Source organism: Colossoma macropomum, unplaced genomic scaffold, assembly GCF_904425465.1.
Source record: "Colossoma macropomum unplaced genomic scaffold, Colossoma_macropomum, whole genome shotgun sequence".
Classification (NCBI taxonomy): Eukaryota; Metazoa; Chordata; class Actinopteri; order Characiformes; family Serrasalmidae; genus Colossoma; species Colossoma macropomum.
This window is the reverse complement of record NW_023494786.1, coordinates 9722593-10010950: the sequence shown is the minus strand read 5'-3', so window position 1 is coordinate 10010950 and position 288358 is coordinate 9722593. Positions and strand designations below refer to the sequence as shown.

At 39.0% G+C, this 288358-nt stretch overlaps 1 protein-coding gene across 3 annotated transcripts; it reads left to right on the top strand.

Moving 5' to 3' along the window:
- The first annotated feature begins 52570 nt into the window (after nt 1-52570).
- On the top strand, nt 52571-273707 carry cadm1b (cell adhesion molecule 1b). 3 transcript variants are annotated; one of them, XM_036560524.1, is made up of 11 exons: nt 52571-52686; nt 192484-192504; nt 210287-210433; nt 218174-218326; nt 219728-219865; nt 226960-227118; nt 228120-228216; nt 230148-230320; nt 244382-244441; nt 269220-269345; nt 270732-273707. In XM_036560524.1, exons 1-11 carry the CDS (start codon nt 52611-52613, stop codon nt 270848-270850), a joined length of 1269 nt encoding a protein of 422 aa, XP_036416417.1. In that variant the 5' UTR covers nt 52571-52610; the 3' UTR covers nt 270851-273707. The 3 variants fall into 3 exon arrangements, with proteins under 3 accessions (XP_036416417.1, XP_036416422.1, XP_036416428.1); XM_036560529.1 differs by lacking the exon at nt 192484-192504; XM_036560535.1 differs by lacking the exon at nt 244382-244441.
- The last annotated feature ends 14651 nt before the right edge of the window (nt 273708-288358 follow it).

The window sequence follows — 288358 nt, the reverse complement described above, 5'->3', positions numbered from 1 at the left end:
AATCACATACAAAATAGATATTACATTTAAAATGTAACATATGGAAAAAGGTGGAAAAAAGTTCGGAAATATCTTAACGTTATTAAAAAAACATGTATGATAAGCCATTTTAGCTTTTAAATCCATTGTTTATTGATATCAGAAAGCCAATTTAATTAAGAAAAGATGCTAGCATGAGTAAAATAATAATAATAATAATAATAATAATAATAATAATAGTTGACATAAAATTTTATATTAAATTATATCAACTTTTACTAGTAGGAATTGTATTTTAGTATGTAAGAATTCAGTTAGTAAGAACTCAATTAATTTTAATAAAAGAAAAAAATAACTAATATTATTTACATTGTAACCTGTAATTGTATCCTATCTAGCCCTGTCCTTGTCTTTCTTTGTTTCAGCCTTGTTTTCTTGTTCCATGTTCTTATGTTGTTGTTTTGGTCTCTGTCTCCTCCCCTGTCCTGTCTTCTTGTCATCTGTTTCACCTGTCTGTAGTTTGTAGCCCTGCGCTCTCATTATTTCCAGGTGTTATTTGTTTCCTCTCAGGGTATTTATACCCCTGGTGTTTGCTCAGTTCCTTTATCTTGCATTGCCAATGTCGACAGTGTGACCCCTTTGTTGGTTGTTCCCTGTTTATAGTTATCTATCGTCTTGTAGGTTTTGTGGTTCTAGTTTGTCTTCTTTTAGTTTAGTTCTGTTTCTTTCCTGTTTTTGTTCTGTTGTTGTTTCACCATGGACATTTATACTCTCCTCACATTTTACACTTACACATTTGGGAATTCAGTTTTTCACAAGTAAACATTTGTTTTGACATGTTGAAATTCTATGTATTTTGCATTAAAATTGATTTCACACTAGTGAAAACTGAATTATTACATTATGCAATTCTTAATTATTCTTACATGTAAGAATAGAATATTTTCTTTATACATGTAAGACTAAATCCTTACCTGCAGCAATTCAGTTCTACAATCAATTTGTACCAAAAACAGCCATCATTCACTTTTACATGACCATTTTCCAACTCTTCAGCCTCAACAGGCTGTTTTTGTTGCTGTGCCTTTAAGACTGATTGGCTGCCCTGTATTGCACCTCATTCAAAAAGCAATCCAGGCTGATACACTCCTTATAACTTCAATGTGAAGGGGCAGAGCTAAAGGCCAAGTATCATTTGTTACTGTTCTTAGCAAAGTAAAAGAAAAGGTTCTCACTATTTAGGTTATCATTTATGTCCCATTAAATGTCTCTGAGACAAACTAGGACAACATGCAGTTTGCTGCTGTCATTACAGCCAAGTTCAACAGTCCAGCAACACCTTAGCAACCACCTGGGACACTACTGCAACAGCCCAGCAAACACCTTAACAACCACCTGTAATAGCACAGCAATGGCCTAGCAACACCTTAGCAACCACTGGGATAGCATAGCAATGACCTACCAACACCTTAGTAACCACCTTGTATACCCCAGCAGTGGCTGAGCGACACCTTAATAATCGTGATTGTTAAGGTGTTGCTAGGCCATTTGTATTGCAATCCTAGGTGATTGTTTAGATTTTGCTAAGATAGCATAGCAATGGCCTTGCAACACCAATCACCTGGGGTACATTAGCATTGACCCAGCAACGTCTTAGCAATTACGTGGACCTACTATATAAAGTTAATTATAAAATTAAGTTGTTTTTTTTAAGTTGTCATTATTTCGTTAATTATTATTAAGTGTTATTAGCTGACTTTGTTGAGCCCACTTAAAGCTCATTCACAAACTTTTCCTTTCTAGTTTATTGATGCATTCCTATGATGTTGGGATGTTATTAGTATTAAACACATTGTCTGTATACTTGGAATATGGAAATTCTCTCTATAAGTCACTCAAAACATGACACACAGGAATAACATGGATATAAATGTGTTGTTTTTTTGTGACATCACAAAGAGACTAAATTAAAAACAGGCTTTCCATATATGGATTGTATGGGCTGGGAATAGAGTGATTTTAGAGTGGTTTTAAAACTTTAACACTAGTTACATACTACATTTCAAAAAGTGAGAAAATCTGAGTTTTCCATGGTATGGGCCCTTTAACTGAATCTCTTTCACATTCTGCTGACGGAGGCCCATTTCTCTAAAATATCCACATAGACTGCAAATCCACTACTCTGCATGGAGCTCAAAGAAAAGCAGGTCAATTAAACTGTAAAGAATCTAAAGATTCTTGATACCCAAAGCTGAGAAACAGGACTGGCTCTGTTCCCAAAGAAGAACCCTTGCCACCGAGCCTCACTGCTGAATTCACTGGAAAACTGTAAATAGTTTGTTTCTAGTCAGACGGAACGTGGTTCATTTGTATTCACTAACCTTTTACCATGCACGTCTCCTTTTGTCATTAGCTTCTCGTCAATTTTCAATTTCTCTGCTTGACTTCTTTGCACACACAAACAGTGCGCGCTGTGATAGCTCACTCGGGGACCACTCTGGCAGGTCAGCTGCCAAACAGCACATGTAAGCATTCTGAATGCTTTCCTTTTTCCGTCCCATTTGACCTCCCCTTTCTGAAATTTGCCTGCTCTTGAAAAGACAGAACAATCAAGGACGTAAAACCAAGTTACAACCCATGTACCAGCTTTTTTTTTTAGATGAATTTTCCTTTTATCTTGTAAGTGAGAATTAGATTCTTTTTCTCAAGGCGATGCTCACAAACAGCATAATAAATTGTGACAGGGCAATGACATAGAGGAGACTAGCACAGTGTCATGGTTCTGTACATGCTGCTCCAAAATTATTTGTTTTTTTGTACACTAATGCTCATTAATTCAGTAATCAAGACAAACACAATCACACTGAATATTTTGTGAGATAATTTCACGTAAGTCCTTACTGCAACATATGACATTCAGCGGTGGACAGTAATGAAGTGCGTGTAGTTTGTTACTATGCTTACGTACTTTTTTCAAGTGTCTGTGATGTTTAAAGTATTTCATTTTGAAGCGTTTTTACTTCACTACTTTGTGCAGCTTACACTCCATGCAACCAACCACAAAAGCTTTTACAGCCCACAAGAAGATTTAACCAGCCAGATCATTTCAAAGGTAGCACAATAATCAATGCAGCATATTAAATTTTAACTAGACTTTGGTTCTATGTAGCACCAAAAAAGCTCTTCTGTTATGGTGTCAAGCTTATAACAATAAAAGAACCCCTTGTGGTGCTATATAGAGCCATTTTCAAAAAGGTTCTATATAGAACAATATAGAACACATTCTCCATCAATCTGAAGAACGCTATCACGATTCAAAGAACCCTTTCGGCATGCAAAGGGTTCTTTAAGTGCTCATGGTTTTATAGAGTCATCTTCACTAGAAAACCCTTGAAGAACTGTCTTTTTTAAGTGTGTAGCTAAAACTGAAAAACACTCAATAGTACAGCTAAACGCAACGGAAGCCAACCTATTGTTAACCCTGTATATCATGGCTGCAGCCACAAAGGTCTCCTTAACAGAAACTGTTCATCAAAACAATGTAAAATAAAAACTATAACTCACAGTACTTACTTACTTACTTTTGATACTTAAAGGGCCCATATCATAGAAAATCAAAATTTCCCCACATTTTTAAATAAAAGCATGTGATGTAGTATATAAACATTGGTAAAGTTCCAAAATATACGGTTCAATCCTCAGTCCACATATGAAATTATTAAGCTAGAAGAACAGCTTGTTTATAGTCATTGTTTTTGTGATGTCATGAAAATAAGCATATCCACTTATTCAGCAGAGAACATCTATTTTTACTTAAGTAATATTTTACCAAAGGAATATCTTCTTTTACTTAAGAACAGGACCTTTAAGAACTTAACTACTTAAGAACAGGACTTACGTATTTTGTCCACGTAACAACGAGGAAGATGGAGACAAGGAAACAGGATGCAAGTGTGTGTCAGAGATTTGATTACAACCCATAATGAAAGAAACAGAGCAATCAAACAAAGAACTAGATTAAGAATGAAACAAAGAACACTAGAAAGCTAGATAGTAAACTGACCGAAAACAAAGGAAGAACTGGGTAGAGCAGCGAAAACTAACATCCACCAGGGCAACACAAAACATGAAAGGAATTGTATGATTTTTAAGCTCTGAAAATGGAAAGGTTAGTGTTTTTCATTCAAACTTTATTTTGTAGGAGTGCAGATGGAAAGAATGGATGTAAAGTTCAGCACAGTGTATTCAAAGGCAAAGGAAAGGATCTCAAGGTCAGCATGAATTGGAGAAACTCATTTAAGGGTTGACAGCCTCTGCTCAGACAAACAGCAAGCTGAAAAATACAGTAGTGCTCCTCTCAACTGCATGTTCCTCCTAAATCTCTTCAAGGACTAATGCTTAAGTATTTAAAATATTGATGGGATTGTTGATTCATTTTTGCAGGCGTTAAAGCGCCTATTTGACGATGACCTTTCAGAGCAAAAAAGACCGACAAGCATGGCTATAACTGCCATCTCAAAGGTCACAAACATAATCCGAACTGGAGAAACAGTTACTTTGCTAACACCGAGCTGCAGAGTGACCTTAAACTAGTGAGGAGGGCAGCCCAGAGACCATCCCGAGAGAGTATATAAAAACAGATCTGTGCCATAAAAGAGGATTTATTAAAGGAATTGTTTGGGCATTCTGACCTAACTCTTTCAATGCACTGGTTTGTGCTAGTTTCTTCTTATTGTCGATGTTTTGGCCCATTTTGCAATCCCAGTATCGGTTTCCTGTCTTGCTGCATTGTGGGGGTTTTTTTTTCAGATTCATGAGCATATGAGTATACAGAGAACATGAGGATAGCTGCTTTTGACAGACTGCTTTTGGATCTCAGTAGAGGCTCTTATGGGTTCACTGTTTGAAATCCATTAGTACACTTATAAAAGAAAAAAGCTCCAGGGGTTCTGTAAAGCACTAGTGATGGATGGATGAATGGCACAAAAGGGCTATCTACACCCAAGTAGGAACTGTCATGTTTTCATCACAACTCCTTGACTTTTTCAATGGCACAGTTTCAGAGCACATTTATATTACAAGGACTGCAGGGCTCTGGCATTTAACTTTTCTTTGGCATACCATGATGGAGTTCAAACCTGCGCCCTTGTATTTATAGATCTGAATCAGGTACCACTGTGCACTCTTTAAAATAAAGGTGCCAAAATGGGTTCTTTGGAGCGATACTACAGAACGCTAATTCTCAATGCAACTGTGGTTATGTGAGTAGTGGATGACCACCAGGGGCAGCACTTACTGAGTGGATATTTCTCTGCATTCATAGCTTCAGACTGAGGGAAGTATACCAAATGAGTCACATTTTGACTCCTGCACTTAATGTCACTAAGGCAATTATCCCATGACTCACTGCAAACTTCCCCAGGGACCTGGATCTTCTTGTTTACTTCGAGTAACCAGAAACTGCCTGGACCTGACCGCCAGGGGCAGTACTTACTGAGGGGAGGACTGCCCACGCAGTTACAAGGGGTGCATCATTTGAAAGTTCACCATCATGCTAATAAACTGCGTTATCTGTGATTAAGATAGTTTGCTCTTTTCTCAATTCCCAAAGAGGACCGGTTATTGACTGTGGTCCATCAGGTTCAATGTATGAACTCTGTTCCGAAAGACAGTAACTTTCGGCAAGGCACCAAGAGGAGGCCAGCAGCAAAACTGCATCCTGTAGCCTGTTGACATGATGTTTAAGATCCGTTGTACGGTGATCGTCCTTCTTCAATAGGCCATGTGTTGGTCCAAGAGCAGCTCCATCGCTGGCTAAGGAGAGTCAGCAACAGTCATTATCACCCATGCCTCGGTGAGAGGGGTGGTGCCCGGACAAGTGGCTTAGAGTGGCATGGCGGGGGTTTCCCATCAGAGCTTGGCCGCAGCTTGGCACCCCAGTAATAAGTACTTGGCTGGAGATGTAAGTTCCTATGCGGCAAAAGCAGCTAGCTCTGGTTAAGCCACTGGTTCACACTGAGCAACAAGCTTGTTATTAAGTTCTATGAATAAAGTTCTTAACTGAGCCTGCTCCATCTGGGGGAATACAAGCTGTCTGGTCAGTACAAACTCCCAGCACCAAGTTAGCCATAGCAGGCTAACTCACCGTAGTGCAAAGTACTTCCAAATCCAAAGAGGGAACCAGGGCATCTGGAGAGGTGGCTAAGCTCTGTCACCAGCACCAAGCTCTCTCGAGGTGAGGGGAGAGCTGCAATCCTCGGAGGTCTGAGCCTACACAGAAATACTCAGGTGTAGTTGGGCAAAGAGTTGTTGACAACAGCCTGTAGAGGACAAAAAGAGTTCTGAAGCTCTCACATTATGAAATGGTGTCACTGGGCTGCACGTCATTCTGGTAAAGAGAAGAGATAGGAGGATGATGAGCTCTAAATGCTTAATATGTGGCCGTGCAAAACCTGTGTAAAATTAAAATTGTCCCTGAAGGGGAGCAAAGTTGCCTCCATAATTTTGTAAAATGGCTTTAAATCAGCAGTCTGATCGCACTCATGCCCAAACCTTTACTGCCTACCGCTTTAAGTTGACATCATACGGCAATGTCAGCACCAACTTCAAAACACTCAGGCTGCATCCCAAACCACAAACTACAGCACTAAATAGTATCTAAAAAAATAGTGCACCACCACCATTAGAAGTGCATTCATTAGTGTATTATGTAAAATGTCCTAAAATGGTTCTGTTCATACTTGCAAGGAAAGGATTACTTTGTCGAAATATAAAAAAACATTTCTGAGGAGTGCCAGTGACTTTTGATGTCCCCCAGGGTTCAATTCTTGGGCTGCTCTCATTTAATTTATACTTGCTTCGTCTTGGCCAAATACTACAATACTATATGATATCTTACCACAGCTATGCAGATGATAATCAGATCTAGTTGCCCCTCTCCCCAAACTATGGTCCCCTTGACTCACTTTGTATGTGCCTTGAGCATATCACTAACTAGATGGAACAAAACTTCTGGAATAGCGTTGATAGGCACACACTAGTTGCCTATCTGGATTTGAGAGCCCTAAAATCTAAAGAACTAGCACATAACCTTCATGTACTAACAGACTCTGATCTCAGTTTTAGTAGTCAAAAGCAAAGCAGTCAGTAAATCAGCATATTATCACCTTAAGAACATCAATAAGATTAGAGATTTTCTCACTAAAGCAGACATGAAGAAACTCATTCAAGTCTTTATTTACAGCAGGATTGCTTACTGTAATGGTCTCCTAGCTGGGCTCCTAAAAAAGACAAACAACTTCAGCTGATTCAAACTGCAGTTGCCAGAGTTTTCAGTAGGAGCAAAAGAAGGGAAAACAACACCCCCATTCTCAAATCCTTATACTGGCTACCAGTAAGTTACAGAATAGAGTTTAAGGTACTACTACTGGTCTATAAATCGCTTAATACTATAGGACCAGTGTATTTATTTGATATGCTGCAGCCAAGCAGAACATTCAGATCATTAGGAACTAGTCAGTTAGTCCTGTCTACGGTAATGACTAACCATGGAGAAGCAGCATTTAGCTACTTTGCTGCTCTGATATGGAACCAGTTGACAGAGAGCATTAGAAGAGCCCTGACACTTGACACTTAAAACGTCTGAGCAGCTTTCAGCACAGCTTAAAACACTGTTAGCTCTACAGCACTCCTCTCTTGTAACAGCACTTTATTACTCTAATTTCATTTTTAATTTTAATGATTCGTATCTAATGTGTTTGTCTGTCTGTCTGTCTGTCTCCCCTGCGATGGACTGGCGACCTGTCCAGGGTGTATCCTGCCTTCCGCTCAATGACAGCTGGGATAGAAACCAGCACCCCATCGCGACCCAGAAGGATAAGCGGCTTAGATGATGTGTGTGCGCGTGTGTGATTCTTATCTTTTAAATTGTACTGTTTTGATCATATTTTTAATTTCTATTCTTCTTTAATTTGTTACTTTTTAAATTATAATTTGAATGATCTTTGTAGTTCAGCATTTGGAAAGCACTTTGAATGACCACAATGTATGAAGGTTGCTATATAAATAAACTTGCCTTGCCTTAGACGCACACACACTGATCACAAAGAGAAGTGGAGTTTTTTATAGCTTTTAACTCTGTTTGATTTCTTTTTCAAATCTGACTTTGGTTAATGATCACCAACTCACATATGTCTAGGATGATTAAGAACTAGACATAAATGATAAAACAATGCATAGTTTTCTGTTTCTAAATAATAATAATAATAATTTACTGTTGAGCTAAATATGATTATATGAATAAATTCAACAATCAGCAGCATGAACACTAAAGCATCCCCAGCAACAACAAAGAGCCACAATCAACTGCGTCTTCACACCAGAGAGGTAAACAGCTGCATTACTTATCATAGCTTTTTTCCTCTCCTTTCCCTTCGTTTACAAGTTACGTTAACAGTCCTTGCAATCTGAATGGTTAGAGCAGCCCAGTGCCAAGTACCCGTCCTCTAGTCACAAAATCCGATCACACGACTGAAGATGCACGGGAATGCCAGATGTAAACAACTGTAAATCTCCCTGTTTGCTTGTGATCAGATCACTCATGATAAATGTTAATACCAGGTATGAATAGGGCCTGACATGGTAAATGTGCATGGCATCCTTTATCCAGTCACCAAATCCAAACACAAGTAGTCACATTCAAGACATGTGGAAATGGAGGTTTTGACAGCTATATATCTTGCTGTTCACTTGTGATTAGATCACTTCAGACAAATGTTAATATCAGGTGTGAAGAGGGCCAAAGACAACAGGGAATAATAAAATTATTCTATAAAATAGAATAATAATAATAACCTGGAACCCCCAGAAAACCTTTTTAAAAAGTGAAGTTTGACAACAGCTGGGAGAAACAGATGGAGATTTTCTGGAAAACAGATATACAAATTCAGATTCTTTTTTAATGTCAAGCCATTACATTTTGTTTTTTTTATTTTAAACTTCACAACATCAGCCCATTTTGCTCATTAAACCTATTAAGCCTATTATGCTCATTAAGTGCATTAAGTCTACGTAAGAAGTGAAAAGAAGAGCTCTTCACCTTTTTAACTAACCAATTACTTTTTTTTTTTTGCTATCAAGCTAACAGATACACCACGTGATGTTCACTTAAGTTACGCTCTTAAGTTATGTCATAGACATCAGAAGAATTAGCCCCAAAGGGCATTGCTTATCAAAATAATGTAACTAACAGAGGCAAAGATGAAACTCCTATGTGGAAAAATCCATAGCGGAGAGACACAGAGGGGGATATCAAAGGGAATGATTTATATCCGCTCCAATTGAAGTAGCTCTGAGAGCTTTCATCTGGTTGAAAAGGTGGTCATGTTCCGAATTCTGAATTAACAACATGAGCTTTTCAATGCTTCACAATCACCTATTGGAATTCTGTTAGGTCCACAGACAGGAAGCTCAACAGAAGTATTCTCACGGAAGAGATTACACGATAGTAACATGAATCACAAATATTTATTCCACAAATGTTTATATGTCAACATTCATCACTACGGCATAAGCCTATATGTAAACATTAAGGGAGCTCTATATTTTCACATGTTGAATCCCAATATGACAAGAGCACACGTGCTGAATTTAAATTAAACACATCTGTGTAGGAATGACTCAAAACCTATAGAAGGCTGTTTACTGCTGGAAATTTATGGAGCACGATCTACTTTGAAGCATCACACTTCAGTTTAATATGGGGTCCATATGACTTTCACACCACTAAATTCACCTCGCAAACTTATCACGCTAATGACTTACTTTACATCAAAGCAAATCCGGACACACTCGACACATCACATATGTCTCGATGAGTGAAGGTGCACCTGCACAAGCAAGTGTCCAAAATTTTTCCAGTACTGTGAAAACTGCTCCCACTGGAGTAAGCTATGTACATTACAGTCTAATTATGTAATTTCTCAAAAAATGTCACGCTTGCCCATTTCATAAAGTTTGACAGCTCTCAGATAATTACATAATGTAATAAATTAGATCATTACTGAGAGAAAATTAAATTCTCTGCCTGGACTCATTAAGTATGGAGGCCTCATATGGCCTTTCCCAGCATTCTGATCTGTCATGAAGTCCCCTAATGCTGAACATTGTGCCAAATTGGAAATGACAGGAGGGCTGAATTTCCCCTGTGCATTCTATCCCACTTCTATCCAGTTGAATGCTGAAAGAAATCTTTGCCTCTGCTAGTGCTCAGGATCAAACAATGGAATACAGAGAGCTGAGCAGCAGAGGACCAAGATATATTGGAGCTGCTCAATTTATGATACATGATTACTGTTGGCATGTCTAAGCATGTCCTTTCAAGGATGTTGTGTGTGTGTGTGTGTGTGTGGTGTGTGTGTGTGTGTGTGTGTGTGTATGTATATATATAGGGTAAACATCTTAGGCACCTGAGCACATTATTTGAATTTTGTATCTTGGCAGTGAGTGTGTTTGTGCTTGTAACCACATATCATTCGAATATGTGCAAATAAACATACAGGCTTATGCAAAAGTTTGAACGCCACAAGTCAATTTACACATTTTCTTGATTTTCTAAGTGGCAATAAATGAATACATCCTCTATAGAGAGCAAACTGAAATATAGCATTTGTCTACAACTTTATTTCAGTCACACATATAAAAAAAAGTGTTTTATTTCCCTGTTGTTGTTTTTTTTTAAAATTCAGCAAGTAATTGTGTATTAAAATGTGCAAAAATGTGTGCTCTGTAGAGGATGAGTTCACTTATTTTCATCAAAACACATCATTTGACCAGGGGTGCCCAAACTTTTGCATATGACTATACATACAGGAAAAGTAACCAGAATTTCTTGTTAAAAAAATTTTTTAAAAAAATGATATTGTGTAAGCTAGTCTGAAGAACTCAGTTTGGTTCCAGATGTTCTTCTCTTTAAAGAAAGTTAATGCAAGATAATTTTATCAGATTTTATTCTGACTAATTCTGGACTATTTGTGTGGCTCCATTTGTCATGAAATGTTCATACAATCTAAAATGATATTCACTCATTATAATCTTCATTGGTAGGCAAATTGGCTAAATGCTTTTTCTCTCTCAGCTTCTCCCTTGTATTGTGGCACTTAGATTTGAGGTAGGAGGTGACACTAAATCAGAAAGTACCAGTAGTTCTGCAAGTAAAACATACTGTGGACCGTCACCTATAATGTACTCTTACAACACAATCTCGACACTGATTTCTCTGTCTAATTAAAGGTTCAAATGTAAACAAAGTCAGTCTACTTTGAGTGCATTGTAGAGAAAGGTTAGGAGTCAGACATCTGAAGTGTTTAATGCCTTTAAAAGATACTGGAAAGATAAATGAAATTGTTATGAATACACTGCTTGATGTCTGAGACACTGTTTTACAATAGTTTTGAGAAAAGATTTTGGCCTAAAAGGTATTTATATAAATCCATTTCTGGTGGAGAGGTACATGTACGGTGTTGTAAGGCAAAATAGTCCCCAAAGAACACTTACTTTTTTTGATTTACTATTATCTCAACATTAGGAGTGTTATATATGAAATCAGACAGTATTTGTAGGTTCACTGGTGGTTTTGGATAGTAAATAAAATGGCTATATTTGCATCGTGGCATTGTAACTGGTTTCCTATCACAAATTCGATTTTTCCATGATATGGCTGCTTTAAGGCTGTGGCGGAGACCTTGCTAGCACTGATTTCCGAAGGTTTCTCTTCAGTGTTCAATTACGCACATTTGAGATGGTCTTTACGCTTAAAAACATTAAATCAAAATTGAAATTCCATAGCATTTAATCATAAACTCATGTTCCGCAGCATCTTGTCACTCACTGCTTCCACAGTTTTTCAAATGGTTTTCTGCAGCACCTGAAGGATTCAGGGGAGACTGTAGATCTCAAAGGATTCACCAGTTGCGTCCTCCAGAAACGAAAGATGCATTTCTCGGCCGCTTTCAAAGGATCCTACAAAACAGGACAGTTTTAAGTGATGTAACACCCAAGAAACGCAGCATACCTCGGCTGCAGCCTTGGCTTTGAGACCCAGCTTTTGGGAACCCCTGCTTTAAGTGCAAGTCTTAAGCATATTAAGCCATATGCTCTAGCCACTGTGATGCTAAAGGACCTTACATTGATTATGCATAGTAACACATTTTTTGTCTGAAAAGGAAGCAGTGATCATTCTACCAGAATGGCAGCTCTACAATGTTGCACTGTAAAAAAAATCTGCTAATAAAAAAGGTCAAAAGTCTGGCTGTAGGGGTGCCAGACAAAAGTCACTGATTAACTGTAAAAGTGTGTTTTCTGATGGTAAAAATCTCTAAAATTACAGTCAGTTAATTTCTTGGACATACTACCTTTAACTGTAATTCAACAGCTTAATTAGTTTAACTAGTTAATCTGACATACATTATTTTACCACAATAACAGTAACGACTATTAAAATAAATGAAAATATCTAAAATAAAGGTGAGTATTTGTTTTTGTGAAATTATATTCTATTTCTGTAAATTAACAACAGCAGTGCTAAAATACAGAATATGCATACTTTATTTACATAAAATTAACCTTAAATACTGGTATTGACCATTGAATTTAAAGTAGTATGTGTGTGTGTGTATATATATATATATATATATATATATATATATATATATATATATATATACATACACATACATACATACACATACATGGGATAGCAACACAATAACACAACAAGAGCAATATGAATAAAGGATAAAGAATTGAGGATGAATATAAGTGAACATGGAAACAAGCTAAGAAATGAGCCTGTCATTAGACAACAGTATTTAGATTAACTAATGATAATCAATGCTCACAGTTAGACACCTATCAGTGTAACAAACGAGAAACAGATCTATGAAAAGCAGTGACTACTGTTAATGACTGACAGTGAAAATGAGAATTGAAACAGTGAGAATGAGAAAATGAATTGCTGAAGACATGTTTGTATGAAGACATGAAGAACTCAGTATAGTGTGAGGCAGGTGAACAGTGTCTAGGATTGAATAGTTCTAGTCCATGCAGGCACTGGTCTTATTAGGAAGGTGACGCCTCATTTAGACCAGAATGTAGAAGCATTTGCTAAATCAAATTAACAATGAGACAACTGATGCTTGAAGTATTTTCCTATGTATTTGTTTATTTGCTCAAAATGGCAACTCGTGACAGAAATTCTACACATTTTGGCCTTGCTAGATCATTTTCTTTTCATTTAAAACCAGCAGCAATGACAGATCACATTGCTTAATAAGATAAAGTTAAAAGCAGAACTGACCATTTTTTTCCCTTTGCATAAAAGGGTTACTCCTCTCAGATTAATATCACTAGACCTAACTAAAGTTGATGTGGGGGTAGGGGATCATAATTTATGCATCGCCTCTCTGGAGAGTACCAGTGAAGAACTACTACTCTTCTAGAAGGAGTGCCTGGCAGTGGTTTGGGATATTGAGAAATGGTGGGTATATTTAGAGGGACATTGTCTCAAGGTCATTACTGAACAAACTGCCCTTACATCGATCTTTAATCAGCTCAGAACTGTCCTCTATGTTGGCCCAATATGTCAAGAGATTGCAGGGTTTTGATATGAAAGAGGGATGTGGTGCTGTGTCGAATACCCTCTCCAAGACCCAACAGTAGCAATTCTGACAGCCCATATGGCTGCCGTCTCACTGCCAGTTAATTGGAGGGATATTGCTACAGCTGAAAAACAGACTCCGTACTCAAGCCCTCAAAAGATAAAGCTAAGAACAAAAGTCATTAACAAGACCACATTCACTTTTTCCTGAAGAACTTCTCCTCCACTGTGTGCCTAATTGCCAACAGTCTACCAACCAGCCTTTCTGCATTTGTAAATTAACTTAGAGGTCTACTACCTAACCCAAGCCCAACAGGGCTCAGCAACATATACAGTTTCAGGACGATTTTTCACATTCTGCTCATATCAGGCTCAGGTTTGTTTTGTGATGAACAGTTTCTTCTGTAGTAGGTTTGTTTTTATCTGAAATTATATGAAATTATATAAGTTTTGCACACTGTCACACATTTTCTTCATTGCGCACTCTCTCGCTTTTTTTGTATATGTGTGCAACAAAGAGTAGCTAAGGGCCTTGCTTGCCATAAACAAAACTAAAAGAAAGCACACTGTTTAAAATTCCAAATAAGTCAGGGACGTCGTCATTGTGGACACATTATGACCTGGTCATTATATGAGATGAAAAGCACACTGGTCATAGTGCAGAGCTTGCAACAGTATTTTGAGCTATGGAGCAGGACTGGCATGTTCTTTTCAGTGGCAAATTAGCTGTGGACGCAACAGTGCAAGCAGGTCTGGGTCAGGTTTGGGGTTCTAATTTAGCAAAGCTACTTTGGCCTGATCGGGTCAGATTTGGGCTTCAGTTTCATGCCTGTGCAGACTTCTAAAACAACTCCTTGAGTGGACACCTCGGAACAACAAAGAACCTTAGGTACCTGCTGGACACTGCACATTGGCCATCCACCCCTAATTATGTCTGGGTCCACTGAAAGGAGTGAGAGACCTGGCTGACAGGTTTTAGAGCTGTTTGGTCTACACCTGTAGCAAAGCCCAATTTTACGTTTAGGGATTGACCCCATGGGACCACTACTCTATCATCCACACCAGAATGAGCACATCCTACTTATTATCCACTGTAGTATCAAGTTGTTAGAGATGTTTCCTTTGAGAGCAAAGAAGATAGAGTTAACACCCAGATTAGGGCCATCTTTACGTGCTGGAAGACACACCTGATACCTGATATCTGACCAAGGTGTACAGTTCACCACACCTCATCCATGATGTTTACCAGCAATGAGTAGTACAAAGTTTACCACTGATTATCACCTTCATAGCTACTTCACTTAGGGCGTCCAGATATCTAGTAGCTACAACATGCACTTAGAATGAGTCTGAAATTAATAAGCATTTGAGGGCTGGGCAATACAACAATATTCATTGTTGATAAATTACTTCATAACATGCCACAATATGCTTTTCTGAGCATATGATGGGCTGTAGTCACTATGTAAAAACACTTCACAACTGCATGTTTGATTAGAAAGGGACCAAAATTGGCCCTGTTTAATTGGATTTAGTGCAGAATGTGAAATATTTAATACAAAGATTTTTCTTTTTTTAAATATGGCATTACTTTGTTTGTTTCAATTGATCAGATGTCTTAAAAAATAAAAATATTGTATGATGTTGTGTATTGTGAAAACTTCTTTAAGTATCATGATATTACATTTTTGCCATACCGTCCAGTTCTATCACACAAGGTTTAAAAGGTGCAGAGAAACAGTACACTCATCAAAAAACTTCAGACAAAAAAATACCAGCAATTTTGTTCCCCCCCCACACCAAAATATTTTTCAGAGCTGCAATATTGTGCCCACATCAAGGCCTCTATCATACTGCGCCATCTTGTGTACGAACAATTGGCTCTGTTAATTTAAAACAGAGCTGGGGACTTAAATTTGCGACACGGCTCAGACTCAACATTTAAGACTTGTGAAATTTCACTCTGAAGAAAAAAAACAAACAAAACTGATTAAATTAAGGCTGCAAACCTTAATGCATTAATGCAAACCTTGTTAGTGAATTTGTTTGACAGTTACCCTAACACCATTCCTGCCACAGCTTCAAATAAACCTTTCATTATAGAAAAACCTTCAGTCTGATGGACTGAACAAAGTGCTACATGCAGTAAATGCAGTGTTTAAAATAAAGAAGCAAAACAACTTGAAACGGTTAGACAGTATGTAGTCTGGACACCAAGCATGCTAGATAGGGCAATAGCTAATTTAGCTAAAGTTAGCAGCTTTTCTAACTGAAGTTTTAATAAATTACATCTCACACTCCTACAGAACATACTAAAACTTCAGCTGGATTACCAATAACTAGCTAACTAGCAATATTTGCTTTAACTAACCCTTTCAAGACTAACCAGCCATTTCATGTTGTTTTTGCATGTAGCGCTTAACTTCTGTCCCCCAGATTGTAGTTTTTTCTATAATGAAATGCTCATTATTTGAAGCTGTTTACTTCTGTACAACGCAAAGTCAGTAGCTAATAATGAGACTAAACTAAAATTCTCTACAAAAAACTCAAGACTGTACCTGGGCTCCCACTCCAGAGACTCCAGACTGTACTTGGACTTGCACACCAGAGACTCGATTACGACTCACACTTCAGAGACTCGATTCAAAATTGCACTCCAGAGACTCGAGACTCGATTTGGACTCACACTCCAAAAACTCCATACTCTACTAAGACTCGCATGAGGCAACTTGTGAACATAGCTGGTTTCAAGAGTGTTATTTGTTCTTTATTCTTTCAGCATGTAGCTAGTCCTAGCTTTAGTGAATTAACAGACAACATTCCTATTTTTGTGGCACATAAATTGCATGTTTTGCACATAACACACACACTCTTTTGGACGGAATACATTCTATTTGGATCTGAATCTAGTGCAAAAGGTACATTTAGCCCTGAATGCATTTATCATATACTGAAGACTATGATGGCCTTATAGTGTAAGAGAAGAAAAAGACTGCCTCAGGGACTAGTGGATTTCTGAGCCCGGTTTCACTAAATTCAAGGACGCATAGAGCTTACACATGCTGAGACAGGATGAAAAACTTGGAGGTCCTCTGGAGAATCTCCTGAGCCAGGTTACAGGCTCCAATCATGAAGTTTGCTTTGTCATACAGAGATAAGAAGACTTACTCCCTTAAGTCTGACACAATATGGAAATGCCTAAGACAAATAGACCCAGTACTACAACCACTAAAGGAAGATGAAGTACTTCCAGACAGGTGACCTAGTTTGGGTGAGACCTGTCCACTACCTCAGACTGATGCAGGGTATACCTGAAAATGACCTGAGAAATGGGAAGGTCTGGCTTGGATTGTAAAACCACCCAACAAGGTGAGCTACATGTCATAGCTTGACAGTCCTGGTCAGGTCGACACCATCTAACTTCTGTACAGACCACTTAAAATGATATTATAGGCCAGCTGGGTTGGTAATAGGATATCAGGTTTCTAGTTTTGTGTCACTTAGAGGGAGTACAGCAATGTTAGTTTTGCACATGTTCTCTCTGTAAACATGATGAATATTCTTGTTAAGAACATTGCTTCTATTTGTAGATCAGTCTGTATGATTGTTGTTATGGGTGTATTTTATTACAAAAGTCATTTTATTGTACTCCTCTGTCAACGCAGAGAGATTACAGGATATTGCTTTGCCAGACAGTTGTTAGACTTGTATGTGAGGGACTGAATCCAACTCTGTATGCTGGATGTACAGGCCTACCATTTTCCAGCTTATCTTGTGGGGTCTCTATATCATTCCGGCCTATTACCATTGGAGGATTGCTGAAAAAAGCCAGTGAGGAGCATCTAGTATTCAGGCTTTTCAATGTGTCACACAATATTCATTCTTTAAATTCTTTAAATCGGAGATCCACTTATGTTTGTGCTTTATGTGCCAAAAACAGTCCAACCTATCTTTACTCTTAATTAAACATAATTTTGTTACTGAGCCTTAAAGACAATGTATGTAATATATATATATGACTTCTGTTTGAATTGGCTGACCTGTATTGTGCTTCAATCAAAAAGCAGTTCCAGATGAAACACTTTATAACACCTTATAACTTCAATGTGAGTGGGCACAGTTAAATTCCTTTGGGCTGTATTGGAAAAGCATCCAAATACATTGGTTTACATACATTAGTTAAAACCTTCCTTGGCAATGTGTGTCTATGAATTTGGGGAGTGGAGCTTCTGTAGGAGCAATGAAGGGAGCACTGTGTTTGTTTTGTTATTGAGTTCAGATATCAATAATCTTTCTCCAGAATTCTATACCGCGCCTTTAAGATCTTATTTTCTGGCAGAGATCAGACTTTTAATCGATGTAAGATGTCGGATTATGAAGCTGATTCATTCTCCCTGGAGTGACTACGATAACCACAATGAAGCTGAAGTTAGCGTCTTCTTTGCCAGCTTCTTATTTGAATTTTCCATTCCACCTTAAATAGCGTATCAGTTATGTTCTAGCACCTGAACATGCTTTAGCCAAACGTGGGGTTGTAACACGAACTTAAAATGCTATGAAGCTTCATCAGTTACCGATAAATCTGTACCCTCAAAACACATTATCTTCATTTTAGCTACGTTGCTTCCATAACAGACATTTCATTATGACATATTTGCATTTGCACAGCAGCATATTAAGCATTTAGAGCTCATCAAAAGGGTGCTAGCAATTTTGAGAGAAAAGGGACGGGCTAGAGCCACTGCAGCCCCCTCTGCATGCATGCCAGTGCCAAGCATTTAGTTTATGTAAAGACTTGACTGATATTTAAGACAAATTACTTCCAGTATGGCTCTGTCTGCCTGAAAAGCAGAAATAATCCAACACTGACAGCTTCTTTAGTAAACAATACATTACACATTCCACTTACAGTCTCACCTGAATGTTGATAGCAGGTGTATTTTTACTGTGAGAGGATTGTCAGTCTACTAAACATGCGGTTTAAACAAACTGAGTTTCTATTAGGCCTCACCAGAAAAAGATCATGAAAGTGTAGCTGCTCTTCAAAATTAGCTTGAGGAATTTATTGCACTGAAGCCTTTTAAAGGAAAATGCTCTACATCATTACCAAGAAAAGCATGTGAGATACTGGGCCTTGCAGTGATAATAAGATGTATGTGATGCTTTTAATCATCATTTCATCTTATCAAGCCATCTCTTTGACAGACATGAGCGAATACCTCAGATTCCGGGATAGACGGCAATGAACTCAATGGTTTGTACTTGTATAGAGGTTCAAAATTCCCAGCAGGCTTTCTATATTACAGAAGAGGAAATACATGTTTCAGCATTGAGTTAAAATAAAGAATAAGTCATCGGAAGCACTTCACCTTAAAGTCTCTCGTTCTTTGGAGTTCTATTAAATCTCAAAGATCTCTTCAGAACACTGTTAGAAGTGAAGCTCTCAGAGGAGCATTCACACTCTTTACACTGAAGTGTTCTGTAAATCTGTTAATGTACTGAAGCGCCTTTTTATATTTAACCAGCTGAACACAGAGCTGTACTGTAAGACCCAGGTCTTCCTTGGGCCCCTGCATTAACACACTTAATCTTCACAAGGAAAAATTAAAAAACTACAATCACCATGTAGCTGAATGCAGCAGGCAGGCATTTGAGACAACAGAAGTTGTGCCGAATTCTGACAGAAACCAACTCCCCTTCATGTTCATGTATGTCACACAGACATTTGGATTTCTGTTATTTCCATTTATAAATGGATATCTTCGGTTCAAAAATTGTAGATTAACAGTTATTAATAAAAAGAAAGAACAGAAATTGCATGATGTGTGCACAAAAAAGGAGTCGGCACAACATCTGCTGTCTAAAGTCACTGTCCACTACGTTCAGCTACACAGGTGACTATTGACTTCTAGTGTTTGTTTGCAATATTAGCCTCATAGCTCCAGTTCTGAAGAAAAGAAGCAAAATTTGGACACCAACATGTCTTTGCTGATCAACTACATCTGGAGTGAGGGGCAACTTGTATAAATTGTATTTTTTTTGACAAGCTCTTCTTTAAAGGTAAGGCACTAGAGGCAGTTAGCGTAATAAAAAAAGAGAAGCCAATACATATCAATGAATCTTTGCTAGTTGATTACTGATATTTGTTCAAGTTTTTGTTAAAAAATAAATATCATTGATAATTGCTTTTTTGAAACAAAACAGTTTGATTCGTTTGACAGTTTGACAGTATGTTTTAAACAGTTTTAAACACTGTTTAAAACATACTGCTCACTCCTCAGTCCATAAAGTCCATATAAGGAAACTAAACTACAAAAACAGCTCATTTTGAACTCATAAAAAACAACACATTTATACATGTCTACCTATTCAACCTACAGCAGTTTAGCCCTACAAAATCACACTAAAGTTATAAGGAGTATTTCAGCTTGGACTGCTTTGAATGAGGCACAATTCAGGTCAGCCAATCAGAAAAGAGAATTTACACATTTGAGTCTTAAGCCTTATTTGGACAGGATTAGTCTTCCATGGGGAGGTGGGGTGAAGCCAGTTTACCACAGGTTGTCTGTAATGTTTTGTGACAAATTAGAACGGGATTAGAAATCTCAGTATAACAAATTAAGAGATTAAAGTGAATACTCCATTTATGTCTCACCTTTACTCCAGAAGTGAGTATAAAACACCACAAAACATTTGATTTAGCCATTATTTAGTTCACCCTAATCATCTGTCTTGCTGTGTAAAGTGAATGCAGTGTGTCATTCGCATTGTCATTAGCTTGGAAATTCACAGCAGTCAACCTCACCACATAAAATCAGACTTTTCTTTCCTGTTTTCACATGTTCTGAGATGTACATGTGAGACAGGACAGTAATGTAACATATCGGCTTGATTTTAGCCACAGAGAACACAATGAGGGCTTCTTCAAATGCCTCTATACTTAAGAAACTCCTTTTGCACAGGATTAATATAACCTGGGGTTATTTCTACAGCTCATTTTATAGAGGTTATGGGGCACCAGAATCTTCACATAGGAGTGTACAGTCGATAAAAAAAGACATGGTGCATTCGGACGGGACTAAAATCACAAGAAATGCCAGTAATAATTACATTAACCCACCTTCCTATATAAAACTAATCTCATCTGAATAGAGTTTTAAAAGCCCTGCTAACTTTCAGAAAATATGGATAGACACCACTAGGTGATAATGGATGAAATGCACTGAATATTTCAATCTAGTTTTGATTGTTTATGATTCTGGTTTAAGAAAAGGCATGTTACAGACGCAATTTGTTCAAAAATCCGAAAAATGATTGACACAAAAATGCAATTTATTTTTTTGCTTCTTTTAGTGTCTTGCCTTACTTGCAAAAGAACCGTATTCTGGGGTAACAAACTATAAGCATACTTTGTTTCCTCAAGTTAACAAACAAAGCATCTGTAAGCATGTTGAGGTAATAAAGTATAGTTCCATTCAGAAGTAAAGACTGAATGGAACTATGTGGCCGAACTAAATTAAGTTCATACAATGATCTTTTCTCTTTTGAACGTAAAGATTCTTTAAAACACTAAACTAGCTGCAGTGCCACCAAGCTGGTGGACCCTCTGGTGCCGTGTGGGCTGCACAGTGCCAATTAGACTAGAATATAACTCACTTGGACTGCTCATGCACCTTAAATTAGCCCCACCTTAGGTCAAGGTTTTCCATCTCAAGGGAGGACCACTATATAACGAGCAGAGGTGGGGTAATCCATGACAATTTGAGTGGGATTATTGGCTATATTTTCTCGCAAATAGTTTAATAGTGGCGCTCTCTCCAGTAGCCTCTGCAGTCTATGATTGGCAGCTCAGCTGGGAAAAACCCAGTTAAAATGGTCTCGAGGGGTATGAGGAAGAACTTGTTACATCCAAATTGCCGGAGGACTGCAGTTCCGCTTTGTGAGCCATGAAGCTAATGTTTATCTCTGCCCCAGACACACTCAGCACAGTGTAATGAGCCACACAGCATTAAACCCTTTCAGACAGGAGGCCACTACTAGATCTGATTTAATAGCATGGGTCAACCAAATGAAACCAGTTCACATGGGGTTGAAAACCAAAATGTGATTTTAAATATTTCTGATATACAGATTTCAGTGTTTTCTAAATCCATTTATTCCTGTCATGTTTTCTCTCAATGAAAACACTGCATCACTGTAGTATATATTTACTTTCAGATTTTAGTATAATATAATATGAAATTTTTTAAAGCAAATGCTGTTTAACGTGTGGGTATTTTCTATTGTTCTAGAACTTTCTTTTGTATTTAAAATTTCAAAAAAAGTTGGGCACGGTTTTCTTTTGTTGGTTACTGATGAGCCCTAGTGCTCCTCTTTGCTCTGATTTGGACACTACTTGTTATGATATTTAGTAATAGCTTTATATCAGCTATTATTAAATACCTTTATACAAATCAGTGGCATAATCAGGGATATCAAGCTATAAATACATATAATATTCTGTTAAAGAGGAACTCCAATTTTTGGTGCATAATTAAGTGGTTGAGATGTGAAGTGGTTTGAAGTGAAATGTTCTGTTCTAGAGAAACTTCAGTGTCAGAATTATTCACAGTGGTAGTGATAGGAAACAGTCATCTGAATAGTTTCATACCACAAAGTCCCCTCATGGAACATTATTACATGCCTAATGTCTGAGACATTGTTTTATGACAGAGATGGATTTAGCTTAAAATATATATCTTATTTTTAAATACGTTCATGGCAGAGAGGTACATGCAGGGTGTTGCACCCCCTTCATCCATCTCTCCTTCATGGTGGCAAACCTGCCAACCATTTTGTCCTTATCAATGTCTACGTCCCGCTCGACACACAGCAAAGTGAGGCTGGATAGTCTGGCCTCATCCATGCACGATTGCAAATAGCTTTTAATGAGCCTCAGAGGGCTGTTTGGCAATGGCACTGATGATGGACGGTCAGGTGTGGGGATCTCAATCCATAGGGCTGGTAAGGAGGAATGGTAGGACCGCATCTTCTGTTGTTTTGATGTAAGAGGGGCCCAGGATGGAATTATTTTTCTTGCTTTCTCACTTATTGCGTTTTAATGTGCCCATTTTGTACTCTCTCTCCATTTCATGGTCTAACTAGATTTTTTTTTTTAAATCCTACGTTATTGTGACTCGATCTCTCAATCACTTGACATTCGAACGACCAATCACAATTACTCAGTTAGTGTCAGTCAGTCAGGACAGCCAAAAAGTAGCTCAGTGGGGGCCCCTATTGAGCGTGAGCCGTGAGGAGGCCGCACCCTCTGCCCCAGCGGTAGCTCTGCTTATACACCTGGTTCCTGTCACCACAACTGCAAAGAGTCTCTAGGTGTTTCTATAATGAACCATTTCACATCAAACCACTCGGGATGACTTGGTTTACATCTCTACTATTGAGTAATACAGGTTCGCTTGATAAATGGTGGAATTCTATCAGTGTTAGCTAAGCTAGGTAGTTATAGCAAACAGTGATGAGGCTATCAGCCTTTACTCTCTATCTCATTCTCAAGCTTACCGGTATTTTGTGCTTTCGTGGTTTTATTCCTCCTCCTTCTCTCTCTCCCTCTCCCCTCTCTCCTCCTCCTCCTTCTGACAGGGTCGGTGTGCAGAGGCTGGATTTATTCAGGAGAAGGCTGCCCATTCACAAAACGCTGAAGTGGAAAGAGAGACTTCCATAACCAGACAGACTTGTTAGATAACGCTGGCTAACTTAGCTAACTGTGTGCATTTCTTCTCAGGTTTAATCGGAAATTCAGTCTCCCAGGGTGTTTTATCCACATCCTACACCTCTCCTCTTGTCTTCTCAGTTTAGGTAATTAGTACAATTTCACTGTCCTCTTCAAACTCTTGACACATCTGGTTTATAATTTCCCCACTTACGCGAAACATTGGAAATGTTCACGTTTTCAGGCACCTATAAGGACCACGTCGTTTTACCGGCTGTCTGTGAGTGGCTGAGGAGAGTGTCAGTCATTTCTCAGACGGGCCCCTAACCCCGCCCACTCTTCTTCACAACCCGCCCCTAAAGACTAGTTGACCAATCGTAGTTTAGTAACATGTAACTAGGCACGCGCGGGCAAGCGGGTTAGAAAGGAGAGTGGGCGGGGTTAGGGGCCCGTCTGAGAAATGACTGACACTCTCCTCAGCCACTCACAGACAGCCGGTAAAACGATGTGGTCCTTATAGGTGACAGAATTGTTAATAACATTTTGCTGCCCTCACTTTAGTGTCGTTCTAGACCAGGGGTGTCAAACTCAGCCACTGAAAGGACCACATTAAAAAATCTCAACAAGTCAGTGGGCCAGAGAACACCTTATGTTTTTTTCATTTCATTTTAAATAACTTTCTGCTATAACCTGAACTGGCCGTTGTTTATTTAAAATACACGAAAACATCAACTGAAAATATAAGCAGTAGTAAATAGTAAATCTTGAAATATTACATGAATACTTAAAATATTCACTATTTAAATGTCCACAGGAGGTAAGTCTTTTAAACATACCTATTTGCTTGAACTAGACACCTGGCATCCTTTCTTTGCTGCAAGTTATTAATTCTTAGGATCAATGTCAATGACTATATGGACGTACCGGTCCTGGGACAGTGGCGTCTATGTGGGTAAAACATAGACAGGGTTTGTTATGAAAGGATAAAATGACTTTTCAGTAAAATTAAGACCATTTCAGTAAAGGTGTTAGGTTATTATCAGTGGGTTTGTGGGGACAAGGTGTACAGTTGTGTCAGTATATATGTGAGAGGCCCAATAAAGATTTTAGGGGCCTAATTGCCCCCCCCCCCAATGCTTTTGTTTCCAAAAATGTAACAGTGAAACAAGAGTATTACTACAATACTTGCAGAGGTTAAATATTACATATTACATAAAAATGAACTAAAAATTATAGACATGGATTTCTCAGATCCAACAAACATTAGGCTGAAGCTCTAAAAGGCCCAAAGAGTTCCCCACTAGTAGTCCTCCACATTCTTTAGTTCCAGACTGATATCTGGATTTGGTGCAGTTTCTTGTTGAAATTGAGGAATGACAAATACTTATTGGTTGCTGGCACTGCGCATGCAGGAAGAAGGAATTAAATCCAACCTTCTTACATCTGAGTGTTTCTTTGAAGAAAAAGATTGGCTGGCATTTGGGACACACTCTGCTGACACCAAAACAGGGAAGCTGTTTGCAGTTCTGGAGTGAAACCTCCAAAAGCTAGTGGTGGCACTTTTAACATCTCTTCATTTAACTGAAATAGTGTTGTTAGGCTAGACCAGGGCTCCACAGCAGAATTAGATTTTTGGGTAAAAATAAAATAACCTTCCTTTGCTGATCGTTCTAACCGTTTTAATAATAAATAGTCTTAAATGTTGGAGTTAATGTATATCTGCTAATTCACCCTTTAACCCTGAAGATTGGTGCACAGACTGCAGGTCACCGTAGCAACGCAGATCTCACCTAGCTAGTAGCTAACGAAAAGGCAAAGAGAAAGATTTAAGATGAACATGGATAATTTGGAGACGAATGGATTTATTTGCATTTATAATTACTCCAGCTGGTTTCCTGATACGTTTAATCTGCAACAAGAAAATGTCAAACACTAAAAAGTCACAAAGCTGAAGTCTGAAGCTTCTCGTTCACCAGCTTCTCGTTTGAATTTTCCCTTTCCACCTTAAACGGTGCCTGCTGCTGACTTCAGCTTCATGACTTTAGTGTTTGACAGTTTCTCAATTCAGATTAAACTTTGTAAAAAGTTGAATGTTGAGAGACATTTTACCAGAAACTCTTCTACTTTTGGAAAAGTTTCCTGCCAGAGATGCGAGAAAAGCAGCTATATTCTTCTTAACATTGATCGATTGGGTTGTGGCTAGACAATGTTTGCCTCAGAACTTCATACTCAGCATGAATAAAGAATTCCTTCCAGCTTATCTTGTATGATGGTCTTTGTTCAAACAGGGGTTGATGACCACTGATCGGTCAGACTGCCTACGAGAAGCAACTCTCAGTGAGAAATATTTTAGCAGGTATCAGAGCATTACAGGAGCCTACACCAAGAAGATGCAAAGACAGCTCTCTGTTGGTGGTGAAAATAGACCAAGTCAGTCTGAAAAATAGGGTAAGAATGTTTATATAATAAAATATTCTCAACCTAAAGTGCATTGTTGTTGTTTGTTTGTTTTTGGGTTTTTTTTGCCCTGAATGCAATTGAACAGAAAGCAAAAGTATTGTCATATAGTTGGATAATGGGATAAATGTAAAACGTCAATATAAAGAAGCTCCTGAAACATTCAGTGAAAAGTGGAAACGCTCTCTTTGCTGCAGTCGGGTTCATTAGACCTCGAGCCCCATTTTGGAGTCAATATATCCCGAGACAAAAGGATTGACCATAGGTAATTATCCTGGTTTTCAAATGACAAAGAGCACAACAACGTTCAGTTAAACTCTCCCTTTGTGACAGAACATTTCTCCTAATTAATATTATGCAAATAACATGGTAAATATGGCCCAGGAAATAATCGTAAAGTAATTACGGATTGCGATGTTTGAAGATACATAAAACTAATTTTCACATGCAAATTAATTCAATTAAAAACAGTTAACCTTTTCTTGCAATATCATTCTTTAATTTGTATATGAATATTTCATACCTCATTCCCAAAGATAATAAACAGGTTTTAAAACAGTAGCAAAGGTGCTGGAGTTGACTGAAATTTGAAGTATGGATATGCGACAGGAATTAAGCAAATATTGCATAAGAATTCACCTGAAATAGTTCTGTTGATTTAACTGCCAATCACGTCTCATTATAATGTCGCCTTGAGCCATGCGACGCACTGTAGTTTTCTTTGGCTGTCATTCATGTCATTAAGTTTGCAATGCCATTACATCATTTGTGGTGGAGTTTTAGTTGCTCAAAGTAAACTGTGCCAATTTACCAGTACTGTCAAAAAATTAGGCCCAAATTGTGCATTCATAAGAGGAGGTACAACATTCATATGATTTTCTCTGCAAGATGAACATGAACTGAATATATGCACTGAAACTATTAATGAGTGGTGATAATCAAATGTAATTGCCTGATGCAAAATGAAACTTGAAAGTAGGAAAATTCTCTAAATCATCCAAAATGAATCACTCATAGATATGTGGCAACTTAGCAACATTTTTTCCCCAATCACATTCAGCTTCATCAAAGCTTTTTCTATACTCAAAGATATTTACGAGGAATAAACAGTCCTTATTTAGAAATCAGTAGGCCTGAATCTGAGATTTTTCTTGTGTTTGATTTTTCCCCTGAGGTCTGCTTTTGATATTTGTGTAGCGTGAAGCAACAAAAACTGTCATAATCCATTTTACTCTTTGTGCCTAAGAATTAACAGGCTGTTTTCACCTAATCCCTTAAAAGGCCAGGACCTGCCGGTGGGCCCAAAGTTTTACTGCACTCTGCTATGACCTCACAATAGCTCAGCAAGTTTGCACTAAAGTCCCTGTAGCACTGAATAAGCCTTAGTATGTAAGAAGGGGTTAAAAAAGGTGCTTTAAGATTAATATAGAGTACTGTACAAAATATTTTTTCTATATTCAATAGAAAATGTACAGAAGCCTCAACAACTAAATATAATGGCACATTTTCCAGTGTTCAATGTCTCCACTCTTTGCCTTTCTTGCTGTGTTTATTTCCTTTTCTCAGTAACAGCTTCTATCTTTTTCAGACTCTTAGTGTTGAGTTGTCTTCTCACAGTGGAAGGATGGACAGAAGCACTTGTGGATTTTTCAGATCTGAATCAAGAGTGGAGCTTGATTTTCTCCTCTCTTTCAAAGATGAAAGCTTTAAGTGCTGTTTATCTGATGGGGACAGTTTTGGTCTAGCAGGTCTTGGACGGATGTTAATCCCATTTTCTCTTTATTTTTTACCCAGTTTTTGGACTCCAGTTAGCTTTCCTATACAAGTGGATTACTTAATAGCTAATCACCTCAGAAATATGTCCTGAAAATGAATAGCTTATACTTAAAAGCTGTTTTGACTGGAAATTAAAGAAATGAAAGGTGGCTTCTGACATTTGCACAGTAATGTATGTAAATGTTCTGTGCTGTTATTGGTGTATTGTGTTTCACTCTATAAGCAGTCCAGGCTGAAAAACTCTTTATAACTTTATCGTGAATAGGCAGAGTAAAGCTGTTGTAGGCTTGGTGAATGTATGTAAATGTATAGGTTTTGGTGAAATCACACAAAACAATAGATTTAAATGTTTGTTTTTGCAGATTAGTTTACATATCATCAATGATTTTACAGGAGAAGGCAAAATGAAAGTCAGTGTAAAAAGATTATTAAAAATGTAAAAAGCTATTTTGGAGCATTTTGATTGGTCCATTCATCATGACATTTTAACACAGTGTGAAGGGGAGCTGCTGTGCTCAAATGATGTAGAGAAATGAAATACTATACCATTGTAGATACTTATTTTGTTTTGTACAGTGACGATATGCAGACCAAATGGACTGGATAGTGAATGGTATCTTTTTTTACTTTTATTTATTATATCCAAAATTCAGTTTACTTGACATGGGCCCTTTAAGTCTAATGCTTATTGTAAGTACATCAACATGTGAGTGAAAAATGAACAAAAGTGAGATAGAGGCCAGAAACTCATTGAACATATTGAGAAACCAAAAAGATTCCTTATCTGCTCATTGAACAGTGTGTAAATGCCTTGCACAGGCCATGTAGGTTTGCATTGTTAAGTCAGTCTGGGCTCTGGCAAATACACAGCACTGTACTTTAAAACAGCATGCTTTCTGCAATACATCAATTGTGCCTTACTAAGGATGTATATGTAGAGCTTAATAGGTACATTTGGGGACATTTCTGTCCCATAGCTGCATTTTTGTCCCGTAGGAGATGACTGGGAGCCAGCCACCGCAATCAAGTGCTATAAATACGGTAACATTAGCCCTCCTCCCCTCCCTGCTATAAATATGCCCTTCTGCATTGCTGAGTTTGTGCTTGTGTCTGCCACTGACACCTTCAGCATCTGTAATAGGCACCGCCTACGCTTTTATAGTTCCATTCATTTTGATGTTTCAATAGTAAGAACTGAATTTGGCAAGGCAGCTTTAGTTATAGTGTCCCATCACCTTGGAATGACCTACAGAAACTTTAGCACAGATTCTAAAGGACTCATACCTTTCTGCTTTATTTTTTCCCTGAGGTCCACTTAGGACATTGGCATGGCTTTATGTAGCAAAAGTCATAATTTAAACAACCTTTTTTCATCCTTTATTTATCCCTGAGAATAAATCATTTTTTTTGTTACTGCACCTTTATGGCACGCAGATGTAAATGAGCTCTTTTCTGATTGGCTGCCCTGTATTGTGTCTCATTCACAAAGCAGTCTGGGCTGAAAGACTCCTTATAACATCAGCATGAATGGGCAGGGCTAAACTGCTGTAGGATGAATAGGTGGATGCAGCTTAGTTTCCATATATGGAAACTGGAAAGTGAATAGAATTTTTACAATATTTGCATACTGCATATAAAAAAAGAAAAATTTGTTTTTCCAGGAAATAGGCTCTTTAAATTGATCATGAGTGAATGAAGCATAATTCATTGTGTTTCCTGTTGTTATGAATTGGCCTTCAGTGATGTTTTTCTTTAAGTTTACTGTACACAAACAGTGCTGTAAGTATTTGCCTCTTCCTGATTTCTTTTGTTTTTGCATATAGACCTTCAAACAATATTTGATATAAGACAAAAACAGCCTGAGACAACACATTCTTTTTTGAAGGAAATAAGCTACCAATGTGGCTGTATGTGGAAAAAGTATTTGCTGCCTTAGTTACTCAATCAAACAATCAAGCAAGATACCAAATTTAGTTCATCATTGAGATCAATTAAATAGACACACCCAGGCTTGATTACCCCCAGCCTTCTTAAATCTAAATATCACTTAAATAGATCCTTTCCAGCAATGTGAGGTAGGCTACAAAGTCTTAACAAGTAGCACACTCTGCTGTGATCAAAAGACATTTCGCCATTTCTAAGGCTCTGGGACTTGCAACAGTGGTGAATCTCCCCAGAAATGGCCAGCCTACCAAAATTCCTCCAAGAGCACAGCAACACAGCAACATCCAAGATGTCACAAAAGAACCCAGATGAACATCTTAGAAATTGCAGGCCTCACTCACCAAGGTAAAGCCAGCATTTGTGATTCCACCTTTAGAAAGAGACTGGGCAAAAATGGTATCCACTTTTTTGGAAGACAGGGTGCCATTAATTTTGGTGTAAAGCTTACACAGCATTGCACAATAAGAAACATCATACCAACAGTCAAAAACATGGTGGTGGTAGTGTGATGGTGTGGGGATGCTTTGCTTCTTCAGGGCCCTGGGTGACCTGCCACAATTGACAGAACCATGAATTCTGTTCGCTACTAGAAAATCCTACAGGAGAATGTTTAATCATCAGTCTGTGACTTGAAGCTCAATCTCAATTGGGAAGAAACAAAATGAAGGCTTTAGAGTGGATTGAGATGCTGTGGTAGGATGTTAAATGGGCAGTTTGTGCTCAAAAGCATTTAATGTGGCTGAATTATAGCAATTCTCTTTTCACATGGGTAACACAGGCATTGCAAAACATGCTGCTTTCAATAAATGAAAAGTTCATTTAAGAACTGTTTTGTCTTTCTTCATGTTGTCCTTGCCTTACATTACATTAATTTGTATGAAGATCTGAAACAGAGTGGGTGGACACTTTTTTACAGCATTATAGGATGTATATTGTATGGCTTTGTCTCTAGAGTCTTGCATGCTGCCTTCTTGGTCAGGGCTTAGTTGGAAAAGAGGCCTTTAATCTGAATGTAACTGGGTTAAACAACAGTTAAATAAATAAGTCAAATAAACTGTTTCAGAATTCAGGCTCGCTGAATATCCTGCGGCAAGCGTTTGCTTGGATGCCGTTAGGCTCTACATCTTTTTTTAAAGCGCTGGTCCTGAGAGTGAGTATGGAGACGAGCTGCAGAGAGTGTGCCGAGTTTGCTAGTTCAGCAGAGATAGCGCTGCAGCATCAGTTTACAGTGCAGTGTGAGAGTTACTTATCTCCAGCATTCAATAAATCTTTGCCTCTACTACAAGCCCCACTGAGACCTCAGAATTGGTGGGTTCTATCTGACAAAAGCCAAGTTCTGAGATGCTTCAAAGTTTCTGAATCCCACACGGCTCAAATTCCAATCAGAGCTGAGCACTCCCTGCGAGTTTGCTGAAGCTAGTGAGGTAAGCATACATGTTACATGCTCTGCTGCTTTCTTTCTTGGCTTTTTATTTCAGAGTTTTAGGCACTATAACACAAAAATACACCCTAATACAAAAGAACTTTTCAACGGTTCTTTAAAGATGAATGTGTGAATTGAAAGCCATTTTTAATGTTTACAGAATCTCCACATAAGGTGAAGATTCCACACTAATTAATAGTGCTCTGGTTTGGCCTGGGGCGGCACGGTGACGTGGTGGGTAGCACTGTCGCCTCACAGCAAGGCCTGGGTTTGATTCCCCGGCCGGGCGACCAGGGTCCTTTCTGTGTGGAGTTTGCATGTTCTCCCCGTGTCTGCGTGGGTTTCCTCCGGGTACTCCAGTTTCCTCCCACAGTCCAGACATGCAGTCAGGCCAATTGGACATGCTAAATTGCCCCTGAGTGTGAGTGAATGTGTGTGTCTGTCTGTCTGCCCTGTGATGGACTGGCGACCTGTCCGGGGTGTATCCTGCCTTCTGCCTGATGACAGCTGGGATAGGCTCCAGCACCCCCTGCGACCCAGAAGGAGAAGCGGCTTAGAAGATGTGTGTGGTTCGGCCTGTCACAATCATTAGACAATGGTGTAAAGTTGAGGGAGACAAAGAGGCAGAATGTAAGTGCTAGTCTGTGGTTTTATTAAACATCCGTGACAAAGTGGTATCCTTAAAGTTGAAGAAAGAAAACCAAAGCCAGAAGGACATGAAGAAAACAAGAGATAACCAAAACAGGGCCTGAGAGAACAAAACACCAAGCAGCACAAAGCACACAAGCAGAGGCATAAATACACATGGATCAGACCAGAAACACCAGGGACTAATGAGAGGGCAGGGGTACAGACATCAGACAGGTGAGACAGATAACAAGAAGGCAGGAACGAGGAGGAGACAAAGACCAGAGTAACAACAAAAGCACATGAATTACATAAACAAAATCATGTGGAACAAGAATACAAAGGCTGAAACAGAAAGACAAGGTCAGGGCAAGACAGAATGTTACAAATTGCCTAATCACAATCTTTAGACTTTAGACAATAGACTTTATAGTCGCGTAATGCTGCAGCAAACAAAATGTGAATTGGACGTGTCGGTTGAGGCGAATTCATATAAAAAAGGGTAAGCAGTAAACGCATCCACTGAGGCATCATGGGACTTTGAGCATGGTGCTTCAACATGTTTAGAGGCCACATGAGTAATGCTACTTGATTTGGTAGCTGTTAGGGGTGCAGGAAAAAATCGATTCTTAGATGCATCGCGATGCGGACATGCACGATTCTGAATCGATTCATTCAACGTCAAAAATCGATTTTCTAAACATTTAATTTATAACGTGATGTTGACGGAACGCAAAGGGCGGAACTTGGAAGTGGGTAAGTGCAGCGCCCGGACAGTCTGTGGCGGCACATAACAAAAACACTACTGGATGAGCGAGAAATCCGACCGGCTCCCTCTGCATTAAAGCCAGGTTAGGTCAGGAGTCACAACACAAATGATAAGAAGAGCCATTTTGTCCTTTCAACAAAAACCAAACCACTTTGGGAGCCACAACATTTAATGTCCAGTATGTCTCAGTATGTGATAATGTCCTAGTATAGGCTAAACAATATAAACGAAAACGCACTCTCTGCTTTAAGCTTCAGCTATAGCCGCTTTCCTTCCATCTCCGCCAGAAAACTTTTCCTCAGAAGTTGAATAGTTTCTTGTAAAATGTCTTTCAGCTTTCGGCTGTTTTACGAGGCTGAAGTCGCTTCTCATTCGCCAGCTTCTTGCTGAACTTTCCCATTCCACCTTAAATTCTGACTGAGGCGCCGAAGTTAAAATGTGGCACCATTTAAGGTGGAACAGGAAAATTAGAAAGAGAAGCGACTTCATCTTCGCAACTTTTTAGTGTTTGACAGTCTCTTGTTGCAGATTTAACGTATCAGAAAACCAACTACGTTACTTACAAACGCGAGTAAGTCCATTCATCTCCAAATGTTCGTCTGTCTTTCTCTTTTCCTTTTTTGTTCGCTACTAGCTCGGCGAAACCTCGTTGCTAGGTGACCTGCAGTCTGTACGCCAATTCTCAGTCGTTGAGAAACAGGACTTTCGTGCTATGCTGCACACGCCCCGTCTCGAAGATATTTTATTTTACTGACTCCGTCTCTACCACGAGACCAAAACCGAAGTTATAAAATCACTAAAGAAAACGGGTCAGGACGACTATAATGTGCTGCGTGGTCATCCATTACCACTGGATCTTATTTCACCCTAACAGCGCATTTTATCACAGATGAGTGGCAGCAGCGACTCCAAACAAGAGCAGTGAATGAGAGCCTTCCAGTTCACTTGCCACATCACTTCCATCTTTTGTTTTATTAATAAAAGATAATGGACATAAATGCATTATGGATCATTACAAATACTTAGCTTTAAAAGTACCAAGTCCTCAGACAGTAAGAAAATAGAAATCATGTATAGAAAAAAAAAGATGCATTCATAATTGTTTTATAATCGCATCGCAGCCCTCTGAATCGAATCGTGAGGTGCCTAGAGATTCCCACCCCTAGTAGCTGTGTAGCTAATTCTAACATTTTAAGCATGTATGTTAATTTTTTGCTCATATTGTCACTGTTGTAAAGAACACTTTGAACCAATTTGGCCATTTTAGGCTTGTACTTTAGCAGTTAAGAACAAGAAAACACAATAAAATTATTAATCACAATGAATTATATGACGCTTGTCAGGCAAACGTTCATGATCTTGACAGTGCTAGTTGGGGTAATGTGGTACAAATTAAAGTGTAATTTGTTCGTTACACATTACAGTAAGTTGACCAACTAATATTAAGGCTGTTTCTACCCTAATTTATTTGGTAAGATTTGAATCAGATATTGGATTTTTGTAATATTGTATCTTTTTCATTTGGTTTAGATGGTTTCATGCTGCAATGCCTAAAGTGTACACACACAAGAGGTTGTTTATTGGTCAAATTTTGCAGGAATTCAAGTGCTGTTACTGTCACATTTACCTGCATTTGAGCCCAAAAAGTCCTCTTTTGTAAGAAAATAGAAACACTTAACGTCTATATGTATTATAATTAAAGCAACAGTCAAACTTGACATCTGCTTCTTTATAACTGGTTCGCCAATTTGAATGTAACCAATCTGGTTGCTGATGCAATACATTTCGAGATCCATGTACCAAAATTAAACCCATTGCTTCGCTCTTTTATTGCTCTGCCATTTTTAGCAGCAGCTCAAGCTGAAGGAATGATATGAGTGTCTGTGAAAAAGCAGATGTTATAACAAGCAGATTATGTGAGCACTGGCAAAGCAGAAAAGCATGCACTGGTGAACACCCTCAAGTACCATTAGGTCCTCTTGGTGTCAATCTTCAGGAGGAAGAACTGGAACCTTTAGTACTGGGCCAATGAGTAATGGAAGACACACAGTTCCAGTTTGTGGTGCTAAAGGTTCTGGTACTCAGGAGGTGCTATACTCTCAAAAAGATGGTTCTTCAAGGGTTCTTTAGTAAAGACAGTGGTTCTATATAGAACCATGAACACTCAAAGAACAAATTGCATGAGTAAATTATTTTTTTGCATGGTGAAATGGACCAGATTGTTTTGTATATGGTTATATATAGAATCTTTTTGAAAAGGGTTCTATATAGCGAAAAAATGTCAAGTTTATAACAGTAGAAGAACCCTTTTTTGGTGCTATATAGGACCATTTCAATAAGGTTCTATCTAGAACCATATACAACACATTCTTTATCAATTTGAAGAACCATTTTACCATGCTAAGAACATTTTAAGCATGAAATGGTTCTATATATAACTTATGGTTCTAAATAGAACCATTGCCTTTACTAAGGAAGCCTTGACACAACATCTTTTTTTAGAGCATATGCTCCACTCAGATCTAACGTATGGGTAAAATGAGAGAAACATACATTTTCAAAGATTAAATATTGCACAGTCTAATGTATAGCAAGTACATCCTCCAATACATCATTGAATTATCAACATTTTGGACATTTATTAGCATGAAACCAGGTCATTTGAAGTGAAACGTTATTCTTAGTGTAATATTTATACTATATTGCAGCTCAGTTTAGTGACTTTGTAAGCAGTTAAACTCAATATTAAAGATGAGTTTACAATGTTATGTCAAGTTTTTCACATAACGTTCCATGCCAGCATGGAAAGATCTGCATGTTCAATTTATTTTGTATAAAGAGGAGGAATGGCCGGCAAGTATGGCCGGTAAAATCCATCCGTGGAGCGTCTCAAAGTAAATATTTGGGTGCTTCTGTTGTACAAAGCTGACACCATCAAGTTGGTAGTTAGTACCACTGAAGATCATAAATTTGATAGCTGTCTGTGTGTTTCTTTGCTGACCTGATTAACTGCCCATCCTGTCCGGTCTGATGCTTTGATTGGGTACCCCTGCTTGCCTGCCTTCTGGACCAGTTCAGCCACCATGGAGCTTCCTACATGCCAAATCACAGTCCTGCTGTGCAGAAAGCCCCACCTGCATGCCTCACTCACTCACCCTGCTGATGATACTGGTGCCTGCACAGACTAACCAGAGCTATTTGTTCATAGACATAATTTTGCCTGCTTCACAATATACTGAGTTCTTCACATACTCATACTAGCATATCATCATGATAGGCTTCTAACAGTCACTGATGTTCATAGATTTAACTCTCATTTTCACTGTGATGTGTTTTTTTTTAACAGTAGTCTCTGATTTAATAGATCTATTTGTCATCTGTTAATCTGATAGGTCTCTAACAGTGGACATCAGTAATCACTGATTCATCTAAATACTTCTGTCCAAGCACAGGTTTGGACTATCTAGTTCAATAACAATAAAAAGAGAATATGGAACTCCTAAAAGCTTAATAAACATGCAAGACCTGTTTGACCACCAAAACTGTCCCCATCAGATAAACAGCACTTAAAGCTTTCGTATTTGAGAGAGAGGAGAAAATCAAGCTCCACTCTTGCTCACATCTGAAAACATCCACAGGTGTTTCTGTCCATCCTTCCACTGTGAGAAGACAACTCAACACTAAGAGTCTGAAAGGATGTGAAGCTGCCAAGGAGCTCTTATGGAAAGAAAAGAAAATAGCTGACAAAGAAGAAAATTTGCAAATGAAGACTGAAACTGAACACACTGTAGTTGGGATGATTTGGATCATGAGAAGCCAAAAATACAACATCTAAGACTGAACTTTGGAGGTATCAAAAATATCCCTGCAGATTTCTTTGAAAAACTGAAATCAATTCTCGCAAAAGAATGGAAGCTGTAATAAAGGCAAAGAGTGAACACACTAAAGGCTGAGAAATGTGATACTATATTTAGTATTTGGTTGTTGGGGCTTCTATGTAATTTTCTGTTTAATGTATGTTTTCTCTTTTTTTATCTTGATCTCGAAAAATGCTTGTTCTTAATGTCCATTTTGGCTGGAAATTAAATAAATGAAAGGGTGGTCTCTGAATTTGGTGCAGTACTCTATATATTTTCAAGTCAGAATGCTTTTCCCAGTAGACGTCTGGCTTTGACTATGCCACAGCAGTAATCGCACAATAACTCTTACACTGATAAGAGCAGCTGCTGCTGATACAGTCTGTTCATCCAAACATGAACATTTTAGAACAGCTTGTAAGTTGCTACCAACATTGATAAGTGAACTTATTTCAGCACAGTGTGTCTTAGATTTCAGATTTGTGTAGTTTTAACACATACATTTTTGTTAAACTGTTTCAACTTAAAAAGTAAGGCAACAAGCTGCGTAGCTGGTTCATTATACATTATAATTGTACATTATAACTAATCTCACACTTTTTAACAGAGTGACCTGCTGTGGTAATTAAGCTGAAGTCTTAACAGTGTGACTGCCTAGATTAACTGACATTTGACTGTTATGTTTTCAGCACTAATGTTTGCTGCCAGTAGCTCTGACTTACACTGGAGCTGGCCTGTGTACACACTTAAAAAAGATGGTTCTAGTAAAGAAAATGGTTCTATATAGAACCATGAACTCTCAAAGAACCATTTACATGATTAAAAGGTTTTTTGTATCATGAACTGGTTCTTCAGTTTGACGGAGAATGTGCTATATATGGTTCTATATAGAATCTTTTTGAAAAAAAAGGGTTCTACAGGCTTGACATTCTAACAATAGCAGAACTCTTCTTGGTGCCATATGTAGAACTATCTACAGCACTCTGCAATCTGCAATCTGAATACCCTTTAATCATGTAAAGGACTTTTTGAGTGTTCATGGTTCTGTATAGGACCATTTTCTTTACCAAAGAACCCTTGAAGAACCATCTTTTTCAAGAGTGTAGTATATACAAGTTACAACTAAAGGGCTCCATAAGCCCTGACCCAAAAGCAACACACCATCATTTCACATCCCAGTTGGCATTTGACAGGCTGTGTTTGAAGGCCTTTATCTGGCCATAGGGTGTTCATTTTAAGGGGCAAGACAGAAGTTCCTTGATATTCTCCTCTGCACTCTGAAACTATGTACAATGTTCTGTTTCTGCTGGAATTGAACCCTTCATCACTGCATTACTATCACCAAAGACTTCACCAAAGTTCAAGTCCAAGAGCTGGCAAAAGTGTTGGGTGAAATTAAATTGCAGCAGACAAAGGTGGTTATATTAAGCTGAGTTTACTTTGAAAAGCGGTGCAGCTGCTGATTTGACTCACCGCTTCTTTGAGAGGAACTTTATTATTTATATACAGTATGAACATTTACAGGCACCCATGCAGTGATTCTGTCCCTTAACAGAAATCAGAAACTACAGGAGAGCCTTGAAAACTATTTTGGTGTAGAAGCAAACAACACACTGACTATACATTAATGAAGCTTTTATTCATAGCATTTATCACCATTCATGTTCATCAATGTGTTGCATTACTTTTACAGTTGTTATGTAAAAATACAGGAGATTACTGTATTGTTTATTACTGTAAGTGTACAGCAGAATTACAGCTATATCACAGTACTCTTGTAGTTCAGGTGGATGAGGAGTCCCAGTATACAGTTGTCATTTTACTGTTTTTTTTCTGTTAGTAGTAAAAAGTTGTAGTTATTTGTGGGTAAAAGGCAAAACAAAAATATCTTAAGGTAGTTATATGTGGGTAAAAGGCAAAACCAAAATAGCTGAAGAGAGTCTTATATGGACATATCAAACTGTGGTCCCACAGTAAGAAAAAAAATAAATAAATAATAAAAAAAAATTATATTCAGACCTTAGATACTCTCCCCAACCAAACCTAAACTTCAACTGAAAACAATACTTTTTTCAATGTTTTGTTTAGAGCTTTTAAAGTGAAGTAAAAACGATTTAGATTCATCCTGATTTTCATTTTTAAATAAAAAAAAAAACTAATTTTCAAACAGTGCTGTCTTATGTTTTCGTGTGACTACCGAAACACAAGAAGGTTTAGTCCGTAGGTGGAACCTTATTTTAGCCACACCCCACTGCAGCCTAAACAGACCCTCGTATTTCCATGGTAGTAACTTTTTTTTTTAGGAAAAGAAAAATATACTTAGCTTCTAATGTTAACGTTCAATACAATGTGAATGGTGTTAGTTACCAAACCTTTAAAAAGGAAAATACATTTTTAGATAAAAGAAAAATGTGTGCAGCTGGGGAGTTGAAAAGCAGACGACTGCTCTGCCTACTATGATCACCCCTGTATTCATCATACGCTCATTGTGCACATCCAAGACCACTGATAGAACAGCAGAAGTCAACCTTAGTTTTTAATTAACACAGATGGTTGATAATTAGTTGCTACAGTCATTGCTCTCACGCCTAACTGTCCTCTTTTTTCATCATTTGTGTGACTAACCTTTTTTACAATTCAATCTGGAGTATGTTTGAGCAGAAATAAAGCAGATGAAACCAAGTCCATAAAACTTTAATGCAGTCAGACTCACTGTAGGATCATTACAGCGTGTTATTCCTTCCAACACACAGAGCGGCGGCGTGAAAGCAGAGGTCACCACCACTCATGACAGCATATTTTAATTTGTAACAGCCTAATTTGCTGATGGTTCACTACAGAATAATACATTACAAAGCTGTCAACTGACAACTCCATCTGAACATGCTGACAACATTACAGTCACGATTTAGCTCACTGTGTACTTCCTTCAACTGTTAAAATATACACACGACTAATCCCCCTTGTAATATTTCTGGCCCTTTAATTGCTCTTGCATGCAGTAGACATTTGTATAGTGTCAGTTTGTCCACAGTAGATGAATGTTAATGCTTTTGCTACTAAAAACAAGCTGTCATTTTATATGAACTATCACTTGTAGTTCATTGGAATTCTGTGGAAAGTGAGGAATTCTAAACTTAATCTTAATCTTAATCTTAATTTGATAAAAAGTTATTATGGTTGAAAGGGCGATGTAATCAGATATCAGCAATGATTAACAAGCAAGTGGATGACTTCAAAAGACGAGAATCAGCCTGAGGTAGAGAACTAGAGAGGATTGATTTAACTTTGAATCGCTTGTTACATAATATGCATGTGTAATGATTTATTCCTTTTTACTGTTAAAACAATTGATTATTATGGGTCATTAAAGCTGCACTATGTAAAATTTGGGGATTTGGAGACCTCTCTGGTGGAAATATGTAACTGCACGCAAGATGTGAAACAACATTTTGTAACATCGGTTGTGTTTTGGACACCCTTCTCCGAGAGGATGAATCTGAAGATTACTAGCGTGTTGAAAGAGTATTGAGAGAGAACTCAGTCAAAATTTGGGGAAGGATGTGTCTTCAGGGGATTTAAGTGAATGATCTACTGTTGTCATCATACCTTCATCAGTATAATGCTGATTTTACATTTTATACCTAAACATCGAGCTGGACCTTCTTTTTGAGGCTTTTGAGCCCATTTAGTCATTGTACCTCTTGAAAATTATTATTATTATTTTTTTTTTATCATTTTACAAGATTAAATCTAGGAAAACATGCATTTAACCATTCAAAAAATGTGTAACTCGTATCACTTTACATGGTATCTTTGTAGATAATGGCTTAAATGTGTTTTAAGCATAGAATTAGCAACTACACAAAATGTGTTTAACTGGCATCCATGCTAATGGCACAATGACATTAATGATGTTCTAAGGCTTTACATTAAACGAAATCCAGAAATTCAGATCATGCAAATTCCTACAGAACGTCTGGCTTGTGGAATATTTTTTTAGGAGTGAATGTGTTGACAAATAATGTTTGAAGCAGGAAATGTTCAATGGATTCAAACATTAATGCAAAAAATAGCACAATTTGAAAAATATTTTGGTGGGTATATTGTGATAACAAGAAAATATCATGCTAATTATCTTGAGATATCTAATGTGTGGTCTTGTTTTGCGGAAACAAAAGCCACCCCTTATATTTGTGTCATGTTTTTGTCATTGATTAACTTTGAAAAAACCCCAAAAAGGTCAGAAATGCACACGTTTAAGATACAGACTGTAAATCAAATGTTACATCAGGTTTAACGGTGAAACTGTGTAATTACATTTGCATAACATCGTAAATGACAGTAATAATGCTAGACTTTAAGAGCTGAAGTAGACCGTCTTAAAGATCCATGTCATAACTGCAGCTCCTGCTTATCTGCACTGTAGATGTTTGATGGAGATCATAAAATCTGTTCTTCCAGTTCATCTTTCCTGCACAGTGCCCGCTTTATATATTGCTGTGTTTTTCATTCAGGACGCTGTGAGTTAGGAAGAAGCAATGATTTAAAACTGCCGGAATGTTCTTTGCTTTACTGGTGCATGCCTGCGCATCTCTCCCAGTCGTGGCCTAATAAACTGCTTAACGCCTTTTTACATTTGCCACTGCCACGGCTCTGATCTATGGAAAAAGGGAATTCGCGGTGCCCCAGTATTAGGAATTTATGAGTTTTGTCAGCATTCATTACTGCCATAGCCTCCAGGCAAAACAAAGAGAAACCCAACCGTCTTGGCTCTCCATCCTCCTCGTGACTCCCCAGAGGCTTCAATGGCACAGTGGTCACCTGCACACTCACACACACTCATACACACTCACACACACACACAGAATAAGGTTTGCGGTTGGCTGCTCTGATGTGCTGCTGGGATCAGGATGAGCTGCGGGCAGCCCTGCACGACAGAGTGACCTCAGGACACACAGTCGTCCACTGCACTGTATCTTAAATGCACTTGCATGATTTATTTAGGCCCCTATAAGGCGATGGGAAAAGCCTCAGAAATTACTAGATTCAGAAGAACTGTGAGAGCAGGAGAAGATACATCTACTGACTCACACCCTCAGTATCAGTTCAATTCAATTTTATTTACTCCGCATAATCAGTTTATTAGGAACCTTGTATTTATACTCATTGGCCATTTTATCAGAGACACCTACAGTTGTATGCAAAATTATTAACAACCCCAGTCAAACAACATGTTTTGTTCATTTTCTAAATGAAAATAAGTTTGTACATCCTCTACAGGGAACTAAAAGAAGTATAGCATTTTTTCTGCAAATTTTAGTGCACAATTTCTAGTTACTGAAACGTTAACCTGAAATGTGCCTTGTGTGCAGGCCAGATTTTATGTCTTATTATTCAGCAAATAAACAGTACACACACACACACACTCACACACACATTTTCTAAACCGCTTATCCTTCTGGGTCGGGGGTGGGTGGGTGCTGGAGTCTTTCCCTTTGGCCATTGGGTGGAAAGCAGGATGCCCCCTGGACAGGTCGCCAGTCCATCGCAGGAAATAAACAGTAATATGCATTAAAATATAAAAAATAAATGACAAAATGCCATTTGACCAGGGGTGCCCAAACATTTGCATACAACTGTACCATACAGGTTTCAGGTTTGTTATTCTCACAAACACTATTAATTATTCTCTCTCTCTAACACACACACGTGTATATATATATATATATAAATATCTCGTATCTTCATTTTTCAGTTTTTGATATATTTTGAAAATGTCTGTTGTTCTTTACATTGTGTGTAATGTTCATGATAAAGGGACCAAAAAATTGGCCCAAAATGACTTAGAAAAATGTCTGGTTCCATTGACTTACATTAAAAGTAAAGTAGGTTTTTTCTACCATTTTGGAGATATGATGTTCTGTTCCGACAACAGTGATATGTATATGTATATAGTTTGTTTCTTTGTTTTAGATATAGACATTGTTAGATATACTAACAATGTATCCTTGAATTATTAAAAATGTACCTAAATGTTTATGATTTCATTGATTAGAAATTGTACGCCCTGCGATGGACTGGCAACCTGTCTTTCACCCAATAACTGCTGGGATAGGCTCCAGCTCCCCCCCGTGACCCAGAAGGATAAGTGGCTTAGAAAGTGTGTGTGTGTGTGTGTGTGTGTGTGTGTGTGTGAGATGGAAAAATTTATTTTTTGTAACATTTTCCAATTTAAGTAACAAAATTTATAATTATAATTATAATTAATAATTAATATAATTAATTAGAATTATAATTATAACAAATTTCATTTTCATTTTACTTATATTTCTTGGTGCTTGTGCTGCTAAACATTGTGTTCTTTTGATTCATATCCTTACAGTTTACAAGGAACACATTAAAATGAAGAACAACACTTTCTTTTACAGGACATTAGGTTCCAGGTATTAGCCACATGCATTAGCCATATGAGGTACAAACTCTAAAGTACTAGATAATTCTTTTGGGTAACATGATGGTTCCAAGAGTTTCTAACTAAATTACACTGGAGTGTCAAACAGGTTCTAGCTATTAAACTGATAAAGGACAAAGTAATAGCATATAATTATTTGGAGTAACAAGATGATAAGTACAAACATGCTTACGCTACATTTCAAGTTACTGTACAGTATGTTATATGGTGTAAAAAGATACCAAGAAATACAAAGATTGAAGGAAATGCTTCCAGTAAAACCAAAATAAGAATCATTACTTTCTTTTACAGTCCAGAGTCAGTTTTGTTTATAGCTTACAGACAGGTACATACTATCTAAGACTATTTGTAATTTATTACAATAACCTTTTTATGCCATGTAATTACCCATTACTTTTTACCCAAACTAATTACACAGTACTGTGGAGTTTGTAACTCATACTTACTCAGTTAATACCTAGAACTCGTTCGGCATTTCAGTGTCATTTTTCTTGGAACTCACCATCTTGATGCTCCTAGTAGCAAACTTTGGAGTTAGTAACTCACACTTACTTGGTTAATACCTACAACTTAAGGGACTGTAAAGGAAAGCCATACTAAGTCAGGATATTGAACAGAGGTGCTGAGGTAATGAGGAACAGATAAAAATGAATAATTTACCTTTTTTCTGTATCATATAAAGCTCTGATAAAACTGCTAAAATATTTGAATATTGTCCGTCTGCCTGATGATTATGACACTTAAATATTCATGAGCTTGGTTTGAGGCAAATATTTGAGACTATTTTGAAAATATAATTTGTAATTGTTCTGGTAAAGGATGGCTTGGCTACACTGTGTGAAATACTCCTTAGTATTTGGGGGGTCCCATGCTGGCTGGCTTCTCCATCGTTGGCTAACTGCTGACTTACTTGCCTTAGCAGCGCTGGTGTTAGCTTCAACTGCACCGAAATGTTTGGTTTCTAATTTGTTAGTGCGCTCTTCCACACATTAATCGAGATCTTACACATCTATTCTAGTGTCTTCAGTTTGAAAAATGAGTAATAAGTTACTCTTTCCACCAAACTCTTGCAAAATTAGGAAATGTTTTTAGATTTAAAAATATGCTACGGCACATTGCAAAGTTTTTCAGAGGTATTCTGAGCATGGTTACAGTTGCTAGGCTATGAAAGACCAACGGGGTGAACTAATTTGCTACAGTGGCACTCTGAGGCAGAGCAGTGCTGCATAGTTAGTTAAGACAGTAGCTCACCAGTTGTGAAGTAGGATAAATAATGACCTTTCTCTGAATTTGCATCTGAGTGCTCATTTATCCCTAACGAATCAGGGATCCCCTACAATTTTGACACATTCAAGAGGTCCAAGAGTTTCATTAGGAAGGCCCTGACCCCTCAGGACCCCCTGTATTTTGAACCTTGCTTGACTCAATATGACACATGAACAGTATATCCACTGCTAATCCACCACAAGGATTATGAAATGTGTAAATGATCTCTGTTCTGATTGGCTGCCCTGTACTATTCACAAAGCAGTCTGGGCCAAAACACTCCTTATGACTTCAGCTTGATGGGCGGGGCTAAACTGCTGTAGACTGAATATGCATATGCATGTAAAAACGTTTTTGCAGCTCACTTTCCATTCATGGACTATAAGGACCAGAAAGTGAATGAAATCGTTTGAACCTTTGAAACAAATTCAATTTTACAAAACATAGACCCACCTGGATCAAACAGAGGAAAGATCCATGATATGAACAACTATTAGAAGTCTGTCAGAACAACAGGCTGAGGTTCAGAACAGGTTCAATCACAGGTTCTGTCAAAATCCCTCATCTCCTTATAGCGAACATATAAACTGTGGAGAACAGAGAACTCAGTTCAATCAGGTGAGAAGTCAGCTGGCAGAGTCACACGTGTGAATGACACATGGAAGTGTGTGAAGCGCTAATGCACGCTGACTGTTATTGCTGCTATACAATAGCTCGGCACAGCATTTACCTTCACTAACGAAGTTAGAGCAGGCAAGCTGCCTTGGATAATGATATCAGAAGTGAATGTGATGTGTGGAATTAAATCCTGCGGAAAGAAAACTGGGTGGGAGATTTAAATGAGCTCCTAAATGCTGGTTGTGTACCCTGCTGAATGAGGATTGACATAAACACTCTGAATATGGCTGCAAATAAATTGTGCAGTTAGATGGGATTCTGCCTACTCAGGACCATCAACACACGAGCGCAACTCGCTCACCGTGTGCATACAGTGTATACAGCGTCACGTTTACAGCTAGGAGGAGTATTATAGCAGCAGGACAATAAGAATGGAGACTGCAGACAAAGCAAAATACCCACAAATAAAGAATATATGGAGTCTTGATAAGTCTTCCTAATCGTGTTAAACTCTTTTCAGGCCAGAATGTTGTTATTTGTTATGGTACAACTTAATAGGTGGAGTTTTTGGCAGACAGGCATTAAATCAAAGTAGAACAGACTCAGATTTTAGGTAAAAATTTAATGTCTAAACAAGGTTGCAAAACTAGACATTGCTGTATGTATTTTTCCACTGAATTAGTTCAATGTCAGAGTTGAAAACACATTTTGGGCCTTTAACTGACTTGAACTTTAGACTAAAATCCTTTTGCTTTGAATGACACTATACCTTAACTACGTTTATTTTATTAAAATGAAAGATTGAACATTCCATTTTGTCACTATTAAAACAATGTTAATGCTACCAAAACTTTACCAAATGTTTCGGTAGTGACATTTTTAGCTCATTTTCAACAGAACTCAAAAACACCAGCCAGTACATGACTAGCAAACACAGCTTTGAACAGTTTACACACATGAAGTCATAATAATTTTCATGTAAACACAAAAAAAGTTTACTAAATTGCAGAAAATGTTTCAGTAGTGATGGTTCTTAATGTTACACACTGATTTTCAGACTTTGGGACACACTGACTTGGAACAATGGGATCTATCTGCTCACCATGTGGCCATGAGGGACAGGGATACAGTCTCACTTCCTGCTCTAAAATGCATGGGTGTGGCTAAAATAAGGCTCTGCCTACGGACTAAAAGTCTTTGTGTTTCAGTAGTGACATAAACATGAGGGACAGCATTTCTTTTTTTGTTTGTTTATTTAAAAATTAAACTCATGATGAATCTAAATCTTTCAACTTCACTTTAGAAACCAAAAAGATCTTATTTTCACAAGTAGAAATTTAGGATTTAGGGTTTGGGACAAACACCTCCCAGTAGGAAATACTCTATGAATGATGATTTTGTATAAATTTAGCTTATTACCATCTCAATTAATGCATGGGGTTTAAATAGATCATAACATAATCTTTATGAATATCTAAACTCTGAAAAACTTCATTGTTTTTCAAATAGTTTATTTACTGTGGGAACGCAGTTTGAACTATTTGGGTAGAATGCCCTCTCTCACAATGCCCTCTAAAAAGTGGTGTGTTAAATAGCAATACATTTATACACAGTATACACAAAGCGTGTGTTGTTTTCAGCACATCTGTTTTATGAGCTTCCTAGACACTTGAAATCATACTGGATATTGGATACTGGAATCACTGGAGTCAGCATTGTGTAGATGTTTATATTTGACCAATATTTCAAACGCATATTTGATGGTGCACTCATTGTATTTGGGAAGAGCAGAAGTTTTAGGGGACACTGCTATCTTCCTTTATTCTTAATTCTATTCTTTCTTTACGCTGTTATCTTTCTTTACAATTTACAACTAAGACTTTACAATTAAACTTTACTATTAAAACTTACAAATAGGACTTTACACTTAAACCTTATTCTTCTTTGCAATTTTCAACTACGACTTTACAATTAAACTTTACAATTATAACACATTCTTCTTTGCAATTTACAACTAAAACTTTACTATTAAACTTTACAGTTTAAACTTATATTCCTTTACAATTTACAATGAAAACTTTACTATTAAACTTTACAGTTTAAACTTACAATTTACAACCAAAACTTTACACTTAAACTTTACAATTTAAATCAATTTAAGTTTTTATCATTTTAAACATGTATGTATTGATTTTGATGTTATCAGATAAGTACATGAAAAATATCAGATATCAGCATCAGCACAGAATTCCCATAGCGGTGCATCCCTAATGAAAGGGATTGGAATTGGATTTTTAAGTAACAAACAGTGAACTGTTTGTTACTTAAAAATATTCATTCATTCATTCATTCATTCATTCATTCTACTTACTATTCAAGAATTAAATGAGTACTTCTTTCAATTTTGTAAAAGTGCTTGTTTATACATACAATATATTTGAAGATCTACATCACATAAACCAAGCTTATGAATCAGGAATTTGAAAAGTCGTCTTCTTGTACATGTCATTTTGCATAATTGTCACTACTGTTGAAAAGTCTGGAAACACTTGTTACAATAATCTCCATGATTTTATATACATCAATAACTAACCGAAGCCAGATGCAAAACAGTTTTGTATCAATATTTCAGAAAAGCAAAAGGTTATTAAATGGTAAATAATGCTCTGAAATGTATTGCTATGTACAGTATATTTTGTTTATTATAATAAAATAATATTTTATCATTAACCTCAAGATTAATCTTGAAGTCATTTCGACTGGATATTCATTTATTAATTATAACTTCATTCTTGAAGCTGTACAGTTTTCTCTGTCATTTTTAGAGACTTTCATTTTCATTTATTCAGTACTGACACATTTTAATATATCATCTATTAATAATTCCCTGTGGAAAATTCACTCAACAGCAAGATAATGACGCAAAGCACACTGCTGAGAAGATCAAGACGTAGTTATCTGACAAAGAAGCCGCTGGTGTTCTCAGAACAAGGGACTGACCACCCCAGAGTCCAGACCTCAACATCACTGAAAGTGTTTGTAGTACTTGGATCACAAGAACCAGAAAATGTAACCAACTTCTAAGACTGAGCTTTGAAAGTGTGGAAAAATACCCCTGCAGATTTCTTTATGAATATGAAAGCAAGTCTCCTGAAAAGAATGGAAGCTGCAATAAAGGCAGAGAGTGAACTCACTAAATACTGAAATATATGATATATGATACATTATATTCAGTTGTTGAGTTAAATATTAAATACATATTCTACTTTTCTTCCTTATGCTGAATAATGGCTAACTTGTATTTAATGGCCATTTGGCTGGAAATGACAGAAATGAGAGTGTTGGCTCTGACTGTTCCACAGTACTGTGAACTGTACAGCTCTGTCCATCATTCTGGACACATATAACCTTTCCTTTGTCCTTCTAGCTTTCTATTAATTATTTAAAACCTGTGAAGTTGAACACTGCGATCCTGTTATTCATTTATCCCCAACAAATTTAGTTTTATACTTTTGAACAACAGTGTGTCTTTTTTCCCCAACTAATCTTGATTCCTTATACATGCTATGTTAGTTCCTTTGAAAAACGTAAATGCTTGCACATACCGACCTGCTACTGGGATGTAATTCCAAGATTTGTTGTAACCGAACTGTGAAAAAGTCAAAATTCATGCCAGGGTGTCATCAGACACCAGTTCAAAGCACTGGACTGAGTACATCAGTGAATTATTTGTGCACTGTCTCCATTTGGCTGGTCTAAAAAATAGACTCTAACATTTCTACTGAAAACTTGTTTGTGTGTTCTTCTGTTTTCCTGTAATCTGACATTTACACTATATTCATATCTATGAATGACTAATGTGAAAACAAATCTAACTTCTAAAAAAAGTACTTCTTAATTAAACTTTGGCAATGATATCTCAAACCAGAGATAAGCTGCATAGAACATAATTAATACGTAATAGAATTTGCGTATCTAATTAAGCTGTAATGTCTTTGTGCTCACTACCCTTTTTCATCAAGGATAATTATTTTGTCATGAATTTTTCATAAGATTTTTTTCTGGTAAACAACTAGAACTAGAACAACTAGAGTAGTGTAAAGGAGGACTGGCTCCGCTCGCGCTACAGCTGACAGATGGTACACCAAATATAGAGAGCTATCAGGATGTAATGCTTGATAAAGTCAACTTCAAATGTCATTCTAAACTTCAGATTAATCGCAAGTGCAACCGCGCAGCAATCATGATGGCTCATCTCTGCAGCAGTATCTTAAGTCCCGCTGCAAGCGTATGAATCAGGAAATTGGAACCATGTCTTCATGTGAGCCACTTGAAGATCTGTCATTTTACTGTTTCACAACATTTGCTGAAATCAATATTCCGCATTTTTGATTGGATGGAAAGTAGAATCTTTTAACTGCACTCTTCACGGGTTCTTTAGTAAAGACAATGGTTCTACAGGACGGTCTCATGCTTAGTGGTTCTTTGCATGGTAAAATGGTTCTTCAGACTGATAGAGAATGTGTTGTATATAGTTCTATATAGCACCGAAAAAGTTTCTTTCATTGCTTCAAGCTTGACATCATAACAACAGCAGAACTCTCTGGTGTTATAAAGAACCATATACAATACGTTCTTCATCAATCTGAAGAACCTTTTGACCATTCAAAGAACCATTTAGGCATGCAAGGTTAAATAGAACCATTTCTTTTACTAAGGAACCCTTGAAGAATCAGTTGTAGTTAAAAGATTCCGTTTTCCATCCAATCTTTAAATCTTCATCCAACTTTCAAAAGGGTTCTACACACAGCCATATCCAACCCATAAGTCTGTAAGTTAGAAGAACCTTTTCACCATGCAAAGAACAATTCAAGCATGCAAACGGTTCTATATAGAACTCATTGTTCTAAATAGAATCATTCCTTTTACTAAAGAACCCTTGAAGAACCATCTTTTTTAAGGAGTGTAGTTAAAGATGCCGTTTTCCATCCAATCTTCAAATCTTCATCCAACCTATGAAAAGGTTCTACATAGAACCATATACAACACGTTCTCAGTCAAAAGAACCATTTCATCATGGAAAGGACCATTTAAGCATTCTATACAGGACTCAGAACTTTTTAAAAAAAAACAAACAAATGTTGATTATTATTATTTTTAGGATTTTAAGTGCCGTTAGTAAACACCATTCAAAAGTCCAGAAGACTTTCCATTTGAATAATCTAGTCATTTTCTATACAATATTAACTTCTACAGTGCAGACTTAAATATAATAAACAAAATACCAAAAGGTTTTAATATTTTGAGTTTGGAACAACAAGGCATGAATTACTAAATATTATACTAGCATTTTTTAGTTAAAATATTTTTGTCAAGTTATTAGCCTCAAGATTTAATCACTACTTCAATTACAAGGTATTCTAAATGTTCAGTTATTAATAATTTTTTTTTTAATTAATATTTATTAATTATAGTTTCATTCTTGATGCTCCACAGCTTTCTTGGTCATTTTAACACCAAACATACAGACTACTGTGCAGAAGGTCACCCTTTAGTTTTTTCCATTTTCATTCTCATTCATTATCTAATTCATCATCAGTACAAATAAAGTTCAATACATTGTGCAGTACTCACTGGAAAATGTCTGACTGGGAAGAAATTCACTCAACAGCAAAGCAATCTTGAGAAGATCAAGATGTACTTATCAAACAAAGAAGCTGCTAATGTTCTCAGAACAATGGACTGACCACCCCAGAGTCCAAACCTCAACTTCACTGAATATGTTTGGGATTACTTGGATGGTGAGAAGCAAAAAGCGCAACCAGCTTCTAAGACTGAACTTTGGTGGTGTAGAAAAATATCCCTGCAGATTTTTCTAACATCTGAAAGCAAGTCTCCTGAAAAGAATGGAAGTTATTATATAACAACAAACAACAAAGTCAAATGACTTAATATTCATCTTGTGTGATACACTAAGAGTGAAAAAAAAGATTATTATTGTTATTAAGATGTGAAGTGTCATTAAGCATACATATCTCTGAATCAGTCCAGCAGTGCAGTTGACCAGTACTGATCAGAATTTATGCTTCAGTTAACTCATTGAGCAGCTATAATCACTCTGCAATATAATGGCAGTGCTGAATAGCATATATTTTACATGAGAAGTTTTATTCAGTTTGCAGGCCAGGCAGGTGTGTAATTGCACATTTTGCTAAAAAATTATATTAATTATTTATTAATAACATATAGTGTAGACTGAATACTGTAAACTGCAAGACAACAGAAGATATGAGAGGTTTTATTCAATATTTCAATATTCAAAAATTGGATTTTATATTATTGACAACTGTACATAAACAAGAACATGTGTGGTTTTCTTCTTTTCCTTTTAATGACCTACATGTGAAGTGTGTGTAAAAGCCTTTGCACAAGGAATCACGGCAGCTTTATGTGTTTGTGCTCTGAGTGTTTTCCTCTCTCTGCTATTTAGAGTGCAGCTCCTCCTCATGAACACAGGGGGCGCTGTTCGTGTATGAAATGATCGCCTGTTGTGTAACTTTCCTCTTCGGACAATTAGTTTCTCATTGGTCAGCCTTTACGTGCCATGCTGTGCGTTCCAGCTTCAAATGGCCAGCAGCTTTCTATATTCAAGCTTAGACCTGACTAATATGATTAGAGACCTCTGTCTGAGACCTTATAGCTCAAACCTGACTGAAAAAAACACAGTGACTCCCTAAGCATTAATGCTCCATTTATCTACCTCCCATATCACTGTAAAAAGAACTGAATTAAAGATTTTTACATCTTTTTCCACATGTTGGATTTTCACATGTGATACATATTTTTTTTAAATGTATGAATGTCTCACATCATGATTCATTCATTTAGACTTTGCACATGTGCAATTTTGTAGTGTAATGTGTCACATGTAATCACATTATTCACATGTGAGCACATATTGTTCACGTTATGTCACGTGTGATCACATATTTACAAGGTGTCACAATCGTGTATTATTTATATATGTATTATTACATCACATGCTCACATTGTCACATGTGATCACATTAATTACATTAGGTCGCATGTGATTTAATTTTTCAATGTCATGTGATCATGTATTATTCACATTGTGCCACATGTGATCACATTATTCATATTAAGTCATGTGATCATATATCAATCACGCCCAATTTCATTTCATTTTTCACATTGTCATGTGATCATCCACATTATGTCACATGATTACATATTATTTACATGATGTCACATGTGATCACACTGCATCACAGGTGACCACAAATTATTTGCAAGGTGTCACTTATGATCGTATATTTTGTACTTATATATTATTACATCACTTGATCACATAATTCACATTAGGTCACGTGATCATAGGTCAATTACAGTACGTCACATGTGATCACATTATTCACATTAGGTCACGTGATTGTGTATCAAACATTATATCACATGATCACATTTTCCACACTGTTGCATGTGATCGATTATCCACATTGTGTCCTATGTGATCGCATTATCCACATTATATCACATGTGAACACATCATCCACATTGTGACACATGATGACATTATCCACTTTATGTCACATGTGATCGCATTATTCACATTAAATCACATGTAATCACATTATCACCATTACGTCATATGTCTTGACTTGTGAACATGTGTTTCAATCACAACGTGAAATGCAGTTGACTTCTGTGTCAGGGAGTGGATGGACTAGTCCAGCGGTCACCAACCTGGAGATCTAACACTCCTCTCCGAGCTGATCAGGATCTTCTGAGGAGATCACTCGGCTGGATGTAGTGGAGATCAGGGTTGGAACTAAACTGTGCCAAACATGTTCAGTTTCGTGACAACAGTGAATGTAGGCACGGCCACTTTAGTGAGTATCTTCTTTCCCTTCATCGCCCCCTCCCTTCCCCCCTCTCCCCTCTCTCCCTCCCTCCCTCCCTCCCTTCCCCGCATCTCATTATCCTGAGCTCCGTCTCTAGGTGATTTAGCGCCGCCAGTCTGAAGCAGGTGTTCAACATGGCGAGCTCGGGGAGCGGATCTCTCTCTATTCCACTCTTCATCTGCCTGGTTTCAGCGGCCGTTCTGCCTAAAGGTAAGGCGTTAAAGTTGATCCGGAGTTAGTGGCTGAAGGCAGCGGCGCTGAGGCGAGACTGCCTGGCCGCTCTGAGAGCGCCGAGCGCGGATGCTGCTTCACTGAAAACACGCGTGTTTTTAAGTGGCCGCTCGTCAGAAACTAAGTGCTTCTGGTTCGCTTCTCAAGTCAGACGCTCATGAACGCGCTTTGTACGTCAGGTTTTAGCAGATCCAGTCCGGTCAGTTGTTTGACTGAAGCGGGGAAAGTCGGCGAGGCTGCTGCTGCTGCAGTGGAGCAGATGAGTAGATGGACTGGAGATAAAGTGCGTAAACGGCAGTAAGTGAAGTAGAGAAGGTGAACTAGTGCTGAGTGTTGACTGGAGCGTTCAGGGTCTCATCGATCTTTGGAAATCGATGCTTTTAATCGTCGATAGGCTTTTTAAAAGCACAGTTCGAGCCTGATCGAGCTGCTACTCACTACTACGATGCCTTTTCCTCCTGAATGACTGGAGGAACCTGGCTCAGTTAGAGAGTGAGCGCAGATCCAGCGTCTCCGTTAGAGCTAACGCTTCCTGCTGTACATGACAGCTGTGTGCGGTGTTAGACACCGACGCTATTCCACATCCCCGCTTCTCCACTGATCTCCTCATGCAGTTCTGGAGGAGATCTGCACCATCTGGCTCGGTTTTTTGGCGAGTCACTGTTGTTTCCCCACCACTACAGACAGGGAAAACGACAGCGGATTGTAGGAGTGAACGTTTCACAGCAGCGGTAATTGGACTTGTGGGATTCGCTCCTTTGGCATCCCCATCCATCAACAGGTTTACTGCCAGAGACTGGCTGGGAAACCGTGCCTGAAGATGAGGCTGAGGGCTTCTCTGGCGTTTGCCTCTCTCCTTTTTGTGCGTCATCTGGAGATCTTGAAGGAAATCAGGGCTGGTGAAGTTCTTCAGGAGGAGGAACATTGTGGATTGGAGTCTTCACTCAAAGAATCATGAACCAAAGGGGTTGTTTGACTTACAAACTGAAAATATATTAACGATATATGAAGTATTTGTGCCTTCTTTAAGTAACCGGTTTATCTAAAATGGATAAAAATGAATGAAAGTACATTTCAGTGAATGAAGACTGTTCATGTTGCTCCAAAGAGAATTCAACAGCAATAAAACCTGAATAAACTGCACTGAAATGTTTCAAGCTCAAGCCATCAACAGCTGAACTTTGAGGCATAAAAAGCTATGTGGGATAATGTGAGAATGTTTTTGAAGCAATAGATAGACAGATAGATAGACAGATAAATAGATAGACAACAAACACCTCAAGGTGATTCACACAGAACATCCTTCTCTTTTCCAACCCAGCAATTTCCCTGACAGCGCTCTAAATTCTCAGCGCTTTTCTTAATTAGTGCAATAAAGCAAACTGTTTACCTCCAGCACACTTGTGGATGTGGGATGCCTTTAGGCCAGCCGTGGATAATTGGAGCTGTGCGTCTTCAAAGAGGACTGAAAGATCCCTAAAACTGTGCACTAAACAGCACCTGACATACACTGTTCTCACAAAAACACCTTCACCTCCTTCTGAACGCCTTTGAAAGCAGACTTCAGACACACAGACTGTCCATCAGCAATCAAAATCAGAGCAATCAAGATAATGGCATCGCGAGTAGTATTAACGTGTATTGTATCACGGCGTTTTCGTAACGCAGGCAGATTTTTAATTTGGATTAGTTCCAGGCTGTGTGTCTGATTAGTGTAAAGAATGAGATTTGTATCCAGGAAACATAGTGCAGCTATTGCATCACAGTCTCCTCTGTCACACTGACAGCAGCAGGATGCTCGCTGAAGAAATGCAGCGCTCTGACACACAGCGCCAATTAATTATGAGTTTGCCTTATATAGGCCTTCTCTAATAATCCTCATCTCATTTCTGCGTAGAGGAGATCTGAGAGCATTACGATGCTGACAGGAACGTCTCAATCAAGATTTGATTTGTCAGTTTGTTTGTTTTTTTTCTAATGGTGATTAATTCTGCCGCATTATATGCGTTTGGTTTCCGAAAATAAGGCAGATGTTTTAGATCAGGGCTGCCCAAAGTGTGGCTCACAGGACAGATTTGGACCCCACCCCCTCATTCAATGAAAAAAAATGTTTTTGTGGTGTATGTAATTGCTTGCATTCTGGTTTTCCTGTTAAAATTGTATTTTTTAAGTAGTAACAAAAATAGTACAATGTTGTAAAATACATGTTTACAAACTACAGTTTAAACCTACATCCTTTCTTTGTTTGTATAGTGTTTGTCGTTTTTGGACACCACAGATATTTCACTTTGGCCCCCAGTTTGGCTGTCCCAGTCTTAGATTCTTGTTTTTTGATGTGCATAGACCTCTGGTGTCATGTCCTCACTCTGTTGTCATCATCATGCCCATATTAGGAACTCTGGGTCTAAGCAGTTTTTCTCTATGGGAAAAATGAATGGAGTTTTTCAAACATTACTGCAGTTGCGCTCTGTAGTAAACAAAAATGTTCAAAAACCTGATATGTTTTGCTGTATGTACATTTGTCCCTGAATATGGCTGGATCCTGTACATTACGAAATTGTTAAGGAGTTGAAATGTGAACATTGCTGAATGCAAGCTAACATTGCTGCACTATGATCTTAAGCTAAGTTGCTTTTGGTGTAGCAGTTTGTAGGGGTGTAAAAAGTACTGAAAATCCCTAATTAAGTACAAGTACTGTTACTGTAGTATAATTAATTCAAGTACAAGTAAAAGTATTAGTAAATAAAATGACTCTAGTAAGAGTAAATAAGTAGTTTATTGAAAAACGACATAAGTACTTGAGTTACTTAGTTACTTTTTCGCATTTTTGCTGTCACAACCTGAGCATATTTCTGAGCTGACTCGGCTACATCATTGGAAATAATCTGTACAGAAAAACACTAAAGCAAAACATGATATTATGTGGGGAAAAAAGTTCTGAGAGCTGAGACTGATCACAGTATGCTCTGCTAGAGCACATTTACACACCGTTCTGTGAACTGTGTAAGGAACAAGGTTTACATTAAACTGCATGCATTTCATGGATTATATAAGACTTCCTAGTTGATCTGTTTCCAAAAAAGTATTTTAGAACCCCTGAAAGACTGTGCAGATGTTGTTACTGTTTAATTAAGTTCATTTAACAGAAAAAAACCTCAAAATTACGTCTTGGGAAAAATGTATGAAGATTTGGAACATTTTTCTTTACCACAGGGCACAATAGTGGTGATTTCCAAAAGCTCCATTCATTTTTCCCCTACATCACCCAGCTTAGACCTAACACGAGCGTGACGCTGACTACACTGTGACGCACTTCACAGGTCTACTGCGAGCTGAATTATGTCCAGATCTGTGGGCACTGCATTCTGATGGTAAATAGGCCTACATTTCTGAAAGATCACGGTAGCTTTTTAATCACCCACCTGTTTCTTTGAAATTAATAACAACTAATAATCCACTATGATTTCTGCTCTGATGAGTCTGCCTACGTTCTGTTTAGATCAACATCACTCACAGCGATAATTTAGCCTTCTATTTAAAGCCATACAATTTTTAGCTCATTAGATTTGCATTATCCCTCGACTTATAAGCCACTCTCTAATTGCTAAATAATGGACGCTACTGCATTATGGTCGGAGCAGATGCTAATGTTGTTGGAGGAGGGAGGGGTATTTGTGGTTATCTTTGCTGGGAAAATGAGTTAAAGATGTCTCTTTTTCTTTTTTTTTATTTTTTAGTAATGTTGCTTAGTCATAATAGGTCAATATGCATTAGCTTATTAAATCACAGTAAAATGCATGGATGCACGGTTTTATAACTTTAATTCCTATAGAACCTTTACATTATATGGAAGTTCTTTCACCTTTAAAAGGATCTTCACACTCACACATCTTACAGGGATGGACTGTTGAGTCTGTGGGGGCCAGTGCCCTGGGGTCTCTGACTGCCAGAGGACTGACTCATGGGATTTTATTGTTGCCTTTCAAATGCAATGTTTTAGATGGTGTGATAGGGGTGCGATAAGGTTTTCCCTCCATGTCTTACTTAGCTTGGAAGAAAAAGAGAAGAAACCATGATTCAAATCTTTCACAAAAATCTTGACGTCTTAAAGAAACAGCACAAACTATTATAATGTACACCTAATATGATATTGTACATAAAAAAGTAAACAGTATTGTATTTTAATTATTTAATTAAACAGTACAAGGAAGTCTAGAGTTTAGTATCTCTCTTTGTTGACAGCAATATTAAACCTCTCCAAGTCTTTGGTTTTAATGGTAATACCTGTAGGCACTGTCTAAAACACAGCTTAAAGGCGGAGTTAGTGATTTTGAAGTCAAAACATGTTTTTATAATTGTTGAGATTCTCTTCACATTCCAACAGCTGTCAATAAAACAGATGCTCAGGGCAAAAAAATCCAGTCTCTATGGCTGCCCCAAGCGCTATACATGTGCATGCGAATCTACAAATCTGAGTTGTGGGTTGGCCAAATGCAGCATCTAGTAGGTTTTCTTCATAAAAAATAGAAAATAACAACAAATTTAGCAGTTGCATCACTACTTAATACACACCAGGAAAAAGATCAAAAACAGAAATTGAAAACAAAAACATGGTGGATCTAGAACTAAAAGAGAATAAAAAGAGAGCCAGGGTAGCTGGAGGACATGAAGAGTGATGCCGACCTTTCTCTGTATCTGCTGGACTTCATCCTTCATCCTACTTTCATTCTAAACTGTGCAGATGACATGGCTGAGTAGCTAACATAGATGTTAGCTGATTAGTTAATGTAGTTGCCCAATTTATGGTGTAGCACAAGCTAAGATAAATGAGCTAGGGATAGTAGCTCACTTAGCTCTGAGGAACTCGGTCCAAGGAAGGTAGTTAGCCATATCATCATTTTAGTTGTGATGGTCAATTGCCCATCAAAAATCAAATGTTGAAATCTATGCTAGGACATATTCGCCCCTAAAAAGCTAAAGTATTTGGCCAAACGACAACAACAACACATGCTGGTTTATGCTGGTCACCCAGCATGGTCATGGGGGCGGGGGAGGGCGGGGTGCGCTGCTCCAGCCCAAGGGCCTTGCATTGATCCTTTTTGATTGCCTCTAAGGAACCCTTCCTGGAGACTACATGATTCAATATTCTTATAATATACCGTATTATGTTGAAGAAAAATTACTGAGTTTCTAAAAGTGGGGTTTAAAAAAAAAACATTAAATTGACTGACCACCCCAGAGTCCAGGCCTGAATACATTTGGGATTACTCAGATCATGAAAGCAGAAAATGCAACCAACTTCTAAGACTGAGCTTTGGAGGTGTGAAAAATATCTCTTCTTCCAAAGAATGGAAGCTGAGATAAAGAGCAAAGAGTGAACACAATAATCGATAAATCAATAGAATATTTAGTTGTTGGGGCGTCTGTGTAATTTTCTGTTAAATGTTTTCTTCTGCTTTTTTCCTGATGCAGAAAATGTAACAACTTGGCTGTTTTGACAGGAGATTAATAAGTGAAGGGTGGTCTCTGATTTTTGCACAGTACCGTACTGTTTCCATTACTATTCATAACATGAATATGAATGAATATGTTACAAACTGGACTCAATCTTAATCATGTGGTAATGTTAGAAGAAATAAAACAAGGATTTAAAACAGTGAGGGGCAAATCACTATCTTTGTCATATTATAACAGCAGTGTTTGACTCATGCCTAATTAAATATTTTGACTCATGCATCAACATAAACTGTGAGCTTATATTATTATCTTGAAGAAAGAAAATTTTGATCAGAAAATCTTGTTTACTTGCAAAATGTGAACTCATTATTTAACAGTCCTACATCGATGTGTTTTTCTTTATCAAATAGATTAACCGAATGTAACCATGAGAGAAATGCAATTTTGTGCTTGAACCCACAAGGCTTCCATGTTATTCATTCATGATGACACAATGAGACTTGTTTTGGTGCACTTCTGAGAGAATGCCTCTTCAGTGACTCACACACGGAGCAGGCTGTCACTGGTGAAGTCCAGCTTTGGCGAATTACCTGTAGCATTCTGCACATAGTTTACAAATATGGCATTATTAGAGATGAGAAAGAAATGACGCTTGTAAACTAGCGAGGTTACTGTAGGGCTGATTGTAGTCGAGGACGTTGTGGGAGAGCACAGCTGATTAAAAGCGGCCGACTGGAGGTGGGCTCTGCGCGGAGAGAATGCTTCATTCATAGCAGCGTGCGGGTAATGAGAGAGGAATATGATGAGGGGAGGAGAGTTCATGTCTGCTGCGATAAATATGTCATTGTTCTCACTCTGCCCTGTCTTTCATGGGGCGAACCCACTGTCTAACCTAGTTACTGACAGCCTGATTCATTTTGGCACCAACCAAGAGGAAAAAAAAATCAAATTATGACATTTTTCATGGAATCCATTGCATAATAGTGAGCTTCATCTAGCAGCCATAGAGCCACTAATAACTGCAGCATAGTGTACCAGTAATATTAGTGCCACTCGTCTGTTTGATCTGTACTAGTTAGAGGAAGCTTGTTTTATATGATGTAAGTGTTTTCCCAGTTTAGTTACCAGCTTATTAGTTTTAAGTGATATTTTTCTTTTCTTTTTAGGCAAAGTCAGTAAAAAGTTTAGACAGTGCAGTCTCTCTACAGTCTATTTTACAAAGACAGTTTTAAAAAATCACCATATTAACATTTATACTGCACAATTCTAGTCAGTCAAACAGGGTAAAGTCGAAATTTACACACTACAGTTCCGCAAATGTTGACTTTTTTGCCTCCGTTTTGCTGGCCTACGTGCCTCCACCCGTATCGGGTAAGCAGTTGTGATTGTGTGTGTTTAAAAACAGGCCAAAATCGCACAATGTGTTCCTGGCAAGAATATAACCCTGAGGGGGGGGTGTTTTTTTTTAGTCAGGACCCCAATCACACGATACCACCAGTGCTAGGAGGGCGAAGTCTAGCACAGGCTTCCTCCAAGACCCGTGAAGCCAGCCATTGCATCTTTTTGAACGGCCACTAACGCAACATTGTTGGACAGCCGAACGCGCTCGGAGGAAAGCGCCAACCACCAGTTCTGTTATGAGAGTGAGGCCAATTATGCTGTCTTGGGCTCCCAGCCGTGGATGGCTGTAGCATCATCAGGGATCAAACACGTGATCTCCTGATGATAGGGCCAACGTGCCGAGGCAGGATGCTTAAAGTGACCAGTGATTTTGTGTCCGACTGCCATGGCATCAGTAACTCTTGTTCACTGCAAGCTTTAGTCGTTTGTTCATTAGCGCAGTAGTGTACGCTAACAATGCCACAAGTTATCAGGTGCTATTGAATGTTGGTATCAATGCATTTTTATGTGGTTGAGTTTGAGTAAGGCTACATGCACATTACTAAGCTGAAGTGGCACAATGTTTTTTGCCTTAATGAAACCCAGATCTGAAGTTTTTTAGAGCTGTGTGAACACACAAATCTGATCTTTTGAAATCTGAGGCTCTTTCATACATATCTGATTCGTGACCATGTGATTTTAATGAGAATGCTCAGATCAGAATTTGCATGCTTTTCTTTTTTTCATTCAGCGTTAAAGTGGCAGCAGTATCTAACCTGAAGTTAGAGCCGGTTAATGCTGCAGAATCAAAGCATCTGACTCTTTTCGACCTTCATCTTGTTCTAATAATGAAGAGCTGAGAGCTGCTCAGACCTAATTATCTTCCAGCAAAAGCATATTCTGCTGGTTACTTTGTTGTTTGTGTTGCACATGACGTTATTGAGTAGGATGTGCACATGCAGGTCATTTCAGGACCTGTTTCATTCGTGTTAATGACAGATTTGAGTCACTTACCTACACAAATGTGAAGCCACAAGTTAGACTAAATCTGAGCAGAAAATCAGAGTTGAGCAGTGAGGCTTGTAATGTGAACGTAGCCTAAATGAGCTCGGTATCAGACCCATTTCTGATACCAGTGTTGGTATCAATGCATCCCCCATCAAAAGCAAGATGCATAACAAATCATTTTATAATCATGTTTTAGCACCCTGAACTGAAACCAAATGTTACCATGAGGTGCCTAGACATTCCCATCCTTAGTGGCCAGTTTTCCTGACCTAGATTAAACCTAAAGCCTAGACGTAATAGAAACTAGCTAAGGGAGCTGCATTTCATTTGTCTAATCTAGCTCTCACACTTTTTTATTGAAGTGTGGTTTGGTTTGTTTGTTATTAAGCATTTCTTTGAGTGTATTGTGTGGGCTTTTATCTCCCTGTGCTTTGGAACTTGTCATGAAAACGGCTAAAAGAATATGTGAAAGTACACGGCCCACAAAGCTCAGTGAGATATGACCCACTTAACATCCAAGCTGATGACAGAACCTCCGTGACTGAAACCATTCCCATGTCCTCTTTAGAAAGCCTGCTTTTGTGCTGTTCTTCTTTTGGAGCATTGTTGTTTTTTTGTTTTGCTTTTTTTTTTGCAGTCATTTGATGTGGGTAAAATAGTAGCAGAAACAGTCTCTCTTTATTCTGACATCTTCTGTAAGTGTTAAAGGTGCTGATCATGGATTTTTTATAATGCTCAAGTGGTGCTTAAAGATCATAATAAATCAGTTGTGAGCACTGAAGCCTACTAATGGTTATTGGGCGCAGCGCCTACTGTTCGGCTCGGACCAGCTTGTTTTTAACATGATCTGGATGATCAGTGTAACAGCCACTGACATGAGCTTGAGGCATTTTCAAACATTTACAGTGAGTTTGTGGGGGGGGGAGTGTTAACTTAAGCCTGCTTTCTAATAACTGTAGCAAGAGACATATTACTCTGTTTTATTGGTAGCACTTCACCAGCTAAATCCACCCAAATTAATAGGATGATGCGATCTAAACAACAGGATAATCAAGTGGGAATAATGGTGTAGTTACATTTGAAAATAAAGCTTCCCAAATGCCTCTTGGCCTGAACTGGTGTAGAGGCTTTACATTCTGAGGAGCTTCTTTAAACTTTAAAAAGCTTCTTCAAAGAACTGCCCATTGAAAAGTTCCTAAGGAGCCAAAAGTAGTTATTCTATAGAAGTGGTTCTCAGTGCTGGACTTTGAGCTCCACTACCCTGCACATTTACGAGTTTCGGCTGCTTCCAACAGACCTGATGCAGCGAATGAATTAGTAAGCTCTTCCTGAAGTGAACTGGCTATGTTGGGAAACAGTGTCACTCCTAGAAAAGTAATCTAATTACTCATTACTTTACTTCTATGTAACCTTCTAAAACACAAATATATACCACCTGGAAATGACAACAGTCCTTTCAGTATTTAGAAATGAACAGCCAGTCACAGTAAACGTCTTTTAAATGGCATGTCACTATCCCTGCCTCTGCTCTGAACAAGACGCAGCCAGTTATGCTTTATTAAAATGATGAATGGCTAATGCTGTTTGAAACCTTTATAGTTTATAGCCAATAAAAATGGTCCAAAACCAGCTGCATTCAGTGTTGCCAGATTGGGCGGGTTCCCACCAAATTGGGCAGATTTTGGTTGGATTTGGCGGGAGAGAAAGTGCTTTGGCGGGGGTAAAATTTGGGCTGGGTTTTTAAAAAGTATATAAAATAAATAAACTGCATTACTCAGTAATGCAGCTTAAATTGGAACGGGCCATACTTAACCCCACATCCAAATTCAAAACTGTGATTTACACTTCGTTACCCTGCACATCTGCATCGTTCAAAATCAGCAGTTAAAATACCCAGTTTATTACTGATGTAATGGATGTGCGTTCGGTCCAAGCACAGCATAGATTATCCACTTCACTCTGCATTACTGAGTTCTGATATAGTAGGAAATCTGCTCGGCCTAATTTTATAAATAAAAATGATGTATAGTTTCTTTGTCCAGGCGTTTCTTAGATGTTTGAAATACTAAAACTGACAAAAGCTTTTGGTTCTTCGTAGCAGTGATAAAATAAACACATTTGTTTAAAAGACAGACAGTACCGTGTTGCAACGTCATACTTATCTGCTAAGTTACAAAGGCGGATAATGTAACATAAGAAGCTTATTATTGGTGTCATGTTGGTTAAATGCTGGACTGTTTTGTTTTCTGGTTAAAATGGCCCTAAACTGTTTTGGTGTGTACTTTTTGGGCTATTTTTCATGCATTTTTGTGGGTTTTTTAAACATTTCTTGGATGGAAACTATAGAAGCAATCCGGCAACCCTGGCTGCCTTGAAAGAAAATCTTTATGAATAAAATATCAAGCTTACCGAGCTCTTCCCAACCTGTTTAGATGAGCTTGGAACATCCTCTTCTTCTGGATTTATATCTGTGTGTTTCATGTTAGCAGCTTCAACAGATTGCACATCAAGTTTGCCTACACCGGTCACATTCACAATCAAAGTCATGCATTCTGTTGTCACAGGTAGTACACACACGCATACATCATGTACAAGTACATGCATGGATAATATGCATAGACAAAGTTTATGGTGGACCCTTACATGGCTAGGTTTTTGGGGTGGTCAAAGACTTTTTTTTACAACATCACAGGCAGGTTACATGAGGCATAGGCAGCACCATAATGGTGGCACACTAACCACAGTGTTGGCCACATCACTGCTAGAAACAAATTAAAGTTGGACGGATGAAATGCAAATAATAAAGTTGGAGGAAAGCAGTTTAACTACTTCCAAACCCTCATGCATCCTAAGCTAAAGCATACTGCTGCAGTTGGCATGGAAATTTTTTTTTTTTTTTCATTTATATCTTACCTCTGATGACTATATGCATAGAAGTAGATTGTTCACAGGTCACTACTCTTAAGGATGATGCAACTTTTTTTCTTTAACTTGGGTGGCTGACATTTTGTATTCAGCTTTGGAAATGGGCATCCTATCAGGTCTTGCTTTTACAGATCCCCCAGCACATCTTTTGAAAATCTAGTTCCAAATTTGAAATACATTCACATGCTAGTTCTCTGCTAAAACACTAAAAACTTGGCAGAAGTAGTATCAGATAGTGGAATGGTTGCTATCAGTGACTGGAGGAGGAAACGAACCTGATGTTTAGGAAATATGTGGAAAGCTTCCAGATTATGATGAGCCATAACACAATGACAAATTTAAAACTAGTTCATTTTTTCCACTGTGCCGCTAGTAAAGTTTCCACCATAAGTCAAAATGGCCGTTTAGACTTTATGATAATTGCTCACAGGGGTCATCTAGGGGCCCCTGAGCATGCACTCAGAAAAACCATGGGGTGATCCCAGCCTGGGTAGTAGAGTATCCAAGAACAATCCTAGGGCAGCCCAAAGGCTCCTCTTCAGCACTAGCTCATGTGCAAAGGACATCAAACATAACAGCATTTGTCAGAATTACAGGGAGCCAGCAAACTGATACTTTTATATTACTGAACAAAATCGTCCATGACATGTTTATGGCACGGTTATGTCAATGTTATGTAGCAGGGTTCAAGTAAAGTGTTACTGAAGAATCCTACAAAACAGAACACCCTTAAGTGATGTAACAGCTGAACAATGCTGCCTTCCTCATCTACATTCTCATATTTGAGACTCGTCTTTAGAATTCAATTATGAAAATAATATGAAGATAGCAGACATGGAAAAATGAGCCAGTTGTATAACCTCAGCTACACTGCAAAAGTGTCTGGAAGCTCTTCACTGTAAAAGTGCAAATGATCGATCATATAATGCTTCACGAACCAGTTCTATTTGGGACACAAGCTTTTAAAAAAAAAAAAATCAAATATTAGTCTTTTCAAAGCATTGAGTGTAGAGTGAGTATACAAGCTAGAAGCCATAGTGTCGTATTGAATGCAGTCTGGACTGCGGGTCGGATAAGCATTGATCAGTTGAGACAGAGAGTGGGACTCCAGCTGTCTGAGCAAGAGAGAGTGACCAATCAATAGGAGGTACAGATGGTGGCTCAGAGGGAAGGTGCTATTCAATAGAGCTGCTAAATACTTAAGAGTGTCAGGACATAGAATACTCTCAGTGGTTAATCTCATTAGCTAAAGCAAGATGAGCCGACGCGATGGCAGCATCTGTCTGCGCGCTCACAACTGGCTCTGCTGTGATAACACTATTATCTCTGTATTTGTCTGTTTTATAAGATAAACATTCCCCTTAATATTCCACTGATGCGTAAATGTGCTGTCATAATGATGTCACTCTCATTCCGAGTCATGAGCGGTACAGTGTGAGTTTATGAATTATTTCACTGTAAAGGGCTGCACTGGAGAATCACGTAAGGCACTTTACTGCTGCTGTGAGTCAAATCCTGCATGTAGCCCTTGCAAATTTTATAGCCAGGCCTGAGGAGCAGGAGTTCAGTCAAACGCCTTAAACTACACGTAAAGTGGATTCTGTTTGAGATTGAGCTTGGATGTGACGAATTACCTTCACTAAATCAGGACAATGCATGTATTATTTATTGGTAATTCAGCCAAACCAGGCTCTTATTGATCACTAGCCCTGTGGGAACTGGATGTGTGTAACTGAAAACCCCCTCAGAGGCTGGGAAACAAAACAATGAAAGGTGAAGTCACTCAATGTTTTGATCATAGTATTAGTAGGTGGGTCACAGGCTTTGAAGAGGAGTGGGGGTGGGGGTTGTAGAGAGGTTGGACAATCATTCCATGAATCGCTGACAGAAAAACAACTCTCCTCTTAAAGGTGCAAACACCTGCCCCACAGTGAGGTGGAAGCCAATGATGTGGTAGAAATTTTGGGGTGGCTTCTGGCCACTACTTTAACACTGCATTATTGTGATTGACACAATTTTTATGCCACACATGAATCTGTCAGTATTAATATATAAAAAGATTATGCTAGCTGTGGTCTTCTCACAGTTAGGCTTTCGTCCTTTGAGATATCCATACAGGAAGGAATTGTAAAAAGTTCCCATTTTTTAACACCATTGTAAACAAAAAATATTTTCATTTAATTTTTCTTTGAGGTCCACTTATGACATTTGTGTGTCACAACTTATTTTCACATGATTTTTTTGAATCTCTCTTTTTCCCCTAGAATTAAACAGGCTGGTTTTATTTCTGTTAAAGATCGATGTATGTAAATGAACTCTGTTGTGATTGGCTGCTCTGTATGGTGCCTCATTCAAAAAGCAGTCCACACTGAAACACCCGTTGGAACTTCAGTGTGAATGCTAGGCGCTAATCTGCTGAAGACTGCTTTGGTTTTTGTGACATCACAAAAACAATGAATTTAATATGGACTGAATTGACTGTGGAGTGAATGTTACATTTTGAAACCTAAACAATGTTTACATACTACACCAAACTCTAATGTTTCCAAATGTTTTCACAGAAAAATGTTTGTTTTCTGTGGCATGGGCCATTAAAGGGGCAAAAGCCAAAATATCAATATATGTCAGTAATGATAGTTAAAGTAGGGTTAACATCCAGCCTTGACTGAATAAAGCTATACGCCACAAAAGAGGCGGCATCATTCTTTCATACTGCCTAACCCTTAACTGTGGTAAAATCATTGTACATACAGTCTCAGTATCAGTATTGGTCAATATGTATGTTCATGTGTAAAAATATTCTTGCAATGTTGCTTGTACTTGGTTGTGCAGCCTAATTGTTTTCTACAGGTCTAATAAATATATCATATATCAGTAGCTAAGGCAGGTGTAGGCCTAAATTGAACCGATTTGAGGCACCCATAAATCAACACAGCTCTGTAGTTTCTCAGTTGCTGGCTAAATCTTGAATCTATAATCTGTGCAGAATGATAAAACAACAAAGTTTCCAAAAAGCCTTTTTATTATTTCAGCCATGTCCACCTTCGGCTGTGTTCTGTGCAAGCAGATAACTGGTTATGAGTAGGCCTGTGTGAGAGTCCTCACTCTCAGCACTTCTCTAAGAGACTCCTGAGAGTGAGAACTCTGAATACGCCTCTCTTCAAATAAGCCTCATTCAGACAGACTACACTGTTAATTAGCGCTACTTGAGTTTGTGATATAAAATACTTTTAGCCAGAAGCTTCTTAAGGCAAATAAAATGAAAGAAAATAAATCAAAGAGCCTGTTTTACTATTGTTCTCGATTGTTAGTAGTTAGGAAAGCTGGCCGCTGCTCTCAAGTTCAAGTAATTAAACTAAGGATGAACTAATAACAGAATAGGCCAGAAAACTGAAAGTCATTTTAAAAAATAACTTTTTATATCTCCTTCATGAGAAACAACAAACATGAATTACTAAGTAACATCGACCTTAATGAAGGTGACAGTCACAGGGCCTGTTATCAGACCTGTTATCTAATTAACTCTAAAGCACAGAAACTTTATGGCGTAAAAATAGAAAAAAAAAAAGTCACCTCAGTTAAACACAGCAAGGTTTAAACAACCTCACTACTCAGTAGTTTCAAATTCTGACCTTTATTTTGGAGAACTTAATTGCCACAAACCAAGGGAAAATGCAAAACTAGTACTTTGATTACTTTAATTTTTCCAACACTAATTGGTTTTGTCATTTCGGGCTATTCTGTACTGTTTTTTACATTCTTTGCTGACTTTTTAATCTACAAAAGAATAAACAGAGCTCGTATCTACAAAATTTTAGCAGGGGTCGCAAAAGGGATGGCAGGGAGCTTCGGCAGGATGGCAGTGTGAATGTGCAAGTGAGGAGGGGGGTGGTGGGGTGGGGGGTTTTAGAGAGGTTGGACAGTTCTGCTGACTGCCAATAGCGAAACAACTCTCCCCTTAAAGGCAAAGTGGGACATGCGAGACATACTCACAATGTGAAAGTATGGTTGGTACATCAATTTTCCTCTCAAAGGCTCAAACACCCGCCCCACAGCGAGGTGGAAGCCAATGATGTTACAGAAATTTTTGGTTGGCAACTGGGGAGGCCATTCAGATTTCAGGGTGGGTACTGGCCGCCCAGCCACCCCTTTAAAATCATGCGAGAGTGCTGCAGTAGTGCACTGTGAATATCATTGTTTTTCTTTTAGATGAGATTTTAATTTAAACATTAGAGTCACGCTCTCAAAAAGTAAAAGTGTTCTTTGGAGCGATTCTATAGAACAGGGGTCTCAAACTGAAGTGGCCTTTTACAAAAGAAGCCGTTAAAAATGCAATGAAAGTATTTTATCTTATATTTTACTTATGTTTTTATCTCATGTTTAACTAATATTTTAACTAAAATATAAGAAAACAGTGTCCCATATTATTTTCTATTCATTATTAAGTATGAATCTTAACTAACATGTGCACTCACTTAGACACACCTTAGTCAGTTGTTATGACCAAGGTTCTATGATGTTCAACACAGACAGGGTTTCTGACAAAGTTTCAGCTTCACAAAACCTAACATGGGCAGTTAACTTGTTTTATGAAAGTTGTTAAGACAGTTAACAAATTTCTCCATTTACCCCGGGTTACGTGCACAAGCTATAATTAATCCGTGCTCATGCGTGCTCATGAATGTGCCACATTAATGACTGACAGCCAATCATGTGAAACATGAGGAGGAGTTAAGCAGCTTATTTTTCAAGGAAGAAAGAAGAAATTTGCATAAACATGTGGAATATAGTTGTTATAGTGGTACAAATCACAGTGTTAATGCTTATTGGAGGAATAATTGATGTTTTGCTTAATATCCATGTAGTATGATTTGCTTCCTCTGCTAAAAATCAGTGTTCTTGACATGGTTGACGGCATCAACAACATGAAGGAAAAAAAGTGACCGGATGGGGCCATGTTTGTCAGTCCCTGATTGGTTAGAAGCTTGGCCCTATGATCGGAGCTGTTTATGACCAGAAATCCTGAATCCTGAATTTAACTCGCCCTGGAGCACGTTAGACATGTGGCATAAGTTGCAGGGGTGCAGATTTATATAAGTATAAATATATATTTATGTAAAATAAATGTATTATTAACATGAATAATGCCATATACATTTAGTATGGAGATTTGGTTTTGTTGTTTATTACAGTGGCATCTCTCACTTTAATTCTTAGTTTGATCTGCTTTTTATGCCAAGAAATATTTTTGCAAAATATCCTAGTAAAGTTAAATACGATGGTAATTAAGAAGAAAAAGGGCAGACTATTCATAACTTTTATGGCAAAAGTCAACAAACGATCAATAAAGAAATGGTGATTTCAGGTTAGGTTTCTTTTTTGTTGTGATTGGATAGAATTTTGGATATTACAAACTTTTAAACTGTACTTTTTAAAAATGTACTGACAGCTGTATTGATATCCGACAGCCCCTTCACAGCTCAGCTATGTACTTTTTTTAACAACCATCCCGCATCCCCCAGAATGATCTCTCATAGTTTTAAAAAGTGGTGGGGACTTGCCCCCTTCTGCCCCCTCCCACAGATGTGCATCACGGCTGTAGTGTTATGTTAAAATTCAACACCACTTAAAAGTTTCCTAGAAACTAAGCCAAAAAGCACATCTATTTTCACAGAGTAGAGATGGGGAATAGTATAGAAGCTCATAAAGTTTGTGTGCATCACTAACAAAACACAACGTGGCACAACAGAAGTTTGTAATAACATTAGCTATGCAGCTCATGCATTAATAAAGCACCTATGAAGATAATAACTGATCTCAGTATACGATCTGAGAATGTTTGCCGAAGGCTTAGGATGGTGCGTGTTTACAGTTGGTGCGTTGGTGCATGGCGTGTGGAAGGTGCCTGGAGACAGTGCTGGAGATGAATGAAAAGGGCAAACAAAATGAAAGTGAGGATAAAGCAAAACAGTGCATTATTCCAGCGCAGCGTGAAGTAAGCCCTGGGAGGAAAGGGGTGACATCTATCAATTAGGCAGTTTATACGCAAATGTAAATAAGCTGCCTGGAGAACTGTAAATAATTAGTTCCGCATAAAGTCGGGGGTTAAACAGCGACGCCGTATGACGCCGGCTCTCAAGCTTGCCTCTAAGAAAGGTACTGCCAGAACAATGGTTAATTCCCTCTGACAGAGAAGAGGTTATCTAAGCCATGGTAATTGGGTTGCAGCCGTGGAAGTTGGACTATTTGTGAAACCTCATTCAGCCCCCTCGCATTTTATCAGCGGTTTAGGACAGACAAAGAAACTGTTGCGGAGCAGAAGGAGCTGGCTTAAGGTTGTGGGAATTTGGAGGAATTTGAAGGAGATTCCGATCACAGACTACAAGTGATGGATTCTCCTCTTCGTTTCTCAAATTAAGAAAAGCACTGTCAAGTGCGTGTAGTACCATGGACGGCGGTTTAGAGTTAATTGAGTTGTTAGTGCTGATTATGACAGTTTGAAAGCCCCCACATTCATTACTTCAGTGAATAAGTAATAATAAGCAGTCAGCTTCCTGATAGAGCTTGTTTTACTCAGACGGACCTGTATGGCACATTATCATTTTTAAACGCTGATCTCCCAGTCCCCCACTTAGCCGTCTAAAATGAACAAAGCAAACCAAACATTACAAATGCCTAACCACGCACCGCAGGATGATGAAAGCCTAAGACACACAGTAATCCATGAAATGGTAATCAAATCATTTGAGATGATTAGCCCTCAGCTATCACAGTCGGCCCATAAATGTTTATGTCAATACGAGATGAAAAGAGAATACTTGAAAGAGTTATGAATGGATTGATGATGTTACACACAGATTAGACAGAATAACCTGTCAAAGGATTTCTTGGTGAGCAACAGCCATCATATCTGATCGTCAAAAGGAATGTTGAGTTTAAGCAGAATTGTTAAGCGGAATCACCAGAATGGTCACTGGTTTTGGTTCGGTTCTGGTTCAGGACAGTGTTTGTGAGGCCACATGACTCTACATAAGCTCGTTCTGACGACTGACATAAACCTACGCTGACATTTAGAAAGCTTATTCTGTTTTCCAGTGTGTTCTGAAGGGTACATGATATAACGTTGCTTACGTCTCCAGAAAGGTAACTTTACAGAAGAAGGGAAAAAAAAACATCCTTAACTTTTCATGGAAGTTAATTTTAGACCATTTTTATTTGTCCACTTGTCATGAATTTTGACACAATGTAAAGAGCAGCTGCCAATTTCATCAGCGCTCACTGGGCAGAAGGCAGGAAACAATCTGGACAGCGCCAGTATATCACAGGGCAGACACACACCTAGGGGCAATTTAGTATGTCCAATTAGCCTGACTGCATGTCTTTGGACTGTGGGAGGAAACCCACGCAGACACAGGGAGAGCATGCAGACTCCACACAGAAAGGACCCTGGTCGCCCGGCGAGGGAATCGAACCCAGGCCCTTGTTGCTGTGAGATCACAGCGCTATCCACTGTGCCTTTGTAAACATTTACAAAGGCTTATCATAGTAGCGGATGGCTGCTGGTGGCCATCAGCGCAGCTTTTGTCAACTTTGCAGTCACGTTGGCATAAAACCTATGCCAGATAGCATCGTTTTTTTCTGACATGATTGTCATGACAGCTTTTTGTGTGGAATTACAGCATGATATGACAACTGAGGTTGTAGCTTAGTGATTATCAGTGATATAAAGCTGATGACAGCTTAAATCCTATAAATGGTACAATAAAACTCTATTTACTGAAGCCTGAACTGGGAAGCTATGTTGTTTTATTATTATATTAATGTCACTGTGACGTACACTGAGCTACAGAGTCTGTTTAACCCCAGAACAGCATGACAACCTAATGTCAGAAAAATATCAGTGTCATCTGATGCAGATGTTATGTCATCTTGACATCAAAGTTGGCAAAAGTAGCCTTTATGATAAAGGAAACCTATTGGAATAAGTGTTTATAAATGTTTAAGTAGGTGTATGTCACTCTTGAAGTGGTGCCACAAAAGTACTGAGATTAAGATTTTCCCAATTTTTACCCAATTTTTAAAGACTAGGAAGACACCCTTCTGAGGAAGTATCCTGAAGATGGGAAGAACTGTGGACAAACTACACCTGCTTTGATGGATTTTTCCTGTGACTTGCTGGCAAATGCAGAACTACGGTACTGCTAGGATGCCGAATACCACGACAATATTAATTAGCCTCAATATCAGTGGACCTCTTTATAGCTGTGAGGGAGACATATTTGCGTAATGCATGGGAATTGTACAATGAACACATAAATAGGATATAAAATGATGAATTCTGTCAAACCAGTGAGGCTGAGGGATGCAGTGCTGCACTGCAGAATATTACATAACATGACAGTGTCCCTGTAATGAAATATGCTTTTTCATTCTTGCATACAAAATAATATGATTGAGGTCAAAATATGATTTAGTGCACAAATTCTATTTGCTGTGATTAACATGTTATATAAATAAAATGTGCCGTAATTTTTAGTTATTTCTTTTCTCCAATATGTTAATTTCAGTGAATAAACAGTAGTTATGCATTAAAATGTGTGTTTTCTTTAGAGGATGTTAACTTTTTTTCACTTATAAAATCAACAAAATGTCATTTGAACAGGGGTGCTCAAACTTTTGCATGCAGCTGTAGATGAAAATGCAAATAGAAAGCAAGAAGGCAGGATGGTGTCTTCATTACGGAGAAAAGGGAGCTGCTGCTCAGTCAACATAATGTTGCTTGTCACCAACTAGATAGCTAACATTGATCAATACATTCCCTCTCAAATCATATCAGGACGGCCCATCATCGCCCATTCAGCCCCACCATGATGTGACTACAGCCTCATGCACTCCAAATGTACATATTTTGAAAAGATAAGATATATTTTATATATTTTATATAATTTTTATATAATTTTTAATGACATTCTGAAAAGCTTGTCCAACCTGGCAACAGTTGCTATAAGAGAAGATATTTAAGGGCGGAGCATGTCCCCCCCGTTCTGTGCATTTACTGCCATACATTAGTCTGAATCACCATTATGGTGGTGATGGATGATATGCATATAGTTTTTTTTTTTCTTTTCATGTCATTGTGGTGCAAACTGCTCCTTGGTTACAGTGTTGATGACCATGCTAATTGTGTTAACTGTGTTTATCACGTCCTCATTTTTTCACAGTATAATATTGTGTTAATCATCTTGTTGTGAATTCAATAATTTTCTGTAATAACACAGGAAATTACTGTAAGCTGTACATCACAGTGTTGTAGGATATGACTGCAGCTGAGCGATAAATAGATGTAAACATTTTAATAAAAACATTTTAAGTGTTTTCATTCTGGCAATTCAAGTTCTGGTGTTTTGTAGTCTTTTATGCTGGATTTTTTTTTTAATGCTGGAGGTGTTGACACAAATTGCTTATTGGTTCTGCTAGACACACATTTTTGGTCATGCATGTGCAAATTCTAGGCAAAGTTTACGTAAATGCACATTTGTATATACTGGGTACTCAGTTCCATTACTTTTACAGTTGTTACGTAAAAATACAGAAGATTACTGTATTTGAATTACAGCTTATTACTGTGTGTGTACATTAGAATACAGCTACATCACATTGTTTATATAGTAAATTATTGTGGACGCTGCAGCTACATAATGCATGTTTGTTTTTGTTTCCAGCCATTAGCCTTTGCTCAGCGAGTTACCTTCCAATATTCATCACATTCTTTTTCCGCTGACATCAGTGCAGACTTCTTAAACTAAAACATCTTTTTGATAGCTGAACACATTGCTGTTGCCCTGCTACCAGACATTTACAATGGCCTAATTATGGTATATTAAGCCATCACAATGACATATGAGCTCGTCACGATATGCAAAGTGGTATGACAGCGGTGTTCATTGTTTCTTTCAACAGTCACCCGAAAAGCCTTGTAAGAGGGCTTGTGTTGCCTTTTGTGGATGTAATTAGAAGCAGAATTTATGGGCCCAATCAGGCTTTCAGTCAAGCACGGCCTATTTGGAGGTGACATGGGGACGTATTGTTCTGTGATGCTGACATCCTGTCGGAAACGGAGCATTGTAGACCAGCTGTCAGAACCCTTTTATAGTGCCTGTCTCTCGCAGCCTTTTAAATCATTATCAGTCTAGCTTGTTGGTTCACATGACATATAGCCTTTATATAACCTATTAAAAGGCTGGTGCACCCAGGCCCTGCAGAAGTGACATTGAATCTGTCAAGGTGCTAACTGTATTTTCCCGGCAACGGCAAGAAGTGCATGCCAATGAGCTTCTTATTGTTGTGCTTTCCTGTTTGTTGCTCGAGTGGACGCCGCCGCCATCACGTGACGGCACGATGATGCTTAAGAGGCTAAAGCTCTTTTCACGCATGCTTTATGTTTTCAAGTTGACCTTTCAGAATGACAGCCGCTGTGCTTCGCAGTTACTCCCCGCCAACCTCCTCCTTTGACTTGTGTTTTTCTATTGCCTGCTTTTCTTTGATGCTCTTAAAGGATAAGGAGAATATAATGGTAGAGTATCACTTAACTGCTGTTTGACTGTTAGCGTCAACTTAGAAACAGTGGTTTCAAGTTATGACAAGTACGTTACACATTTTCCAGACGCCTTACTTCAAACATTACCGACACAACCACTTAACCTGTGATGGAAAGACTGTTTGCTTTCCCAGTCCATCGTTTTCCTTACGAAGCTGAGAGTTATTACTTTTGTTTTGCTCTACTTTTATATGTAATTGCATAATTACGGTTACTTACACAATGAAAAATTGACATTCCGTATCAACAGATTCCACACTTCTGACTTTCTTCCATTCGTTTTGATGTCCAGAACTGATAAAAATGTAAAGGATGGTCTTTTCATTTTGCAAAACAAGACCACGGCAGTATCTTCAAATCGTAATGCTTCTGCTTACAACCACAGATGTGGTGTCAATTGAATGATCAGAATTTGTGCTTTTGACAGAAGTTATCCAGTTGTTTCAAGCAGCTGAATGAATGAAAAGAGGTGGCGAACGATGACTATTAGCTAGGCTTTCAGTTCGGACAATATATGGCAAAAACGAGGAAAAAAACACCTCTACAATAATGCAGTTTTCTCCTAGATCCCCTATGGAGTTCTTGTAGTATGTTAGCACTAAGTTTGTAAAAACATTACATGTTTAATTTGATGCTTGAAACAGGCATTAACATATATTTCACCATGGATGTAGCACTTTTAAGAGCCCCGGCAATAGAACCGCTGCTGTTTTCCATTTCTAGCATTTGACTAAAACATATCAGTCAGGCTACCACTCCTATTCATAGTTGGTGTTTAGGACTTCCAGAAAGCCTAGAGTGACATTTTTTCTCCCACAATTGGTCCCACCTATTGTAAATCGAATCCCTTGTAAATGTTGGTGTATGATCTGCTGTTAGGCCTTTAGTTCGGCTCCTGAAGTTCTAATCAATGGATGAGCTAGCTTGGCTGTATCTACCTAGATACCATGGAGAAAAAATTCCTGACTGGATAATTTCCCATTGGCCATTTCAAGAATTCAACCTTTTTGTTTCCAACCAAAACATAACACTGAAATAAGAGTATTAATAATACAATACTTGCAGACTTCAAGTACAACGAGAATGACGATGTTATTACATTATATATTATGTATATTACTTCATTACATATATATGTGCATATATAAATATTAAATATAACTGTACTAAAATTACATGTATTTATTAATATTTAGAGAAAATCAGGCCCTGAGAGTTCCCCACTGGTGAAAGGTAATAAATATAAAATTGCAGCATGCTTTTGTGTATTGTTGGTTATAAAAAGGCTTATGAAAAGCATTCGCTCTGCTCCTGCTGTGGTTTTGGTGGTAAGCAGAAAGGGTGGGCTCGGGGCTAAGAATGGTGGGCTGCGTCTTGTTAAGTAAGTCCAGACAGATTCTTCCCGTCTGCAAGGACATGCTGGGATAAAGTGCATGCGCGGGATCTAAGCTCTCTCACAGGCTTTCACTTGCACCTCCAATTAATCAGCCATCACTGGAGAGAGCTGCTTAATGTCAGGCCAAGGATTTTATTAGGGATGTCCTTTATGGGCTTTAATGAGACTTATGTCTTCCTTGAGTATTTCATTTACCTAACATTGCCTGCCTGTTGTAACCTTGAGGTGAGGGTGAGCTGTACAAAGCAAAGCCACACTACCGTCCACTTCCAAGAGTTCAACACAGTTCCCTTGCAGCATTTAACTCTTAGCTAAAAAACATGCTATAAAGTACCAAAAAGGTTCTATGACTTGTAACATATGTGGAACCCTTTTTAGTGGTAAATAGAACCAATTTTGGAAGGGTATTTTTAAAGATCAATATATTTCAGGTGCTCTATAGATCTTTCAAGGTGCTATCAAGAAGCATGTGTTCTTATTTTCTTTTGGGCCCATACTGTTATTTCTTATATACTGTATATCATTTTTCAATCACACTTGTGATAAAATCATGTTATTCATGTGGATTACTTTATAAAATTAGTATAATATTAAAAACAGATTAATATATGGTATGTATGACACTAATGACATAACAATTCTAATTATTGATGTAATTAACAATATAACATAGCATACAGTGGCACATACAAGAGCCTTTTACTGAACTGAATAGAACCAGTTATGCATTCAAATAGTCTTTGTCATGGTTCTATACACTATATATGCAAAAGTATCCAGACATCTACTTCCTCTAGTTTCAGCTGTACTCATTGCTGACACTGACACACATAGCTTGTAAAATCACTTTAAGAAAGCATTTCTTGTACCCCTCTACAAAGCCCCTCAGCACTGGCCTGTGTAGCAGGGGACCTGTGTTGTCTGGTTTGATGGAGCACCATCCAGTACCTTTGGTATGAGTTGGAGTGATCCAGGTTTAATCATCCACCATCAGTTCCTGTCCTCACCAATGGTCTTATGGCTGAATGCAACTAAATACTCAAAGCAGTGTTCCAGCATCTAGTGTAAAGCTTTCCTAGAAGAGTAGAGGCTGTTACTGCAGCAAAAAGGGGGGGCAACTCTGCATTACCCTTGATTTCAGGAGAAGAAACATTGGATGAGCAGATGTCTACAAACTTGTGGACGTAAAGAACATTTTTATACTGCACAATCACAAACAAGTAATGAAACTTATGGTTCATTTTCCACCTGGTTCATAGACAGCTGGAACAGTCATAACAACTTTAAAGCGTCTAATTTGGCTAATTAGCTGTCCTTCTTGCTGGTTAGCTTATTGGCTCATATGAAAATATTTACTCCTCTATTCTGCTCTCACTCACACAGATATAATTACACAGAATCATGTGCAGAATCAAAGCTCATATTTTTCTCTGGCGAGTGTGAAAATATGAACAAAAACTAACTTTTATGTCACCTTAGCAAACACCTTACAGAGCAATAATTCTTAAAATCAACCCATCGACACACTATTCTAGCTGACATTCCTGTGCTTACAGGCATTTTATAGTGCTTGAAGACTTTATCTTCACCTGGAATAGTAAAGAATTCGCTAAATTGTTGTTGGCTTCAGCTGCAAGTGTTAACTAAGACAGGAGAGCACAGCGTCAAGTACAGTTAGGTCCTATTGGCACCAATTTTCAGCAGGTACCAACTGGAAGTTTCATCACTGGACTGATGACCATTGGAAAAAGCAGCTACAGTTTTCTGGTTCCAAATGTTCTGGAACTTTCAGTACTGGATCGATGACCCTTGGAAAATGCAGTTAGATTTCAATAGTCCTAAAAGTAGCTAAGCAGTTAGTTTTCTGGTTCCAACTGTTCTGGACTTTTCAGTACTGGACCGATGACCATTGGAGAAAGCAGTTACAGTTTTCTGGTTCTAAATGTTCTGGATTTTTTGGTACTGGACTGATGACCAATGGAAAAAGCAGTTCTAGTTTTCTGGTTCCAGATGTTCTGCAGTGGAAAAACGCACACAGTATATATAACCACTACCTTTACTGAAGAACCACTGAAGATTCCCATTTTTAAAAGTGTTGCTTTGCTTTCTAATAAGATGAGTGAAGTTTTGCCTTATATATGTGACAGCTTATAGTTTCAATTATCTCTGTTTCATTATCTCTGTTTATTTTCCTCCAAGAACATACTTCAATCAAACCCTGCGTTTTACTCTTTGCCCCGAAGATTATTTTGCACATCGGAAATTTCAGAGATGAATAATCCTGCACGCTTAATTCTAATGGAATACTTAAGCAGTCGAGAGTGAAATCATTCATAGATGACAGCTGGGCCCCTGCAGATGCAGTGTTGAGACTTCAGCGGCTTCCCTTACATATTACAATCATCTAATCACTCTGGATTAGTTATATTATTAAAGGCTTGTTTATTGAGTTCAGTGTCATTGCTCCGCATGCGTGCTTAAAGTTCGAAAGTTATTTCGAGCCCGCTATCCTCACACACCAAGAACAACTCCAAAAATACTTCCAAATGGGTGGTTTTCTTTCAGGGCTCCCTTGTAACCACAATAGCTGCCAGTGAAAAGGTTGAGAAGCCATCTGTCAGCATTTGTGGTTTGCTGCAGCAATCTGCCTTGGTCCAGCAGAATCTACTTTCTCTACGGCTACACTGTAAAAGAGAGCCGGGGAGCCGCACAGATTCTTTAGGACGCACACTGTTCACCATGCAGGTCCAGACCGGGAGGAGAAAGAAATGCATTTAACTTGTACTGCTAAACAATTCAAGCTGTGGTAGGGCAGCTGTGTAGCAGGATTGCTTTGCAGATTTGTTTCAAACGTCTGGCTGTTTTGTTAACCATACATTAGCGAGTTTTGCTGAGATTTAAAAGAACATGCTAGTCAGCAGCAGAGTCAGATTTTCTAGCCTCTAGCTTGTGCTCAAGCCCTTTTCAGAAACCTTTTTTGGAATTTTCAAAGTCAAGTGAAAGTCAGGTCAAAGTCCAATACATTTTCATATCAATAGACCTCTGAAGTTCGGCAACATATCATATTAGAGAAAATGAGAAAAATGAATGGCGTTTTCAAAAATTGCTGCTATCGCACCCTCTGCTGACCAAAAATGATCCAAAGCTGATACATTTTTCCTCCAAATATGACTGGATCCTCTGAATTACAAGGTCCTTAAGGAAATGAAATACAAATATTTCTACGCGCAAGCTAACACTGCTGCATGTTGAATTGACATCATAAGGGTGTCTGCACACTAGAGGCTGACGCAGCATCAGAACCGCAGTCCCCCAGTGTATTTCATTTAGGACGCTGCATTAGTTTTGTCAGACTAGAAACACTTCAGTATGCAGAGACGCCCCATCAAGCATTGGAAAAAAAAACATTTCAGCTTTTGCTGCAACGGATTCTGACAATGAAGGCGCGTCAGCCAATCAAAATGAGGAAATGAGTATGAGCGGGCAGAGGAAAGTCCAAGATGGAGGCTGATCAGTAGCAACACTGTGTACTCTTTTCATTTACAGCATTTGGCAGACACTCTTATCCAGAGCGACTTACAATTTGACCTTTTTAACACAGGTAGGCCAAGGTAGTGTTAGGAGTCTTGCCCAAGGACTCTTATTGGTATAGTGTAGGGTGCTTACCCAAGCAGCGATTGAACCCCAGTCTACAGCATAGAAGGCAGAGGTGTTACCCACTACACTATACCAACCACACCCTTTTCCTCTTCTATATGACTTCTTTGGCTTTGTGGCTGTTCTCTGCTTGGCTCTGTATATTGCCATCACCAAAATGTTCTTTCAGCGGTCCATATTTCTTATTTTCTGGTCCAAATGTTTTGTTTAACGTTGGTTTTCGAACTCCACACCACTCTAGCCGTGTATACGCCATCTAGACGGACAAGATCTACCACTCCATGCTTGCACTGCCAGGGTTTAGGCACCCTAACAATGACAACCTCACTAAGATACCCCACAAAACCAGCTGGCTTTGTCAAATGTGCTAGTTAGGTTGCAGTTTGAGCAGCTGATGTTGGTACATAGCAGTGTTTAATAGTAGACTTTCACACAACATCGCAGTGCGCATATACGTAGCATTATTAATATTTTGACAGCTAAATGAGCTCATAATTTAGAAGATCCAGATAATGTTATACAGATCATGTGGTTGGAACATTTTTGTTTAATACAGGACACAGTAGCAATATTCAAAAGCAGCACTCTTTTTTTCTCATAGAGAAAACCTGCTTAGACCAGGAGTTTTCAATATGGGCATAAAGCCAACGTCTATTGCACACATTTGCACAAAGAAAAAAAACAGTTTTCTGGACTTTTAATTTTACATAATAAACGGCCAATAAAAACTGATACCCCACTTGGTCTTTTCTGAAGGTCTCTAGGCTTTTGGGGCAGTCTATCTGAGTTATGTGGGTGAGGGGGAGGAGCTTATGCTAAGCAAGCACCCATGCTTAACTTATAGTCGCTTGTAAATTCCAGAGGTAGTGATTTTTGGGGTTCTTGTTTTATTAGAGAGCTGGTGCATCCAATCTGGGAGCTTTTATTTATCTTTAGTTTTGGGGGATTAAATTTCATTGATTTTTCAAAATTTCAAAAATTTGGTGTGGAATGCTCCAGTCTAGAGAAACTTAACGAGTCAGAATTGTTCACTGTGGTGTTGATAGGAACCAGATGTCTGACAAGTTTAACACCTCTAAAAGCCTCTTCACATAAAGTTATTACACAAATGGTAATGAATACGCTGCCTGATGCCTGAGACACTGTTTTATGGTAAAGTTTGGCCTAAAACATTCAGAAAGGCACATTTAGGGCTTCGTAAGGCAAACCAGTCCCCAAAGAAAGATTTCAGATTTATCACTATTTTACCATTTTCAAAACTCAGAAGACACAAGTAAATTCACTGGTCATTTTGCATAGTAAAAATGGTCATATTTGTGTTGTACACATCATGACGTGGGTTCTCAACACCACCACTGCAAAGAAATTGGAACTGGTAAGTTTCTTTAGAACGGAGCATTTCACATCAGACCACTCTGGATGACTCTCTGAATGCACATATCAGTGTGCATTAAACTTTGTTTATGTCTCAACCAATAAATTATGCAGAAATTGTGAAAAATTGGTGAAATACCCCTTTAAGGCATCTTTTTGGTGGGCCAAAACAGATGTCCCTAATGGCCAACTTTGGCCCATGCACCACACTTTGGCCAGCCCTGTTCTAGCATCGCGCCAAAGAACACTTCAGTTTTAAGAGTGTAAAAAAGCCAGATTGTAAAATACTGGGAGTAAAGCATTAAACGGTGCAAACAGGCATTAAAGATTAAAGTGCTACAGACAATAGAGTTTGCAAATGGCTTGTTGAAGTCCAAGTTAAATAAATTAAGACGCTTTATAATGGCTTTAATGTGCCAGCAGGGTGGTGGGGTGGGATGGGGTGGTTAATTATGAGTTCAGGTAGGAGGCAGGTTGAGAGGCCTGATGGCTCTGGGGTAGAAACTGTGCTTTAGGCTGCTGCTGCTGCTGGACCGGATGCTCGGTTCTGTTTGCCAGATGGCAGTAATGTGAAGAGGTCTCGGCTGGGGGTTGTGTGGGATCCCTGATCGATGTGGGAGATGAGGGGGAGTGGTGTCCCAGTGATGCGCTGCGCTGATTTCATCACTCTCTAGAGAGCTTTGCGATTGCAGTACCAGACTGTGATGTTGCTGGTGAAGATGCTTTCTACAGATGGCTTGTGTAGAAGCTGTGAGGGGCTCTGGACGACAGGCGGTTCTCTTGAGAAAGGGATGTGCTCTTGCACCTTCTTCTCTATGGAAGGATTGTGTGTGGACCAGTTACTATCCTCCACACTATAAGGTCCTCAAAGGTACTTGAAGCTGGTGACCCTCTCAAATACAAACTAGTTTGCTTGTTTATTTCATTTCTATATTGTCTTTCTCATACCCAAGGTCACTTTACCAAGTGCAAATATATAGTAAAAACAGTGAAATAGGTAGAATAAAGCAATAAGACACCAGAGGCTGTGTGTTACAGGTTTTCTACTGTGATGAATGGGTGATTTTAGGCAAAAATCAAAGCAAAATAACTGGCAAAATTGCCAATGCACAACTGTGTAGGTTGTTGATTTAATAAAACGGCAACAAAATCACTGATAAAATCCACCAGTTTTCAAGGAACAATAATTGCAATGAACAACTCTTATGCCAAGCAAGGTAGTTCATTAACAGTGGGCTATTGTTGCCAAGCAATGTAACAGTTTTTAATAGTCTGGCATATTAATTCAATTGATGTTTATATGTTAATGTGTATACAACGGCTTTTAACATGACTCAGCCAATCATAGTTTACTAACAGAACTATCAGTTTATTAATAGAGGAACAGTTTTGTGCGAAGAGGAAGAACCTATTAGAATTAAACAATACAGTATAGCACAGTCCATCTTTGAAGGCTGTATTACAGTCCATGCCCCTCTTTACTGATACCTGTAAAACCCTTATAATCCCAGGCTTATTACATACTAGGACTTATTATTCAGTAATGACAGGAACTTCAGTGCAAACTGGCTGAGCTATTCTTAGGTTATAGGATTGAGTAATAAAACGTGGGGCCTGCCGGCAGGCAGTCCTCAACTAATTTATTGTGGACATTTCAGTGTGCATTATTTTCTCTTTACATACACTTCTTGTACTGTTATACACTGACCAGCCACTTTATTATAAACACTTACCTTGTATGTACACCCACTGGCCACTTTATGAGGTCCTCCCACCTTATAACTCCTTTATATAGGTGTACAATTACACACTGAACTTTGAGCTTGGTCAATAAAGTGGACCCACAAGCTAGGTATTTCTAATAAAGTGGCTGGTGAGCGTATATATTTTGTGATATAAATGGTTTTATTTCATACTCCTTGGGTATTAGAAAGTCTTTTTGTTGTTGTTTTTGTTTTACTGAAAATGCTGCAGATACAGGGAATCATATCTTTTATTTGTTCGAAGATAACACTGCAATGAAATAAGCACTTTTGTTCTGAAAGGTGCATCAGGCTGTTGGACTCATCCAGCCTGTACTTATATCACTATATTGTTGAACATATTGCGGTATACTTCATACATAACTGGCTGTATCAGGAATTAGAGTGCCTGATTTTGTTCATTCATCCAACATTTTTTAAATGGGCTTCTTTTTAGCAGTATCAACCAGCAGGGACATTGGAAGTGGGGGTGCTTAGGGGGCTGTAGCACCCTCAGACTTCAGGATTGTTGATTGACCGCTAAAAACAACAACAAAAAAAAAATGAAAGAATTAAAATTTGAAATAATTTAAATGCAGTAAAGACCCATATGTGCTTGTTTATCGGTAGTTTTATTTATTTATTTATTTACTTTATGTTTGATTTACATATTTAAAAAAAAAAACTGCAGCAGCCATGCACTGTTGTTAACACTGTGTTTTCATTACAGCCTTTCGTGGCAAGTCCCTAAAACACAAGCAGGTTGATTTGCCCACAAGAAAGCATAATAGCGTCCCACGTTATGAATTTTGAATATATTATTTTATTTTTCAACCATAACACCTGATGCTAGATGTGCATTTGAGTGTTGAATCTCAGTGTGCAGCTTGACTACCACACTACATATCAACGATCTGATTGGTCGCTGCTCAGCTCATTTGCCTCAGTGGCTTGAGGTGTCAGTTATATATGTATGTTGTTGTTCTCTCACCTCATTATAGCCCTGAATGACACACTGTTAGATACAATTGTCCAAAAAATATACATACACATGTGTATTGCTTAAAAGTTCAGCACCACTAACTCAAAACACCTTCCCGCATCCTTGTTATCTAGTCTAGTCTGTCTTTGCAGTTGAGATACTGAACTTTACCTGTGGCTCTGCTTTGTCTGTAGCATGGTACGTTTATGGTTTTGGGCAGCTTTTGGTTGTCATTGCTAAATCAAGTGTTTACAGGTTGGCATGTAAGGCTTGGGTGGCCTGTCTGGATTATTTCTGGCCAACTGATAAATTCGCTATGGGTGCCTTCCAGAATGGTTACAGTGGAAATAAGCTTTTAAGCTTTATCAGGTTATGCTTGAGAATGTTCTACCAAGTTGTCAAATAAACTCAATCAAAGCCTAAAATGGCTGAACAGCATGCGGTTGTCTCCATCAATATTTTCCGTCTTGGCTGGCGCACTTGTAGGCCCCGCAGATTTCCGATTCGCCTGTTGCTCATAGTTTCTAAAGACATTTATTGAGTTTCTCCCCAGAGGGGCTTTACCCTGCTTGCATGGGGAATTGTGGGGAATTGAGGAGTTGAGTGCAATCAAAATTCATGCATATTTGAATATTGAGGAACATTTGATTGTTCGCATCTTCTGCCTTTTTCCCCATTTGCATCAGGCAGAAAGGAGGAAGACCTTCCAATTGAGCCCACCTTTAACACATTTGTTGTTTTCAAAGTCAGAGACTTGCAAAAGCTGTACCTAATCAGTGTTTTATATGCATATTCCAACCAAAAATATGCTTTTTCATGCAGTCGCTCTTTTTCTGATGGTCTTTCCAAACCTGCTGTGCCATTCTGTCAGGTAAAAAATTGCAATCAGAAAGCAAAATCAAGCAGAGGTGGCAATTTTCCAAGCCCACACGGTCTACCTCCATCAAACGTGGCCCAGACTCCACATAAAAGTGCGTTAAATGACTGTATAATGGCTGCAGCATGATCATCGGCTGCCCTCACAGCCTGCTGACCGGCCCCGCACGGTGTTCTTGGGCATGCCAGCTTTGCAGCTTTGTTTTCATTTGAACTCATTTTGGCGCAGTTCATTTTAAAGGTGAAAGGACCTTGCAGTGACACCTGAACCAAAATAAAACGCTGTGTCCCCACAAAAGCGAATCAAACAGAGGATTGAAAAATGGAGCGTAACGTACAACCAGCTCCCATCTGCTGCTACAGAAATAGAAGGGTGTTATTATGTTCCTGCTGAAGGGAAACGCCCTGTGTTTAGCCCAGTGTCGAGGTCGTGTGGTGATCAGAGGGTGTGTTCATGTGGCTTTCGGTTTGAAGTCAAGCTCCAATTAGACCGTCATGGTCAGGCTATGAAAACCTACGGGAGATTTTTCTGTCAGACCTACATTTAAGAGAGTGTGTAAACAGTTTTCTTCACATTTTCAATTTTCAGAGATACATGACTGTGCAGTAGCATTACTTCAAACGTAATTGCATACAAGCACTTCAGTTCTGCTGTTTGCACTTTTAAATGAAGGAAAATAAACAGTGACAAATAATACAGAGCTATATGCACGAGGGCGAACCGAAAGGCGAAAAAGGGCTCATGAAAATGCTAATTGTTAGCATGAATCTTCTTTCCCACTTATTTATTTTGTATTTCTGCTGTTTTGTCTCAGATCTGACCAAAAACACATTTTTGTCATCACGCTCGTGTCAGAATATATTAAACAGGTTGTGATCTAGATGCAATTTCTAGCAGTTTTCGTGTTGCTGAGCTCTATTCAAATCTGAGAACTCATTTTCCTCAGCAACTGATTCCCCAGTGCCTCACATGATGCAACCCGCTGTAATTCACAATCCCTTTGAACTTTGCCTTTCATGTCAGTCATCCAAATGTTCCCCTTTTTCATTGTTTTAATGCATTCTTTGTCGGCGTATACATAAACAAACGCAGAACGGAGGACACGCTGGACTGCTAGCAATGGAGAGGTTCTTCAATAAGGCCTTTTTATCAGATTGTGCAGGCCAGTGTTTCAGGGTTGTTGGTCTGTGTGCTCTTGGAAATAAAGTAGCAAAAAGAGTTCTTTGAAGTGATGAACTTCCAGTTCCCTAAACAACTTTTCAATTTTCAATGGATGTTTTTTTGAAGAACCTTTCTTGTAAGTCAGACGTACAATTGTGAAGAACCCTTTTAAAGGATCTTCACATATTGCCTATGAAATGTTTTCCCAGAGCCTGACATCCAAGCCAAGAAGCACTAAGGAGCCTTTATTTTTGAAGTGTAGGTGGGTTTACCATCTGTTTGCTGGGTTACGATGCAAGTTTGGTTAAGAAGGACCTTGCAGTGCTTGAGTGCTTCACCTCCAGGTGGAGGGGAGGAGGGACACCCCGCTCGCTGACCATGCAACGACCATGTGGGGAGGTGGGGCAACCTTCTCCGAGGACGAGGAGAAGGGTCAGCAGATGGAGCGCTGACACACCGCGGGCCCCTGTCTGCAGAGCGGCCGGAGGAGGAGAGCCGAACCCGCATTAGTCACGGTTCAGGGTGCTCTCCTCCACTGATAAAGGACTCAGGCACACATACCCAGACACTACAGCCTTATCTGCACACCAGCACAGCCTGAACTGAAAGAAAATATGTTTTTTTTCCCCACTTTCTTTTTTAGTCACCCCCTTATCGTTTTAGGTTTAACTTGTAATACTTAAAAGTGCTTACCCACACTACCCAATTCATATTAAAGTGGAGCTGGTATGACTCCTGTCTTGGCTACCTGTTTGTTCATTTGCATTTCCTACATTATACCATCTGGCCTTTGGAATATACAAACATTTGGACCATTCTGATTGGTTACACAGCCTGACGGGTTGGGCTACAGCTGGCACTGACGCATCCTGTGGGGTATTTCATGAAGCAGTGTTTCTCTGTAAGCTCAGTAATCTAAATGTTGAGTGTTGTCCCTTTGCTCCCTTCCTATTTGTCACTACCCAGTTCATTTTAAAGCAGTGCAAATATGGCTTGAGATTTTATGCAGACTGAATTAGTGAATCAGTACTGGAATGTCTTGGCCTGGCTACCTGTCTTGAATCAATTTGTCTGTCCATTTGTATTTCCTACATGTGGAACTGAGCATTCCTCTCTGATTCTTTCTAGAATGTGAGAACATTTGGACCTTTCTGTTTGGTTCCAGAAATGGATGGAGATGCAGAGACTCTGCATTCAGTTCATGAAGGCCTTGCTAATTAGATGATGAGCCGAATCAGTTGTGTTCAGTGACACACTGTGCTGAAGTCTGCAGTGATTTGGCCCGTGAAGACTGGAGCCTGACACATGCGGAACAGAGCTTTCCACTTTCCTGGCATTTTTTTCTTCGTAAATAATAACTGCTCAGTAAACCATAAATTGAAGATTGTCCAATGTTCATAGGTTTGTGATGATCATGAAATCTTAGCTGACGATTGATTTTCATGTAAATAATTACAATGAAAAATTAAACCTTGTTCTGTAGGCCCACTTTGTGTCCATTCTGCCACCATGGAAATCAACTTGGATAATTTTTAATGAATATAATCAAATTAAATATTTTCCCCCTTCGCAATTTTATAGGAATAACTAGGCCTTTGATGGCTTTCTGTGAGTGAAATGTGATGCTGTGTTGAGCTGCTAGCGAGCAATGGGGTGAAAGGGGAGGGGTGTCCATAGACAACCGTGCCGAGATAAAATGAACAGCACAACTGCAGCTGTATTGATATTAAAAAAGCATGTGCCCACATAAAAATAACATTTAAAACGCAATACAACACTTTTCTAGATGTTAAGCATGCCCACCTACAAAAGATGAAAATCCAGGTCATTTCAGTTTTGCAAATCATACACGCTACCACTCAGATACATTTTATCAAAATTATTAAAGAAAATTTAATTATTAGTGTAAAAGCTGAGGAACCTCCAGAATGGGCGGAAATTGTATTTTATGGCTGCTGTAAAAAAGGGCTGAGTGTCTTCTATTTGGTTCACTGTGCACAACTATTAAGGTACATGCAGCTAAATCGGCTGATTGGTTGTCCTGCTTCCTAGCTGTCGATGCTTAGTAGCTCCCAACTAACGCAGAAACAGCTCAAATAATCAAACATTATTCACCACTGACCTCTAAAGGTAGATATTTTGTTGTTTATAAGACCTTTGACCTGTCTCAATAAACGCATTTTCTTTCTTATTTAAGATGTTTTGATGTTTATTTAAGATGTATGAGCCACATTCACATTCTGCTTGTTGCAACGTAAAACACATAATTGTGTATGTTAACAACTGTATAAAATATTTGCTGTCAGCATAAATAGTTGTAATCAGCTCAAATAATTGTAGTTCAGATCATGCAGTTGTGCAGTAGATGTGACAGTCTACCTGTCCGTATTGGTCAGACTTTACTTCTGGGCGGTATTTCACAAAACAAGATTTCACAGCTAAGCCCAAATTCAAGCCAGTCCAAGAGCTATGAGACATATCTATTGGACAGTCCTCAACTTTAGGCTTAAGTTATCTGGCTAACTGAGAAATCCTGGTTTATGAAATAATCCCCTGGGTTGGAAGTTATCTGGCTTGAGAATCCCACTTTGTGGAGTACCCCTCTGAATGGACTTCAAAACTTTGAAAAAACTTAGTTTTTTCTTTCAGTCCAAAGAACTTAGTGGAAGTATTAGCAGATTCAGTCTGAATGCATATAGCAGTGACTAGCGAGGTGGAACAAAAAAGAGCTAATAGAATTAAGCCACTATGGAGCTGTAGAGATTTGGGAATCACTTTTGATCCTTAATTATTATCAAGCTCTCCTGGTACTTGACTCATACAAGGAGGTCAAACTGTTAGGCCAGGGGAAAAACGCACCATATTGCATTCAGCCCCTCCATCGTCCCACAGCTGATGGTTCCAATTGGGAAGTGGCGATTTGGATGACCCCCGCAGTCTCCACCACCTGTGATATTTTTCCATGTCTGGAGGGTGAGAAGATTTCTTCTGCCAGTAATTCTCTTCTCAATGGTCTAACACCTCCAGTACCAAATCTGTTACTATGAACTAGGTCAAATGTGGGAAGAAAACTCCTAGAAGCGTAGCAAACAGTGTAACAAGAAGTGGCACAACATACAGTTCAAACCTGCTCTTTCATTACCTGCTGTTGGCAAAATATCACTTAGTCAAGTAACTTTTACACTACAAATTATAGTCTGTATGCAATGAGTCATACCCTTTTGTATGCACTCTTATTTTATGCATACATTTTTGACACAGCTTTTGTATCTTTTTACCCAAGTTGCCATGGTTTATGTGCCTTTTGTAGTTGCACAGAAAAAGAATGTTGGCCTTTGGGTACTGGAGCTTAGAAATTTGCTTTTAGGAAAATAACCATGCAGCTGCGACTAAGATTGACATGCTTTGGTGGTGTGTAAATTTAAAATAACCAGAAAGCATTTTAAGAGTAAAAGAGGTACCTCTGTGTGAGCTATTCCATACTGCTTGCCATGAACAGCAGTGCCTGTGTTTCAGCTGCCTTTTAGTCTAATATGTTGTAACTGTAGGGATGTGCCAATATCGGAATTGTGAGCCCATGTCATTATCCAATATTTTTCATGTACACGTCTGAATCCAATACACACTAATGCCAATACATCAACATCTATAAAGTGCAGAAATCAGGATTGCATTTACCTGGATTAGCATTATAGAAAAATATAACATTTACAACCAAAGGGGTTAAAAACGGTGTTCGAATTGAGGGGTGCTCATCCCACTGTAATGGGATTATGTTACTTATTACTTCCTGGAAAAAGTACTTTTGTTACTCGTGACTTCTACTATATTCTGTACCAAATATAATTTGCTTGTTTCAAGCATATTTCTTAAAATAGGTACTTAAGTAAAAATGTCTAGAGAAGTTAGAGGCAGTCTTGGACAGAATTAAACTTGTGGGGGTCACATGGGGGTCAAAATGTCTAGAGGCTCGGGGGGGGCAGTCTTGGACAGAATTAAACTTGCAACATTCACATGTTATTTCTTTGAATAAAATTTGAATTTCCTGAGATTGCCCTCACGCAAGATCATCACCTTCTATTCTAAGTTTTCATCATGTTCAACATTACATTGCTTCTCTTGATAAACAGTAGAGTTGGTAACGTTGCCCCAGCTTTAAAGCTGAAGAATGATTAAAAAAGTATTTTTGCCATCAGAGTCCTGTAAAATTTAATGGGTAGTACCCATTTTTGGGGTTTACAATGTACTTTTGACTTATAACAGCCATGAAAACAGAGAAAATAAATGTTGTTAGCCAGCCATGACATACACCTACATATATAATTTTGTCAAGTTTTCATTGTAGGCTGTTTGAGAACATGCCTACATGTTTTTTTTTTTGCACAACAACCAACACATGACCAGAACTTTCTGCATTTGTCCAGCAAACTAAATCAGAAATTAGTCTTAATATGGAACCCACCAAACCTGCCCGCTGACAACTAAATATATTTTTTTTACTTCCAAAATAATATACTTTAATTAATTAACAAAGAAGTGATCAGCTATTAGACCTACTCACTGTCTTCTTGTCAGCTTCTCAGAGTAAACATGATTTATATTGATTCATATATGAAGTTCTGTCTAGTAATACCTGTAAAAAAAACAAACAAAAAAAAAACTAAAAAAAAAAAAGTCCAGATTTACTAAAAGAGGCGATAAATACAGAGAGCCTACCGATACTGCACTGGAGGAGGAGGTTAATTTACCGTCTTATCTATGTAGAATTTCACTGTAAATGAACACAGGCGCAACTTTAATTAACATACAAGCAGCGCAATATATGCTCACATGCTTTTTGTATGAGGCCCATTTCCACCAGGTAGGTGGAAAAAGGTTGCATCCCAAACTGCCTATTACAGCACTATATATATGTTTAAAAATTAGTACACCACCATTAAAAGTGCATCTATTAGTGTAGTATGTCAAGTATAGAAGTGCGTGATTTGGGATGCAGCCAATATAGTTTTAGCAATCTTTGATTCAGGTTTAAATTGCAACTCATTAGGTTGAAATAATGACATTTTGATTTAGTAGCTGAAAGTAAGGAGTAAGTTATTACTCTTTGGCAAATTGTGTGATTATTTTGACATGATAAGCAGACATTGAGACAACAAATAATTCTTTTGAGTTTCTGTTTCGAAACACGTTTCTTGGCTTGAGCTGACCTTGAGTTCTGAGCCGAATGCATTTGGAGTTTGTGTGATATTGTAAAGTCCCTGTTTAATTTCACTGAGCGCTTCCTGCTAGACTGGGAACTGTATGCTGTTAATTTGTGGAGAGTGTGTCCTCTTAGTCCTCTTAGCTCTGTGCAGTAGAGTAGTGCAGGCATTGCAGAGCCAAATAGTTTCACAATAGTTTAGGAAAGAAAATGTTAAATCATTATTTAGACAAAACCTGCTCTTAACAGGGGCCTATGCACTTGGCAAAGGTAGGCAGCTGCTTACAGCCTGCATGAGCCAAGGGCCCCAAGAAAATACAAATTAGATATACTGTATGTGCTGATATTAAATAACCTGTTCTAAAATATATTTACATTTTAAAATTGGTGCTATTGCTTTGCGATTGTAGCAACTATTTTCAGTCATTTCAATGCAGCTTCACCCCCTAGTCATGTTTATAATGGACTGTTCCATGTCAGTCAGAACAGAGTGCCGAAGCTCAGAAGACTGTACGTAAGGCTGGTGTTAATGTTAGTATAGATAGTTTCAGTTTTGGATGGTCAAAAAGAGCAAATCATTCAAGTTACTAATCACTTCTCTCAAACTGTAATGGGATTATGTTACTTATTATTTCCTGGAAAAAGTACTTTTGTTACTCATGACTTCTACTATATTCTGTACCAAATATAATTTGCTTGTTTCAAGCATATTTCTTAAAATAGGCACTTAAGTAAAAAATTCTAGAGAAGTTAATCTTACTATATTCTTGTAGCAATCTCAAAATGTCAAATATTAGCCAAAACGACTAGATTTAAGATGATTTTACTTGTCAATATTTCATTTTTTGCAGTGTAGATGATTGCATCACCAATTTAAGACTGTGTATTCAGAGGGACCCATTACTGTCATTTGCCTAGAGCTCGAGAATCACTAAATCTACAGTCTTAGGAAATACCAGTTTAAAACAATGTTTACTGAAGCAAATTGTTGTTGTTGCCTTCCTGAAATTAATTCCGATAATTATGATGACAAATTTGATTTATTTTCTGATAAGTTAACAAATGTGTGTGATAAACTCTCACTTTTCTCATAGCAACAGCAATGGCAGCCATGTTAGCTCCAAACATAAGACAAGTGGTTCTCAGGCGTTATATAACTCACAGTCAATATTTACATCAGTCTTGGTAAATCAGAATAAGTGCTTCATTATAATCATCTCCACCCACTATTTTGTGATTCGAGAGGTAAACGCCTATAAACAGCATACGCAATGAGGCAAAAGCGCAAAAGATCAGCTCCGTCCTAAAGAGACGTTACCGGTTTTTAGTAAATTGTGACTTTTTAATGCCAAAACAAGGTTTGCGACAGCACAGAAAGTTAGTAAATCTGCCCCAAGTCTCTAAATCATACTAGTTTTCTTTAGCCGAAATGCGCAGTGATACTTAAACTGTGTTCACTGTTCAACCGTTTTACGGCCGCAATATATCTGCGGTAAAATAGGTCACAGAGCTGCTCCCTCAATGTGGTTTGTTTTAGTTTTATGGCGTCCTCAGAACAGTCATCAAAGGCCACGCTTATGATTTACTGAACGCGTCATTGACTTCACAGCACAGAATGTTGTGCTTTCACATCTTGGAGGGGAAAGAAGTCCCATTTTCAGTGGTTAAAAAAGCACTGAGAGTGTGTTTAAGGTATCATATGAGACATAAAGATTGGCTGTCGTCAGTTTATTTATTTATTTATTTGCACTCAGGTGAAGTGTCTTTTTTTTTCGGTCAAGAGGCCTAATTTATTTGGCCCCGTTTTCACAGACCAAAATATCTCCCATAGTAGTAATGAACACACCTGCAACTTAATGAGGCTCTTCCCAGAGAGACGCGGAGAAAAAAATAAATAAAAATGAACCGAGTTGGGGTGTAATGTGTTCCCAAAGCCATGATAAAATGACACGCTGATGATGATGATGCCCTCTGCCCATTCACACGGCTATGTCTCCATTTAAATCCTCAAATTTGCCATTCATTGCTTTACTGGCTGTGGGTTATAAATAAGACATTCACTGGCAAATCATAAAATTTCTACCTCACTTCCCCCCCGAGAATGATTATCTTCTTTAAAGTATATCATCTGGAAAATGCACTCAGCGGTTTGCATAACAAACTCGAGCTTTGGCAAAGGAATGTGGCGAGGGGACAATATTGTCGTCCCTTACTGCCTTTGTTCCCTGCTAGATGCTTATGTTGTTTTCTCAGTGAAGGCTGAATGAGCGCGGTAGTACAGGTGGAAGGTGGCGGAAAAGAAAGCGGTATTCTAAGTGGACTGAATCTCACGGACAGTGTATTAGGTCACAGTGGTTTTGTGCTGGAGGGTTGGAAGCGCCTGCCTCTTCACTGTCATGTCCTTTATTAATGGGTCTTTAGTGAGGGGGAGCCAGGGGAAACTGAGACGAGCAGTTAATTCCTCAATGTTGCTCTTTGGCGAGCATGGGAGGCCTGTCATGGTGACTTGTCCTCTATTGGTCCCCTGTACGCTGGCCATCAACTACGGCACAGCTAGAAGAAGAAGAAGCAGCCGTTCCTTCAAATTTACAGGGCTGGGTCGATAAGCAATTTAGAAAAATCGATAAATGAGGACAAAATGATCAATAAATATCAATACTTTCATTATTTAAGACCACAGGTATTTTAAAGTTCAATATTTAGTATGACTTGGACAGCTTACATTTTCACCAGAGGGGGCGACAAAGACATTATTCTCAACTACACATTCAACTAAAACTAACAAAAAGTACAACAAAGATCAAAAGTATGGTAAGCCAAGATATATTTTGAAGTCAATGGGATGAAACATGTTAATGTTCTCACCTGCATAAGTGGATATGCCACTTTACGTAATCCACTTCACCTCTCCTCTGTTTGGTCAATTCTAGAAGAAGAATATTACATGAAATTCTGAACCTGTAATGACACTAAGCCAGTGGTCACCAACCCTGATCCTGGAGACCTACCTGTCTGGAAAGTCTATTTCCACCAACAATCTGCCACACTTGCTCCAGCGAATTATGTCTTCAGACGTCCTCGATTGGCTGGATCAGATGAATCAGGGTTAGGTTAGGGGGTGGCAGCATGTTAGAAGGAAAGTTCAGGAAAGTAGATCTCCAGGAGGAGGGGTAGTGACCACTGCCCTTAGCTAACCTCTCAAACCTTTGTGCAGTGGAAGTACTACTTCTGGCAGAAGAAATTGCAAATATTAAAAACATATATTTGAATAAATGCTCAGGCTTTTACTTTTCGGGTGTTTTCTGTTTTTCTTTACTTCACAAGACTATATTCTTCCTTTTTATTTCTCATTAATAACTGGGTCCTTTCATTTAGAGCTCTTTAATAAAACTCCGAGGGTGTCAAAACCGATTTTGTTTGTGCTAATTATTTTAAAGGTGTGACACATCTGAAGTAAAATTCGTCCTTCTCTACCACAAGGACAGTATTTCCAGAACAATCCGGGCTTGTGTAAAAGGGGCCTTGCAGAAGGGCCTTGTAAATGAATGGCAAACTGCACCGCATTCTTCTCCTAGTCGAGGACAGCAGCCTACTTTACAAATCCAGCTCACGGAGATGAGTGCGGAATGGATTAGCAGTAACGAATATGAGCACCCTATGCTAGAGAGAATTAAGAGGTTTCACGCTGGTTGCCAATTTGAATAACTTTCTGTCTCTTTTTCAATGTGATAAAATCTTACGCCCATGAAGAAAAGCTAATTTAATTGTTCCTGTGTAAGCAACATGCATTTTTAAATAACAGTTGTTATTTAACCCAAACAAATGGAAGTGTTCAGCTAGGGCTGTGAATATTACAGGGTGCAAATGTTAGTCATTATATTTGAGAGATCTAGAAAACAAGCATATAGTTACTGTAACCTTCCCTTCATTCAGCAGCAGCCTGAGATGCTGTAAGGATTCATTAAAGTCACGTCTTTCTATAAATTTTCCAGCGTGAGGTCTGCAGATGAGACATTAATCACTGTCATCGGAATAAAAATGCACTGTGCTATTTTCGATTAATAGCAACCTCGATTAACCAGCTCATTAATATATAAAGCAATCACTACAGGCTTAAATATAGATCGCTCCAGAGGCCCATTTACAACGTCGGAATATTGACATTGTACATCATATGCATCAGCACGCTGGGTTCTGTGGACCAAATCCACGTGTTGGTCAAGGTCAATACATTCCCTATGCAAAAATAAATAATCATTCGCTTTGATTAGATTAAAAGTAAGAGGAACTGTTGTTCACTAATGCTCTCAAGAGCATATTTTGTTCATCAAGGACTCTGAAATTTCTACTATAATTATCCAGACCACTAACCTTAACACCTCTATTAAGAGGAGGGCTTTCTGAATATTTTGGTATCATTTTGTCACGAATAGTAAGGTTGAATATGGGGGGACATTCTTTTTTTTACACTAATTATTCCAATCAGAGCAATCCAGTACATAATGGATTCTAAATGGTTCAGAATTAAACAGACTCCTTCCCTGCAAAATGAACATGAAAGGTTGAGAAGTAATTGTGTAGTGTTCAACTGTTAAAACCAGAGCTGCTTATTTCCAAGAAGGTGGGAATTAAAAGAATCAGAAATTATTCTCTAGTCATTTTGAAGTGAATGTAGCCGCTTCTTGGGAATGAATTTTAGAGCTTGATATATTTCTGCCTTCAAGTAATGTGGGAATTGTCATATTTAGGAGATGAGCACACAAGATTTGATCAATTTATCATAATATATTATTTTTTATTATTTTATATTTTATTTATCCATGCTCAAATGATGGTTATTATTGTCACTGCATGGTAACCAGTGCTATCCTGTCTGGTTTTGTTCTGCACTTCGGGTTCTGATAGATTGGTTCGGGTTATTTTCAGACAGAATTTTGTTGTACTAGGGGCATGCGCGGACTCAACACATAATTATGTGGTTTGGGTCAGGTTCAGACAGAGTTTTGTCAAGCTTGGGTTGGATTATGGCTCAAAACACAAGTCGGATCAGGCTTGGACAGAAAGTTTTTCGGGCTGTATTCGCGTTTGGACCAAAATTTAGTCCCAAATAAAGCTCTAATGACTTTATCGTCTTCCAGTTTAAAGACTTTTATAAAAGGAATACATCATGTGCTGCTAAAGTGCCTGAATGCTGTCCTGTCAGCGGTAACACCATGCTCCCTGGCTGTGGTCCAGATCACTTATATGCATGTAGAACAAGAAGCATATATGATGTGGGGCTAACATGGGAATTTTCCACGACCTTACATGCATTAAACTTGCCCTTTTGCCCTGTTGACTGTCCATGGTGCTTTGGAGATAATGTTTATCTAGAAGCAGAAGACAACCAATCAAAAATGGCTTTGATCATGACATCATAGCTACAAACAGAGTTAGTATAGACTCACTGGCCATTTTATCAGAAAGACCTACCATATAGGTACACTTTATAGGTTTACATTACTGTAGCTCATCTGTTGCTGCAAAATGTATCACCCCCTTCTACCTCATTAATCAATGACAAGGGACCACCATATGACCACTGCTACCCAGATATATCATATGTTGTGTGTTATGCTGGTATGAGTGTATTAGGCACAGTGTTGTTTCTGGTGTTTTTACACACCTCGGTGTTACTACTGGCTTGAGTCTACCAACCAAAAATGCCCAGCCAACAGTGGTCCTGTGGTCAGAAACCGACCACTGATTCAGGTCGAGAGTTTTTACAAACTGAGGAACACTAATGTGTCTGATACAGTCACACCTGTGCAACACACTTGTTTGGTATCACTGCTGTGCTGAGAATGGTCCACCACCCAAATAATAAATGGTCAGTCCTGTTTTAGTCCCTTTCCATTGATGGACTGGGTAGAGGGTGGCAGATAAACTGTGCAGCAACAGATTGGCTTCAGTCAGTAACTGTATACCTATAAAAATGCACTTACATGGTAGGTGAAGTTGATGAAATGGTCACAGCTCATGTACCTAACTTTCAGGCCACTGTGGTGTCCTTTGTTCTCCATGATGTTCTGTTCTGGTGCAGCAGTGGCAGTTAAAGTATGCTACCATAGTATTTGCTATTGCTGGGGTTAAAATGTGCTGGCGATCTGCTTTTTCCATCCATCCCTGCCCTGGGTGACCAGGCTGTTGATAATGGCATAATGTGACTGTCAATCTGTTTATAATTGAGCTGTGCACCATTTTGTCTCAGAGCAGCGTGCGGTGAATGAGTGGCGCAGTCAGAGAGGGAGGCTGGGGCCCTCTCAGTCCATCCATCAGCCGGCACCGAGCCGGCACATGATTGCAGCGCTTTCCGACATTGTGAGGGAGATGGCTGCTGATGGCAGGCCTGTCTCACCTCTGTGATCAGAAAATACATTTGACTCCTTTTGTGTTGTGCTCCTCTGGAGAGCTGTCTAAAACGCAGGGTACAAAGGGAGATACAGCTGCTGCCCCCTCTCAAGTGTGATTGGTCTCATTCGAAGGGAAGAGAATAGGCCTTTGTTGTTTGCCAGCGCGTGTGGGTAGGGTGTTTGTTTGTGTGAGCGTGTGTGTATTTCAGAGACAGAGCCTCATAGCCATCGTGGCAGATATAGGCTGTCTTCAAATGCAGCTTTAGAAAGGTTGTTATAGTATGCTGCTTTTAGGCTATAAGTCCAAAATCTCATTTTGAATCGACATGTCATTGCTGTGCTCTGGCCATAGAAAATGACTGTAAATTCCACTGTTTACTAGTGTTGGGGTAATGCAGTACAGTAACTACTTTTTCCTGCAACAAAGTAGTGTAACACATTACAGTTTAAATTCCTGTAATCACATTACCGTTACTGACCTCTGTAATTTTGTTACTTCTGTTACTCATATGTCTGTAACATAGCATTATTAATTCTGCACAATGCATTAAAAGCTCACTATGTAAGATTTGGGGATTTGGAGACCTCTCTGGTGGAAATGTGCAATTGCACGCAACATGCAGAAGAACATTTCGTAATGTGGGTTGTGCTTCGGTCCCCTTCCCCGAGCGATCTACTATTGTCATCATATCTTCATCAGCACAATCTTGATTTTACATTTGATGCCTAAACATCAAGCTGGACCTTCTTTTTAAGCCTGTGTGTGTGACGTGGTCCAAAAAAACCCCACAAAATCCGACCTCGCTCGATTGTCCTTCTAGAACAGCTCTGTAAGCTTCACAAATTATTCATGAAGATTTTATTTCAAAGCTGTTTTTGGACCATTTGTACCAGCTAGTTTCCCAGGTTTCAAACAGCATTAGCTGTTCATTTTAATCAGGCATAACTGGCTGTATCTTGTTCAAAGGCAGGGATAGTGACAGGCTGTTCAAATGATATTTACAGAGGTTTGGGGGTTTCTTTCTAAATATACTACTAAAAAGGCCTACTGGGCAACGTAATGCATAATGAGATGACCTTTTCTAGGAAGAACTGTAATGCCATTACAGTTTGAGAGAAGTAATAAGTAATTTGTAATAGGTTACTTTTTTGAGAAACTACTCCAACACTCCTATTTACTACACTATTTCTGCTGTATTTTTTAAAGGAAAGAGGGCAAAAAGCTTTGTGTACTGTATGACTAACATTTTGTAAGACAAAGCTCCAGTGTATAATGTAAGATGATCCTCCAAAAAAGTGGTTTAATTAATTGATTTTAACTTATTTTATGCTGCTCTTGAGTCCTGAGCTCTGCTGTGCTGGGGATGCTTCATTATTTTGATTGGTCAAGGCAAGCATATGCCACACATTACTGGACAGATACATTAAGAAACAGAACTGATGAATCATTGTAACAGATGTTGGTCTTTTTAATCTTGGCTCCTCTGAGTAGCCTGTATGAGTGTAGTAGGTGTCACTTTACTTGGCTTACACTACTTGGCTCACATTAATCATAAGAAGTCTTCCCAGCCTGAAAATTGCCCAAGAATTAAAAAAAAAAGTGGTGAAAAAGTAGAAAATGAGCAATTCCTCTGCTCACTGCTCAAGTTCCCCATAACCCAAGGCTTGAAACATGTTTTCCACTAGCTGGTGAATGCAGAAAGAAAGGCTAATGTTGCTGCTAAAATGCTAAATATATTATTGTATTACATTATATTACAGCCATAAAACTGTGGTAACTGTATTCAAATCATTGATACAATGAAGAGAATAGCTCGAATGACAGAAATGACTTGTTAGATGAGGACAACAAGCTAAAAGCTAAAGTTAGTAAAGTGGCTAGTTATCTAGAAACCTTACCTCAGTTTGGCTTCTTTTCTTTGAAAGGGTTAAAAAAAACTTCTCTGGTGTCCATTTTGTGCCGAAAAAATGTAAAAATATATCTAGAATCACTGTTCATGATTTTGTTCAATGACCGAGGTAAGCGTAACACTAATGCTAGCTTGGTTGTTTTTATTAGCTCAGTAGCTAGGCTCGCCATTTATTTATAGATCAGTGGCTAGGCTAGCAGTTGGGATTGTTGAACATACAAGGTTGCCAGATTGCTTGTACAGTTTCCAGCCCAAAAAATGTTAAAAAAAAAAAAAGCCCAAAAAGCCCACACCAAATACATTAAGGCCTTTTTAACCGTAACATGAAATATTCCAGCATTTAACCAACATGACATCAATAATAAGCTTCTTAGACTATGGTACATTATGTTACTTGCCTTTTTTAACTTTGCAGATAAGTATTTAAGATGTTGTGAACTGGTACTGTCATTTTTTTAAAACAAATTAGCTTATCACTCCTATGAAGTAAAAAGCTTTTTATGAAATTCATGTAATTATTAGTATCACTGTCAAACATTTAAGAATCACCTGGACAAAGAAACTATAAATAAGTATATAATAATCAAGTTATTTCATTTGTATGTTTATCTTATTTCTATAACTTGCAGAGCTCATACAATCCCAACTGTTCCTCGTACACATTTTTAAAAACTTGCTTACCTTTATAGGCCGAACAGTTCATGGACCATTACAGTTTCCTACTATAGCAGAATCCTGTACAGTAAAGCAGAGTAAAGTGGATAATCCAGCCGTGACTAAAATGTACGTCAAAGATACGTCAAAGTACGTCTTGATAACTGATTGAATATGGGGAGAAACTAGGCCAGTTCAAATTTCATTTATGTTATGAAGTAATGCAGCTTATTATTATTATTATTATTATTATTATTATTATTTTATATACTTTTTTAAGCCCAAATTTTGTCCACCCACCAAAGCACCCCCCATCAAATCCAACCAAAATCCAGCCAGTTTGTCGGGAACTCGCCCAATCTGGCAGCACTGTTGACACCTCAGGGTTACATTAATGTGTTTGCATAATGCATGCTGGGTATTGTAGTGAGAGAGCACTGATGAACTAAGATATGGGAATTCTGTCAAACCAATGAGGCTGAAGGATATAATGCTTAAAACTTAAATTTGAAAATCAACGTCAAATCTCCTTTAGCTTCAGCTGCGAAGCTACTCTGTGAAAGGACACACTGCGTTATGTCATTGTCTTCTGTTTTATTGCGTGTAATATACACAGTATCATTATCTACATGACACTGGCATGTTAACTGGACTGGATCGCCCTGTTCACTGGCCGTCATTTGCCCTCTGCCCTGTTAGATATTAACTTTCCACCGACAAAATCCAGCTAATTAGGCTCCATTAATATCTGGCCACTTAGGCTATGTCCACCTGTCGTACCGCGCTTTGAATTCCTGCAGCTGTTGAATCGGGCAGCAGACTCGTTAGCAGAGCGTCTGGGAAAAACAACAGCGAAAAAAGTTTGAGTCCTGCTTCACTTTCTTCCTCAGGCTGTACTACAGCACACTGAGACAGATGGTCCATTTTTTCCTCTTCTTTTCTTTCTCGAAGTCGGCAAGGAGAACTGAATGGCTGCCTCCGACTAGGCCTCTTTGTCTCAGTGCATTGTGCAGTCCCTTGTTAATTTCTTCAAATGAGAGAGCCGGCCACAAAAGGAAGCATCCGCCTCATCCTTCTTCACCATTCTCTGGTCCAGCGTTCGAGTCGTAGCTGTAGTTTTGAAGGAGACTCTTGAATATGAAATGAATGGCTGCATAACAGACACGAGGCGGTTATAACGGCGCATCCTCGTGTAAACGATGCCTCCGTAATGGGAGCTTCCATTGTTTTCTCCTCACAAAAGTGGCCAAGAGTGGCCCAACAAAGCCTCCTAACAATCACACTGTGGCATCTAAAGCAGATTTGCCTTCTGTTTAATCTGCGAGATAAAGGAGTGCTGCAACGAGCCCGAGTGGTTTTCTCCACTGGAGCTCGGTTCGCCCGTTGTTCTTTATCTCGTTCTCCTTGCGTGAGCGGCCTCATTGTGTTGTTAGCGTCTGTGCTAATTGCTTTTTTCGTTTATTTGTGCTAGCTGAGAAAAAGCCCTCATGTCATCTCTTCAGCGGATCACACTGCAGTCCTGAACAGATATAATATGAGAGCAAACTGTGGCTTTTGTAAAGGGAAAGAGCTAGTTAATTGGTATCTTGGGAGAAGGCTACATATGTCCCTTTGTTGCCAGTCAGGTGGAGGTAGATGATGAGATAACAGGGAACAGCCCATAACGACAACGGTGACCTGGAAGTGACGGTTTTGATCATATGCATGAAAACAATAGCTACTTCTAAGCATTGAAGTCTTTATTTTAGTTTATTTTATTTAGTTATATATTCTTTGCTGGCTTAGACAGGGTGAATATGGCCATGATATAACAGCATGCATGACAGACCACTTCTCATTACTTGTTTAGTCATAAACGTAAAGGGTCCATATTGCGGAAAAACAAGTTTTCCTCATGTTTTTTGAAATAAAAGAGTTTGATGTCGGATGTAAACATTGTTTAAGGTTCAAAACATGCCATTCACCCCCGAGTCCATATATGGAATCTAACCTATTTTGAATTCAGTGCTTTTGTGATGTCATGAAAACCAATGCATTTACAAATATTTGCCTATTCAGAGTACAGCAGTTTACCTACCATACACACTTGTAGTTAGAAGAAGTTTCAGCCAGGGCTGCATTTTGACTGAGGCACAATAGAAAACAGCCAATCAGAACAGAGATAATTTACATATGCATATCAGTCTTAAAGGCACAGTAACAAAAACAGCTTGTTTTGAATAAAAGGGCCCTTATCATGGCAACGTGAGTTTGACCCTCACTTTGGTGAAATAAATGAGTTTAAAATAATACGCAAACACTGTTAAACAGCCCATTCTGAATTAATTGTTTTTGTGATGTCATGAGAATCAACACATTTACATGTAACCATCTATTCAGCCTACAGCAGTTAAGCCCCACCCCTCACACTAAAGTTTTAAAGTGAGCTTTAATCCAGACTGCTTTTTATATTAGGCACAAATACAAGGCAGCCAATCAGAACTGAGCTGTAGTCGTTCAAAGGGATAAAGAGAGGTTGGAAAATGATCATGTAAAAATGAATTATGAGCACTTTTGGTACATAAAACCACACACGTTTTATAAGTGGACATTAGAGAAAAAATACAAGAAAAAGAGTAGGATATGGGCACTTAAAATGTTTTGGCAATGTCACAAAAGCCAAAGCATCTATCCACCTAGTCTACCTAGTCTGCTTTTTCAATGAGACACAATGGAAAGCAGCCAATCATAACAGAGATCATTTGCATATATCTGTCTTAAGGGCAGAGTAAGGAAAACAGCCTGTTTAAAGAGAGGCTGGAAAGTGGAAATGTAAAAATGAAGTATGACTGTTTTTGTGCACAAAACCACACAGAAATCATGAGCAGACATCAGTGGAAAAACTGAAATATGAGAAGAATGTAGGATATGGGCTCTTTAATACCTCTTGGACTGCAGCTCTGTGAACTTTGCAGCCATGCTTCACTGCAGAAGTCTAAATAGTGAGTGGATGGATTCTGCACAGTGTTTTGAAGGAGGATTTCAACTGATGACAGATGTGTGTTCAAAAGAGAATATATGTGTGTGTGTGTGTGTGTGTGTGTGAGAGAGAGAGAGAGAAAGAGAGAGAGAGGGGGGGGAGAGAGAGAGAGAGAGAGAGAGAGAGAGAGAGAGAGAAAGAAGTGGCTGCTGAACTCCAGGGAGACTGCCAGATGCTTTAGGTCTCCATGACTCCCTAAACTGCACCTCTTCCTTAAACAGTTATATATTTATTTTTTGTCAACCGTTCCAAAATGAGTTAATTAAAGTGGAGGATGGTGTGCCTGCTATGAGATGTCAAGAAGCCTATGATAATTAGTTATGAATAATTGCACTCGCTTTGATTTATTTAGGCTATGCTAAGCACTGATGCAATGATAAATAGTGATTTTGTGAACGTTACTCTGTGTCTTGACAACAAGCTTTCAATTTGCATTGTATGAATTGAAACAGCATCATTGATCACATTCGTCCGTTCATAAGTCATATACAGTGCTGCGCAAAAGTCAGAGACCACCTTATATTTATTTAACTTCCAGTCAAAAGAGCCATTTAGTACAAATTGCTAGAAAGGAAAAAGTAGAAAATGTATATTTAACAGAAAATGAAACCCTTATTACAGCTTCCATTCTTTTCAGGAGACTTGCTTTTTCCACACTTCCAAAGCTCAGTCTTAGAAGTTGGTTGCATTTTCTGCTTTCATGATCTGAGTAATCCCAACACATTCAGCAATGTTGAGCAATGTCTGGACTCTGGGGTGGTCTGTCTATTGTTCTGAGAACACCAGCAGCTTCTTTGCTTCTTCTCTTTTGTCTATTTCCTTTTCTCAGTAAGGGCTTCTCAACAGCTTCACATTCTTTCAGACTCCCAGTGTTGAGTTGTCTTCTCACAGTGGAAGGATGGACAGAAACACCTATGGAGTTTTCAGATATAGAGGAAGAGTGATTGATTTTCCCGTCTCTTTCAAAGATGAAAGCTTTAACTGCTGTTTATCTGATGATGACAGTGTTGTTGGTCTACTAGGTTGTTAGAAGTCCCATTTTCACTATGTCTTTTTAATAATTTTTGAACTTCACTTTTGGAAACTCCTTTTTTCCACTTCACTTTAACTCCCCCCTTCCTTATTAAGTGAATTGTCATATGTAATCTCCTCAAAAATAAATGACTTGTACTTAAAGCTGCACTATGTAAGATTTGTGGATTTGGAGCCCTCTCTGGTGGAAATGTGTAATTGCAACATCTGGAAGAACAATTTGTAATGTCGGTTGTGCCTCAGACCCCTACATGTGGATAAATTTGACTATTGTGAGCGCATGGAAAGAGTATTTAAAGAGAACTCTGTCAGAACTTGGTGAAGGACATGTCTTCTAAGGATGTGAGTGAATCATCTACTATTGTCATCATATCTTATTTGCATTTAAGACTTAAACACAGAGTCAGACTCTTTTTGAGTCTGTGCAAAATATAGTGTGGTCCGAAAATCTCCCACCAAATCTGTCTCGGCACCTCGGTGACTTTTAAATGATTATTTCAGGCTTTACAGGGCGACTCACAGTAACACACACTCCATGTTTTAGTGTGTTCTATTTTCTCTATACTCAGTAACTCTACTTTTATAGTTCTGCTTTAAAGGCTGTTTTGTCTGTAAGTTATATAATGAATTGTAGTCTCGGACTAACGCACAGTACCGTGCACAAAAATGTAGCAGAAATCATTGGTGGCTTTTCGTATTGTTTTATGAAAGTGTGTTGAGATGAGTTTCGCTCTAACTTAATCCAATAAAAAGTAACCATACTGTAAGAACATACATAATTCATAAAGTAAACAGCATAACGTCTCAAAGGCATCATTTCCATAAACCATTATACTGAAGGCTGGCTTTCTTCGTGGATGTAATTTAGACCCCTCAGTGGGAAAGAGAGTGACCTGGTGCTGACCTTTGTCAACCCGCCATCAGCATGATTGATCTGGCTGATTGTGTGGTTCCTTATTCCATTACACTCCATATGTCTCACCCGATGGAGAGCAAGGGAGGCAAACAGACTCTGGCCATACTGCACACAATTATTGCCCAGCAAAGCAGCTTAAAAGGGTCTGACATCGATAGCATGGTTGTACTAAATGAAAGTCGCATAGTTCTAAAGTTCACACTGTCTATGATTTTCATTATATTTACAAAAGTGTACATACAGCTTGTATAATGTTCCAACATCTAGTGTAAAGCCTTCTCAGAGGAGTAGAGACTTGGAAAGGGATAGGAGACAAATTTCCTATTAATACCTTTGATTTCAGAAGAAACTCTGGATAAGCAGGTGTCTAAACACTTTTGGACAAGTGGGTCACTTTCATGAAACCACCTCAAAAAGTGCCATTAGCGTCACACAAATAAACAATACATATATCTTTAGCACATCAATTGGAGCTCTATATGGCACAGAAAAGAAGGTAATTGAGTTCATTTTTCTATTTTTAAGTTTGGCGTTCTGATTAGCGCAGTGTCCACATGTTCCAAATTACTGATATGTATTCACTTTTTTTAAATAGTTTGAACAACTTTCAACAGCTGAACCTCATTATTTTAAGGTGTTCCTTGCCTCATTCACCAACCACTCTTAAGAAGAAATTCCCTCTTAAAACCCACTTACACAGTTTTCACAAACATACATCTGACATACATCACATGTTTGTTGATTTTCTAAGTGAAAATAAGTTAACACATCCTCTACAGAGAACACACTTAAATATGACATTTTTCTGTCAATTTTAGGGCACAATTTCTATATATTTGCTGAGTTTAGTCCTTGAAATGGCCAGGGCCCACAAGAGGGCCCAAAGTTTTATTACACACTTCTATAACCTAAGAATAGCTCAGCCAGTTTGCACTGTAGTTGAATGATGACTGAATGATAAGACTTAGTATGTTATAAGCCTGGGATTTTATAGGGGTTAACATACTGGAAAAAAAAAAATCATTAAAAAATATAAATCTAAAATATAAAATGTAACATATCATGGCTTGGTAACAGTTACCAATGTATTTGCACCTGCTAAAAGGCTTACAGTTGTATTCTTCTACAGAGAACACACTTCTGTACATTTTAACACAAACTACTGTTTATTTACTAAATTTATCACACTCAAAAAATAAATCAATAAAATATGGCCTGTGCAAAAGTTGTGGTGCATTTAATTATTATTATGTTTTATGCTTTTTTCAACATGTTAAACTCGGCTAATGAATAGAATCTGTGCACTGAATTTAGCAGAAAAATGGCATATTTCAGTGTGCTCTCTGTAGAGAATGAATTACCTTATTTTCACTTAGAATATCAACAAAACGTCATGGCTGGACTTTTGCAAACGACTTTTGCATCACTGTACAAAAGGAATGTGTTACAGTTTCCAATTCACATTGATTTTAAATGAGGTGTCTTAGCTTCTAGTTTCAGCATCACTTTCTTTAAAATCAAACAAAAGCAAACGTTGTTTCAGGTCCACAGAAGACGTAACCTTGCTTGCCAGGACTGTAGACTTCTCTAGAACCTGACAGATGTAGACTTAATCAGTGACAGGTCTGCCTCCTGGGTGGCTAATTTTATGCTAACAGCCATGAAATTAACAAAGGCATATCCTGTTGATAACCCAGCAAGAACAAATTGTAATAGCGTTAAAATAAAATATATAATGAAATAAAAACTAACCGAGCTCCTGGTGCACCGTACAGATAAGTTATGACATTCAGCTTGGTTTAGACTGCCACTCGCTGAGGTCAGAAGTGGCCTTTGTGGGCTCAATATGGAGAAGTTTTAGTCCAATAAAACTGAATTGTTTGCGTAAAGCAAACTATTGATTGCACTGCACGGCTCTCTCAGGGCAGAGGTAAGGAATTCCACTTCAAAAAAGGTGTGCAGCTTCTCATTTGGATGTAAAAATATCCTCTTTCCTTCACCGTTCCCCTGAGGGCGCTTTCTAGTGATGCAATTATTATGTCATGCAGATGTTTCAGCGCGCGAGTCCTTCACATGCTGGAGGAATACGGAATATGCGCAAGGGTCACCTCACTTAGAAATGAAAAGCCTTTCTACCACATCCACGTCCAAATACAGGATTCTGATTCGTAAACCGAATTTAATTGCTAATCTCGCCTGGCGCTCTTGTTATGTGACTTCTTCATCTATGGCATTGTGAAAGTGCATGTGCTTTACAGGAGATTCAAGGATACACTTCAAGATTGATGTTTTTCTCCCCCCCCTTTTTCATTGAATATTGGATATTCAAGGACATCTGTCCACTTCTTTTGCTTACAGTGGAATGAACTCATCCTTTTAGGTGCCATATTTACAACAGAATTTCTCCTTCAATGCAGAGAAGAGTGGATGCCAAAGCAGGAATGAAAGTGTAATGAGATGCAGTCATGGACAGGGTCTTCATGCAAGATGTAGGAACTTGCCTCTCGGAATCTCAAGTTTGAGTTCCTTCTTTCTTGCTTGCAAGGTTAAGACCATTCTAAAAAAACGGCCGTGAACTAACTAGTTTAAATAGGAGCTGACCTTTCTTTGAAAACGAAGGATGCTACACTCAAAATAAGGATGCTGAATAGGGTTCTTTGGAACGATGTCATAAAAGTACTACTACTTTTGGTTGCCTAAAGAACCTTTCAGTGGATTTCTCTTTAAAGGGGACTAGATAATGGACAAGACAGTATTTATACTTTTTCCAGGAAAGCATAAAATTCCTTACCTATTGTAAATATATAGTTTTAGAGACCATCCGTTCTTCAGAAGAAATTCCTCATAATCCTCTTACGCAGTTTTTACGAAGATTCTGACATTCACCAATGATCTTATCTGGGATTTGTTCTTAGGAAAGAACTGAATCTACACACATTCAAGAGCACAAAGGTGTGAACAGTTCTGCTGTTTATAAACATGTCATGAATCTGACATAGACTTTTTCTTAGGATCTTTCACTAGAACACATTTAAGACAAAACTTAGGAAGATATTGGTGAATAAGGCCCATTGAACTGTTTCACTCCAGAACTCCCAGAATTCCTTTGCACCGTTTCATCTCAGGGGTGAGGCTGCCGATTCTGTTGTTTGTGAGTTTAAAGGTGATGTGTTAGTGGATGGAAGTGTATTGACTGTTTCTACTGTGTGTGAGTTTAAAGGAGGTTGAGATAGCAGATTGAGTGGAGTGGATAGCAAGGGTCAGCCTTTGTCCACTGCATGGTGCGCCTCACCACAACATGTCACATTTTGGTCTCTTTTGGGCAATTTTTTTTCCTTTTATCAAACCATCAGACCAGCTGAATTTTCACATATTCAAAAATATCCACAGTTAATAACAAAACAACTGCTTTTCACTACAGTCACATCTAAAACTAATTAGCACAATATTTTCCTGTTAAACACACACAACCTGCTTCTGTGCTATCTTTAGCTGACATGCTTTTAATGCATTAACTGATTTAATGAAAATCCTCAGTGAACTCACATATTAAATAATAATATTGAATAACTAAACCTCTTTAATTAACTACTTCATCTCTTCCTTAGAAGGTCATGACTGCAAACAGATGTGCATTCATGAGATCTTGTTGATGTGGGTTCATGACTTTTTGACGCTTTATTCTCTGTATCGATGCACACAAACGCGGCTTGCCGTGCTAATAGCTGCACTTGTGGTGACACTTCTGACTGCAAAGTGTGCGCATGTTCTTAAGTTTTTAATAAATGTATGTTTTAGACTGGTTGTTCATATTGAAGCTTACTTGTTAACTTTAAATACTTAGCATATACAGTAAATATGTATCTATAATTCTGGGCACAAATTCTTACTTTTGGCCACAAGATTACTAGTGACAAATGTAAATTTGCCTATAGCTGATAGATAGTTTGGGCACATCATACCACCATGGTGAATCTTGGGAGTCTTCTCTCTCTCTGTTTGATACAAGACCACTGATTTTATGTCCTCCTTTTTTCTCCTCTGAAATATCTTTGATGGTGAAGGTTGCATTTTTTCAAACTTCTGGAATGACAGACAAATGTCTGTTCCCCTTTGAAGAACCATTTTTGTAAACGAGATTGCGAATGATCTTGAGGTTTAGGAACCTTTTTAAAGTTTAAAGAACTTCCTCAAAGATTCTCTACCAAGATCCGTTTCAGTGAGGTGAATAAATCTTGGGGGTAGGCTTGGATTCCACGAGCTTTATCACTCTTGGGCGCCCCCTTCAGTGCCTCGACGCTCGACGCTACATTTAGTTTCCTCTAAAACATGACTCCACTGTTCCACTGTGGACTAATTTAAAAACGAATTTGCGTTTTTTCAGAATATCTACACAGCTCAGTCATTGAGAGTCAGTCAGAGTAGTTTGATGTGAAATGCTCCATCAAGAAAAACTCACCAAGCCAGATTTCTTTACAGCGGTGCTGATAGAAACCAGCGGTCATGATGTCCACAACACAAGTATGACCATTTTATTTACTATCCAGAAAGACCAGTGAACCTATATGTGTCTTCAGAGTTTTTGTAAGTAATGTTGATGATGATAGAATATTGGTAAAATAGTGGTAAAACTTTCTTTACAGTGCACTGCATGTACCACTCCGGCATGAATAGATTATAAAAATTTACGTTTTAAGCCAAAACCTTGGCTAAAAAATATCTTCAAACAATGTCTCAGGCATCAGGCAGTGTATCTGTAAACGTTTCATGTAATAACTTTCTGTGAGGGAGCTTTTAGAGGCCTAACCTTTCTGACATCTGGTTCTTATCACCACCACTATGAATGACTCTGACCTGAAGTTTCTCTAGAACAGAGCATTTCACACCAAACCACTCTGAATGACTTGGTTTACATCTTAACCATTTAATTATGCAGAAAATTAGAAAAATCAGTGAAGTTCCTTTTTTTTGCGCTCAGGTTGCTCTTGTTTTCCTCTTGAGACTCCGTCACTCAAAATGTCTGTGCACAGGGCTACCATGTGTCTACAAAGTGTGAGCTTGTTCCTCCAGTTCTTTCCTCCTTACAATGGTTTATATTTCTGCAAGAAGTGCAGAAGGAGACAAAAGAGGAGTTTTATTATCAAAGACTGTATCTAAGGTGTGGATCCTCCATGAAGGTTAGGACAGTTAAGAAAGACAGATCACCGTTGTCTCAGCTAAAGATTGTCTTCAAACGCCTGAACTGAATCAAAAATTCTCTACCGTGGCTCAAATTATGTTAGTTATAACTGTGGCGACGCTGGGCCGAGCCTGGTTCAGTGATTATTAGAGTAGCACAGACAGAATTGCTTGGTGGAAGAATGATTACCTTCTCTTAGCATTAGCTGCTTTGTTATTTGATGGAGAGACCTGATTGAAAGACTCCTGGGTCACTTTGCTGGAGGAGCATTTGCCAAATGGGATTAGTAGAGTAGTTCTTAAAGCACTTTTGAGTGGCTCTGTTTTAAGAATTCTCCTCATGCATTCTTAAAAAAGTCTGTGGTAATGACAGTTATTACTGCCGGCAATAGATGACTGACCTCTTTTTGTGATCATTTTCACTACTGTTCAGGTATTTGCATGCAGTGTTAAATGGACTTGATGACAGATGCAGGATTCAGAATGTTGTAGGTAGAATGCAGCAAATTTCTTGCAAATCCTGTAGTTTGTCACATTTTTACAAAAGTTCCCTTTTCTTCTACTCACATCTGTCAGGTCTATTTCTAGCAGGCTGAGTGCACTTTATTCAGGGATAGATCTCGGAAGTGAAAGAAAGATTGAACCAAATGAGTGATCTTGGCTTATTCTCCAATGTTTTCAGATTTTCCTGCCATGTCAGTAGAGCTGAATGAGCTAACAGTGCTGGCATAGTGTGAGCCAATGCCCTTAGGGAGACAGCTCAGCTTCTGACACATTTCTCAGATGGCTGTGATTCACTCTAGCAGCTGGAAGTGGTCCTAAACCAAGCTAAGGCCACCTCGTATTAGCATACATCCTGTGAGGCAGCTCAATCAATAAGATCAAGAGCTAATTGCAATGGCATACAGTTAGGTGTTGCTCTAGATCTTTTGGGCCATTCGAAGATCTGAAGATTTCCCATGGTTGAGGATATAATTGCAAAACATATTAGAAAGACTGTATATGAGTGGAAATAATGGCGCAATCTGGACAGTTTTTGGATGGCAAGCTACACTGGGTTGCCAGTTACCTTACATTTACCAGCTAGGCTGGTCCGGCTCGATGTTTAGGTCTCAAATGCAAAAACAACATTGTACTGGTGAAGATATGATGACAATAGTAGATGATTTACATACCTCTATGAAAGACACATCCTTCACCACGTTTTGACTGAGTTCTCTTTAAATACTCAACGGGCTCACATTGATCAGATTCATCCGCTCGGGGAAGGGGTCTGAAGCACCACCCACTTTAGGAATCTGAAAACATGTTACACCTGTTAAAAATGTTATTAGAAATGGTGCAATCCAGTAAATGAACAAAAGCAATTGTCACGCAGTGTCACTGGAGTCAGATGACTGCTAGGAACACTAACTGCCCCGAATTGCTGTCAGTGACTCTCACATAAAACCAAATGCTGTAAAAGGTAAATCAGAGCTTGAAGCTCCTTTGTTGCTACGGTTGTTGGTGTTTACAGTTAACGCTGGATTCATGTGTAAAATCATGAGACCACACAAGGTAAAGCGAGCTCCTACTTTCATCGCTCTGTTATATGGTGGGAAACAGACACAGGTACTCGACCACTACGTATGTATAGTTCGGGGTTCAAATTTGTAACCATACTGGGCCGTACTGTACTGCCCTGTGGAAAAACACCATTAGCCTCAAGCCATTAATCAGTGGTCAGTTTCTCCCCACAGAAGCACTGGATATTTTTGGTTGGTGGACTATTCTCAATCCATTAGCGACACTGACATGACACTCAAATAATGTCTGGTCAGCGGATTGTATTCCATTTCCATTGAAAGGAGGGGTGGAGGGGGCTAATAAATTGTATAATAAGCTACATTCACCAGGTGCGTTGGACTGCATCTTCCATGATAAGTTCTGCATATCTACTGTACTGCTGCATTTCATATGATTTTTAAATCTATACTTGAACACGTGAAGTGAAAGCTCAGTGATAACTTTATTTGGCCTGAACAGAAACTACAAATGTAAGTTTGTATGCACTGAAGGGTTCCACATGCTTGACGATGGTTCTGTTAGGTTTTGTTTGTGTAAAATCAGCTGTAAGTTGGCTAGACTAGGAAGTAGAACCAGAACCATTTTTGTAAGCGAACATTGAACATGCCACAACTGAGACCATCTCAGTTGGTGGTGGATTAATTTGACACTTCCTGAAGGAAGGAAAAACATTTTTACTTGTATACCATGTAGGTACTTTAAGAAGACCAATCACATGGGAGATTGCTCCCCTACTCCACCTTCTGACCCCTTTACAGTTATGCCACCGGGTAGTTAGGTGTACCGAATATATTAGTAATTCTAAATAGTCCCACCTTACTTAGTTCTTCAGTGCTGGCTCTACAGTCAGTCCTGTTTATTTGCCCTTCATTTTCAGTGGCTTTTTGTGTCAGCGATTTTGCCTAAACGTGGATGGCGTCATACATGCCATAGGAGTGTTGAAGGTCTGACTGTCTTTGACTCTGCAGACCATCTGCCAGTGTCTGTTTTGTGTGCATATGTATGCAGTCTTGATGAGCTTCAACTGCAAGCAGCTCTGTCATTTAGGACATTCAATACAATTCGTGTCAGACAGACTCGCCAATATACTAGAGACCCAGATGACTGGACTTGAATTATCTCAAATGGAAGTTCATGCAATCACTACGTGTGTAATTAGTGTCAAGTCCGTATTGAGACCCTGAAAGCCTTGGCCTTTTGGCTATTCTTCTATCAGGCTGTCTTCTTTCTTATTATTTGCATAGCCTCCCCTTTTTTATAAGCCCAGTCTATAATGTTACACCTTTCATCTGTTCTAAAGAGGCTGTCACTGCTCTTTTTATGCTGGTGATGAATTGATAGAATAGTGTACTAGTACCAGCCCTGCTAGCAATATGCTTTAGAGGCATTTCTCATCTCGTCTTGCTACATCAAATGTGTCCACCCACCTCAGCCATTAAGAGCAGCAGATAATTGTGATTCGGTGTTGTTTGAAAACGTGATGTGTTGATTTACTTAGCAATGTGTGAGCAACTATGGAATGTTGACTGACTTTTCAGTAACATTAGTCCATAGCCTGGAAAACCTCATTCTCTTCACTTTTTTTAATTGAAAGCTTTGATGTAGCGTGTAAACATTGTTAAAGTCTTAAAATGAACTACTACCCAGTCCATACAGCCCATATACAGTCATGGTGCCTGTGGTCAAATGACATTTTGTGAAAATAAGTTGACATTGTCTACAGAGATCACACATTTTTATGCACAATTACTGTTTATTTTATTTATCTGAATTTAACATTTGGAAAACACAATAAAATGTAAACTGTGATGGAAAATATGGCACATTATGTTTTATGATTTATTTTTTTGTATGTTAAACTGAGCAAATAAACAAAAAATGAAAAGAAAAAAAATTCAGTTAGCCTACAGCAGTTTAGCCATGCCGATTCGCAGTGAAGTTATAAGGAGTGCTTTGAATGAGACACAACACCCAACAGCCAATCAGAACAGAGCTCATTTACATATATCAGTCTTAAGGTACTAATCTGTTTAATTCTGAGGTATAAAAAGAGTTTGTTAAAAATGAATTATGACTGTTTTTGCTATGAAAAAACGCACAGAGACAAAAAGAAGTTTAAAGTTTGAAGTACTGGTGGAAAGTAGATTTCACTGAATGAAAAGCCCTGGATTTTGTATTTTCCACACATATTGAGAAACAATATATTAGAAGCACCCCTCTATTCTTCCCTTGGCCTGCTATAAAGAACAAGCCTGCGCGCTTGGTAGGGCAGATTTAGACGTGGTTTTGGTGAGAATTATGCTTTGCATATTGCTGGGGGAGTGCAAAACAAACTTCCTTTTGCCGTCTCAGTCTGCTTAGCGGAGCCCTAACCTCGTTTCCCTTCCATATTTTCTCTTCCCTGTGTAATCACCAGTGTTGTAGACAAGACATGCATCATATAACAGTCTCTAAATTAGTGGGTACCACTCGAGCATATTTAAAGCCATCTGTTTTTCAGTCAAGACAGATCCCCGAGGAGCTGCAAGTGAAATGCTTTGCTTCTTCTGTTTGTTTTTTTTTTTGTTGTTTTTTTTCCCTTCTCTTTTCACCATGAATTGGTCGGCGGCGGATGCAGAGAGTGGGCTGAGATTGATACAGTAAGAACGGAGAGCCGTAGCGGGGGAGTGGAGCTTTGGTGGGGGCGGGGGGGCATCGCTATGCTGCGGATCGATGGCGTGGGGAGGGATGGAGCACCGGCTGCAGAGCCGCACACACCAGCTCGCCTGTCACAGCTCAGCTGCTTTTAATTAAATGGCTCGCCGTAGTGGCGGAGTGTCAGTGTGAATGGAGAGTGGCGTGGACGAGCTTCTTTTGTTCATTTTTTTTTTCTCTCCCTGCTACTTGCCTCCGCGCCAGATGACCTCTTCTCCTTACCTTCCCTCATTACCCTCAGCACAGCCCTGTGGGCGTTTTTTCTCGCTCTCGGAACCCAAATGGCCTCAGCTCCACATCATTGGGTGTAATTTGCCACTTTTGATATTAAAAAACATTATCATTACAGCGGTTCTCGATCCTGGTCCTGCGCTACCACTACCCTGCACATTTTAGTGTTGTAGTACTTTCCTGCTCAAAAACAGCTCAAGAAAGTGTTCTTAACCCTTTTGTCTGTTTTGTTGTTATGCCACAAACAGTGGCTTCTCCTTTAAAGAGGCATTGCGACCTAAAACTAGCACTGAAATGTTATTTGTCTTGTTATTTAATACCCTGTAGCGCAGAATTGCGTCCATCAGCCTCATCCCTTTGACAGGATTCACAACTTTGTTTCCTCTTTTGCATTTTCAATAAAAAATGCAGGGATGGTAATAAATACTGATGTGATATTCAGCTTCCTGGCAGTAATGTCAGCTATCTGCCCTCCTTTTGCAGTGGCAGCTAGCGGGAGGAAAAACATGTTTCAAACAGCCCACCCTTATGCATCTGCCTCAAAGCCCTTGTTTTTTTTCAGAAGTTCCTCCCACCATCATGGTACATAGGGTTTTCCTAGTTTTTAAACAGGAAATTCTCACTGGTGAGAGCACTGTGGTACCACTGTAGGAGGCGAGTAGGCCTGTTTACAGAAATAGGAATGGTTACAGGTTTCATTTTGGTCACCGTGCCCCTTTAATAACATCTCAATTCCGTTGTTGCATTCGTTTTGATATGTAAAGAAAATAATCTAACAAGGTAGAAAATGTGTGGATTTTAACATGGTTTAGTACCATTTTGAACAAGCGAACATTTAACCAGGAATATACTCCACACTTCAGTTCTTTTATTTTGTCACTCTGATGATCTGAATTCTGTTCTGAACGTGTGCACATGCTCGCTCAACTATCACAGTGCATCCAGCAATTAGGGGCAGCATTGTGCTTCTTTAAGTGATAGAAAACACAGTGGCACACAGAAAGCTCAAATTCTACACACTGATGCATTTTACTATGACCAATATGGACATGCTGTACTGTGGCAGCAGAGTTTAATAAGTCAAAATCTCAAAGCCAAAATCTCTGAATGTATATTCAGAGACATTTATATATATTGTCACTGTTGCGCAAAAATCTTATATCTCCATTTTTGTAATTTTTTTTTCTTTTCTTTGTTATGCATAATTGGAGTCCAGTTACATTTTGCCTTATATTACAATTTCATTATGAACGGATCGGTAGAAATACAGAAATGCTCCAGAATTGTTACAATCTTGTTACATTAACATTATAATTTAAGTGCAGTTCGCAGAGGCTCCAATGTACACTCCTCCAAAATCTCAACTACACATAGTGCAGATCTGCAGAGCTGTGCATCAAACAAATGGTTTCAGCTGCAGGGTGGGACGACCCTAACCTCGACCCAAACTAGAACTAGCAAACTCAAATGGAGCAGTTTGAAAATCGGTGGGCAGAAAAGGTGCAACATCATAAAGATTTCTACACCATATACATTCACAAGATTATACTACAAAAATCAATGAAGAGAGCAATGATTCTTGGACAGAATGAGGAAAAACATTCTGTTTTGGACACTGCCCACTGCCCACTAGTGCACATGTTCACTCTACATGCACATATGTGGGCAGATACATACACTCCCAAACTGCATATGTCACATGTACATATACATATAGGGCTCATATAATGGAAAACCAGACTTTGTGGCTTGGAAACTATAGAGTTCAGAGTATTATATAAACAGAGTGTAAACTTCAAAACAAGCCATTCCACATATGGAAACTAAGCTGCAAAAACAGCCTGTTTTGAAGGAATAGATTTTGTGACGCCACAAAAGCTTGGCCATTCATATTAAAGTTACAAAGAGTGTTTCAGCCTGGAGTTCTGTTTTTTAATGTGGCCAATACAGGGCAACCAATCAAAATGGAAATAATTTACATACATCAGTCTTAAAGGCACAATTTAATTCCAAAGGATGAAGAAAGGTTGGAAATGGTCATGTAATAATGAATTATGACTGGTACATAAACATCATAAACATCCTACAAAAGAATGTAGGACATGGCCCTTTACCTTATGTAGATGCGAATGGAGCAATGTACTCGTGTGTCTTTATAAGGGGTCTTTATAATGTACTTGATGAGCTGAATCAGGTGTCCTACTCTGACATGCTCTCACAGGCCACTTCATATACCTTGTTGTTACCGGTACAGTATCATCTAACCTGCAGGTGTACAGTGAAAGACTAGAGCTCATCTTTTTCCATACACAGTCTTTATTAGTCATCTTCAGGCTTTCATCAGTGGTCAGTTTCTTACCACAGCACCACTGTTGGCCACTACAGTGTCATAGCTGTGCTGAGAATGATCCACCATTAAATCATATCTGGTCAGTGGTGATCCTACAGAGGTCCTTTTCCATTGATGAATGGGGTAGAGAGGGGCTGATGAATCTTCCAGGAACAGATGGGCTACAGTCTGTAATTGTATACCTACATGGTGCGCCTTTGTTGGGTGTTTCTGATAAAACGGCCAATGAATATAGACAAAAGGTACCTAATAAACTGTTAACTGAGTATACTGCATTGGGGCGTTTCATAATCCCCAGCCACTATCTCAGCCTCCCTCCACCCTCCTGTAGCCCTGTGGGACACAAGAAGTTGGTTTCAGGTCACAGAAGGCACAGATCATTACTGCTCTCCTACTTCTAATAGTAAAATTTGATTGCAGAGTATACTTAGAAATCTTTCATAGGGACACTATTAACATAAGTACCGTGCTGCGCTTCCTTAAATTCATTCTGGTTTTCGCCTGCGGTCTCCGAGAGGCAGATCCAATGAGTGTGCTCCTGAATGAGTCCAGGGAGAGCGTTTAGGTAGCGCGAGCTCACACTAGTCAGGTCTATTCTCCCAGGAGCTCCGACAGATACATCAATATACATAATGAACTTGCCATCTGTAAAGAGCTGGCCTATTTAATGAATCTGTCTGATTTTAAATGGTTAGGTCTCTAATAATAATGAAGCACGCAGAATGATAATACTAAGTTACCGTGTTGTCCAAGCTCATAAAAGCGATTACAATAATGTTGGATTTTACTCCGCCAGTGCTTTCAAAGGGCGGACATGTTTGATTTTTTTTAAAAAAGGTCTGTTTGGACACGCATCCTACAGTGATAGCTAGATCTGTTGGCTTTTTGCTTTTGGCTGAAAGAATGCTTTGGTTTTTGATTCTTGTTTTTTGTTTCCTCTGCAGAAGACAGAAGGCATATCAGACTTTTGGCTTGAAGTGAAAGGCTTGCCGTTGTCCATGCCTTCTGGGCTGTCCGCTTTCAAAAAAAAAGCACTGTTTTTTTTGTTAGCTAGCTGAAATGTCTTTTCAGGGGCTGCTTTGGTCAACTGCAGCACTTTGCCTACACTTGTGGGAAGCTGGAGAACAGAAGGGGCCTTTCAGCCAAATGAGAGATGTCTATTTCCCAGGGGCGAGTGTTTGTTGGCTGGTAAAACAGGGTTTATCTGGCCATGTTGAGTTCTCTGGGCTGTGCTCCGTTGCTGAGCCTTTTTATGGCTGGACATAGTAAATAGATGCTCAGTTAAAACCCATGAGTGCCTCAGGTTGTAATTTTCAGCGAAAGCTCCGACAGTTCATACGTCGCCTTGTTTTATGCTTTCTTTACTGGGGCTGCTTTACTGAGGTAATGGGAAAGTGGTGTTAGACGTTAGTGCTGCTCTCACAAGGGACAAAAAACACATTCAATTAATGAAATGACGTGACTAAAAGATTAGTATATTTGTCCATCGAATAACCTACAGTCATATATAAAAGTTTGAACACCTCTGGTCAAATGACATGTTTTGTTGACTTTCTAAGTGAAAATACAACCCTGTTTGGGATGCTGTGCAAAATGTAAATAACAAAATGCAATGATGTGCAAATCATTTAAAGCCTACATTTAACTGGAAACAGTACAAAGACAACATATCAAAAGTTAAAACTGAGAATTTTTTTTTGTTTTTTTTGAAAAATATATGCCCATTTTGAATTTGTTGCCAGCAACACATTTCAAAAAGGTTGGGATAGGGCCAACAAAAAGAGGAAAGTTGCATTATGCTTAAAAAAAAGATCTTCTTTTACAGGGAACACACTGAATTGTGGCATTTTCTGCTAATTTTAGTGCACAATTTCTATATATTTGCTGAGTTTACTATATGGGAAAAAAACTAAAATATAAAATGTGCCATAACTTTTGCACACAGTTTATGTTTATTCCCCCCAATATGTTAAATCCGGCAAATAAACAGTGCATTAAAATGTGCAGAAGTGTGCTCTCTGTAGAGGATGTGTTCACTTATTTTCACCTAAATCAATAAAACGTCATTTGACCAGGGGCGCCTAAACTTACGACTGTATCCACTTTAGTAGCAAGGTTGTACAAGATTAATAGAAAGTTGGCAAAAAAACCCCATTCAGCCTATTAGTACTTGTTAGGAGTCACTGTATCATGTTAAGTTTACAATTTAAAATGCTGCTGAGCTGAATTACACTGTCATACATAACTAGGCAGGCTGCAAACGACACTGACATATAATTTGCCACAATGCTAGGGTAGCTTGATTATATGACAAAAAGTTATTAAATTAGTAAGAAATGCAAAATAGAAGCATTTTCACCAGTGGTCTCAGAATTTTGGACCCCAGTGTAGAATAATGAACTATTCCAGAGTCGATTAATTAGCCTGTTAATACTTTGATTAAAAGAAAAAGTGCAGTTATAAGTCTGTCAATTATAAAATAGTTCAGCAAATTAAAAATACAAAGATTATTCCAAACATTGTTCTGAACATAAAACATGCACCGTTTCTTCTAAATCATATTTGCAAAAAAAATAAAATGACTTTGATTAAAGGCATAAAAACAGATCTGATTTGCCCTCAAAAATGATATTTTACTCTGTGTAAAGGGTACAGAAACAAATAATTCACTATGGCAGTTCACACACTATTATGAAAGTAGTTTCCAAAAGATGTTTGACTGCTATTCAAATTATTTCTCCTCTAATGTTAAAGCAAAGATAACTAGTTTGTGTGGCTGATATCAACTTCAAATCTAATATTGTTGACCACACCGAAACAGCCGGTCATCAGCCATGTCAGACAAGCATGCTCACTAGACATGAAACAGCAATAAACATGAAAGTGATATTAGCAATTTTGAAAACATCCAAACAAAAATACAGAAAATGGAGTTCACTCTGGAGAGCACTTTTGATAAGCTCCATTTTCAGTAACCTAAACCTCTGTTTTTGTGCAGACTGGAGGCAAAAAACAGAGAAAAAAACTATTTAGAAAATATCTGAGTGGAAGAGCAAGTCTGTGTGCATTAGTGTCCACCAGCATATAAATGCATATGATATGCGGCATATGAAAATCCAACTGGACTGTCCAGGCTCTGCCAACAAATGCATTCTCTCAAAATATATCAATTTAAAATGTTTTATTAATTCCATGCTAGGGCTGCATTTTTAAATGCACCTCAGTGTTCTGGCTTTAATTAGTTTACTAACTAACTCACTCACTCACTCACATTTAGCAGGCTGAAGATTCTCCACAAGGGAGCGCTATTAGAGTGGTGCTTTGCGTCAGTGACACAGTTTTCACTTCGCATCAAACACACATTTCATAAAAAATATATTTTCAGATTACTGCACAAAGAAAATATTGGATATTGATATTTCTACTTCTCGAAAGGAAATGTCAGGATCAGAAGAATCATCAAATTGTGTTACCAATCCACCCATATCTACCAGAGATAAAAGGCAGGTTAATAAACTCGCTCTGTGTTTCTGCAGCAAGCGCTCTGTATTTCCGCACGGTCAATGGGTGCACTGAGAGCTCATTTCTGAATGCATCCAGAACAGGTCAGATGAATCAGTTTGTAGGCTTGTGCGTTTTGGTATTTGTAAAGCCACAGCCGTTTCCTGTGGCTTTCTGAAGTGGAACAACAGGGCTCGCCAAATGATTGCATTAAGCGAAAAAGCACACCTCTGCTTCTGGAGCTGGAGGATTGCAACTTGGTAGTGAAACTGCAGTGACTAATCAACTCTCCTTATTTCATGAAAAGCATTCTCTCCAGCATTATCGTCAACAAAACAGAGGCTGAATGAACTGCAGCTGTGAAGCGAGAATGTCACGGGCTGGTTCTTAACGCTCCTCTCTTTCTCTTTTCTTCTAGGTAAGCACTTTTCGATCTGGTAATGGCGGGTCGTATGGGCTGGCTGGTGCCAATGAAGGCAAGCGAGTCTGATTAAGGTGACGTATAGCCGCGCAAAGGCTTAATGCATGGAGGATAGATGTGCATGCCTACGGCGAGCTGCTGACTCAGCAACTCGTATTTATGAGCTATGGCCACCCATCAACAGCTGTCTAAGCGCTGACCACAACCACACAACCTGGCGCTACAGAAACTGAAGGCTGGGCCTCAAGACGAATGGTTTGCCATCATTAAAATGACTGCTGTTCTTCAACACTGCAGCTGCATTAGCGCTCGCTGGCGAATTCCACTCGCAGGGTCGGTTTGCTAACGGCTGGACGTGTCATAGTGTTAAAATGCTCAGTTAAGAGATAAGCTAGAGCTTTGTCTAAACTTGTCTCTACACTGAAGGCATGTAAAAGGGCATTGGAATTAAATGGAGGTATGAAACAACTAACATTTGGGAAGAAGACCAGGCTTAAAGTTCATATATATTCCTATACGTGTCCATCTCTTCCTTCAATTTCCTGTGACAAAGTCCTGTTTCTGAGTCCTTTTTCCTTTGGCACAAAATCGTGGGGTTAGGAGGGGCGGCAGGGGGACACATCCCTCCTACTTTTTTGCAATTTTGTGAGATAATTTTGGCTGTTTGCTGGATGGTTGTCAAAAAAGTACATAGCTTGTGTTACTGCTAACATATTTTTAAGAGTGCCAGTGCATGCCAGTACTGCACTGTCATTGCACACTTAAACAGATGGGCTGTTGGAGTGGATACGCGTGTCTCATGCAAGTTTTGGCTTTAAAAAAGTCTCTGGCAGCTAGCCTAACAGCTAACGTCACTACCTTTTATTTCTAACAACATTATACATGATTATTGTCTATCTATGCTAAAAAGCATCCACATATGGAAGTCTGCTGCCTGAGGCAGAAGCTTCAGTGTCCTCACAAGAGAACAGATTACTGTCCATATTTCTGTCTATTCAGTTAAAAGACATTATTCATTGTTAGCACCGCCTCATTCATCCAGAGTTGCAAAAGAGCTGCCAGATATTTGCAATTCCAACACAGTTAAAAGCTCTAATTAAACGCTAATTAGATTGTTGTTTCATTTATAGTCAGTAATGACAAAAAGAATGAAGCACCCACCTGCCCTGCCTGCATACTGGAATCATTTTCAACCTGTATTTACTATACTATGATCATTTGTTGACTTATCATCACATCTATCATTATTGAGGTATACTGCTTCAGCCAAATTAGCAACATGCAAAAGAGACAAAGAATGTCAGTGACAAACTCACTAAAACTCACTATAATACTCACTGTGGAACAGAGAGAAACACTTAAATGATGGTAGGGATCATTATTAGGAGTTGTTTCCAGTATATTTTCATCATATATCCGACTAAGACTGTCATTATGGTATTATGTCATTATGATATTATGACTGTTGATTATATTTGTAACCCAAATAATCTAGCAATTATTTTGAGAACTAATGGACCAATTAGAGTCGTTAAAAGAGCCAAACAATGAAAATGAATTTAACTGAACAATACCAAGTACATACACAGCCATACAAAATGTATTCAATAATGAAAAAATAACATATTCAGAAATGCATTTAGAATACATATTGATAAGACACGTGGAAAAAAAACTAATTTTGACTTAATTCACACTGTTCCTCACTGTATTACATCCCAACCCTCTGTGTATATATACAGTCTTAAAAAAGATGGTGCTTTAAAAGTTTGTTAGTAAAGAAAATGGCTCTATATAGAACCATGAACACTCGAACCATTTGCATGATTGAAGGGTTCTTTGCATCATGAAAGAGTTCTTCAGATTGATAGAGATATGCTGTAGATGAAAGAAGGTTCTATATAGAACCGTCTATAGCACATTCATGCACATTTTCCATCAATCCAGAGAATCCAAAAAATTGTCTTTTTACAAACTAACAATTCATCACTGTTTTATTGAAAAGGCCAGTTTTAGTTTATAGTTTGAGTTGAGCCATTTAAGTCAGACAGTCCCAGTCAGAATAGAACACTCAAAGAATATTTTGTCATCATTGCTATTATAGAGTTTCCAGATGTACTGGTGTTTTTTTTTTTCACTTTTCTATGACACTGAGCTAATGCAGCCCATCTCACGTTAATCCCCATCTGTGTTTACGTCCTGACAGTACAATTTTTCCGCCGTACGCTGTCGCGTGATATCCACATCATTATCCATTTTGTAACTTGCCCAGAGTTGCTGCTCAGACAGATGGCACTGGATGCAGGAGGTGCACTCGTCCACATGCCACATTCTTGTTATTTCCCCACTTTTGAAAACAAGCAGGAAGTTATTTGCTTTGTGCCAAAGGTGTGCATTTCTTCGGCAGCCCGCTGAATGTTTTACATATTTTCAAGCCTAAAATATTCAAGCTTGTATTTTCATTTGAGTATCTGAACTGAAATGAAAAAACTGTGAAAGGATAGTGAGCATATTGTCTTAATATAGCTTTATGACCCTGCAGAAATCAGAGTTTACTTAGATATTGTTATAGAATAAATGCAAGCTGATTTACACTGTTCTAAAATAAATAATAATAATTAATGAAGGAGTCAACATTATGGATTGAGATGAAGAAACCGTGTTTTTATGTAGTTGATCTCTCTTGATTCTCTCAACTTGCCTATTGCATGAAAGTGAGACAATTCAGTTGTACTTTGAGGGAAGATGAGGATGGGCAGAGTCAGAGAGATAAAGAAAGAGTATTTCATAATTCAAGGGACATAATCCTAAAGGATCTGCCCTCAAAAATGTACAGTTTGTAGGAGGGGTCATCAAGAGCTCAATATCAGAAGATTTAAATAATCAAGTCATTCAGCCCATGTATAACAGTCATCAGGTATCAATCATTTTAGAGAAAAGCTGCCCACAAAGCATAAACTATAGACTTAACTGAACATTAAAACTGCAAAATCTCAGCTTATGCCAGCATAATGTGCAAGTTTGAACCATAAGAACACTCAAATAAGTATTTGCTAATAAGCAACAAGCTTCCTCTTAGGTGTGTGTAGGGCTGCAAAGCTGCAGATAAGGCCCATATGTCATGCATTTAAAAAGAAATTCTCCCCCAGTATAAGGTTCCTAAAGTGCTTGCAAATGGTAGTAGGCAATATACCGATTTATACATAATACTGGTTGAAATTCTTTATATGGTATGTGTTTTGTCATAACCTCTATGCCTTATGCCACAAATAAGTGCAGATAAAGCTACATACATACAGTGCACTGTTTAGTTAATGGCTGATTAATGGATCAAGTTCATGTTTTAGTTCAGGTTCCTTCCATTGTGCAGTCAGTAACAGTCTGAGGTAGTTCAGTTAGTTTTTGAAGCAGCAGATATAAAAGAGAGTAATAAGTAAGGAACGACAAGTCTCTTGTGGTTAGCTTTTAGCTTAGCATGGCACCAGCCAACTTGCCGTGTTTCTGTTTTCTCTCGCACCGCCAGCAGCACCACCTCCCTCAGTCTCTGAAATGGGCTAATCACATGACGCCGCAGTCTCAGGACTTGTTCCAGCTACTACTGACAGTCCAGCTGCTACTGAATAACTCGTAATATTTACTAAACTCCAGGTCTGTCGCTTGTAGATTTAAGCATGAGTGTATGGGACGCACATATGAGACAAATGACTAGAGAGGTTTGGATGGGAATATATATATATGCATTTCCAAACCTCTTGCAAACGGCGAGTATTATTTGTAGTTCTAATCCAGTTCCTGGCCTGGCTAATTAGTAAAGGTGTGCTGGTGATGGCATTCAACAAATCTATACGATGGCTGGGTGCTTTGAGGAGAAATCTGGAATCAAACTTTGTTCTTCAAACTAATTCATCTCAACTACTTTTTTAAAATAAAAAAACTACTTTATTGTATTTGTGTTTATTTGCATGCTTTGTGATGATATATGGTGATTTTATGAGCAAAAATGCACTTAATGCCAATTAAACAATGTGCTTAAAACTTCCACCCAGTACTGTGTTACTAGTTACTGTTCTGTAACGGCAATGAATGAATGGATGGATGGTGTTCAGGTTGGATTTGGAATGTGTTCCTTTCTCATTTAGGTGAAGTTATTTGCCCTTTATGGTTTTTCTGGAAGATGAAGTGGCCTATAATTGGAGGGGAGAAAAGGTGCATTAATTATGTAGGACAGTAAGAGCTATCTCGAGCCGCTTTATCTGGGTGAGTGATACACTCTGTCCGAATACCCTCTGCATTATACCTCCAATCACTTCAGTCCGTATCTTACACATCACAAAGCTCTCTCATCACTGGCACTTCAGAATCGTTTCTATTACTGTCTATAGGAGATAAAACTCTATGTGAGTGAAGAGTGAAAGCCCCCCACCTCCCCTCTCCTTTTAGCATTTTGTGAATGTTATTCAACTAATTGGTCGCCCAACTACTTTCCCCTCATTCATAATCAGCAGAGCAGCAGAACCTTCAACCCTCTTTGTTTACAGAATTGGGTCAAGCGCACATTTCAAGTGACAGACGTGGAAAATGGAAGAAGAGTGCATTCAGAGAGTGTACGCTGTGAGCTTTCACAATCATCACGCTGGAGAATACAGTGTACCACATACAGGACTGCTGTACATTGTTAACATTATGTATAAGGAGGATTACAAAATATAATAGTGATGGTTATGATTCTGTTGGACCTTCAAGAGCTCTACAAGCCAAAGTACTGCAGTCATAACAGTCAACAACTGAACTAATGGCTCTTAACTATAATGCATTGTAAACACTGTTATATTACACAAAAGTAGATTATTTAAAGGTGCGCTGTGGAAGATGTTTTTGTTAAAATTGAAAGAAGTAGCATTACTGAATCAGGAGAAAAAAACATGCTGAAATATAGTGTTAGTTTGCTTTACGCATTAACGTCTCACAGGCTCAAAAAGAAGGTTCAGCTCTATGTTTAGGTCTGAAATGCAAAATCAACATTATACTGATGAAGATATAACAACAGTAGATAATTCACTCACATCCTTGGAAGTCTTTCACCATGTTTTGACTGAGCTCTCTGAATACTCCTACAATGTGCTCACAATCAAGAGATTCATCCACTCAGGGAAGGGGTCCGAAGCACAACCGACATTTCAAAAAGCTTTTCCACATGTTGCATGCAATTACACATTTCCACCATAGAGGTCTCCAAATCCCCAAAACTTACACAGTGTAGCTTTAATAGTGATTGTTAGTATTTGTGTTTGAACCAAGAAAGCCCTCAAAGTTGGGCAGGGCGATATAAAATCATCATATCGTAATATTTTAACCTTCTAACAATCAATATACACTAGTTTTTTAAGTTTGGAACTGCTATTCACAAGTTTGGAATCAATGTTTTCAGTAATATAAAATCAATCTGGTTGCAGTTACATGTACAAAATGAATAATATTGTCAGTCCTGTGCAACTTCACAGGTTTCAAATATTTACTGGGTTCATGCGGATCTTTAAAAGGTCTTGTAAAGACATAAAACAGATATTGAAAATTTAAAGTTATTAAATGCTTGAAAATGTCTTATTTTTCACTATTGGAAGAAGTGAAATGTTAGACGTGCATAGAAAGATGTAGGAAGCTGTTTGATTTTAAAATGACTGAGAAAGATGTAGAACATCAAGAACTAAGTTTCATCATATTTCAAAAGTGGAGATGAAATCTCAAGGCAGATAACTTGGAAAAAAGTAAATAGATCATTACAGTGAATTATTTATCGTTTAATAACTTCTTGTTCACAGAATTCTTGAAATATTGAATAAAACATCTAACACTTGTGATAAGTAAATTCACACTGTTATTTTTGCAATGATCAGAATTAAAGGTACATTTGGCAAGTGATTCCAAACTTTTAAATGGTAATGTGTCCCAATATTCATGCAGTCTGTCTGAAACGCTTAAGAAGTGGTTTAGAAGAAACATTTCGTTCTTACTGTTTACATCCAATTGCGTGATAACAACAAACTGTGATCTCCATTCATTACTCAATTCATCAACACTGGATGCCGAAACAAGTGCATTAATATCACCACAACAGTTCACAATTTTGTCCTGTCTCACAAACACATATCGCCAACATTCGATATCGATCACCCAGCTCTACCTCGAAGCTTTTTAAAGCTGAGGAAAGTGAACTTTAAATAGAGAACTCCCGAGGCAGAAGTGTACATTAGAGCCTGTCGGAAGAGCCTGTTCTGTTTCCAGATTTAAGCAGTGATTTATTAGCTGTGATGTAATGGGCTTTTCAATCATTGGCTTAGGAGCTGCTGGATAAAACGACACGCGCTCCTCTCTTTTTTGCTTCTCCTCCTCCGAACTCTTTGAAATTGCAAACAGGCTCAGAATATTGGATTGGAGAATCTGATATAAATGGCTGTTCATTAAGCTCTATAGAGCAAAAGCAGAGCGAGAGGCCGAAGCCCGTCCATTAAGAAAGGAGGCGTGCGTCTGTCAACAGTCCGTGTCTCTGATTTTGTGTTTTTATGAAGTATAAAGGGTCTTTTGTAGCTACAGGTTGTTTGGGTCTATCTTCAGAAGGTTACACACGAGCCAGAGTGGAAACATGCCATTCACAAAGTCCATGCCTGACAAACACCATGTGAAACACCCTCAAGGCTGCTGTCGTGTGCCCGTTTTCAGGGAAAAAGAAAAAAAAAGCTGCTGTTAGCGGAACGTATTGGCAGTCCGCTCAGGGTGAGTGAGGGGGGAGATCATGCCCCCTGTAGCATGTCAGAGAAAGGGCGCGGAGTGTTCCAGACCTTTGGTGATTTCCAAATGGCAGTCATGACCTTTATGCGATGTTAAAACAAACAATTGAAGGGGTAATAGGATGGGTTGGAAATGAGGGAGTAACCCTGACATTACACGCCATCTGTTTCAGCAGCAGATGGCGGCTACGGAAGTCTACATGTGGCATCGTTTTAGAGGTGAAGGAGGCAGCATTTTGATCAGGGATGCGCTTCAAAACTGACACATGTGATTAGATTAGAGATGTCCACTCTAGTCGATCTAGTTAATCAGCATTAGTAGCATTCTTATTCAACTAACTGCATTTCTTTATTTCTGTGTTTACACTAGTGTTACTAATGTTTCTAATATGTCAGTCCTGTGCAACTTTACATGTCAGTAAGACTTTAGGAAGCTGTCATTTAAAATGACTAAACTTTAGATGATGAATAGAGCTGTAGATTTTAAAATGACTAACAAAGTTATAATAAAATGTAGTATCCAGAATTCATCATGTTTTAAAAGTGCTCTTCAAATCTGAAGGCAGATAACTTCAATAATAAATGTAAACAGATAATAACAGTATATTATCATTTAGTAACTTATTTTTAACAGAATTCTTTAAATATTGAATAAAGTGTCTAAAAATACCTTTTGTATGTATCTACAGTACTATGCAAAAGAGCCCACCCTTCATTTCTTTATTTTCCAGTAAAAACAGTCATTAAGTGCAGGTGATTCATGAGATATTTCCTAGGAGGTTAGAGATAAGATAATTCACTTGGAGGAACCTAAGGAAGAGAGGAAGTCAAAGGAAAAAAGTGAAAAAAAGTGAAAGAGTTTCCAAAACTACAGTTATGATTGAAAGGTTTAGAGAAAATGGAACTCCTAACAACTGTGCAACACCTGGCAGACCACCAACACTGTCACCATCAGATAAACAGCACTTAAAGCTTTCATCTTTGAGAGAGAGGAGAAAATCAAGCTCCACTTTTGCTTCAGATCTGAAAAAAATCCACAGGTGTTTCGGTCCATCCTTCCACTGTGAGAAGACAACTCAACACTGTGTAAGAAACCATCACTGAGAAAAGGAAATAGACTAAATTAAGAAAATGTGTAAATCAAAGAAAGAAGCTGCTGGTGTTCTCAGAACAATGGACTGGCCAACCCAGAGTCCGGACAACATCACTGAATGTGTTTGGCATTATTTGGATTGGGAGAAGCAGAAAAAACTTCTGAGACTGAACTTTGGAGGAGTGGAAAAATATTTCATTGAAAAACTGAAAGAAAATCTTAATTAATAACTTGTATTATATGGCTGTTTTGCCTGTAAATGAAATAAACCAATTTTTAGTTTGTGCTTATTGCATATAAAATAACACTATTAATATGGGGAGTCTTTTAAATAGTATTGTATAGATCTATTCATTAGTTTATTTTTACAAGTTCAACCTTTTACGAACCTTACTGTTCACATGCATCAGTCAGTAACCACAGAGCAAGAGGAAAGACAAAAAGATACACAGAATTTGTAAAGATATTTTCAAGAAGGTGAAATGTAAACTGTGCAGCTAGTGTTTTAATTATCACAACTTCAAGCATAATTTATGCCTAACAGTTAAGTATCATGAGGTGTCATGGTAATTTTTTTAACCCAGCTTAAAAAGTGCAATAAAAAAGTGCTCAATAACAAATACAGTGAAATGAAAGCTTCTGTTGAAAGTGCAAACTGGTTTTATGCTCTATTGTTTAATGTTTTCCTACACATTGTTGATTACTCAGGCCTGAAAAAATAAAGGCACCCATTGGAGCGATGCCAGACAAGTAGCAAGTTTTGGTTCTCTAAAGAATCTTTCAGGTGATGGATCTTAAAACCATTTCAAAGAATCTCCACAGGATGTAAAGGTTGGATACCAAATGAAGGGTTTTTCCAAAAACCATATATTCAACAGAAGACCAATTTAGGAAGATCTAGTCTAGTTTTCATCTAATTTATATTCCAGTGTTGTTTATTTTTTTAGTCCTTTTCAGGTTTGGGCAGTGATTAGTCAACTTTCAGCTGAAAATCAGGCCTTTTGGTGGACTAAGAGGAGCTTAGCTGGAGACAGTTTTAGATTAGAGATCCGAGGATACAACTCAGCATGTCATTTTTTTGACAAACCGCTGACAGCAGAGGAGGAAGTGGAGGAGGAGGAGGAAGACTTCTATCTCATGCCTGTCTGACACTCTCTCGGATATTGGGCCCTTTTCCGCGGAGGCCGTGCCTTTGGTACAGAACCACATTGTTCCGAGTTGCAATTATCAGAGTTGGGAGAGCTGATCTGGCGCTGAGGGCTGCCACTGACTGAAATCATCAGTCAATTAAACTCTGTTCCTTGCCTGTCCATTGTGCGCCCCTGTGCGCTCCTCTGGGAACGGCGTGGGGAAATTCCCTGGCAGTGCCACCCTCATCCTAATCCAGGCCTGTGACTGCAGCGTAGGGATTCATTACCGTCCGCTGCACATTACTCCAGCAGCTAATGAGATTTCATTAGAGTGAGAAGAGGGGCGCAGGTCCCCCCGTAAGCGGAGAGAGTGTTCCATTCGCACTCTTCCCTCCGCGTGCTGTCACATGCTCTCCATCGCACCGTCTTTGATGGAGCCTGCCGGATGCCGGCTGTACGGAGCGATGTCCGCCGACTGTCCCAGGATGTTAATTATTTCTAACCCAAGACGGAAGAGGATGAAGTGCAAGTCCGTTTGATATGAGCGTCTTAAGTGTCAATTAGGTGTTATGACAGTTCTCCGCACCTCCTCCTCCGCCTGCCTGGCATAAGTCATCTTCAAAGAGATTCCTGTCTCTCTTCACTTTCCTCCTGCGCAATGTCCACCTCTTCTTCTGCCACCTTAACTTGAATATCGCTAACGTTCTGTGTTAATTATAAATTACACTAACTTTATTTGAGTTTCAACTTCAGTTGAACGTTTGTAGTCCGTTGAGACGAGCTGGTCTAAATCTCCGTCCTAGAAATGGCAAGCCTCGATGAACTAATTAGAGTCTAATGTTTCAAAACTTACTGAATCACTGAAAACCAACAGAAATTAGTACAATTTGGACGAGATGCAATTTTGTTTATCTGTCTTACAGGGGAATTCCACTGATTTTTCAGAAATTCTGCATAATTCAGTAGTTGAGATGTTAACAAGGTCATTAAGAGTGGTTTGATGTGAAATGGTTGATTGTAAAGAAACTTACTGACTCAAATTTCTTTACAGTGGTGGTGCTAGGAACCAGGGGTCTTCAACACAAATATAGCCATTGTATGTATTATCCAAAAATGACCAGTGAATCTCTTTATGAAACATTTTTTGGTCAAATTCTGATGGAACTAAACACATCAACAGGAATGTTGCAGGTTCAAATCCCATGACTGGCTAGGCATACCTGGTTGTGCCCTTGGGCATAGTTAGGCAGCAAAATGACAAATTTCCCTTGTAGGACCAATAAATTGCATAACATAACAATATTTCAATACAGGTTACTCTTAAAACTATAGGCATGCATAAGGAATACTGATACTGTACATTTCTGAGACTTCAGTACAGTACTCATACTGTACATATCTGACACTACAGTACATTATCTGATACCACAGTGCACTACCAATACTGTACATATCTAATACTACAGTACAGATACTGTACATATCTGACACCACAGTACAGATATACATTGCTGGGAGAGGGCTTTACACATACAGGATATATCAGTGCTATACTATGATTAATATCACCTTTATCAGAGCATTTTGGAATGAAACTAGTCGTTTATAAAATGTAGAAATTGGGACAACATATTCTGAATTAGCATTACAGAGAAATACATTTATTTCTATAAGGTGACAAGTCTAATAAAAAAAGCAATCCAGCAAGGCCTAAACATTCTGCCCTTCTGGTGCTTAAAAATCTGTCATCAAATATCTGTTCGAAATATCAGGCGAATTTAAACATCTACCCGATGCTGAAACTTTTTTTAGCAATTATCTGCCAATACCGATATGATTCCGATAGCGTGCATCCCTACTTAAAACAAAGTTACTTAAACCTTTAATTTTGTCAGTTATTTATAAGTCTATTAGAGGTATTATAGCCATTTTGCTAGGCATTCAATTGACATTGCGTCAATATTATATTTAATGACTAATCATGAACTACATTTTCCATTCTATATCACAAAGTTGGAATCTGTCCATTTAAAAAAATAACCAAGGTTGCTTCTTTCTGTACACAACAATTACTTTCCTTAAATGCAAATCGTGATAAAATATCTCCTCCACGTACAATACAAATATGGTACAGGCTGAAAGCCACACTTTCGATCTACCATATTAAGCTACGAGTGAGAAACTTAAAAAAATAAATAAATAAAAAATGTATGAAGGCATTTAAACCATAAACTGTATGCGAACTACAGACTTTACTGTGGAGAATGGAGAGTGCAGAGTGATGATGCAAATGGATAAAATAAGTATTTCTCGAGCTGAACCTCAGTTCTAAAGCTCTTCTCTTTCCGAATTAATTCCACTAAGCGTACTACACAAGGCAGCGCGATCCCAGCTTGATCCTCGCTCAAAGCACAAGTCTGCGCAAAGTTTGTGTTGTTAATTTTACTTTCTCATGACAAGCAGGAACACTGGGACGGGCCTGAGAGTTAATGAAGGCTGGAGAAAGGTTAAACCAACAGGAGGAGCCAACCCTGCAGTGTAATAATCTCCCTGATTGTTGCAGCGCAAACCAAGGGCTTTCATCTTTATGGTATTTCTCAATCAATCTTCTAATGAATTGAGGCCGGAGTTTGCTTTGCTGGCAAAAAAAAAGGCTGAAAGAGCCCAGGGACTAGCATCATTATACTGAGTGAGTTTACACTGCTTGATCTGGCCTAAGGCTGCATTAATAAGTCTAGACTAAGGAGAATAAGGGAAACTTTGATCTTCTCATTTTCTCAAATATGTAATGGCTGGTGTTATCAATGACCTTTCCAGACTCATGATTTTGAATATGATTCCATCACAGCCACTTTAGACTCTTATATACAAGGTACACATTCTAACTCTCAGAGACTTCCCATAACATGTGTCCAACTCTTAGTCATAGTAATGCAGCCACAGCCACAGCCAAAGTCAGAAGAGCTGAAGACTTTAAATGTGGCACCATTGTAGGATGCCACAAGTCAGTTTGTGAAATTTCTGCCTTGCTAGATCTGCCCCAGTCAACTGTACGTGCTACTATTGTGAAGTGGAAGCATCTAAGAGCAACATCTCAGCCACAAAGCAGTAGACCACACAAACTCAAAGAGCAAGACGGCTGAGTACTGAAGCACGTAGCATCACTCACTAGAATTCCAAACTGTCTCTGGAAGCAACATCAGCACAAGAACTGTGCTTTGGGAGCTTCATGAAACAGGTTTCTATGGCAGCTGCTCACAAGCCTAAGATCACTATGTGCAATGCCATGCGTCGACTAGACTGGTGTAAAGCATGCCGCCACTGGACAGTGGAAACGTGTTCTCTGGAGTGATGAATTATGTTTCACTATCTGGCAGTCTGACGGATGAATCTGGGTTTGGCAGATGCCAGGAGAAGACTACCTAAAGGAGTACATAGTGCCAACAGTAAAGTTTGGTGGAGCAGGGATAATGGTCTGGTCTGTTTTTCAGGGTTTGGACCTCTTAGTTCCAGTGAAGTGTAATGTTAATGCTGCAGCAGACAAAGACATTTTAGTGGTCCATAGAGACACATTTTTTGTACAATTCTAATTTCTTTATAGCAAAAGAAATGACAGTCCTTTACATTTGTCATTTGTTAGTTTAAAGCAAACAGAAAAGAAAAAAAGATTCAAAGCTGTCAATACAGAATGTGAACGAAATGTAAATGTAATACACTACACTACTAACTATGTAATTTCTTATGCAATCATAATAAAATAATTGTAATGCAGAATACAATTAGTATGAGTGTATATAATATTTACTTACAGTCAATTGATACATTCACAGGTTGATGTATCGGGCTCTGATTCTTTTGAGCATCTTCACTGGCCAGTGAGGGCACACAAATTAATAATGCATACACAGCTGCCCTTCAAAATACAAAAATAATTTGAAGAATATGAAGGAAAAATGTTCTAATTTGTCTAAAGTAATAAAGGTCTCGTATAGTTACACTCTAGATGATCAGCTAATGGTAGATTTTTCTTAACACTTTCTATACTTATATATATATATCTTTTATATTCTTTTTTTCAAAATCAGTTTTGGATTTAAATTGTTTTGTTTAAAAATCAGTAGTCCTATGTGACCAAAAGACTGAATTAAATGATAAATTAAGTGCTAAAAAAGTCCCTTGATCAACATAAGAAATTGTTCAGATTTGTGCTAAGAGACATATGGACCAAAAGAAATGTAACAATAGATATATGGACATTAATGGGTTAAGATGAGTTCAGTTACAGCAACTTAGTTATAATATAATAAGCCTTAGGGTGTAATAAGTGTTGACAAGTGTAGACAAACATTGTTACATTGTTGTCATCTGCCACACCGCTCTCTAAATATCGGTACTTCTGGTCATTGAAAAACCCAAATCAGTGTAATAATATTTACACCACTTACAAACTGTGCTACATGTCACCTTGAAGAAAGTTAGTAGATATTCTAAAACTTTACTTCCCTTTGTTTAGTCATTGAGGCAGGTAGCTGAGAGTTTGTGGTCATTCAGATGGTTTCATGTGGCTAGATGAGTTACCCCCCCTCACCACCAGCATCTACAGCTGACTGCATTTTGCAATGAGACACATCAGTAGCTCAGTGTGTCCAAACACTCCCGTTGTTTCTGTTTGGACTCGGTGCTGTAGTGGATTCAGTTGTTAGCAGTGATCGCTGCACAATGCCCATTTAGAATTCTCATTGATCTCCATCTCGCAGCACCGTCAGGACTGCTGGTCTCTGTCAGATTCATTGTTGTCCTGCACCTCAGTCCGTGATTGCATTCGGCCGTTCTTGAGCACGGCTATCACTTTCTTAACCTGTGTAGCCTCTGCTTGATGATGCCTTTAACTTACCTGTAAATTGGAAAAAAGAAAAGAGAAAGAAGTCAATTATCATGGTGAATGAAATGCTCATTCATGGAAAGCCTGCTCGACAGCATCAGTCTGCGGTCCTAGCTGATGCAACTGTTTGAGCATTCATTTAAGACTATTTCGCTAATTAATGCTTAGCGAGGAGCTGCTGTGATCTCAACGTTTGTTTTTGTTTAAACAACTCCAATTATAATAGGGCTGAACAATATTGGGGAGGGGGCAGTGGGTGCACTGAGTAAATGTAAAAAGTTTACTCAGATAAATTATTCTAAAATGAAGCTTCGAGCAATTAAAAGGGTGCCTTTAAAAAGAGAAATAAGGCGGTAAGATACATTCTATTTTGTCCATGGCTTGCAGGGCAAAATAGAATGTATCTTACCACCTTATTTCCCTTTTTAAAAGCACCCTTTTAATATATTTACTACATTCTGATTATATTACTACATACTGCAAATATATCTTCTAATATACTGAAAACACATCAGCCTGTGTTATTTTTGACCAAAATTATTTGTTTTGATGGATCATGTGAATGCCTTGTTTCACCCAAACACCCAAAGAAGATCTGTGATTGGTCAGAACACAATGAAACATTCACGGATTGATTAGAGTCTTATTTGTATATTGTACACCTCTGCATTAGTATTGTGAAGGCTGATATGGCCATGAAAACAATAAGGGTAAGGATGGTAGTGATTTTGATAGTATTGGAAAATCAATCCTACAGTCTCTTCTCATTTGGCATCAGTTGTGAAACTGCTGTGAATGTTGACTAGGCATCTTGGTGCATCCTTTCACAGTAAAGTGGTCAGGGAGGGGCTTATGCTATGCATCAGAGATGCCGACTCAGGTCGCACTTATGTTGACTTACTCGTGATTCAGCTTGAATGGGAGACTTAAGACTTGTGAAATTTCAGCCTAAGAAAAAGCCGTACACATGACTTAGCTTGTTAGCTTTGCTAAAGTCACGTGCATTAATTACTCCCGCACTCTCATTTTCCCGCAGTTCACTGGTTCAGTGTCATCGTCAGGTTTAGTGGTTTCAAAAAACATGTCTTTCATAATAGAAAAACCTTCTGTGTGAGGGACAGAACTGAAGGACTACACAGAGTAAATGCTGGTTATAAAGCAAAGAGGCAAAACAACTTGAAATGGTTCAGTTTAACTAGCTAGCCTGTAGTGTGGATGGCAAGTATGCAAGATAACACTAATTTAGCTGAGTTGTCAGCTAGTGAAACTTCAGTTTTGGTAAAATACTATAGTATACTTGCTGTACATGTTACAGGGTTTTAGTAGTGGTTTAATTTTGTACAAAAGTGCCTGCAGCTAATAAAGAGACTAAACTAAAATTCTCTGCTAAAGACTCAAGACCTGACTCGAAATTCAACCCCAGAGAATCGACTTGGATGAATTTACTTGTGCTAGGCACACTCACACTCAAAAGATTGGGCTTTTTATGGAGTTTCTTCTAACCTCTAGAGGTTGTGATTTTTGGGGTTTATTTTGTTAGAGGGTTGGCACAGCATACACTGAAAAAGTTCCTACAAACTCCTTGCAAAATGGGCAAATGGTGTCATTGGGCATTTTGGAAAAGGAGCATAGACAGTTTCATCGCCTCATTCAGGAGCTGAAACTGAAGCTAAGCAAGCACCTTAGCTCAGATGACATCTCAGTTTGAGTTGCTTTTGGAGATTTGAGCAGGTCCACATGCGATGAAGCAGAGGACAAAGTGATCCGTTTGGCGCTTGTCAAAAAGATGTAGTTGCTAGGACACCACCTATCCACCTTCTTGGTTGCTGCCATGCCAACACCAGAGACAGCTGTGATATGTCAAGTGAATAAACAAATGTTTGCAAAAATCTAACATTTGTTGGAAAAAATATCCAAAAAACAATCACACTTGGTGTGCAAGATATCATCAGGTATATGTACACGTTAGAATAAACGTGTTGATATCCAAATAATCCCACTCAGTGTGTAAAGATCTTAAGACTGAGCTCAAATAGAATCCATTACACCAAACCAATCTGTGTAGTATATCATAGAATTCTGTAGAATCAAGACATTTTTAACATCTAAAATGTTGAGAATCCAATCAAATCTTGACCCCAGAATCGAAAACCATACTGAACCTGAAAAAATGTATGTATCAATACACCCCTATTGTGCAGCTCTTACCTGTATAGTGCTGAGTCTAAGATGAATTCCTCTGCTTTTCTTGGATGTAGTAAAGTTTGCAGGACTGGGCGAACTGCACACATTTCAGACCCTCAGCTCCTCCCAGGAGGTCTTCCATTGGCTGAATTTGGTCTGCTAGCTCTCAGCGTGTCATGATGGATGACGGTATTGTTATTCAGCATTTCTCCGGCGCACCTCTGCCAAAAGCTCGTCTCCTCCAATGCCTATTGTTCTCCGTTCACAGCCAGAGTCACCTCTGCGCGATTGAAATAAATGAGAGATAACAAAATTGAGACATTAATTAGGGGCTTTATCTCCCGGCAAAATTACACCAGTAAACGTCTACAGCACGCATCCATCACGACGCACGTGTGGCGAGGTCAGCGGACAAGGGTCATATGTGAGATGAATGATACGTCAAAGCAGCTTTTAATAGAACCTTAAGCTAATCAAAAATGATGGACACTTACAGCACGTACACTCTCTCTGCTTTGAATGCAGTTTGGAAGCCACTGCATGAGCAAAGGTTTTTGGTCTGATTTTCTTTAGCAGTAGTGGAAATCTACCTGCTGCCTCTGTAATGTGCTGTTATTGTTACTGTCTTCAAGTTTTTATCTTAGAACTGTTCATCACTGCTGGCTCAGAGGACCCCGTGGGTGGCGGTTGTTTAGTACAGAGACTCACTGTTTCATTACCACTTTAAAGGCTCCAAAAAATAGAAATGATTTATAAACGCTGTAATATCAAAACCTTGTGACTTGTAATGTTAACACTTTTTTTTTAAATGTCAGCTTTTTAATTAATACCACCCAGCACTGAGCAAATATAACTACTTTCCATCTTTACATTGTGTGAACATTTCATGACAATTACGGATGTGCACAGTTACTTAAGGACTCGGTCAAACGTTCCAGGTGCCTTTATTAGAATACTGAAATCATTATTCAGGTATTTGTTACATTCCTTCATGGGAAGACGAAGAACATATGCAGGCCAGCAATTCAGTGAAAAGGCCGTAACAGGGCTGTCCCTTCAGATTCACAAGTAATTTTGAACTTGTTCTTAAAAATATGAACAAACCATGTAAGACATGTTTGAAAAAATACAAAATTCAAACAGAGCATGGCCTGCACAAGAAATACAATCTATACACATATGTACAAATCTCCAGAAAAGAATATCACAAAAAGGGGAGAGGATCATTCCTAATCATCTAATTCAAAAAACATGCCAGATTAAATCCATCATACATCCCTGCAGGTGCCATGGTACCCAAAGTTCAAAGTTCTGAACGGCATTGAGGACGGCATAAGCCAAATCATGTCTGCCGTAAAACAAAAAGATTTAAGCAGTTATAATTTCTTGCCTGTTTAATTGCTGAATGCGTGCCTCCATGCTCTAATTGAATCTTGTGTTTTGGAAAGCCAAAGCACCATTAAGCATATAAAAAGCACGAGGTGGAAACCTCTTTTCTTTATTGAAAACCTACAAAACCACAAGCGAATAACAGTCATACTTTGTTGTAAAGACATTGGCGATTCCAGCTTCGAGTCATCTATGGTAAGAAATAATTAGATTTTGGCAGCACTATGGTTCAATTTTGGCCCATATTCCTTTTGGCAAGCCACTGTCAATTTCTTAAAGTTACAAGGGTCCATCTGATAAACTGGCAATTTCAAAATCCTCCATACATTTTCAGTGAGATTCAACTCAGGAGATTGGCTAGGCTAAGAAATCACCTTTACCTTTTTTAGAAACCAGTCCTGAGTTATTTTGGCTGTATGTTTGGGGTCATTGTCATGTTAAAACGTTCATCTTCTCCCCAGATAGAGTCTCTTGGCTGATGAATTAAATTTGCCTCTAATATGTTCCAGCACAAAATTTCATTCATGGTTCTTTTGATGATGTGTAATGTCCCAGTATTGTTTGTAGAGAAACAGCCCTATATAATGATGCTCCCACCTCCATACTTCACTGTGGGTCTGGTTTTCTTGGGAGGGGATGTCCAACGCTTCTTTTGCCAAACATGACAAGATGAATTACTATCACAAAAGTTGTATGTTGTTGTTCTGTTCCATGAATTTTCCAGTTGCATATTATCAAACCAACTGGGCTGACAGGGATGTTAAAGGTCTCTGCTAGGGCTCTGTGACATTTGAGTGTTGTTTAATAATGTTCCTTGTACCTTTTTACCTACCAGTTTTGCTTTTACACATTAAGTTAAAAGACATGTATACATTTGAAATGGATATATGTGCTAGAGGTGTATTAAATAACAAAAACAAATTTGTCTGAATACTTGTTTCTCCTCACTGTATATTACATTATACTTTGCTGCAGTGAAACTTAAGAACATGAGTGTATTACCAAAGTTTTTAAAGTCAAATTGAAATCAAAACCTTTTTATCTTGTTAGTTCTATGGACGTATTTTGTACAATTAATCATAGAATATCATTTAATAACAGACATATGTAATGACGTTATGAGTTCTGATTATGTCACTCTGCACCAGTAGGCAGGGTAAAAACAATATTAACCAATAATATTTTGTTTTCAACACCCCCCTCACTCTGTCCTCACCAATCATTGAGCAAAAGCAGACAACTAGCTCGAAGACCCTCCCTGCTTCAGTTGGAAAAACAGCATGTTTTGGAAGTTAAAATGTTCCATTCATGCTGACTTCAAGGATGAGATTGAAAAGGCATATGCAGATTTTTCACTACCTAGGCTCACCACTCAAGCTGATATTAGCTAGAAAACTTCTCTGTTCTCAATATTACCTCAATAAACTATTGAGGTAATATTGGCACATAATTCAATGAGGCACATAATTCAATGAGGAGAAAACATCTTATGTAGAAGATAATGGACATTTTGTCTCTTTTTAGTATGTCAGATCAATTGGCCTAACTCACAAATAAGAACCAGCTCTTTCAGCTCCCAAATGGCTCTTCATTCGGTAGTAGTGTGTTATGTATTGTGCAATTTTCAATTAAACCTAAGTCTGACTTCTAATTAGTTAAATAACAAAAACTGCATTATGTTAATATTTTGTAATTATGTTTTTTATTTCAAATAAGTCAGAGACTGAGAAATAGTTTCACTGGATGAATTTCAAGAGGCATGAATCCCAAGAAGAAGAGATAAATGCAGGCAAATCCATCAACCAGTCATCAACAAACAGAGAGGTAAAAGTCAAAAATCAGAGAAACTAATGAGGCTTACATGGAAACATGACTAGGAATTCCAGAAAAACTACCAAGAACAGAACCCAAGACAAACTGACACAACAAGCAGCAGGTTTGGAGATAATGAGGGGGGCTGAGCCAGAATGTTCCAAAGAGATCCAATAAGGGGGTTCTGTGATCCTCAGCTACAGCATTGTAAGATCCACCCTTTGTTTTGTCTTCATGTTTGCTTAAAAACATCCTTCAATACGAGATCGCTAATAGAAGATGACAAGTCCTCATCAGCAACTTTGTACTGGTTGGCTCTAGTGTTAGTTTCAGCTCATCTGAAAGACAGCCTCTGCTGCTCGTTCAATACCTTTGGTTTCACTGTTTTTGAATAATAACACGTTTTCAAATTTACTTCTCTGAGTGTGGCTAAATAAATTTGTAAATTGTGCTTCTACATTAACTTCCTAACAGCCGTGTTGTTACCTAAAAAATAAGCCTCTCTCTCTGTGTTAATTTCTGTCACGTAACCAGTGTTAATTTACGTTATTCTACAGATACTTAAATATCAAAATTAGTCAGAATTCACATCCTAAATGACAAATGCACGAAGAGAAATGGACCAAAATTACATGATCTTCAAAATTTTAAATTAAATGTATATTTTTTCTTCTTCTATAAAGTTATGATAGCGATGATCTGTTGAAGATTTGATATTTAAATACAGCAAGTATTAGTTAATTTTGAGGTTTCTAATGTTTCTGTGGCTCGTGTATGTGTGTGTGTCCGACAGAGTCTTTTTTTCCCCAAGAACGTTTGTCTGAGTGCTCCTGTGGGAAGTTGATGTTTACTCAATTAAGGTTAATGCGGTATGTCCATTAAGGGTGGGCGTTGGATGAAACAGTGGGAACATGTGGTATTAAAAGGTATCATGTTTCATCCGCGATCATTGACGCCAACGTATTTTTCTCAAACGTTAACCAAACATAATTGCATGCAAGGTTTCAGTCACGTCAGCATAAACATTCATGCAGTAGTTCAAGAAATGACCCATGCATACCAAGACTTGCATTGTGCAGAAAGCCATTTTTGTTTTTTTCCTCCCCATATTGTCAGAACAATCAATCCGCACGCTCACCCGCCTAGCCAATTACATAACGTCCGCTCCTCATTTAAACAATTACAGTTCACAATGCAAAATCTCAAAGGTAGTTAGAAATAATGGCAAGTGATAAACAGGCTTATCTCGCTGCTGTTTCATAGGCATTTCAAAGGGCTGCAGTGGAGAGAGGAAGTGCACTCTAATAGGCTGATCACAGGCTGCGAGCTGGCTCTCAGGAGCTGCCTAATGAAGAGATGTCGTGCCAGACCAACAGACACATGGAGCTCAGTGGGACAGAGTGGGGGTGGGCGGTGGGTGCATGGGCAGTGGTGGGCAGAGTAGCCTGAACCCAAACTCAAGTAAAAGCATCATTCCTTTAATAAAATAATGACTCAAGTAGAAGTAACAGTTGCTACCTAAAACAGCTGGACTAGTAAAAGATAAAAAATAGGCTCCATCACATCCAGAAAATGTGTGTTTGTGTTATACTTTCATTCTAAAGTTACAAAAATGAGAGGTGCGAGAGAGCAAAGCAGACTGGGAGCTGTCAGTGGTGCAAACATAAAAAAGGTATTTGTAAATGAACATCATTGACAATTGTAATGAGTAAAAACTCCTTTATTCCTTTCTTCCAAAAACTTGTTCATGAATCATGAAATCATAAATATTAAAGCTTTGTTCTTCAAAGTAGCTTACAAGATGTCCACTATTTATTTGAAAACAACAAATACATGCATTATATTTACACTCACTGAGCATTTCATTTGGAACACTATACTAATATTAGGCAGAGCCAAAACTGCTCTCAAAACTGCCTCAATTCTTTGTGGCATGGATTCCAGAAGATGTTGGAAACATTTCTTTGAGATTCTGGTCCATGTTCACATGACTGCATCATGCAATTCCTGCAGATTTTCAGGAGCACTTTCATGCCGCAAATCTTGTGTTCTTCCACATACCAAAGTAGTTGTGTTGGATTCAGATCCGGTGACAGGGAAGGCCACTGAAGAACATTAAATTCATTGTCGTGCCCATGAAACCACTTTGCGATGACTTCTACTTAATGACATGGTGCGTTATCATGATGGAAGTTGATGATTGATTGAACATTCCCCACACCATTACACCACCTCCACCAGCCTGGACTGTTGACACAAGGCAGGATGAGTCCATAAATTCATCGACCATCTGTGCCTCGGCAGAAATCAAGACTCATTCAGACCAGGGTAAGTTTTACCAGTCTTCGACTGTCCAGTTTTAGTCAGCCTGTGCCCACTGCAGGCTCAGCTTTCTGTTCTTGGCTGATAAGTAGAACCCGACATGGACTTCCGCTGTTGTGGCCGATCCACCTCAAGGTTCCATTTGTTGTGCATCCTGCTCACCACGATTGCAGAGTGGTTATCTGAGTTACTGTAGCCTTTCTGTCAGCTAAAACCAGTGTTGCATTAACTTCCAATACAAGTTAAGAACGTTGTTTCCTTCTTTTGAAGAGCCGAGGTTTTGTTTTGACAGCGACAACATATATATATATATATAGTCGCTGTCAGAACAAAATCTTGGAACTTGTAAAAACTTAGTGTACAGACAAATGAAAGGAAAAACCTGAATAAATGAGTGGAGAAACACAACAAGTCCAGGCACTTCCAGACAGGTGTAGTGCATGATCCAATTAAGCAATTAATATCCCACCGTGCTCTGTGGCCTGTTCCATGTTGAGCAGTTTCAATTGTCCTTGATTTTAGATCAAGGTGGCAAGGGGAAAAGATCTAAGTGACTTTGAAAGAGGGTTCATTATTTAGGGCACAGACGGCAGGAGCTTCAGTCAAAAAGATTAGTATTTCAATAGGAACAGCGACTAAAGTGAAATCTCCATTTAGATCTATTGAAGACATCAGTAAATACACTATATGGACAATAGTTTGTGGACACCTGCTCATCCAATGTTTTTTTTGTCTTCAAAAATAAAGAGTATTAAAAAGATCTTTGTTCCCCCCTTGCTACAGTAACTGTCTCTACACTTTTGGGAAGGCTTTACATTAAATGTTAGAACATTGCTGTGAGGATTTGATTGTATTCAGCCACACGAGCATTAGTGAGGTCAGCTACTGATGTTGGATGCTTAGTTCTGGATCACAGATGCCACTCTAACTCCTCCTAACGGTATTGAACGGATCTCCATCACTCCAGAGAATGCAGTTTCACCGCTCAATGGCCAATGCTTGGGAGGGGGGCTTAATATCCCTCTAGCTGTCGTTTAGCACTCTGCATGGTGACGTTAGGCCCATGTGCGGCTGCTCAAGCGTGTCCATTTCTATTGGCAATGCTCTTCTATGGAGACTATACAAGCTTTGTGTGCATTTGAGCTCCTGTGTCAGCAGTGGATGTACCTTAATGTAGCTGAATTCACCAATAAGAAGGGGTGGACACAAACGTTTGGACATTAAAGCCTAATAACATTTCTTATTTTAACCCCACCCCTGGTTTTCGAGTGTCACTTTGCCCCTTGGAACTGAGTTACAAGGGGTAGTTGTTGAAATCTTCCCCATTCGAAATGGGACAGCCTGGCTAAATACATATGTCTTTGTTATTGATAACTAATTTAATTTCGAGCTAAACATGGAGAAAGATGTCCACCTAATCATCATGTGTGTACATGCACAACACATGTGTTATGAGTTACAACAAGACACTAAACCACTCTTTACAAATGAAACCAATGGACGTATTTGCACAAAACAAAATAAATAGACTCTGAAATTATGGAACATTAATGTATTGAGCAAAACAACAAATCTGTTCTCTGATATCAGTTGTTAAACCTGGTACAAATACCCATACATGGGTCAGATTTCAGTTTCACTCACAGTCATTCCATTATAACTGCAATTTGACTTACTAGCCAATAATATTTAAATATTAATTTAATATTTATAAACGTAGGTCTTTTTTCCTCTCAGAACAGCTGTCTATATGTTAAATTAGTGCTGGATGGTTACTGATAAAATTTAATATCGGTATTTTCAAACATATCACAGTATAATTCTATCAGGTGACATTAAAGTTTAACATTAGTAAAGTTAATGAACTCATGCTCCCTGAGTTTCCTTATTTTTATGAGCTAAATGTAGATCATCAAGGACTACATGCCATTAATAAAGTAGCTAAAATTAAAACGTCCTTACCTACCAAATGTATTGCTAAAAATCATCACTACATCAGGAAATGGTATGTCAATATCATGGTATACCAGTATGGATGATACATCGCCCAGCACTATGCCAAGTGTTTTCCATGTCAAAATTTCATTTTATGTCATGGAAAAGTCATGAAATTCCACTGTTTAAGAGATGTATGAACCCTGACTGAGTAACACTATTATTAAGTAGACCCTATTTTTATTACAGCTGAGTGAATGTAACTAGTTACCACCCACATCTGTGCAGCTCTGCAGAAATTCTGTAATCTCGTTCTTCTAATATAGAGTTCGGGTCTGTGTTTTGAAGCAGTGACGAACTGTTATCAGAGAAAACAATATCAACACTGCCGAAATCAAAAAGAAAAAAGTGAGCTGTCTATACTGAGTTGAATTCTTCAGGTTGTTATCTGGATTATTTGCACAATCAAAACTCTGCGTTAGTGCCAGCACAAGTGTTGGCTCAGGGACGAGATGAGAGGTTTGTGTTTTGTTGGGTCCGACTGATTTTGTTCAGCTTTCAGTTTCTGCCAGAAAGAATTTGAGCGCAGTCATGACAACATCACTTCATAGCACTGGAGTTTGAGAAATACATGGACTGACAGTGCATGAATAATTAATGATCCCACATTATGTCGTTATCCGTATTAAACTCTTGGCTAATGCATGACATTAGTGGATATTTCTGTGGGAAAAAAAAAGACTTAATGGCGTGTCAGGGCACACACGAGTGGCGAATTTATGACGAACAGGAGTAATTTATAAAGCATCTCCCAAAACACTGAGCTGCACGCTCCTATCCTTCATTTAGATGAGAAAACATGCAGAGGGGTCTATTGGTCTTCCATGACATTACTGGATCTGGAGTGCAGCGGGCCACTCGGCTGCAGAGGTCGTTTGGCGCATTGATCACGGCTGGCGTTTGAAGGACACAGTGGCACTTTTTTTTCCGGGGCGCGTGTGATAACTTCAGCTGGAGTGAGATGCAGGAGGCTCGCGCCAGTCTTCTCTCTTTCAGCTGGGACGCTGATATGTCAGGCAGCTGGCAGGAGTGACAGGTCAATCTCACAGGAGTCTGTTCACAAGCACTTGCTATACATTTTTTATGGCAGTGACTTGCTGGATAATGATGACGATTTCAGAATCTGAGCTATGTATGCAGGGGAACACACAAGCTGCCAGACTCCAACGCCATATCAAAAGAAAAAGTCAGCACACCTTAGTCTTCCATCAGTGGTCAATTCAGTTTGCCAGCCTGTAGTAAGCCAGCTAGCTTCTCCACTTCGGTGAACATAGTTGCTGTCATTAGAACTTTTTATTTTTAACAGAATGTTAAAAATGTTTCTCCTTCTCCTATAAAGTTACTGTATCAGAATTACAAATGAAAGGCAAATTCTTTAAGAGTTAGATTTCAGCTGTACTATGTGTGGAATAACATGTTGTGATGTTGTTTGTGTTTCGGGCGGCTTCCCCAGTTAGATGAATCTTATCATTGCAAGCATGTTGAAAGACTTTTCAAAGAGAACATAGTCAAAACTTGGTGGATGGAAGGGAGTTATCTACTATTGTCATCACCTCTTTATCAGTATAATGTTGATTTTGTATTTGAGACCTAAACATCAAGCCGGACCTTCTTTTTGAGCCTGTGTGTCTGATGTTAGTACCAAAAAAATCCCTGGAATCCTGACCCGACACCCCTGAAACCCCCTTTTTTCTTCAGAATCTAAAGAAGTAATGCTACTTCTTTCAATTTTGACTAAAAATCTTATATGACGTTTTCATACAACAAGCAAACCAGTTAAGCAGTGCTGGAACGATAAGTAAGTTTGAAAAGTTAGAAATCTACTTGGGACAAAATTATTGATAAATATTTTTTCCATTATTTAAAACCACAGGTATTTTGCAGTTACATCTTCAGCATATCTAGGACAGGAGTCTTCACATCAAGTTTTACAGACCAGTTTTGAAAGTGTAAAGATTAACATCAATACCATCCTTCACATGAGAGCTCATTATTGCTCCTCTAGTTAGTCCACTCATTTTAATGCTCAGAGCTCTGAGCTGATGCAGAGCTTGCAACTCATACATGCACAGAGCGTGAGTTGGTAGAACTCATTATGTTGTGTGTGGGCACACTGCCTAAAAGAAAAATGATCGCTTTATCACTGTAACTACTTCATGAATTCATTTCTTCTTCCTCTTTTCTCTTCCTGCATTCTCAGTGTTATAGAAAAAGTACATTGGACTTGATGTGAAGGTTTCAATGCGTTAAATATGTAAAACTCTACTTGTTGTGAAAAGACCTCAGAATAACTAAACATTAAACTATATTATACAACAGTTAGTTCCAACAGTACAATCTGATTGGTTGAGAAGCATTCTAGCCACTAGCCATCACAAATAACAGCACTTTTTTCACAATAACTTTATCATTCTGTTGAGCACCCTGTGATGGACTGGCGACCTGTCCAGGGTGTATCCTGCCTTCCGCCCAATGACAGCTGGGATAGGCTCCAGCACCCCACCGCGACCCAGAAGGATAAGCGGTTTAGATGATGTATGTATGTATGTATGTATGTATTCTGTTGAGCACTGGTTACTAACTAATGACTGACTTAACGCTGTTACTAGGTGTTTACCACATACAAAAACAGAAAAAGGATAGATGAGAACTTCTACAGGATAATATTTGACCTGCATCCTGTTTGGTCAGATTCTGAGAAAGAGTGTGACAGCAGGACATTAAAACACCTGAACCCGTAGCTGTCCCTAAGCAAGCTTTTTAGCTGGCAGCTGTGATGGCAGAACAACTAAACAAACTGGAATTATCCAGAAACAACCAGAATACAGTTCAGCAAACAAGATGTGCTGTGAAATGTTTTACAGACTGATTGGAATGACATGTTATTCACGTTAATCTGGCAAACACTGAAAAAGCTGAACTGAACCTATTATTGTGACATCTATTATCCGTTATGCAAATAAGCTACCACTGTTTTGGTGAAAGGAACTGTTGATATTAAAATACATTTGAAACAATGCTGGGGGCTTTTTTGCTTTAATTTTTTGGTCTACTGTTTCTGATGTTTTCTCTGTGTGGCAGCATGCCAGATTCACATTCACTCACACCGCAACTCACAGGGCAACTCATGGCTGTGTGAAAATCAAGTTAAACCAGGACTGGAGTTTCAATAATGGATTGAAGCACTGAATGCTCATGCATACAAAACTGACTGCGGTCCCAGCCCTAATTTTAAGTTATATTAACAGAATGTTAAGGACGTTATTCCTTTTCCTGTAAAGTTACCATTGCAGAATTATGAGGTTGCCTCATGAAAAGCAACATAGTGTAAGTTATATTAACAAAATAGGCCCACTTCTCAAAGCATCTATGTGTTAAGATCATCTTAACTGGTAGAGAGAGTGTTCACAGTGATGTTCACTCTACCACTGAAGAATTTGGGGATTTGGAGACCTCTCTGGTGAAAATGTGTAATTGCACACAATGTGCGGAAGAACATTGCATCATGTGGGTTGTGTTTCGGACCCCTTCCCTGAGTGGATGAATCTGAGGACTGCAAGTTGAAAGAGTATTCAAAGAGAACTCAGTCAAAACCTGGTGAAGGACGTGACTATCGAGGATGGAAGTGAATGATCAACTATCGCCATCATATCTTCATCGGTATAATGTTGATTTTGCGTTTGAGACCTGAACTTCGAGCTGGACCATCATTTTGAGCCTGTGTGTGTGACGTTAGACATATGACATTATTTCAGGCTTCACAGAGCGACTCACAGCAGCGCACACAAACCATATTTTAGTGTGTTTCTTTTTCTCCTGTCGCTTTCCAAAATTTTGACAAAAACATTGTGCAGCTTTAAGGATATTTTTCCTTCTTCTCCTGTCACCATTTCTTATAAAAAAGTAAACCTTTTCTTTAACTTAAAAAAGTAATGTTTTTTTTGGTTTTTTTTAGCTTAAAAAGGCAACAGAATGTTGAGAATGTTTCTTCATTCTGGAAAGTCACTGTTTCTGGAATACAAGGTTTCCTGGTGAAAAGCAATCCTTTTAAGTATTAACAAAGTGTTATGTATGTATTTTCCTTCTCCTACAAAGTTACTATTTCAGAGAGAAGTTTTCTTACAGCAGAAATAGTCTCTATAGTCTCTGTAGTCTCTAAAGTCTCTATAGTGATCTGCGATACCCGGCACTCTGGTTTCACTGGCAACAGTGCTTTTAGAACCCTGTTGATAAAACTATTGTTGTCACACATAAATAGGCGCATTAGCAAAGCCTTCCAGCTTGTTCTCGGCGACTCCTGCTCAAGTTGCTTCTCATTGGTCAAAAGCTCACTGAGCACTTTAAGCAGACCCATGGGTTTGAGGGAGAGGTGAGGAGACAGAGGCAATACGTGAGCATGGTGGGGAGCAATTTGTTTGCCAGGATGGACTGTAACTATGGTGAGTAAACAACTCTATTAACTTATTTTTGGGTCTTTGAGAAAAGGACAGTCATCTCAGGCTCGGTGGCTCTGTTTACAAGGCTTTTTCAATGTAAGCCTGAATGCTGGCTGTAATTATAGGCTCAAAGTAACGTAGCCATGCCATGTAAAGTCCATTTCGCCTAGGTTATAATTTTGCGCATGCTGAGAGAAACCAGCTTCTCTGCTGTCCGCAGAGCTGCGTTTGGCAGGACTTGTAAAACAGTCTGAGAGTTTTGCCCAGGGCACGGCGCTTTTGTTTCTGGGCAGGCTTCACTGCATGTCACTTAACTTATCAAAGTTGTGGTTCTGGATCTTTGCCTGAAGACATTTAAATTGTTCTCTCTAAAGGTCAGGGACTAAATTATTCAGCCAAAGGGAAGAATATGCAGGTCTAAGAGTCCAACCCAGTTATGGAAATGTCTTCCTGGTGGCATGCCTCAGGGAGGGTCTTTGTGTCCGTTTGAAAAGCCATTTCGCATGCAGGGCAGTTAGTAGTCCGCTCATCTTCACTTCTGTACCCCTCCTAATATCTTCATAACCCATTCATCCGTAAACCTCAGAACATTAAAGAGTAATTCTTGGTGTTATCTGAGATTACCGGGCACCATCGGTTGAAGGCGAGTTTCTCCAGAGCTGTTCAAAACTTGCAGTGAGAAACTTTTAGATATAAGTTTTTTCCCAGCCTGCTGAAATCTTTGCTTGAACTTCTGTGTTACCTTTTGACTCATTTTTGAAGTACAATAGTCATGAATACCCAAGGGAATGCTCAGTGCAGTTCTAAGCCTTTGAAGTACAATATCAAAATAAAACCTTTTATAAAGATCTGAATCCAGAGAGGTTGCTGCAGCATCACTGGGGTGCAGCGACTGTGTTTTTATATTAAGACTGAAGACACTATAGACTATTACAGAAAACGCATAGCTCCAGTTCTAAAATCTGATTGACTGAGCCATGTTCTAAGCTATGGTAAAATATTCAATATACACAGATTTAATCATGCACCTTAAGGCTGCACGATTAATTGTATTTTTATTTGCATTGTACCACCATTGTACGAGTGTCCACAATGAATACATGGATAAGGGCTGCGAAGACAGAACCAATCAAATTACATACAGAGTGACATGATTAGAGTGGCGGGAATGTAACGTTAGGAGCCGTGTATACGATTAGAGCCACCAACCCCAGTTTCTCACTGGTAGATCAAGTGACTTAACCACTCTGCTATACAGCTACTTTTAAACGCATCCACATGCACAGTTCAAAAGCTGCTCCATCCTTAACTACTAACCTGTAAAAACACTTAAAAATTGCTAATTATTGTCACTCTCACTGTAAAATATGTGATGTACTAATGGCTAATGTCACGACAAACATGCACCACCATAAGCAACTTTTTAAGGAATTAAATATCTATTTAGTTTTTTATGGGTCTGTATAAAAAAGGTGTTTAGGGAATGCAGACTGATTTTCTAACAGCCTTATAGTGCTCAAAAATGAGCCTGCAGATCTGATTTAAATAGCTGTTGCTATTATTTTCATTTTGCACTTTCCACAATAATGAATACTGCTTCTGTTTTTTTTTTGTCTGTTTGTTTCATTGGCTTAAAGGAGATGTTAGTGAAATTACTGTTTATTCAGTCTATACCTGAGTCAGACACCCTATTTTAATAATAGTTTATTGCTTATCATATCAATATCCAACAACTTTATTGAACATTGCTTTTTACGTCCATATCATGCAGCATTAACAAGCATCAACTTAATTCTCTGTTAATGCGCTAAAAAAACATAGAATAATCTTTAATTTTTTTATGTTGCTTAGCAATCAACAAACTATATGGATTGGATAAAGAATAGATATTAATAATGAATTAAAATATATCTTAAACATTTGATGTATTTCATCATATTGGGCTTTAAGATTGATTTTTTGCGTCTCACTGAAAATATTATATGAACTGTTCAAAGCTGTATTTGCTAGCCATGTACTGGCTAACGTTTTTGAGTATCAAATGGAATGTTAAATTGTTTATTTAACATATTTAAGGTATAGAAACACTCAAAGCAAACTAATTTTAGTCTAATGTGTTCTCAACTTTGACTCCATAGCTATGACTGCCTCACAGTAATTAAATTCTGTATGCAAAGTATCAAGTCATTAAAAACACTGTGTGCCTCTCACGTGGACCCCAGAGTGCATTTGTTTAAACCAAAGGCAACTTATTTTCCTAAGAACTAGTCTAAAAAAATAGCAGGCTAAAGAGGCTGAAGCACTAAATTGCTTTGTGTCATGCCTAAGAACACCCCATACTCACGATAAAATCACAGTAATGCACAGCCTCTCATGGCTTAAGGTGCAGCCTCTATCTTATTACTTTATTTTTCTGTATGACCTGCGTCAGTGATATCACGCATTACTGTCTATCCAGAGTGAGCCATAATTTTGCTCTGGCTAATTGTTCTTTGAATATGTATCTTGGATGTTTTCAGGAATATCTAAATCCTCTTACGGATAGCCTCCATTAATTCCTAACCGTCTTTGTCATAACTGCAGATTTGCCGCTATTACGCAGAAGAGAATTATTAAAACAGTATAATTCATCATTTAATGTCTTTATATCAGAAAATGCTCCTCACATTCTGGGCTCTAGCAGTGTGATGAGTCATCGCGACAAAATGATGTGCAGGAAGGCTTTCTTTCCTTATTATGACCATGGCCGAGTTTTTTCGCCTCACATTCTCTCTGAAACTCTTTCTCTCAAGCAAACTCTTTGGCTATATCCTTGCCTTAACTAGAGCAGCAACTGGGCCTGCTGCAAGCGTTACACCATGCATCGACCAAAAAAACGTAGATCATTACAGGAATCTTTAATTGCTGTCACCGAATGTCATCTTCATCAAGCCCTGTCCCTCGGCTCCTCGTAGTAATAGCGACTCCAAAAAAGGAGGGTTCCATCCACACGGGCTTGTTCATAATGAATTATTAATCAGTCTGACTAATCGTATGCAGAAAGTAAAATGTTTTGAGTCTTATTGCAATTTGCCATTCGGTTCAGAAGTTCTCTCTTAATTGTGCCTTCCAGTCAGAGGGCTGGATATGGTGCTTCACATCTCAAGTAATCCCTTCTGAATGTCCCTGCTTGTCAAGAAGGGGCATGCGTCTGCATGTGTAATGTCTCGTACCTAGGTTTCTTCAATTCGCTCCCCGATCCATGCTGGAGCTAATTTATTTCGCTCTCTCACAGTTAAAGAATTGAACGTGCGCTCTTGAAGAAACAAAAAGGGTTCTTGAGAGGCTTCTTGATGGAAGCGAATGCTCCAGAGGCCAGTCGCCCCAAACACAGAAAACATTTTCATCTCCTAAATGCTCCATGAAACTTCTAATAGAGCTCTTTGTGGTCCAGGAAAATAATGTTTTGAAGTACATGCAGGTGGTTGTGAAAGGTACATCAGTTGTTCACATTGTTTAAAATAAAGAAAAGTAATAATTTCCTAAGAAACCTTAATTTTCTTCTCTGGGGACTCGTATGAGAGACTGCTGCTACCGGAGCTTCGGAAAAAGCATGGTGTTCAGGCATTCTGACAATATTTTCATTGCATTTGTCAAAGGTTTCATCAAATGATGACCAGTAAATAAAGGCTCGTTGTTCTGTTGTACTTCGCTGCATTGACATTTCTGCATTTGGCAGACACTCGTATCCAGAGTGACTTACAGTTTAATCATGTTACAGAGGCAGTCGAATGTAGCATTAGGAGTCTTGCCCAAGGGAAAATTAGTGCAGTTGTGGACTGTAAAAACAGGAAAAACACGGTGCAGCACAGGCTCTGCACACCGTACAAAATGCTGTCATTAATATTAGTGTAAAAAGTTCCGGTGTTGGGGGTCTATAAGATTATATAGCTTATAACATCTTGAAAAAAGGAATCTCATTACTTCTAGTTTTCTTTGTACCAAATTATCTCACAATATTTGCAGATCATTTATCTTGTTTCAAGCATTATTTCTTAAAACATTCAAAATGATCTGCCAATATAAAAATATACTAAATAAACTGTTTTAGTTGAAAATGTCTAGAAATTCTCAATCACCAAATGAGAAATATGAGATACATCCACTATATTTAAGATGATGTCACTTGCCAAGATATAATTTTTTTTGCAGTGTATGTGCATCCAGGGCCAAAAATCTTTTGCCTAGTGCCCCAGAATCACTTAATCTTAAAAATCACTTAAAGCCTGAAACTTTCAACTGATACCACATTTATGTTGTAAGTAGATGTGTTTAATTATGATTTGAACTTGAAAAGTTATTATCTTATTTTGCAAAAGGGAAACAATCCTTCTCATTTTTGTCATTTGTCTTTGAAACAAAGGGAAAACAGATTTAAACTTGCAAATACAGAACGCAAATTGAAAGGAACATGCTGATGAACTCGACTTCTAGGGGTTAATCTAATCAGTGTTATGGGGAAATTGATGTTCACCTATTCACTGATATATCTACTAGAAAGACTTAAACTTAAAAAGCCCACAGAAATGTTTCTCTTCCAAGAAGAACCCTCTGTCCATTTTGTCCACTTCTTCAGTTGCGTTGTCGTGCAGTCTCGTATCTGCTAATGTACTGTCTCTATACAGCAAACCCCATTATCAAAAGCAATTTAAAAAATGGGGAACAGTTTAAGAACCACTCCGACCTGAAGGAAATGATTACTCTCATGCCAATACTTTTAAATGCACTATTTCAACCTTCAATATTTGACTCATCTTTTCAGCTGTAATATGATAATGGTTTAAATGTACTGCTGACCTCTTGCCTGAGAAGGTATTTGCTTCATTTGAGATAAATAATATATAATACAATAATAATAATAATAATAATAATATACTAAGTGGAGTTGTACTTTCAAAGCCATTTCCCAGTTTCTGTGCCTCCCACTTAATGGCCTATTTGAACAGTGTTTAGACTGGAACCCGCTTTCTAAAGGAGCTTTACAGAATATTGCTCAGCCTTTACCAAAATACTATTCATTCCAGGAAGAAAAGAGCTGGCAAGCAAATTGCAAGGCTAAACCTTGCAATTTTACAGTGACAGAGTTCATTCATATACTGTATTTATTTGTTTCAATTTACAGTTGTTTATGGTATTTTTAAGAAAGTAAGATGGAAAAAACGCCATTTTATTACTTACTGTGTTTGTAAAAGTACTGCAGGAAGTTCTTTTCAGTCTAGTGATTTTGATCTCTGGTAGGCAAAAGTCCATTTAAACCTCATGTCCCCGTAAACGCAATATTTGGAGTTATAATAGGACAGGCTTGCTCTTAGAAGCTCAGATGGTGATGATTACTGTGTTTACTGTATTAGTCTATGATCAACAAGAACAGTGATTTGTTCCATTGGAGACATTATAAGAAGAGGAGGAAACGCTTCACTGGCTGAAATATGAGCTGGTAATCCAACATGGTGGTTGGTTTAAGTGTCGCCCTCCGATAAAAAGAACCATTTGCTTTGTTGATGTAGGGCTATGCAGGAAGAAGCACCCGTGTTTTTGAAGATATGCACATGAGCACTAGCTAGAATTTTTTGTGTTATAGTTGCTTCTTTTGGAGGGTATTTTTACCTGATGTTCTCTCTTTTTAGCCAATTATACCTGGTCAGGTATAGCCAGGTCTACCCCTATCACACAATGCTATCAAGCTAAGAGGGTGCAGGCATGAAGTGCCACTGTATCTTTTCTAACTGCTGCTAATGGCAATGTCACTGAACAGTTCAACACGCTTGGATGAGAACACTGCCAATACTGTTACACCAGCTAACACATTCATGCCCAAGCTCATGTGGGGAGGGGGGCTGTCATGCTCTCCTGGACCCCTAGCAATGGATGGCTGTGGCATCACCAGGGACCACTTTGGTCAGATTTTATCAGTGATTTCAAACATGTTTTTAAAACATTAGCTTGGTTATCAGTTTCAGGTTTATTGGTCTCTGTCCATTCAAAGAGATAGGAGCCTGGTCTTGTCTGACTGGGAATTCTCAAGGTCATTGCCAGTTTACATTAAAATGTTTTGTTGATCGTCTAAGTGAAAATAAGTGAACACAGCCTCTATAGAGAAGACACTTCTACACATTTTATTGCACAAATTACTGTTTATTTGCTGAATATAACATATTGGAAAAAAGTAAAACATAATTATGGCACATTTTATAATTAAAACTGTTTTTTCCAATATGTTAAGCTCAGCAAATAAATAGACTTTGTGCACTAAAGTGTACAGAAAAATGTGATAGTGATATTTGTAGAGGTTCTGTACTTATTTTCAAAAATTTATTTGACCTGGGGTGCTTTTTTTTTTGCATTTGGCTGTAGATGTGAAGTAAACAGAGTTTCCTATGAGGACTTTCGTCCCACTTCTTGAAAATGCTTCCATGACCCTGTCAAAATAAGATCCATTTTCATTCATAGTGCAACATAAGTCAGCATATTGTGCAAGTTAGCATATTTTTAGCCTCAACCTCTTGGCATTAGATTAGTTTGGCGTGAATCCACAAAACCAACTCACTTTCCAAGCAAGTGTCAGTACCATCATCTGCTCCTTTTTCTTTTTTTTTCCTGCATTGAAGGCTAACTGGGATCTGTGCAATTAGCACAGATCAGCGCTAACCTTCATAGCCCCTTTACCATTATGACCACCATTGTTAATTGCTTCTATGGCTCAGACTCAGTGGTTCAGGAGCTTATTTCATAACTGGCGCAAAAAAGGAGCTGACACCTAGGGAGAGGGGAAATTGATTTTTCTGTCAGAAAGGGCGTTATGATAGGACACTGTGGCTGGAGACACCTGTGTGGCAGGCCCCTGGGGAGTGGAATCTAAATTAAACTGTTTTAAAGTGTCAGCGGTGGGATTACGGCCTCGGCGGTCTGCCGCGGCCAGGGCCCCGCAACGCTTCGCTGTGCCTGCGTTAATTTGCCAGGCAGGCATATCAGGGCCAGGTAAAAACAGAGCTGTCAGAGCTGCAGGCGTAATCACAGGGAGTGATTTCTAAAGACAGCCCCAAAGGCCACCTGTTTCTCGCCGCTGAGGAGCGCTCGCTCTGGGGCTCTGATTGAACAGCCTGTCGGAGCCCGCCATCGATTGGACGGAAAAAATGGATGGGCCGCAGGCGGCCGGCGGGAGGACAGTTTGGACAACATGAACACAGAGGTGACAGGAAAGGAGTGCTTGGGCCCCTGCTGCCTCTAAGGATATGAGACTATGAGAAATGAGCCCAGGCATGGATTGTATTTCCGCAGCGGAAAGCAGGCCCAGTGTACTTCCTCTTCTTTTTTCCTTTCCTAATGCTAACGAAAGAACATGTCCACTTCCATTTGCTAGAGCTGGGTGATAATTGAATTTTTCACCAATATCAATATTTCCTCCTGCGTTGATGTTATTTCCACGTTCCTGAAAATTACTACAACTGCAACTGGCAAATCTTCTTTAGGAAAAGAATGCAAATAGCCAATGGTTATTATGGAAAAGTGAATTTTTTCTCACTTTTACGGAGTAAAAGAGTTTGATGAAAGGTGCAAACATACCATCATTACCCAATCCATACCATACGTATGGAAACTAAGATGCATAAAATAGCTCATTTTGTATCATCAGTTGTTTTTGTGATGTCACAGAAACCAGCAAATTTGCATATATCTGCTTGTTTAGCTTACAAGAGTTAAGCAATTCAAATTGAAGTTATGGAGTCCAACATTCCAACATGGACTAATCAGAACAGATCTAATTTGCATACATCAGTCTTAAAGGCACAGTACCAAAAAGAAAAAGCCTGGTTAATTTTAAGACAAACATAGGATGGAAAATGGTCAAGTAAAGTGTATTATGACTGTTGGAGGTACATAAAACCACAGAAATGTGTTTTAGGGAAAAAAATGAGAATGTAGGAAAACTCAACATTTATTTACTGTATCATAATAATCATTCTGTAACAGTTATTAACAGTTTTGCTGTTCCCTCTTATTTATTGTCACCTTTATTCTTACAGAGGTTTTTATTGTAATTAAAATAGAAGTATTTTGGTAGAATATTTCTCACAATATTTTCCCATATCGCCCAGCTCTACATTTTCCATTGCCAAACTTTAGGCAGTCAGTGATGGCTACTCTTAAGTTTGACCTACCGATGGCTGTCCGTGCTATCTTTACAGTCGTTCCTGCTTCAGTGAGCTGAGTAATTGTTGAAACAAAATGGCACCTGAGCCGTACACTTGTCTCTCCATATTCTCACTGAGCTGTAATGACAGTGGTGGGTCTCGATGTTAACTAATGCTAGATTTTTTAACGAGGAGGAGGTGCCCTCTGCGGCCCGGCCTTGCTGCCGATGTGGAGGAATGGAGTCTCTCTGGAGGTGGAGAGTTCAGGTTGGATAATCAGTGGATTAAGGGGCTCATTTTGAGGCGGCGGCATGGTGCGGAATCCAGCTTTCTGCAGTCTTTGCTCACGGACGGCCCTGAATTGAATGGAAATGAAGACTGATTAATTCTCTCTAGAGGTTGCCGCTGGAGCGCAGACAGTGAAGCTGGAGGTTTTTGAAGAGCAGGAGGGAGTGGAGGAGAATGAGGGGAGGGGGCTGTAGTGAAAAAGGTCTTTTCTTTGGCCATGAGGATAAGGAGGTAGGTAGAGATGGCACAATACTACTTTTTCTTTTCCAGTACCAATACAGAAACCTTGAATATCAGTTAAAACTGATCAGATATTTCTTCCTTTAAAAATGACTACGCTTTAAAATGGGCTATTGCACTGCATGTGCTATTTCAGGCTAGATTTGTTACAGGTTTGGTACTTGGTATCCGATATACAATCGAGATTTTGGCCTGATACCAACACCAGGTATCAGATCAGTGGCATCTCTAGTTTTAATTAGTGGTGTAAATGCATTAATAATGCATCGATGTGATACATTTTTAGCGCAACTCATTTTTAATGCAGTCAACATATTTTCCCATTTTGACTATTTAACCCATCCGCAGTTCCACCCTGAAGACCATCTGCTCGTGCTGTTGCTATGACTCCACTACTATAACCCTCTTGTTTATAGCTTTTAAACTGCAGCTTTGATTGACGGCTCTCTTGATAAAGTTATTTCCACTTACTGCCATTCCTTGAAACATTTATCACCAAAGTATATCAAGTCCAAAGTATCATTTACAAGCAAAAAACACAGCACTTATTCCGGCAATATCAGTAATATCAATAATGTTCGCACCAGAAGACGCCTTTGGCAGACTGTGCTGGACAGTGCTCACAGGAGAATTATTGATGAATCAACAACCCTCAGACTATAAGCTAAAGATTGAGTCGGTAACAGAATATATTATTTATTTCATGATACATTACAGACACTTTTCTGAGCAGTCAACAACTGTATCATGAAAAGTCAGTTTGAGACCAATCGTAGAGAACCTGAAAACAACAACCAGTGTATACTATCTGAATAAACTGCATAAGCAACAAGTAGCTTATTGAATGTCAGCCGTTTAAGCTATTATCTTATTTTATTCATTATGTGGCCGTCATTCGTTTTTTATAAAGCAATAAACCATGAGAGGCTGTGTGTTACAGGAGTTTAACACTCTTACCCATAATAAAATCTCTATAATGCACAGCCTCAAGCAGCTTATTGCTTTTACAAAACAGCAGACAACGTAAAATGATAAAATACTCAATTTTTAAAGAAATCATTTGTTATTATTAATAATAATCAAGATTATTCCACCACACAATGTGGTTCCTTTAGAGTATGTTAAGGTTGGCAAGCAACCATGGACTGCAGAAAGAAAACAAGAACTTTCAGTCGCCCGTTGTTGTATATACAGTCATTTCATGAACGTTTTGTCATATAATGCATATATCATAATAAAGCACTGTTTAATGTAAAAAGTAGTTTTGGTTACCAAATTACCACCACAGCAACAATAGTAATTTCCATTCCAGTCTTATTTAGCGCCAAGCTAAGAGTGTTAGCTTGGGTGCATCCCACTTACCACGCTTGGGCTGAATCTCAAATGGCTGATTATTCCCTACATAGTGCAATATGAAAGAACAAAAATACTGTAGTTCATGACAACAGCAGCAAAAAACTAAATGGTGTAAGAGTTTATAGCATCTTGGCTAGCAAAGCCAAGCAGAGCCAGCAAAGCAGTATTCAGATAGTGAGGATTACAGGAAAAACTTTGTCATGATGCTCTCATCATTTTGTCACAGGCAGACAGTTAGGGGAAGGATGAATTCTGTAGATTTGCTCTTGATTATTTTCAAGTGTTGAGCATTGTTTGTGATTGACAATCGATGCTGAGTGATGACTGACTTGCAATCTAACTATGTATGTCTAGATCTCTTATGCTTTAGGCTAGACATTAAACACAGTTGAGAGAACGGCAGAATGTTAGCAGGGCTCATTTAACTTAAGCTAATGTCTGATTAGCCACATCAAACATAGATGTGCAGCTATTGCTTATTTTTGCAATCACATCAACATTTGATCACTGACCTTTCCACAGATGAAATAATTATACGATTCTAGGGATTCGTACGCTTTTAGCTCCTGTGATGTGGAGGCAGATGCTGTATTTATAGGTCAAAGAAGGGAGCCATTTGAAATTTTGCCTGGGTTTGCATAGCCTGTTAGCTAGCCGATCAGCCTAGTTCCAAAAGTCAGCCAGTCAGATTTTAGGACTGAACTTCCCACTTTATAAAGGCCTTTTTCAAATGGAGCATGTTTTGCTTTTGCATTTTAGCTGTTCCAACTTGCTCACAAACCCAATAGTGATAATATGCATCATGAAAATTCCTTCAATTATTGCGATATCCTATATTTGCCATATCACCCATCCATGACCTAATCCCAACAGTACTGCTGAACAAAGGAAACGTATAAGTCTACTTGGCACTGTTCTGAGAAGCATATGCTAAAAACAAGTACCTGAATGTCACCCATGCAAGATTTTATCATTAAGCTAGAGAGATTGTCATTGCATCGGGGGTGAGCAGAGTTTGACCTACCCCATCAACGCCTACAGCATAATATACATTTCTGAAAATGTGACAGAGCTACATTTGCCTTAGCAAATGGCGCACACAGATTTCCACCCTGCAGAAAAGAATACGGCTCCAGACGTGCCTTAGCATACCTGAAGAAATCATAATGAATTCAGCATTCAGAGCGTACCCCGCTTGCTCTCCCATTCAACTGTGGAAGAAATTTACAGTGGAAAAAGCAAGGCTCTCTGCAGGCTCACCACTTCTAATAGCATGAGAGCACATTACATTAATCTGACTAATGATCTATCACATTGAATAAATAAATCTACAAGAGCAATAATGTATTTTAATAAGAAATGCTAAAGGCCATTTAAATGAAAAATTACCTCTCAAAAGTCTTAAACCAAAGAATAAATCAGATTTTCTCAAATTGTTGACAAAGGGAGCCATTTGAGGCTGATTTTAATAATTGATCATTCGAAAGTACTTCTAGAGATGCCGGCTGATAAGAGAGAAATGGGTTTGAAAATCTGACTCGCAAAATAATGTTTCATGCACTGTAAATAGTGCTCAGGCTGTTTGGAGAATTATTTATGGCCTATTGTCCGCCACATTACTCTCTGGAGGTTTTTAAACCACGCTTGCATAATTTTAGCGCTAAATCCGAAGAGGCAGTAGTTTTAATGGCACAAACTTTAGAGCTTTACAGTGTTTTTTTCTGCCTGCAGTGATAAAATTAGTCACATTCAGTGCCGTAGAGCGTTTTGAAATGTCAGATTTAAGAGAGTTTGCGATTCGCTATGAAAAAGTCCATAATACAACATTAACGTAACAGCTGTAATTTTCAGTAATTAGCAGACTAATTTCCTCCCCTTTCCCTTTTGTTCCAAAGCGAAGTTGTGCTGTGAGGCAACAGTGCTGGAGCTAATTTGTCATTTTCCTTAGCTGCACTACACTTGCCACTTGTGTCATCTGTCCAAACAATCTGGTGGTAATTTGGAAATGAAAGAACAGATGTCCTAAATAGATGGGTTGTTTTTTTTTCCCTTTGGAAGTGGACAGTGTTCCCTGGGAAAGCACACCAATAACGATCCAACACAAAGAAAGAAAATGATGAGCATCTGACTGACACGGCTAAATTGACTCATACTTTACAGCCAAATTAGTCTACTTTGATGCTGTTTCATTGTAAGTCCTGTTCCACTGACAAAGCACGACATGACTTGACTACCATAAACCATTGTGTTGCAGTAAGAATGCAGATTACTATAAAATCGTGCAAGAATTTTTGCCAAAACTATTCAAATAGATGTATCGGAGTGTATCTTTCAGCAACTTAACCTGCGAGTGTGATTTCGTATTAGAAGTGTGCTTTGAAGCTCAGCTATATTAGCAGTTCCTTCTCACTGTCACCGACTCTGTGATCCTCTTTATGACGTTATTGAAGCAAAGCAGCGCACCGACAGGTAAAGTTGAATAAACAACTACCGCTCCGTAGAGAATACGAGCACTGACAATTATTCTACTTGAAAGCGAAGAGGAAAAAAGGACCATTCAGAGCTGCGAGAGAGGAAATCAGTTTGTTGGATCCGTCACTCCAGCGCTCGTCTGATGTTTGATGACAGTTTATGAATGATGCCTTTTTGTCAGGATTAACTGAGCAGTCTTAACTCTGAACCACTCACCTAAAGGCAGTTCACAATGACAAGTGTTCAGCTTTTCTTCATATGAATGTTGTGAGGTTTATATGTTGTACATTTTCTCCCTGTCTAGTTTGCATCTTGTTTATTCCCAACTGTATACACTCAAACAAAATGGAGTTCTTAAGCGTGTAGGGATGGGAATGAGTAGAGGTGGGAAAAAGAATCGATTCTTAGATGCATCGCGATTCTCTCTTGAAAGATTCTGAACCGATTCTCATAACATTTTTACATTTTATGTAGGCTCCGAGATACATAAGATACGTTGGCACAGCCCAGCTGGGAAATTGGTCACAGATTTTGTGTATATGAAATATAAGGCCAGACACCACAGTAAATTTATTCTATTTTCTAAAGTGACTTTGTTTAGCAACCAGCTCAGGAGATGCTACCTGGCTAATAAGCTAACCCAATCATTTTCTTAATTACAAATGTTTACTGAAAGATTTGCTGTAAAGCTGCAGCGAACAAAGAACAAAATATTCGGGTGGGGGTTCCCAGAGCAAGACATACTGTACACTCTTAAAATGTGATGGTTCATCAAGGGTTCTTTAGTAAAGGTAAAGGTACTATTTAGAATTAAGAGTACTACATAGAATGCTTAAATGGTTCTTTGCATGGTAGAATGGTTCTTCAGATTGCTAGAGAATGTGTTGTATTTGGTTCTATAGAGAACCTTTTTGAAAATGGTTCGGTATGGCACCAAAAGGAGTTCCGCTACAGATACAATGTCACCCGTGTAACAGTAGAAGAACCCTTTTTGGTGCTACATAGAACCATTAGATAAAGATAAAGTTTATTTATTTATTCATTTATTTATTTAAGTTTATGACACTGCATTATTATTAGCTGGAAAAAATATCATGATATAAATTGAAGTTCATATCAAACACACCTAAATGGTACCACGTACTGTAAAAACAGAAAGCGCTCAGGAGGCTTTGCAGCCATAATATTCAAAATCCATCAAGAACCCACTTTTTGTTCTATGGGGAAATGTGGCCTTTACTAGATTAGTGTGTTTAAACATGTTTTTGGCATGTGATCACCAGCTAAACTGACTTAATCAGCGCTTGAATATGCTCCAAATCAGAACTGAAAAAACTGGATGGAATTGGCTGATTAAAGTTTAGGGACTGGATTTGTATCAGAGATGTACTGTAAATACAATACACATCCGAATGAAGGCTTGTATGTTTCAGACAAATATACAACGATGAACAGGTCTACGGCCCAAGGCTCACCTTTATTTTTGCAAAGGCAGGCTTGGCCTTTGATAATTCAGTGTGTGGCAGCGAGTGAGCTTTCTATGAATTGGGAGGGGCTGTTCCATTTAGCACTGATTTTGTGAGCACAGATAAAGCCTTGTCCTAACCTACAACGTTCAGTGGTGACCTCCCATTGACTATAATTTCCCTCCAGCATTAGGCTTAATCTGTGTCCGTGAAAAGTAGCACAGTTGTGTGTGATAGTTCTTCTCTGGTATATGTTTTCCTCTGAAAACGAGATATAGTGTGCCAGCGTGCACTTTCACATGCAATATGTGAACCAAGCAGGAGCTGTGATATTCACCTTATAAAACAAATGCAAATTTACTTAGATAACTGGGCTTATTTTTTGTTGCCATGGCAACCTGTTGGGTCATGAGTAAGCGTGCTGTAGGTGGACCTGTTGATCTGGGGGGTGCCGCGGCTCTAATACAGAAGATTCTGTGCGTCTGGAGAAAATGCTTTCGTTGCTATGGATCACATCTGAATTACAGACACTCTCCCAACAAAAAGGGTTCTATATAGTCTCCAACAAAATATCTCAGTGTCTATGTCAAAAGGTTTGTAGACGCCTGCTTATACCAGACTTTTTCTGAAATCTCTAATCTTCTGAAAAGGCTTTACAATAGATGTTGGATCATTGCGGTGCGGATTAGATTGCATTCAGCTACAAGTCTCATCCCAAAGGTACTAGAAGGAGCTTCATCGCTCCAGAGAACACAGTTCCACTGCTCCACAGCCCAAAGCTGGGGGTTTCACACCCCTCTAGCTGATGCTTGGTAAAGGCACGGCGACCGTAAGCTCATGTGCGGCTGCTTCAGAGCATCCCATTGTATTGGCAATGCTTTTCTATGGAAACTGTAGCTACACAGCTATACATCCTTTCAAACCCATATATAGGTTATTCATTTTTCAGGAGATATTTCTGAGGAGATTAGATACAAGATAATCCACTGGCATAAGGAAGGGGGAATGTCAAAGGCAAATAAGTGGAAAAAAGCAGGAATTCCCAAAACTGAAGTACAAAATATTATTAAAGGTTAGAGAAAAAATGGGACTCCTAACAGCTGTGCAAAACCTGGTAGACCACCAAAACTGTAATCAGATGAACAGAGCCAAAAGCTTTCATCTTTGAAAGAGAAGAGAGAATAAAGCTCCACTCTTACTTCAGATCTGAGAAAGTCCACAGGTGTTTCTGTCCATGTGAGGAAGCCACTACTAAAAAAGAAAATAGACGACAAGGAAAAACAACATCGCAGAAAATACAACCAACTTCTAAGACTGAACTTTGGAGTTGTGGGAAAATATCCCTGCAGATTTCTTTGAAAAACTGAAAGCAAGTCTCCGGATAAATATATTTTTCTTTTTTTCCTGATACTGGAAAACAATAGTGGTCTCTGATTTTTGCACAGTACTCCATTTTCTGGACTGCAAAAACAAAGTTGCCTTAACCAAACCCTTGTATGCTCATTAGTTTAGAAAAAACATACGCAGACATTTTATCTTTCCAGTCTCATCTTTTGTATTTCACAGAAAGATTGAGTTAAAAGTTAGAAAGAAAGAAAGAAAGAAAGAAAGAAAGAAAGACAAGTTCCCACATTAAAAGTGGAGATGCAGCAGTACATTTCCAGGCTGTATTTGACTCTTTGAATACATTAGCAGTCTAAATGCCGAGACTAATTGCTTGGAACTGGTTATTATAAGACGCCTGCTGGCTTTGATATGGACATCCGAGCCTGGAATGCTCCTATAGGGTGTTGGGAAGTGAAGAAAAAAAAACCCTTTCCCATGTGAAAAATGATTAATCAAACTGCCTTGGTCACCTCCTGACGCTTTACCATTTCGCTTGGCGTTTGGCTTGAGATTTACCAAAGCACTTTGTGGCAATTACACAGAGAGAGGCCTCGGGCAAGCCCAAGCTTCTGCCACTTCTTTGGAAGATGCCCCACATCCCTTTCCATCCGGCCACCAATGGGGAGCAGTGCCACTAGTGCTGCGCTGGCGGTGTGTAGGCACAGCCAGCACTCCACAACCTCCCCACACTCTCCCTCACACTGCACCCCGCTGAGCCGGTAATTGCACTGAGCATGCAGAGGAAAGACAGGGTAATTTTTTAGAAGTGATAGACGCTAGTTACTCACTAGCCAAATCATAATTTTCCTCACTGACGCTATACTACATATGACGTTCCAAGTGGCTATGTGGCCTCAGCTGTAGCCATGCCAACGTAACCCCTTAAGCTCTACAGATCCATCAGCAGGTCCAGGCTTCAACTTACTCTCATTTTTCATAGCAGTTACTGAATAATAAGCCTTAAAGATCCAGCATAGCTGGTTTTTAATGTCTATCAAAAATAAAAGTTTAGAGAAGCAATTTCATATATTTCAGTTACCTAACTTTTCCTCAAATAGCTCAAAATGATTGTTTTGTTTTTTTTCCTTTTTCTCCGTCACCTATTACCATTCTACCTCAAGTCAGGTACACTGAAATTTTCAATGCAACACGAATCGGCCATGTTGTGATGCATTTTTCGTCATGGCAGTGGACAGTGAGACAATGGAAAAGTAATCAGACAAACTATACATATAGGAAGCATTCTAACTGAAGTAGTTCACACTGCAAATAAATAAAAAAAACAGTGAAATATTCAGACCTTAGATATTTACAAAGATTATGTTATGATCTATTTAAACACTAGCCATTAATTGAGATAGTAATAACCTAAAAATATACCAAGAGGTGGAAGTCCTAAACCCTAATCTGTGAAAATAATACCTTTTTGTTGTATTTTTCATTTTTTGAAATTTCCTTTAAAGTCAAGTTGAAAGATGTAGATTTATCCTGAGTTTAATTTTATTTCCTAAAAAAAAATCTACAGCCCCGCTTACACTTGAAAGCTGTATTAATACCTTCAAGTACAGTATTCCAGCCCTACGTATGTGAGCCTGAAGAAGACAATGCAGAACATAAACTTAAACCTAAATCTGAAAATCCTTGCAGCTTTGTAGCAGTTTTCACTGGGGCTATTTAGGATCAGATTCTACATTGGCATTAGCTAGTTAATTTACACCTCCATGAACTAGTTAGCTGGGCATTTTTGAATAATTTAGCCAGTGGGAGTAATTAACTTACAACAAAGCTAAGACAAGGATTTTTCAATTTGTAACCAAACACAGTATGTGCAAAAAGTGCAGCAGTGGTTTTGATAAAGTTTTGCTTTTCATCTGCATTACTGGCTGCAAATCTATAACTTCAGAATGTTCTGAATATGTGCTGGACGCTCGCCAGTTGTTGGCACACTGGCTGGTTACGTTTCTGCCGAATGGAGCTAAATGAGGCATCGTAGCTATTATTAAAAAAAAAAAATGACCGTATGCTCGTCCACATTGCCTGCGCTAACGTTAAGTGTCAGGAAAGCTGTTCCTTCCAGCTTGAGTTGGCTGGCAAATCTCGAGCTGTTCTGAGCCCAACCGTACAGTCCACAGTAAAATGCTCACTACACACTGTTGTACTGGGTGTCACTTCAACCCCACAAAGACTTTCGAGCCATTTGCTTTGGTCTTATTATTTGGAATTGAGTGCAGAGAGTGACCCTATTCCCTCTTACAGCCCAAAACCGAGCATTTGAAAATGCAGGCCATCTACGCCCAGCAGAGTGATGTGTGGGAGATGATTCACAATTCATGATTATGCAATATAAAGATGTCTGTGATTTGCTGCAGTCAATTAGTTTTATATTTGATGCCAGAAAATACACCAAATAAAATGTAATTCCAAAATGGTGTTTAGGGTGCAGTGTAAAAATATTTAAAAACTTCAGAGGTTATTTTAGGTTCTTCTCAGTGCACAGCGACCCTGTTTACACCTGGTCACTTAATACGTCTTAGACGAGTATGAGGATTATATGTGAATGAGGCAAAAAACATAAAAATGCAAGTGTAAACGCACCCAAGACGCATTTAAAATACAAATCCGATCGCACAAACCACTTCAGGAGGTGGATCTGAGACGCAGTTGAGCCACGTGTTACCGCAGCGTAAACGCATCCGTCTCTCCAAAACACAATCGACAACCGAAACCTCTCCCGGTACAACAGAAACCCCTCCCCATGCAGTACGTCACTGGGCACGTGATCCATGTGTACGAGGAAGATAATCATGGAGGGCGCACATGGTTGGGGACTGGGTCAAACAAAATGCTTAATAGCAATAAGGACAGACCCTGCTGTGCAGGCCCGGACTGGCTGTCGGGAGAAACGGGAGATTTCCCGGTGGCCTGGCCTGTCAGCTGGCCTGGACGGCCTGGCTAGATGTCACAGCGTATGATGCACTAAACAACGCAGTCCAGATAAACACGCTGTTTCTGCAGTTCTGATTCGCGACTCACGTCCGTCTGCCGTGACGTGGCGTGTAAAAAACACTACCCGCTCGCGCGCAGGCAATAAAGCTAGCGAGTTTGAGCTTATCGCGTCTCACCAAGAAATGAAGAAGAGGAAAGGTAGCGCAGTGAGGGAAAGAATGAACAAGAAAAGCGCTCAAAGAAGAAGCTGCTAGGTGTTCAAAAATTAGTGATTTATTCAGCAAGGGAGCGACAGGTCAGCCAAGTGAGAACTATTTTGTTAGTTTAGGTTTGCTTTGGTTGCGTTTTGTAGCCCACTACATCTTAACGTTAGCTAGCTCGCTAACTAGCGGTTAAATATTCTCATTAGATGCTTCAGTGTGCAGCCCGAATTCACAAACTATAGACAGATACTCTTAAAAGTCCAGTTTTGCCAGTCTGTACGCAGCAGTTTGATTATTTGTGACTCTTCAGAAGAAAAGTCTTGTGGATGTTTCAAAAGTATACATTATATGAAACAAGTGTGGATCTAGTTAAGATGTTTTTTTTTTTTCAATAAATCATACGGTATTTTTTAAAAATTCTGGGACAATGTAAAGCTTGAGCCACATAGTATACATTGCATACATTGTTTGGTGCTATAGAGTGCTAGATACTCCAGAAAAAATGTATGCATTTAGATTTATAATTAACTTAGTGTTTTATTTTTTTGTTTGCAAAGGTGGAGATACACAACCAAAAAGAGAGCATGAGACACCGTCAAGTTCAGGGAGAGCTCCAGGTACAGAATACATTAGGTTTACTGATAAATTTAAAAAAAGATTATATATATATATATATATATATATATATATATATATATAATGACGTATTTGCATATTTGTAGTTTTGCCATGCCACCAACCACCAACACATATGCAACAATGTAAAACAAGAACATGTATATACGCAGGAAACATTTTGGGGATATCTTGCCTTCTTTTGAAATTTGTATTTTCTCACTGTTAATTTTCAGGGCCCAGTTTCCCAAACACATCTAACTGGTAGAGAGAGCAGATGCTCGCTCTACCATTTAAGAATTAACTATGTTCTACATTATTTTGGAAAAACCCAGGCCGGTTCAATGAGAAAAACCTGCTAAGTGCTTGTTTTCCTCAACAGCTATTTAATTGTACTTTGGGTATAATTTCGCAACACTCAGCTTCACGGATTCTAAAGTGTCTGTCTAACTAACCTAGTTTGTTTTCATAGTGAAAAGCTACACGTCCCCGAACGTTTGAGGCACAGTGTACAGACATGAGTGGTATGAGTAGGTTGTTCTGATCACATGTTCCTCTGAACCGAGTGCATGAATTAGTTCAGAGACAGAAGTCATCCAGTAGGAAGGCTGTGTGAGGAGTGTGTGCTGTGTTTTGGACAGACAGGCCCAGCAGCGCATCTCCCTCCAGTGACAGAGGCTTGATCTGTGGGCTGCTGCAGTGGGCAGGCAGGCAGAGACGTGTGTGTGTGTGTGTGTGTGTATGTGTGTGTGTGTGTGTGTGTGTGTGTGTGTGTGCGCGCACACAGTGTGGAAAACCTCTGCACCTCAGAGAGACAGAGAGTCAGGGAGACAGAGAGTCACAATCAGGGAGACAGAGTCAAAGAGACAGACAGTCAGAGAAATAGGGAGACAGACAATTAGAGAGATAAAGAGGAAGAGAGAGAGTGTCAGGAAGAAAGAATAAGACAGAAAGTCAGAGACAGTCAAACAGTTGTAGAGTCAGCGCAACAAAGAGAGAGACAAAAAGTAAAAAGAGTCAGAAAGATAAAAAATAAGAGAGACAGAGAGAAAGATAGACGGAGAGACAAAGGGACAATGACAGAGTCAGATAGTCAGACAGTCAGAAGGATAGTCAGAGAGACAGAGTCACAGACCCAGTCAGAGAGACAGTCAGAAAGAGACAGAATCACAGACACAAAGAGAGAGACAGAGTCATAGAGACAGTCAGAGAGAGTTGCAGACAGTTGGAGAGACAGCCACAGACATAGTCAGAGAGAGACAGAGGCAGTCACAGACAGAGAGAGTCAGAGAGACGGAGTCAGAGAGACAGTCAGGGAGAGACAGATTCACAGACGGAGACAGAGTCACAGGCACAGACAGAGAGAGACAGTCAGAGACACAGAAAAATACAGTAAGTCAGAGACAATCAGAGTCAGAGACACAGTCAGAGTCAGGCTGTTAGTGATGGTGCAGCTTCTCTCACTTAACAAACATCAGCACGAGCACCAAAAACCAGCCCGTCTGTCAGAGTTAGTCTGCTGATGCCCGCGGCACATTCAGCTCAGTTAGCAATCAGAGAGAGAGGGAGAGCAAGAGAGTGAGAGCAGAGGGAGAGAAAGAGCAAGGGAGAAAGAAAGCGAGATTCAGCAGACAAATGCAGGGAGAGATAGAGAGGCGTACAGAAAAATGGTAAAACTGAAAGTGAGAGCGAAGTAAAGAGAGAACAGAGCGAGAGAGATAAGAAGAAAAGTGAGTGAAGGAGAGAAAGAAAGAGCGAGCAGAAATGGTAAGAGAAAGTGCAACAGAGAGAGAGAGAGTGTGAGGAATGATAAGAAAACTACAGAAATGGTGAGAGAGAGAAACCTTAAGAAAGATTGAGGAGGACAGAGAGAGAGAGCATCGTAATAGATAGTGAGAGAGGTAGAGAGAGATATAGAAAATGGTGAGAGAGGGAGAGAAATGGTAAAAGATATAGTGAGATAGAGGGGTAGAGAGAGATACATAAATAGTAAGGGAGATAGTGAGAGAGAGGGGTAAAGAGTGAGCAATGTAGAAATGGTGACAGAGAGAGAGAGAGAGAGGCAGAGAGAGGGAAACAAACACTCCCAGAGGATCTCCTCTCCTCCTGCCTTGTTCTCTCAGCGGCGTTGTGAATGTGGGGATTTGTGCTTATTTGAGATGTCATTCATCAGCGCTATGTGTTAGCATTAATAAGTTCATGAGGAGTGCGCTGAAACTGATTGTTTTTGCAGTGCCACTTCACTCGGTAAATGCAGCAGAGATATGTCAAGGGTTTCCCCGTGTTACTCTGCGCTTCTAATAGAGCTTTCATAGGCAGCTAATGAGTGCGCAGCCAGTCAAGGGTAGCGCTACACGCGCTGCCACGGTGATACTTCATTTCCGCTCCTAACCCTGACTTTACGTAACATATAACGCACACCAGTGTGTACGTGGAGGACTCACTCGAACCTGCCGTAGCCACGGTAGGAGGGAGAGGTGCGTGATGTTGCTGGCAGAGTCAGAGCTACCCCCCCACCACCTGTCAGAGGAGCGCATAAGCAGGGGTAATAGGCAGACCCCTGGGGAGGAGCGCTTGACGTGCCAGGTGACGATCAAAGCCGGCGCTTCCTGCCTTTCATGGGAGCTTATAGAGATGCACATCTGGCTCCCTATCTTTAGGCTGAAGCGTAGAAACCCGTACCACCCACCACCCCCTGCCATCGCTCCCAGACACTCTCTCTTTTCTTTATCAGTGATTACATGCATTCAGACGCGGCTGCAAGCGTGTGTGCACACATGCACGATCCAGTGGAGATGTTGAAAGAAAAAGGAAAGAACCGTATTCACCCAATCTGCGTTTGTCTTTTTTTAATCTGCCTTTAAATGAAGCACATATAGTACATCTATCAAGGCACACCATAGTAGCGCATTTTAGCAGTGGAAGTCTGGATTCTTCAGTGAATGTGAGAGTAGAGCTGAGCGATAATCCAATTTTTCACCAATAACATTTCATTTGTCATATCAGTGTTTTTTGAAATGCGACGTCATCGCTGGTTGTACTGTATTGGTAGGGCTTTTTTTGGATAGCTTGAACAGACAGAGATAGAGAGCCAGAGACACAGTCAGAGAGTCCGAGTCAGAGACAATAAGAAAGAGCCAGTCAGAGAGTAAGGGATACAGTCAGAGACACAGATAGTCAGATTTACAGTCAGAGTCAGAGATACACAGTCAGAGAGTCAGATTTACAGTCAGAGAGACCAAGTCAGAGACACAGAGTCAGTGACACATCCACCAGTGGAGCTTCAAGCACTAATTTTCTTTTGCTCCTGTATCATTGCATTCAAAAGACTGTTAACCATGAAAAAAGAAAGAAATATCAATACATGATACTGTTTCTGGTGTTTTGGTCAGGCGGTTGGGATGCCATTGGTTTTTATACGCGGCTGCTCTGCTCTTTTCTCACCTAGACCTTTGAGGTCGTAACTCAGGTTATGGTCAAAGATGCTACAAAACAATGTATTACTGAGGCTTTTACAGACATGCTGTGTTCCCAACTCTCACCAATAATTAACCCATTCAACACTTATTTACTGTATTATGATAATTTGTTGACTGTATAAATGCTGTGAGTAATTAATGGTGTTATCTTTTCTCCTCTTAATTACTGTCATATTTATCGTTATCAGAGGATTTTAATAAAATATTAATCAAATTCAGCTCTATGTAAGAGATGTAAGAGATGTTTATGCATGCCTCTAATGATCACTAATGTTAACCAATGCATGTACTGCAGCTACAACTTCACCTTTAGCATTGTCTTTGATTGTTTATTGGTTTATTGGCCAAAACATACACACTGGTGAGTTGATTATAATCTCCTTAATTATAAATGAACCTTGCTGGTGTACAGATAGAGGACATCATCCTAGACTTTCTGTAGGACAGACTATTTTTGCAGGGCTTTTGTGTGTCTTCTCAGAACAACCTACCAATGAATCTGAATGCCCATACATTTTCTTCCGACTACTTTCACTGATTAAAACAACTCTAGACCAGCAAAGGTGGTTTATTTGAATGCAAGAGAAGGAATGCTAGCTAGTCACTGCTGGTCCACAGACACGCTGAACTGTACGAAAAGGTAACAGACCTGGTCAGTAAAATGGTCAATAACAGAGCAACGTTCATGACTACGCACAGCAGCACAGTTTATGCTGCAAAATGAACGTAGTTCTGTCTTACAGGCTGAACAGTAACGGATGCTTAAAGACATGAACTAACTCCTTCACTTTTTAACTGTTCGATAAGATACTGTGTCCTGATTTTGGTATATTTCATTTACAGTTCAATACAGCAAAAAAAATAAGGAGTGGCTGAAAATGTTGCTTAAGTTAACATATTTCTATTTTCAGTGTATTAGAGCATTCAACATTATAAAAGTACAATATTTGGGGTAAAATAAGAGCTGTGCTTCATAGTGTCCCAATCTAATGCCCTAGCCACAAGCTAGATCCCAAGCTAGATCCCAAGCTAGATCATGTATTTATTTATTTATTTATTAATCATCTAGCCCAGGCATGCACAACTCTGGTCCTAAAGGGCTGATGTCCAGCACTGTTTGATAGCACCCTTACTCATCACAATTGACAGATGAGTTGAATCCTGACCCTCCAGGACCGGAGTTGTGAACCCCTGCTCTGGCCCTCCACTGATGTTCAGTTTCTGACCACAGAGTCACTCTTAGCTGGATATTTGTGGGTGGTGGACCACTGTTAACCTAACAGTGACACTGACGTGTAAAACTCAGAAGCACCACTGTATCTAATACACTCATACTACCACCATGTCATTGTCATTGCTGCATTAAGATCGATCACCCAAAAAATCTGTTCAGCACTTGGTCATGTGGTCAGAAAGTGACCAAAGATGAATGCGGTATAGAATGTCTGACAAATTGTGCAAGAAATTGGACACAGAAGGGTTAAAGTCAATTGTACCCCTTTATAGTGACCTATAAGGTAGATAGACCTCACAAAGTAACCAGTGATTAGAAGTACAAAGTAGATGTTCCTAATAAAGTGGACAGTGAGTGCTTCTGGTTAGGACCGTACTCGAAATGTGTGAGCAACCCCTAACCCCTGACCTTGTGTTCAAAAGATATGATGATAAAAAAAAATCCTCCCTGAGGCAATGCCTTTGATTAACAGCATTTTAATGGTTGCCAACATAACAATCAAAGATTATTCCGTAAACAACACAATGGTTTTAACAACTTGGGCATTCATGGTGAATAGCTGAGAGGCGCTCAAATGTGTATGTATTGAGTATTTTACAGTGGCTTTGAAAGTGGCTTAGCCAATCAGGTTTTAGAACCAGCACTATCCATTTTATAAAGCACAAGCTAAACTTACTTCTATCTCCAACTCTTGCTATTGATGGCAGCATCCAACTAGTTATCACTTTTACACTGGACAGTAGTCGTTTCAAAGTAAGAATGTTTAAAAAGTCACTTAAATGACTTATGGGATCCTAGTGTTATTTAAGCATTAAAGCATAAAAACCTTCTCCCTGTACAGAGAGCTGTTATCATGCATTTAAACTGTTAAATGCTTAAAAAAGGTTATTTCAACTCACATTACCCTTATAACTGTAGTTCTTTGTCTGTGGAGGACACTGTGTTATTTATGAAAAAGAGGAGAATTCAGCATTCACAGAAGGCAGCGCTGTAATCTGAAAAGTAAAGGCCAAGTTTTGTCTGTGAGGCTTCTTGCGAGAATTAATGCAAATTTTATATTCATGTTTTGTTAACTGTATCCATAATTTGGTGATGCTTCAGTTTAGACTCAAGTAGCACTTCAGCAATTATTAAACAATGAATTTTAAAGTGTTTGCAGAAACTAGATTCTGTTGGCTTACCTCTGAAAAGATGACTGATAGTAATGCCGGCTGCTGGTGTGCACTGTTCTTGCCATACAGCTATGAAGAGATTAAACAGAATCAGATATAGGTGTGTGAGCGAATGTGCTGGTACAGTGTGTAACCTGTAGGTCACAGTTTGAAATTCAGTGAGTGTGAGCTGCTGTGTGTCAATAGCTGGAGTGTCCCATAGTGTGGAAACGCACACCCACGCCAGCAGCCGTAGTGGAGTAAAAGACATTCTTTAATCTTTACATGTGTCTCTATAGTAACCCCCTACTGTGTTGCACTGCAGGATCTGCTGATTGTTTGAAGACTTTATAGGGCTTCTATAAAGATAGTAAAATATGCTTAGTGCCTGAATGGAAAGTGTCACTTAGCAATCTCTGGGTTAACTCATGGTTATGACCTGCAACAACAAAAGCCTGGTATCATCTTGCTGTCAAATAGTCCTGCTCACTTGTCCAGCCTTCTGAAGAACTGTCTTCATAACATTTTGCAGTATAGGTTATATATAGATACTGAACTGTTTTATTCCAGAACCTTTAACACTTTGTACCGTTTCAGTTGGTGGGGGTCATGGCTTTATCAGCACTACAGACATCAGACATGGCCACGTCCCTTGGTCTGCTTCATCTCAGCAATTCAGCAAAGAGCTACGTTTTCTCTGGAATTAACAAATGTCTTTACTCTGAGTTGGTCAATATGGCAGCGTGTGCAGGAAGAAAGCCAGTCTTTTATCTCACACCACTGAAAGATCATGAAAGAGATAACAGTTAAAAAGTTGCTGCTGCTATAAAGAACCTGAACTGCGATGAAACATTATTTGTTCTGAGAAACATTGATGTGTGTTCAAAATTCTTCAGCGCAGAAAATTTCGATAACGATTTCAAGTTTGGACTTTTGAACCAGCATCAAATCCAGACTGGAACTCGGTCTTTGCTTGTACACTCAGAATCAGAAAACTGACTGAAAGGCGTGGTAGACTGTGGCTGATAAAGAAACAGTGCCTTAGCTGCTAGAAATTGTGTTCGCTTTACAACATTATTAAATGCCTGGCTCAGCTCACCAAAGTTACCTGAAATGTAGTGAGGTAAATTTGTTTTGCATTCATAAACTTCCTTCATATGCTCCACTGTTTCTCTTCTATAACTTCCAGCATGAGCTTTGGTTTAAAGTGATGTAATGGTTGATTTAGAATCAGCTCTGAAAATGTAAACAGATCACTAGATTTAGCCATGTGGGATTACAAATTATGTCATCAGCATAATCTGTGTGAACAGTAGAATCTTTGAAATTTTAATATGAATTTTAAAATTTCTTGGTGTTTGCTCCACTTTTAATGTAATGACAATGTGCTTTTGAGCTGGCACGACTCTGATCACTAACAGTGAGACAAAAGCTTCTGATCAGGGGATCAAATTCATCTTAGAGTCATATGAACACAATCTTAAATGGAAAGAATAAGTCCTAAAAGCGTAGATTTTCAAAGTGGGACCGCACTGGGTATATATATATTTATCTCTCTTCATATCTATGTATATATATCTCTCTATACACACACACACACACCCACACACACATAGTTCAAAGAGCCCGAGCTAGTGGCTAGTGAATGGTTGTGGATTGACCACTTCTGTTATGTGTTACGAGCGAATGGGGATTGTATAGACCATGCACATCATGCTGCTGTGGTGACTTTTGGGAGCCGGGTCCTCTCTCTGTTTGATATAGGACCAATCACATCACTGGCCCGGTTTCTCCTCTGTTTTATTCTCTGAAACGGCTTTGGTGGAGTTTTTTTTCGAACCTCTGGCATGACACAGCACCTTCTGACATTAAAACATAGCCAAACGTGACTGTTCTCCCTTAAAGGGACCCTGACTGTTAAGACATGTAAGCCTCAAGATGGTGTACACGTCCAGTATGGTTAAAAATATGTTGTTTGAACCAAGCAAACCTTTATTTATTATTAAAAATAAGCAAAGTACTTCTCCTAGTAGGTTTTACATTTTTGTTGTGGCATCAGATGGTTGCTCTCTCTTGTTCAGTGAGCAACGCAGAGTGGCCTAATTATCTAACTGTACTCAAATATATCATTCAGCCTTTCTAACTTCAGCTAGAACGTGAAATTATATTTTTTCTCATGATCATTCTGTAAAACTGATAGTAGCAACCTACTAATAGAGGGATTTGTCCTTTTTTATAATAAACCATACATTTCTATTTGGTATATGTGTCACATTTTAATAGTACTGGACATATACACTATTTTAAAGCATACAACTCTTAACACACAGTGTTCCCTTTATGTTAATGTTATTGCCCAAGTACTAGGAAACACTCTGACTCCTAATGTATTTGGTCACATCATGTAATATATGATAAAGATAGTCATTTAGCAGTTCTGACATAAATTTGAAACAAGTAACAGCTTGTTTTAAATCTGTCAGACCTGCTAACTGGCTATCTGTATCATATATTACATGATGTGACCAAATACATTAGGAGAACTGTTTTTTCATGCTTCTACATAAGTAATAAAGTCTGACAGCCATTTTGCAGCAGTAGGGATTTCAGTCATGCTCTTCTTAAAACATGCTCTGGTTATAAAGCATCCTTTTACATTAATCATAACAGCACATGTAAGTATATCCAGTGTAAGTCACGACAAAAGCTAAAGGCTTAGGAACCCTAAGGCAAATACATTTTTCATATTATCATCAAGCGCATTTTAGATCTAAGTATACGAGCGAGAACATGAGTACAGAATTTCCACTGCATAGAAAACAAGACAGCTCTTCATTCATGCCCATGAGATGCAGGCTTTATGAAAAAAACAGAACTGCGTGATCAGAAGCGAGACGTTCTGGCGTAAAGCGCTTACAAAACGAGCTGTAAACCCTTATTTCAATGGCGCAGCTATTGCTAAGCCACACTACTTCTCAGTCCCTTGCAGGGATGCGGGGCCAGATGGAGGTTAAATACGAGCTGTGCTTTAGGCTTCTCGCCAGTCAAATGTGATTGCTATGAGGAGCAAATTAACAACAAATTAGGTAAGCGGGTTGGGTAATTAAAGCGTCAATCAATAAGACATACTTTACGGCGGAGGCAGGTAAAGCGGTGCATAGATTAAACAAGAAACTTGCGTGAAGTGCCGACTTTTAAAGCACCGACACTACTAGAGCTTGGCAATATAATTAAACAATAATCATTTCCAGCCTTTAGTTAGGCTGTAAGAAATATATACAGTATCTCAGTATTCATTAGGGGTGTAACGATACACATCTTTTCTGGTTTGATACAGTTTTTGATTCAGAGGTAAGGATTTGATTTGATTTTTGATATGTGTTGAAAATGTTTTGATTCTACACAACTCCATATACTACACAGCTTAGTTTGGAATAACTATATAAACTGTTCTATTTGAGCTCAGCATTTTATTTGTAGTTCATAAATACATTTTGTAACAGTTCACTGTAGGGTACTGGTCATAAGGCTTTATGACACTCACATAAGCTTGTCATGAAAACTGACATAACCCTACATAAATGTTTATAAATGCTTATTCCAATAGGTGTAATTCACCTTAAAGGTTACATTTGCTGGTTTTCAAAATTTAGCTAAAGTAGTCTTTATGATACAGATGATGCCTAATGGTATAAGCATTTATAAACATGTATGTAGGCTTATGTCAGTTGTCATGACAAGCTTATGTAGGTGTCATGTAGCTTTATGAACAGAACCCTACAGTAAAGTGTTACCTGCATTTTTCAGTGCCTGCTATGGCAGCCCTCTAACAAAATAAATGTCCAAAAATTGCAACCCCTAAAACTTAAGAGACTTCAGAAAAAATCTTTATAGCTATATGCTATATAGCATATATATATGCTATAGCCCCTCCCCCTCCTCTGATAGGATGCACCCAGCCCAGATAGCTAGTTTTGATCACTGATAGTGTTTTCTACAGAAAAACAGCAAGAGGCTGTGGGGTGTATCAGTGTCACTGGTGTTCTTTCAGCAAACACTGTATTACAATATGCACAGCGTCTAGTCCAGGTCAGTAAAAGCATGTGGGCTAGCCAAGTGACTGAATTAACCAGTAATATTAAAACAAACATGCAGTGTCACTGATAAACACCACTGACGTTTCTTTCCTTTTTGTTAGCCTAGCTAAAGTATTGCTTCTCTGATTATGCCAGTAAACAGCTGTTATCATACTGCAACAGCAGCGACATTGAATATACTGTAAGTTTGTGTAGTTATTTAGGGTGTATTTCAGGTCTTTTACTTCATGCACTCTCAAAATTAAACTGACAGAAAACTCATGCATTTTTGAGATGCTGCTGGTGTGTGTTTATGCCAGTTGTCTCTCTTTCAGTGAAGATCACAGTCATTATTTAAGTGCTAAAGGCACCCCCTTATCTGGAAACTTTGGCCTACTAACCATGGAAGTGAGTGTCAGAGATATGAATTCATTCATTCTTTTATAAATTTAATTAATGACCCAAACATTTCTTGCAGTTACTAAATGTAAATTCAGCAGTTTCAATAAAATAAAGGGCCAAAAATGTATAAATAAAAACACCAGAGGAAACCAAAATCAGGAAAAAAAATAAAATGGAACATCATTGAGCCCATAAAGAACCTTATATTAGTTCTCATTGTTTACTTCCAAGTTTGCATCTCTCATTGCATGTTTGCTGGGGTGCTATTAAGTTAAATATCATTCATAATCAAAAGCCTAAATAAAAAGCACACCAAGACTGCCACAGCATTCACGGTGTAGCCTAATTTTCTATCTCCAAAAAGTTTGAATTTGCCCTGCTTTTCAACTTACAGTACGAAACATTGGTCTGATTTTTTTAAGCTTGATTGTGCCATGAATGTAATTGAAAGCATTCTGTCTTGATTCATAAGGAGCGCCTTGATTGGAATGGCATTGATTTTGGCTCTCACAGTGAGTGACATTTGCAGGTGATGAGTGTTGGGTTTGTTTTAGCACGAGGGTTTTTCAAGGTGAAGCATTTGCAGAAGGGCAGCTGTGGATGCCGTCATCAGCCCCTGATGTTTCGAGAACGCCGTGAGATCACACGGAGAAAATGTCAAATGATTAACTGTCATTTGTCCCTTCATTACACAAATAACTGGCCTGCGATACATCGCTCGCTCTTGATTTGTAGGATGCCTACACCAAATGTCCATTCATAATTCACTGTGATTTATAATTCACGCATGAGTCAGTGTACAAATATTAAATATTCATCCATGTCCAGCACGGAGCCTCTAAGGAATGTTCGCCAGAATACTGTGAGAGTGGCTGTCAGTGTTTAAGGAGAAAATGTCATTCCGTCGATGAATGAAAGCTTTTCATTTGCTTAGCATGCTCTTCAAACAGTTTATTGTTGAGTCCTGTGGAGATTTCAGATCCTACAGTGATACGCAGAAAGCAGCGGTTTCCCCTCATTCCCATAATCGTTTGGCCTTTAGAGCCTCCATTTTCTCTTGGGACCATTCATGACAGGCATTTAGATCAGCAATTAGGAGCATGCCATGGCAAATACTATGCATAGTATTGAGAGTAGCAACCTAATGTAGTCCATCTGCTGCGCTGCTGTAGCATAGAGGCAGGCACGTTCGTCATCAGGGGGCGGAATAGAGTGCAACTGAAGCTTTCCTGGTCCAGATCCAGGGTGGGCTCCAAGGATGTTGAGGCAGCGCAGCACCAAGCACGGGAAGATTTATAATCTGTAGTGTCACACACAACATAGATCGTTTTTAGCCTTATTTAAGCTGGATTAGTTTTACCAGAGCAGCCCAAGTAATGTAATTTGTGTTATTTCACTGGTCAAATCATATGGGATAAAGGATCTGTGTAATTACCCCAAATAGCCCAGATCGAAACATCATCGCATGGACATTTACATCAGCATTATGCAACAGATGCCAAATGTCCGAATAATAACACACTATGCAGCAAAATATCTAGAAACGTGTTCATTCAACTTAACAAATGCCGCCCAACAAGACAGAAAATGCATTGCCTTGTGAGAGGTGCTTTCGAGACTTTATTTTCCTTGTCTTTGTAATTTAGCCATCATCAAAAATGCTGTGGATTTCAGTAGACCTGTCATGAACTTGAGGATTAAGGAATTGGGCCAGATCAAGCTCCATTTTAGCCATTAGCCTTGTCGAAAGAAAACAAGGCTGCTGTTTTCTATTACCAGGTTAGTTATTGCCTCAAACAGGAGTACTATTACAGAGGGAGCTCTGAGTTTGGCAAATTGTAGAAAGCAATTCACTCCGGAATTATTATTTAGCAGACTTGTAAAAACTACGGACACGGCAGATTCATACAGGATTTAAATCAACACTCTTATCAGTGGTGTTGATAACAAAAACTAGTTAAGAGCGATGCATGTGATCTGATGAGCTTCAGATCCGTTTGAAAAAACAATTCGAAGTACAAAAAAGTGTGTAAACACTAAGTTGTCTTTCTAGAAATGACATTTGTATTAATATATTTTGCTAATCTGATACACAAGTGCCTAAGAGAGAGCACATTGTCAAGGATGTGACTGAGAAGACGTTGACATGTTGAGAAAATACCTTGTGCGGAAGACGATACCCGTCCTCATTAGCATCCAATGTGACAATGGTTAGCTCTGTTAGCTCATTAGCTTATCTGAAGGGCGGCCTGCGTTACTCATCCAACACGAAAATCAACTGATGTCCCTCGGCTTTTTAAAATGTGCTTCTGCATGCTGCAGTACTTTTGTGCAACACCTGTGCTGTCACCTAAAAAGGGAAGCCTATAGTCCTACATTAAAAAGTGTTTTCCCTTCTCCACAGGTAATTAGAACTCGGATATGGATATTTAAATATTAAAATGAATCTGAATGCACATCCTTAGTTCCTAAATGTTCCTTGGCTTGTACATGTCTAAGGGCACTTTCACAACTAACTTGCTTAGTATCAAACTTTTTCTCAAGTTCAGTTCAGACAGGTGTGAACCAAAAACTGGTCTGGCAAAAATCACAGGTCTAGGTTCACCTCCAAGTGAAGCCTGATTCAATTTTGCTACTGGTGGGAATTCGTTTTTAAGATTGTGAGCACCAAATGAGGGATCTTTTAAGATGGTCAGCACCAAATTTGTCTCTCGTTCTAAAAGCACATATTCTAGCAGGACAGCTGTAGCTGTACTGCAGAACCTGCCTATTTATAGATGCTCATACCGTTCTCATAGCACGAGCTGCTGCTAATCATTATAGATGAGCATCAGTGAAGCATTTAATTTTGGCTCTTGACCACAGAACATATTTTTGATAGGCTGGGCCAGGCATTCATCAACCTGATTGATTGAATTCAAGCTGACATATTTTAAACAATCATAAAGAAGTAGAGATCATTTTATTTTTTATTTTTACTTTAGCAAATGAGCTTCGTGTGAAAATGGCATGAGATAAAACGTTTACGTATATAATCTTTAGATTATGTTAAGCATTTTTGTACTTTAAAAAAATGTACTTCATAATCGCACATTTATTTTACAACAATGCTCATTTAAAGAACCATGTATTGAAAGATTGTTTAGGGAACCATAACTGGTTCTTCTTTGGTATCAAGTCAAAGCTCCCTTTTTGGTACCTTTATTTTGTATATGTGTTGAACACATTCATTGCTGTGTAAGGGTCTAATTATACCAGAAGCAGGTGTGTAAGACGTTATGTTTAGGATTGTCTGTAGAATGATGAATCTGTGATAAATTATGTCACAACAAACTCTTCTAATAAATAATGAATAATCTAGTCTAAATAATTGTGCTCACAGTTTTTGACAGCATGTTATAAATAGCACTGTGTGTTGTGTCTGTACAATATACAGTACTGTGCAAAAGTCAGAGATCACCTTTCATTATTTTTCTTCATTAATTTTGTGTTCAAGGCAAAATGGCCATTAAGTACAAGTTATTCACTTTTCAGATGCTTCTGAGGAGATTAAATATAAAATAATCCACTTGTGTAGGAAAGGGATAGTCAAAGGAAAATAAGAGAAAAAACAGTATTATTATTATTATTATTGTTATTATTATTATTATACAGTAAATGTGACTCCTAACAACAATGCAAGACTTGGTAGACCACCAATCCAGACCTCATGAGATAAACAGTATTTAAAGCTTTCTTTGAGAGAGAGGAGAAAATCAAGCTCCACTCTGGCTTCATATCTGAAAAAATCCACAGGTGTTTCTGTCCATCATTCCACTGTGAGAAGACAACTCAACACTATGAGTCTGAAAGGATGTGTAGCTGTCAAGAAGCCATAATTAAAAAAAGAAATATTACATGATATTATATTTAGTTGTTGAGGTTTTGGTGTAATGTCTTGTTAAATATATGTTTTCTGCTTTTTTGAATAATGAATGAATAATGAAATGAATAACTTGTACTTAATGGCCATTTTGACAGTAAGTAACACAAAGGAAGGGCGGTCCCTGACTAAAAGGTCAGAGATCCCCCTTCATTTAGGTCGTTTCCTGTCAAAATGGCCATTAAGTACAAGTTAAATGTATTTTTAATTTCATCAGTACTACCATGCACCACTGGCAGCAGACGTGGTCTTCCTTAACCTTGGCAATGCCAGAAGAAGAGCAGTTCAGTTCAGTGACTGAACTTGATCTTCCTTTTACTGATGTTTATGAAATCACTGTAAATGTGTACATTGTAACTTTAATCTTCTGTTCTGTTTCTTGATGCGGATCCTAGAATACCCACTGCACTGCGCATTTCAGCAATCTCCCTGCTCTAACCCACCCATGTTAACCTCCATTAATCCCTTTTATCCATTTTAATTAGCTGATGAGTTGAGTCAGGCGTGTTGGGAGCTGGGAAAACACTAAAACGTGCAGGGCAGGGGTTTGAGAACCGCTGTTGTATTCATTCCTTTCTAAATGAGGGTTACAATCGACAGATGTAGGCCAACCTCTGTGCACTTCTAACCTAGCCTCTACTAGCTACTAGAGGGCTCATATGGATGCATGCTAAGTGGTGAGTACAGTGTACGCTGTGGCGCCCCTCGCCATGTATTTCCCACAGACACCAGACAAATAAGGCCACATTACTAGCGATGTTTCCATCACCGAACGCATTTGTGCTTCCCCCTCCATTCCTGGCTGATTGATAGCTGTGATTTGATTGAGAGAAGGGGAACAGCAAATTGAAAAATGGCGGCCACAGATTGGAAACTCGGTGTGGATTGTAAACTGCGGAAACAAAAGGGTGCGCCGTCCTATTTTTTAGCCGGCGCGAAAGCGCAGCAGGTGCTTTTGACAGGTGTCTGATTGCGCTCCCCAACAGACATTAAAATAGCAAACAAATTGATGCAGTTTTTGTGGGTTTGTGGTGAATGGAGTTGCGGCTGATGGATACTGTTACCCAGGGATATGATCGCCGGGCGCCGTGACTGAATAGCACAGGTGCTGTGCAGAGACTGATGGCAAGACACACTTTCTCCATCGCGTATCCGTGCAAGCCTGAAATGTATCGCCTGAGTCATTTACTGTAGGCCTGTAATGAGGTTAACATCTTAATAGACAGAAAATGACAAGTTTAGATTGCTCCTGCTTGTGTTAATGAATATGCTTTAATATGTTACAATTCAAGTAATAAAGGAACTATATGATACAATACATTGATTATGAAGCCTATGATGTCATTCTGTCAGTCTGGTGAATATACATTGATCCATAATGTGAAACTAAGAAAAAAAAATACTTTTTCTACAGTGTCCATTCAAGCAAGGCTTGACCCCAACTATGCCTGTCACTATTGCCCAATTAAACTAGACTACTTGATGCAAAAATTATGCATTTATAATCGATTAAAGTAATAGTCTGGTCTAAACAATTACATTTTTCCCTTACCCCAGATGTAATCAATCAGCTGAGACATGTTTAGCATCTATATTTTGCTTTTTTTAGTTTTAAACATGAGCTGAGAGGCTAACAGCGCTAACAAACACCAGAAGTCAATAGTCACAGAGATCTTTAGATAGCACCAAAAGGGTGAACATATTGAAGCTGTTTTTAACTTTATAGTTCAGAGTCACAGTTAAGTCACACTCTGCTCCAAATCAGGGATTCTCAGCTTTTCCAACCCGAAGCCCACCAATTTATCACTGGAAAACGTGAAGACTTACAGGAAATCAAAACTTTTATTTATGGGAAATTTTCAACACAGCTCAGAGAACATAAATTATCAACAGAATAGTAGCAAATTAAATGGAATATTTCTACAACATCAAGGGAGGTTATTTTGTTTGTAGAGGAAAGGGGCAAAAATTTGACAGCTGCCTTGTGTGTGTGTGTGTGTGTGTGTGTGTGTGTGTGTGTGTGTGTGTGTGATTTATAGTTGAGTTTGGCCCAAGGACCACAAAAGGGTGCTTTGTGGCCCAATGGTTGAGAAACCATGCTCTAAACCACACAAGTCTATGGGACCTTAATGAAGACCTGGATGCAGTTTGGGCAGGTTTAGAGAAGATTTAGGGATATATTAACAAAAAAAGATTTGGGTGACTACTGAGTTTAGGTATTTGTTAGAAAAAGATTTCCAGCTCCAGTTCTAAGGTAAAGAAGAAAAATCTGGACACCAAACGTGTCTCAGCTGTACATCTTACTTCTGGGGAGAGTGGAAAACTGTGTAAACTTGTTTTTTTTTCCTATTCATTTAAAATTTACTTTCTCAGTTAGTTGGACATGATAATTTGGTGTGAATGTAACGATTCACAGAATTCAGATTTCAGTTTGATATGATACAGTTGTGTCTTGATTCAATACATTTTTCAACATAAAATACACCTATTCCTCCCTGCTCCTGATTTTGAGGTAAAGAGGGAGCAATATTTTCAAAAGAGGGAGTGTGTCCTTTTTCTGGGCTTTTTTTATTATGCTTGGTATAATATACTTAGCAATAAAACCAGTATTAAACTGTGTACTTTATTTGCTCCAGTCTGTTTGATACTTATGCATGATTATTTTTCCCGCAATGTTTTGTAGATTTTGTAAATTCACAGATATATTACATCCTAAGGCGTATTATTCTGATACAGAGAGAATAATACAAACTTGCAGAGTTATTCTTAAGTTATGGTTTAGCTGTGGATATGTGGAGCCACATACAGGTCCAAGACTTGGTTTGTTGCTAAGTTTTTACTTAAAGTAAGTTTATACTGTTTGTGCACTTTTAGTTTACACTAGTTTGTTTCAAACTATCCTTTTACTAAATTGGCTTGCACTAAAAGAGTGATGATTAGAGCTGTAAGTACAATCACAGCACAGTGTTTTCGCTTAGTTAACCAATTTGGTCTTCATGCTTGTTTCCATTGGTTCCCCCAATGCTTATACCTGCTTAAGGGGAGGTGTAAATATTTAGTAGATACTAAGCTCAATGTTAAAACTAGTTTGTGTGGTGCAGTGCATATTGATTCAGTAAACCTGAACTTAAACACTACAACTAGCCTACATTGGAACTTACATATAGCTGGTGCAACCAGCCTCTGGCCATTAACGACATTAAAGTTATTGCCAAGAAACTTTGCAAGGCTTTATATGGTTTGTCATTGTTCATGTTCATGGCCTATTCTTAAACCTCAATAAGTCCTCAAAATAATCTAAATGTTACTACATGTGCTCACCAATATAATCAATAAAGACTGGCCTACTGTCATCTTGAGTTTGGCAGAGACTATTATGAATTATTTTTTGCAGTGCAGGATTAGTTTTCTGGATATATTGACTGTACTGTTTGTACATTACTGAGTGGAATCATATTGGACTGTAGTAACATTTAGAATGTTGCCAAATATCGAATATCATGGTGAAGTTTTCACCCCTACCACACCAAACACGTAAAATATTAACCAGAGTATCTGTATCAGTATCTGTAAATATAACACTGCATTTTGACGGTGTGTTTCTAATCCGGGTAGCGGAGTTTATCAGGCTGGTGCAGGGTGATGGATAAGATCACAGGAGGATTGAGTGCAGCTTTAGTGGCCGCTCCTTGTCCTGAGTGCCACTGGCCCTTGCTGAGAGGATGACATCTCTGGCAGCTCTCTTCACCCTGACGTCCTCGTTATCCTCCTCTCCGTCTCTCTCTCTCTCTCTTTTTCTCTCTCTCTCTCTTTCTCCTGCACCGCCAACGTGCCCCTCACACGCCAACCTCAGCCTTCTGATCTGTTTGCTGAGTGCGAGAACCATCACATTGCTTTTTCTCCAGCGCGTACAGCATGACTGATCATTACGTCTAAAACTCAGAGACAGCAATAGATGGGTTAAAGTACAAAACGGCCCTTCACAAGCGTGGCACAGTGGCCTCGAGCAGCTCTCTCTCCAATGGCCTGAGATGCTCTGAAATGCGCATGCAGAAGCTTTACAAAAGCCCATCGGCAATCGCATCTCAATTCAGACCGCTGTGGATTTGTCTGGACGTCTGTGCAGTTAGCGAAGGGTCAGGCACCGCAAAACAGTTTTCACTTTCAAAGCGATTGTTCACACTTTGCCAGTAGGTGTGGATGCGTATACAGGCAGTGCATCGAGGCTTCCGTCTTTGCTTTGCTCCAGCACACAGCATTTACAAATGTCTCTTTAGCATATTGAATGTGACATGGCACTGACTGCTGGCAGCTCCAATTGTGCTTTTATTTGTTTCTCCCAATATAATTACATGCTCGCTGGCTCTTAAAAATACATTTGATATTGGAGAAAGGAGAGTATGGCAAGAGTGACTGTGATACTAATCACAAGATCTCTTGAGCTGTAGGAGGGCACATGATGTTCGAAATGTTTGAACTGCAGAAGTGATGCCTCACTGCTATGTAAATGAGTTCACCACAGGCCATTGTTGTGTTTTTAATTTTTCTCCCAATGTTGCCCACTATCTGAAGCTTCTTTATTTTTAACAACAGATGTTTTACAATCATAGGCGTAGTTCACAAGGCTGATGGGGGGGGGTTTGAGCCTTCCTGATAATTATAACTTGGCCATATTAGCCCCTACCAGTTTATTTTGAGAATTATTATTTAGTAATAAAACATTATTTAAACCTACCGTCATTTCAACATATAAAATATCTCTTATGCAATTTATGCATGAAAGCTTTATGCATGAAATCTATTATTTATCACTATCCAATTGAATGGAAATAATTGATCCAAGTTGGAGTTGTCATGTTTAATAATATACCCTATGATGCCATTTAAGAAGAAGATTGTTTCTATATAACTACATACAACCAATCATTAGCAGTTGCATATGTAGGTTGGAAATTCTATTGGTTAGATTAGATCTTAAATCTTTACATTTTTGCATATTTCCATAAGAAGTTTTCTAGCTTTTGCTATTTCTTTCCCATGGCTGTGTGCCCTCAGACCCCCAAAGGAAGGTCCTGTTCAATCTTTCCAAAGTCCTTTTAGGTTTTTACTAAGGGATATAACTGGCCAATTTATACAGAATAAATTGTTGGCTCAAGTCACCATGGATCCTCTATTGACACATCATAGCCCAGATGTATGTAAGCCTTATGCAACAGGTGCCACGTTCAATAACAATAACAACATGTTGCATGGACGTGTCTGTTGGTAGGTGTTGTTACTACGTCTTCATATAGTCAATTCGAGCATGCTTTCACTGAGGGTAATTCACTCAGGAATGAATACTGTCAGACTACAAACATTGCAGATTCATGCTGAATTACAACTGCAGCTCAACCATTTAAATAATAGTTCTTCCCCAGATACAACCCATCCAGCTTGAATAGGGCTGTAGGTTCCCCATTAGCTACACATATAGCCAGGCTCTTTCCAAACAAGCCATTCATACAATGCCATAGTGCTGCACATGCTTGAAGGACAACACATTCACATTATAAGCCTTCAGTTCAGATGCTTTAATGCTTTTGCAGCTATTACCAGCAATGAAGTCCACACAGGATGATAAAAGTAGTACAGTCATATACGTTTAAGCCCCCTGGTATTTATATGCTGAATGTAGTAATATTAAAAAGATAAAATGTGGCCTATGCAAAAATGATGGTGCCTTTTATATTTTATGTTTTATTTTTCCCAATATGTGAAACTTGTCAACAGAAATGAATAGAAACTGAAGAAAAATATGCAGGAAAACATCATATTTAAGTTTGTTCAATGTAAAGAATGTTACCTTACTTTCATTTACAGAAATCAACAAAAATGATTTGAAAGCCTAACTCACCAATTCTATACACATGACCACAATTGACTAGAGTTTCTCTCTGTTGAAGGAAGACAGGAACTAAGCCATTCCATCCAATTCATGAGAACAGCAGGGCCATCAGGCTCTTTTGGACTCCAAGCCATTGATGGTTGCATCATCGCTGGGAATCGAACTTGGGTCCACTAAATAGGACACAACCCTCTTAGCCCACTGTGCTGCTCACAGAGGCTGTCTGGCCTGTATGGTGTTGCGCCTGTGGTTAGAATACAGAAGCAGAGCCACACAGCAGGGTAAGAGATTAAACACAGATCACAAAGACAAACAAAGAGGAAGTCAAGGTGTTCTTCAAAGCTGCCGGCGTTCCACAGGGCTAGTTCTCTTGGCTCCAGGTCCTAATCGGACCGTCTGAACAGAAAAACACTGGCCTAGACCTACATTGACAGGCACAATACTAATAACCCTAACCTAACTAACCCTAGACTTATACTGACATACTCTTATGGGTTTTCATGTGCATGAAAAGGTAGCAACACACAAAAGGAACCATGTGGTGAAATGAATTGCAATCATTTCCTGAAATCAGATTATCTACTCCACAGCGTCAACGCTCTGAAAGAAGAAAATGAGGCTATATATTAGCGTGTGCTAGCCGAGCTGCAGTGTGTGCGAAACGTCTAAAATAATCCTCTGCCAGCGAGGACTCATCTCCTCCTGTGAAAAATAGATAAGAGTGCAGTCGTATCCTCCTGGATGGCATCAAACGCCAAATCTGACCATCGATATTGTGTCAGAAGACTGACAGCAGTGACATCTAATCACCGTCCTGCTGGCGTGTCATAACTCCTGCCTAATGTGCCACAGCTAGAGCAGTCTATTGACTGAGGCATACACCGTTTTAAAGCTTCAAACGGTGAGATCCAAGTATAGTCTTAAAAATAAATGTTCCTAAATGGTTCCTGGCTTGGATGTATTCTTCTAGGAAAACACATTAGATTCTTTACATTATGTGCAACGGTGGCATGCACAGGATGAGGGGCTTCAAAAGAAGACTTCTGGAAAAGCTAATATCAGGATTTTTTCAGTATATGAAAATGTAATATCACTTTTATTATTACTGTTGTTGTCAAAAAAATAGGAAACTATACACCATCTTTTCAAACTGTTTTATATCCATCTTATTAAAGGTGCTGGAAACTGGATGGTACATCTCAATTACTCTAAACCAAAGTCAGATTTATATTCCAATGGAGCAAAAAATGGAGCTATAAAACTCCACTTGTGCGATCTGTCAATGTAAACATGTCCACAACAGCAAGCTTTTTTCATCTTAGCATTTCTTTTTTAAGCTTTTATTTTCTGCCAGGGGTCGGAATTTGAACCGACATGAGATATCAGATTACAGAGGTAATTCGTTCAACCAGGGTGGACTACATTAACCACGGTAGTAAGTGTGTTTGTGACTAAAGCAAGTCGAAATTTGTCCAATCATCCAAACACCATCAGTATTGGCCATAGTATAGCACCCCGTCCCTCATCCCCTCCAGTGATAGAGATACTTTAAACTTAAAGAACCGTCCATGAAAAGGTTCTTTCGGGAACCAAAGTGGTGCTTATATGGCATCTTCACAAACTACTCTTTTTTGCAGTGTAGGAGTGGTCAATATAGCACAAACATGTCACAGTACTTGTATCCACAATACCATATGTATTGCAATACTTGGTTTTTCTGAGCTTTGAGAAGCTGTAACAAACACCATGCACCAATGTAGGTGCACTCCTACTGCCCAATGCATAGTTGTGGAAGTGCAATGTTGACAGCACCCACAATATGTTCAGAAAAACCGACCATGGTGTAATTTATCATTCTAACAATATAACATCACCATATTGCTCACCTCTAGATCCAAGCTTTTGTTAAAGAGTTATAAGCCTCCTGGTGCCGAAATGGTTCCTCAGTAATGACTATTTCTAATAGGTGGGACTTCAGCGCATAACTGCACAAACGTGTGTAGGATTTCTAAGAAACATCGTTGGCGAGAGCAAAAATAGCCTTAGCTTCCAAATGGATCTGATAGAGTCCAGACATTATGTCAGTCTTTAGCACCTTAGTGTATATGGAGTCCAGCTGTGTGACCAGCAGTGTTGCATATGTTACCTTGACCTTATGTGAGTTGTCTGTGTCTTTTCTGTTCTCATAATGGTGAAAGCAGAACTGTTCATTTCATGAGTAATGAACAAAAGTACCCTGAAAAGCTTCAGTAATGAATCCTCCCCATGAGAGCTTGTAAGGAGAGAAAAGTAATGATGTAATGATGCTTTTATGTAAGGTAATGATGCTTTTATATCGCTGCAGCTGAGCTATCCGGTCATACTGTTCCAACACAACTATATCACTGGTATTCTTGGTTCGGATGAAGTGCACAGCATAAACCGAGGTGCCAGTTTATTATGTATTTATCTGTAAACTAATATCTATAAACACTGGTCATTTTATCAGGAACACCTAATGTATATGTGCACTTTATAGGTTTATATTTACAGACTCTAGCAGATAGTATTGCAGCACAATGTATCAATCCCCTCAAACCTGTTTATCAATTTAAAGGGACCACCATAGGACAACCACTTACCAGATATTAGTGGAGAATTATTCTCAGAATGTCCCTTTGTGTTTAACAAGAACCATATCAAATAGTGAATTTAAAATATTTTTGTTTTGCAAAGTTGCAAAAACTTGACTGAATAATATAGATAGATCTATATCATGCACAGTCATGGAGTTAAAAGCTATAAAACTCCACTAGTGTGAAGTGTCAGACTGGACGGTGACTGTAACCATGGCAATGTAAACATGTCCATGACAGCAAGCTTTTTTTATTTTATCGTTTCTTTTTTAAGCTTTTATTTTCTGGCAGGGGTCGGGCTTTGAACCAACATTAGATATCAGATTACAGAGCTAGTCAGAGTTTAACATGTTGGAAAAAATACAACATATAAAATTGTTATCTAACTTTTCCACAGGCCATAGTTTATGTTTTATTCATTTTTCCAGTATATAAAATTCTGCAAATAATTAACAGTTGTACATGAACTTGTATATTGTGAGAGAAAACAGAAGCATGGCAAGAGGGCTGTTGTCCATGATAGGCTAAATCTAACCACAAGAATCTGGCCGTTTTTACATCGTTCTTCATATTTCTTCTTACTTGTCCACTTCAGACTGCAACTGAGTATACAGCAGGAGGTGAGAGACAGCTGCATTTCATTTTCACTGAATGTTATTCCAAACTGCTGACTGTCTTCTTATATACTTGGGCAGAACACTTGAACATTCATACCAGTGTTTACTGAACACTACCTCTAAAATTGTCGCACATTTTTATACACACTTTCTATGCATCAGTACACTTCTCTGTCTCTAGTTTATTCTCAATCTATGCATATTTTCTATTTTTTGTTTCTTGTATTTATTTTGTGTTTACATACTGTCGGTCAGCCAACTAGTACATGTGCGATCACGTCTTCTTGCCTTAATGTTTATGCACCAGAATAGTAGCCCGAACATATTTTGTTATACTGTACACCTGTATGTGTATAATGGCAAAGTTGAACTGAACTGAATTGAAATGTGGCTGAAACGTCCACCACTCTACTAAACGGCTACCCATAGTGTTTTTTGCTTCTTCTGTGCTTATTTGTGGCATACAGTATAAGAGACATGACAAAACTAATACCTTAAGAAGAATTTCAGGGTCACTGCTGGGCTGCGAATGGTCTGCTAACCAAAAATATCCAGCCAACAGTGGCCCTGTGGTCAGAAACTGCCCACTAGAGGATGCAGGGCTAGATGATAACTAACACTAACTGTGCGTGGCAAAAGACCAGCTACAGTAAGTTGCACCAACAAGGTAGTGTTTGTAATAAAGTGGCTAGTAAGTGTACACCATGCTTAAATACTCCAGCAACATATGCTGGTGGTCCTGTGGTGGTCCTTTTCCATGAACGGATGGTGTAGAGGTTGGCTGATAAATTGTGTATCAGATGGGCTACAGTCAGTAATTGTAAAACTACAAAGCACACCTATATGGAAGGTGTTTCTGATAAAATGGCCAATAAATGTAGGTATATGCTAAGTGTTTCTGATAAAATGGCCAGTGAATGTCAGTATATGATTGGTGTTTCTGGCAACTGTTTGTTTTACCAGACAAAAAAAATCTATGAGCATAAAAACATCATACACTGCAGAATGACACTGTCAGTTCTTCCTTCATTTGAATTTATTCTAGTCTTAGTTTAATATACACGCATCAGCTGAACTGCCAGTGATGTGTGCGGTTTTGATGCGTTTATGGTGTGAAAAGAGAAGGCGTCTTTTGCCTTCTCTCTGTTTCATTTCAAACTGTGATGTACCAGCCTGGTCTCATGAGGATGTAATTCCACCAGGATCGGACCTCATGCTGTTATGTTTCTCGCCAAGGAATTCTGCTTCTTCTTCTTTTTTCCCCTCTCCTCAGTCCTCTGTTTCACATGTATGATGCTGAATGCCACATCCAGCCCTACAATCCCCTTTCCAGTATAGTCACCTTGACTCTGAATGGCAATGACAGATTGATGCTGAACAGAAAAGCATTTCCTTCTCCATTCGGAAGAAATACTGCTGAAAAATTTGTATGTCCTTTCGTGAGCTGCTTGCTGTCCATGTCATGTTTGTCAAGTAAAGAATGTGAATGCTGAAAGTGGTGTTTCTATAGCTGCGAGAAAAGTGTGACTGTTTTGTGTTTGTCTGAATGGGAAGGAGTGTATTAACGTGTGTGCCATGTTTTCTTTTCTTCTGCTTCCTCAGGAGCTACCCAGACCATAACAGGTAGAGATACTTTCCTCTCTGTCTTTCTAAACAATCTCATTTCTTATCTGTCTACTTTTTTTTCTTTTAACATTTTATATCATCTGCATGGTTGGCTGTTCTAAATGCATGCTGTCCAACTGAAACATTCTTAAAGGGGAAATTCCACTCGCATAATTAAATTGTTAAGATGTAAACAAAGTCATTCAGGGTGGTTTGATGTGAAATGCAATGTTCTAAAGAAACTTACCTAGTGGCGATAAGAACCGGACGTCTGGAGTGTTTAACACCTTTAACGCCTCCCTCACAAGGTACTGTATGAAATGATGATAAATATGCTGCCTGATACCTGATCTACACTCAATAATACAGTAAAAAAGATGGTTCTTCAAGGGTTCTTTAGTAAAGATAATGGTTCTATATAGAACCATGAAGACTCAGAGAACCACTTGCATGCTTAAATTGTTCTCTGCATGGTGAAATGGTTCTTCAGATTGACGGCGTATGTGTTGTATATGGTTCTATATAGCATCAAAAGGGTTTTTCTGTTATGATGATAAGCTTGTAGCAATAGGACCCTTTTTGGTGTTATACAGAACCTTTCAAAATTCTATATAGCTCCATATACAGCACATTCTCCATTAATCTGAAGAACCATTTCACCATGCAGAGAACCATTTAAGCATGCAAATGGTTCTGTGAGTGTCCATGGTTCCATATAGAACCACTGTCTTTACTTAAAAAAAAAAAAAACCTTGAAGAACCACCTTGGGGTTTTGGCATACATTTTTTTGTAAAACACATTATATTATCAATATCATATATAAAAACTCACATGTAGGTTCACTGGACATTTTGCATAGTTTAAAAAATGGCTGTATTTGTGTTGTAGACATTGTGACCCCTGGTCTTTATCACAACCACTGTAAAGAAATCTTAGTCAATAAGTTTCTCTACAATGACTCATTTCATCAAACCCCTCTGAATGACTTTGTTTACATATCAAATATTGAATTATGCAGAAAATTTGGAAAATTGGTGGAATTCCTCTTTAAACAACACCCAGTTTCATTTCCTGCACCAGTGGTGGACCAATCAGGGACTGATACAAAGCAGTAACCAGTACCATTTTTAAGGAGCTAAAAATTCTGATAACCGCTATTGGGATTCTGATAACCAATAATATCACCCAACATTATTTAATATACTCAAAAATTAAACAGACACCAATAGTTAAACAACTCTAAGTAGGAGAGGGCTTGTTGTATTGAAGGGCTGTTCCATTACTTTATTAGCTCAAGTGAAGGGTGTTAGATGAGCCATTAGAGGGGTGAGGGATCGAGTGAATAAAGGTGTTGACTTTAGCAGCAGATACGGAAGCATATCAGTATCAAAATTAAAATGAAAATGTAATATGCAAAATAGCAATGTAATCCTAATTTGGAATGTAAATTTTCCACTCATACATGCAAGTTTGGGCTCAAAATGAAAATTCAAATTCATTAATTCCATTCACATTTGCCATTTGGTGCAGTAGTACTGACATTTCATTTACACAGAGATTTAGATGCTTTATAAGTAGCTTTATTTAAAGTTAAATCTATTTTCAGAACTGCATATTCATGTCTTATGTGATTATGCCACAATTTGTCAATTAAAATGTAATTTAACTAAATATGCATTTTCACTCTCTAATAATGTTTCTGAAATTGCATTATCAAAGAGAACTCCAAGCTAGAAAGATGTCAAAATTCAGTTGTAAATGGGAAACAGCGCCTCTCCTCCCCACAATTACAGATTCTCACCTACTGCACTCATTCTGTTTCAAAATGCCTTTAAAAATACATTCGACCTGATTGCACTTTCATTTTTAGTGTCTTCTCAACCTGTCAATCAACCAGGTTGGGGCCAAGAGCACGCTCAGCGGAATATAGCCACTTGTGATGCTTAATGTCTTTATACATGATCCGATGAGACAGTGTTTAATCGAACATGTGGCCAGGCTGAACTTGGCTTCCTTCTCGAATTTTACTTCCACTTTAAACGGTGCAGCAGTTACACTCTGGTGCCTCAATGTGCCCGAATGTAACAGCAACACCATTTAAGGTGGACTGGAATATTCAAAAAACAAGCTACCTTCAGCCTTGTTTCATTGACTGAGAATGCTGGCTGAAATGAGTCTGGACCTACAGATTCAGATCCAGTTGATACCATGCAGGGACATCTTCTACAAAATGAGCATCAGAAGTGGATCAGGTCATCAGGTACATGAATTGATCTGTCATCAGGTACATGAATTGTGGAGGGCTGCGGAATTAAGCTAGCTAAAAGCCATTGTTAATGCTAGCTGATGCTACACTCCCGAACAAAGCCCCCATCTGCTGATTTTACCAGCTGGCTAAATGACCCAGCTCACAGTGTCACACACCTATACCAGCAATATTTGTAATATTAATTAAAAAAAAAAACGATCAGAGACCCCCTAGCTGAACTAGGCTTTTATGAGTACATTTTTGGTAACAGATGTGGAACAGCAATATATCCACATGTGTGTACACTAGAAGATAGACTTGTAGCCTATGGCTGGGTAACACGCACAATAATTTCAACCCGTGGCCAATGCAACATGTTCAATTAAAGATTCTTGATGAATCATGTATAAAAACATATCAACCACCATAAGTGGACATATTGCTGTTTCACTCCATCTTCTAATGTAAGATTGGCCACCATGGTCCAGATAAAACCTTTTCCGCTGCGTGAGCTGTGGGCTGTTGGTGATGGGATGATTGACAGGCTGGCAAGACTGTGAAAATGAAATGCAGTCTAGTTGAAAGCATTTTCAAATGCATTTTGATACAGAATGAGCACAGTAGGCGAGAATATGTAATTGCCCGTTTACATTTGATTTTTGCCCTCTTTCTAGCTTCACTTTGATAATGCAGTTTCAAAAATATTATTAGAAAGTGCAAATGCATACAAGTTTAATCACATTACATGGCGGACAAAGTGCTTTATAAGCTACAGCAACAAACTACTTTAAAATGCTTAACATTTGTTTGTTTGTTTCAGACTGGGCTTTAGGTTTACAAACTACTCCATCTGTTATACGGGACTGCCAACACAACTTCATCACTTCACTGCGCTAGCCTAGTTAGCATGCTAAAGGCTACACGGCTAACAAAAAAAAAATGGCACTACATGACGGTTCTACACCACATTTACAGAGTCTACAGACAAAGCGATTTTTTTCAAGAATCATTCAAGAAGAAAAGTTTGAATTTGGAATTCCAAACTGGGACCTTTTTTCCCCAATGAGATTTGCTGCAAACGCATCATTATCTCTAGTTTATTTAAGGTGACAAAGAAGGAATCTTTCATGCATTTAAAACACAAAAACTAAAGTTTTTCTCTGTTTAATACAATGTAGTGTTAGTTTTTTTTGCAGTGGACATTATAGCCTTAATTTAGCTTTTATTTTTGAAAAACATTTTCATTTGTATTAAAGTTAACAAGTATATTTCACTGCTAGTTTTCAGAATAGTTTTCTTTAGTGACTGGTATAATTGCTAGTTATCAAATGTCAAATTTGTTAAACTCAAACAGCAGAAAACATGCAAATTACAGAGGGTAGGGCTTATTAGCGGTTTTGTTGGTTTGTTGTGCTAATTGGCTATTTTTCTTATTGCTCATGAGTTATCTTCATAGAAACTTTTTTTGTGTTGTAGCATGTTATCCTCATGCTAAAGGTTTGATTTGGATGCACGTTCCATATTTTTATTGGTTAGGCCTGTATGACTATAAGTGAGTAGGTGCTGGTTGTCTTCTTAGCAGTTACTGATATACAAGCATTAAACCATAAAATCCACAGAAATTACCATTTCGCAATATCGGATAATGTTACAGGTCAACTGATATCATTCGGGCCCTAATGGCAAAGCGAAGTGCTGAAGAGCACTTAGGTAAAGATAACATTTAGTATGCATTGTGTTCTCAAGAGAGCTCATGAGTATTAAGCAAGATAAGTGCTTTCAGAGGCCATTTGGGACAGTAACCCAGCATCTCTGGCTGAACTGAGGTTGTTGTTACCAGATTTTGATAGAGCAGAACAGTCAAGCATGACTAAAAAAACTCCATAAGGTTGCAACCGCTAACCCAATAACCCTGCAGGAAAATGCATTTCCAGTAAAGCAATGCATGAGAAGAAAAGAAAATGTTCTATTCACACAAACAAGACTTTCTTAACAATACAGATATGTAAAATCTATTTAGAACGGTTCCTTCACAATAACCATAGCTGTGATGCAAAAGATTCCATCCACTCCCACACACAATTGCTGCTTCTCCGGCTCTGCTTTCTGCAACGCTTTACCAAGTTCAGTTACACCTCCTGCACAAGGACAAACATATTCCAACTTCGCACAGCGCACATGAATAGGTCCATTTCAACAGCTGAAATCTGCAGTGATGAATAGAACAGAATGGGAGTAATTTCCATTCCTGATCACTCTAAACTTGCCCTGGTTGTGGCTAGAAACATTCAGGGTCCTTATGAAACACAAGGCAGGCTTGAATGGAGTGCTTTCCAAAAATACACTGCACTTTCAGCTCCTTGGTTTTGAACATGAAGGACAAGCTTACCCTCTTCTTAATACTTTGTATGGGAAGCAAATATCCCACCCGAAAAGCAGCTTTTCAAAAGCTAGTGAGTTTGTAATAACATATTAAACAGAAAGCTGTTTCAGATCTTGCAAAAACTGCACAACTGAAGGAACAACTGACAAAAAGACAACCTTGGGAAAAATGCCAAAGCCCACACTTTCTGTCCTCTCAATGTGAAGTCATCAGCATTCAGCTTAGTACTGCTAAGATGGAAGTTCAGTGTTATAAAGCAACTTTTTTGCTAGATTTTCTCATTATGTTGATTTAGAGGTGTATTTTATATCACGATATTGTGATCAGTTTTGCTGTCGTGATAAACAGTATGCTTTTCTGAGCTTATTGTGGATACTCCATACTCAAAATGCTGACGAGAGAGCATAATTAGTCCTGTTTAATTGGATTTAGTGCAGCAAAATATGTGGAATGTTGAATAAAAACATTCTAGTCACAATTTTCGATGGCTGTTTTTAAAGTGGGGCACTTTGTGTCAAAGTACTGTGATACAAATTGCATATCATGAAAATGTCTTGTCTTTAAATATTGTGATATGATCATTTTGCCAAATCCCCAACCCCTAAAATGAATGAGGTCTTTATCATTGTTTTGTTAAGTTGCTACAAAAGACTGCATTTGTGGGCAAGACATGGAGAGGACAACTGCCCATTTGCAAATGTATGATTGACACAGCTCTCATCCACTCACAACCATCACTAAGCACTACTTCCCCTGTCAAGCAAAGGAAAAACTCAGACAGAACTCCTCAGAACAAACCTGCAGTGAGAATGGCGATGGCAGTGAATTAGTCAAAATGATTAGACTAATACTGCTATTCGTATGGGATTAGTTGGAGGTGGAATATTGTAATTAATACCAGGATTACACTGTCATTTTAGTCTCATCTGAATCTGCCATGTCATTCATTTTGACGGCCTGCCCGCTCCCACGCCAGTAAAAGATCCCTGCAGCTTTTTTCTACTATAAAACAAACTGTAGAAATAACCCCAGGATATATTACTACTGTACGAACTGCCATGTCGGCCAATATTCTATCATATAGTGTAGAAAAATAGGTTTAATGTTTTTTCTTATAGAGAAATTTCACTGATTTTTCAACATTTCTGCATAAGTTAATGGTTGAGATGTAAACAAAGCCTTTCAAAGTGCTTTATTGTGAAATGGTTAATTGTAGAGAAACTTACCGACTCTTTACAGTGGTGCTGATAGGAACCAGCGTTTCACAAAAACAGCCATTTTATGTACTGTGCAAAACCACCAGTGACCCTACACAAATTTATATGTAATGTTGATGGTAAAATAGTTGTAAATCTGGAAAAAAAAAAATCTACATCTTTCTCCGCAGTGGACATGACATAGAAAAACTTTCTGTGAAGGAGCTTCAGACACCTGGTTCCTATTACCGCCACTGTGAATTCAATCGAAAACTTGAGTTCAATTCTGAATTATGTAAGTTTCTCTAGAATGGAGCATTTTACATCAGACCTCTCTGGATGACTGTTTACATTTAATTATGCAGAATTTTGAAAAATTGGTGGTATTGGAACAGAGGCCCTCGAAGAAGCATTTGCTTGTGTTCTCTGGGGCACAAATCAAGATGTATGTGTCATTCTGGCTCAAGAGTACAAGCATAAAATATGTAATGTGACAGAAAAAAAAATTGCATCAGTGTTAATTGTGGGCTGTAAATTTCCAAGCTAATGTTAGTGCTAATCACACATTGCATTCACTTCATGGTGACATCTATGTCGATGGATGCTTAGGGTAAATTTCTGAATATATATAAAGACCTTGTATGCAAGATGACGTCCTTCTCAACATCTAACTCTGCGCCAACTAGCTCCAGTGTTAGCTTCAGCATTAGCTCTAGTGTTAACTCATCTGAAGTGCAACTTTCTTAACTCAGACCTCCTATATTGATGAGTGCAAATGTGGTTTCCAGAGTTTGCTTTTGGTATCCTTTCTATTTGGCCTACATTCATGTTTTGTCAGTTCTTAAACATGCATATATGCAAAAGTTTGGGCACCCTTGTTCAATTTAATGTTTTGTTGACTTTCTACATAAAATAGGTGGACATCCTCTACAGAAAGCAAACTTCTACACATTTTAATACACAGTTTATTTGCTGAGTTTAAAGATGGAGTAGGTGTTTTTGTAGAAACCAGGAAGGGTAAGTTGGTTTTTGAAAAAAAAAAATCCAACCCAAAAAATCCCACTCCCTACTTTCAGCCCTCCAAAGCCACTCCCCCAAACACACAAACACACACAGACTAATACATAGCACTGGCCCCGTACATAATGTAGCTACATAAGTAGCTAGCTAAGTTGGCTACATAATTCAGGAAAAAATAACAGATTTTCACCATAAACAAATCAAACCAGATAATAACCTGTCCAACAGAAAAATAGCAACCTTGGTGTCGCTTTCCAGGCCTTTCCAACTCCCTCAGGTTTCGCCACAGTGGGAACATGATGCTGATGTTCAATCTTGTTTTTCCAAACTCCTTTTGTTCAAAGCCTTTTCTACTTCTGTCCTTCTTTTCTTCCCTTCTTTAGCAGTGCAAGCTGTTGTAGATACCTGTGTAACTTTTCTCTGAACCTGGCTCGCTACCGTTTAGCTGTGTGTGAGTGTATGATTGACTCTGCACTTGCACAAATAAGCACATGTGTACATGCATGTGGGCAGGTCGTAAGGTAGGCAGGTAGACAGGCAGGCAGGCCATCCAATCATTTCATTTGATCCAAATGGATGGGATTTTTACAGTCCTTTGGTCTCCACAGATAACGTTTTTTTCTTTTTATTGTCAGACCATTTGGTTTATTGATTGCTATCAGGATGTAAAGAATATTTCAAGAAATAAAACGTGTCTAAAATAAGTCACTTACTGTACATTTAACATATGAGAAAAACAAAACATTAAATGTGGCCTGTGCAGAAGTTAAAGCACATTTTATGTTGTATATTTTTTCAGTATGTAAAATATGCCATATTTAAGTTTGTTCTCTGTAGAGAATGAGCCAACTTATTTTCACTTAGAACATCAACGAATCGTGTCATTTGACTGGGGGGTGTTCAAACTTGCATATGGCTGTATGTCTGGACTGAAAACCTTGTAAAGCTAGTTTATTATAGAGATAATAAAACATTTCAAATATGAGCTTCTACAATTTCCTTTGTGCTGCTTAACTTTTTAAGTGCTACCAGTGCTACCAGGTGGCCTGAGCTGAGTTTGACTGACATAGCAACAGTGACTAAGGATGGCAAGACTTCTTAGAATTTTGCAAATGGTCAGTCGACAAGCACCTGGAAATTTGCAAAAGAAGCCAAGGTGTCCCTGAACCACTGACGGGCAGTGTAGTGGCAAACAAGTGCTTCTGATAGGTCTGTACATTTATTTTAATGATATATTATGGAAAAGCACTGGAGTTTACTCTGAACAAATGAACAAAACAACACTTTGAAATCGACGTCTGATGACTAGCTTTCATCTTATGGACTCATCTCTTGATAATTTAGTCTCTGTGTGATTAATATGAAAAGGAAGAGAAAAATCGAGTAGATTTAAATGCCATTTTAATGAAAACTCTCATGTATTAGTCACTTTTCACGTGGCACTCTATTATACAATTAATTTATTACTTTTCCTTTGAGACCGCCTTGGTAGCTGTATTAACTCCAGTCCCACTGATGACATCACTGATGATTCGTATTTCATTACATCTCTCTGGAATGTACGAAATCTTTGCCACATAATTCAGTGAAATCTCTCGATCGAGGCACAGGCGAGGTGTATTTAATATATATTTAGGTGATATCCGCATTATTAACAGCATGATTAATGCTTCAGATAATTCTCTGGTACAGACCAGGGCTGGACTGGTCTGTTTTTTTTTTTTTGTGCTAGGCTGAGTGTGCATGTGGAGGTGGATGCTAGAATGCTTTATAGCTTTGGGATGCGATGAGATGAGAGCAGAACAGCGGGTTCTCCTCTGAGAATTGATGAAGGGGTTTGTTGTGGGAGTGTGTGTGTCTCTCCCCCATTCCCCCACCGTCCCCCGCCCCATCCCCCCCTTCTGTGAGCTCACATACAGCTCCCCTGACCCTTACCTGATTCTCCTGCTCCTTCATCCATCCAAGGATGAATCCAGGCCACCGCATTCCCCTTCAGTGTGGAGGCCGCCAGGGGCTAAGGCCTGCTAGCTGCTAGTCACACTGCTGCACTGAGTTGTTTCTTGACAGCCCAGGAAAGCCGCCGCAGCCCATTTTAAAAAAGAAATATTGCAGTGGTAGCCCTACTGTGAGCAGGCAAGGCAGCAGGAGCCGTTCTTCTCACCAGCAGTTTAACTTACTAATCAACAGTGGCTGTTGTATACACTGTTACCAACACTTTTACTAACATTAACTCTAACTCTAGCTGTTCATTACTGACATTATACACTCACTGGCCACTTTATTAGAAACACTAATAGTATTGTGCAAATGTCATAGAGCACCCTTTTAATTAATTTCCAGTCAAAGCAGCCATTAAGGACAAATGATTCATTTTTCAACATCAGGAAAAAAGGAGAAAACATATTTTACAGAAAATTACACAGAAAACTAAATACAATTTGACGTTTACCACAGCTTTCATTCTTTTCAGAAGACTTACTTTCAGTTTTTCCAAGAAATCTGCAGGGATGTTTTTCCACTTCTCCAAAGGTTAGCCTTAGACGTTGGTTGCATTTTCTGCTTTTTACAATCCAGGCAATCCCAGTTAGAAATTCAGACATCAGTCTATGAAACCTTACTCCACATTTCAGAGCAAAACTTCCTCTTTTTTGTCCATTTCCTTTTCTCAGTAGGAGCTTCTTGACTGCTACACATCCTTTCAGACTCATTGTGTTGAGTTGTCTTCTCACAGTGGAGGGATGGACAGAAACACCCGTGGATGTTTTCAGATCTGAAACAAGAGTGGAGCTTGATTTTCTCCTCTCTCTCAAAGATGACGGCTTTAAGTGCTGTTTATCTGCTGGTGACAGAGTTGGTGGTCTACCAGGTCTTGCATGGTCGTTAGGAGCCCCATTTTCCCTGTATCTTTTAATAATTTTTTTTTAAACTCCAGTTTTGGAAACTCCTGGTTTTTTTTTTTGGAGTATCTCATATCTAATGTCAGAAATATCTCCTTGAGACATTTTAGATGCATAGAGAGAAGGTGAGTTTGGATAGTTCTTTGTGTGATATTAGTCTCTCACTGAAGGGAAACAATGTCTGTGACTCCTTTGGGAATAGCTTTTGTTGAGAGGACACAGCTGTATTTACTTGATTAAGTTTGAAAGGATGGAAGAGTTAACATGGAAGTAGGGTGCACGAAAGAAGAGCATACAAACTAAACACTGATAGATTTGATATTATACTTAGCATTGGATACTTTAATGTAAGTTTGAGTTAAATACATGTTTCCTGCTCCTGAAAAATAAACACCTTGTCCTTAATGGCCATTTGACTGATTGTATAATGAAAGGGTGATCTCTGACTTTTACAGTACTGTACCTTCAGATCCACCTTGCTAGTTAGACATTTGTAGCCCATCTGTAATGCACAATTTGTGTTAGTCATCTTTTAGCCCTTAATCAGCAGCAGCTGGATATTTTTGGTCCACCATCCAAAATACTTGGTCAGTGGTCCTGTGGTCAGACACTGACCAATGATTAATGAGGTAGAGTGTGGTTGACAAATCGTGCATGACAACAGAATAATCGGTAATTATACACCTACAGTTGTATGAGAAGTTTGAACAGCCATGGTCAAATTATGTTTATTTTCCAAGTGAAAATTAGTCAACACACTGTCTACAGGGAATAAACAGTTTTACAACACAAATAATCATAAGTTATCTTTATATAAACATAAAATATAAAATGTGGCATCACTTTTGCACAGGCCACATTTCATCATTTCTTTCCCAAAATGTTAAATTCAGCAAACAAACAAATTGTGCATTAAAATGTGCAGAAAGGTACAAGTCAATAAAACAATTTGACCAGAGGCACAAACATTTGCATATGACTGTATATAGTGGGCCTATATGGTGGGCCTCAAAGTGGCCAGTGAGCGGAAGCACAAGGTAGTGGACAGTGAGTGTGCATGCAGTATGAATGAATGTAGTTAGCTATAGTTTACCAGCACAAGCAACAATAACAAAAAAGGGATGTATTTTGCATATTTATGATGTATGTTTATTCAGGGGCTTTTATCTGTTCATGTGTGGAGCTCCATTCCAGCTGAAGAAGGTCAGTGTTATCAGAGGTCATCCTGAGCCTGTGTCAGTCACCCAGTGCGGCACAGAGGGAATAGGGCACTTTGGGCCGTGAAGAAGAGACGTGAGCTGTCAGGGTTTAGTGGACAAGCACTGGAGGGGCAAATGACTGATTTCAAACACAATCATTGCTTCTTCTTCTTGCCGCTATTTTTAGCCATCTCACGGGGCATGTCGTACAGATGTGATTACGGCAAATCGTGGTTTGCGTGATTACAGACTGAATGCTGATTAATGCATTGATGCTAGATTGCTCCCGCACATTCTCCTGCCTTCGTTTTTTGCTAGCCGAGCTTGGCTGGTTCTTAGACGCAGGAATCGCTGAGGATTAGCCAAATCCTAAAATACATCTTTTCTTCAATTCTTCAATTCATCTAAATATCATAGATCACCCTTCTCGAGGACAAAACACTTTCAGTGGCTCAGTAGTCTGGCAGTTTTTAAGAGGAGAGAGAACATGAGAATTAAAGGTTTTATTGGATTTGTGCTCGAGAATATTCCATTTCCCCCGTGTACAGTGGTCTGAAGAATTTTCTTCCTCGAGCCTCTGACAGCCTTTCAAACGAGGGCCTGGATATATATATTTTTTTCTGAGTGAATAGCGAATGTGGCAGTGTGAAACCCAGCATCATGTTTAACCTAAGGCTCAGTCCCAGTTCATACAGCACAGCACAGCTCTCATGTCGTCAACACATTCAGCCTGCGTGCCAGCTAATGCTAACTCTCATGAAGTAAAGCAGCATGAGGAGGACAGGAATGATGCTCACTTATTTATTTATTTACAATTCCCCGGCGGCCGTGTGCCGTGCTGCACCTTGGCCAGGCATCGCAGAATCGTGTTAGGTGGGCTGTCTCTACCTATTGAAGTAAGAAAATTGAGATGCTTTTGTAGGCTCGGTAAATATCAAGGGAGGTTGAAGGTGGCTGATTGCTCAGCCATGCAAATTTGCACTGGGTGTTTTCTCACAGCTAACGTTACGGGCCGCCTCCCTCACTGTTTACGAGAACGAGGCATTTAAAAGCATTCTCTGGTAGTTTTTTCCCCCATGCCTCTCAGCTCCGCGGATGTAAATATAGAACAAGGTGACTTTTGCTTTTCTACTGTCTTCACCGGGGAGGCATAATGGAATTCAGCTGCTGAATGTAAACTGAAATGAGTGAGTGCAGTGCTGCCTCTAATTAGAAACTGTTGTAGGCTTGAAGAGGAGTGCATCAGATCGTGTGCAGGTATGGATAGATGGATTGACGTGCGTGTCAGTGATGTGTAGGGGTACTCGAGTACTAAGTTAACAGTTCAGGTACGCGTTCTGTTTCAGCACAGTTAGATGGAGAAAATGTAAAGACTGATAGTGAATCCAAATAAAACAGAACTTTAATGTTCTAACAGGAAAAATGTTAGTTTTGCACGTATTTGTGAGTAAGTATATTACTTTTTGCCTCTCTGAACCACGAGTGCCCAAATGTGAGCCTTGTTATGTGACTGTTGTGATTAAGAAGGCTTTATCACTAACTATCTAACACTAACTACTCGAGCCTGTTTAACATTTTGGCACATTGATGAATGATAAGAAGGGTGCCTTTGGCTCGCCGCAGGATGTATATTGGACTATATGCTGCTGGGGATGTACCGCTGGCTTCAGGCAGCGAGGTTTGGGTGCCTGGGGAGAGCCAGAGTGGAAATCTGTCCCTGAAAGTCAGGTGACCGCATGGGAATGATGTAAGGACTGGGAGGGCGAAAGGAAATCATCATCTTTTTTGAATTCTCCAGTGCTTGATTCCGTGAAGGATGGCCGTTAATCTAGAACCTCCTTAACAGTTGAGCCAAAAACATGGCCAGGCACAAGAGGCAGAGTCCGAAGCATGGCCCTGCATGAGTCAGTCAGAGATGTTTGTGCTGGCCAAACCTGCCATCGAACCATGTATATGGATGGCTACCAACCAACCTGTGGTTTGAGTGGTTGAATAGCCCACTATCTGAAGGGAGCTCCTCTGTGGCCCAGTCAGTCCCAGTGCTCTGCAGAGTGCTCTGCACGGCGAAAAGCGTAAGAGACAATGATTTATTCAGCATCCCTAACTGTGTTGCGAGATCATGCGCTCTCACGATGAGTTCATCAGTGCACCTGCACTCATTGCTAGGGCAGTGCAGGTTGAGACGCAGCGTCTTGTCGGGGGAAACCACTTTAGAGGCAATACAGGCATCCACCGCTGGCATGGAGGCTAGGCCACCACAGAAGAGAGCATTCACCCCACTCTGCTCATTCTAGGCTTATGCTGGCCAGACTGAATGGTGGCTGTAAACTCAGCAATAAAATCCTAACACACAGGCATGGAGAATTTCTCCTCTGTGGCTTTGCGTTTGAAAAAGGCACCAGTTCTTGGCATCTGGGCCGGCAGGGTGTCCAGCAGAAGCTTAGCCAAGACAACCTTCACAGCATTGTACACCTGTTTTGCTGGCATTGCCCTAGATGCCTGCCCATCCTCGCTGGAGTGCCACAATGGAGAGGCAGATCGAGGCTCTGAAGTAAGCTGGGTGTCTCTTACTGAGCCCTCAGTCTGTGCAGAATCAAGCGGGAAATCTGTGTTTGAAGCCACCATGGTGGGAATGTCAAACTCCTCTGCCACAGCAGGCAATGTGTGCTCTGTGGGCTCCAGTAGGGCTTTGGGTCTGCCCTGGCTGGCAATGTTGCCGCTTAAGGCCCTTAACATTGACTTAATTTGGGCTACATCAGAGGAGAGTGAGTCCATCTTCTCAGCCAAACTCTGTCTTCTGTGGCATGTATGACCGAGCCATGGGTTTGCTTTTCTTCCGCAGCAACTCCAGCTTGTTTGGCAGGGGTCATTTTACGTGCATGCTCTCAAGAGAAGTTGGCACCATTGCGCCATTTTCAGCCTCCAACCCTGCTAGTCTCTCCTGCCACTAAGCCAGTGGTATAAAGCTGCAGTTCTTGCAGAGGTCAACCAGCACTTTGCGAAGGTAATTCAAGACAAACATAAGTCATGTTTTTAAGGAAGCAGCAGAGGCAGTGTTACAATGACAGCAAACTTGATGGGAAAATGAGTCGGTCAAATGAGGTTTGAAGTGTAACTAGCAGAAGCTAATGGAAAAGTAGTAGCCTGTAGCCTGTTAGCTCTGTTCTGTATGCGGCCGCTCCAGCTAACTCGAGGTGGCTTAAGTAGGGCAGGCTGGTTGATAAACTTCAGCCGCGACACTGAGCACTGCTCAAGGAGTGGCTCAATGATGCTGCCTCACTCCCAAAATTCCAGAAGTCCAGAAGGTCAGTGAAGAAACAGCCCGTACAGGATGAAAGTTTTTAAGGCTCTGACCAAGTAACCAGAGTTAATGAATTACTCGGTTCGAGAAGTGAAAAAAAAGGGGGAAGACTGTAGTTTGGCTAAAGTATATATAAGTTTGACTATGTCACATGCTGGTGTCATTAGGTGACTATTTCATAGGAATACTTTCTCGGACTGCAGCTGGCTCAGGCTCCAGCCCTAATTTCCTAAATGCTAATTTCAAGTTATATTTTAGGTTTTCCAGATTTTTTCCTTCCCTGCGGTTAACCAGATATCCATTCATTAACTCTTGCAGATATTCAAATATCAAAATTAGTTGAATGCACATCCCTAGTACGTGTATTGATGTATGCACTAAGGCTGTATAAGAGCTGTCTGATTCCAGAAATTTTGGAGTTCCGAGTGATAGTGGGAATCAATGGAGTTGATTCCAAGAGTTGATTTCTCAGAATTTTCTCAATTCTTCATTCCCAAAATCAAAACAGAGGTCTGGATATGTAGAAAGTACAATATTAAGTACATAATACACTACTATGATTTATGGCATGTGTGACAAGGGATCTTAACATAAGCTACCTCCTCAGTTGTTCTTCAGTTCAGTTCTTCACTTTAATTTATATGACCTATTTGACCTTAGCAAGGCAGTTTAGAGAGCTAACTCAGCTAAATTAACCTAGCTGACTACAATTACATTTAGCTGTTTAGATGATATTGTATGACTATATTGTAGATTTGACTTTGTTTTAAACTTTCTCTAAAGCAAAATACAGCCAGTTTGTTGACGTGGGTCTTGTGGAGGAGTCCATTTTTTGGACAAGCTTTGTAACAGACTCATTTCCCAAATGCCTGGATGCCTGGAATCAGAGTCGACACTTCTTGGGATTGACTCTGAGCCCTAGGCTGTACAGTGTCACTTGTTAATAGTTACTGTGACATTGATGTGTGCAATAATGATTTCTCAAGGGGTTACAGTATGCAAAAGACGTCATTCCTCCCACCTAAATGTCGGGCTCAGACCGGGCACGGATTTCTCATCCGGGTTCTCACAGCCCATCTCCCAAATTTTAGTTACTATATAGGTGCACTTTCTCTGCATACTTTGTTAGCCCCCTTTTACCCTGTTCTTCAGTGGTCAGGACCCCCATGGACCCTCACAAAGCAGGTACTATTTAGGTGGTAGATCATTCTCAGCACTGCAGTAACACTGACGTGGTGGTGGTGTGTTACTGTGTGTTGTACTGGTGTGAGTGGATCAGACACAGCCGTGCTGCTGGAGTTTTTGAACACTGTGTCCACTCACTGTCCACTTTATTAGACACTCCTACCTTGTCAGTCCACTTTGTAGATGTAAAGTCAGAGACAATAGCTCATCTGCTGCTGCACAGTTTATGTTGTCATCCTCTAGTCCTTCATCAGTGGTCACAGGACGCTGCTCACAGGACGCTGTCGGCTGGATATTTTTAGTTGGTGGACTATTCTCAGTCCAGCAGTGACACTGAGGTGTTTAAAATCTCCAGCAGCACTGCTGTGTCTGATCTGCTCAGACCAGCGCAACACACACTAACACACCAGCACCACGTCAGTGTTACCGCAGTGCTGAGAATGATCCACCACCCAAATAGTACCTGCTCTGTGAGGGTCCATGGGGGTCCTGACCACTGAAGAACAGGGTAAAAGGGGGCTAACAAAGTATGCAGAGAAACAGATGGACTACAGTCTGTAATTGTAGAACTACAGTGTGCACCTATATAGTAAGTGGAGAGTTGAGAGTTGATAAAATGGACAATGAGCGTAGAAACAAGGAGGTGGTCATAATGTTATGCCTGATCGGTGTATGTGTGTTATTTAACCATGCTGTGTCATGGCAGTTGCAGTGCTTTTGCTTTAAGGTCTTTTGATTGTTATATTTGTCTAGTTTGTATTTTTTATTTTATTAATATGTTTATTTGATTACTTTTATTACTGCTTTCTTTTGTTACTTTAATTAAGCTGTTTGTGTCTGTTCTCTATGGTATAGCTTCTGTGCTTTTGGGTGCATGTCTAGGGTTTGTTGTGATTTTATTTTGTATAGCTTTGGGTATTAGAGAAGCGTGCTACAGTTCGACACTGAGTGGTGATTGGCTGGTTCGGTTCAGTTCAGTTTTGGAGAGTTTTGAGTTTTAGGTCAGGTCGGGTTTAAGCTCAAAACTTGATGATGGGGGTCAGGTAGGCAACAGACAATACTAGTATTGCAAGGCCATTTCGTGTAGCCCCAGCATGGATCCGGTATACAGGGCAGGCCAGTTTTATGCCATTGAGAGCTTGCTGTTGATTGCTAGCTTCCATCAGCATGTGTTAGATGGAGAGGGCTGATAAAGTTGTGCCGTGAGCAGCAATTACCAGGCCTCTCCTCCCCCTGCTGTGATCCGCAGGCTTTAGCCCAGCTGTTCCACACTCACCTGCTACACACAGCCCTGTAAAAATCAATATGGCCAAACAGACCACTGAGACAGAACATTTTAACATTGCATGTGCAATTTCCAGTACACATGTGGGTTTCTTTTCCCCTGTGCAAAGTAAAAGCGTGGGTGATTTTGTTTTCCAGAGTAGCCGTTTGTTTTCTACTCCACACTATGCATGGACATCGTAGGGTTTTTATTTTTATACTATGCTTGATCATCATCTTTTGAAGAACTGCAGTCTTCAGCCTCCAATTCTACAACCAAGCTCCATTGTTACCATCGTGTACACAAAAATGGAAGTAGCTATTTCATGGTCTTGGTATTCTAACCATTGCTATATTTTCTTTTTTTATGGCTACAAATGTGGTAAGCCTGGTTGACCTCTTGAAGGGTCAATCTGGCCAAAATGGAAAAACCATTGCTATGGCTGTAAACATGCGCACTTGCCTCCTACAGTGGTGATCTAGAGTCAATAGAGTGAAATTTTCCAGGTTAAAGATTAGGAAAACACCGTTTTGCTGATGTATCTTCAAAGTGGGAAGAACTTTCAGGGCAGGCTGTTTTTATGTTGTATTTATTAGCTTCTACATCAGTGGCTACACTAGCAGTCACCGCGGGGAGAATTCGCAATGGCCGTATGACGTATTTGCACAGTGCATTTTGGGTATTGTAGTGAAACTACACTGGGTGAAAACATAAAAGGGACACGAAGTTGTGAATTCTGTCCACCAATGAAAAGCTGATGAAAGCAATGATGCACTACAGTGTTTTAGATAACATGACAAATAACAAGTGGTAGGTTTTGCCTGGAATGGCCTTTAAAACAGCAGTACTTCCAATTTCTCACTCCCGTAACTACATAACGGACATATTAGCTCCTTTGTAGTTACTGAATAATTCATAGCAAGTTACTGAGTCACAGGTCTTTAGACTAACAGCTGAATAACAAATCTGCAGTTTAATAAACAAAACAGTTGTGCAGAAAAATCAATTTCAGGACTCAGCTAGTCTAGTGCTCAAGAGAAAGCGGAAACTAAAAACACCAGCGCTGTATAAAAAAGGTCTTTGTTCTCTTTCCTTTGCCTCTGCAGCACAGGGTCAAAACCTGGTGACGGGAAACGTCTCGGTGATTGAGGGTGAGACGGCAACCATCAGCTGCCGGGTGAAGAACAACGACGACTCGGTCATCCAGCTCCTCAACCCCAACAGACAGACCATCTACTTCAGAGACGTCAGGCGTAAGAACTGCTTCCTTCACTTACTCTCACATTATGCACAAGGCCAGACCTCGAGAACATATGCAAGTACCTGCTGTATAAACAGAGTCAAATGCAAATGTCTTTTTAAAACCTTGTTTCAGTGACTCTCCATTTCAATATCTTCGGAGCAGCTGCTATATATATATATATATATATACACAGAAAAGCTAGTTTACTATGTACATCTGTCTTGTATCTACACTCAGTGGCCATTTCATCAGAAACACGTACTATATAGATGCACTTGGTGGGTTTACAGTTATTGATCTGTTGCTGCACAATTTATCTGCCTCCCTTTAACTCATCCATTAATGGGAAGACAGCACCATAGGACCACTATAGGACCACCCCTGAGGCACAGCACTGGTGCTGTAGTTTTTAATCACAGCAATGTCACTATTGCTTTAAAATGTCAAAAAACGCACCATCCACAGCAAGTCACATATGCAAGGAAAGCACGTGTGTATCGTAATCTGTGTTTTATTTTAAATGAGTAGCCCGATTCCTTCATCAGTCCTGATATGTTGTCTAGTTTCTGAACATTCCATATGGAAAGGGAAGTTGCCTGGTTGCCCCCTGCTGTTTGCATTTAAAACATAGTTTAACAATGAAATGGGGGTGCTGTACATTACAGGTTGTATAATATAACTTGCAGAGTAATTGAGCATGTTCCAAAAATGGTCTACAAAATCTGTGGTGTGCAGATGAAGTCACTAAAAATTACCACATGAATTAGTGCGAGCAACCAGCAAATATATATGAATGTATATCTTACAATATTTTGTAAAATAAAACACTAAATAATAGTCAAACTTTTTTGTAGCTTTTGGAAGCAAATGATGTTAAGGTTCTCCTCTGTTCCTTCTTCTCTAAAACTTATTCAGAATCACCACCTAAAGTCATCTGAACATAAACCAAACAATATTCATCCATTTTTACCAATGAAAACATAGCAATGATAACATTCTGATCTGACCTATTTGCATTTTGGAACAAGTGAACATCGACAAACCAATAATTAGATTGTCAACTGGCAAACAGATTTTACTGGAGCATGTAGAGAAAGGACTGTTACTCTGAAGGTTTTGTTGATGTTCAATAATGACAGAAAAGAAGTTCTTTCCAGTAACCTCAGATGGAGGCATTGCACTCAGCTGGTCTCAAGAACAATTTCTGAGTCCACTTTACCCTTAGACTGAGGCAAGACTGAGTCACAATAATGTCAAGACAGAGACTAAACTTGAGTACTTCAACACTAAAGGCAGGTATTAAGTGGTCGATAAGTGTGCAAAGTGTTTAAGACCCAGCAACACCGCTGTGCCTGATACTCCTACCAGCACAACACACACTAACATGCCATTATCATGTCAGTGTCACCGCCGTGTTGAGAGTGGCCCTCCACCTACAGAATATCTGGTTAATGGTGGTCTCTGCATCGATGAATGGTGTCGAGGGGGCTGTTTAACTTCAGCTACAGTCAGAAACTGTAAACCTGAAAAGTGCGCTGACAGTAATATGCAAACGTTTAGGTGCCCCATGGTCAAATGACATTTTCTTGATTTTCTAAGTGAAAAGACGTTAACATCCTCTACAGAGAACATGCTTCTGCACATGTTAATGCACAATTATTGTGTATTTACAGAATTCAAAATATTGGAAAACAGAAATCACAAAATGTGGTCTGTGCAAAAGTTTATATTTTATGTTTTATTTTTTCTCAATAGATTAAACTCGGCAAATAAACAGAATCTGTGTACTAAAATTGGCAGTAAAATGCTATATATTGTGTCTCATTGATGTCTGCATACAACTCACTGCATACATGTGAGATGTTTCCGATAAAATGGCAAGTGAGTGTAGATACAAGACAGGTATAACTAATAAACTAGCAGCTATGTGTTTTATACACACTGTCGTCCCTCTCTCATCCTTGTGGGCTTCATCTGTCACCTTCTGGTTAAGCCGAGCTTTGGTTTGAAGGCTTCTTATTATTGAAAAGTGCAGCAAGGCATGGCATTGTTGACAAGGTCCTTCTAACAACTGAGTGACAGTGTGTAATTGTGTTGGCCTGATTAGAGCACTCCGAACAGTCCATTTATATTCTAGCCTTGAGATTGTTTAGATCCTCCGCTGGCGTGCTGCATGCAAAGCATATAATCATGCCTTCTCTGCCTAATAAGGGCCTTGATGAGCTGCTAAGTGATGGTCTGACCGGTAATCAGCGTCTACTTTAGCCTGTAAGAGGGAACCTCCTGCAATTGTGTTCCCACTCCTCCAGCGCCCTCCGCTTACTCCCTCTATTTTAGCATCGCAGGAATGAAAGTGAAAGTTTTCCAGGGATTCTAAATGACACTCCTTGCAGATGCCCTCTATAGGCACTGGGAAGGCTATAATTTAATTCATGTATGTTGGGTTCGCATGCCGAGGGCAGGTTTAGCTTTGTTGTGAAAACAGAATATTTATGAATATGACCCGCTTTTGTGGCGTGTCCTTTTGTTGGGCTCGCTCATTGATATTAAGATAAAAACCGGAATATGTATTTATATTAATTATGCATTACCATATGCCATACCGTTTTTTTTTGTTGTTTTTTTTTCAACTGGTTTGTTTCTGTTTGACCCTTTTTTCTCCCTTGAGATATTCTACTTCACAAAGAAGAGAGAAGGGAAAAAGGCAGTTGTTTTCACACACTCCTTTGTTAAAGAGGAAAGTGAGCTAGGGTTTTTTTTTTCCAGCGCGAAGCACATTATTCGGGATTATAATGCTGCTCCTGCACATTCCTCCGCTCATATGGAAGCAAAAGAGCAGATTCTTTTAAAAGGTCAGGCTACATTTTTGTCATGTCTTTACATAAAATCTAATAGATGTGTCTTAGTGCAACATAATTCTAGTAGCTGTATTTCACTGCCAATTATACCTGACAAGATCTCTTCCCGAGAGAGAGAGGGAGAGTGAGAGAGACCGACAGGACTCTGGCCACTAGCTCTGACATTAGGACTGTGGATGTGGCTTTGCGGATTGCTCAGTCTTCAGTCTCTTTAGTGCTGTAATGTATTATTCCGTCTAATGTTTACTGGGCTGCTAGCGCTCTGTTTGTGGGGAAAGTACGGCCTCTTTAACAATTCATGGATTTAACCCTTCAGCATGGATGGAGAGGGTTTTTAAGAGTGGTCAGCTCCAGATAACGCCTAACTTAAAGCGTTGAATCCATAACGTATGGCGGAAATGTTGCAAAGATGATCAAAATAAAGCATGAGGCTTCGAATATGCCAAGCTGAAACCTCACTGTACTAACTCTATGTTAATCAACCGTTGCATAACATCGGTAATAAAGCACTTCAGTGTGGTAGATGGGCCAGGTCCACTTAATGTCCACTTTGGCCATAGTAAAATGGATCAGCATCTGGAACTGGAGCTTTTGGTGTGCTACTGTGGTTTCTATCAATATAACGATTAACTATGCAAAATAATTTAATAAATTGCGATTAATTATTTAACAGCCCCAGTTGTTTGACAACCCCTTATATAAACCAACACAAATTGTTGATGAAGCAAATGATTCCAACGTTTTGATTGGTAGTGTGTCTAAATAATGAGACACTGATATATCACATTATTAAAGGTAAAGAGAAGAGTAAAAGGCAAAATGAGCTGTTTTGTGGCCTCTGCATAGAAGAACAAATGCTAATACAAATATGAACGTGTGCTAGTTCTGCATGATGCTTAGCTTCCTTACTCCAACCTGAAAAAAAGCCTTTTATGCTCTTCCGTGTAACACCTCTTTGTTATTTCGTTTTGTGTGATTGTGAAAGCGGATGAGGGAGAAGTATTGCGCATAGCAAGCCAACTGGGACACAGAAGCATTCAAATCCACTTACTGTCAGCCACTTACAGAGTGTTTTGCCTCCAAATCTCTAATGCACTCTAATGATCCTCGATAATATATTTATTTGTCACTGGGGCTGCGTTTCTCTCAGGCCTTCCGATCCTTCTTCTTCAGCGCTAGCTTGTACTGGACGTGTTGGATTAATGCAGTGAGCTTGTCCCTGTAGTAGCTCTCTCCCACTTTTCGGTGCGCTGAATGAGAAAGCTCAGGTAGCACATGTCAGCGAATGAAACGAGCTCACGTCGACAGCTATTCAATTCCAGACGTAGCCAGAGCAGTCCTTTCATCCCACGCTGGCTCCTCAAAAAAACAAGTAGGCCTCATCATTATTCTTAGGAGCAAGACATTTTTCCACAGACTCTTCAAATTAGGAGCTGGGATTAAGAGCAAGTTCCTAATGTAAGCTCTCAGAACTTGTGATCAAGATTCTCAATTAGGGCTCTGACGCAGACTTTCAGAGTTTCAGCATGTCAGAAATACTCGGCGCTTCCTCAGGCCTGTCAGACAGAGGAGCGTTCACTCATTCTGCATAATGCTAAAGCACTTCATGCCTATGTTATTTCTGCCTTGCAAAGCTGTACTACGTAAGATTTTTTTGTTATAGCTGAAAGAAGTAGCATTACTGAGTCAAAAACTCAGTAATGAAATATGCTAAAATGTGGTGTGCATGTACTGCTGTGAGTCACCCTGTAAAGCATGAAATAATCATGTAAAAGTAGAGTGTTTTGGACCACGTCATATGTCCAAGTATTAACGTCACACGCACAGGCTCAAAAAGAAGGGCCGGCTCAATGTTTAGGTCTCAAATGCCAAATGAAGATATGATGACGATTGTAGATAATCTACTTACATCTTCGGAAGACGTCCTTCATCTCATTTTGAGTTCTTTGGGGTCCAAAATACAACTGTCATTAAAAATGTTCTTCCGCACATTGTGTGCAATTACACATTAACACCAGAGAGGTCTCTGAATCTTATGTAGTGTAGTTTTAATCTATTTGGAATCAGTGTTCGATCTAAACTAGAGTCGAACTGGGTTCTTTCCAGGCCACAGCTCTGCAGAGATTAGGATTTTCCCTTTTCTAACACTCATGAAAGCCTTGATGAGATGAATCAAGTGTGTGTAATGAAGAAGAATGATACAGAGCTGTGGCCCAGAAGGAACCCAGTTCGACACCCCTGGTTTAACCCACGTTACAGGGATGGTAACCCCTGTTATGTAATTCTCCTTTATTGTTTCAATGTAATCTTTTCCTTTATTTTGGTATTTAAAGAATATGATCTAACAAAGGTGAATAGATTACTATTTTTCACACTTCAGTCGCTTTTGTTACTCAGATGAAACAAGTCAATGACGAGGCTTTAGTGATCTGAATTGTGTATTGAACATATGCTCATGCTCATCCGGAATTTGTCGCAGGGTAATAAAGACAGTTCTGTGATTTACATAGTGATAAACCCTAGTAGCACACAGAAAGCTCCAGTTCCTCATGCTGATCCATTTTGCTACTCCAAACATGACGTAGTAACTGCCTACCAACAATACAGACCAACAAAATAAGATTTACCTGAGCCGGAAATTTTGAACAGGACCAGAATCCAGCCTTAGAACATTCAGTCCACTCAGGAAGGACCTGACTCACAATGCCAAGTTTAGAATCCAAACCTGACTTCAGCCTGACAAAAGCCTGTTTTACGTAATTTCACTTTACTCCAGAGTGCCAGATTTAAAACTGTCGAAGGTAATAAAAGCAGGTAGGAGGAAAAAAGTAAGGAGAAAAGGAAATGCTTTCTTTTACAGTTCTCAGTTCTAGGTATTTACTAGGAAAGTGTAAGGTACAAACTCTAAAGTACTAGAAAATTATTTTTGTTAACAGGACACCAACTTCCAAGACAGTTTCACTGAATTACACGGAAATGCTAAACAGGTTCTAGACATTAAGTGGTTGAGTGTGTGGTACAATTCCCAAAGTGAAGTGTAGTTATGCTGGGTAAAATGATGAGCACCAAGACAATCTAACTGAATTGCACTTCAATAGCCAACAGATTCTAGCTATTAAACAGATTTTTCTAGATAATAAACTGATAAGGGCATAGTAAAATACCTCATAATTAATTGGAGTAGCAATGTTGTAAATAAACAAATAAATTCACATTAAATTTCACTATAACGTCACACTTTTAAGGAGGACAGTAAATTGGAAACACCTTAGAGTACCGGGTAAGTTACACGGTGTAAAATGACAGCACAAAATATGGTTGAAGTAAATGGTTCCAGTAAAACCAGAATAAGAATCATTACTTTCTTTTACAGTCCAGAGTCAGTTTTGTTTATAGCTTACAGACAGGTACATACTATCTAAGACTATTTGTAATTCATTATAATTACACAATTACACATAACTAATTACACAGTTCTTTAGAGTTTGTACCTCATACTTACTCAGTTAACACCTGGAACCTGTTTGGCATTTCAGTGTTATTTAGTTAGACTGCCTTGGAACTTACCAGAATAATACTAAAATCAACACCCAGTACTTTGGAGTTTGTACCTCCCACTTACCTGGTTAATACTTAGAACTAAAGAAACTGATGTACACCAAATTCTGTTGAAGTGCCAAAAAGAGTTTTTTGGAGCAATGCCATAGAAGATACCAGAGAAGTTCCCCAAAGAACCTTTCAGTGGTACCTTTTTTGTAAATGAGATGCATGAGTATGAAGAACCATTTCAGAGTTTAAAGAACCTCTACATAATGTACATGTTCTATATCAAAATTTGTTCTTAAAAACAGAATGTCTGAGCCGAAAGCCACTTAGGGTGTGTTCAGATTTGGCAGGTTTGGTTCGATTTGGCTCTGTTGATGCAGTTCATTACAGCAAGCGAGAACGCTGCCATCTGAACTCTGATGCGCACCAAATAAGCGGGCTGAGGCACTTTTAGCAAGACTGTCTCAGTTCACTTCTAAACAAACTCTGGTGCGGTTTATTTGATATATGAACGCAATAAGGACCAAAGAACAGATGAACCCCATCATCTCTTCTCTGCAGAACTTCTTTGGTAAGCAGAAAAGACAAGAGTTCCCAATGCTGTTTTGACATGTGCATGTGTTTTAACATCTCTTCATCAGCTCTGAATGAGTAACTATAGAATGGATAGTTTTGGTTTTGAAACGAGGCTGAGGCACGCTTGAAGCCATTATAAAATAAACAATGCACACATTTGACTGCACATATAAAATATATTATGTATTAAGGCACCAATGTTTCTCCCTTCTGTAAAAGCAGGAAGACACTTAAAAATTTCACCCTGCTTTGCATTGTGCAGAACCACAGTAGGGAGTCTTATGGCTTATTGCTCTAGTATCACAAGACATACATAAAACCAGTGAGCTCAGACAGAACAGAAAATGGCACGACTCAAGGTGAGGTGGACACTAGCTCAGTTACTGTATGTCATAAAAATCTGCCCAATTAGTTGTGTCTTTTCACTCGTATGACTTTTGTTTACATCTTTTGGTTCGATGTTAATTATGTTAGTGTGAACATTAAGCAAACCAGAACCAAAATGCAGCAATGTATCATTTTCTGCTTTGGTCCGGACCAAGGGAACTGAAGTATAAAAACAAGTGTGTATAAACCTGAATCTGAAATCTAAACCCAACAAATATTTGAGAAGTCCAACCAAATCCGGGTGTGAATAGTCAGGTCCTGGTGGGTTGGGACAAATATTTCGAGCTGTAGTCTAGGCTCTGTGTTGTGAATTCTCCTCATGTGGCCTGAGTCACCCCTCCCTACACCCTTGTCTCTCACTCTTCATGCTTGTGTTTTCCCAGCCCTGAAGGACAGCCGGTTTCAGCTGGTTAACTTCTCCGACAACGAGCTGCGCGTGTCGCTGTCCAACGTGACACTGTCGGACGAGGGACGGTACGTGTGCCAGCTCTACACGGACCCCCCGCAGGAGGCCTACGCAGACATCACCGTCCTGGGTATGCCCGAGCACCTTTCTGAATGCTAAAATCATGATTATTGATTTCCCTCATTGATCCTTTCAGTCAATTGAACCCGTCTAATTGAATCCCACCATGACACAATATCAACCAATTACCCTCATGCCGTTTCCAATAACATGGGCGAAGAAAAGAGGAACAGATGTTGAGCTATTGATATTGGCGGTCCACTTTTGGCAGCCGAATCGACCGAATTCCTCTTAGATGTTGAAAAGGCCCCATCGAGCGATTTTGTTTTTTTGTTTTTTTTCCCCCTCCAGTCAGCTTTTGTGGGGCCTGCAGCATTGAGTGCCATTGATGTTTGGAGGTTTATTATAGAGCGTATTTTGGACATCCCAGGGAGCTGAATGTAAGCGAACATGCTCCGAAATGACTTGATTGTTTTTGTACTGTTATGCAGGGACTGTATACAGTCACAGCATGGATGCTGAACTGGTGGACGTGGGAGCACTAAGCTTTATATTAGATAAAGAGCTAAAACAAAAACAAAAAAAAAAACAAACAAAAAAAAACAGCCCTTATCGAGAGGGATCTCACAGTATCACCAGGAATGTGCTACATGGTTGAATATGCCACTAGCACTCAGCATGGGAAATGCGAAGGCTAAATATGGTGCAGACGCAGGAACAGACACGCTAGAAAACACAAACATGGCCCCGCAAGGTCTCAGCAAAGAGCGGCTCGTCATATTAAACATTGCCATTTGCTCGATGGACGTAGGCCAACAGACAAGATGGTAAACAGAAATAAATTCAAGGTCCAAAAGTGATTACTGCTTTCATAGCTGTGGTGTAGAAGAGCTTGCAGGCAGTAGATGATTGTAAAGCAGCACACTGACATTCAGTGTCAACCACATTTTCATTTGAGCCATTGTTAGAGATTAGAAGATCTCTAGAGATTTTAGACTGAAGCTCTGACTTAGTCTTTTTTTTAACACCTTAAACTGCAGGCTTATTATTCAGTTGTTCAGTAACTACTCTAAATTCTCCAGTAACTACTATGAAAAGTGTTATACGAGCGAGTGTGTGCCTACATACAGAGCCTTGCAGTTTAAAAGAATACTCATTTTGTCAACCTGCCAAATCAATTACTATGCATAAATCCCAACTCTTTTCTCTTTACTTAGTAAAAAAACAAAAAAACAATTTGAAACTTGGAAACTTTAGACTATTCCTTTAAGGAGTTAGCATGACCCTTAGGTTCATATATGTTCACTGTACTTCCTACGGTGTCTTTTTACAGCCGCTAGGCCAAATGCTCATCAGAGCGGATCTTGATGAAAGAGAATGTTGTGCAGCAGGCTTTAGATCCAGATAGAGATCCAGCTGAAGGGAGCTCGAAAGCCCATCTCTAATCCTGCCGCTGTTTACGTTCCTCCAGTTCCGCCAGGCAACCCAATCATCGAGTCCCGCGAGGACGTGGTGAGCGAGGGGAATGAGACGGAGATAACCTGCACCGCCATGGGCAGCAAGCCTGCCTCCACCATCACGTGGATGAAAGGAGACCAAATTCTACAAGGTCAGCTTCACATTCACAATCGCACTCACAAAGAGAGATTCAATGCTGTTTACCAGACTCTTTCAAACCATCTGATTCAGTGAATCAAATGTCTGCCTCAACCATTTGTTGAATCACAAAGTTAAGTAAACTTCATCATTACCTTCTCCATATATGGTGAAATTTAGCTCCATGAGTGAGCCTGATTTTCACTACTTCTACTCACTAATAGAGTCAGACTCTTATGCACAGGGTAAAAACATATAACTGAAAGAAGAAGCCAGTTACATTTATTAGAAAGAAAACTCAGAAGGGTTCCTGAAGGGCGCAACAGTCTAAGCGTTGGCCGAATCATTCAGGAGTTTATGATGAAATTACTCAGTGCGATGCTAGCCAATGCAAGCGCCTGTTAGCTGATGTAACAGAATTGGCAGTTAGGGTTTTCCTCCAAGTGTTTTGAGCTGTCTAATGATATTGCGTTAGCAGCCGTTCAGTAGGATGTAATAGTGCTTCATGTGTATTTGAGGAAAAATGTTTGGTAGTATTGTGTGATATGGAGCGTCCTGGGTGGGAACTGTCCACAGCTAAATTAGAGTCGGAGAGGAATAGGTTTATTATTCATTACAATCCTTCTACGAACCCAATTCCAAAAAGTTGGGGTAGAACAAATAAAAACAAAAATTGCAAATCATTTGACCTGTGTTTACTTGTACAAAGACAAGATATTTAATGTTTTAACTCATTAACTTTGTCTTTTTGCATATATGTATTCTAAATTTGACGCCTACAGCATGTTCCAAAAAAGTTGGAAGAGGAGCATGTTCACCACTATCTTTATGTTTTCTTTTAATAACATTCAGTAATTGTTGAAGAACTGAAAACACCAATTGCTGTAGCTGTGAAAGCAGAATCACTTTCTGGACTGCAGGCAGGCCTGCGCCTGCATTCTGTTATGAAGCCACGCAGTTCCAACACATGCAAAATATGGCTTGGCATCGTCTTGCTGAAACAAGCGGGGATGTCCCTAAGACATTGTCTAGATGGCAGCATATGTTGCTCCAAAATGCATATGTACCCCACAGCATTAAAGGTGCCACAGAATGCATTTATACAATGTTTTTAATTGTTCATTGTACATAGTCCATTTACAACCCTATGATTTACAAGTGAATTAAAGTTGTTAGCTCACTATGAAACTTTAAATTTAAGATGATCTGGCTTCAAACATCCAAAGTGGATAAAATCCACACAGCATGGCTATCTTCTTACAGGTTGCAGTTGTGATGCTCATAAAGTTGGCACTGTCCATCATTTTGGTCCCTTCAGTGTCAAATGCTGAGCAAAGTGTTATTGTCCAAGGTTTGAGGAACGGTCAGGAGTGAAATGTGCAGAGCAAATTAACAACTTTAAATTAAAGTTGCTCAGCATCCTGTTAAAGCTGAGGGAACTGAAGCTTCTGTTCACCAGCTTGTTTTGCAAATTTTCTGTTCTACCTTACTTCAGCCCAGAGAAGTTGGTGGCATTCCTTGATGTTGATGTATGGCTTCCAATTGTATCTATAGATGCAGTGACTAACTGTTTACTTACAAGGTTTTCCTTAGTATTCCTGAGCCTATGTAGTTTTTAATGCACTGCCTTCCCAGGGAACTGAAGGTCATTATATAGGCATTGCCCTATATACACAGACATGTCTCCAGATTTTCTAAATCTTTTAATATCATTATGGACTGGAGATGATGAAATCACCTAAATTTCTTGCATTGCATTGAGGTTGGATTCATGGACTATTTGCTCATTCAGTTTTTTGCAAAGTGGTGACTGAGCCTTATGTGAATGCTCCTTTTATATAATCATCTTTACTAGTCTTACATTGCCCTTTCCCAACTTTTTTTGAATGTGTTGCACGCATCAAGTTTGGAATAAGCATAGCAATTAGTATGTTTACCAAAATCAATAAAGCTGATGAGGTAAAATATTAGATCTCTCGTTTTTGCCGTTTTCTTTTAAACGTATTTAAAGGACAATTTACAAATCCTTGCTTTCTGTTTTTATTTGCATTTTACTTCCTATTTATTTGCATTTTACCTGTCCTAACCATTTTGGAATTGGGTTTGTAGAGCTGGTCATAAACACGGTTATTGCTACTAACAAAAAGGTCCAATTCAGTTGGTGAATCAGCCTGTTTGTTGAAAAGAATGATTCATTTACAAACGGGATATCACTTGATCTTCCACCACTGATAGCACTTACACTACTGTGGTAGAACTGTTTAGACCAGTGGTCACCAACTCCTGGAGATCTACCTTCCTGCAACTCTAGTTCAAACCACAATCTGCTGCATCTGCACCAGCTAATTAACGTCTTCAGAAGTTTGTAATAGGCTGGATCATGTGCGTTAGCTGTTGGGTAAGGGGGGGGTGGGCAGCATGTTAGATTCAGGTTGGAACTAAACTCCGCAGGAAAGTAGATCTCCAGGAGCGTTGCTAACCACAGGTTTGGACAGTTATATATAGACAGTAAAAACTATACACACCAAATTTTGTTTAGGTTTCTACGTTTGAAAATACTGAATCGGTTGAAGTGGTTTATTGAAAAGAACCAGTTCAAAAGAATGATTCATTTACAAATCAGGTATCACTACCACACACCATCGATAGCACTTAACGGGGTGAAACTGTTTATACAGTCTTGGAATATAGGCAATAAAACCATACACCAAGTTTTGCTTGGATTTTTATGTTTGAAAGTAGTGAATCGTAGAGGTGGGCATCTGACAAAATACGATATTTCAAGATGCATAATACACAATATGTCACGATATTTATTTTTTATGACATCTGATAAGAACAGACAAAAACAACCAGTAGTCCCACATTAAAATATACTATCAACAACTATAAATACAGTAATTTATATTAATTTCTTTGAATAAAATTATAGTTAGTGAGTGTTGTTTAAGTACAGACAATATTCACGATATGCTCAGAAAAGCATATTGTGACAGTTTATCACGATAACGATAAATATCATCATATTGCCCAGCCCTAGTGAATCGGTTTATTGAAAAGAAGCAGTTCAAAACAATGATTCCTTTACAAATCAGATATTACTGTCATATGCCATTGATAGCAGTTACACTAACGTGGTGGAACTGTTTAGACAGTCATGCAACACATTGATAGCACTTAATAAACTAATGTGATGAAACTGTTTAGACAGCTGGAATACAGACAAAACAATACAGCAAGCTTGTTTCATTTGAAAACAGTGGATCAGTTCACCTGGTTTATTGAAAAGAACCAGTTACAAGGAACGATTCGTTCATGAATCGGACATCACTAAAATCACACACCATTGATAGCACTTTTGTCATTCCAACCCATCTCCCTCGTGCACAATGTGCAGAGAACACGGCACATTTCCATTTGGATGATCCTGTAATGATTTTTAATTACGTCTTAACAAGGCAGTGATGAGGCGGAGGGAGTATTCAGCATAAAGCGGCAAGAAGAATGCCGCCGCATACGGGGCTCCGAGACGGGATTTTTTTTTCGGCTGGGTCTTTTTTTTTTCAGCGGCGCTTAAATAAGTGGCTTTGAACGAACTCCAGCTGTTTCCCTCCCACTCAGCCGCCGCGCTGCCTGCGTATTAGCTGACACCAGTTGAGGCCGTTGCAGACTGTGCGATAAAGGGAATCTGCAGGCTGGGTAATCTGCTCATGAATGCCTTTCTCCATTAAGACAGTGGGGAGGGTGCGCTGATTAACTCTCAGAGACTACCTGGTGGCAAAAAACACATGACGAGCGAACGCTTTCATGGTACGCATCTCGCAGAGCGAAATGAATGAAGCAGCCGGAGCTCCGAATTTAAGCAATGAGTCATGCAGGATCAGAAGCTCTCCGTATTCTCCTAACTAGAGTCAGAACTGAAGTAAAATTACATTTAATCATCCGTACGTGTCATATGGTGTTACCACAATTTGTCTCGACACGTTGGCATACACTTAGTTTCTAAATCGCATTAATTAGCATACGGCTAATCTATATCAAGCTAATGCCTATTGTAATTGATCAGATTCAGTGCTTGTCTTCGACTTTGACAGTCACAGCCTCTTGGGTTCTATATCCATTGTGGAGAATCCACAAGCAGACAGATTGTTCGTTGGTGCTTTGCATACTGTGTTCTCAAAAACTCTTCAAAAACAGTAAAAGATAAACAAAGCCCCCCCACCGCCCTTTCCAGCAATTTGTTATTCTTCGCATGTCTCCTGACTGTAGGGAAGTGAGCTGTGTTGTAGGTCAGTGCTGGGCTATAATTATTTCCCCACTTCATTAGGTCCAAGTAAACCATCATCCTCAGCACTGCAATTAGTTCTCTGCCCTTGGAGCTTCCAGATTGTCTTAAAAAGAAGGCAGCCTTGACAGCCAGTGGCTTGGCGTGCTCCAGCTGACCTGGAGGCTCCGCTGAGTTTGGCTTCATAATAGTCGTTTTGGAATCTCAGACGATTGCGTGTATTTTAGCTGCCTTGAACTTAAGAAAGTGAAATGAAAAACAGCCCAGGGCATACTTCACAGCGATAGCTACAGTACAGTTATCAAAAGTTTGGGGACACTTTGCCTACTTTTGAAATTTTAATTTTCAGGTTTTTTGTTCAATTACGTGGAAAAAAAACCTGCAGGGTATAGCATTGCTAATACTTAGAGTATATTTTGCAAGACTCAGCTTCAGCTTGAAACTAGGAATTGGGCAACATAACATATCACAGTATGTTTTTCCAAATATATTGTGGATATCGTCAGAACTTCAAGAGCATTTACCAAGTGCTTACAGCAAGAGGAGTCGTGCAGCAGTTCAAGTGTTGGCCCTATGGTCAGGAGATTGCGAGTTCAGTCCCTGCCATCCAGCGCTGCCATAGTCATCTGTGTGTGCAAGAGACCATGATTAGCCTTGCTCTCTCTTGGTGGGAAGGATGGCCCACCAAGCATATAAGGGCAAACATAGTCCAGCTTTACTGGATTTAGTGCAGTGTGGTATGTAAACCACTGAATAAAAATTATAGCACTCATTGATTTATTTATTTATTTTTTTAAATTGGCACTACTGGTTCATTTTTGTCTGTGCAGACTTATCAAACCTTATCAAAAAATAAATGAAATATTGTGATGCAGATATATTGTAAAAAAAATGTCTAAGTGTGATTTAAACAGATGGAACCAAAACAAGAGGATAAAATGTGCAGGGTCCAGTATCAAGATCCGTCACAAATAGTGTCACTAGCGTTTTGCCGCTGTTATATCAGAACCTCTTATTTCTGTTGCTTTATTAATAGTTATTTGTTTTACTCCATTTTAAAATGCCAGCTACCCTTTGCATTGTGTGAACATTTCATGACCAATAGAACAAGGTCTATAATCGTTTAACAAAATATTGATACCTCAACGTAAAGTTAAGAATGTTGCATCGGTTACACCTAAGGCAGTACGTACAAGGCTATATGACAACTACATGAGCTTATCATGACAACTCATGAATCTGTATAAACACATTTATTCTAATTGATGTTGTTGCTCATAAAGGCTGTTTTTGTCAACTTTGATGTCAAGCTGACTTAACACATCTATCAGACGACAGATTTTTTTTTTTGGCATTTGTTTGATCGTTACACTTTTTTGGGTGAAATGACAGCATGTTATACCAACTGACTTTGTAGCTTAGTGTATATCATAGGGACATAATACCGATGATGTGATATACCTTAAAATCCTATGACACAAAGTCATTTTACCTAAGAGCCACAAGAAATGATCATTATGTCATATTATCAGCACTATGTCACTGTGACATTCAGCTATATAGTCCATGTCATTTCACCCCAGAATGTGTCTTGACAACCTAATATCAGGGGAAAAAAAAATGTCACCATAACTTAATAGCAGAGTCGGCAAATGCAACCTTTTTGACAAATGATGCCTATTGAAAAAAGTGTTTATAAATGTTAATGTAGGTTTATGCCAGTTGTCATGATGAGCTTATGTAGGTATCATGTAGCCTTACAAACACTGTCCTAAAGTAAAGCTGCACTATGCAAGATGTTTTTGTTACGGAGGAAAGTACTGATTAAAGAGGAAAAAAACATGCAAAAATATGGTGTGCAGGTGCTGCACCCTGTAAAGTCTGAAATAATCATTAAAATGTCAGAGGCATCGGGTCAGATTTTGAGCTTTTCGGACCACATCATAAGTCTACATATTAATGACACACACAGACTCAAACAGAAGGTTCGGCTTGATGTTTAAGAGTCAAATGCAAAATCAACATTAGACTGATGAAGATATGATGACAATAGAAGATAATTCACTTACATCCTTGCAAGACACATCCTTTTCCAAGTTTTGACTGAGTTCTCTTTAAATACCCTTTCAGCACGCTCGCAATTTTCAGATTTATTCGCTCGGGGAAGGGGTCCGAAGCACAAATGATATTACAAAATGTTCTTCTGCAAGTTGTGTGCAGTTACACATTTCCACCAGAGAGGTCTCCAAATCCACAAATCTTACATAGTGCAGCTTTAAGATCTATGTATCTATCTAAAAGTAGTCATGCTCAAAACACTGAAACATTACTTCCCCACACACATGGAGGAAATACACACTAACGACATCACATCACACAACATGAGTGTGCTATTTCAGGATATATTTGTTACAGGATTGGATTGATTCTATTTTTCCCTGAATGCCCAATCCAGTGTTTTTGCTGCTACTCATTGAAACAGATATGCCATCTCTAATTGAAAACATCTGTATCAGAAAACTAGGTGTCGAACTTTTCATGGGTACAACACGGTGTGTTGTAGGTATGAAAACAGTCATGTGAATCTGCCTTATTGTGCGCTGATGTGACGCCGCGGTGTCACGGTCAATATACCGAGCGTGACAGCGAGGAGACGTGTCTGCCACTTTAAATGAATGTAAGATTTGTTTGGAGGTGATGGATCATTTCTCAAAGACCTTCATGGCGCCACGCTGGGACGGGGAGTTATTATGAGGTGGGTCAGGATAGAGAGAGAGCGCTCTCGTTACAGGCTGCCGTGTCATTCTCCTGTTTGCTCCCAGGCGAGGAGACGGTTGAGGAGACGTACGACAGGATGTTCACCGTCACCAGCCAGCTCAGGCTCACCGTCTCCAAGGAGGACGATGGAGTGGCCGTCATCTGCATCATTGACCACCCGGCCGTGAAGGACTTCCAAGCACAGAAATACCTGGAAGTGCAATGTGAGTCATCCCTCAAACACAGCGGGCTAACTCCATAACCAGTCACACAACAAACAGGCTCCTGCCTATTCATCCGTATGCAGAAAACAGCCCCTTTTTTGATTGGATTGTTGCATTGAATGAAAGGATTGATGCCAAAAAAGACTTTTTTGTTATTAGATATTAACCTGGACAGAGCCTTGGGATTTGCTTTAATTAAAACAGGCTTTGTCTTGTTATGCCTTGGTTTGATAATGCTATTCACTAAATAGCGCTGTAATTGAGGGTGATCAGTGAGCGTTATTACGGGCCATGGAAAGCCCCGGAAAGGTTGACCTACCCTTTTGTAATCTTTGTAGAATATTAATTTATTCAGACGGCTGACTATTCGAGCTGACCTTTTGTGAAGAAAAGACAGGAGGGATCAGCCTGACTGTAAAAAGCTTGACATTTTGACAAACACAGATAAAGGCGAGGAAGAAAATAAAAACATTTTTACAGTACACTACCATTAAACAGACTGTTTGAATTCAAGACGGCCGCCTTTGCTTCTGCATCTTTTCCCCTGAGGACTAAAGCTTTGCTGTTAAAACCATGTACTGCACTGTCTGTGCCTTATTGCTTTTTCTAAGGCAGCTAATGATAGTGTGTAGCATATGGACGCTGGAAATGTAAGAAACACGCAGCCAATTTGTTACGCAACTATGGGAAAAAAGGCAATCTGAACAAAGACCTCTTCTTCACACTACTGTGTGAATAAATGAATATGAATAAAATTAAGAAAGTAAGCTAGCTTAGTAGCTTAGCACTTATGCGCTAAGTGTAGCATTAGCGCATAAGTGTTAATGGAGTTCTGTATAAATATGATTAAAGATGCTGTCTAATTGGGCTAACAGACTTTTAACAGCGCTGCAGAATGATCATGAGAAAAGCAGTGTTACAGTAGAGGGGGATATGTGCGCTGCCCTGCTTGTGCCTGTACCTTCATGTGCCTCTTCATGTACTTTTGCTCTGTTTTTCAGATAAACCAGAGGTGAAGATTGTGGTGGGGTTTCCAGAGGGTCCAACGAGGGAAGGGGAGAACCTGGAGCTGACGTGCAAAGCCAAGGGCAAACCACAGTGAGTGTTTAGAGCTATCCACGCTTCATCTTTTATCTTTTCGATATGAAAGATCGCTGTCTTATCCACTCTAGGCACATTATAAATGGATCGGTATTGGCTATATTAACCCAGAGCAGTCTATATACAGCACTGTTTGCAGTCTGAGCTCAAAAGCCACTTACAGTTTCTGCAGTCTCAGTGTTTAGATTACACTTAAGTAGGCCTGTCACAATTATTACATAAATCACCTGATCACAAATATTTCAGCTGATCAAAGTTATTTAAGCTGTTTCTTTAATGTTTGTTAACACCTTTAGAGGGCAACAGGAAGCAGTGTTTATTTGATGTTTGCTAACTTCTTTAGAGGGCAGCAGTGAGTAATATTTGTTTATTTGATGGTTGTTAACTCCTTTATAGGCCAGTGGTGAGTAATGTTTGTTAACACCTTTAGAGGCAGCGGTGAGTAATGTTTGTTCATATGATGTTTGTTAACACCTTTAGAGGCAGCGGTGAGTAATGTTTGTTCATATGATGTTTGTTAACACCTTTAGAGGCAGCGGTGAGTAATGTTTGTTCATATGATGTTTGTTAACACCTTTAGAGGCAGCAGTGAGTAATGTTTGTTCATATGATGTTTGTTAACACCTTTAGAGGCAGCAGTGAGTAATGTTTGTTCATATGATGTTTGTTAACACCTTTAGAGGCAGCAGTGAGTAATGTTTGTTCATATGATGTTTGTTAACACCTTTAGAGGCAGCAGTGAGTAATGTTTGTTCATATGATGTTTGTTAACACCTTTAGAGGCAGCAGTGAGTAATGTTTGATTATTTGATGTTTAACATGTTTAGAGGGCAGTGGAGAGTTTGATTATTTGATGTTTAACACATTTAGAGGGCAGTGGAGAGTTTGTTTATTTGATTGTAACACATTTAGAAGGCAGCAGTGAATAATGTTCATTTGTTGTTAACACCTTTAGAGGGCATTAGTTCTGAGTAATGTTTGTTAATATAAGCTTGTGCTGTTTCTGTCAACAGTATCAACAGCTATGAAGCAAAACAGCTATTGAGCTGTTGCATACAACGAGGACAAAAGACAAATTGTTAATTGCAATTATTTATATGGCAGTTCATCATCAGATAAAATTTAATGATTTCGACAGGCCTACAGTTAAGCTATCCATTTACCTTCCATCAAAATAGTTAACTGTGTATGTGACTGTGCAGTCAATATATATATATATATATATATATATATATATATATATATATATATGAAAAAGAAGTACTTTATGCTTGATTTAACATCTTGAAATACAAAACTAGCATATTCACTATAAATGAGTCATTTCAAAAACATTAGGTGTCCAACAGTATGCACAAACTAAAAATGAACTAATTTCTCTGTGGCATTTTAAAGTAATCGGCAGCCTAGTGTGAGTTATTTAGACTGAGTTGCTTTTGCTAACTTTCATATACTTAATAAATGTACACTGTGCAGTTGTATTGTCTACAACAATACAAATACTGGATTGGCACTTTGTATTGGCTTAATAAATTGGCTCTGTTACAATGATTGTGGGCAAACAAAACTGACTGATACATCCCTATAAGAAGCCATAACTAGCTCAAAAACAAGCATTACTGATCAAAAAGTAATACCATTTTAAGAAGTGCTTGAGTTTTAACTGCAGCACTCATTTTCATGAAAGCCTTTTGGTATAAACATAGTGCTTTAATATCCAAAACAGTTGGATATTCCCACACTACTGTAAACACAAATCCTGCAACTTTGAATGTACCAGCATATTCATGCGGGTAGAAAGTGCATGCATTCTGAGGGCGATGTGTTTTTTCAGCACTGAGGAAGTTGAATGAGGTCCTCCTCGTTATCCACTCTCAGCCGGGATGTTGACACAGACATCTCTAAATTATCGTTGTGCTGTTTTACAGGCCTCATCAAATTTACTGGTTCAAAGTGGATGATGATGTTCCCTCCCACGCGGTGATTACAGGCTCTGATCTGTTCATCGAGAACCTCAACAAGTCCTACAATGGAACGTACCGCTGCGTGGCCTCCAACTTAGTTGGGGAAGCCTACGACGACTACATCCTCTATGTGTACGGTACGTATTAAGGTTTTTCTAACCACAAGCTTTAAAAGCTGTATAGGAGCCGCTGGTGCGTAATCATTCCTTTCTTTTCTTTTTGAATATCTCTGACTTATGCTTTGTGCTTGTGTTTCCACATTCATTTTCTACTTCAGGGGACAATGCTTCCCATTCTACGCCATAATCTGTCTTTCTTGTTTAAAAAGGACAATGAGGCAGAATTATTCAGTGGTTTTATATTTATACCAGAGAGCTTTTTTTCTACTGTCTTAGCCTTTTGAACACATCAGCTACTACAGTGTTCTTCTGGATGCGCATGTAGTCTGACTGTACAGTGAGGGGTGAAGTTCCAGCAGATAGTTTGATTGACCACTCATTTATCCTTATAATTGGAGGTTTAGTGGTTGAAGTTGGTGCCAAGCTCTGGATAGAACTGCAAGATATAGACAACAAGTACTGTGATACGCCTTCCAGTATATTTAAAAAATGACACTTTTTTCAGGTCAAATATGATTTCTGATTCCAAGATTTAATATGTTACACGTCTTGATTCTACACAGCTCTAATTACATACTACACAGATTGGAGCTCAGAACAATTTTATTTCATCAAAAAAATAGATTTACCTCATCTTTTTGGTGCAGTATGTAAACACTGATCAAGTTTCAAACCGTACAATTCACTCTCCCGTCTTTACATTCCATATAAGGAAACAGCCGATTCTGAATTCATTGTTACTGTGATGTCGCAAAACCTAACACATTTACATACATTCGCCTATTCCCTCAGGTTTTTGGCTCAGGTAGAGGTGTTAAGGAAGTGTTATGCAGAACGGCTCCTGCCGGGTATGAGTCAGCCACTCTCCTACATCGGCCCACAATTCAGAACTAATATATCATTTGATAATCATAATATATCAATATGATAATTTGGCCTTTGTAATACTGCAGTTGAGGTCCAGCCATTCACTTTGAAGTGTGAGGAGTCTTTCAAGCTGGTAAGGTTTTGAATGAGGCACAATACAGGGCAGCCAATCAGAACAGAGGTCATTTACATATATCAATCTTAAAGGCACAGTAACAAAAACAGCCTGTTTAATTGTAAGGAATAAAGAGAAGTTGGAAAATGGTAATGTAAAAATGAATTAAAACCTAAACCCATACAAATATGGGGGCAGATGTGAAAAAGTGGAAAAATAAAAAATATTGATCTAAAATAGTGATCTAATAAAACATAAGTATCACTAAACAACTACTTCTAAACAACACAAAATCCTAAACCTCCTCATATGAAACCTTATACAGCATGTCTTCAGTTTCAACCCTCAAAAGCTGATATACACCGATCAGGAATAACATTATGACCACCTCCTTGTTTCTACGTTCTTTGTCCATTTTATTGTCCTATTTTAAACACTGTGTCCACTCACTGTCCACTCTATTAGACACTCCTACCTTGTCAGTCCACCTTGTAGATGTAATGTCAGAGACGACAGCTCATCTGCTGCTGCACAGTTTGTGTTGGTCATCCTCTAGTCCTTCATCAGTGGTCACAGGACGCTGCCCACAGGACGCTGTAGGCTGGATATTTTTAGTTGGTGGACTATTCTCAGTCCAGCAGTGACACTGAGGTGTTTAAAAACTCCAGCAGCTCTGCTGTGTCTGATCCACTCAGACCAGCACAACACACACTAACACACCACGTCAGTGTTACTGCAGTGCTGAGAATGATCCACCACCCAAATAGCACCTGCTCTGTGAGGGTCCATAGGGGGTCCTGACCACTAAAGAACAGGGTAAAAGGGGGCTAACAGAGTATGCAGAGAAACAGATGGACTACAGTCTGTAATTGTAGAACTACAGTGTGCACCTATATAGTAAGTGGAGCTGATAAAATGGACAATGAGCGTAGAAACAAGGAGGTGGTCATAATGTTATGCCTGATCAGTGTATCAACAAAACACAGTTAATATGTGTGCGAAATTTACATTCACACTATTAATCATAACTAAGACAGGTTAGTTTGACCTCATTAATTCATCAAAACACTCAGAAATACTTACCTGGAACTATGCACTTGTAAAAGTTAAGGTGTCAAATGGAACTAACAGTTCCATAGAAGAGGGGTGCTCAATCCAGGTCCTGGAGATCTGCCATCCTGGATAGTTAAGATCCAACACACATGGCTCTAATTGTTACCTGCAACAGGTGTGTTTGATAAAGGCTGGTGCTAAACTCTCCAGGGCGGTAGATCTACAAGACCAGGACTGGATCCCCTCGCAATAGAAGAACCACTTTTGGTTCCCTAAAGACCCTTTCAGTGGATGGTTTGTTGAAGAACCATTGTTGAAAATGAGATGTGTTAGTGTGAAGAAACTTCTTATAGATCAAAGAACCCCCGCTTAACACAAAAATTCTGTACTATTAAAGGTTATTCCTAGGAACCACAGGCCCAACCCAACAACTACTTAGGATCCTTTGTTTTTAAGCATGAGCATTGTTTGGTCACTGGCATTGGTTAGGGGGCTTATTTTTATTGCAGCCTTCTGTCATGTCAGTACTGCAAAGGCCAATATCGCAACATGAATATCAAATGATATACTAGTTCTAAATAACGTGAATTGTGCATAGATGTGGGAGTGTGGCTGAGTCATTCCTGGCAGCAGCCGTTCTGCATGACACTTCCATGACGCCTTTACCTGAGTGAAAAAACTCACTGATCACACTCACTTTTTTAAAACAGTGACAGCCACTTTGGCTTTAGTGCCAATCTGCTTCGAATCTGCTCTCCAAATGCAAAAAGTCCTGGAATATTAAAACTGTAATTGTTGATCTGCTGGAGTGAGAGATTTCAGAAAGCAGACATTAGAATCCCAAAAATTTCACTTGTCAGTTAAGTGCAGCAGTGAAATATTCCATCGTGTCAGAAATATTAGACATTCAGAGATTCAATTAGGGCGAATCGGCCTACAGAACACGGACAATTAGATTAGCACGGCTTAATGCATATTTGTTGTTTCTCTTTAAAAGCCTTTGCTAGTTGCTGTTTTGCCTTAGGGAAGGCCAACACGGCTCACGTTTGTTGTAAACAAAGTAGTTGTGTCTCGTGGCGCATTTCTAAATCAATTTACCGAGACAGCTGCAGAACATGACATACCTCGGAGGCTCTAACAAGCATGAAGACCTCTCGTAGGCTGATAATCCAAGACCCTGCGTATTCCTCTATGGCCTGTCAGCGCTGCTTTTACATCTGTGCTAGGGGGAGGGCTTGCCTTTAGCAGGCAGCGAGTAAAACAGTGACTTTAGCCATTTGAGAACATTTCCATTTCTCTATTCACTTGCCATGTCTGAAACACTGCTGCTTACGATTCAATATCAGCATACGTACCGGCACGTTGGATACACATTACAAACACAAAGACAGAGACTGCAGCGATTGGTTTCTCCATTTACACCCCATTCATTCAGCCACTGCATTCATGGCCTTAACAAAAGGGGTCTTACAAGAGATTGAAATACAATGCACATCTTCCATTGCTGGCACTGGAGAATTCTCAGTGTCCCAACTTAAACACTATTATGTCTGATTCCGAAAGCTTGTACAATAGACGGTGGAACAGAACGCAAGATTATTATGCGCCAATTTAGCTGAATTTTAAATGACCATTGGCTTCTCTGAATATATGAATTGTTAAAACCAGCTGAGGCATAGATAGGCTAGAAATGAGGTTTGGCCAGTGTTCAGGCCTGTATACCTGAATGTACTGAACTATAACAGTCCTTGAATGAGGTTAAAGGTCACTTTGGGCAAGATCATAAATATTAGATGGTTTACTCTGAGCTAAATAACACATTTTACAGCTGTATTTGACGCTGAGGCCATGCTGGGCAACGGAGCCTTTCAAGGAACTGTACTTCACTAGACTGTTTCTGTAAAATATGCTCTTTAACTGCCGGTCAAGGCACACATTCAAGTCAACCCAGCTGCTCTCTGAGTGTCCAGGTACAGGCTGAGTAAACCTGAACTGCTGAAGTTATAGTCTCCAGTCTGAGCAGTTTGCTTTCATGGAGCAAGAGATGTAGAGTCTGCTTATGGTAAATCAGTATGAAAAATGTAATAATAATTCAATAATTGAATTGACTTGATTCAAGTGTCTACACCATTTTACATAATAAAATATATTACATTAACACAGACACTGACAAAGGTAAGTCAACTGAAAAGCAAAAAACGTACTGATCCCACAAAGAATAACTAATTAACATTTAAAAACAATGCCTAAGTATTTAGGAAACAGCTTATGTTAGTTTTTGCAAAATTACAAGACAATGTTCTATGAAGTAAAGGACTATATTGACATTTTTCCCCATTTATAACACTTTTATGAAGCATGATTTCCAAGTATTGGAAAATAAGGCAAAGGGATAATCACGAACGCTGTGTAGGGAGTCTTTAAATAAACTGTTATGTGATTTATTTCATTCATGTGGAATTTATGTTCACATTCGAATAAAATAAATTGAACACATAAGCATAACAGTTCATTAAGCTATAAAATTGATAGCATAGCCTTGGAATATACTGCAGTAACCCATCTACTGCATTGCATGTTGATTCAATTAGTAACTGTAAAGGGCAAGACGTTAATGTTTCCTTTTAATTTAAAAACATAGCTCAGTATATTCTGACGTAAGAAGAATGTTGAACATTGTATTACTTACATTGGAACTTTTCATTACCGATTCCGAGTCTATGAATGTATTAGTACTGATAGACACACACAGGCACAGTCCAAATCATCCTTTTGCAAATTGCGCTTCAACTCATGTCAAAACGGAAGATTAGCCAGGAATGAGGATTAGCCAAGGGAAAAAAAAATGGAGAAAACAGAAAAACAAGCCCAGAACTAGGTGTCGGACCGAGAATAGCATCATTGATCTGTCTTGACGTCTTATTTCTTTGTGTTCCACTGTGGACACACCATAATTATCATCCCATCTTTCAGTGTCCCTTTTTCTATTACAAGTTTGGGCAAAGTGAAAGAAAGTTACAGTCCTTTTGAAAGGCTTTGTAATTTGTGATGCATGCTTTAAGAAAAGGTGTGGTAGTCCACAAATGGAGCTATGGAGCATGAGTTCCACAATGCTTTACATAATACTTACGTAACTTCTCCATATTACAGCTTGGACAGAAGGGGTTTTCACATTATGAGAAAAAATGGAAAAAGTACAATATCATTGCCAGTATTGAATCAGTCACCAGGACAAGGACCAGTCTTTGACGCATGTGTATAGCAAAATGTAGCTCCAATTGAACTTAAGAATACTTTTGATTTCTGAAAAGACCACTGATTGTGTCCTCTTAAGAGACCCAGAATGACTTGAATAAGATTTGAATAAGACTTTCTAGAAGGATAGTCTATTCTTTTGGCCTGTGGTGTTGTAGGTGGATGAAGTCCAGCTCATGAACCTGTCTCAGAGAGATGCTAATCACGCTTTTATTCCCCATTTGTATGGGTCCAACACATGGTGGGCTGAAGATGATACTCTGTCATTCATTCTTGGATTTGGTTCACAATTAAGAATTGTGTAGTGACTCTACACAGTAGTGATAGAGTAGTATTATAGTGACTCTGTAGTGATTCAGTTGTATTGTGTAGTGAAGTAATGTTAATAGTAGAGTAGTGATTCAGTAGTATTATACTGAGGTAATGTTTAGTGATTTAATAGTGACTCAGTATTGTGCAGTGAAGTAATATTTAGTGGTTCAGTAGTGATTCAGTAATATTGTGTAGTGAAGTATGTTTAGTAAATCACTAGTGTTTTGGTATTGTTATAATGAGGTAACGTTTAGTGTTTTAGCAGCGACTCACAAGCAAGTCAGTAATATAGGGTAGTGAAGTCATGTTTAGTGATTCAGTAGGGATTCAGCAGTGTTATAGTTAAGTAATGTTTCATGATTCAGTAGTGAGTTAGTAATATTGAGTACTGAAGTAACGTTTAGTGATTCAGTATTGATTCAGTAGTGTTATAGTGAAGTAATGTTTAGTGTTGTAGTAGCAACTCATAAGCAAGTTAGTAATATTGGGTACTGAATTAATGTTTAGTGATTCAGTAGTGTTATAGTGAAGTAATGTTTAGTGATTCAGTAGTGAGTTAGTAATATTGAGTAGTGAAGTAATGTTTAGTGATTCAGTAGTTTTTTGTAATGAACTTAAATTTAGTGAGTTAGTAATATTGGGTGGTGAAGCAATGTTTAGTAAATCAGTAGTGATGCAGCACAGTCAGTAGTATACCTACAGGGACCAGTAAATCAACAGTAACTAGGTTTAAAGAGTAACTGAATAGGAGTTTATTAAATGTAACAGAAATACTGTACTGGGAGAGAGTAGAGACATTACGGAAGAAGTAACTGGGTATGCGTTTTCATAAAAATGACTAGATCTTACCATCAAGGCTGATCAAGTATTATTATGGCCTATGGCAGCGTTATCTAAACCTGGTCCCTAGTTTCCCTGCTTTAACAAGCCCATTTTTCAACGAGTCAAGTGCTTGTTAATTAGCTGATGAATTCAGTCAGATGTGCTTGAGTAGGAGTGAAGATACTTCTGGGGGGTCGTGGGATTTAAAGAAAAGTACGGACGCCTATGTATTGTTCAGATTGACTTTTCCATAAAATATCTCATTCCAGTGAAATCATGCCATTATAAGCAATAAGCATAACAGGACGTGGTTGTATGACTGAACACACACACACACGCACACACACACACACACACACACACACAGAATTGTATCAAAGAATTGTTGATGCAGTTGGTGATCGAGTGTGCAACATCATAGCCAGGAAGCTAACCTAGCAGCTAACTTTATGTGGACAAAGCATTACAACATTACAGGACCAGCAGGACTCAGATTGGGGAATACTGGTTTATGGAAATCATATTAAAAATATGCAAAGTACTTAAATCTATGTCTGAACATATCAGATTTTTTTCTTCAAAAATGTGGAAGATCCCTTTAAGAAAAGGCAAAAGTACAGGCAAAGCGCTCCTGAAATCCTTGAAGGTTTGAATATGTTAATAGTAGCATTTAATTATGTTTTCAGCTTCAGGTCCAGACTGAAAGTACATTAAAATCAGACACAAACAGCTAAATACATGTTGTTGCTCACAGGAGAATTGATTTCCCTCACTAATCATGCGATCTAGCTTAATTAGTGTATATCTCTTATCTCCCTGTGTGTGCATTTTTGTATGGTATTCACAGTGGAATAGGGCTAGCAGGTGCGATTCAGGCAACACATTTAATTTGTTGGTAGAGCTAATCAATCTAGTCCAGCTAATTGCATGTTTACTTTTTAATCTCTGGCTCCAAAGTCTTAAGGTGTGGTATTTGACCTGCTTTGAATCATTCTTCAGTGGATTAGGACCAGGAATGTGCAATTGCAGAAAAGGCCAGTTTTCTCGTATTATTTATTATCAGAACTGCACTACTATATTAGAAACATCATCATCATCACCATCACTTTTATTTATATAACGGCCTTCCCATGCTCAAGGATGCTTTACAATCAAAGAACATGAACATATTAAACAATTAACAAGAAAAGGACCACACAGGTAAACATGCAAGTATAAATGGAATAACAATAACAGTGAAAACAACCCACCCATAAAAGTCAATTTAAAACTTGGATCCTGAAAAAGGTCTAAATTTCGCAATCTAAAAGTACGGAATGGGACATATAGATGAAGAAGCTCTGCCAAATATTGAGGAGCCAGGCCATGCAGAGCTTTATATGTAATAAGGAGAACCTTGTACTGAACACGGAATGTAATGGGTAACCAGTGGACTCTTGAAGGATAGGGGTGATATGGTCATTTTTCTATTACATATAATTTATGCTTACTGAAAACAGCCTTTTATAACTGGTGCCTTTCAGCGATTTACTATCATGAATTTTGTCTTTTACCAATAGCAGATTAAGTTTGACAGATTTTATAGTGCATGGCTGGAGCTCACAAACCTCAGTATTTTCCACTTGGCACACACTGGTTTGCTAAGTTGTTACTGACCACTTCTTTTACCCACTCTCCTCCCAGTGGGCCCCCAGGTGTGTTTCAATTACGCTCACTTGGATGTGGTGAGCCCTGGCTGATAGAAGTAGAGAGCAAGGGGAGAGTATTGACGAAGCTCGTGTCCAGCATTAACCTCCATATCCTGCTGGTTCCTTTCAAAAAACCCACCGTCCAGAGAATCCTTGCTGAAATGTACATAAACTTCAGCAATTACTGCACAATTATATCTACCATTTCCATGCCGTCCCAACAGAACCTCATTGTTCAGCAGTAGAAGGTCTACAACTTAAATGGTCCATATCCTACAATTTTCTTGTTTTATTTTATTTTCCCCCCTAAGACATTTGTGTGGTTTTATGTACTGATACAGTCATATGCAAAAGTCTGGGCACCCCTGGTCAAATGGCATGTTTTTGTTGACTTTTTAAGTGGAAATAAATTAACACATCCTCTACAGAAACTACTCCTCTGCACATTTAATGCACAATTATTGAAAATATATTGAAATAAAAATAACAAAATAAAACATGAAATGTGACCTGTGCAAAAATGATGGCTCTCTATTGTTTCTAATATGCTTAACTCCGTTACTAAATAAACATTGTGCTCTAAATTTTTTATGTGTGTTCCCTGTAGAGGATGTGTTAACTTATTTTCCCTAAGAAAATCAACAAAACATGTACTTTAAACAGGTGTCCAAACATTTGCTTATGACTGCATATGTATATAACCATAGTTCTGATTGGCTATGCTGTATTTTGCCTCAGTCAAAAAGCAGCCTGGGCTGCAGCACTCTTCATATTCATATTAACTCTTTATAACAATACAGTCTGTATACCTAAAATCTTATTTATAAGATTAAGAGCTAAATTGATGTAGGCTAAATGAGGGATATGTAAATGTGTTGGTTTTTATGACATCACAAAAGCAATGAATTCAAAACAAGCAGCTTAATTTCTTGGCACTGCACATTTTAGGACTGGGGGTTAATAGTACATTTTAAATCGTAGTAGAGTTTGTATTAAACACATTGTAAAAAGGCAAAGAAAATTCAGTTTTCTGTGATAAAATTATCATTATTAATGTGGACTTTTGCAGCCTCTGACTTAGACTTGAGCAAAAAGCATAAAAGCCAGTAGCTCTTTTACTGTGAAGGTGTTGAGCTCAAGCTGGGACTGATTGCATTGATTTTTCCATATGAAGGATTTGCTGTGTCTATAAATGGCCTTGAGTAGGTGCCTTTGCTTTTTCCTTTGTATTTGTTTGAAGCAATGTGGTTTCAGATTTTGAGGACTTCACTATTACAGATACTATTACAGCCCTTGCTATACTGCAATTACAGCTACTTAAACTGGATGGACATCCACACAACATATAGGTGTTGCAATTCATGGTGAAGCGTTCGAGTCAATTTATTTCTCCACATTGCAAGCAATCCTGGACTGCTTGCTTTTTTAGGCAAAAATTCAGCTCCATTCTGCACAGTATTACCGGGGTGTTGCTTGTGTTGCGGTCAGTATTGCGCTACATTTTCATGTAGCCAGGTGCTGAAAGTCACACCTTGACTCTACTGGCAGAGAAAAGAAGCCTATCTGTCCATCTGTTAGCTTTTGAGCTGCCTCTGTCCCAGATTTCACCTCAGCCCACAGATCAAAGAGGTTCTGTAAATAAGCTCCTTAATACTCTTATCATTGGGACACTGATACGTATGGATGGAGGTTTACCATTATATGGTTTAGAAAGCATCCTTTCTATATGGACAGGGTGGGTAATATGAGAAAAATAAAACATCACAGCACTTGAAGACATTTTCCTGTTGCACAAATGCATGAGATGTTGTTTTTCTGAGATTCATGAACAAGCTGGAATGGACTAAATATACCGGTAAAACAGCGCCACATTTACAAAAAGCTATGAATTTTTAAAAACTAAAACTTAAACAAAATAGTATGTAGAAATAAAGGAATAAAAATGTGTCTGTGTATGTAAAAATAAATAATAAAATAAATAAAAAAAAAACAAAAAAAAACTATTTAGTAAGATTCAGACAAAAAAAACAAACCGTTGGTAAAAATGAATAAAAAAAAAAAAATACATGATGTCATAATGGGCTGACATCCAATCAGCTACTTGAAACTACTCAGTTACTGTACACTGATTGTTTACAGGCTCTATAATTGCTCCAAATCTCTCATCACATATTTCTATTTTAACTTTAATGATGTAGTCGTTCAGTGTTATAGAATTACTGATGATACCCACTGTATACTCAGAAAAGTAAATTCTGATATAATTTATCACGATAACAATAATGTCATTGTTTTGTTAATCTCCATATAAAGGCTAAAAATTACTCCATACAACAGATCTCTAACCTTTACTGTAATTAAGTCAGTCACTACTTTTCAAAAGAGACATTTGAAGAGATGGCAAATTGTAAAGAAAACAAGCACAGAAGAGAAACAGTGCATGAGAATAGGGAGCGAATCACAAGTGTTGTCAGAATCCCGCTGGCGATTATCACCCGTGCGCCTTTCTGATTGGAATTCCGCGATCTCGTCCTCACAGCTCGCGGAAAAAATATCACACGTCCAGAACACATTCATATTTCAGCGCTCATAATGTCGAGCCAAGAGTCACCCAGCCCGCAAATTGCCCGTGGAAAACGCTTGTTTGCTTGACTATTATGCATGCCACATCCCATTCAGACCTTTTGGTGTTGGCCATCTCCTCTGCATGCGCAATTTTTTTTCCCGAACAGGAGACGCTGACATTTCCAATAGCCGCGTCTGCAGCCGGTCACAAGGCATGAAATCCTCCCCGAAATATTTTCATCAGAGAATCCAGGCCCGCAGCTCCCCGCGTCCGCGGACATTATGCCGTTCTTGATGTTTTATCATTAGTTGGGAAGTGTTTGGGCCCCTACTGAGATCTTTTGATGGAGCGCAGACAATAAAGCGGTGGAGACAGCCAGCCAATTTTGCCCGCTGCGACTCTACCACAGCAAGGGGCCTGCGTATTTGTGGTAGAAAGAAAAAAAAGAGGAAAAGAAAAGAAGATGACAGGCACACTGCAGACAGGCTGCTACTTCCACAGCATAAAGCTTACCTGCTTTTTGAAGCCATCACTGCATTATCTGTGTGATTCTCCGAGCTTTATGAAATGTAATGACGCCAAGTTCATAGCAGTCGTCATCATAATAGTGCGTCAGGCTAACTGTTTATTGGGGGGGGGGCAGTTCAGTCAAATATGACAATGGAATTATTTCAAAAATATTCAAAACATAAAAAAGTCCAAATAGGGCTTGTAAGGATACAGTCTACTGCAGACAGAATATGTTTAAAAACCAAAATAAAATACATAAAAATACATAAATAAAGCACCACTATAATGTATTACACCCAAACCACAAAAATCCATAGTACTGGCTTAAAATTTAAGATAAACAGAAAGCCAAGTGTCTGTTTTTACATCACTATTGTAGTCCCATTGTAACTTATTTCTCTTTTGTGAAGATTTAGCAAGCTGATACGATGATAAATTCACTCGGTGGTGTTAAGTGTAAAATGAGCTTGAGCTTGTTTTTCTGTGTCTTTTTTTGCGACAATTCCTATGTGCTACTGCTACGCTTTGCATCTTGTCTAGTGTGTGGTAGCCTTAAGACAGCTGCAGTAGTCTTCGTTCCTTTCTTTGGGCTAAACAAATAAGAAATTCTAACTAAAACATAAGATGCAGGCTCTGAACTGTCCTCTGGTGGAGCATTAGGTTCAAATTCATTACGGTCCTTAAAGATAAGAATGTATAAATTTTAGAGAAGCTAAACTGTTTATCAAAAGTTCTAATTTACTGTTGCATTTTACAAACTCAGTTACAGAAAAGTTTGGATAGTAGGAGAAAATGTAAATAAAACCAGACAGCAGTGATTTGCAAATCTTTTTGACCTGTATTCAATTGAAAACAGTACAAATACAAGAAACTGAATGTTTTTACTACTTATCCTTAATGTTTTTTATATGTATGCACTTATTCTAAATTTGATGCCTGTATCATGTTCCAAAAAGGTGGGGACAGGGGCATGTTTACCACTGTTTACCACATCGCCTTTCCTTTTAACAACATTCAGTAATCATTTGGGAACTCAGGACTGTTGGAGCTGTATAAGTGAAATTTTTGTCCCATTCTTTCTTGATATAACACAGCTGCTCAACAGTCCTGGTCTCTATTGTCATATATTGTACTTCATAATGCACCACACGTTTTCAAAGGGAGACAGTTCTGGACTACAGCAGGCCAGTCTAGCACCTGCTCTCTCTTACTATGAAGCCATGCTGCTGTGACATAAGCAGAATGTGGCTTGGCATTATCTTGCTAAAACAAGCAGGGATGTCCATTGAAAAAGATGTCATCTAGATGGCAGCATATGTTGCTCCAAAAAGCATATGTACTCGTCTGCATTAATGCTGCCTATACAGATGTGCACATTACCCATGCCACTGGTACTAACACAGCCCCATACCATGACAGACGCTGGCTTTTAACCTTTGCGTTGGCAACAACTGGGATGGTGCTTTCCCTCTTTGGCCTGGAGAACATCCATTTTTTCCTAAAAAACTGTCTGAAAAGTGGACTCAACAGACACATGGATCCACTTTGCATCAGTCCATCTCAGATGAGCTTTAGCCCAGAAGTCGGCAGCGTTTGTGGATGTTGTTGATATATGGCTTGCATTTGTAGATACAGTGACAAACTGTGCTTACTGGCAAGGGTTTTCCAAAGTATTCCCGAGCCCATGTGGTTATATTCACTACCAAAGCTTGTCAGTTTTTAATGTAGTGCCATCTGAGGGATTGAAAGTCATTGGCATTCGATATTAGCTTTCAGCCTTGCCCTTTACGCAAAGAAATCTCTCTGGAGTGTTTGAATGTTTCAATAATGTTACAGACTGTAAATGGTAAAATCCCTAAATTCCTTGCAGTGCTGAAAAACATTGTTCTTAAACTGTTGTACTGTGTATTCACACAGTTTTTCACAAAGTGGAGACTGAGCCTTTCGTACATGCTCCTTTTATACTCAATCATGACAGCATCACTTGTTACCTATTCATCTGTGGAAAGTTCCAAAACGGGTGTTGTTGATCATTCCACAAACTTATAATGCTCCCATTACAATGCTTTTTTTTGGAATTTGTTACAGGCATCAAGTTTGGAATCAGCATATATTTACAGAAATCAATAAAGATGATTAGGTAAAATAGTAAATCTCTCTTCTTTGTGCTGCTTTCATTTACATACATGTGAAAGACATCTGACACTATTTCATCACTTTGTTTTTATTTGCATTTTACTTATTGTCCCATTTGTTTTTAGAACTGGATTTGTTTTAGACTTTCATGACTATTCAAAAAATTCTTGCTCTCTACTTTGTTGCTGGTTTTGCCTTATGAACTGGAATACTTTTCCACAGGAAATATTAGATGAATGGTCTTTGGACCTTGTAAGGCCTTCTGCTTAGGTGTGCTCATTATCATAATATTTTTTGACGTTCCACTGCAGGTCATGTATTGCCTTTGTAACTCTCTGGACAAACGTAACCTATCTTTTTGTCTTCATAATTAGGCAAACATGTCATTCTCACCATAATTTGCTTTTCTTCTTAGGTTCTTAGGTTATTTACATGAAAATAGACAAAACATCTCTTACAGGTCAGCTCGCCTTCAGGTTGTCCAATTAAGATAATAATGCAATAACGCAGAAGGCACTGGTTCACTATAGAATTGGCACATTGTGACATTACTTTGAAACAAGCAAATTAAGAAGCTTTTCTTGTTTGTTTCAAGTAAGCAAATAGGCCTTTTTTTCCAGAGGTGAGGCACAGTTCTGTCAAATTTCTCTTGTTATTATACTAACATTCAGTCCTTTCAGAATGCCTTTTTGTTATTTCCCTTTTTTCATTTTCTGCTTCTTGTGTGTGTGTGTTTCATTTTGTTTCCCATCTAGATGTTCTCGCCACAACCCCCCCACCCACTACTACCACCATCAACCCTGATGCTGCCCAAGGTACCGTACGCCATCTTGGCTTCAGGGTGCTGCCTCCATCTCACCTGTTTGCCTTTTCTTTTTTTGTCTCTTTGTGCCTCCTGTACTCTGTTTTGCCTGTATGTGTAAGTGTGTGTCTGTACGAGTGAGAGAGAGAGAGATGCATGTTTATGGAGTATAAGCTGTAACAGACAGCAGGAGAAGGTGAAGGATCAGGGGCTTGTGCAGGGCGAGCAGGCCGCTGTAATAAGATCACCCCGCTGATAACGCACTCAGTGGCCATGCGGCTGTAGCACTTGTTAGGTTGTGCTTGTCAAATCCTTTTCCTGTCACCCGTTTGATCTCCAGCACTGGAAATTCATTTTGCAGAGAGAATCCTTTCCCGATCTGCTGCTGTAGCTCAAGCTTGCCATTCCTCAGATCACCATTACGTTATTAGCTCAGTGCACGACAGCAGCACAAACGAAACGACATTCAGAATGTTTTGTTTATATTTCAAACTTGTTTAAGTTGACTGTTTTGAATAGCCATTTTATTATGCAACACAAATACACCATTTCAAGCATCACAACACATTTTTAACACATTAGTCCCATTTGACCCTGAAGAAGACTATAGTTATTGTTATCTTACTGTTAATTTGACCAAATGACCAAGACCAAATATGTCACATCTATCCACTCTTCTGAGCACCCTGCTGACCTTTGAACTCTTCCATCCTTCCAATCTGAGGTGTGGAGTAAGGTTTTAAGGTTTTATTTTTATTCTATTTGAAAGCATTTAGATTGTAAGAAGCTGAAAATGCAACCAACTTCTCAGACTGAACTTTGTAGGTGTGGAAAAATATCCATGGAGATTTCTTTTACAAAACTGAAAGCTAGCCTTCTGAAAAGAACGCAAGATATAATTAAGGCAAAATGTGAACACCCAAATATACAGAAAGATTTCATATATTTTTTAAGCTTCTCTGTAACTTTGGTTTATTATATGTTTTCTGTTTTTGTCCTGATGGTGAGAAACCATAAGGACAAAATAACCTACCTACAATAAAAAAGATTTAATGGCAATTTTAACTGGAAATTAAATAAATCAAATGATGGTCTCTGACTTTTGCACAGTACTGCAGTTACATAATGAATTATGTTTACATTTATTATAGTTTGCACTTCATTCTGTTCATTTCAATGTCGGTTACAAAAAAATGACAAAAGGGTGGATTCATGTTTTTTCATTCCACAAATCAAGACAATAACTTTAAATCAAAATCATATTAATGTATCTCCTCTCCTGCTAACGAATTTCTCCACTTTTTCCAATGAGCTACAAGTGAGATATACTGAATATAAAACGACACAATGCTTTTATTATTGCCAGCAATAACTGAGTTCCAAGGGTTAAATCTAGGTTTACAGACACACACTGCATGAATAGATTTACTGCCTTGCTATCTAAAGCTGAGAGGGAAGATCTGAACTTAAAATGGACTGAAAGGGTCAACACTTCGCAAGAAGGGAAAAAAAATAAAAGGAAAAAAAAATCAGTGCTGTATACTTCAATGCCATATGTAGGCACCTTCAGGTCTGATTCATGCTCCTCCACATAAAGAAGGTAGCTTAGTACCGGGAATGCCAGCCAAATAAATCAATGTTAGGAGGTCCAGGGAACCTAGAACCGTAATGCATTTTTGATGAACTGGCAAAGAGTGATAAAGGATAGGGAGCACTCCACTTTAAAAAAATCAATTAAGCCATAATGTCTTGCTGAAGTGCTCGGTAGCTTTAGGCGGTGACATTTCGAGATGATTGCCATTTATAATACAAAATAAATGGCTAAATGGAAGTGCTCTGCACACCAATAGTTGCAACTTCTGACAGGTGCCTGTGCTTTTTCTCTATCAAACGCGTCTTATAATTGATATGCTGGGTAAGTAGAAGCAGGGTATGGCATTAGCCTTTGCAGAACCGCAAAAGAACTTTCAAGGTTCAAGCTCTGTGTGATCATAAGCCTGAACTAAGTCGATGTATATTCCATCTGTAAAGAATATCTCCTCTTTTTCCTATCTGTAGAACCTCTGTGAATACAGAAGGAAGCTACAAGAGGGCGTATTATCAGAGTCAGTCTTAGCCTCGGATTGGCATTCAAGCAGTACTAGATTTCAAACACACGGAAGCTAATCCAGTCAAACCGTGGGCAGTGAAGAGCTCAGGGTGTTGCAGGGCAGTTTGAACCAGCCTAAATGTTATCAACCATGAAAGTTCATTCTATCTGCTCATTGATAAGGACACGTAATGTTCAACGTAGCTTGGGTTTAACTACAGGCCAGGTGGATCTCGGTCAAAACCGTTTAGAGCAAACAAAGCAACAGTGAAAGAGAATACTTTATATGGATGTGAAGGCTTTTTTACGGATGTTCTTGTCAAAATGCAAAATGAGATGGAGATTTATGCAGGATAAAGGTGGGTATGGGACATGGTGTTGTATTATATAAGCATAGGTTGCTATAATGTGGGTCTGTTTTGGAAACTGTAGGCGGATGTCAGGTTTTAAAAAATGTTGTGGCAGAAAATGCATCTATATTAAATGGTTGAATAAAATAAACCACCTACTGACTAACATCATTAGCTAACCTTTTTTTTTTTTTGGGCTTGGGACAGCATGGAAAATGAAACTCCGTAGTCCATCTAGCAGGCCTGTATTATCTCTATTACCAGAGGAATACACCTTATAGACTTTAGACTTGGGTCTAATCCCCCCTCGACAGATGAATGGTGCTGAACTGTGTCTTATGTTCGCTTTTTGACATCAACAGTGTTTTCCCATATAATGAGTTCCTCTCCAGATATTTTTCAGGGCTTTTTCCAATATGTGCCAGCTCAGGCTTGGACGCCCTTAGGTAAAGCACGGTGAGGTAGCCTCATATATCTGTCTGATGAGGGGGCATTTATGCTGTTGTGTGTGGGGATGATGGAGTTGCCGCTGGGCGAATGACACACACAAGACAAGGTGGCTCATTATTCTTACAATGGGCTCTCCACTCTCGGCTGTGGTTTAATTTTTCATCAAGAACGCCTCCGCAGCCCACTCCCACAGCCACGCCTTTTGATGACAAGACGACTTTAGACATTTTCTTCACTCTTTGAGGCATGAGGTGATTTGAACCACATGTATCGTTAACACGATTTGCTTGAAGTTTCACTGCTGAAACTTAAAGTACAAATTAAGTTCAAGTTTGGTCAGAGTTTCAGATGAATACCTGACTTAAGTTGCTTATTAGTAGGCATCGTTTTCCCAGTATGATGGCAAATTCGAGCATCTACACGTTTCAATGCCTGCATTTTCAGAAGACACATCCCACATCTCATATACTGATCACAAGCGTCTTTATTTACTCATTGCATATTTGTTCATCTAATTCTTGCACTTGCAGTGGTTTGTCCCCAGCCTTTGAGCCACCTCTGGTCTTGTGGTTTGGGGCCTGGCGAGAGCCCTAGGAACGTGTACTGATCAGATGTGCAAATCTGTGGAGGAGGTTTTGGTGAACCATAATAATTAAAAAGATATTCTGTGCACACTAATTTCAAATGATAAAGACTATCCATGTTTATTTTGAAGAAAACAATATCACATGTAAACATGACTGACAATACTTGTGGCAGTGCTATATAAGCGCACTTTATCCCTTTGTTGTGATGTCACTCATCAGCACTCAAGACACTGGGCCTTCGATATGTGCTTTTAACAATAGTTTAAAAAAGAAAAGTGTCAAATCATTATTTAGGCAAAACCGTCACACAAAGAAAGACTGATGAATGCGAAGCTCAGTGTTGCAAAATATACATGAAGTATCACAAAATAGCTGGTTAATGGGGTGTAATGATACACTCAGCCCATGATTTGATTTGATTCATGGTTCATGATTCGATATTCTCATGATATTTTAAGGCAAAATTCAAGTGAAGAAAAATAATGACTATAGTCATGTTGTTGCACAATTTACTAACAACACTAGAGCTGTGAGGCAGGAGGAGTGCAGAGATGAGCTGCTGATTGGTGCTGATTATTTGCCAGCTTTAATGTTCAAACAATGCAGCTGCATTATATGGCATAATTAGTAACGCCTATTCTTCACAATGCACATTATCACTGTTTTGCATTGTGTTATCACAATGTCACAAAGCACTGTGACACTCCTACTATGTGTTTAACAAAACCAATGCTGTAGAGATCCAACTTCTTTCCCAATAACATGTGAATTTAGTATATTGGCCGACACCAGCTAACAATCAGATGTCTCATATCTGTCATGTTAAATCCCTCATGCCTCATTGTAGCAAAGTATATAAACATATAACAGAGGCAAACTTGGCATACTGGAGACCACCTGTACCCCAGCATATTTTTAAATTACAGAAGGTTTTTAAAACTGCACTGTTACAATTGAAATGCAGAGAAAGGTCAGAGAGAAAAAAATGCAGGTACGTTTTTGGCACACAGCCTTCCACAACACACTGAGGAAGAGCATGTGCCGAAGCAATTCTGAAAGATAGCAGTGAAAAACTTTCAATAGAAAACAAGATCTCGCCATTCTTTTGACGGGTGTGAAGTGATTAAATAACCCTATATTTAAAACGTGAACTCAGTACATTCTGGAAACCATAACAGCTAGAAGCCATAAGCGTGAGAGACCTGTTATGTCTATAGTCCAGATGGCCCTGTGGCTCTCCATAACGGCCCCCTTCTAGCTTTTCCATCTTTGCTTCCTGTGCCATAGCCCGTTATGGCCTTTCTTTCTCTTGGCTGGTGTGGTCTGTTGCAGCACTGAGCTTTTGCCCGATTCTGCGGATGGCACCTGTCCCATTCAGACCTTCATTCTTCCTCTTCTGCATGCTGCCTCTGCCCTCCATCCTGCTCCTAGCCTCTCTCTCTGTCTTCTCTTTCTGCTCCTCCACTCCTATCTCGACCCGTTTGGCCCCCCCCCGCCGATCCTGCTCTTTCATGTCCGGTCCCTCTGCCTGCTTTAATAATACACACCCCGGCGCATGGAGGCCATGTATGCGGATGTCAGTTTGGTTCCATGCAGCGAGATAAAAGCCTGGTAGATTAGCTCAACGTGGGGTTCGCTGTGTGAGCTGTGGCCAATGGGGAATGAAATGCCATCATGATGGGCTGACGAGGACGCAGCCTAATTCACTGTAGAGCTCAGACGGAAAAAGCCTGTACATGTACCTGTAAATGCACAGTGCATGTACTCGCTGGACCATACTTTTAGAATGTAACATACTTTTAGCGATCTCAGTGTGGGCATGCAGTCATTTACGTGTATGTTGGCCATTAAAGGCTAGATGGAAAGGGCAACGTTCAGCCTTAAAGTAGCCATATCCTACATTTATCTTGTATTTTATTTTTTCCCTGAGGTCCACTTATGATGTTTGTGTGGTTTTATGTACCAAAACAGCCATACTTTATTTTTACATGACCATTTTCCAACTCTTTATTCCTCTGAATTAGACAGACTGTTTTAGTTACGGTGTCTTTGCAAAAGTCAGAGGCCTCCCCTCATTTATTTAATTTCCAGTCAACACAGCCATTAAGTACACATTATTCATTTTCAGCAGATGTTCCTGAGGAGATTAGATATAAGATAATCCGCTTGCATAGGGGAGAGGAAAGTCAAAGAAAAATAAGTGGAAAAACAAAAAAGAGTTTCTAAAGCTGGAGTTCTAAAAACTATTCAAAGATACAGAGAAAATTCCTTCCAAGTGTGCAAGACCCGGTAGACCACCAAAACTGTCACCATCAGATAAACAGCACTTAAAGCTTTCATCTTTGAGATAGAGGAGAAAATCAAGCTCCACTCTTGCTTCATTTCTGAAAACATCCACAGGTGTTTCTGTCCATCCTTCCACTGTGAGAAGACAACTCAACACTAGGAGTCTGAAAGGATGTGTTGCTGTCAAGAAGCTCTTACTTAGAAAAGAAAATATCGAAAAAAAGAAAAAGAACAATCAAACAAAGAAGCTGTGTGTTGTGTGTTCTTAAAACAATGGACTGTCCGCCCCACAGTCCAGATCTCAACATCACTGAATGTGTTTGGGATTACTTGGATCATGTGAATCAGCAAATGCAGCTAACTTCAGAGACTGAAAAGGAGTGGGCGATATGGCAAAAATACAATATCACAATTCGAAGTAATTTTTTATGATACACAATAAGTATCAAGAGACAAAGCTTTTTATATCAAGGATATTTTAGGATTACTTTGAGTTTTATATAGTGCTCTGTCATATCTACTCTCTTTGTAATGAAATATGCAGTTGTTTAGTGTTCTTTTAAGTACTGACGATATCCACAATATGCTCAGAAAAGCATATTGTGCTGTAATTTATTGTGATAATGATAAAATATTGTCATATTGCTCACCTCTACTTTGGAGGTATGGAAAAATAGCCCTGCAGATTTCTTTGGAGCCCAGAAAAGAATGGAAGCTGTAATAGGCAAAGGCTGGACATACTAAAACTAATAATAGGTGATTTTATATTTAGTCGTTGAGGCTCTGTTAAACATGTTTTCTGCTTTTTCCTGATGCTGAAAAATGAATAACTTGTATTTAATTATTTTAACTGGAAATTTAAATAAATGAAGGGTGGTCTGACTTTTGCACAGCACTGTATATGAAAACAATCTCTGTTCTGCCACCCTGTATTGTGTCTCATTCAAAAAGCAGTCCAGACAAACATTCCTTATAAATTTATTTATATATATATATATATATATATATATATATATATATATATATATATATATATATATATATATAGAGAGAGAGAGAGAGAGAGAGAGAGCGCGAGAGATAGAGATAGATAGATAGATATAATGACATCACAAAAACAATAAATTCAAAAGGGTTTTTGCAGTTTAGTTTCCATATAGACTGTGGAGTCAAGGGTGTGTTTTGAAACATTGTTTTATTAAAAAAAAAAAAAACAATCAATTATGACTAATTACACATTAATAAACAGAGCATAAATCACCAACGTTTGTGCTGTTCATCCTGTTAAGACTCCAGTGTACTGAATTAAATCACCTTACTGGGTGCATTAGCTACTTGCGCTAAACCTCCTTGTTCTAGAGAAAAAGAAAAAAAAAATGCTGTACAGAGTAAATCCAATTCCAAATAACACTGTAGACGTGTATACAAATAAAGCTTTAATTTAAGGCATTGCAGTGCTGTGCTGGGGTGAACATTTGTGGGTTTCTCTGCTAGAGACTCAGGACGTGATGGCTAATTGAGATTTTGAATGCCTCTTCCTCCACCTATTCATTTAAGAATGGGTACGTGAGGAGTTTTTGCCTTTCACAAACACGGTTTTATGCTTTCACACCCCTGGTACACTTCTCTCTCATTTGATAAGTGTTTTATTTTTCATCCGCATGCTGTGTAGCCTAGCAACAGGCAGCAGGCAACAGTTCAAGGCCTAAATATGGTTTTCTATGGAAGGGGGAGCATAGTGCTTTAAAGAAGCACACACAGTCACTTAAACACCATTGCCGCCAAACAACTCGCATAGCCTCCAGAGTTTTCCTTCTTTTCTTTTTTTAAAACAACAATTCTTAGAATTCAGTTACTTTCCTGTTTTTTTTATTTAATTTTACAAATAAATTTTTGTTAATTGTGGCAAGAAAAAATGTCTTATGAATATATCACTGATGACTTCCAAAAGAGATAACCCTCAAATCAAAAAGAACATTACTTCATTAACAGGCTACTACCGCTGCTCTGTAGGCAACCCTGCCAGTCTGCAGCGATGGCAGAGGAGCAGGAGAAGTTCAGCAACCTCGCTGCTGGGCTTTAGTTAGATTTAAGGCGTCATATGCCTTCAAAGAGGGGGCGTACGTTATTTATTATTGCCCACCCCTAATTCTTTGATTATATGAAGCTAAAGTCAACCAGCTTCTTGTTTAAATTTTCCATTTCACCTTGATTAATGCAGCCTGAGGCCCCAGAATGTCACCATTTAAAGGTAAAACGGGAAATTTTGCCAGCTAGCTACAGAGACATCAGCATACTACTAGTGATTTTTTAGGCTTGTTATGAAGAAAAGGATCATAATACATTAAAATGATATTAAACTAAGATAATAAAATGGTTACTGTATTTATTTAAACAGAGAAAATATTTACATTTGTGAGTTTCTTTGGTTGCTTGTGCTGCCATCTTGCCATTTTTTTCTTTCTCATAACACTTCTTTTGGAGTGTGATTCTGAAAAAACTCCATTTGGAGGGCCATGTAGCCCTAACACTTTGCCCTACCTCTCTATCCCAACAACAATCAAGACAGCCCTACCCTTAGATGTGAATGAGCAAAACAGCGGGGTAGGGCTAAGTAGTTGGGGCAAGGAGTGGAATGAAATTGGGCCAAAGTTGGAAGCAAGTAATTGTCTAACATGTCTTTGTCTGCTGTAGCATTAACATTACACTTTACTGGAACTGATGGGCCGAGCCCAAACCCTGAAAAACAGTCCCAGACCATTATCCCTCCTCCACCAAACTTTACTGTTTACACTGTGCACTGCATAGGTAGTGTTCACTTGGCATCTATTGAACCCAGATTCTTTCATCAGGCTGCCAGATACTAAAGCACGATTCATCATTCCACAAAACACATTTCCACTGCTCCTCGAGTCCAGTCCGACTCCTTAAGTCCAGTGGTGGCGTGCTTTACATCGCTTCAGCCAACACTTGGCACTGTGCACAGTAATCTTAGTTGTGTGTTTTATGAATCTCCTGATGCACAGTTCTTGTGCTGATGTTGTTTCCAGAGACACTTTGGAACTCTGTAGTGTGTCTATGAGTTTGTGTGATTTACTGCTTTGTAACTGAGCAGTAGTTGTTCCTAGATGTTTCCATGTCAAAATAATAGCACTTACACTTGACTGGGGCAGATCCAGCATGACAGAAGTTTCACAAACTGACTTGCAGCAATGGCTCGCATCCTATGACAGTGTAATAGTCGTTAAGCTGTTCAGTACAACCCATTTTACTGTCAGTGTTTGTCCATGGAGATTGCATGTCTATTGCCATGAGTGTGGATGAAAATATTAGGGGGTGAGGAGTGTCTTTTACATATTTTTGGCTGTATAGTGTGTTATGAAGACATCATTGACGACTATCAAAAATAAAAGAAGCCAAAATTGTGATGTGATACTACTACTACTACTAAAAATAATAATAATAATAATAATGATAATAATAAGTGCTTTTCTTATTATAGTAGCTTCTTCAGTTCCCTTTAATGGAACCAGCTCTTTGCTGTTCTGTCCTACTACCTCTCCTCTTGTTTGTTTTTCCTCCTCACTCATCCTCAGTTCTATTTTGCACTTTGTAGTTGGTTTCTAAAATAATATTTCACTGTTTGCTGTAACTAACAAACACCACTTGCTATGTTAATGGTTCTGCCCTGCCTGTTGGATGGGTTTTACAAACTGATGTTTTTTCTCGTCTAGAACAACAGATGAATTGATATTAGTTTTGTCTAATGAAGTTCAGTAAAAGAGCAAATAAAGAACCACTGTAAAGTAATAATCTGTGCCAGCACGGTGTGCCCAGCTTGTAGTGGCACTGAGCAAGTAGCATGCAACTAAAAAATATGTGCTTCACGCAATCGCCTGCTAGTACAAAGCCACGCCCAGGTGATAAACACTAAATACTGGTTAATGTAAGAGAGTACTGCAAGTGGCACTCTCACCACTTTCCATCTAAAATGCTCTTTAGTTGAGTTTATAAGAATTGTTTGAACTGTTGTCTAACTTATTTAACTCAGGCTGGGGCAGTTTGTGGTTTGCCGTTAATCCACGTGGTTTGCCTGATTATTTTCACAGTATAGCAAAATCCATATCAAGACCCAACATCATACCTGTGTTCACTGTTACACCAGTATACATTCCATCCCTATACTTATGGCCCTCAAATGTTCAGAAACAGCCCTAGCTCAGTGCTAGCACTGAAACGCTTGAACTGGTTGGATTTAGCGTCTGAAGGGAGAGGGGTCACTGGAGCTTTGGGTACACACTTTCACGGGACCGGTCAACTCCCCAGAAGTGTGTCGATGCTGGCTGATTCAGACAGCTCATCTCACAGGGCCTCATCCTAAACTCGTTTCCTGCCCCGCTCTGAACAGATTTAGCGCTGATAAAGGTGGCGCTCCCTCAGGTGAAGCAGAAGCGCTTCCCAGACAGTGAAAGTGTGATTTTAAAGGTATATTGATGGATATGTTAAAGTCTAGACTCCCTCCATGCTCAGATTTTTTCCCCATCTCTATTTCCTCACCTGCCTGAACCACTGTGGCGTTCATGTGTCTTTTATTGCTTTTGCTTTTTTTTTTTTAATTCAAATGTTCTCTGCCAGAACTAAAAATGGACCCAATTTTTCTGTAAGACCAGACAGCCACTGCTTAACTTGAATGCATGGGTTTGATTAACTGTCAATTGATGGGCTTGAGTCACTTTAATCAGAGTATACATCAGTTCTCTTCTGCAGAGAATGCCGTACAGTTTTGCTCAGAAGAGCAGAATATTTCTGCACATACATATTTGGATACTGCTTTATGCTTTACGCTGGATTTATAGCAGCAGTGGAAAAACATCACACACTCATGCTAAAGTCATTCCATTTATATGATGATATTTGATCATTACCGCAATACAATTACAGTACCCTTTTCTGAGTATATCGCGTATATTACCAGCACTTAAAGAACCCTGAAAAATGGCATGTTTCATTAAAAAGAGGGCATAATTTGTCCTGTTTAACTGGATTTAGTGCAGCACAGTGTGAGAAACAGTTTTATTCACAGTGTGAATGAAAATCATTGTATTCATGGTTTGTACTGGGGTTTTTTTCCACTCCAATGTATCAAACCTCAAAAAAACTAAATATCATGATGCATCATATCATGCATCGTTAAAATGTATCGTGAGATTATATTTCTGCCAGATCACCCATCCTTAAGTTGAGTTATATTCCCATATCTACTGTTGGCCTCGCATACTGTTGCTGTGCAAACAAAAACAAGTATTTCTAAAATGTTAACTTTACAGGAGAAGGTAACACTTTTGATTTTTACCTTTTTAAAGTGAATTTGACTGGGGGTTAAATCACCTGCCTGGGGAAGCACCCTACACTATACCAATAAGAGTCTTTAGGCAAGACTCCTAACACTACCTTCACCTACCTGTGCGAACTGATCAAATTGTAAGTTGCTCTGGATAAGAGCGTCTGTCAAATGCCGTAAATGAAATGTTCACACAATGTAAACACTAGCTGCTGTTATCAGATAACACCACACCTTTCAACACACATGGAAAAGAACTACATGGGCATGTCATTTCTTTATATTCGAGTTAGATTTCAAATACATTGCTTCACTCCAAAATATATTCAAAACACTACAAATTTAGAACATTTTCAAACATTTTCAAATTAAAGACATTTTAGATGTATTTCTCTTCTAATAGGCAGCTTCAGGTCAAGAATCAGGGATTCAGTTTGACTATCATATCACAGAATTCAGGCTGGGTATACTGATCCCAGGTCTGTCAGAAAAAATGAGAAAAGAAGAAAAATGCTGGCAGGCTAGTCAGAAATGTAACTTGAATACTTTTTCACTCTTACCCAAGCAGATTTGTGTAAGAATAGCCTACTTTAACTTCTGCTCAGGTACAGTTCTCTTGGACGCAATAGCGCTTCTTGAATTTAGTTTTCAGTGCTCTTCAGTACATACCTTCATGGCAGTCTGTGGTAATCTAATCAGGATGTTGTAAAGGCCCTATAAACTTGCCCCTGTGTTTTGACTGCACAGATAGCACGCGTCATAACAGACTGTGGGCAGGCTTTCCCTGCGGGGACTGAAGATACCAGCCATATCTAATATGGTTAAATGTAATCCCTGAAAGTAATTTAGAAGAATGTTGCCACGTCTTCATGATAAAAAAAGGCACAGTCAGACATTTCCAGCTGCTATATTTCTGTTGCTTGTATCTGGTGCGTGCTCACCTCTGAACTGTCTTGTTGCAGGTATTCTAGACATGTTAGTTTTCAGTTTATGCTACCAATATGCATGACACATGCTTAGGTATTATACTAATTGTTATGCTAATCATTTAACAAGCGCCCACTTTGTTGACAGGTAATTTGCTGTGTAGACTAACTGTCAACAAATCACACGCTATTCCATTGTTCTTATTATTTGGTTCTCTCATTGTTCCGATTATTTGTTAATTCAAACAAATATGATGACAGGATACATAAAAAACCCAGGCCAAATACGAGGTCAAGTGTTTTTATTTACAACTGTGGGAGAACGTGAGAGGCCAATTCTGCCCGAGTTCAGCCATTGTTTACAGATCAGAAGACATCTTGTATTTAATTTCAGAGGCACATTAGGCACGGGCAGGTGATTTCTGTCAATGGCGCTAAACCAAACTCATTCCGGCTTCATTATTTCGCAGCTCATAGTTTTCACAGGTGATTAATTTTCACTGAACACTGTTCCGCTGCCCCAAAACAGGTTGTGAGCTATCCATTTAGCTTTTTAATCAGGAATCAGGCTGGGCTGTGGAGGTGAGCACGGCCGGCTAAGGCTTTGTATATGTAAAGATAAGAAACTTGTGACATTTACTGAGTTATTATGCAGTGATGTTCAGTGATAAGAGATTTGTTCAGAATATTTTCACATGATTAATACTTTTATATGTTAAATATGCTTGTAAGGAAACAAATCTGCTTTTCAATCAGTTCCATTTTAGCCATTCACATGGGGTCATCCCTATGTTCCTAGGGTTCTATGTTCCCCAAGCCCTTCATTTACTCTTTGCAATTTGTCAAGCTGCCAATCCAAAACAGCCAATTTCAGCACCTCGGCTACGTTTTGCCCAGTGTGCTACTTGAAAAGAGGGCGAGTTTGGAGTAGAAGCTCGCTATTTCCCTCTCTCCAGTAATCACATGTGCCGTTATAGTGACTTAGCTCTGGGTAGCCCTTGAAGTCCACCCTACTGTTGTTATTGCTGCGCTGTTTGCTGCTTTGAAAGTTTGCATCATGTTTGCTTTGGCTTCATTGTACAGGGCTGATAAAACAGAGCGACTGAAGTGCGGACGTGACGGAATGCTGTACTTGGGCTCCAGCGTATTAACTAGAAACCAAAATCTAACATTATCGACTACAGAAAACGGCCTCATGTCATGTGCAATAAAAACACCAACTGAGGCTAAAGACTGGTGTATGGGAGCATGACGTATGACATGCTGGTGTGGCTAAAATCAATTGCGCTCTCTGGTGTTCAAAAATGCAACTGCCTTAGATGGCAAAATACACGGAACGTACTTGTTATTGTCCATCTCCACAATGCACAGTAACATTTTTGCATCGCAATGTATCGTGACACGATGTATCGTTACACCCCTACTAGCTAATAAGCTCACTCAGAGGCAGCCTAGTTGAGGCAAAGTGCGTTGCTATCCAAAAATCTGCTGCGCTCTTCCTCGTATGACCTTTGATGATTAAATAAGACCTTGGGATCTTTCATAGGCTTCTTTAATGAATCAGACTGAGCTATGATGCGTCATAGAAAGAACTGAACATAGGGCCTTAGAAACATAGGTTCATTTAGCTTGATAGCATGATAATTTCCTTTTTATTTATTCTGTTTAATGGTGGCAGCACCTAGACTGCTTTCTCACTTTTGAGCTTTAGCATTTTATTTTAGACCAAAAGGATCCCAAAAAAGAGAAGAAGAGCATAAACAAACTTCAGTTCCTACACTAACAGGAGCTGTACTGTGAAGTTCCACTGCAGTTCTGTAGGGATTTCAGTATTTAAGAGTTTTTTGACCTGACACTTTTTACTCCTACCCAAGTAGTTTTTGGCAGCTACTTTTCCTTCTACTTGAGTCATTATTTCACTGTAGTATAAGGCTTACTTGAGGATGGTTTTAGGCTACTCTACCCACCTCTGGCATTCATGCTGCACATGGGCAAATACGGAGCGTGAGGAAATGTGGCTGACTGCAGGAAAAAGGGGTAAAATCGGTCGTTCTGCGTGTAATTTAGCTTAGCCTACTGTTCTTCAACTGTGAGTCAGCGCTGCCTGTCTCCACGAACCATTATGCAACGTTATTATGACTTAGGAGGGTGCTGAGCATTTTAAAATGGCCATGATAGCTCTCTTATTTACTTAGTCTTTCATGTTCCCCATTGCTGCCTGTCTAGGGGAGTTGTACAGTGCAGTAAAATGAAGAGTGCTGCATTGATGTATGAGGAGTCCTGAAGAACTGTACTGCCATATAGTCATGGAGGGATTTGCCTGTCACAAATAAATGATTTCCAGAATGGCAGTGAAGAGAAGACTAAATGAGTCTTGAGTAGAGCGGCGTGTAGAGGGGAAAAATGGCCAGTTTTGTGCCTTACATTTCCACACTGTACAGTCTGTGCCATTTACTAAATGTATCCTATTGTTTGGTCCTGTGAGGTAGTTTCTAGTAAAAAAAAAAAGCTACAATGCAGCACTGTAGATACAGCAAGGTAAAGGAAGTGAATGTAGACATCTGCAGCTCATAAAAAGATAAATCTAATCTATTTCAGATTTTCCCAGAACAGATCCATTCACCAGAGAGCACATGACCAGATGTAGAAGAATCAGTGGAGAATGAGTGCGCTCATTGCTCTCTTGCGATAATGTTAGTGGCAGTATGCTGCTTTATTTCTCGGCATAGTCACAGCTCTTCCATGACAAAAGCCCATTCACCATGCTCCTTTTCCCTGCATCACAGGACAAAATCCCACGCTGTCTCACCACGTGGAGCACCGCAGGTCTGGGGTGTGTTATTTGCAGATAGAGTCATCTTTGATCACGCCAAAATGAAAGCGATCCGTCTGAAATGAAGCAACTGACACTGCCGGCACTGCTGTCCCTTCAGCAAAGTGAGAGGCGATTTATAGGCAGAAATCTGAGAAGAGACAACGGGTGAACTCCTCCACCTCATGCCATCACCTTTCTTTGTTTGGGAGGTACAAGCGTGCAAATGAATTGAATCCTCAAGAGTGATTTCAAGAGCAAATTGAGAGACGCAAATAAAGAGACGTGTTTATTGTTCTCTGTTTGCATCACTCTTTTGTGTAATTATGCATTGTGGGCTAAAATAGTCATCCATTCACTGGTTTTCTCCCATTAGGCTTAACTGGTGTGGTCTTTGGACTAAAAACTAAAGAGTATGTTTCTCCAACATTACCTGGTGAATCCTCATCTTGTAGATCCTGATCCATCACACCTGGTATTCAAGTGCACCAGTAGAGCTTAATTAGGACGATTATGAGTGTTATGACGTGGTGAGTTAGGGCTCAGATCCAGAACATGGTGGAACCAGAAGGTTCCTGGTTTGATTACTAAGTGAGGACAAGGATTCAGGTACTGGACTTAGAACTTAAGGTTGACGTGTCCATCTTCTCATTCCTTTTGACGTGCCTTTGAGCCAGGGGCTTAAACCCAAAGCGTCAAAGCAAAATGCAAGCCTAAACCAAAGATTCTGAGCATTAAGAAAGAGGCCTGGTAGTCTGAGAAAAGAACAAGAGGTTCCCAACCCATCATGGGTTCATTAAGGTCTTTATAAATACAAACAGAGCATATACAGTACTGTGCAACTGACCAACCTTAGACCACATTTATTTAAGGTCTAGTGAAAATGGCCACTAAGTACAAGTTATTTATTTTTTTAGCTTCAGGAAAACAACCAGAAAAAAAACACAAAAACACCCATTTGACAGAAAATCAACAACTAAATATAATATCAAAATTAATACCTTGTACTTAATGACTGTTTTGACCGGTCTCTGACTTTTGCACAGTACCGTACATATAACTTATTTTAATAATGCATATGTTCCATATAGGTGCAGTTCGCAGCAGCACCATTTATGAGCCCCCTTTACCCTGTCTATCAGTGGAAAGGGACCACCATAGATAGGACCACCAGATATTATTTGAGTTTTGGACCATTCCTAGCACAGCAGTGGTATGTTAGTGTGTATTGTGTTAGTTCGAGTGTATCAGGCACAGTACAGTTAGTGGAATGTTTACACACTGTATACTGTATATGAGAGAATTCCATTATGTTGGCTGTGCATCTTTTCATCATCTTCTCAGATGTAATGAATGTAGGTTATAGCTCACTCAGACTGTAGACTGGATTAATCTGAGGGTGGTAAGCCTTAATGTAGGGCACAGCTGGTACCATGCACCTCCTACATCCTCTCTGCTAATGGTACCTCCCTAAATTATGCAAACGGATCCCTGTACAAAAAGTCATGCTTTCAGATTGAGCTGGCTGCAACAAGGCTTGTTGTTATTCTTGTTTTTAGATGTTGTGCTTTACTGAATTACTTCTAACTGAGAATCCACAAGCTCTGATGAAGCCTTGCAATGATTACAGAATTAATCAGGTGGCAAATGTCGAGATGCCTCTTGAAAGGAGCAACATCCATGCAGAAACGCATGGACGGTCTCCTGTTATGTAATCTGCGGTTGCTGAAGAGTGCCAACATTACTCAGCTTACCCAAAGGAACGCATCTGGAGTGAAATAGAGTTTTCACTAAGGAGTCGATCTGCCATGCTGACTGACAAAATAGAGCAGCTCTAACGGGATACAATAAGAGTGTGATGGTTTCCAATGCATTACTTGCCGAAACGCTCTATAACGTCAGCTCCTTGCCCGCCGTAGCACAGCCAAATATAGCAAGCCGGGAGGTGTGAAAATAAGTCTGGGTGATTTCATCAAAGACGAGGCGCCTTCTCATTGTGAGGAAGGTGACAGCAGACATGAGCTCAGCCGATCAGATCAAAAGCCTCGGATTCTTCACTGCTGAATTTGTAAATCCTGTGTTCCAGTTTAGACGTTTAAAGGTGTTTATCCATGTATTTAATTTTTTTTTTTTTTCACAGAGGTGCAGTAAAATAATCATCAACATTTCAGTAAAGATTACTTGTATCCTTGTACCATCAACTCGCAAGATAGAACAGATGATATGGTTCAAAAGATATACAGTAGGCATGTAAATTTCCAATAAACAACAGATCCTCTTTGAGTAGGTGGGTTTGTCATTCAGGTTGAGGAATGTTTTTGAATTATACAAACAAGGACACAATGGACAGTTGGTTAGACCTGCATAGATAGGCCTAATAAGCAATGAAGTGCACAGCTAAAAATAGTGGTGTTCTGTACCACTTTTCTAGAGGATGACAGCACAACTACAATGATGTACCATATCAAAAGCAAACATTCGCAAGCAAGACAGACAACTATTATGTTAATCTGCTCGAAGAAAAAGAACGATGCACAGCACAGCGAGGAAACCACAAAAGGGTGTGTAAAATTATAGAGAAGGAAATGATGAATGGTAGGATTAGGGGGTATAACAGTAATACGTACACTGGGGTGTTTAAACATATTGCCAGTATTTAAACATGATGACAGTATTTCAAAATTATGATGTCAAATTTCTACTTTATGTCTGAATGACTGAATAAACACTTATAAACACACATCCACTAATTTATATTTTAAATGAGCCTCACTAATAGGTGGTGCTGATGGAACAAAGGGAAAAATCAGAGCCTGGAAAAACCTCAGAAAAACTAAGCATGAAAGTAGCTGAGAGAGGGCTAAGAGCTACACACAGCACAGAACATGTTAGATTTCGACTCAACCATTTGCTCTTAGATATCCTCTGAACATGTATTATTATCAGTTAGCTGGAACCAATCCTGGGGTATGGTGTGTGGCATGTTTGGCCTGCTAACTATCATTAGCTATCATTAGCTTAACAAAACAGACCACAAAACAGGTTTGATTTCAGCTTTAAGTCATTCCAACACCAGCCACTCAACTTTGCTCTCTCAAACATTAATTTTTTAACATCAACCCTTATTTCAGCAGCACATTAGTTAGTCAGAATCAGACCTGTTCTGTGGTGTGTGTCACTGTTTGGGTCTGTAGCCTGCTTGCTTTGCCTTTCTGTCCCTTCAAAACCAGTCACTTGACTTAATTCCCTCAGATTTGAATCATTATCATTTAAAGGTGTTGGTGCTTTAATTAGCCACAATCAAACATGTTCTGTGGTGAGCAGAGCTATTATTATGCTAGCTAAGCGAATGCTAATCAGCTCTTCTCTCCTCAGTAGCAACACTGTTTAACGTTTAGTGACTGTAGATGACATTTGTTGAATGATCGCACTCAATTGTGCACTGGTGACCATGTAAGTGAACTAAACTTTTTTTTCCATTATTTTAGACGCTGGACAAGGTGGCCCAAACTGACATAAATACTTTTACGCTTTTTATGCTTTAGTAGACGGTTTGAAGGTATGAAACAAGTGTATACTGCCCAACTATAATTGACGATGATGGTTTAAGAGTTACTGTACACTGAGCCAAAGCTAGCCCCATGGCATTTACATGGATTTATTTTAACTTGGGCTAGTAAGAACTAAATATTTATAAGTTTTTAGTATTTGGTCATATAAGTCATGAACATAGTTTTCAGCTCCTAAGTTTAAACAAAACCAGCTTCTTACCTAGAGTATGTTTAATACAGGTTTGGGCCATATATATGTTTATACCTGGCCCCACCAGTCAGCGCTTTGAACAGAGCTCAGCCAGTCACTTTTCAGAACTGGAACTGTCCGTTTATCACTGGTTTTTGATGGGTTGTGTGCTTAATTTTAGGCTTGTCAGTTAATGATTTATCACCAACTAATGATGGTTGTTTATTGGTACAAAGAATTTGCCGGCATTTGCATCCCTAATACATAGCCTCTTATCATAGGTTCTGTGTGCTGTAATGGATTAGCATTAGCCTGAATTAATGTCTCTGAGAACTGCTTTATTATTTTATCCACGTTTGCGAAATGTCACCAGCCATGTGCTTGTCGTATGTAGTCGACTGATCTGAAAGCACATTTGCGCAGAGTTTTTGTATTCAGTGAGTTAACCCTAGGATTGTGATTGAGCTCTCAGGGACCATTTAGTTCAATTCAGAGACAGCAGGCATGAGCTCTTTCAGTAGAGTGTGTTTGAAAGACGCCACATGCTCCAAGTCCCCTCTGTGTTTGGAAAGGTCTTCCACTCCCCCAGCTGAAGCTGAAATGTGTTGCACTAGCCGTTTCGCTCGTGTCTTAATAGCTCAGAGTTCAAGTTGAACTTTTCAGAAAAGCATCTCTTTTCAATCTCGCCTTCCATTTACATCATTGCTCTTTATTATCTTGATTCTTGTTTACATTCTTCATTTTTAGCTGTAGGAGTTTTTTAAAAAGCAGTGCTTATTGGCTTGTTTATGCCCTTTTATGTACTTATCTACCAGTTGATTGGTTGTCTTTTGATGAAACCACAAGGCTAAAGTCTTAGGTGAAGACAGAAATGAACTCCAACGGAATGTCAGAATGGATGTTATCAGTAGTAGGAGTAGTAGACTTAGCACTGTAAAACAAGTTTGTTGAACCCCTGGTAAATAGCATACTTGCATGACTCTTACAAAGCGTGAATAAAAATCATGTGATATAACCAAAACAAAAAAAAAAACAAAACAACTGTATATATGCCTTTAACCCCATAAACTGCAAAGTTCTACTTCTACAAAACTATATAACTTTCCATTTTTTTCTTAGTAGTTGCATAATAATGCAAACTAGTTACTGAGGGCAATTTCATGTACAAAATAATAACTGATAAATGATAACTGCAAAAAAATCCTCCCCAAAACAGATTTAGCAATAATTCAGATGACACATTTGTGAGTGCTTAAAAATCTGATCATGTGAAAACCAAAGATACCAGATTAATGGCATACATGCTGGGTATAGATGACCCGATCCTACTTTTTATTTCTGGTACGATATCGAAACCTTGAATTTCGGCCGATACTGATCCGATATTTCTTTTAAAAGAAATCTAAAAGTAGGACATCATTCTCAAACTACTCAAAAACTCTACTACCCCACAAGAAGAATCACACAGCTATCACATAATGTGAGTTGTGCTATTTCAGGTTATTGAAATGGATTGGAATCATTATTTTTTTCACCAATATCCTATCAAATGTTTTCTCCTGATATCAGCTTGATACTTATCAATATGCCATCTCTAGTGCTGAATAATGCATTTAATGAAATCTCACAATGGCTTCAATCCTTTATAAAATATCATGTGCGATTTTTACATGATTACTTGAATAATCTGTTTAATAAACAGCCGAAATCAGATAACCAGTTTTCCCAGCATGGACTAAACATAAGACTACATTGCAGTGCCAATGACCATTCACCACTGGATCTACCATTTTATTCTGAGAAACTGGCCCAGTAAGTCTTAAGATTCATAACAGAATAGTAAGCCTGCAGTTTAAGAGGTTAGGCAGTCTACCTCTATATACTTGTGGTGTTTGGTTGATCATGCCTGGCCTACCTGGAAAGGCACTTTAGAGGACTTATACTGATTCTCTTTGTTTGTTTTGTATTAAGTTCAGAAGCAAACAAACCCAAACTGCTCTCATTTTCCCAGGCTCGCTCTGTGGCTGCCCTTGCCCTGAGAGCAGGTTCTTTAGCCGCAGGGAGAGCAGACGGCAGCCGGCGCTGTGCTCTGACACCGGCCATTTCCAGCTCGTCTGCAGCTGCTGTAATGACAGTGGACCCGCAGTTTAATTAGTCACTCCAGCACAGATGCGGAATACGGCTCGTAAAGCACGCATCTCCAGCCCCCGCAGCAGCCGCGTATGGCTCCCTCCAGCTTGGGCCAACTGCAAATCAATGCGCAACCCTTTATTTCCCTATAAATTTCCAAATCGCTCCGCGCCAGCTGAGTTGCAGCTCAGGAAGCCGTTTTGCTCATAGCTTGGTAAACATTTAATGGGGGCCTAGTTGTGATGCAATAAGGGCCCAGTTAAACGAGGTCCACAGAGCCTATTATCACATGTCAAAGTAAGAGGCGCGCGGGGAGTTTTATTATTATCTCTCCCCAAACGGCGAAAAAGTTATTCACCCTCTGCCTGGCAGTGAACCAGAAGATGATCAGAGAGGGGCAGGGCCGTCGACATTAGCGTCCTGAACGCTAACCTATATGACATGACTTGATGTATTATGTATGCACTTTATTTTCTCTCAATGACATTTCATTAATTCATAATTACACTCTGCCGTTTGATCTTAGCACACCTTTGGGTTTTTCCTTTTTTTTGAGAAGTCAAGCTAGCCAGCGCGAGAAAAAAAAGCGCTAGGCCGAATTTCCCCTTCACTTGGCTGAGATGTCTGTGCCCTTAGACAGCTAATTTATCTGGGGGTGTCAAGCGGAAGGCAGCAGGGGAGGAGAGACGAGTTGAGGGTTGGAGCACTGTGTAGAGGGAGTGAATGGATCGTGACAGTGCCTTCCTCTCCGTTCCCGGTCTCATGCTAATTAGCGGCGCCACGAAGAGGCTTCCAGAAGCATGCAGACCCCAATGTGAAGCTCGCGGTGCCCCTAGTGGGACGTGACGCAATGCAGGGGCATCCCTGTCTGATACCCAAAACCAGAAACAGTGTCTGGAATAAACCCAGCAGACCCCCGCAGGGGCTTCCTCTATCTTCTCACTGCAGACAAGATGCAATCTAGCCCAAAAAATCTTTCTTGTATTCAAATAAGCACATGAAAGTGTTTGAATATGCCAGAGTCTAGCAAGGAGGTTTCATCAGATGCACAAAAAGACCATGTTTAGGCTAAGAATTGCTGGACAGTTTTGACACCTAGAAACTCTAGGTGGATGTTGCATGGTGTATTCTTCATCATTTCCGGTGCAGAAGTGTCTGTAGAAATAATGATGTGTTGTTATTCGCCAGTCACTCTTCTACAGCTTTCCCAGAATCTTTCACTATCTTTAAAAGATTGTGTGTTCCAACAACTGGCCATGAACATTGCATAGAGCCATCATAAAGTTGAATGGCCACTATTATTAAGAAATCTTGTCCTTTCTCATGAACTTACAAGCTGATTGTCAAATCTGCTATGTTCCATTAAGTTTAGTTGCTTGGATACCGGTTGCTATTTTTTCCAAAGTTCAACACACACATATTTGTGCTGAAGCCATGTGTAAATCCATTTCAGTACAAAACATGAGACTGGCTAGTATGAATCTCTGCTTGAATCTGGTGTTAATTCACAGCATCTGTTTAATTTAATAATATTAATAATAAAACTCTTGTTTATATATTATGGATTTTAAAGTGTTGAAGCACTAGAACTAATGCAACTGAGACTTTGGTACTACTCTTCAAATGGCAACAGTGTTATAGGAATAGTGTAGAAATTCTGAGCAATGTGGATACCCAACAATTTTTTCCACATACATATCTGTCAATGCAGATATATAAGCATTTATAAAGTGTAAATATAAACTTACCTAGAATATGTTTATGGAGACATTAAACATTTACTTGTGTAGGGCAGAGATGTCGCTTTCAGCAAGTCTGAGTCGAGTCTGGAGTCTTTTAGAGAGTAGAGTTTTAGTTTAGCCTCTTTATTTGCTGCAGGCACTGCATTATACAAATGTAAACCACAAATCTGGTTCAACACGGCTTCAAATAATGAGCCTTTTATTATAGAAAACTCCTCAGTCTGAAGGACAGAAGCACTACAGGTTCCAAATGTGGTGTTTAAAGTATAGGAACAATTTGAAACAGTTGGTTAATCTGTAGTTTGTGCAGCAAGTATGCTAGCTTGCATAATAGCTAATGCAGCTGACGCTAAAGTTTTAACGTGATCTGTAACTTACTAAAACTCATTAACTGACTAATTCAGCTAAATGACCTCTCGCTGGTTAGTATACTTGCTACCTACTATCAAAACTACAGACTAACCAATCATTTTAAAGTTGTTTTGTATCTATCCTTAAAACGCCGTGTTTACTCTGTATACATGGCCATAACCATCTTTGGCAACACAGAAGTCTGAACTCCAGACCTTGGCAGTTTCAGAAGTTTTTTTTTCCTCGCATCTTCATTTATGACATTTATTGTGAAAACACTGACGCTGTGATAATGCGGTAGCCTACTCTGGGATGTAGCCACAGGTGTCACAGGCCTACTCAATCAAATTGGGGAAATGTTTATCAAGCCATATTTTGTAAAGATAATGAAATCTGATCGCTGTCACTGCTCAGCAATCGTTGCTATCCGTCTTTACCTCAAGCCTTCAGTTCATTATCAGGGCCTGTAATGTTTGTAACAGGCATGAGGACATTGAGGTCCACAGTAGTTTTAAAAGGATTTTATGAGATTCCATGTGGAATAAGCAACGAGACTACCCAATCAGCAGTGACACAGGTTCTCAGCTGTAACATATTTAGCGTATGCTTTTTCAGTTATCGGTGAGGACCGAGAAGAGTGAGAAAAAGAGACAAGCACAGAAAGAGAGAGGTAAATGAAATAAAATCAAAATGTAAACCATCACATGATTTACATTTTCAGCTGAAAACAAACGTATAAATAAATAGTTAAATGATAATTTAATTAAACTTAAACAAGGTAATGGAGGTCAGATCAGTTTATGGAACAATAATAGCAGTTCATTCAGGATGGGAAAGGAACAAATGAAAGGAAAAGGTGCATCACAGTAATAAATGGGTAAAAAGGAGCAACTGATGGTGTAATATTCATAATCAGCATTTAGTTTATTCACTATGAGATGTATATCAATTTTTTGCAAAAGGGACCTCACTAAAATTTTGATCCTAGTTCGGCCCTGTCCGTATAGTGCTTAATGCATCAGACTGAAGGTTTTTATATAATGAAAGGCTTGTTACTCGAAGCCGTATGAAACCTCACACTGCGAGAGAATGGCATAACAGTAATGACTGCATGACCGTAACAAAACTGACAGGCGAAGTCCACATAAGTTTGGAAAATAAAGAGTCTTTAGTCTGGAGTCTGAGTCACAGGTCAAGCAACAGGCTACATGCAGGGATACAAGTGCAGTAAAATGAATAAAATGCAGACATTTTAGCTCAGCATCACTTAAACTCCTCCAGAGTACAATAATCAGGTCATCAAACATCGGTTTGAAATATCACTTAAACCATCTGTCCGATGCTAACTATATTTTTAACCAGTTACCTGCAGATATCAAAGTGATTCTGAGATCATCATGTATCCCAAGTTATAAGACTTTTTTGGCAGAAATATCCTTCATTGTTCCTTTTTCCTGTCTAAAAATGGGTTGCACCTGTTCATTGACATACTTTTCCTCTCGTTTAACTTTCTCTCTTAGCTGTGATCTCATCCACAAAAAAGCTGTGAGGTTACTAATGGAAAACACTGCACATCACTTCATTTTAGTAGATGCCAATTATTATAAACTTCAGCTTGACAGTATCTTACTCAGAACTGTTAAGTGTGCTTCTAGTATGCTAAATGCTAGCATGCTGCTTTTTCATTCCTTTCTAAAGGACAAAAATAAAGGAATGAGAAATAATGAGACTGACTTCTGTGTGATATATTTGGCGTAAAGCCTCATTTTTATCTTCAGTCTGAGAGATTCAGTTGTTGGTGTAAAACAAATGTTCAAGGCTGTTCTGCTCTACAAGAACAACACATTCAGGAAAAGTGACATATTTGTGACTTTATTTAAAATAACACCTCTGTGGGGTCACTGAGGCGGCAGTGGACCCCTCAGATAACAGCGCGAGCCACCATCATTTGTTTGTTTGTTTTTTCTTCTCATTTTTTTTTTGCAGATTCGAGAGCGGACGGAGGGCCACAGAAAATCGATCACGCAGTCATCGGTGGGGTTGTTGCCGTGGTCGTGTTCGCCATGCTCTGTCTGCTCATCATTCTGGGCCGCTACTTCGCCAGACACAAAGGTAAATCTCTAGCATGCTGCTGTATTCTTCTGCACTGCCGTTCAAAATTTTAAAATCTGCATTTGGAATCAATGTTTTCAACAAATATTTAGTAAACAGTTCAACAAATTCTGTATACAATGATTCTTTTATGATGCAAGTACTCTACAAATGAACAGCTTTAAATAAGCCTGGTACAATTATTACATCATTTCCTGGTCACAATTATTTTTAACAGATTTTTTTTCTTCAGCTGTTAGCTTTCACAATCATTTGTTTTGCGTTGCTAAAAGCATAATATGAATTGGGAGCATGTTCATCTGTTGTGTTGAGGAAAATGCACATAAATAAAAGAAAGCAGAAACCGAATGAGATGTCATTTGTCTTCTGAAAACGTCTGTCTGATGCTAGAACCTCTTTAGAGGGCTAGGAAGCAAGATAAGACCATATGGCCAAATTAGGCTTGTACTTTAAACATGACATGCAATGAAAAAAAATAGGATAATGGCAATTATTATATGGCAATTAATTGGCAGCTAAAATTTCATTTCATTGTGACGGGCCCAGGTTTTAAATCATCTGAAGGAAACTTAAAAAAAAATGTACAAATTGTAGATGAGTCTACAATGATGAACAGAGCTGAAAGCCACAAACCATTCAGAATGAATTGAGAAGTTTAACATCCAACATATGCCTCATATCTGGAAAGTGGTGATCACTCTGAATGTAGCAATACAACATATTGTAGTTTTATTAAGTTGTGTTGCAGCGCATCATATCATGGTAATCTGACTAGCATGTTGGCTTGAGGCCAGTGTGTTAGCTTGGGGCTAACATATTAGCTTGTGGCTGAAGTGTTGGACTTGGCCACTATAAACTTTTGTTTCAAATATTGCAATTTTTTACATTTTAAAGGATCTAAAAAACTGAAAACTGAAACATTAACAAAAACCAACTGGCCACTTCATTAAGTAAGCCTTCTTGTACCTGCACTCACTGTCCATTTTAATGTCCATTTATAGTTCTCAACAGTAGAACACAAGAGATGTAAAACTCTAAACTCACAATGCTTTGATTAGATTACGATTCCTTAATCGGTCGTGGAATCTCAAATTTCAACACAATTCAATTTGATCAGATTACTGTGGTACAATTCTGATTATTAAAAACACGCTGAACACACTGTGACTGGAGAAATTATTTACACAGTGGAGAAATGTAGACAATAAAAAAATACTTCTGTAAGTTTTAAAAACAGCCTGGCCAAAAAAAAGAATAAATACATTACTGAATGTTATTCTAATCGATTATAGAAACTGAGTCAAACATTCCAAAACCAATAAAGCTGAATCTCCACCTGCCTCTAATAGCGTACCTCTCCCCATGTTTCCACCCTGTCTGCTGCAGGCACCTACTTCACTCATGAAGCTAAGGGAGCGGAGGACGCAGCGGATGCAGACACGGCCATCATCAACGCCGAGGGCGGACACAACAACACAGACGACAAGAAGGAGTACTATATCTAACTCTGACTAGAGCCACTAGCACCCCCACCCCCCGCCGGACCAGGAGCCTGAGGGGTCCTGCTGAGTTTGGGAGGGAGGGGGTTGTGAGGGGGGCTTGGGTCAGGTCAGGCTGGTTTTTGGATTGGGGAGTCGACCCTGCGCAGCAGAAGAGGAGAGGAGAGCGTAGCCATCGAGACTGAAGAGGTGTAGGATGGAGGAGCATGAAGGAGAGCTCACTTTTAGAGAAGCTTCGCCATCCAACACCTCCTAACACCTCCTGCTGGTGCCAGTTTTGTTCCGTTTTTTTGACATTTTTGCGAAAAAAAAAGAAATTTTGTGCCTTGTTCTATTTATTTCGATGGAAAACACCTACTTTCTCATTCCTGCACCCACGAGTTGCATACTGCTGGCTCCCTTCACACAGCAGGCCCCATCGTCGCTGTGCTTTTTTGACGCCCGCACGCCAAGCACACACTCCAGCATTCACATGCTTTCCTGCCAGCGGAGTGGAACACACACCACACACACTAGTCCAAAACATGAGATTCAGTCTCGGAAGAACTGTTTAGGTCTCTTTAATGGCTTGTTTCCGAGTGATTTATCGCCTATCGGCTCTCATCATTTCCCTACCCCCCCTCCACCCCCACCCCCCAGATATTAAAGCTTAAAAAGTGGATAACATTGTGACAAACCTGAGCTGAAAACCATTACAGTTCTCCTGTGTTGTTGCATTATTTAATAGCTTTTCTGTACGTGCAAATAATCTGCTCGTGTTAGTATTCATTCATTTGCGCTGTGCCGTAAATGCCCACCTAGCGGTTTAATGATAATTGCATCCGTGCATTAAAAATGAATGCCAAAGCAAATACATTAAACTGGCCCCGGTTCAAATGGATAGAGAAACGCTCTAATGCCAGCAAGCCTCCCTCATATCATAAAACAGACATGCTCCAGACTATAAAGTAGCTCGTGTTCTATTTCTGTTCTCAGAAGACGGCATCAGGTGTAGTCCTCAAGGCTGGCAAGCTGCCACCAGCTGTACTAGCAGTTTGGGCTTATGCGCTTACACGTACTCACCACGATACAGTAACATATGAGACGTTGAAATTCAAACAGATTCAGCCAGTACGTTCTGAGCCATTTGACGTGGTGCGCCCTCCTACCAGCGCAATTTGTTTAAACCCTACTTCTGTATTCTCTAACTCTCTACAGCTGGCATCCTACATAGATGCCTGACTCGATGTTGTGTTCATGTAATTCTGTGGGGGCCTTATATATTCTCTCTTATTCTTTTGATTTTTTTTTTCCCTCATTAAACGTCCTAGGGGGCTGGAATAGGATGGAACACACGACGAATAGTGTAGAATTCATAAAGTGACATACAGTACAGTATTTGAGAAGTCTGAATATATTGTTGACTTTAAAATTCTCATGGCTGCACATTGTTTTTTTTTGGTCATAGAGTTTACATGACTTGTGAAATATAGAATGCTACTACTTTTTTTTAATTTTCATTTTTATTGTATGATGTCATCTGGCCAAGACTATTTAACAGGATTTTAAACCTGGGAACTATTATTATAATTTGAAAAAAATGAAAAAAATGCTAATATATGATGATATATTTATGCTAGTCTCATAGTTAGCCAGCGTCACTCTCTGTTCATTTATCTTGCTTTTACTATTTTTCCGTTGTTATCGTTTGTTGTACAGTGTTTTTTCGGGTTTAATTAGGCATCTGTGGGCTTTTTCAACACACGATGCCTTGAATTTCAAACAACTTGCCTGCATTGCTGAAGGAATTAAGAGCTGAATGGAAAAAAAGGCTTTCTAACATCTTGTCATCAAACACTGAGGGCTACAGGACATAAGAACGCAACTGTCATAGCTTCTGTGCTTATATAATGAAGACTACCACATAAATGACAGTGAAGGATGGCTATGAGGAACACTCAGTTGGTCTAATATGTTAATATCGCTCATGTTTTCCATCGAATTCGTTAATGTTTCTTGACCTATTACTGAATCTGAGAATATGTCAGATTCATCCAGCCGCCCACTGCATTTCGTCGCTGTTGTATCTCTGAAACTGTAACTTTATAGGAGAAGGGGGAAAAAATCATTCTAAACTGAATGTATGTTAACGCAACAAAATTTTATTCTAAGAATTTTTTCACCCTTTTTATTGGTCCATTCCCTGTGAAATGTTCATATAATGTAAAGGGCAACTGCCGTTTCAATTGGTGCAAAGCAATGATAAAACTGAAAAAAAGGGAGTCACAAACTTTCAAAATGACTGCAACGACTTGTCTTGTTCGCAGCCCCCATGATAATTGATAAACATTCTATAATAGGCAGCATTTCCCAGTTATTTAATGATTAATTTTCTCTTGTCTCAGGTCTACAGGTCTGTGTCTACAAATCCATTTTATTGCATCTCAGGTAGAAGACAAACATTAGGCCCCATAGCATAAGAAAAAAAACACGAATCAGTTTTACTATCCTTTTACCATCCAGCGTGAGGTATTTTCCATTCAGTAATTTCAATCAGTACTTCAAATGCAGTGCACTGTTTTAAATGTTAATACTTTGTATAGTTAGGTCACAGCAAATGATAACAGGCTTGTGAAAAAAGTGACTTGGAGTTCCACCTTCACGATTCACTATTACGTTTTTAGACCACCTTTTGCGTCACCCAGAGTGAGTTGGTGTTCATCGTTCAAATAGATTTTCTGTCCGATATTTTGTCTCATCTCTGTAGTTTGTATTTCTGTGTAATGAGAGATATCTACACGTTTCCATCTACAATTTGTATTTGATCATGAAAGTACATTTTTAAAGAAATGGAGCAGTACTTGTCTTAATAAAAAAAAATATATTAATGTTCAAACACTACTTCAGCTCTTTCTTTCACAGCCCTCACTCTTTCATTATCCCCTCTTAAAACACATTCATGTCTCCCGTTTGCTGGTTACCACAAAGCTTTCTGAGGGGAAAATTAGGCTGGATTTCAGTGAATTTAGAAAATGGGGGATCAAAGTTGCTAATTATTTCTGAACTACTGACACCTACAACACAAAAGGTATCTGAGGAAACATCTGAACAGGTTTGTCAATACATGCCAAAATTACAATCTAATATGGAAAAAAGATATAAACATTCAAAAAGCAGCACATTCAACTTGCTGCCTTAATTGCAATTCCTTTGAATGCACTATAGACGTTATGTCACACTTCTCATGCATGAGCATATCCACTGATTCATGGCAGTACAGTACAGCTAATCTCCTGTGTTGGGCTTAAACCTTTTGTTGGAGACGTCTCTGGAGAGGTGATTAGCTCTAAGCCTGAGAGACGCTGTCAAATGCTCTTGCATCAGCACTGTTGTTGCTTAAATCTTCATCTCATTTATCTGACACTTGTTTACCTGTATGTAATCAGTGCAAATTTTAGTTTATAAATCATGTTCAGAACTTTTCTTGGAAATATTTCTGGAGCTACAACAAAGGATTTGACCAAAACTAACAAGGTGGTCACTGAAAATCCTTAATTAGACATTACAGTAAATGTTAAATGAGATAAATGAGGACAGCAGCATTCAAAAGTTTGTCCAGAATGATGAAGAGAGCTATAATTACTGAGAAAGCTGTACAAAACTAAGAATGGAGTTATAATACAATTAACAAGCAAAATATCCCATACATGAATTTGAAATTACTGTAAAAAATAGTAACGGTACACTGTTACTAAGTTAGTTTTTTTTGAAACACCAAGTTATTGGTGTTTCAAAAAAAAAAAAACTTGAAATTTTAAATAATCTTAAATACCCTTAATATCAAACTAGTATCTACAATGTATACGTTATTATTGATTAAAAACACCAATTATTAACATGACTAGTAATTCCAAACATTTCAAAGATAGTGTATATAACATAAGCCACAAGATGAAGCAGAAACATCCTTGTGAAGTCTTAAAGGAATGGTTCAGTAAAGACATGTTCGGTGTCCAGATATTGTTTCTGAAGCTTCAAAGCCAATGTTGGCTAACAAACACTACAAGCAAGTCACTCAGAATGTTTTCATGAAATACATCAGCAGCTAGACAGGCTGGGAGTGACTCAATAAGGTCCTGGTAGGTTGTCACAGGTATCTGGAGCCATGCTAACTGCAGTGCATCCCACAGCTGCTGGACGGTGCGGTGGGGAGGATCCACAGAGCGAACATGACGATTGAGGTGGCACCACAGATGCTCAAATGGGATCAGGTCTGGGGGAATTAGGGGGCCAGGGTAGTACTTGGAAGTCTTGGTCATGCTCTTTCAATCAATGTCGGTCATTTCTAATCATGTGACACGTCGCACTGTCTTGCTGGAAGCAAGACCATCCGCCCCAGGGAAGACAATCAGCATGTATGGGTGTACATGATCTGCAAGGATGGATTCACACCCAAATCGGTTGAGAGTGCCTTCCACATGGATGAGTGGGCCCAGGGAAACATTCCCCAGAACATAAGCTGCATGAGGTACGCGCTGCCGCCATCGAAAGTAGGAAGTGGTCATAATAATGTGACTCGACTGTGTACTTACATAGCACTTTTCAAAGGAGTCAAAGCTGCTTACAAATTATTAAAACACAAAACAATAGAGACAGACATGAAGACAAGACACACAAAACCATAGGATCACACACAGAAATATGACAACACTTGATAGAGAGCTAAGGTGTGTATTAAGGTCATGCACACTTGCTGATGTTGTTTAAGACACAGTATGACAATGTGAAATAAAAGAATGAACAAAACTACGCTGTGTAGCCGAACGCTAAAACTGACTGGGTGAGAAATCTAGTGTTGGTTAGCAATGTTAGTCTCACTCCAGTTCTAAGCTAAAGAAGTAAAATCTGGATACAAAACATGTCTTGAGGTTATTCAAGTTCTTTGTATGTGTGCATCCTAAAGCTTTTTATTTAGGATTCACAGGGAGAACAACGCAAAATGACTTTGTTATTAAGTTATACGCCCTTAAAAATAATAGCTCCTATGTAGTTTGTAGTTTGGATGTATGGTCCTAGGAAATAGCTTTAATCTGTACATAACCTTTACAATATATGGATGTGCATTAAACTTTAAAAAGGTTCTTCACACTTGCACATCTTATTTACAAAATGGTTCTTTGAAGAACAAGTGGTTCCATGACATTGCTCCAAAGAACCCTTTTGGGGACCTTAATTTTTTAAGAGTATTGGACTGAGGAATAGAAGGATGGACACAACAACATGTCAAGGGGTTGAGGAGGTGCCAGCCTGGACTCAGTGTAGGTTAGAGGTCAGCTTCCTCTAAAGAGGGTTATTGATTTGTCTGTTGCCCTCCTGTCAGCTTCACTGTTCCAGTTTTCCAGCGTCAGGGCATTCCACTTGGAGCACTGTGGCAAACACCGCTTGCTGTGTGAGCTTTGTGGGCCACAGTGGTAAATCACAGTCATCCAATCTAGCAGCGGTCATCAGTTTGGACATTGCATGAATTCTCAGTTTACTCCAAGCACAGAATGCTCGACAGCCTGATGGCTCTTCAACTAAAACTCTTTAAACAAAGATATCTTAAAGGATTGCTGGGTGAAACTAGCAAACTAGTCACAGAACTTCTGAGAGTTGTGGCAAAACCCTGCAGTGTGAGGTCTGTGGACAATGGTGGTATATTAGTGAATCTTTTAGTGGTCATCAGAATGGATGTTGCATGAATTCACAGGTGGCTTGTTTTTCTCAAGGTTGGTCTACGTAGTGTTTTAAGAAGCCACCGTTCTGCACGTTCCTCATTTCTGATTTAATTAATTAAATTATTCTTGCACGTGTCGATTCCAAGCCTCAGTGCTCAACAATCATGCGATTATGAGACACAAGGACTGTCTCAAACTCAATATATACATCTCATGTTCACAAACTGCGTCCAAAAGTGTTCAGACACACTTCTAATCAGCATTAGCACAGTTAATGCCAAAATTTTCACCTCATATACATGAAACGCTAATATATGCTAGTCAATTTGTAATAACTTTACATTTTTCAGTTTTAAAATTAAAGTTTTGGGAACTAAGCATGATTTAGATCTGTGTTTTGGAAGTTTGCAAGTATGATAAATGACTAAATTCAAACACAGGCATGAATATATATGGCAGACTTTATCTGCGAAAAAAAAATGGCAGATGGTCAACACTTTGGCACACTGTGTGGGCTAAACGAACACATGAAATATGTTAGCACATTTCCAGTACTTCTAGCCAAAGCCACAATATAAATACCATTATTTGCTCTTTAATGGGCCAAAATGGCATTTCAAATCAGCTGCCCATTTAAATACATAAATCAAATGAAGAGCTACCTCAAAAGCAAGAGGTGACTGGCTATTTGGCACAATGAGTCATGCATCATCATGCTATGAGATTTTGGTACAGGTGGAGTGGCAGTATTGAAATACAGCATGAGTGCACTTAACTTGTTTCATGACCAAGATAAAAATAAACTGGCCGAACACTAATTCACTGTTTGGAACAAAGACTAGCCAATTCAGATCTTGGCTGACTCCGATTATGCATTTCCACGAAAATGAACAAGATCCACTAAAATTCCACTAAAGCCATATCAAAAGCAAACACCTGCAAGCATAAGAGTAAGTAGCTCATCATCATATATTCCAAACATTTCTTAGAACCTGAATATATATCTAGATTTATAAAACGCATAGTTCCGATCCTAAAATCTGATTGGCTGAGCCGCGTTCGAAGCCGTTGTAAAATTAAGTAATAGAACGCGAGAGGGAGTGTGTTATGGCGAAATAACATCAAGGCTGTGATTTGGTCGCAGGCACGAGCTGAAGGATATATATTCTAGATATGTTATTCGCGATAACACACGACCTCGAGTGTTCTATTGCTTTTATACAACAGTTAAATAAATAAAGTAAGAAATTAATAAATTGGGCCGTGAACGTGTCATTTAATATGTTTTAATGTTAGCAATTCCTTCCGCCAAATTATAGTTCCTTAACAAGCAGCTTGTTGCTACGTCAGAGTAACGAGCTCCGCTCACTCGCTGCACAGCCGGCAGTTCGTTCTCCAGCTCCACACAGACCAACTGACAGTTTGGGAATTTAGTGTAGTCTCATCTTCAGGGTCTGACCAAATGTGATCTTAAAAGTGTCCATTTTCTGTTTGTGGCAAAGTAAGAAGTAAAAACGTTCAAATAGCTTGAGCGTCTCCTAGCAAAGTCGTTGCTTTGCAACGGCGTCTCAGCGGACTGATATAGTGTTTGTGAAAAACCCGTGACGTTATGGCGAAATAACGGCACGGTTAGAACAGAACGCCTCTCAACCAATCAGCTTGCGTGGCCGGAACTAACTGTTGTATAATCCACGATATGACCGCCTCACAACAACTGAATCCTGTATTACTGCGCCACTGCACGAAAACCCCTGTTATTGGATTAATCTTTGATTCTAGTGCTGCTCGCACGGAGCACTGAGTGAACAGAAGTGAACGGAGTGAGCTGAAAACATATTTTCTTTACTAGAATTAGGCTGGTCAGCTACAGGGTAAAAGAAAGCAAACATCCTAAACAACTCCAACATTAATATCACAGGCTTGAATTAAAGCACTCACGATATGATTTACTGAAAAACGGCAATATAAAAGTCTAAAGAGTGTCACCTGAAAGGATTACACGCTTCAAATGTCTGTGTTTCAGTCAGAAGTAGCATCAACCCCGGGCTGAAACCCAAACGGCTCCGACCTCTCTAGCTAAATAGTGTAGCTCTGTAACATTAAGTTTAAAATTCTAGCTTCTGCTGTCACTATAGTGCACTGCTTGTCGAGTATGAATGTGGATGAATCCCAGATGACCATTTTTAGCGATGTTTTGCATTGTTGGGCTGCAGGAGTCAGTACTTAAATTCCTACATAACAGCTAGCTAGTGCACTATGTAGGGTGCAGAGAGCCGTTTGAGATTCAGCCCCAGCGTGAGAAAAGTGGCGTCGCAGACTGGCAGAAGACTCGCGGTGGTAATTTGGTGACCAAAACGTACTTATAAACTGAAAGTAGTTGCATTAAACAGTGATGTGTTATTATATGTTCACTGTTACATGAAAAAAGTTTTCAAAAATCATGAAATGTCTGCAGTTTACAGTGATGGGCGAACGAACGTTCTTCTCCTCGTTCAGTGGCCTAGCAACGATACCGCCCTCTAAAGGAACTACATTTCTATGTCGGTTATTATTAATAATAACTTAAATAATTATCTAAAACATTTTCCATTCTAATATATTTTATGTTGGCCGCCGTTTTATAAAAGCAATAAGCCACTTGAGGCAGTGCGTTACTGCAATTTTATCACGGGGAAAGAACCCACAGCCTCTCCTGTCTTATTGCTTTAGTAGCCCATTGAGAAGGGGTCTAGCTGCAGACCCGCAGTACCGCATTTTAAACAAAAAAGTGTCGCTCGACAAAAAAAGTGACGTAATAGAGACAAAATTTGTGTCTGCTAGGGTGTCGCAGACATACATACCTACACATACATACACATACATACATACATACATACATACATACATAGGTGTGTATATCTAGTCACAGACCTTGTGCCTACATCAAAAAATTTTGAAAGCGCGCAGACGCTGTCGCGCACTGTGATTGGATAGAAACTCACAGTATATGGCTGTGTTTACTTTCATGCTGCTCCGCTGCTTTCAGAAACAGAACGGGATGCCAGCTATTCAGAACTCAATACACAGGGATCAATGCACATTTATATGATGATTTGTTTTTTCAAACGTTTTTTCGTGACTGCGATCAATTTAAAAGCAGCTCCCGCAGAAAACACACCCCGCGTCAGTGTAATTTCCGCGCTGCACTTTCAGACTAACTGGCATTTTTGGGAAAACCGCAAATCTGGCCACCGCAAATCTGAGTGAATCGCAACGCGTGTGGAAAACAAGTAGTATATCCGACTGCCGTGGCGACCCTGGGCTTACCCTTTGCGGTTCTACTACTGTTTAATTAGCTGCGTTGTCATACAAGTTTTCACAGAAACTACAGATGATGTTCTGTTCTGACGTTGCGTCGCTGGCGCAGGACTATGAAAGCATACAGCGTTGCGACATCTGTCGACTACAGTAATTATTTAAGCATGAAATGGTTATATGTAGAGCTCATAGTTCTAAACAGAACCATTTTCTTTACTAAACCCTTGAAGAACCTTCATCTATGAGAACCCCCCCTCCTCGCTCCCCGCTGTGTTTGCTGTAATCCGCTCCACTGGTAAAAACGTGTCCGTGCAAACTTTGTGACACGGCGGAGCTGCCTCCTGAACCACCGTACCTCCACACACCCATTCTGTAAGCATAACACAATACAGTTATCTTTTTTGTTTTCCTAATTATGTACCACCGTTACATGTATTCCAGTACTACCCAACCCTGTATACAGTATACGTCCAAACACTTGTGGAGACCTGCTCATCCAACATTTCCTCCGAAATTAAGAGTGTTAACAGGTTCATTCCCCCTTTGCTGCAGTAACAGCCGCTATAATTCTGGAAAGGCTTTGAAAGGAACATTGCTGTGAGGACTGTTTGTCTTCAGTCACAAGAGCATTACTGAAGTCAGGCACTGATGCTGGCTGAGTAGTTCTGGATCACAAAGGACACTCCAACCGATCCCAAACCTATTTAATAGTGTTCCATCACTCCAGAGAACACAGTTCTACAGCAAAGGGCTTTACACCCCTCTAGCTGATGCTTGGCATTGGACATGGTGACGTTAGGTTCAAAAGCAGCAGCTCCAGTGCATCCCATTCTACTGACAATGCTTTTTTATGGAGATTTTACAAGTTGTGTGTGCAGTTACATGCCAATGCCAGCAATGTTCGCACGTTAAATCTGAATTTACTAATTAGAAGGGGTGTCTAGACACTTTTGGACATACAGTGTATGTTTAATAGAGTTTCAGGCCGTTTACTTCATGTACCTGCTTATGCCTGGCCACAACTGTCAGTATTACGTTCAACAGTCCATTTTAATATTGATACATATACTACATAATGTGTGCATTTCAAGTATTTTACAACGGTTTTGAACACAGCTTCAGTGCAGAACTGTAAGGCTCAAAGCCCGGCATTACATGTCTCCTCCATTCAGGGCAGGCACATGCACTTTGGCTTAGATTCGCTCTGCATCCTTGCTCCAGCTCTACACTCCACACAGCCAGGGCAGGCAGCAAATAAATATCTTCATCGCTGTCAGAGGCTCTGCATCTGAGAGCTTGATCTTTCTCATGGCTGCTGTCAGTGGGAGAGGCAACCTGCCTTAGCTGAGAGAGGGCACCGCACCACACAGTGCTGTTGAGTCATCTAACAACACAAATATGACACTGGAAGAGTAGGAAGGAGGCTGTAATTTGGCAAATAGGACTCAGGAGCTGGGTCTGCGTGTGTGTGTGAGTGTGAGTGTGGCCCTGGTGAATGGCAGGCTCAAATGAATGCTGGACGGACACTTGACAGGCCCTTGCACTTAATGCTAGCAATATCCCGAGGGGGGCAAAGGCAACTGGGCAAGATCATTTCGCCAGCTGTACTTCAAAACATTGTGTCAAAAAGCACTCAGCATGAAAGAAAAGCACTTGATAAATGGGCAACATGACATTAAGTCCTGTAGCTAATAATCGCCACATCACTTCTGGACATTTTCCCCCCTCCGGCATGTGTTACGGCTCTGACCCAAGCATACGTACTCGCATCATGAATATCCCAGTCGGCCGTTGCTACGTGTAATTCAGAGAGGTTTTATTTACTTTGTCGCTAACTGAGCACTCCAGTGGTGCTCACTGCTTTTCTGCAGCTCTTTGAAATCCTGTAGTACATGAATGACACCCCCTGAAACACCACCCCCCATCAAAAGTTCCTCAAACATCACCACATAGCACCTACCTACTCCTTACCTGCACAAAGCACACGGCACTCATACTAATCCTTTATCTTCCCTGCATCTTATTTAGCACTGTAAAGGCCTAATTGTTTTTTTAATTAATTAAGGTTTTAACTTGACTATGGGTTCTGTACGTTTGCCTGAAAGAGACAGCTGAGTTTTCGCACCATAGTCAGAAGCCCAAGTCACACTCCTTCTTTGTTCTCCTCTAATATATATATATATATATATATATATATATATATATATATATATATTTGTCTATTTATGCAGCTTCTTTATTGGGTGTTAATTAGCTAGTTTACTAATGAGGTTAAATGATGTTTGATATGCTCTCCATGGAGACCCAGCTTTTCCAATTAAGAGCTATTGAAATACATTTTGGTGGCGTCAGCCGATGCGCAATCAAATGAAAACAAATAATAACTCTCATTTCATATCTGATTATCAGTTCAATAATCTTCTCAATATGGAATGACTGCCTGTCCTCATTTCACAAGCTCAGAATGCTCAGCAATACTCCTATAAAAAGAAAAAGATCCGCAGTAAAATAATAAGAAACTATCAGATTTCTATAGTTCTGTATAACATCTAAAATAATTCAGCAGATCGCCTACTATAAAACACATACCACCTGGATAATAGAGACATTGAGACGTAACTGGTGGGCAAGCTAACGTCTGCTTTGTTTCATCCAGATGTATGTGGTATGCACTCATTTTTTGGGGCAAAGAAAATTTCTCAGATGTCCTAGAGCATTCTGTAAGCCTTAATAATCAAAAGCAGATCTAGTTGGGCTTTGTAAAGACTCGCCAGTCTAAACAGGATTTAGTATCGGTTTAAGCAGTAAATACTGCGTAAATTCTAGGGGGCAGGGGGCAATCACACCGGGCCACATGGTGCAAGAAATTTTTTATTGGGCCCATCCTGTCTTGGACTGCCCACTGGGAGTACCAGGAGATTTTCTGGCCGGTAGCCTGACCTGTCTTAAGACCATCTAGGGCAGTTGCACTAAAGATGAACTAAACTAGAGCACAGTACAACCATATCCATTAATATGTCAACAAACCCCCTCCCCAGCTTCTCTGCCCTCTGTCTATAATAAACAGAATTAGATCAGAGATGTGTAACAAGAATAGTCGGCAAGCTAACAAAGCCAGTCAACCAGACTACAGCATTACGGTTTGTAACTTCAGAAAATGGATCAGAAGAGGAGAAATGGGTGAAGCTGAGAGGGAAAGTCAGAGAGTGCTCAGAAAAACTAATTTAGCAACAGGTCAGTCTCTAGGCCCCTCTACTCACCCGATCACTCTAGCTAGCTATAGACCATTTCCCTCCATCAGAAAAAAGAATTAACAGCACTTGTTTAATTTCTACTTTTTTTGTTGCACTCCGCCAAGCCGGACCACTCTGCTCACCACTGGTGGACATTTCTAAGCCATTTCTGTTATGGAATGAAGGACCATATCAAACATATCTAGAGCATTTTTAGCTTTATTTATAAAACTCACACTTTTTATGCATTTATATTTTTTTAGAATGCATCAATTAGAATGTTAGCTTGCTTAATCTCACTAGCAAGCCAGCTACCTTAGCAAGTAATTTTAGATCGCTGTATGATGGAAATTTTGCCTTCCCACTCGAACAACGTAAACTTTATTCAATCAAACGAATTATCGGCGTCTTCCCAAGAACACTGGCGAACACAGACCATTTCTGCTGTAAAGCGTGAATTTGTAATGTCTTAACAATGGACAAATCATGTAAATTCTATATTTAATAAAAAAAAATACAGACAACATAATGTTGAAACTGGGAATTTTTATTTTTTGAAGAAAAAAAATTACAATTTTGAATTTGATGCCAGCAGCACGTTTCAAAAAAGGTGGAACAGGGGCATATTTACTACTGTTTCATCACCTCTTCTTTTATTAGCTCTCTGTAAGTGTTTGGGAACTGAGGAGACAAACTGCTGTAGTTTTGAAAGTAAAATATTTTCCCATTCTTACTTGATATAGGATTTCAGCTGCTCAACAGTTCGGGGTCTCCTTTGTCGTGTTTTTCATTTTATAATACACCAAATGTTTTCAGTGGTCACAGGCCAATTTAGCACCTGAACTCTTTTACTACAGAGCAACGCTGTTGTAATGTGTGCAGAATGTGGTTTGGCATTGTCTTGCTGCAATAAGCAAGGCCTTCCCTGAAAAAGACATCGTCTGGATGGCAGCATATGTTGCTCCAAAACCTGTATATATCATTCCATATTAATGGTGCCTTCACAGATGTGCCCTACTGCACCCCTATACATCATGGATGCTGGCTTTTGAACTACGCACTGATAACAAGCTGGAAGGACTCTCTTGTCTTTAGTCCGAAGGACGCGGCATCCAAGATTTCCAAAAAGAATTTCAGATGTTGATTAATCTGACCACAGGACACTTTTCCACTTCACCTCAGTCCATCCTAAATGAACTCAGGCCCAGAGAAGGCGGTGGCGTTTCTGGATCCTGTGCATTTATGGTTTTTTCCTTGCATGAGTTTCAACTTGCATTGTAGATGCAGCCACGAACTGTGTTCACAGACAGTGGTTTTCAGAACTGTTCCTGAGCCCATGCAGTGATTTCCACTACAGAATCATGTCTGTTTTTAATGCAACACCGTCCGAAGGCCCGAACATCACAGACAGCCAATATTGGTTTTCAGTATCTGGCCAATATCAGCAGAAAATGCTAGATTGGATATCGGACAGGAAAAAAATAAAAAAATAAATCCTAAAACAAATCTACCCTGAAATCGCACACACTCACACAGCATGATATGACGTTGTTAGCTGTGTGTTTCTTCCTGTGGGGTAGGAGAGTGTTTTAGTAGTTTGAGGACCATAGCCCAATGTCAGATGATAACCTTACGTGAAGTCCTTAAATTAAAATAGCTCCTTTTAAAGTCCTTTCAGTATAGGTATCGAAAAAGCAAAAGTGCCCTCTCTACATTGCATAGCATTCCTATAGAAATCCCTTTAATATATCTATTTTTTTTTCATAGGGGAAAGCTGAATCCCTAGAAGGCTTGCACAGTAGATTTTACAACAAACTAAAGTAGTTTGGCCCACTGGGGATTAAGGTCTATTAATCATAAATGACATGGCTTATTTAGAGACGACACAATCGTTAGTTCTAGGCCCCATACATTATTAAACAGCACATTTACCCATATGCCACTGTTTCCACCTGGGTTTTGGATTACATGACAGGATCCTGAGATGCAGCATATTTCCAGATGTTTAAGACAGTCCTTGGTGCGACATCTAAGACTGAGCTAATAGCTCCTGCTCGGCCATTACGGTTTCCCATTGCTCCTCTATAGCTGAATGCACAATGATTGTAGCTTGGGCCACCTCATTTCTTACGGTCCCCAAGTCGCTTATGGACTCTTCCCGAGGACGGTGTCAGGACAGAAAAACAGACAGCTTCAGCCCTGAGCACCCCCACAGAGATGGATGGCTGCAGTATCTCCGAAACTCCAGTGCTTTGGACACGAGTCATGCTGCGATGGACGTAACAGGAAAATAACAGGCCTGGCTGTATTTCCATTCTGTATTCATCTGAAAGGATGCTAACTAACTACAAGAACAGACTGATCTGTACTGTGATCTAACAGCCATAAAGCACAACACTGAGAACAGCGTTTCATTTTGGCTTACGGCTCAATCTTAGCTTTAAAGAGCTGACTCTGCTCATTTTTTAGTTTAATGTAGTATGTAAACACTGGTAAAGTTTCAAGACGTATCATTCGCTTCCCAGTCCATAAATAGAAACTATGCTGCTAAATTTGTTAAGTAAAACATTCATTTTTCAGTAGATATTTTTCAGGAGTTTAGACATAAAATAATCCTCTTGCGTGAGGAAGAGGAAAGTCAAAAGAAAGTGAACAAACAGGAGTGTCCAAAACTGAGTATTCCAAAAGAATGATGAAGCTGTAGAGAAAATAGGACTCCTAATAACCGTGCAAGACCTCAGAGACCACCAAACCTGTCTCCACTCTTGCTTCAGATCTGAAAAAGTGCACGGGTGTTTCTGTCCATCTTCCACTGTGAGAAGACAACAACACTATGAGTCTGAAAGGATGTAAAGCTGACAAGAAGCCCTTACTAAGATAAGGAAACAGACAAAAAGAACAAAATTTGCAAATGAAACAAAACAAAGCTGCTGGTGTTCTCAGACCAAGGAACTGTCCACCCCAGAGTCCAGACCTCAGCATCACTGAATGTTTGGGATTACTTGGATTGCAAGAAGCAGAAAATAAAAACAATTTTTGAGGTGATTAACTGACTAGAACAATAAATAAATGAAGGGTGGTCTCTAACTTTTGCACAATACTGTACATCTATGAGTCTTAAAGCCACAGTAACAAAAACAGTCTGTCTAACTCTTCATGGTTAAAGAGAGGTTAGTAAATGATTCGGTAATATAGGCAGCTGCATTTTCAAACGAGAAAAAAAGATGTAATTACTAGAAGTTCATTATAGTGACTATAAGCAATATTATTCCATAATTGCTTAAAAAATAATACAGCAGCAACTTAGCTTTTGATCTGCCATTAAAACATTACGTACAGGGAAAAGTGTAAAAATGATATAGACAAATATCGTGTGCTGCTTAAATCCATTTCTGTGCAGTGTGTCTGTCGTGCTGTTGAGTCTGCCAGTGCATTTGTGGCTCGGTCGTTCCACTGAGAGTTAAACTGAAAATCAGAGCTTTGCTTCTTGTGGATAATCAAGTCATCAGCATGCAGATGCCAAAGCCAGAGGTACAATCTCAAATGTATAATCAGGGGTGAAGGATGTGGAGAGAGCAAGAGAGAGCGAGAGAGAGAGTATGTGTGTGTACAGGCAGGCACAGCAGCCTATTATTCCAGCTGAAAATGGCATCCTCTGAAATAAGCTATTGTGACAGTCTCCCTAACTGCCTCACTTTCCCTCATCTGTTCTTAGCTTTTATGAAGGTGTGTGTTTGCATGTATTTTCACGTCCGAACACCAAGTGAACGCTGCATATCTAGATGAACATCCACACTAAAACCGGTCACAGCTGCATTTATGGTCTGCAAAAGTTGTTTTTAAAAGTGGCAGAAAACCCAAAGAATTATTTGACATTATGGATAACGTCAATAATAAAAAAAAATTAAATTAAATTAAATTTAAAAATAATACATTTTTAAAAATCTGTTGTCTTTTTTGACATCTAACCTAGAGTGAATTAACGACTTAATCTGAAGAGAGCAGCAATTCACTTACAGTGTCATACCTATGTGAGCAGAAGCAGACAGCAAAAGAAAAAGAACTATTATGGCTAAAAGAAAAACAAAAAAAGAAAAAAAATTAAAGATAAAGTAGTCACATTCAACATAGGCAAGCCTAACTTGGCTTTCCATAGAAGCATAATTTTATTTTCGACCACCGGAAAAGAAAACACGCTTCTCCCTGAGGACACACAGTTCCCACTGTAAGTGATTTGTCAACTGATTTATGAGTGAACGTTACACTTACAAACATCACTAGCGTCACTGGAACCTTCTAAGTCGTATCAGTTTCTGAAGTATTTAGCAGCTACTTCAAAAAACTATTCAACATTCGGCAACTCGTCCTATCAGAGCATCATGTGCATTAGCTAGATAAATATGTGCAACTGGTTAATTACCCTAAAATACAACTCACTGTGTAAACAGTTTTCACATGACTTGTCCTGAAAATCTGCTCACACAGAACTTGTAAAACAGCATGTTAAAATGTTACACTGGCTAAATTATTCTACATGAGCTATAATGTTAATCCACATTATTATTATTATTATTATTATTATTATTAATACTACTACTACTACTAATAATAATAATAATAATAATAATAATAATAATAGGTGGCTTAGCTATTGTTCATCACTTACTGCACTATGGGCAGTGCTAATTTAGTTCTTGGTGAATAGTCCTCACATGAATAATCAATTTTCTTTTTTTTTTTTTTTGCAGCCCTGTACTAAAATAGTATTACTTGGTAAAAAAATGAGCATTGAAGTAAAATAATGAATAATGAATTATAGTAACAGTAACATCCCAAAACACATGAGTTGAAGTAAAGAAAATTATAATAATCATAATTAGGAGCTCACTAAACAACTTAAATACTGGGTAATTTATAGAACTGCAGTAGAACTTAGTGCATCCAGCATCAGGAAATGAGTTTTTTCAGGCACTGTTCTTTTTTGATGTACTCTTCATGTACAATAACTTGATAAACCTCAAAAGTCAAAAATGTGACCAATCACAAAGCAGTAGAGATCCCATCACCAATGTAACAATTAAATAAAACAGAAAAAAGGAATTAGTAACTGAGTAAAAACAGATAACTTTCCTCACACACAAGCTTGAGAAACAAAAGTGCTATTTGAAAATATTACAAGTACAAATCCAACAAAAATGTTACTTGAGTATATGCAATTAAGTAAATGGAAATATGGAAGTTGACAAGTCCTCATCAGCATCCGACGTTGTACCAGTTGTGCTAGTCCA

Bases quoted from the DNA above. Each gene is read 5' to 3' on its own strand.
- cadm1b (XM_036560524.1), top strand. From the start codon at position 52,611: ATGGCGAGCTCGGGGAGCGGATCTCTCTCTATTCCACTCTTCATCTGC. The intron at 218,327-219,727 runs GTATGCCCGAGC...ACGTTCCTCCAG, and splicing joins CGCAGACATCACCGTCCTGG to TTCCGCCAGGCAACCCAATC. The intron at 227,119-228,119 runs GTGAGTCATCCC...TCTGTTTTTCAG, and splicing joins GAAATACCTGGAAGTGCAAT to ATAAACCAGAGGTGAAGATT.